The sequence below is a fragment of the Amphiprion ocellaris genome, chromosome 11, assembly GCF_022539595.1.
Source record: "Amphiprion ocellaris isolate individual 3 ecotype Okinawa chromosome 11, ASM2253959v1, whole genome shotgun sequence".
NCBI lineage: Eukaryota > Metazoa > Chordata > Actinopteri > Pomacentridae > Amphiprion > Amphiprion ocellaris.
Window position 1 is genome coordinate 21997920 of NC_072776.1, and position 288358 is coordinate 22286277.

General features: G+C 39.4%; 13 protein-coding genes and 1 long non-coding RNA gene across 28 annotated transcripts in view; 6 read left to right on the forward strand and 8 right to left on the reverse strand.

The window, feature by feature from the left end:
- Positions 1–2260: 2260 nt before the first annotated feature.
- On the reverse strand, positions 2261–10890 carry slc40a1 (solute carrier family 40 member 1). The gene is made up of 8 exons (XM_023262328.3): positions 10542–10890; positions 10363–10430; positions 9782–9941; positions 9291–9406; positions 7270–7396; positions 6656–6901; positions 5872–6501; positions 2261–5390 (listed from the first exon to the last, which is right to left on the reverse strand). Exons 1-8 carry the CDS (start codon positions 10573–10575, stop codon positions 5074–5076), a joined length of 1698 nt encoding a protein of 565 aa, XP_023118096.2. The 5' UTR covers positions 10576–10890; the 3' UTR covers positions 2261–5073.
- A 9025-nt stretch (positions 10891–19915) lies between these two features.
- On the forward strand, positions 19916–21238 carry LOC111563295 (ASNSD1 upstream open reading frame protein-like). Its single transcript, XM_023262327.3, has 4 exons — positions 19916–20105; positions 20308–20361; positions 20872–20947; positions 21099–21238. Exons 1-4 carry the CDS (start codon positions 20031–20033, stop codon positions 21137–21139), a joined length of 246 nt encoding a protein of 81 aa, XP_023118095.1. The 5' UTR covers positions 19916–20030; the 3' UTR covers positions 21140–21238.
- asnsd1 (asparagine synthetase domain containing 1) lies at positions 21160–25304 on the forward strand. The gene is made up of 3 exons (XM_023262325.2): positions 21160–22575; positions 22799–22980; positions 24668–25304. Exons 1-3 carry the CDS (start codon positions 21160–21162, stop codon positions 24912–24914), a joined length of 1845 nt encoding a protein of 614 aa, XP_023118093.2. The 3' UTR covers positions 24915–25304.
- zgc:136439 (uncharacterized protein LOC678627 homolog) lies at positions 24912–33381 on the reverse strand. The gene is made up of 8 exons (XM_023262326.3): positions 33032–33381; positions 30174–30263; positions 29870–29949; positions 29657–29772; positions 29408–29505; positions 25536–25604; positions 25385–25443; positions 24912–25242 (listed from the first exon to the last, which is right to left on the reverse strand). Exons 1-8 carry the CDS (start codon positions 33221–33223, stop codon positions 25122–25124), a joined length of 825 nt encoding a protein of 274 aa, XP_023118094.2. The 5' UTR covers positions 33224–33381; the 3' UTR covers positions 24912–25121.
- Positions 33382–34506: 1125 nt separating this feature from the next.
- sympk (symplekin) lies at positions 34507–47883 on the reverse strand. 3 transcript variants are annotated; one of them, XM_023262313.3, is made up of 27 exons: positions 47732–47883; positions 47260–47349; positions 45299–45364; positions 44936–44989; positions 44755–44828; positions 44525–44651; positions 44155–44404; positions 43873–44043; positions 43408–43647; positions 42860–43011; positions 42623–42773; positions 42093–42315; positions 40825–40975; positions 40475–40710; positions 40195–40276; positions 39995–40108; positions 39767–39914; positions 38634–38794; positions 37855–37963; positions 37310–37410; positions 37004–37094; positions 36645–36746; positions 36287–36474; positions 35877–36053; positions 35699–35788; positions 35261–35434; positions 34507–34877 (listed from the first exon to the last, which is right to left on the reverse strand). In XM_023262313.3, the coding sequence occupies exons 2-27, from the start codon at positions 47326–47328 to the stop codon at positions 34707–34709; spliced, it is 3672 nt and encodes a 1223-aa protein (XP_023118081.2). In that variant the 5' UTR covers positions 47329–47349; positions 47732–47883; the 3' UTR covers positions 34507–34706. The 3 variants fall into 3 exon arrangements, with proteins under 3 accessions (XP_023118081.2, XP_023118080.2, XP_023118082.2); XM_023262312.3 differs by having other exon boundaries at positions 47260–47396; XM_023262314.3 differs by having other exon boundaries at positions 47260–47396; positions 47798–47816.
- A 1181-nt stretch (positions 47884–49064) lies between these two features.
- Positions 49065–65428, forward strand: LOC111563312 (solute carrier family 35 member F5). Of its 3 annotated transcripts, none has more exons than XM_035944486.2 (17): positions 49065–49143; positions 49612–49670; positions 49870–49991; positions 51105–51246; positions 51806–51955; positions 52362–52424; positions 52512–52593; positions 53112–53302; positions 55213–55294; positions 56009–56096; positions 57175–57239; positions 57383–57487; positions 57642–57801; positions 57986–58076; positions 58288–58442; positions 60565–60665; positions 63389–65428. In XM_035944486.2, exons 4-16 carry the CDS (start codon positions 51112–51114, stop codon positions 60644–60646), a joined length of 1449 nt encoding a protein of 482 aa, XP_035800379.2. In that variant the 5' UTR covers positions 49065–49143; positions 49612–49670; positions 49870–49991; positions 51105–51111; the 3' UTR covers positions 60647–60665; positions 63389–65428. The 3 variants fall into 3 exon arrangements, with proteins under 3 accessions (XP_035800379.2, XP_035800380.2, XP_035800378.2); XM_035944487.2 differs by lacking the exon at positions 49065–49143 and adding an exon at positions 50769–50857 and having other exon boundaries at positions 49156–49670; XM_035944485.2 differs by lacking the exon at positions 49065–49143 and having other exon boundaries at positions 49157–49670.
- A 3526-nt stretch (positions 65429–68954) lies between these two features.
- gpr39 (G protein-coupled receptor 39) lies at positions 68955–119593 on the forward strand. Its single transcript, XM_023262349.3, has 2 exons — positions 68955–70139; positions 116944–119593. Exons 1-2 carry the CDS (start codon positions 69356–69358, stop codon positions 117444–117446), a joined length of 1287 nt encoding a protein of 428 aa, XP_023118117.2. The 5' UTR covers positions 68955–69355; the 3' UTR covers positions 117447–119593.
- Positions 116686–145374, reverse strand: LOC111563316 (ly6/PLAUR domain-containing protein 1). The gene is made up of 3 exons (XM_023262350.3): positions 145219–145374; positions 142942–143073; positions 116686–121084 (listed from the first exon to the last, which is right to left on the reverse strand). The coding sequence occupies exons 1-3, from the start codon at positions 145265–145267 to the stop codon at positions 120843–120845; spliced, it is 423 nt and encodes a 140-aa protein (XP_023118118.2). The 5' UTR covers positions 145268–145374; the 3' UTR covers positions 116686–120842.
- Positions 145375–153970: 8596 nt separating this feature from the next.
- On the reverse strand, positions 153971–236178 carry LOC111563314 (nck-associated protein 5-like). 6 transcript variants are annotated; one of them, XM_023262347.3, is made up of 14 exons: positions 235607–236177; positions 212811–212949; positions 202268–202358; positions 198243–198398; positions 194114–194182; positions 192200–192238; positions 190781–190900; positions 174184–174363; positions 171199–174101; positions 170729–170843; positions 169206–169281; positions 162059–162445; positions 159346–159441; positions 153971–157456 (listed from the first exon to the last, which is right to left on the reverse strand). In XM_023262347.3, coding segments are annotated over exons 2-14 (4263 nt in total). In that variant the 5' UTR covers positions 212840–212949; positions 235607–236177; the 3' UTR covers positions 153971–157454. The 6 variants fall into 6 exon arrangements, with proteins under 6 accessions (XP_023118115.2, XP_054871128.1, XP_054871130.1 ...); XM_055015153.1 differs by lacking the exon at positions 212811–212949 and having other exon boundaries at positions 235607–236178; XM_055015155.1 differs by lacking the exons at positions 162059–162445; positions 212811–212949 and having other exon boundaries at positions 235607–236178.
- On the forward strand, positions 223215–224587 carry LOC129350028 (uncharacterized). Its single transcript, XR_008603229.1, has 2 exons — positions 223215–224248; positions 224363–224587. It is a non-coding gene; the product is annotated as an uncharacterized LOC129350028 (long non-coding RNA).
- Positions 236179–238852: 2674 nt separating the features above from the next.
- Positions 238853–248055, reverse strand: ftcdnl1 (formiminotransferase cyclodeaminase N-terminal like 1). 4 transcript variants are annotated; one of them, XM_055015569.1, is made up of 7 exons: positions 247462–248055; positions 247210–247347; positions 246367–246517; positions 245350–245445; positions 244515–244670; positions 243618–243839; positions 238853–242178 (listed from the first exon to the last, which is right to left on the reverse strand). In XM_055015569.1, the coding sequence occupies exons 3-7, from the start codon at positions 246479–246481 to the stop codon at positions 241742–241744; spliced, it is 1026 nt and encodes a 341-aa protein (XP_054871544.1). In that variant the 5' UTR covers positions 246482–246517; positions 247210–247347; positions 247462–248055; the 3' UTR covers positions 238853–241741. The 4 variants fall into 4 exon arrangements, with proteins under 4 accessions (XP_054871544.1, XP_054871545.1, XP_054871546.1 ...); XM_055015570.1 differs by lacking the exon at positions 247210–247347; XM_055015571.1 differs by having other exon boundaries at positions 243618–243806; positions 247210–248055.
- A 256-nt stretch (positions 248056–248311) lies between these two features.
- Positions 248312–256757, forward strand: c11h2orf69 (chromosome 11 C2orf69 homolog). Its single transcript, XM_023262336.3, has 3 exons — positions 248312–248835; positions 253297–253535; positions 253751–256757. The coding sequence occupies exons 1-3, from the start codon at positions 248536–248538 to the stop codon at positions 254226–254228; spliced, it is 1017 nt and encodes a 338-aa protein (XP_023118104.1). The 5' UTR covers positions 248312–248535; the 3' UTR covers positions 254229–256757.
- On the reverse strand, positions 256568–268328 carry stk17b (serine/threonine kinase 17b (apoptosis-inducing)). The gene is made up of 7 exons (XM_023262330.3): positions 267783–268328; positions 264462–264674; positions 263251–263389; positions 262460–262586; positions 261898–261946; positions 259949–260128; positions 256568–259627 (listed from the first exon to the last, which is right to left on the reverse strand). Exons 1-7 carry the CDS (start codon positions 267902–267904, stop codon positions 259384–259386), a joined length of 1074 nt encoding a protein of 357 aa, XP_023118098.2. The 5' UTR covers positions 267905–268328; the 3' UTR covers positions 256568–259383.
- A 1054-nt stretch (positions 268329–269382) lies between these two features.
- Positions 269383–288358, reverse strand: part of hecw2a (HECT, C2 and WW domain containing E3 ubiquitin protein ligase 2a) — a 48727-nt gene continuing 29751 nt past the window's right edge. For 2 of the 3 annotated variants that reach the window (XM_035944479.2, XM_035944478.2), the window contains exons 14-30: positions 288154–288278; positions 286893–287078; positions 286575–286709; positions 284929–285049; positions 284729–284825; positions 284450–284533; positions 283883–283965; positions 282776–282896; positions 281629–281742; positions 280461–280613; positions 279470–279568; positions 278279–278408; positions 278016–278162; positions 276589–276703; positions 274650–274735; positions 273945–274057; positions 269383–272542 (exon numbers count right to left, since the gene is read on the reverse strand). In XM_035944479.2, the coding sequence (XP_035800372.2) occupies positions 272431–272542; positions 273945–274057; positions 274650–274735; positions 276589–276703; positions 278016–278162; positions 278279–278408; positions 279470–279568; positions 280461–280613; positions 281629–281742; positions 282776–282896; positions 283883–283965; positions 284450–284533; positions 284729–284825; positions 284929–285049; positions 286575–286709; positions 286893–287078; positions 288154–288278 (2021 nt within the window). In that variant the 3' untranslated portion in view covers positions 269383–272430. The remainder of the gene's footprint in view (positions 272543–273944; positions 274058–274649; positions 274736–276588; positions 276704–278015; positions 278163–278278; positions 278409–279469; positions 279569–280460; positions 280614–281628; positions 281743–282775; positions 282897–283882; positions 283966–284449; positions 284534–284728; positions 284826–284928; positions 285050–286574; positions 286710–286892; positions 287079–288153; positions 288279–288358) is intronic. The other variant, XM_023262331.3, reaches the window with a different exon arrangement.

Genomic DNA, 288358 nt, shown 5'->3' on the forward strand with positions numbered 1-288358 from the left:
TAGTAACATTTCTGCACTTGCGTTCAGTGCCAGTCAGCTTTAAAGATGTGCAGCTTCTTATCTCACTCTAATAAGCAGATTTCCCAAAATATGACAGAATTCCTTAAGCAAATGAGGAAGGTTATACGACTTGTGGCAAACTAACCTAATCAAATCTGTAATGAAGGAGATCCAGTGTATACTGCTGTAGCTACTATATACTGGAAAATCTTGTACATGCTATATGGCATATGTGACTAATGACTGACTTTTGAAATTGAGCAATGTATGGACCTCTAACACCTGGCTTTTCCTATCAGCTGTGGTATTGGTTAAATATTATTACTGAAGTTTCCTTGAAAGTTACAGTAAAAGGTTTTTTTTTCTCCCTTTACCTGTAGCTGCAGCGTCATAAAAATAAGTGTACAACAGACTTTGATAGGAGGCCAAACAAGCGACCTTATTTTTGAAACAGTCTGTTTCTCTGAATGCTTACTATTTTAGAAGATGCTGGAAATCTTGCACATAAAAATGATGATATCTCAACTGCACGCACTTATCTGGAGTCCCAGATCCTGCCTGTAGACGTTGGACTTTTGACACAGTCAGCGGCATTTTTCCTCACAAGCATACAGTTCATCAGGTATGAAAGGTCTGACTCACAGCTCTGAACCTTTTTTTTTTTTTTCGTTTGACCTTCTGTCTTAAACTGATATCCACTGATCAGCCACAACATTAAAACAACCGAAACGTGAAGCAAATTATGTTGCATTGTATCTCAATACGCTACAATATTCTGTTATTTTGTGTCTCACTTTTGCCATTTGTGGTCTCATTTCTGTAATTTTTTTCTCGTTTTTGTCATTTGTCCATTTTTTTGTCACTTTGTAACTTTTTTGTCTAATTTTTTGTCTTTTTTGTTTTGTTTTGCGTCGTTTGTCTAATTTGTTGTCGTTTTGTGTGTCGTTTTTGTCATTTTACATCTCATTTTTGTAATATTTTGTGTTGTTTTTGTTGTCTTTTTTGTCTGACTTTTGTCGCTTTGATCATAAAGTAAAATACTATTTCATTTTCAGATGACTAAATGTTTTGTTCCTTTGTTCCTACACTCTGTGATCTGTAAGTTGTAGTGTGTAATTGATAAACTGAGGCATAATGTTGCTGAAATTGCATCTATTTTTCTGAAGAAATTTCAGGTTGTTCATAATGTTTTGTAAAATGATAATTCTTTAAATGTGAACATTTTCAGACTGTACTTTTTTGCACTAAAGCAAAGGAAAAATTTGGAGTTGTGGTTATTTAAAGGTTATTATGTTATGACTTTACTGGTCCAGCCCACTTGAGATCAAATTAGGCTGAATGTAGCCCCTGAACTAAAATGGGTTTGGCCTCCAAAAGTGCCAAATCTCAATCTGATCAAGCATCTGTGGCACTGAGACCCCACACCACAACCTACACGACCCCAAGGATCCCCTGATGTTCCAGTACCATGCACCCAGAGAACATCACCAGAGGTCCTGTATCCATGCCCTGATGAATCAGAGGGGTTTTGGTGGCACTACAGGACCTACACAATATTAGACAGGTTGTTCTAATGTTGTGGTTGAGCATTGTAAGACTTAGTATACAGCACACTCAGCAAGTGCATTTTGACGTCTCACTGCAGATTCATCATAAGAAAATATCAGCTTGTATGGTTACCCAAGCTGACATTTTGTATGGAATAAACCTTTAGAGTGTACATAGCGAATTAAACAAAACGCCTGATAAAATGTGAGTTTTTGTTCCCTTCTGCAGCTTTCTGAGTACAAACTGCCTGCAGAAACTGTAAAATGCACAGGTGTGCTGATTAGGCGGACTCAGCGAACAGCGGTGAATTGGTATTCAGTGTTATGTAAATCCCTTTGAGTGGTACTAACTAGGTTGCAGGTAGATTAAATGCATGGCAGTAATGACTTATGTAAGTATATTAAATGCTAAAGTGACCACAAATGCTGAGTCACTATCACGTCTCAGGCCGAACCCCTTTCTTCTTGCTCACGCTGAGCAAACTGAAGTTGCTCTTTGTCTTTACAGCAGACCTTACAGGTCATCCAGCTCAGCTTAAAGTCAGTCAGTTTAACACTAGCTGCCTAAAGAGAAGAGATTCCTGGGAGGAAATTAGCTGCTAACTCTGCTGTGGTATGTGACCTCACACAGCAGCAGCAGCAGCCAAGACCAAGACTGAGGCCAAGAAAGCCTGCGAACGTAGTACACACCCACGAAAGACTTTCCAGACAAGCAATTTCAAAGGTTTTCTTTATTTAAGAGTCTTCATGCAATACCAGTGTACTCATATTCAGTGGAGTGTGATTATTATACATAAAAATGAATTTGATTTCTTTATGATTTCATGTTTTGTCTATCAAACTACAATAACACTGATATACTGCATGTATATATATGTGTACAGAGAGTCAGATGTCAGACTGAAGCATTATGATACAGAAGTATTCAAATGAAATGCAGTAAGCACTTTAAAAACAAATTTCAAAAAATCACAATCAACACTAAGTATATAAAAACGTGTAATAAAAAAGTTTCCAGACAAACAGCATAACGACAGTATACAATTTTTTTTTTTTTTTTTTTTTTTTTACATTTTCCAATTGTACATTACGTTTATATTGACTCACACATAATGGTATTTACATTAAAAATATAGAGTTTATGGCCATGTGTGATCTTCCTGAATCAGCAGACCAGCTGTTTTAAGAGCTGGTCATGTACTTGTGCCCAGACTGAATCTGAGGCTTTGTGGGTGGAACATGAAATTTTGAAGCTCTGCTCCCAGTAAGCCTGCACCACGAGGCACACCTGCAGACATCCATCTTCTCTACAAGGTTTCACAGGAATGCACCACTAAAAAGTGGCCCTCTGTTCTCTTACATCTGGTGTGGCTAGCTGTTTCCAAGCTAAATATTTTCCTCCACCACGACTCAAATCTTGGATGGACTTGGCTAGCTTTTTCAGTTTAAGTCCAGCTAGGAACTGTCTTAAAGTAGCCACGAATGTGCGTTAAACAGCTGTCAAGGCTATTTTCCAATAAGGCCAGGAGGGTCAGATGTGGGGGGAAAAGGACACGCAGCTACAAAGGGTATTTTGGGCAGATCTTTAAAGTGAGATTTTATAGTGTCTGAGTGGTGAAATTAAATTGTTACCTCTTACAAATAAAAGGTTTAAATTCATAGGGACTAACCTTTGGGCTTAACTGCTATGGTCCTTCTTGGTCTGTATGTTACCAAGCTTTACACATAGTAGACACTGCTAATTTTATGACTTCAACATTTGTAAATATCCTGTATAACTCTGTGACTTTAAACAAGTTTTGACACTTTTTTTTTTCAAAGACAATGATTAATGTCTAAAATGACTTCACGGGAAAAGTAGCATGCAAAAAAAGCTTTTGTGAGGTACTATTTCATTACTAGACTGGACCCATGAAGCCAAAGCTGTCAGCATAGGTGGCAGAACTTTGACTTGAGTGAAACACTGCCCCTGTACAAGCTTACAGCCATCACAGCAAAAGGTTTGTTGGCAGTCTGAAGCAGTAAAATGATATCAGATAAAGTTTGCTGGGTAAGTTCTTTTTTGTTTGTTTTCTTTGAGGAAAGGGGGCTGTCTGAGGTAAACTGGGGGGTGGTTCACAGGAGCCAGTATAATTGTTCCTCATGAACATGTGGCGCTGCGAGTTGGAATATGTGCCTTTAAAAAAAAACAAACAAAAAAAACGCACCCCCCCCCCAATGTCTCAACAGCCTGTCATGGCTGGTATAAGATTGTGCAGTGGGTGGGGGAGTCGCGGGGGAGTCAGGATTTCAGCCTTGTGCAAAAAATATTAAACTAATGCCTGATCACGCATTAGGTGTACTGACAGATGTCAATCACTTTAAAGTGCCTGAGTAATGACAATCACGATTTAAAAATCACTCTGAAGAACTTAAACATGAAAATCAAAAAGGTGACAAAATGACACTGCTACTGTAAACTACCTGAAAAATTTAATTTAAGTACAATCTCCGAGTGGGTTCAGATATACTAACGTTGCACTGCTTTCACCGGATGTAAAAATATATATCTGGAATGCAGAGATAACTGGTTTCCCTCACTTCCTTTTATGCCCTGTGGACTTCTACTTTGGTAACTGAGTACTATTGATAAGGGTGCATAGGGTTTCTCGTGTTTTATATGGCACGGCTGCAAGAAACACAATACTGATGATAACAATTATTACAAAAACCACCACCTGCATTTCCTGAATAAATACAGTTAAATGCGTAACCCTTATAAAGATGTATTAAAGAGACTAGATCCCAGTCCCAGTTTTGTGTTTGGTTAAATAAGTGTCCTCCTCCCCTCAGGAGGAAGACATCCACAACCTGCTCGTCATACATGTATCTATATATGAAAGCTGAAACAACCACATGCAGGCTTTCAGAGAACAGCGAGCAGACACAGCTACAGCACCAATGAACTCACTGAAAGGCAAACAAAATAAAGGTCGTTCTGTCTTTTAGGCTCTCAGACAGTTGTTACCTTTAACTGAAGCCTCAGTGCCTGCTTCCCTGCAACATTTCTCCCTCGTTTTGCCCTTTTGATAGCTGAAGCACCTTGCAAAAATCTTTACAGCGAGATCCAGGCTATTTGAAGGAGAATATTATACAGTGGCGTATCCCCTGATTTCTTTAACAGGACCCAGAACAGAGCCTATTAAAGATGGATCCTTATTTGACACATGTATGTGTTGAGGAGCATGGATCCACAAATGAAAGGCTGAGGCTCTCATCTGACTGAAAATGTTACAGAAACCCTGCCTTCTCTAAAGTCTCACTACAGATTAGTTTTCTGTGACTGTAAGCTTTCTTCTAATCTCCTTCTGCTCATGATTAATGCTTTATGAATGGTTACGCATAGCATGTTAAGTTACCATACTCTGGTTTACGTTAGCATTAGCATTCAGCCAGCTACAACAGTGATGTTAGTTGGATAAATAAGACGCAGGGGACGGGTAAGGCTTGAGCAGTATGTACCCAGGACAGAGTCTCTTTAAAGGGGTTAGACAGTGGTAGGAAGTGAGGGGCTGTCATCCGTCTCTACCTTCTGCTCTGGCGAGCAGCAGAGGAAGAGGCGGCTGCCCAGGCTCTTGAAGGCAAACCGAAAGTACATGGTGTGACCCATGGCCACAAAAGAGACAGAGATGATGACCAGCAGGCCAAAGGCCTCTTGGTTAGGAGCCAGAATCACCATGATGAAGTGCAGAAGGTCTAAGAGGTAATTCATGGAGTTCTGGACGCCGTTGATCACACCTCGCTCTGACTCAATCACATTCTCCTGGATGAGTTGGGTTACTGTCAGGTCAAAAGACCACAGACCTGCGGGGCAGAGGCAGACATCAAAGGTCAGCTCTAACAGGAATTTTAAAGCCACATAAAAACAACTTCAGAATTCAACAGTAGCTGTGAAGTGAATTATCAGGCAGTAATACAGGCATCAAAGGTTGCAAATATTGCTCTGACATCCGTAGTAGACCGGTAGAGGTCCCCGGAAATTATGAATAATCCATCCTGTAAACCTGCTTGAGTCACATTTAATAAGTCATAATTTGCAAAACTGTATAACCCTATAAAAAGGAAATGAACATGCCAATAAAGCACTGGCACACTCATTTCCTTTACAATAAAAATAATAAAGATAAACTTAGTCTATCACTCAATGATCACTTACACTTTAGAGCTTCTACTTTGCTTGTAATGGTGCATCTTTCCACTACGTCCAATTAAATATAATGAGCATTTAGATAACCACTTCTATCCTGTGATCTGGAAGGAAAACAAGGTGAACAACTTTACTCACCAACTCTAGCAGCAATGACGCCAGCAAACAGCAGACTAACAGACATGTAGGACTGCAGAGGTGGCAGCTCTTCAGCTGGTGCAGCAGTAGTGGTGTTGAAAATGGTGAAAGCACTGTGTTCTGCCTCAGGCAGGGTCTTCTCTCCTATCAGGTGGGCGTAAATGTCCTGGAAGGGTGAGACGCTGAGGTCGAAGGGGCTTCCGGGGGCGAAGACAGAGACAACGCACAGCATGAGGCAGGAGAGCTGGGCCACACCTGAGATGAAGCCTGTGCGGATCAGGCCACACTTCTTGCGAACCCAAGTGAAGGCAACGGTGCCACAGATCCCCGAGACGGCCGAGGCCCCCATCAGCAGGCTGAGCACAGAGCCGTTGAGGCCCTGTGTGTAGGCATAGCCTGTGGTGATGCAGTCGAAGCCCAGTACTGTCATGTAGAGGAAGGCCAGAGACATGCCAGCAAAGAAGATGTTTTGGTTGTAGTAGGCCACCCAGCCGGACTTGAAGGTGCGCAGGGGTTCAGACACCTGGTAGCAACAGCCTGTCTGTTTGGGAGAATCAGGCTTGGCCACTAATGAGGTTTCATTCATCAAAGGCTGAGACGACTCTTCAGGACTCTGGCCGTTCTCCAAATCTGTGAAACGGCAGAATAATAGAAGTTTAGTTACAGTTAAGTCCAGACTATTAGACAAGTCCAAACTCAATAAATCAGACGCCACCTGAATAAAATATAGAATTCTAACAAGTTTTTAATTCAAAAGATACAAACACAATATTCTTGCAGTTACCTCTTGTGGGGCTCAGCTGTTTGAGCTCCTGCTGCTGCTCCTTCTGTCCGGCTTTCACAGCCAACGCTGGTGTCTTTTGGTAGACCTTCCACAGCAGGGCGTACTCCACACACATGGAGCACAAGTTCCAGCCAGAGATGAAGCCACAGCCAATGTAATGGGAGCCAAAGGCCATGATCTGCCCCACTAACATCGGAGCCAAGATGTTGGTCAGCTGGTCAATAATCCGCACTGTGGCATTCATGTCTGTATGGCACAACAATGGAAGGAGATGTCTTAACTGTTTCTTTACAACTCATTTAGTACCAGTTGAAGTCAGAGGAAATGTGTTAAAACAGTGGCCAATTATTGTCTTCATATTTGGGCGGCTTTTACACTAGAGCGATGGTACTAGCACAGCACATTGATAAGGGTCAACAAGTTTAAAGTGCTGAGAGTGTTTGGCACCATGTGAGCAAATCTTTTAAATAGCTTATAACAATCAGGAAAAACCGCAAGGACATAAAACATGAGACTGCATCAGCATCTGGGGTTCAAAGTCTGAACAGACCTGATAACAGGTCATGTGAGGCCTACATCCGATGATAAGCCAGCAGTGGGCAAGAAACACTGACCTGCCAACCTGCTGCTGTCCTGACCTGCCACAACCACCACCCAGTCCCTCTGGATGGTGATGGATGTGGCCGTGCTGGCGAGGTTCGCGATGTTGGCAATGGTGATGACCAGAATGTAGCAGGTTGTCTGAAAAGCAAAATGAGCGCAGTTTTACATTTGCACACTACTGAGTACAGTATTGATTTTGCGTCATAAAATGACACGTCACTAAATCACATGGCAAGACCAAAAGCAGCAAGTGTATCCTACTAATAAGTATCATGTGTGTGATCAACAACCTGATTTATCTCACTTCTTTGTAGAACAGAGCTGTATTGTTGTCCAAAAACTCTTTAAGAGGCACCAGTGAAGCACACTGTTCCAAAGGCTGACATGCTCCTTCATTATGATGACACACACTGTGGTTTATTTGGATTCAGTCCCACATACACTGTCCTGCTGCCAAAGACACTAAATAGAGCTCCAAATGTGTATTAATCTGCAGCTAAGAATAGCCCCCAACAAATGCACCATTTTCTCCTGTTTAAATAATGATTGTCAAAATATTTTTAATATATAGAATATATTTGTGCTACATTTTAAAACAGTAACATATTCAGTAGGTGAAAACAGGCCAGGAATGTTGTAAAATGCTGGAAGTCAAACTACACAAAAGCACATTGTTGGTTTTGGATTTTTTTAGAGGATTTGCTGGAGGTAAGGGAAATATAACACCAGCGTTATCATTTTAATGTAGATATAGAAAACGACACACTAACAAATAAATGTATTTGTGGAAATGGGGAATATGGGTTTTAACCCTGTCAAATTCAAAACACAACTGTAAAATGAGACTTAAATCCTGAATAGCTGGCAGTTTCAAAGGATAGATTATGTCAAACACTGATACCAAAAAAACTTAAATAACCAGGAGCAAAGCCTGAGTGCAGCTGTCACATGTAATGTCGTGTAAACTAAAAAGAAAATCAATAACTTTTAGTAGAAAAAAATCTTAAACATTCTGTGAAAAAAATATCAACATAAGAGAAAAAGCAGTGTGACAGTGTAATTACAAAACAAATGCTTAACTTGCAAAACACTGCTTCTGGCTACTCTGTTCATTGGCCTGTATGTGCATTGCAATGCAGCTGGTCTGGTCAGAATAGTAACTGAAATGCTTCAACAGGCCTGGCCACATTTCTCTCCCTCTCTTGCCTTCTCCGTCATGTGACAGGCCTTGAAGAACCTGCTGACTACACAGCGTTCAACACTTAATCTCCTGTTTCACCAACCTCTCTCCACCTCCACAAACACTCCCAACAACGGCCGTCCCTCTACATTCTCTCGCATGGTGAAAATCACCCTCTTTCTCTGAAGACCCAAAAGCGTCCCACAAATGCAGAGGGCAAAGTTGGAGGCATTTACCCAACAGACAGGCTTTTGTGTTTCCGCCAGACACCCCAATCAGTCTCCAACGACAAATGCAAACCCATGTATTTTGCAATTCTGCATCCCAGGCTTGGTCACTTACAAACTCAGGTCCAGCTCTTTACAGTGGGGGAGCTCTTGTTAACTCACATAGCTCAACAAGTGTAAACAGGCCTCTTGTAAAACACAAGGCAACAAACTCTCTTTTCCATAGCAGGCTGTTGAGGACATGTATGGTACTCTCGTGCATTTTTTCCTTGTGACAAGCAAATCTAATTATTTATGACTGTAGCACAGAAAGCTTTTTTTCTTGTGATTTCAAAATAGTTCATCAAAATTAGATTCTTTTTGGTTTTGCAAAATAATCTTGTGAAAACCAAAATGAATCACCTAATAATCTCACCAATAATTTCACTCATCTTTGAGAGCTGTTGAAGCAGTCCTACATCATATTTGACATGGAAGCTCATATCAGTAAACGCAGGCAAGTTTCATTCATAGAGTCAGAGTGCTAAAGGTGAAGAAAGGGGCTAAAAACGCTTTCAGTGAAAATCACCATCACAGCACATTGAAACAGCGAGTGTGTAAGAGACAGCACAGGGGGGGATCTTACCAGAATCCATCCATTGTAAAGCTCCACGAGCTGTTCTTTGAACTGGAAAACAACCATCAGGAGGATCCCGCATGCAATGACACAACTGTTCTGGACAAGCAGCGAAGTCTGGGCCACTGTGGAAACACCACAACCAGCATTAGGGACAGAAATCTGACCAAAGACAACAGATTTCTGTCTGATTCACTAGTTCATTAAGAGTGCCTCCACAAGATGGCTGGATGCATTCTCCACTCCTTGATTTAATCTAATAGTGCCAAATGCCTCTGGATAAGCATTCCACAAGAGGTGCATTTAACAGTTAAAGTTGGTCAGAAAAATAGTACATTTGCACACTGTATACAACACTCAAACCAGTTCCATGGATAGTCCTCCACACTAAATTTCAGGATCTCATCTACAAAGTTTCAGTATGTAATTCACTATAACCTGTGTTCACAGTTGATCTCTCAAAAATAGCCATAATTGGCTTTGATTTTATGCTGCCTTACCTTTGAGTCTGGGGTTTCTGTCCACCCAGTCCCCAATGATGGCCCCCAGCAGGAGCACGGAGCCGGCCACCACCAGCCCGTACACGGCCGTCAGCAGCAGGCTGTTCCCATACAGCTCGACCAGGAAAACAGCCACAGCAAAGTTCCACATTCGGTCACCCTGGAGATTCAAATTCTGATTATTTATAGGCCTGGCTGATAGTTGATTCAAGACATCCAGATGGAGGGTGATAAGAAATGTGGTTTGTGTGCTGCATAAATAATAGGAAAATAATAGGAACTATTTCTGCTCTCATAGATTCTTCTGCTTAATTTGTCCTTTAGGTATGAGAGTTATTTGTAAAAACCAGTATTGTGTGGTGAGCTACACATGGAAAACATGTGATTTTGTATTGTAATGACAGCTATAATAACATGTAATGTAACAATAACACATTAACGTTGTTTTACATTTAGCTGGACACCGGGCAGCCACATTATTAGCCTGCTATAGTGATGAACATGTACAAAATTACTGTATTATGGTGTGTGATTTAAATAGACAATACTGTGGTCACTAATAGTTTCAGTGCTTAACTTACCCATGTTGACAGTGCATGTCCCATGTAAATAAGAAATTTAGCCGAAGTGAAGAAATCTTGAATGGATTCTGCAGAGAAATTATTTAACGGTCAGAATAATTTCATGACATGTTCCCTTGTTCTTTCCCTTGATATTAAGACTCCTCCTGGGAAACAATCAGCAATGACAAGTAACTCACCACAGCATGTCTTCTTAGGTCCAGAGTTGTCCATTTTAAAGCCGTCCAAATAGCACAACGACGTAGGGGGATATTTTTCGCTTTATGCTAGCCCCTCTATTGTAATGGAAAGGAGGTCAACCGAGGCTACCGTTGCATCAAACTGTCGACAAGGACTCAGAAACGGAAAAAGGCACGGCGTTTTTCCCCTTTTCTCCTTTCCAAACTTAGCTATCACTGTAGCTGAAGTTGGAAAGAAATAACCGAATAGCCTAAGCGGCCGTTTAGTCGCAGGAACACGAAGCCAGGAGCAGCTTTGTGCGTCGCTCCGGTGGACGGTTTGCTGAGCTCTGCTGCTCTGTTTACGTCCCGCCTCGAATATACCCCGCGGTCACGTGACCCGCCATTATTTACATTGTGTCAAAAACAAACGCGGCCCTCCTCCGTCAGAAACACACCGGAGCGGGCTGCGTGAAAAGATGTCATTGTCACAATATCACGGATAAACCCTTTAGTCCTCCTCACACAAGGGTTGGTGAGTTGTTGTGTGAATCCTGTTTACCTCCCAGCAGCTCTTGTCAGCGCATGTTGATTTCCCTCTGCAGAAATGACCGACAGCTCCAGTACACACCTCATCAAAGATGTCTCCTACCAACACAGATACCATTTCATCATAAATCACCGTGTCTTTCTACTGCTCGGAAATTCCGACAAGGCATTTCACGCATTCAAGATGTTACCTAACCCTCGTGTTGTCCTGCGGGTCAAAATTGACCCGTTTCAAAGTGTGAAAATGTCAAAAAAAAATTTAAAAATTCACAGTAAAACTTCTGATATCCACATTTTCAACATTTCTGGGAAATCTTTGAACATTTTTTGGTGGAAAAAAAAAGAAATATTAAAAATGTTTCTTAAGAACATTCACAAAAAAAAAAATCAACCAAAATCCAGTAAATTTTGCTGGATTTTGGTTGATTTTTTTTGTGAATGTTCTTAAAGAAAATATTAGAAGTTTTACTGATATATGTATATGTAATCACTTTAGATGTTTTTAGGATTTTTTGGAAGAATTTTCTTGCCAAATTTGGGCGATTTTTAAAAAAATAAAACTTTTAAGGGAAACTTTCAAGAAATTATTGGAATTTTCTTCCTGAAGATTTTGCAAATTTTCAGAAATTTGGGGAATTTTTTGGCTTAATTTTTGATTTTTTTTTTAGACAAGGAAACAATATTTTTTGGTGCCTGTAAATGAGGACAACAGGAGGGTTAAGCTGAGGTGTTGTTGGAAAAATTGGAAGGAATATCTCAAATATAGAAGAAAAACTGCAACTATTTCAATATTATGACTGTTACTTCATTGTTTCAGTAGCACTTGGCTATTGTGGGGGTAACATTAACTACTTTATTTTTAGTCAAGATCATCCACTGTTGGGGCAGCACATTTAAAACATCAGGTTGTATATCCATAAGATAATATTACTGGTGTTACAAACTACCTGAACAAATTAAGAATATTGAGATTAAGATCCCATAATGTTATTTTATGACAGGAATTTACCTGAGATTTTTAAATATTGAAGCTTTAACCCTACAAAAACAAAAGCAAATTCAACTTTACCTATAGCATAATAAAGCTAAGAAATAAAGTTTCTAAAGAAATATTGCTTTACTTATTTACTCACTCTAGAAAGTAGTTTGTTACACTAATCATTATGTTATATTTGCGTTATTAAACAATGTCACGTGAGATGCAGTATCATGAAATTGTTAGTTAACTATTAAGCCTTTAATAAACTCTTAATACAAAGCCAATAGCAACGTTTCACTTCACAGAAAAATGTCTAATACAAAAGCTCCTCTAAGAGAATTAAGGTGACACTCAAAATAACAGCCTCAAAATAAAAGTATCACTTGTACCTGATTAACACCTGCAATGTGATAACTGAATAAAGAAACAGTAATGTACTGCATTACAGATAGATGTAATGTGACTACACTGAATAACTGTACTGTATATGCTGTTGGGTGGTTAAATGTTTTATATGTAAAATCTTAATCTGCGATAGTAACTGAAATCAATAAGCAAACCCAAAAAGTACAATTTTTAAATCTGAAGTGTTGTGGAGTGGTATTTTGATGCAATATTTTTGCATTTATGATATAGTTGTACTTGATTACTGCACTACTTTCACTACTACTTACTAATCCTTTTCATCCCTGATTTTCCATTTCTGAATGTAGGACAATATAGGCTATAAATGTCACCAGTTGCAGTTATATGGCTCCTCTCAGTCAGTGTGTGGCTGATAGTTTTAGGCCACATGCTATGTTAGTAATTAATTTATGGCCAATATCAGTAGAGATTCATTTGACCTAGACAGAGCAATAATACTTCCTTCTTAATGAAGAAATGCTTTATGTGATTTTGTAGCATCACTTTTGTCAAACCCAGTAGCAAAATTTGAGATATTTTTCTAGCTACATGCTTTTTCAAAAATATAGAAACTTAATATGAGAAAGTTTAAGTGGTAGGAAAAAGAATCAGTTATAGAAAAGAGCATAGAGATTATAGAAGTTAAAGATTAACTGAACTTTCTTGTGCATGTGAAACTACACAGCACAAATAAAACATTTTGGACACCATCGTTGCCTTGACCCGGTGAACCTGTTTACCAAGAAGCCTCCTAGAGTCGAGTTTGGTAATAAACAGAGAAAAAAATGTGTACATGGCACACATTTGGATGACTTGCATTTATACACCTGTGTCAACAGAACAGAATCACAACTGTAATTACTGCCAGGCTCCAAGGATGAGAGCTGCTTGGCACACATCCATAAAAAGTAATAAACACTCAGTAAACACATGGACATAAGCTTCTTTTAACTGCACACTGTATGTGGATCAACGGTGGACTACAGAGAGCTCCTCTCAGCTAAGTGGGACCCCTGCTGTCCTGCGTCATCGCTGAAACCTCACTTCTGTTCTCAGGAGATTTTCATTGAACTGGGATGAATAATGCCCACACCTACAGCCCAGTATTGCTGCATCCTGTGGTAGCTGGTTCTATGTGGTTTTCATATAATGTCACTATTTTCAGCTCAGTGCTTTGGTACATCCATTATACATGTATAATGTGTAAAATAGTTTGGTTCTCCTGCCATAGCAGGATGTGCAGATGAAAGGTTTTACTTCAGAAGGATTAGATGCACATTTGGTCCTGTTGTTTTTACTTTCTACTGACCATTCCAGTTTTTTTCCACTCATTCCTGTGGTGTTGGGGAAGCTTAAGTATGACAACAAAAATGCACTCCATCATGTTTCTAATCTCCCACAAGCACAAAGACATTCACAAAGAAACTAAATCCATCAAAATGACATGTGCCAAAGCAGAGCCTCTTGATTCTTTGTGAGATTTTCATTGCAGTCTTGGTGATCCAGAGATTTATTATTGTATCCATCCCTGTTGCAACATACTTAGAACCAAGCCCCAGGTGTTGTAGGTGCTGAATGTGGAAAGATTTGCAGCTTTTTGATGCATTCAAATTCAAATACATAAACAATTTTAACTACAGTATATACATAAAAATAGCTTTTCATCTTCATTTTTCTTTTTAGTATATGATGATCAGTCATTTAATTTGAAACTGGATGTGAAATGTGAATGCATCATTCTTAATGCAGATCTGTGCTTTGTGTAGAGTATTTATTCAAGGTTGGGTTCCCACCTGAACAGATGAAGCAACTGCCTGGTCGCAGACCTGCTTCTGTTAGAGGGTTACAAAGTTCACCTGGCAGCATCTCTAAAGCTCGCTAGTTAACACAATATATCTTGTTTAATATGTACAAAAACTAAATATAGAAATGACAACTGGTTTTAGAATATGTCTTCAAAGTGAAGTTGATAGCAGTGACCAAGCAGCAACCATCAGGGCTGAAAAGCCAGTGGTACCAAAAACTGCACTTCCTCAAATGTCCACTTGATGCTGGTTCCAGAAGAGAGTCAGTTCACTTAGAACCTCATGTTGAAAATGATCAGCTTTATAGCAGAAATAAACATGTTTACAGCCCAGTACAAAAACAGTTTTGGTCTCAAAAGCTAATTGCCCAATTCATGATGACTGTATGGTGAGTGAGTTTTTATTCAACTGACCAGTTGAAATTGTATTAAGGCTTAAAGATTTGCATAATTAAGGCTCACTTTGAGTGACACAGTAGGAACTGTTATATGGCAGTCAACACCCCCCTTTCTTATTTCAGTATTTATTATGTTTACATTGTGCATTGTGCTAAATAAGTGTTTGCTTCGTCATTTACCCCAAACTACACATTAACCACAAACTAATGCATCCACAATTCACAGATAAAATGGAAGATTACTTCACATTTTTTTCTGCCCAGGGCCCTCTGCTGAGTAAATCCAACAATATATTCAGCTTTTAATAAGCAGCACTTGGACTGATGGTGTAATAAAGTTATTGTCCACATATAACTGCTACATTTCAAGATGCAGGGCTGTGCATCTTTGTGAAAAATGCTGTGGAGATGTAAAAAATGTCCACAGAAGCAGTTTCTCTGTGGCCCACAGCAGCACATAGGCCTGTCCTGTGCTGTCTCATTGCATGAGGGAGCAAAACTGACAGCACCAAGCGACATAAGCACATATTTTGAGCCAAGTGATGACAATAGGCACTTGTATCCCTTTGTGATCTATTCAAGGATCACAGGGAGCTCTCAGCCATTGAAAATCTGCTCACATTGAGCTGGTACAAACAGATTACCAGCCGCACTATTAGTGGGTCGGTGTGTCAGCCAGGCTCAGGTAGCTGTCATCAGTGGTCAGACGGCTGCTATGTCATTTTGTGGCCACGTGCCCTGCAGGTATGTCTGCCCCTGACGGTATCCCTTTTCAGCCCAGCTGTGGAACAACAAGCTGTGTTTACATCGGCTAAATTTGTACTTGCAGGATAAAAATATGAGAGTGACTTGCCTCCTGTGGCCTTAAATTGTCTGACATCCACAAGCCACAGGTAAAGGAGGGATAGAGGTGGAGGATGTGAAATCTCACCTGAACACTCTACGTGAGGCCAGATCAGATTATTCATCTATTCTTCATCCAGGGCTTCTGTTCTTTTTTGTGCTGAGCTTTTCCATTGTTGCAATATAGCTAAAGAGTATTAAAGAGCACCTCCCTTGGTCCATGCATTTCAGTAATACTGAGTTGAAACGACTGACACTGGGCTCCTGAGGTCTCCAAAAAAACTCATGTCAGCTGATGTAGTAAGATGACTAGTCGTCTGACTGACCGAAGATCACCAGAAACAATGATTATAATTACCTTTACCCATTTTTGGAACATAACAGTGCTGCGGTCTTATTGTTTCTGTGGATATCTACCACTGCCTGAGGCCTAAGACTTTGATGCATGCCTGAAAACTCTACCAGAGAACAATAAACATCAAAGGTCACTGTCTGGTGGTGACGGCCTGGCCACCTTTCCTAAAATGGCAGCCTTGTTTCCAGGGAATGAAACAGCAAACATCCAACATCTGTTTCAGATCAATACATGGCAGCTCAGTGGGCAGAAAACCAACGTGAGACCTCAGACAGGTGTGTTTGCTTGTCACACTGCAAGTTCAAAAGGTGCTTGACCGACTGCTGGAGCAAAATCAACATTTGCATCATCCAGGCTAATTCCTCTTTACTGCTTGTTGACTGCTGCCAGACTGGTGAATCTCAGATGCTCAAAAATATCTCTGTAATGTTATTGTGTTACATGTGAGCTCATATAGTGAAGACCAAATGGCATTTTTGACTGGAGTGTTGCTGGTTTGAATCCCTGTATGATCTGTCCTCCCACCTCTCGGCTCTGTCATGACGATGTCGGTCGACCCTCCACTTTGGTTCAAAGTGTATAACTCTGTGTAACTGTCTCAACAACTGTTTGACAGACTGCTGTGAATTATTTTATTGTCTCAGTATTTGTGATCTCCAGGCAGTCAATGCTAAGGTCTCTTTTGGACTGCTGACATTTTATCACGTTATCACCTCCAGCAGGTTAACATTTAGGGTTTTCAGTAAAAATATTGGCTGGATTGATGTGAAATATGATACAGACAGTTGTGACCCTCTTAGGATATGTAGTAATAACTGTGTCTATCCATCATCACAATAAATACTTTGGTTTATGACCAAAGCACAACAAAAAGTCAGTGAAAAAATGTGTGTGGTTGCATTACAGTGCAATAACGTGACTACTAGCCTCTGAACTGGTTGTAATTACATCAATGATCTCTGAAATTCCACCCTTTCACTTTCCACATGTGTGTTCCTCCACGCCGTTGTGATTTTCCATCCTAACCCTCAGTGTTTAGTAACTCACATCAGGAAAGACCCAGTCGACCGTGACGGTCCAAACACATGCAGTGCTGGTGGAGGGAATGTTTGTACAGGTAAACGTGAGCATGTAAAGTACGTACAGCTCACATATAGTCTGGTCACCAGCCCACAGTGTACTCACCCACCATGAAGTTCTTGGTTCTTAAAATTGGTCACTGATAATTGTGGGCAGATATATTAGCTGGATGCAGGTATATCAGTATCAGCATATACAGAGTAGTATGACTGAAATTACAGAGATCCGATTTTAAAAATGCATTCATCAGCAGATATATGTTACAATTTTATCAAAAATCTTTTTTCATGTTAAAAAAGCTACTGCTTGATATATACAGTATAATATGATGTTCCAAAAAATAGTGGGGAAACTGAGACAGTTGAAAAATTGAAACAATGGAGATATGAATGAGGAGAACATTTAGATGGATTATTTTTTGGCCTGAGCTTTGCTAAGAATTTGACTTTAGATATTTTGTAGTATGACAATGATGGAACTTAACAAGGCACTACGATTACAAACCAGCCGATACATTTTGCATAAAATAATCTTTTAATTTAGTTTCTGCTATCTTGCCAGAGATAAATGACAGCATTTGATATTTTATTGAATGTTATCCATCCCTTTAACCCTCGGGGTTGTTCCAACTAACGGCATCTCTACAATAGAATGGACATCATAAAACAACAAAGTAGGCACTGTATTGAAAATAATAAGGTGCAGATCAAAAATTGGACTATAAACCAGAAATCACCAGTTAGTAATGAATGTGTTCACTGTTTGCTTCCGCTGGTGTCAAAAATCTGGAACGTAAATGTTGTCGATGCTGCTTGTGGAATGTGGTCTTGCTCTTCCTGAAGGGCTCGGTGAAGGGTCTTCAGTTTTTTAGACACTTCATTCCAGAGCTGTCAATTTCTTAGACAACAAACAGTGGAGTTGTGAACACTCATGTACTTAGTGACATCTATACCTGACATGGCAACACTGACTTTTACTTGCCATCTGGGCATAGTGTTATTTATTTATTTATTTTTTATCTTAGTCGGAAAAGAAGACCCTTTGGATACTGTTTATATTTTTGTTCAGTGTCATTTCCTTCTCTGTAATAAATAAATAATCAAAGACAGGAGAAAACTGGAGGAGGCCAAGGATGTCTGGAGGGGTATGAGGGAGATCACCGACTTCTAGAAGAAAGATGGGGGAGGAGGAGCAGCCGAGGGGACAGAGGGCCAATGCGTTGAACCAGTTCTTCAACAGGTCTGACTCCAGGTAACCCTCCCCCACCAGCCCTCACACTACACCTCTGAACGCTGGACCGGACGGCATCAGCCCTCGAGCGCTGAGGGCGTGTTCCAGCAAGCTGAGCGGAGTACTCCAGCACCTCTTCAACCTGAGCCTGCACCTTCAGCGAGTCCCAGTGCTGTGGAAAACATCCTGCCTGGTCCTTGTGCCCAAGACGCGTCGTTCCACGGCACTAAATGGCTATAGGCCCATAGCGCTGACCTCTCACGTCATGAAGGTTCATGGAAAGACCAGTACTGGCTCATCTCAGACCACTAGGGTGCCCATCACAGGACCTCCTGCAGTTTGCGTATCAGCCCCATGTGTGGATGACGCCATCATCTGTTTGCTGCAGAGGAAATACTCCACAGTGGACAGACCCAACACCACTGTCCACATCACATTCTTTGACTGTTCCAGCACCTTCAATACCATCCAGCCCAGACTGCTGAAGGCCAAGCTGGAGGACATGCAGGTGGACACTTCCCTTATCGCCTAGATTACAGACTATCTGATGGGCAGACCACAGTTACAAAGCTGTGTGTCTGAACGTCTGACCTCCAACACCGAGCCCCCCAGGGAACTGTGCTGTCCCCCTTCCTCTTCACTAACTACACTTCAGACTTCCAGTACAGCACTGAGTCATGTCACCTGCAGAAATTCTCAGATGACACGGCCATAGGTGGCTGTGTGGAGAACAGGAGGGAGGATGAACGCAGGAACTAGTGGGCTGGTTTGTGCGATGGTGTCGAAGGAGATGGTGGTGGACTTCTGGAAGAACAAGTCGCCACCCTCTCCTGTATGCATCAAAGGGACTGATGTGGAGATTGTCCAGACTTACAAGTACATGGGAGTGAGTCTGGACAACCAATTGGAGTGGTCAACAAACACAGAGACTGTCTACAAGAAGGACATGAGCCACTTCTACTTCCTCAGGAGGCTCAGGTCATTCAGTGTATGCAACCGCATGCTCCTGATGTTTAATCAGTCCGTGGTGGCGAGTGCCATCTTCTTTGCTGTGGTGTGCTGGGGTGCAGGCATCAAGGAGAAGGACGTCAACAGACTGAATAAGTCGATCAGGAAAGCCCAGTCTGTTGTTGGCTGTCAGTTGGTCACCTTGTAGGAGGTGGTGGAGCAGAGGATGCTGACCAAACTGCTGGCTATCATGGACAACACCTTCTACCCTCTCCATAAAACTGTGGACGATCTGAGGAGCAGCTTCAGTAACAGACTGATACAACCTCAATGCTCCAATCAACAGTACAGGAAGTCATTTCCCCCACACCAATAAGACTTTTAAATGCATCAGCGTCTGGCCGATATAGACTTCACATTCTAAACATCATTCATTACATCTGTAAACTTATCTGCACCTGCTTATGCCATTTGCACATCTAAGCACATTGTCGTGTGCACATTCTGTTCATTTGCACATTTCTGTATCACTCTTGTATATTCCTGTGCGTTTTTTTAAATTTTTTCTTTCTGTATTATATTTTCTAAATTTTTTTTAATCCTATTTTACCTTCACTTTATACCCTACTCTGATATTCTGTGTTGTCTTATTGTTTACCCTTTTGTTGAATATCCATGCTGCTGTAACAAACGAATTTCCCTCTCTGGATTAATAAAGTGTAAGTCTAAAGAAATAAAAACAGTGTATATCTTTACGTCCTCCAGGCCTCCAGGAGGCGGTAGAGTCATAGTTGGTCAGACTTCCTCAGCCGGAATAGCTGCTGACAGTGTTTGAGCATGTGTTTACACTGAGGCTAGCTGCTTCAACTACTGTCAGGAAAACTGTGGAGAGTCCTTGTCTACGTTTCTGTTGACCAACATGTCTTCGAAAAGCAACGAAAACGACGATAATTTGGAAGAAGTGTCTGCAATTAAGGAGGAACTGAACAAGAAGGTAGCGTTAGCCAAAACATGTTTCTGGTGGCTAATGTTAGCTAATGTTGCTAATGCAGGCTAATAGTCATGAAGCAAACCTGAATACAACTCTATTACATACACACAAACGTTTGTACCGACTCTTTTCTTTGCTGTGTGTCTATTTGCAACTTTAAACTTCGGATTTTCCCAGTGAAATAACTCATGATGCTAATTTTCAGATCAAGGAGCAGAAGGTTGTTGTGGACGAGCTCTCCAACCTGAAGAAGAACAGGGTGAGGAGAGTCAAAGTCTGACTGAAACTCATACTTCTCCAGTCATTTGTTAAACCTTTAAAATCATCTCAGTGTAGCAAGGTCAACTATTTAGTTTTATTCCATAAAAACAATCCCTTCCTGTCTTGAAATGGCTCACATTTAACTCTCTGTAACTTGTCAGGATTGGTTCCTTAGATTTTACACATGCAACCCTGAAATCTGAATGTATGTTTTTTAAGATGATTTTTTCAGCATTTACATTCATTCAAGTGAGTAGTTGAAGAGCGACAGGAAAGGTGGAGGAGAAGAAAGGGAGCAAATAAGCAGCATATCTTACCGTGGCTTATTTCACTCATGATATGTCTTCCAGCATTTAAATACATGCAGATAAACTTTATCCTATGTTGGAAGACATGTCTCTTCATAAAATTGGCAAAGCCATCCTATATTGTACCAGATTTCTTTCAGGAACATATGCATTTTATGTCATATTTATGCACATTTTGTATGTTTGTTTTTCCCACCCAGAAAGTCTATATCCAGCAGAGGAACAGTAACATATTCTTCCTGGCAGACAGAGGTCAGACACTGAGTTCATGTAAAAGTAAGTTGACACCTGTAAACCTGAATGACCCATTTCAAAAGATAAACAAACTGCTGTGTGTCATTAGTTAATAGCAAAGGTTAAATTAAAAATGTGATCTTATAGCATCATGTCACTGATTAATATAACAGATGCTGTTTTCTGTGTGCAGAGGAACTGGATAATATGAAAAAGGATCTACAGGATTTATAAAAAGGACTTTCAACCCAACAATGTGTGGCATCTTTTGTCTGTTGAGTTTGTTGTCTGCTCATTCTGAGTGGGACAAAGCAGTTTATGAACATTTGAAAAGAAGAGGGCCCTGCTCGAGCCAGGAGCTAACAGTTATAGGCACAAATCACTATTATCAGTGTTTATTCTCTGCTCATGTTCTTCACATGAGAGGTCCTCTTACCCCACAACCAGTTCAAGACAGTGCTGGAAATATCCTGCTGTGGAATGGAGAGATTTTTGGAGGGTTGCCTGTCAGGTCAGAGGAGAATGACACTGCTGTGGTCTCTCAGCAGCTGTCGTCCTGCAACAACCCTTCAGAGATCCTGACTGTCCTGTCTGCTATACAGGGGCCGTGGGGGTTTGTTTACTACCAGAAGGCAGGAGAATACCTCTGGTTTGGAAGAGACTTCTTTGGCAGGCGGAGTTTGCTGTGGAAATTTGATGCAGAGGTCAGTGCCTTGACCCTGACTTCTGTGGCAGCCCATGCTTCTGGACCCGATCAGCGTAATTGGCAAGAAGTCCCAGCAGTTGGTGTGTACAGGATTGACCTGAGAGCAGCTACAGAAACCGGCTCTCTGTCATTTGAGATCTATCCTTGGGCTCATGCAGGGGATGATGTCATCTCCTGTTGCAGTGAAAAGATATTGGAGTCTGTCCCCAGTGGCTGCAATGCTGTGATGAACCAAGCAGGCCTCGTTCTCACCTCACCTGTGTGCCGCCTGAATATGTCCATTCCAGAGTCATTAAACAAGACAGAAGTTCATTCCGACTCACATTTATCTGTCAAGGACCTGGAGGAGCTGCTAGCAAGCAAGGAGCAAACCGATGAGGCGGACCGTCTTATCGATGTTCTCAGTGAGGCAGTAAGGCGTCGAGTTCAGTCTCTGCCTTTTGGTTTACAAGACCATTCACTTCTTGCTAATGACCAGGCCAGTGTTGCTATACTGTTTTCAGGAGGTATTGATTCAATGGTGCTGGCTGCTTTGGCTGACCGTCATGTGCCTGCTCATCAGCCCATAGACCTTCTTAACGTAGCCTTTAAACTACAGGAACCAAAGAAGCAGAATGTGTGTGCAAAAAAGCCCAAAAAGCCCAAAAATAAACCCACAGAATCCAAGACTGACTGTGCTGATTCCCGAACATTCAGTCCCTTTGATGTTCCTGACAGAATTACTGGAAAAAATGGTCTTAAGGAATTACAGGATTTGAATCCTGAAAGAAGATGGAATTTTGTTGAAATCAATGTAACACAGGAGGAGCTTCAAAAAATGCGCATGGAGCGCATTTGTCATTTGGTGCATCCACTGGAGACGGTGCTTGATGATAGTATTGGATGTGCTGTGTGGTTTGCTGCAAGAGGAACCGGGTTCATTATGGAGGACAGCGACCAGAGGCCCTTCACATCATCAGCAAAGGTCAAGTACAAGCAGCAGACTTTGCACTTTACAGGAACATAAGCTTGTGAGCTTGATTTAACCTTTTAACCAGTTTAAGTGATTTGATAAGACTGTCCAGCTGAGTTGTTGTTGTTAATGTTATAACTTATAGGCTAGTGAAAAAACTGCTATTAAGAGATCTTTCTTTGTCCTCAGCAGTTACACTGAAGGGCTCTTCTGTTTTGTTATGTCATGACTGCAGGTCATTTTGACAGGAATTGGAGCTGATGAGCAGCTAGCAGGCTACTCCAGACACAGAGTCCGCTTCAAGACGTCTGGACACGAAGGACTGATTCAGGAACTAGCCATGGAGCTGGACAGGATCTCCTCCAGGAATCTAGGCAGAGATGACCGAGTGATCGGTGACCATGGGAAAGAAGCTAGGTAGGTGTGGAACCTGTTTGAAATAGGAACTGCAACTTGCCAAAGCTCAAAGTGATGTCTTCAAATTGCTTAATTTGTTAGTTAAAAATTCAAATGGTATCTCATTTTTGACATCACTTTTAAACGTGCCCTGTGCCATTTTTTTCTTTTAATAACTCCAAAATTGAAAGTTAGTTTTTCTTACCACACCATCTTGGGTGTATCCACAACGTCTGACAAATGTGTTGAGTGCATTTTCCTCTTTCTAAAAACAGTTGCAAAGCTGATTTTAAGAAACAAGTTTTATTTGCACACTGTTTACATCAGTCTTTACTTGCATGCACTAATCTTCATCGTCTCTCTTGCCACAATTCTTACTGCCACCTACTGTCAATAAACAAAAAAGCATCATCAGTGATATGATTTTGAAGTTAGTGGGCATTCAAAAGCCCATATGTTTTATGTATTTTTCTCTTTTCTTCAGTGTGTTATAGGTTTTTTTTAGTGGATGTAAAAAAATACAAAGTCCATGCCAAGGGATTTTTTCTGACCACAAGTTTTTTATTTAACATTCAGTTAAATTATCCTTCTGCAGTAAATGATTGTACAACCAAATTACGGATGTATCCTCTCTACACCGCTCACAAAAATGATAAATTGTATAAAGAATAAATAGACAAGTAGTAAAAATAGAACTTAATGATGTGGAGAATGAGCTCAGTTATCTCACATTCAGTGTGATATTCTTGTTGTGGAAGACAGTTTTAAATGTATTATTTCAGCTGCTTGGCATTGTAAAATGTTTTGGGGAGCAAGTAAAGAATATAGAATACTCCTCTTGCAAATCTGAATGCCTTGAACTTCACGAAGCCATGAAGTTCAAGGCTTTAGTACTTATCAGTCTGTTTTAGGATTTTATCAATATACAAAGGCGAGGAGATTTGAAACTGCACCTCTGCAAACTCTTGCCCTCCTGAGAGACCCTGTCACAGCACTGTCTGTGCTTGAGCTTCACGGGATCTTTTATGAATATTGATGCCGTTTTCCCAGAGAACTGATTAGTCAGTAGGGAGTGTTTTTATACATGTTGATTTGTTATCTTGAACATACCATGGTGCAGAGCAGCTTAGGTGTTCAGCACAAGTTGCCATGGTGATGTACCCCAGTAAGAACTGAATACAGTTGTTGTCCTGGAGTTCCCTCACTAACCTTAAATCGTGCTTCATAGTACAGGCCTCTGGGGTCACGGTATGTTACAAATGTTACCTTCTAAGCTAAGCTTCTAAGGGGCCAAAGAATCCACTGTGTACTTTAAGCTTGAAAGAAGGGTTGACAAGAAGATAAACTGTACTAACTCTAAGTAACTGAGATCACATTTTTCATCCCTGTAACTTAGGTAAGTGGTATTTATTTATTTATTCAAGGTCCTCCACAGCTGAGGTCCACCCACACAGGAGCGTTCACTTAAACCTCCTCTCAGGTCTTTAGCTGTTTACACAAGGTGTTAGTTTGGCATCTGTCACTCTTTTACCATAACTCTGAGGCCTAAATAGCCAGAACGGCTGTGTCATATCAACACTTAGATTCACCTGAAGCGACTTATTTCTGCCAAAGAAATGTCCCTACATTGTGACGTGTTGTGCAAAAAATCTAGAGGCTCAGATGAAATTCCATTTTTCAGTATCTGAAAAGTGTCATGTATCTGCAGGTTTCCCTACTTGGATGAAGAAGTGGTGAGCTACTTGAACTCTTTGCCTGTGTGGGAGAAGGCAGATCTGTCGCTTCCTCGAGGTGTTGGGGAGAAGCTCCTCCTCAGACTGACAGCAAAGCAGCTTGGCCTCAGCCAATCAGCCGTCCTGCCCAAGAGAGCCATGCAGTTTGGCTCCCGCATCGCAAAGATGGAGGACAGCCACGAAAAGGCCTCAGACAAATGCGCAAGACTCCTCACTGGGTAGATCAAAGAAATGATTTTAATAGAAAATATCCTTTATAAAATTGCATACAGTTAACATTCACACTTACTGACTAAGCAACTTTTACAGACAAATTTACAGACATTCTAAAATTGGCCAAGATGTCACATTTGATTTCTTCTGTTCTTGGATGATTTTTTTTTTAACATGGCAAAATAAATAACTTGTTTCTATGTATTCATGGTTCTTCTACACCATGTAAGACTGGACATCCTGAAGTTTTTCTCTGAAGTACAGGTCACATTCAATATAGGAAGGCAAGTTTCCAACATCAAAACGCCCAGAAATCTGATGAATGTACACTGGTTTCCTGAAAGAAAAAGAAAAAATTCTACTGATAGAGAAATAAACAAAAAAGCAGTTTTAAAAGTATTTCTTTTATCTGGAGTGTTATTTTGCATGCTTGAAAAATATTACAACAGAAATCTCATGGAGCCAAATGCAGAAATTACCTTGGAATAAGCCAAGACACAAAGTTTCCTGGAGCATCTTTCTCTTCAATAGGAGTATCCTGTGGGAAAAAGTCATGAAATGAACAAAAAAACCCCAACACATTTTGCTCTAATTCACACCACATGTGGGACCTCCCATTATTTGATTTACCTTCTTTTCCTCAAGGAAAGTATCCACAAGAGGAAGGCTTTTCTTTGAAAACACATAGAAGCAAGGACACTGAAAAACAAACGGAAATTATTAGCCGAGTGTTGCCTGAAAGTTGGAGCAAACGATATGCTGTGCAAATACACACACTGTACATGATGGACACGATAAAAAACAAAATAACCTTTGTTAAGGGTGGAGGAAACCATTCCTGATTAAGTCTGTTGATCTTTGTTCCCAACAGCCAAACAAACACACCACTCCCATCAGTACTCCTTCAGAAGACTCCTCACTCAAATTCATAGATGTGTGTTGCCATAGCAACCACATGAACAACTGGGTTAATGGGTCGAAGGTGAAATGTTCCTGCCCTACATGGTGTGAAAGAGAATGTCTCTTCCCATAGCTGAAGCAAAACAAATATTATAAAACATCAAATGAACATAAGCACACGAACACAGCATCTGAAACCCAACGGAGTACTAACTGGCACTAGTTTGTTGTCAACATTGTTTGAAAAAGCCGGGAGAACCAGAGAGCTGGCTGCAGACCGAACCCCTCACTGGTGGACTCCCGGGCCTGCAGATTCACAGTGGTGGTTGCTGTGGGGAATAGACTGGTGGAGGATGATAGTCTTTGTTTGCGATAGAGAAGCAGAGCCCAGTTGTGCTAAAACTGGCTTCTTGCTCCACATGTTCCCATGGTAACAGGAAGGAAAAGAGCACTGTCTCTCACAGCTGCTCTACAAGTAGGTGCAACTATCTAATGGAGAACATCCATCCATCCATGATCTATACACCGCTTAATCCTCATTAGGGTTGCAGGGGGCTGGAGCCTATCCCAGCTGACTTAGGCCCCTTATCAGCCAAGCTGGTTCCAGTGCTAGTTCAGAGCCAGTGCTTGACACTAGTGTTGCTTTCGTCAACGAAAATTATGACGAAATATTGTTGTCAACGAACCTTTATCACTTGACGAAAACAAGACGAGACGAAATGTAAATGGTGGTTATGTGACGATAACTATAATAAAATATATAATACAATATTGTTGATGAATAAAAATGAGACGAAATTCGGTTTACAAAATAAAAACTGCTGAAATGTCTCTTCATTTTCGTTGACCAAAACGAGACGAGACGAAATTATTTCATCTCGTCTCGTTTTCGTCAAGTGATAAAGGTCCGTTGACGACGATATTTCGTCATAATTTTCGTTGACGAAAGCAACACTACTTGACACAGCATCAGTTCTTTGTGTTTCCACCACCTAAGCACCGGCTCCAGGCTCCAAAAACTCTATATAAAAAAACCTCTTTGCTGGGCCAGAATTAAGAACCGAATACATCACGGGCTGATGGCGGGATTACAGTGACCAACGATCAACGACAGAAATACAGAATCGCCATTTTTAAACAGCCGAGTGAGTAGTTTGTTTAACCACTATGTAACGGATGCAACTGTAGTCAAAGCTAAGTAGCCAAGGTAATGCTAACACGTTCACTGTTAAGAATCAAAACATCTCTGACAGTTCCCTGTCTTCTCAAACGTAGTCGCTGTTGCCCGTGACTACTATGACAGGTAGCTACAAACAGTCTGATTATTTGTTTCTGGATCGCAATGTAGGCTTGCAAAGTCATGGTTACGATGCGTAAACATTGTTGAACGGCTACATATGCAGTGACATACTGGCGTTCTACGGTGACACAACTCTAACTTGGCTCCTTGCCAATGGAAAAGCAAACTGTTTTTTAGGAGGCATAGATTTGCACCAACTAAGCACCAGCACTGAACTAGCACCTGGTTCTTTTGGTGGAAAAGAGGTATTAGGGTGAAGGCAGGGGAGACCCTGGACAGGTCACCAGTCTATCACAGGGCTACATATAGAGACAAACAATCACACTCACATTCACACTTACGGACAATTTAGAATCACCAGTTAACCTCAGCATGTTCTTGGACTGTGAGAGGAAGCTGAAGTACCTGGAGAAAACCCATGCATGCACAGAGAGAGCATGTGAACTCCATGCAGAAAGAGGCCGAGACACGAACTGGGCATCTTCTAGCTGCAAGGCGGCAGTGCTAACTCTGATCCACTGGGCAGCCCTTGTAAGGGAGAACAGCATCTTAAAAATCCTCTGAGTTCATCCTGTCCTCTGGAAAATGTGTAGGGATTCATAGGGATGTTCTGTGCATGTAGTCTATGCCTGTGCACAAGCAGATATATCCCGTTACTGACTGGCTCTAATAGTTTCGTATGGATCTGTCCATGTCACTTTATTTCCCATTTACAGAACCCAGGCTGTGTATAAACACTGGATTTTTTTGGTGAACACACTGAACGGAGAAATAATAAACTGTAATTAAATAAGCACTTAATTTGACAGAAAATGTGTTGCATTAGAATGGCTTACTCCACCTTTAATATGGAAATATTTCTGAGATCAGTTCCTACATGGGCTCTCTTTTGTGGAAATAAAAAAACTGTAAATTGAAGATGCATCAGGAGTTCTAAGTTTTATGGATAAGATTTTGAACATTAGCAGAAGACAACTACTTCTTGTATAAACATATATTAGAGTTACGGCATCCTTTGCAGAGAATGCAAGTCACACTTTGTTGTAATCTGAGCTGCTCTGTCAGCAGGTTCTCTGCACCTGCATCTATTTGATTTCATTCATTTGACATCCTACACCACATTGTAACAGCGAGATGGCAGAGCGGAACTGAGCACAATCTGAGGTGTTCAGCCTCAGACCCCCCAAAAAACAAACACAGAACCACTCAAATATAATAATAAAAATGAGTGTGACATTCATGCTATTTACCAAATTAATTTTAGCTTAAGGGCTGCACAGTGGCTCGGTAGTTAGCACTTTAGCCTTGCAGCTAGAAGATCCCCGGTTGGCGTCCTGGGATTTTTCTGCATGGAGTTTGCATGTTCTCCCTATACATGTGTGGGTTTTCTCCAGGTACTCTGGCTTCCTCTCACAGTCCAAAAACATGCCGAGGTTAATTAGTCATTCAAGGATTCAAGGATATTTATTGTCATTGTATTTCTGGGGAGGGTAAGAGTTCCATCTCTGGGTTGTGCATGTCTGTACGGGCAGGGGGGTGGGGGAGGGAGGAGATGTAGTGGTGTAATGGAGGCAACAGCTCTGGGGAAGAAGCTGTTCCTCAGCCTCTTCATTGTCTGTAGGTGCGAAAGCAAGTGTCATTGTTTGTCTCTATATGTAGTCCTGTAATAGACTGGAGACCTGTCCAGGGTGTCCCTTGCCTTCACCCTAAGTCAGCTGGGATAGACTTTAGTGCCCCCACGACCCTAAAGAGGATTAAGTGGTGTCTAGATAATGGATGGATAGATGGATTTTAGCTCAGTGTGTCTACTTCTGTTCCTCTGTTCAAGTCTGCTGTGTTTCACTGTGTGTGTCTCAGACATGAGTGAAGCAAAGAAAAGACACCTGTAGTCAAGATAACGCTACTTGAGTTTATATCAACTTGTTACAGGCGTTCAATTAATTTTGCAATGCTAACATAAGCCAAATGATGTAGCTTGATTATTTTTGTTGGCTCTTGTGTATACAACTGTTTTAGTTGTATATTAAACATCAAGGGAGGGGGAGGTATGGCTGACATGTCTGTTTTGTTTGAGATGCTGGTGCTCTAATGCAACATCCAGTGGTCACGAAGGTTGCATACAGCACCTTTAAATGTGTTCCACTGGAAAAACTAACCGTTAAAATCCAAAAAGTGGGTTGCTGTCTAAATACCATCTGATGCATTTTCAGAACAGAGGATCTGGTTGGCAGCTGTTTTCTGCCCTAAAGCCATTCTCCAATCAAAAGTGGCAGGATTTGCTTACTGAAGGTGATGAACTTACTGCTCTTCTTGACTTTGTCTCAGAAGGAAGAGGTTTCTCCTTCATACAGAGGACGCGAAGATCATCATCTACTTCCAGTATTCCATATTTCTGGGTTTCTGTATAGAAACAGACAGAAAATACTAATTATACAAATTTTAAGCATGAGGCGAAACCAAGACTGTCATTTGGTAAGATTGTCCCCTTACTCTAACAGCTTCTGTAAGTTATAGTACAATTTCTTCAGTGTGGCTGCTTGAAAAACCTCACCTTCATCTTTGCACTGGTATGAGAGCACCAGACAGCTGTCTTCACACTTTGCTTGCACTTCAGAAAACCTCTCTTTGACTTTACTGAGGCTGAAATCTTCTTTGAAGAGGGTGTCACTGTTTAGGATTGAGAGAAGTTTGCATGTCAGAAACGGGGCCTAAATTTAGGTTTAAACACACACTTGTTTCTGTAGATTTAGAAATAGAAACGTACCCTCCAATAACTAGAACATGGTCGTCGATCTTGAAGTGCTTTACTGCGAGCTGCAAGCAGGCCACAGCACCCAGACGCTCCTGATAGGGCGATTAGAGGTTTAAACAAAGAAAACAAAATGCAAATACACAATTAACCAAATCAATTCTCTAGCATGGCTCAAGTTCTGTATTTTCAATATACTTTCAGTAGGGAAAGTCCTTGCACTACCTAGACTAATGACTCAGAGGAAGGTCTGAGAAGGCCGAAACATGTCAAAAGTAGTGATGACAGGGAATACTATGTAATCGCTGAACATATTTACGTCATTGCTTGTCGTTTGATCGTTGAGGACCCTGACATTTGTGAAATGTGCTGCCCATTCTTCAAATGCAGCGTGGTAAAGAGCGTTGGTCTGTGGAGAAGAGAACAGATGACAGAACAGAAAAACTGAGTGATCATTCACTGTCAAATCAAACTTTTGTTTAAAACTAAGTTCATATGTAAAACTTACTTAGAATACCAAAAGTACCTACTCTGAGTGCAAAATGTATTATCAATGCATTAACATGTAAACTGAGCCTGGCTACGATGTCAGGGAGACAATCTTTGGTACATTACATACTGATATGTAGTTAGGAGACAGCCCATTGTCTGCTCAGTTATTGGATCAGATATTCAGCAGTATTCTGATTATTACTATTATTAAGTAGTAGTAGCAAAAGATGAGTGGCGTTATTGTGACGTCGCCCATTTGCCTGTGGACTACCATTCTGAAGCCTTGAGTTTGGAATTTGCCCATTGCCATCTTGCTCATTTAAGATGGCATGTATGAAGTGACTTGAGGACACCACACATGCTGATATAGTAGCAACATGTCAATCACAAGGTAGCCCTGCTCGGGAACATATTCTGTATTACTGTCTGTTTTTCTTTAACTGAATCCAAATTGACAAAATGATTATCATGCTGAATTAAAGGATAAACTAACCTTTGCGACCATAAACTGATAAGGACAATATCTATTGAGGTAATAGATCAAGTGAGAAGCAGGGTAATTTTCTCATATACAGTGGTGGAAAAAAGTCAGACACCCCATGCATTTGTGAAATATTGCATTAAGAATCACTCTTAGGTCTTCAAGTGCAATTTTGTTTAGTACAGTCACAGCCAAAATACTAAACAAATCCTAAAAAAGCCATTAAAAACCTAAAATTAATTGGTTCCATAAAATACATAAGAAATTTGGAGTACGAGGTCATTTTGGTACCAGTGATCCACTAATGAAGGTCCTGCTTTTTATTTAAAGACACAATTTTTGTTGCGGTGCTTCGTGTCTACATAAAGCCAGCACATTTGAAAGTTCTCGAGAGACAAAAATGGCTAAAACAAGGAACCTAACGCAGGAAACACACCTGAAGATACAGATTCTCAGCCAGGAAGGGTACAGCTGCCACCAGATAGCCAGGAGGTGCAAATGCAGTCTTTCAGCAGTTTGATACACTCTGCAGAAATACAGATGAACCAACAACTTGGAAGACAAACCAAAATCTGTGCATCCAAGGGTTTCTTCAGCAAGAAATGAGCGCATCCTGATCCGCATGTACAGGGAAAACCGCCAAATGACATCCCAAGAGCTTCAGCAGCAGTGATCAAACCAAACTGGTGTCCAGTGTTTCTCTGTACGTGGCCGACTTTCAGATCATGGCTTAAGGTCCTACAAGGCTGTCAAGAAGCCCCTGATCAGTGAGAGACAGAGGTTAGCCCGGCATCATTGAGCCCAAGCACACAAGAACTGGACAGCCAGGAATTGGAAGAAGATTCTGTGTTCAAATGAGTCCAGTTTCCAGCTTTATCTTCCTTCTGCTAATGTGAGGGTATGCAGAAGGCCAGGCAAAGCATTATCTCCAGCATGGACAGTACCTACTGTCAAGCATGGTGGAGGCAGTATCATGGTTTACGGATGCATGAGTGCTGCTGGTGTTGGTCATCTCACTGTCTGTGATGGCACATTGAACTCTGCCAAGTATTGTGCAATTCTCTAAACCCACATGCTCCCTTCTGCACGTGCTCTGTTCCGTCAAGGTCAAAACTGGATGTTTCAACAAGTTGATGCCCCTTGAACACATCCAGGACCAGTAGAACTTGGCTGCAGGAGCTCAGTATCCAGGTCTTAGAGCGGCCAGCTCAATCCCCGGACATGAGCCCCATTGAAAATCTGTGGTGGATTATCAAAAGGTCTGTTTCAAAGCGTAAACCAATGAATTTAGCAGAATTAAAAGCAGTAATTCAAAAAAAATGAGACAAGATTACCCCTGAACAGTGTGAAAGACTCGTGGGGAAGATGCCAGCCAGGATTAGAGCTCTACTGCTGCTAATGGCAGGACTACTAAATATTAATTTGATAATGTGATGGTTTCTTTTTTGTTCAGTTTTGAACATATTCCCTGTTATTTGCTGACTTTGATACTGACAATGTTGAAAACTGACATACTGAAACTGCCAAGAATTTAGTTTTGTTAGTTTTTCTTGTAAACAACAAACAAAAAAATAGAATTTGTATTTGTTTGTGTTTGTCTAATGCAGCCACACCTTTTGAAACACAAAAAAAGATTTTTGCACGAATATTTCAAGACAGTATTTGAGATTGTGTCAAATTTTAAGGGTTTCCGAAAACTTTTTTCCACCACTCTACTTTTGAACAGTCAGATTTCTTTTTACAAGCAGAGGAATCGCCTCCTGTTGGCTGTGACAAAGAATGCAGATTTAAGACATTTGTGCTTCACTTTTCAGACCCACAGGCTCATCTATTTCTTACAGGCAGTGAAAAAACTTACCTACACACAGGTATGTTGTGTCTGAGTTTGAATCATTCTGAATTTTGACACAATCAGTTTGCAGTTTTTACTGCAAATGTGCATCAGTTCCAGATGCCGGTTAACTGTCTCCTTGATTATTAATCACGAGTGATAGTATCAGCCCTGGAAAAACATATCAGTCAACCTCTGGTAGTTAGTCTTTATTCCAACCTGCGCTGTATGTTGGGTAACAATCTCCCAAACACTGTCAGATAAATGTGTGGGAATAAAAGGTACCAAGGAATATGGTGGAGTAAAACTACTAATACACTGCCTGAGCAAACATAGTTTAGGTTACTGTATGCCGGTGTACACTAGTACTTACTACAACATAAACGCCGTCCACAGAGCCGGAGGCGGTCAGAGCGTGGACCCAGTGGGAGATCAGGGCGCAGCGACCCACCGGCAGCAGCGGCTTCGCCACGCCGGCCAGGTGGGCGAACCTCCCGCTGCTGTCCGCAACGACATCCCTCTGGAGCCTGGTTCCGTACCCGGCAGCGAGAATTACAGCTTTCATTTACACTGTGGGCCTGGAGAAACGCCGTTCAGATGCTAGCTGTATGACCTTAAGGTTAGTGACTATGTAAAGGCTGTGAACTGTGAGACAGAAAGTACAGAGTTGGAAAAATAATTCACGGAAAAGCTCCTAGCACTTCTCGCGAGGTTTGCCGTCCGACCAATACTGGAAAAGTCTGACTTCGCGAGACTACTTCTGTGTTCAGAGGGCTCCGGCGGCTGTTTCCAAATTAAAAGTAGTCTTGCATAACCAGGTTTATCGCCACAGCTCCATAAAAAACAATTAAAAAAAAACTTTCAACTACATTCAGTTTGAAGTAATCATGAAGAATAAGCCGATCGTATTTCTAATCAATAATATAATTACAACCAACGACTATATACATCAATGTTGCATTAAATCTCCCCATTGTGGAATGTACTAAAAATGCCTTTTTACTATTCAACAAATACAGAAAAAAGAAACTCTTTGCACTCATTTCTAAATAGTGTTTATTCTAGTCTCCAGCTCAATTCCTCATTTTTATCTTAATGACTTTGTTTACTTGTGAATTAATCATGTATCATCTTACTATTGCAACTTTTGGGTACTGTTTGGTTATTATCTCTCAGTGACTGATTGTTGTCCTTCCCATATGGACAAGTTGAAAACATTTCTGGGATTTGGTCATTTTACTCTTTTCACAATTTATTAAAATAAAGTATCTAAAAATTAAATTAAAGAAACAGTGCAGAAGTAGCACTTCTGTCAGAGATTTTATAGTAAAAGAACTGAAGGTTGGTATTGCCTTGATTTAACAAAACGACACCAGCTGTTATAGAAGACCAAAAAACTGGTTCAGCTACTAAAATCTAGGGGTTAGGTTTATTCAGATTATTATTTATCCATAACACTGCCAATTTTTAAAAACTGTTCACCGCTATAGTAAGGCCGAGTTTGTCCTCATCTAAATACAGAACTTTGTAGAAATCTAAAATCAGCTACTCTGTTAGTCCTTTGTTTAAAGGTATTGGTAGCTTTCATCCATTATGCCAGCCACTGTATCCAAAGCCAGTGTTCAGCACATACAGCTCTGAAAAACAGTAACCAGTGTACAGTTTAATGAGTCATCTTTTCTTCATTTATCATCATTTTCCTTCTGACACAAGTTCATAACACACACAGCTATACCAAGAAGCTATCCAGAAGTTATTGAAATGTTGACACTGCATATCAAATCTGATTACATCTGAATGTCTTACAATCAAACACATTCTCAGTCAGTAATGGTACAGAGCCAAAACCGATGTTAAACCAGTGGTTTGTTTTATTTGCCAGTTCATTAAGACATGAAGGCATATGGAATGCTTTCATACGCAAATTAGTATTTTTCCCTCACAATCTGTTTTCTACAAATACAAAAAGAACTAATTTTTTTTAAAATGCTGAAAATCTGTGTGATATTTGCACAGGAGAGTAATGTCCATTAATTCTGAGTGCATCCTTATTCCACATCTTCACTGTTGCTTCCAGCTTCAGGTCCTGTGACGTCAGCTTCAGCATCTTTTACTGGCTCCTGCTCCTCTGAAGGTTCTTCAGGCTGTGACTCCTCCATCGGTTCTTCAGCTGGTTCTGGCTGAGGCGACGGTGTGTCAGCTGCTCTTTCTAACTCCACCTGAAGAAAAGAGGTAGTTCCAGTTTCATGCCAATTTGAATCCAGTTGTGTATAGCAAGAAAAATATCCTTAACTTTCTAAGTAGTAGCAGTTTCAAGCTAAAAAAAAAAAAAAATTCAACCTTTAAATATATGTGCAACTCTAACTTAATGTGTGTGTTAATACTGTTTTTGATAGACAGTAAACCAGGTCAAAGCCATTTATTTTTAAGGTAGTTTTCACATTCAAGTTTAAGTGCTTCATGCTTGTTCAAAATATGGTATCCTGCACTAACAAGCACATGATTTTAGAGGTTGAATTGCCACAGGCCATGCACATATAATGCTTGCATAGAGACAGTCTAGTAATTTTGTTTTATAAGATTCCAAGTAGATTAATTTTACCTGTGAAACACTGTTAACGCTTTCTTCCTGTATGACTGGATCAGCCTCTTCTTGCTCCATTGGCTCTTCTGCATCTTTCATAATGGCTGGGTCCTGCTGGACTGGTGTGTCTGGCTCTTTCAGTGGCACAGTGGGAGCCTCCTCTACAACTGCAGAATCCACAGCAACTTCCATCTGGAAGATGAAGGAGAGAATGCTATTAAAACTTATTTACTTTATTTAACCTTATGAAAAAAAAAATCAATGAATGACTGCCTCATCTTGGTGTTAAAAATTAACCATTACAAATTTCTGTATGTGTCTGTATGAGTCAGCTGAACACAAATGAAGCAGCAGTCATGAAAAGACTAATGCAGACTCATGACACTTGTTTGTGACTGAAAGAAATAAATCATGCGTGTTTAAGAAAAACATGTGCAGCATCTTTTTTCCAGTTACCTCTTTCTCCATGACAGGCTTTGCAGGTTTCGGCTCCGGTTTCTTATTTGCTTCCAGGACCGCCATGATGGAGGCAGGTATATGAGCTTGCTGATAGGCAGAAAAAGATGCAGGTGTTTCATGAGGAAATGTCAAGACAAATATAATGTTAGAACAGAAACCATGAAACAGCTATAACCTGGTGAGGCGTGAAGGAGTGGACATGCAGTAGAAGAGGCTCTCTCATCTCTGGGCAGCGTTCAAACACACTTGTTAGCTGTGCGGGCGGCAGCTGTAGGAGCACGCTGTACGACTGAGGCTTCGTCCTCTGGCAGCACTTCACAAATCCCTCCCACACCTTGGGATACTTCCACACCTGCACGACCAAAATAACAACCACTGTTAGAGAGTAAAAAATGGTCATCAGACAGGCACAACTAAATATTAGTTTCTCTGTTTCTCTGGGCATGTATTGTCTAAACAAATTACCATCTGCTGGATCAGTTAGTGGACAGAAATGCCATTATACATTTGACAAGTTAAAAGAAAACTTATGAAAAAGTACATCAACAACAGTATGAAAATTAGACTGGAGTTTATGTGGCTGACCTGCTTGACGATGAGACGGGACAGGATGTTCATGACAAATCCTCCCAGTCGAGGATACATGGTGAGTGACTGGATGACGGTGCGCATGAGCAGCATGGGGAGAGGACTCTGCTCCATCAGCTGCTGCATCACCACCGCCAAAACCTCTGAAGTGTACACATTCTTCTCCCCAAAGCACAGGTTGGTAGCTGTTGCACAGAAAGAAAATGAAACCCTTTACTGTCAACAGTCATCCACATGCAACAGATTGATAATTTAACTCGTGATGATGTGACCAGCATCTCAACATCTTGGAAACTCAAAGTAAAGTTTTCTGTTGTAGGGTTTTGGCTTGAGGGCTTAGTGACTGAGCACTGACCTTTTATGATAGACTTCATATCACATTTGGTTGAGTCTATGTTGTGTAAGGCAATGAGCAAGTCTCCTGGGGTGAGGGGGGAAACAGATGAACTTCCCTCACCTGCAAAAAACGCAAACACACACGACAGAATACATTATCGTCCGTCTTTCTTTAACACCTCACAGAAACTGACAACCAATTTTGTTAGATTAAAACTAAACTGCACATGACAGGAGATGAGAAAGATAACAAAAAAAGCAGGAAAGTGACTAGTTGATGAAAAATGTTAGATTACATTAGAAACTAAAATATTAAGTTCATAATAAGCTAAAATGAAATTCTAATATTGTCTAAGGTGTCAGTGTGTTGACTCTTACTGTGCTGCGTTCCCAGGAGTCTGTTGAACACCTCCTTCACAACAATCGGGTTGAGTTTGATCAGCTTGGGGAGGGCCTGAATGACTTCATTCTACATGAGAAAAACAATCAAAATTCAGGGAAAAATCCAGGAAAAGATTCATTAAGGTGACTAAATGAGAGTCAGATAGCGGAGATGCACTGATGGAATTTGCTGTTTGACTTGGAATGATACTGACATTACTGGAGTACGTCCGTACAGTTGGTAATGTGATAAATGTGATATTATGTAACTTCAATATTCAAAATTTAAATAAACAAGGTTACCTTTTCTAGACCATTTATGACAGGGATCAGGAAACGAACATCTGGCACACGTTTGTGGTAAAGGTCTCGCACCCTCTCCACCAGCTCTGGAGACGGAGGCACTGAAAAGGGAAGGAAGACTTATTTCACACAACATTTTTCATTGGACTTTCTTCTAATGTACAGCACAACTGGCTCATTCATTCACAAGTTTCAGGCAGGATTTACAATACTGTCAACAGAGAGTACATGTAGCAGACCATGTGACACAGCTGATCGTATGATGGTGTGGACTCAAGTGATGTCTTAAGATAATTGATTGACTAGTTTGTGAAATACTATGCTGAGAAGTTAAAAACAATAACTCCATCATTTTTCATTTTCAACTAAACTCAGTAGAACTCATAATGAATACTGTCAGATATACAGATGTCAAAATTTTTATTTATCCCTAAAATCAGTATCTGCATTATCCCCCCAAATCCAGTATCATTCAGCACTGGTTTAGATGAAAAGGCTCTAGATTAGATGAAAAGAGATTTGCTTTATTTCTACTTTCTTTTTACCTTTATCAGTCAAAATGTGCAGGCAGCGAGTAACCAGAGTCTCTGCTCCTTTAGGACAGTTTTCCACTAAGAGCAGCAGCTCTGGAGAGTTCATCCCCATTCCACGGATCTACAAAAATAGATGGAATATACTTGTCAGTGTTATTCAAAAACAATACAGCTTAAGAGCAAAAAGGACAACTTAATTTAGGTAACTGTTTGGGGTACCCTTATTTTCTTCATTTGGAGGAGCGTTTCATTCCACTTTCAACAGAAAGAATTCTCTTAAATGTTTTTACTTCAGTAGTAATGCCATGCTTTGTTTGTGTGTTTTCTCAGTTTCATTTCTATGAATTGCTGGGTCTAATTTGTTTTCTCATGTTGTCAACTAGTAAAAACAAATGAAGAAATAGTTAAACATTTAGTCCAACAGTCCAGACTTTGCACTCTGCTGATTTTGTCAGGTCAGGCTTTCCAGGCAAGTGCAACTGCTGGCATTCAGATAAAAGCATCTCTGTTCAAATGTGCACAGGACCTTGTGTTTTGGGGTTAATTTCTGCTTTTTCTTTGCATTTTTGCACAGTCACTTAGTATCACCTGTGTAAAGATTATAGTTTACATCTACAAATGTTTGGATTGAATTGAAACAGTGTTTCAGTTTTTCCTAGTTGTTCATGTTTACCAACACTAATGAACTAACTGGACTCTACATTAACTGATTACGTTGAAAAGGAAATCTTTAAGAAACACAAAAATGAAGCATTCTCCAAGGCAACAAATGACAGTGAGGAGTGACTTACAGGCTGCTCTATGGCTCGAAGCACGCTGCGTTTGATGTCAGCAATAGCCTCGGTGTAGACGGAAGCAAGCTCATGGACCAGCCGGTGGTTCAGAGGAAGCAAGGACAGGTAGAGGAACAGACACTGTCTCACCGTCTCTTCAGTCCAGGGGGCTGCCACCTCTGTCCCAACAAATGCACAAACCAGTGATGTTACAGGAGCAAACTTAAAACTAGGTGGTTATTGGCAGAGAAAATTTGTGATTGTCAAAGTTACTAAAAACTGTTTTTGCTTCCCTTGAGACCTACGATTTGTCCCCAAATTAAGTCATTTAATTTAAATGACAATTGTGTGACAAGTGAGTAAAGGCAGTGGAACGTCAACATGGAAATAGCATTAAGAATAAGCAGCACCATTTTGCATGTTTACTAAATAATGCTACAAGGCCTGCACAGTTAATAGAATATTAATCACGATAAGGATTTAGGAAAGAAATTACGGACCGATTATAGAAAATTCTGCTGACAGAAAACAGTCCATGCAGGTAAAATTGCATGGTTTTAGCTTGGGCAATTCTGACACTGGAACTCTATATTACACTCTTTACAAAGCAATTTTTGGACTATCTGAGTCGTATGCACTACAGTAACTGAGTGGCGACTAGAGGCTTCAGCTTAGCTAGCTTCTACTGCAGCCTGCACGTGAGGCATGTAGGAAACATCTGGAAGCTACATATCTATGTTGTTTATACGATTTGGCGGATATATGCTTTAACATCTGCTTTAAGACAGAAGTTAAGTGTGACTAACAGTAATAGTGTGATAAAAACATATAGCCTCCTTATTCTTTTCAGTGGTTCCTTTGAATCTAAAACCTGATGGAGACGGCTCTGAAAACACTAACGTTTCCTACATCATGCAACATCATCTGGCAACACAGTGTCAGCCACTGAAATCTATACACTCATTCATATTCTAGAAGGAATACTTATAACCTGAATCTGATAATTTTTTAACTGTTGTAAAGGAGGTACATATAAGATATCGTACACTACTTCCTTTAGTGAAGTTGCTCATGTGTTACAATAGATGAATTATGCAAGAGGAAGGTGTTTTATTGTGCACTGGAGTGTATGTTGAAGCTAGACTGCAAACCTGTGTCTTTGTCGGCCCCAAACAGCAGAGATGGCGGGTTGGGGTGAACCAGAAGCTGCATGTAGTTCAGGGCAAATTTCTCTATGTAGTCCCTGAGCTGGTCTTTCTCATACATGCGCTTAAGGAAAGCCAAGGCGGTGGTGCGCACCTGAAAATAAGAGTATGTTAAACGAGCGACATTCTTAGGTTTCAGTAATTACTTCAGCAGCGTGTTGATGTGAACACCACCTTCTCTTTCTCATGTGAGCTGAGATCCAGAAGCACGTGCAGATACTGAAACTGCCTTGAGGGCCGTTTGACAATGAGCTCCTTCAGAGTCGTCATGCCCAAATACACCCGAGACTGAAACAAAGGTTCCTGGTTAGCAGACAGTTAGGAGCCTGGAATTTGCAGTACATGAGAAGTTGAGCTTTTATGCCAACACTTACTTCATCCTCACAGTAGCGCCGTATTACTTCCAACGCTGATTCTGTTATAATGGGAGCCTCCAGTACCAGTTTGGTGAAAAGTCTGGAAGGAACGATATGAAAAGAAAATGTAGTTTGGTTGATAATATGCTCACTTTTTTGCTTATGTTTGACTCCATTGTATTGAGCCACATTTCAATTTTCAGTCATTACAGGACACATGTGAGTCTTTATGTTTAAAGAACCAGAGGACAAAAAAAAAAGCATCAGACATGAGATAATGTTAAGTTCTGGTTCTCACCCATCCCTCTGCTCAGGTTTCTCCTGCAGGCCTGACAGCAGAGTGTAGAGACAGTGGTCGTAGCTGTCCAGCAGGCCTGATGGCAGCTGGCTGAGGTAGGTGTTGTACTCTTGGTAGAGGAGAGAAAATGCCAGATCACTCCTTGTCCTGATGTCGTCCAGAATATACTCCAGCACATCTTCTTTCATCATCCCTTCAAATTGTGTCACGAGTCTGGAGAGAAGCTTCACTCTCACCTGCCAGTGGAAATAAATGTGGTCATTCTCTGAAAGGGATTCTTTTCTGCTTAGCAAATACAAGTGCTTGTCAGTTGCTATGATTACAAATGTACAATGATTTGGATCACTTACATGAGACATTCCACTTTGAGCAATCGCCTTCTCTGAATGTAGAATGCGCTTCACTGCTTTGGAGGTTAACTTCTCAATCTGGGTGTCTGATAAAGGCTGGACAACATCTGACAAACGAAAGACTTTTTTTCTCCCACTTGCCCCGGTCATCCTGAAGCAGAACAAAATCATACAGGGTAAAAAGTGGTGTGCAGTATTTCTCCTGCAGTCTTTTATCCTGGTGCTTCTGAGCTGATTGCTGCCTTTAATGATGTGGAACATAGTTTACTTTTACTATGTCTTAAAGAGTGTGTAGGTATCAAAGCTGCTGTCCTCAATTGGTTTTGGTCACAGGACAGGAGCTTCTCAGTTCACCAAAGAGAATATTGCCAGACAGCTCCACTTACTTGTACAGTCCCTCAGGGCTTTGTTTTACTGTTTTGCGACAAAAAATAAAAAGCAAAGACCAAGTGCACCCACTGCTTGACTGCTTACAAGACAGTAAGATGTGGATGCAATAAAACTTTGTCAAACTCAATGAAAATTAGACAGAGATGGTTATATTTGGTAGACCAGACTTTCTGGATGAGCCTGGTGGCACCGTTGACCCTTTGACTCATATTATGGCTTTTCTTCAAGAAAAAACTTGAAAACATGCCGTAGGTTCTTTGACAGCTCCTTTGACTAACAAATTGACTTAGCTCTCAAAACTAACTTTTCAGGGTGCCCGTATAGCTCAACGCGTTGAGCGGGTGACTCATGTACAGGGCTGGTCCCCGACACAGCTGGCCCGGGTTCGATTCCCGCTCGCGGCCCTTTGCTGCATGTCTTCCCCCGACTCTTCTCCCCTGTTTCCTGTCTCTCTCTCACTGCGCCTATCTAATAAAGCCCACAAAAAGGCCAAAAAAATAACTTTAAAAAAAAACAAAAAAAAAAAACCTAACTTTTCAAATGAGACTTCTAGCCAAAGTAAAATCATATCTCTGTCCTAAAGACTTTAGGAGATTTACTCATGACTATATCACCACACAGTTTGACTATTGGAATTCTTTGTATGCATGTGTAGAGCAGTGGTCTCTTCAGCATTTGCAGTTGCTACAAAATACAGTTGGTTTTCTGTTAACAGGTAAAAGAAGGCATGATCCCAAACTCCAGTACTGTCCTGTCCCCCCTGTCTTTCTGCCCATGTTTAACTGTGCAGCACTTTGGTTCATTTTCTGTGTTTTAAATGTGCTTTAGAAATAAATTGGACGTTGACTTTTCCATCTTCTAATAATGCCCGAACTCACTTGGTTTGTGCAGAGGGAAGGATGGGCTCAGGAAGCCTCTTGACAGTGGCAGGAGCTTCTGAGGTTGAAGTCTTCTCTGTGTAACCTCCTACCACCGAGATTGCTTGGCCCACCAACACGCCTGGAACTTTGCGCTTGATGAGGAAGTCTTTAGCATTGGAGTCATCCTCATTTTCTTCATCTTTGCCGAAGTCATCCTCTCTGGCTTTGCACTGCTCAAGTCCTATGATGTAAAGTATGAAATAATATGTTTTATTTCGAGCTGGCCAATGTACCCATGTTAACATTAAAAACATATATCCTGCAAAATTTCTTCTAATTTATGTGTAGTGACAAAGATACTGGTACTGAAGCAGGATATAGTAATAGTTTCACAAAGACAACAGACATTTTTTACCTCTAAATCATCAATTATAAATAATTACTACATATAAAAATGCAGGAAATACAATACAAAGTCAGGAAATGCTTATAATTAATACAAAGGTTTACACATAAAAGTTCAAGTTAGAATTTCTTTTGTTACTAACCTGGACCAATTCCAGCTGCAGTCATCTGTGTGGCCATCAGCCTGGCTAAATGTTTAATTTGGGCATCAGTGCCTGCTGACTCAACAGGTGTGTATGTGGCTTGGAAAGATGCTGGCATCACATCAGGCAGATACACCATGCTAATGAGCACCTACACAATGAGACAAAGAAACGAAGAGCGTGAAATAAAAGTACAAGGAAACAAACAATTGTAAAAAAAAGACCACAGCTTCTCACCAGGTTGGCTACATTCTCAGGGGAAAGCAGTGGACGCAGGAACTCAGCTGTGAGGTCAATTGCAGATTGTGTGACTGGAACAGCAGCTGGCTTAGGGGCCGAGATAGGGGCCGGCTCCTCTTTGTCCTCGTCATCTTCAATCAAGGCTGGCTCTGGATGTAGGGGAACAATCGTCATAAATACTGGGTGCTTCCAACTAACCTGCAGTGGTTTGGGGAACTAAAAATGTATTCATCATTTTCTATTTCTAGATTAGATTATCTCCACAAGGCTTACATTTGGGTTCATTGGTTTTGATGTTGACAGTGATTTACACTGAGTCAGCCTAATTAACGCTATAAAAACCATTCTACACATAAATTGTAATCTAATGTGAAAATGTGTTAAATGTCAAGCATCTATAAACAAAGAAATGCATAGCTGTACACATATGCATATGCAACCACTGTATATTTCCCGTTAATTTCTCCGCTTCTCACACCAGTGCAGCAAACATTCTGACAACTCTATTAAATCAGAATGTCCGTGTCTCTGTGATTGCTACTCACCCATTTTGACCTTTTTCCCCTCTGTGTATTGTTCATGGCGAGGTCTTTTGCGCTGCTCACGTGGTGCAGGTGTTGAGCGGGTTATTTCACTCTGAGGCATTCCCAGGTCTAGCAGCAAAGTGCTGATTTGACCCTGGAACTCCAGGCTGCAGGGGTGTTTGAGTACCGCCACAAGGTGCAGCTTCAGATTCTTACGCACACTGCTGACCTGAGACTTGGCCAGAGTTGGGGGTAGGTTTGCTAAAAAAGTTCAAGTGTACAGAAAACACATCATAGTTTAACTGATTACTATGTGCAGTCAGACTGTGATGTTAACCAGAGAGAGTCTCACTATAATAAATACAAACAAAATGTGCTTTGCGACAATATGAGAAAGACAGAAAGTTTTGTTAATTTATAGATTTTTATAAAACTTTGTCGTAATATAAAACAAACGGAGGACATAATTGGCTGAAAAGTACTCACCATGTAGTGTCTCATATGCCTGCACCACCTCTGACATGAACATTGGCCTCTGACGGGCAATAGTGGCCAGGGAACCCAGAGCTGTGGTGAGGTTGATGCTGGAAATAGCTGGGTGGACCATAAACTTCAGCAGTTTCTCCAGTGCAGTCTTTCCCTCCTCACACAAAACGTCTGCCGAATAGACAACATAGAACATATCCGCTTTATAAAGTGAGCCTTTATGCAAGGCACTAAGAAACACAGAGTCACTATATCATCACAACATAGTCCTAAGATCCATACCGTAGCGAATGTACGAATGATCTTTGGGAACTTTGTCCAGGCTGATGTCACCCTCCTGACGTTTGGGGACGTCGGACTCAGACGTCCGTGGTGACAGAGAGATGATTAATGATTCTGTGAACTTGATGGCGTGAGTGCGAACACCGTCATTCTCAGAGTCCAGTGAGGCCAAAACATCGCCTTTCATTTGTGTGACCAAGTCCCAGCATGCCTCCTGCATCTCTGATACGGCTTTGGAGCGCACCAACCACTGATGTGAAGGAGACAGAAGAGTAAAGGACATGATGAGAAAACAAGTATCAGAAGGAAATACTCAGTATTCATATAGGCTCCCATGAAAAAACAGACATGTGCACAGTAGTGTATATACCTGTAGAGTAACTTTGTACAGCTGTGTAAGTGTGAGGATGGCTTTCTTCACTACATTCACACTTTCATCTTTCAGCAGCATGTTCAAGTTAGCAATCAGTCGGAGAAGAAGCTCATTGTCCCTTTTACTGATCAAAGTATAAGAAAGAAAAATAAAGTTTCAACAGCACATTCTTTTTACAAACAGTTCACACCTTTAAGACAAGCAGAATTTGATGTCTAATAACTCACCATGCTTCCTCTATGAAGCCAATGACAAACTTTCTCACTTCAATGGACTTGTCAGTCTGAAAAGCGATCATCTCCTGCAGGATGGAAAGACCAGTGGCAGGAAAATTAAGAATCCAATTTGACCAAGATATGGGATGACAAACTACAATTTGCTATGAAAGCTGCATCCATTTATACTTACGTCCAAAAAATTGTCAAGAAGAGATGGATCCTTATTGATGATAAGCTCCTGGACCTGAAGATTAAAAATGAATTGATTGGTATTTCTGTTTACTCCTTTATGAAATCATCGGTAAGTAGATTATATACTGACATACATAGTGGCAGTAAACAGAAGAATACACAGGACAAAATAAAGTACATTGAAATATGAGTTAGTCAAGCAATAGCAGAAAATGAAAGAATTACTGAATACTGTATAATTAGTAAAACTATCACAAAGGTAAGAAATTAAGCATTCACATTAGCTTTAGATGATTAAAACAAAACTTTTTGGACTTCATAACGGTAAAAAAAATTGATTTAAAAAGATCTGAACACAAACCTGTTTGAGCACAGCCAGCTTTTCATCTGTGGGTATCAAAGCGGCCTGATTCAGAAGCTCCACAACCTGAAAAGGGAAAGCAGATGAAACAAACGCTGGTTGCAAAATAACACATAACACAGTGACTATTATAACTCATACATAAAGAGTAACAAGTTATAAGTTTTCAAGGCAAAACTTTTGGTTTTTGTGGCTGATCTTGTCGCTCAACTCAAAAATCAACCTTTTACATGCGTATAAATTCCCCAGAAATAATTAGACACTGTACTGACCTCTCACTTGTTTTACAAACTAAATTTTTCCACACTGTTTCATGGTGGTTTTGTGCAATACAGCTACAAGAGAAGAACAATGATTCCAAATATGAAGAGAAATTAATTTCTATATCCAGAGCAAAGTGAGTTTTTGTAACTCAGATGCTACTGGTCAAGCTCAGAGCAGACATACTGAAGGTGAATATGTTAGCAGGCCTGCATGATTCTTATAAAGCTGTACTTCATAATGCTGTCTTTTTTTTTTCCCAATACTTACATGTCCACCTTTATTTTTAATGACAGACTTAATCCTCCTCGGCATGGAGGAAACCAGTGTTGCACATATTTGTGGATGGTTTCCTGGTATATCCACAGTCATCCACGGTACTATCTATAAATGTCATCTCCCTAACACGTTTGCATTCATGTAGGCCCATATTATCCCGCTCTCATTCCATGCTTTCCAGGCTACCACAGTAAATGCATAGCTCTGAACAGGTTCACACCAATCACGCTTGACTCCATCTGAGCTGAACAAATTAATATGGGTCTCACTTAACCAAAGAATATGCTCCTAATATTCATCAGGCTATTTTTCATGCTCTTTAGTACAAGCTCTTACAGTTTTCTGGTCAAGAGCAAGCAAAGGTATTTTCTCTGAATACCTCTTTACAAAGTGACACCGTGCAATATCCTTCACACTATCTAAGCTGTCACAGAAACTCATCTCCATTGAAAACCCTTGGGATAATTGAAAATCACAGCTGTACTCAGTTTAGTTTCAGTGATGGCAGGTTTTCTAACTTGTGTGTCGGTGACCCTCTGTGTTTTCACTTTTGTTACATTTCTATTTCGGAGCCTGTAATTTTAATATAGACTTCCTAAAAAATTATTTTTGATTGTCCGTAAACATTAGTATGTTCAACTTAGAAGTAACGCAACTATTGAGAGGTGATAGATTTTGAAACCATCTGATGTTTAATTACCCTGCTGACGAACGTGGCAGAGTTATCTGACGATTGCCGTTGGTTTGTCTGTTTGCAATGTTACTCAAAAACAGACAAATGGATTTGAATGAAATTTTCAGGAAAGGTCACAAATGACACAAGGACCAAGTGATTAGATTTTGGCAGTGGCACAGCTTATAGTCTGGATCCACGGATTTGTTAAAGATTTCTCTATCATTGCGAGATAGCGGCACGGCGTCTGTAACTATGACAACAAGTGAACACTACATCGGCTGCCTGCTGATGTAGTGTTCATTCTACGACTAGTGTTCAATCCTACTACAAATCAACCGCTGTTGACCACAAATTTTTTAAAGATTTCACCCGTCAGAAATCATAGGACTGTGCAGCCTTGGCGGAGTACTGCGCTCTCTGAGTTCCTTTTCTTGTCGATATTGTATTCACCTCTGCTGTGTACTGTATAACTAATATGTATTTTTGTACAAAATTGGGAGCAAAACTGCACAAACTTTTGCATTTTAAAGTCTTTTTTCCCTGCTGAACAAGGCTTTTTCGTTGTACTACCAACGTGTCAATACAACTCGCAAAAAGATCACCAATATAACAGCTCTGTGCACTGGTGCCAATGTCACAGAAATATCCTGGTATGTAGTCTTATTACCAGATGCCTGTGATTTAGCGGTATAAAGCTCGTATCTACTGATCCATATGATGCAGTGTCAGGATTTAACAAACATACCTTCTCACTGGTGGTCATGTCGATGACACTGGGGGTCTGACTCTGCCCTTTCTCTGAAGAAAGCTCCATGGTGCAGCTCTGAGTACCTCACTGTGCGGATAACATGGCCTTTAGAAACACTATAAACTCTGGAACCCCTGTTAACATGTAACATTACAGTACATTAAGATGTTAATTATGTTGGAACCTGTCGACAGTTTTTGCAATGACGTTCAGAGTTATTACCAAATGTGAGGGTACCTTTCGGGTAACGTGCTACACGTCGGTGAAAATACAAATAGATTTTGTTACTGCATTCTATTGTATTTAGTAAAAAAAAAATAGATATTAGTAGTAAATAGCAAGACTTTAATGAATTACAATCAGCACCACTTTGGTCTCAGCTAGTTAGCGCGGTAGTCCCATGCTAACTGTAATGCTAACCCTGCAACTATTCTAATTTTGTAATTACGGACATGCAATAGCTACTCACCGCCAAAATGACAATTTACTTTGTTGCTTCAACAGCACTTAATTATGCCCAGTGTCACAAACTTACTAACGCAGAAGCTGTTATCTTTTTAAATAAGTGCCTTAACTCCACTAGCCCACAAAGCAAGCGGCCATGTTTAATGATGTTTCTTCTTCTACGGATGTCTCATGGCGTTTGGGCGGCTTAATGTTGCATTACTGCCTCCTTCTGTTTGGAGTGTAAAGTGGAATAGGTCTTATGACATTATATTCTTCTGCTGCATTTACCCAAAATGTCAATATAGTTCTGTACCCCATTTGCCTCAGTCCTAAAGAATATAGATAGGGATAAAATAAAAAAAATTGTTGTATCTAAGCGCTGCTGAAGTAGAGATTTGTGGTTTAGAATTTGATTTTGAGAAAATGGTCTTTAAAGATATATATTGCAAAAATTCGTAATTTTAAAAAAATGAAACAGGAAATTACCTTTAAAAGATATTTTTAAGTAATAGTTATCACCATGACTCAGTTAATTTCTTACAGGAAACTTACAGGAAATTTTGATGTATTTAAATGCTGCTGAAGTGCAGATTTCTGTCTTAGAGTAGGAGAAAAAATAATTTTGAGAAAACGGCCTTTTAGAGATATGCATTACGAAATTCCATACATTTTTATTGATTAACTATTTCTTTGGATTAAAGTTCAACTAGTCACCTGGAAGATAAGATAAGATAAGATAAGATAAGATAAGATAAGATAAGATAAGATAAGATAAGATAAGATAAGATAAGATAAGATAAGATAAGATAAGATAAGATAAGATAAGATAGTCCTTTATTTCTCCCCATGCCAGGGGAAATTCATATTGTTACAGCAGCTTATGTAGCAATAAACATAGTTATAGTAATAAAATAATAATAAAATAGTAGTAAGCTTCTCTTGCTAATTTCTTAAATTAAGACAATTATTTTTTGGTATTACAAGTTTCCTGAAATTGAATGTTTGAATATGCAAATGAGGTACAATCATTTTAAATATGCAGTAGTTCGCATAAATGTCTAATAAACGGAGTGTAGTGAAATTAACACATAAATGTGTATTTTAGAAGTGATTACTACTAGTCTTAAAGAAGGCATGGGAACGCAAAACAGCCAAAAATCTCAAAATTGACGAGGGCATGAAAAAACACGACGTTTTCGTCTGTAATGTCTCTAAATTCTGCGCTATACGCCACTTAAAGACTTCATATCCCAGGAGTCTGTGCGCCATAAGTGATGTCACCTGACAATGAAGAAGGGAGGGTGTGCTAATGTTTACAACCATTGGACTGATAACAATTTTATCGCAAAAACTGTCATTTTTCCAATATTTCTGCAGCATATGAAATGACTGTTAAATAATGGTGCAAACTAAATGACTTCGTCTCGTCTTCAGGTAAAAATATTACTTTTATGAAGCATTTTGATCACTTAGCTTAATGAAGCTTGTTAGCGCTTAGCTTGTCAACGTTAATAGATAAACAAGCAGCTAAACGTAGCACAGTGCTGCTACCTACAATGTCAATAAGACAGACCAACTGGACCTTAATCTGAACTCCTGTCAATGAACTAGAGTTAACATTATATTGAGACATATCCTACACCACGAGCGGACTTTTCGACCTCCGCACCGTAGCAATTTAATAGCTACTAAAATAGCTAGCTTGTAAGCTAGCTTTCAGCAGATGAGGAAGCAGGGCTCATTTTACCACTGGAACTTTAAAGGGATTCACACATAGCTGCAAAATTAGAAATGGAAAATAAACTGTTAATGCAGCCAACTCCCAGAGTGCGTTTCAACGTACAGTACAACTCTATTCCACACTAATTGTTCACTGATAACTCTGCAATGCTTCTAGCACAGGTGACAGCTAGCTAGCTGGCACTTGGTAACCCACTGCCATAGCCGCATTTAAAGTCCAGGTGAGTCAAGATGTAAATACAGTTTTTAGTAGTAAGTCTGTGGTGGTTTAATTGTTTTACACCGTCAGTTATTACAATGGTTGTTTTTCCACTAATGCTTGCTGCGACATAGTTGTTACTTTTAAAAACCAACCAGCCAACCAACCAAACAAACAAACAAAACAGTATTAACTGTTTTGCTTCCTTTTTGTTGTGGCAGGTTTTTGCTATCTGTGAGTCCCTGGTTGGTGTTGACTTACACTGGCTTACGCAGTGAATCTGAGCTTACATCTGGGAAGACCAGGGATAACATTTCTGACTCTACATTTTGTTGGAAATCAGGTGTGTATTTCAGTGAAAAATTTATAACCATATGTTACCTTTGCACCTATTGTACTGTCATTTACCTTTCATTTACTTTAAACTTGGTTTTAAGATTCTTCACCTAAAGCAATGTCAATTCTTAAACAAGCAGTCTGACAGGTTTGCTCTAGCTAATGTTGTCATATTTATTTGCATTAGAGCGACCTTGATGATGTCATTTAATGTAAAGCTGCAGCTGATTTTTATAGTTGATCAAACTTGCAATCATTTGTCTTTTGTCAAATGTTACTTTACACTATATTGTGTAAGAGAAAAATATTTGAAAAGTCTCGCGTGTCCCCCCAGAATGTATCTTTCTAGTTCTCAGCTCAAAATACTGCAAAGATGGTTCATTTCACCAGTACACAAAGACTTGTGTATTGATCATTGCAGCCAATTGCAGAACATTTGATGTCCTTTACTTTGTCATTGTAGAGTTAGCAGAAGCAACCTTAGCCAGTAAATAAACCAGACCTTAGCCAGCAACCTTAGCCAGTAAATAAACCAGACCCTGATGCATCTGCTAATTTTAAGTGGTTCACATAGCAGCAGTGGGGGGTGGGGGTGGGGTGGGGGGGGGGGGACTCAGGGATGCCAGCAGAAAGTGTTTTCATACTCTCACAGCTTTTATTTTACACCTTGAACTTGTCAAGATATAAGAAACACAATAAAAAGGGATTTTCATGAAATTTCACTCTATGGGACCTTTAAAAACTTGGTGTAAAAAAACTGTTTGTTGCACACTGTCATTCACAGATGCAGAGAGTGTCTTCTTCCTGAAGGTGGCAGCTATAAAGCTTCAGACACTGACACAGCCCATATAGAATAAGGGTTATACAGTCAGGGTAAAATGAATCATCTTCACTGTATTTTCAACTGAAAAATTGAAAGACACATTTTAAGGACATCCAAGGACATCATTTGCTGAGAAGAGCCACAATATGGGCCCTTAAAATATAGCAAGTTGCGCACAATATTTGCATGATTTCTAGATGTTAGTAGGGTGTCGGAGACGGAACTTACCAGCTGTGACATTGCTGTAATTATTACATCAGTAGATCCACTTTAATGAATGTATGAATGTCTTATCAGTGGTCTGATGGAGTGGGTGTTCATCATGAACCGGATGAGCTCTCAGAGTAGCTCTGCAGCCCAGCGGAGGCGAATGGCGCTGGGAGTGGTGATACTTCTGCTGGTGGATGTCATCTGGGTAGCATCCTCTGAGCTAACCGCAGTAAGGATTTTGTCACTGTGATATACCTCTCTGTGTTTGTGACACATGTGTGATTCTGATTAAGTGGTTGATACAGTATTCAAAAGCAAAGCTGCTTCATTTTCACTCAGCAGTGTTAGAAGTACCATGTAGTTAATGTGACAGCTCATCCCATTGCATAGTTGATGGGTTAATGTCTAAGTTTTTGAACATTGTAGTTCCTATGACCACTTTGTGCTGCTGAATAGGTAAAACCAGAGACAATTTCAGTGTTAGAGCTCAAATATCTTGTATTGGTGTCCACTGATATCTTATTATAATGGAACTGTTACTGTTTAGCAGAATTACAGTGGTAGTGAAGCAAAGAAAACCAGCAAACATACAGCCTCTGGTGACCAAATATGTATTGCAGAGAAAAAAATGAACATAGGTCCACCAGTTCCAGCAGCCATCAGATAGTTACATTGTAGTGAATAATATGGTGACTCCTGTTGAAGATATGATAAAGTGTAAAAGTATATGTTAGCTAACCTGTAAAATGGCTATCCTAACAGTGTCTTTCTCTGGATTCTCTCTGTAGTACATTTTCAAGCGACAGGAGTACAGCAAACCCTTCTTCAGCACATTCACTAAGACTTCTATGTTTGTGCTGTATTTGTTGGGTTTCCTGCTGTGGCGGCCCTGGAGGCAGCAGTGTACTGGCACTCTGAAACGCCGGCACTCTGCATTTGTAAGTAGTCAGACCACGATTTCCCCACATGGGGGTGCTACGCTGTTACAGTATAGTTTCTCAGCACCAGCCTTAGTAAAAGAATCATTCAACACTTCTGCTACAGGATGTCAAATCATGCAGTCATGCACTGTTCACTAACTTAATTTTTCTTATCTACACCTGCAGCAAAAACAGAAAGTTGTAAGATTATGTATTAAACCACCATTTTTAAAAGTTCCTGAATAACTTGCTGCTCTTTGAAAGATTGAAAAATCCCAATGAATGTTGTTCAAGTCCACTTAAAACTGGCAGATTGTAAACAACCCTTGGGGAAATCTGTTCATTGTGACAAAGAGAATGTAAACAAATCTGAATTTTTGGTTTTGGTCCATGTGTTCATAGTTTGAGTTGCGTTTTTCTGCAGTTTGCTGATGCTGAGGCCTACTTTGCACCTTGCACCACTGACACTACTGTGAACAACTGTTTGGTACGTAGTAAAAAAGTCTGACTATCTGTGGTAGATGAGAGTGCTACGTCATGACTGAGTGAAACGTATCATATCCTATCCCTGCAGAGTGAACCTCTGTATGTGCCAGTGAAGTTCCAGGACATACCTACAGAACACTCAAATGGTCTAATTGGAGACTGTGAATTCAGTGAGTACTAATGTCAAAGGGAATGTCATGAAGCATATTCATTATCCTGTGTACATAAAATACCCAACAGAGGGCAGTGGTTCCCTATGTAAACAGACAAAATCATTTTAGAGTCTGTATGGGAGGGACCTCTGTCTCACCTTTTAGGTGCAGACACTGGTTCTTTACTTTTCTCTCTTTTACATTCCAGCATTAGTAGGAACAAACCTTTCATTACATACTCTCAGTTGTATTTCACAGTGATTGTTTTATTTCTCTCACCCTTAGTGCCGCTGGTGATTTAATTTCAGTAGTACCTATGATTGGCACCTGTATTAAAAATGAAGAGGCTTGTGTTCAACTTAGTCATATATAAGCACCTAATGAGGCCAACGTTTTATTGTCAAATACAATAAAGTGATGAGCTTGCTGCAAATACAAGTGAACTCTCAAAATTACATTTCATTTTCTGTCATTTACATAACACTTGTTTTCTCTGCCTCTGTCGCTTCACTCCTGTCTTCATTTCTACCTCCCAGCTTCCAAAAAGCAGCGGGTGCGTTTTAGTAATATCATGGAGGTGCGCCAGCTGCCCTCTACACAAGCCGTAGAGGCCAAGCTGTCCCGCATGTCCTACCCTGCTGCCAAGGACCACGAGGCCATGTTACGGACAGTGGGAAAGCTAACCATCACTGATGTGGCCAAAATCAGTTTTTTTTTCTGCTTTGTGGTGAGTAGAATTGACTTAACGTGGTTATGCTGCTGCATAATTGATGAGATTATTGTATCTCTTTAACCACCACAACCTCAAAACACTTCTAAATTTGGATTACAGAGATCCAATATTCTTTAACCAGACTGAAAATTAATTTTCTGAAAAATTATACATGATTTGAGATCACACTCAGTAAGATTTTCAGCTACTTGAAATAACCATTTGCCTTGAAGACTCAGTGCTATCTTGTCTGAGCCTGGGCTATTTCATTAACTTTAGATTCTGAAGATAAAACTGTTAAATTAATATTTATTGCAATATTTGGCTGACATGAGCCATCAAAAGTTTAATGTAAATAAACAAATAATAAAAAGTCCACACTTAAGAAGCTGATTTTTATCCTTAAGCTAAGGTCTTCAGTGCTTCTCATTCACTGGCACACGCACACGCATGCACACACGCGCACGCACACACATTATTTAGAAAATATTCAAATGCAAATGCACCTGCTAGAAAACATAGATATGTTTTGTGGTTTTTTACATTTAAATTTGTTTTAGTCAACTATTAAGTTTACTGTAATCAAGTAGTGATGAGTATGAGGCAGAATAAATATAAGAAATAAGGAAGCTGAAAATAATAACAATAATAGTAATAATAACAAAGTGCCTTCCATAGAAAATCCATGAAAAGAAAGACATAACACATCCAACATGTAGAAAAGTGACTCCATTAAGATACCAGTAAAATCATATGGTGAAGTAACAAATTGTGTTATGGAAACACCATAAACTGTATTATTTTCTACCGCAAATCACTGACACATGAAGGTGTTATGGCTTGTATATTATATACAAGTTGTATATTAGCATTCAGTTACCTTCTTTCACCCACAGTAGATACAGATCAACTATTTGCTCTGTAAACACACTGCAACAATGCCCTGCAGTGTTCTTGTCCTCTGTTTTTACCGGTGCATTGCTTCCTTGTTCTACTCCTGACCACCATCTGCTACTGTCGCCACGACCAGGCTCATGGTGTTCATGTTTATACATATTTTAGTAGAACCAAATCTGAGCAAATACAGTCCTACCCATCAATAAATAGTTTGTGTCCTCTCTCTCGTTTTTCTGTCTTGCTGTAGTCACTTCTTATGACGCAAAACTAATAGCACACACACTTTATTCTTGTTGTTTTCTAGCCAGTCAGCCACAACTGTTTTGTTGGTACTTTTGTGCCTATAAATAAAACATGCTTTTAGCGTGTAATAATTTTGTGAGTGAGCAGAGTGTAGTGGATTGTGACTGCACACCATTATTCATGTGGCCTTTCAAATGATGAGCTGCTTTTAATTTGTGGCTCGAGGAAATTTAAAGCAGAAAGTTTGACATAAGCTTAAATTTGACCACCTCAAGTTTAAGGATTATACTCTGAAGCTGAAAATTAAAGACACATTACATCCAGCTTTTTTCTGTTTTCAAGCAGAGATGTTGTACATCCTCTAATAGTTATGCAATGCTTAGGACTGATATACTACAATTCTGGCAGCATTTACTAAGCCCTCCTTTTTATTATCAGTGTTATCATTTTAGGGGGGCAGTTTGTGCCTTCATTAGATGGGGACGACGAAGAGAGAGTGTAGGAGAGAGAGATGTAAGAAAGACCTCTAGCCAGACCTGACCTGCCACAAGGCAGTCATTTTGCTGTTGATTATCCAGTATAAGTTAAGACTGAAAGACACTTTATGGGATGCTTGCCGAAACACAGAACTAACTAGGACTTTAAAGATTAAATGAAAACAAGACAGTTGGTAAAACTTGGCTTTATCATGAAAATTAAATAGTATTTACCACAGCACAGAGTAATTCTATTGTAAGAAGTTTATCATTCTGTTCACTCTTGACAAGTACTTGCTTGTCTTCTAGTGGTTCCTGGCTAACCTGTCCTACCAGGAAGCTCTGTCGGACACGCAGGTGGCCATTGTCAACATTCTGTCATCCACTTCAGGTGACTCTCCCGCTCTGTGTGTGTGTCTGCAGAATCCATGGGAATACGTAGAATGTACACTCAAGACTGGCATACCAAAGACTGGTGTAAAGGAGAAATGTCTTGATTTGGTCATGTTAAACATCATATACAAAGCGTGATGAAAAAGTCTGAAGGCCCAAACTGTCCCTGATTTACATTTGTCCACACCCTTATCAACACAGTCTCTAGGAGCAACACAACTGCACTTGCAGGGCTTTTGCAGGACTTGTAGTTCTCCCTGGTATTCTCATGGTGTAAACATGTCAAGCAAATCTGCAATGTATGTTGAATCTCCCCTTCCAATCTGAAAACTATTGTCTCGGTGGTAGCTGTAGGTCCACTTCTTGTCGGCTATGATTATTCTTGGTATGAAGTTTGGCTCATGTGGTAAAGCAGACTGACACAGATGTGATGTGTGCTGTTCTGTTCCAGTTTTAGCTTCATGGAAAAATTCCTAATGTGAACCTACCAATGGTCACAAAATGTGTGTAACACAGATTCTGATGTTAATATAATGATGTCACATGTCTTGACTTGTGACAGTTACTGCCAGCACAGTTTGCACACGTGACTGTAATGCACTCAGTGCAGACACACCATGAAAACTCCCAGAACTTTTTGATGCCACTTCATATTTATTAAACATAGTCTGCTGCTTTTTCTGAGTAAACTGTGTCATCTTTCCCTCCTCAGGCCTGTTCACGCTCATCTTAGCAGCCATATTTCCCAGTAACAGCAGCGACCGCTTCACCTTGTCCAAACTGTTGGCTGTGGCTCTGAGGTAAGGGTGAGCAATAGGGTTTGCGTTTAATTTTAGAAGGGCATGCTGATAGGTTTCAGCTCGGTGTATATTAACAACTGTGTATGGTCAGCGGTATATTTAAACTCATCATAGTGGTCAGAGCCTGACCCTATCATATTAATTTTCTCAAAGTTGATGTCTCTCAAAGTGACTCTTTCTAAGCAGCCAGTCGCCGAGCAACGACTGATTTATGACGGAATGAATTCAATTCAAAACCATGTAATGCTTTCTCTATGGTAGGAATTGCAACTCTTTGTTTTTGCCCCACTTGTGTCTTGTACAGACCACATATCTTGTCACCTACTGGACCAAAGATGTGAGATAGAGAATTCATCATCAGTGCTGGATTACCACTTTGTTCTGGTGTCACATCCGCAACAAAATGTATAATTTGAACACATGTTTAAACTCTACATGCTATATACATGCACACTTAAAAAAAAACGTTTCTAGAGGGCCCTAATATTTTTCTTGAAATGTTGATATAGGTTGGTAATTAGTTGGTTAGCTTAGGTGTGCAGAAAAACTGGATACATAGGGAAATAAGCTAGTGTGACTCTCTTGAAGTACAGAAAATTGCCTGCAGTCCTCTAAAGGTCATTAGTTAACATGTCATATCTTTTTTTTTTCGTAGTGTTTATGTACTAAAATTCTTAGTTGGCTACCTTGCAGTTTCTTAATTAGGGGGAGCTAGGGTTTTGAGGTGTCTAAAGACAGATTTTATTAGCCTCGGACTTAGCCAGGCTAACTGTTTCTTTATGAATGGCTCATCCAACTATCAGCCTAATGTTATCCAAATTGTTGTGTATGGTGAACATATCCCACATTGGTTATGTCATTGTAAGAAAAGTCAGCCATTTTGTCTAAGACCAGCTATGCTTTATTTCTGTTTCTATGTTTTATTTTTATTTAACAATTCTGTGTTGATGAATATATGAATGTTATAGCAATTTTATACTTTTTATTGTTCTTTTTCCTCTTTTTGAATTCAAAATGAATTAGTACAATTCTTCAAATAGCCTTACTGTGAGTTTCATGTAGTTTCTCTCTTGTTTAGTATGGGAGGTGTTGCCCTCGTGAGTCTCTCCAGCATGGACAGCCCTGATGAGAAAGGTGTTATAGGTAACCTCGGAGACAGCGATGACTTGTCTCTTTTTCACATTGCTGTTGTGAAGTGAAGATACACATTATTTTCTAGCCTAATAGTGTTGAATTAGTTTACATTGAAACCTTTCTGAATGTAATTGACTTAAATCTTTACCAAGGTTCTCTGTGGTCACTGGCCGGGGCAGTGCTGTACGCTATCTACATTGTAATGATTAAGAGGCGAGTGGATCGGGAGGATAAGCTTGACATTCCAATGTTCTTTGGTAAGCAAATGCTCAAATAAGTGTATTGTTCTGAGGACAAGGCCTTGGCATGTCTGCACTATGTCTGTGTACTAAAAATCTCACTGACCACAAAAGCACATGTGTACATTTAATTTTATTCAGAGTTGTCTAAGTTGAACCTGCTGTGTTTTAGGGTTTGTGGGTCTGTTCAACCTGCTGCTGCTGTGGCCAGGCTTCCTCTTACTCCACTACACAGGCTTTGAGGCCTTTGAGCTTCCCAGCCAACTCGTGTGGACGTATATCCTCATAAATGGCCTGATCGGAACTGTTCTCTCAGAGTTTCTCTGGCTCTGGTGAGCATCTGACACATCATTTATATTTGTCACAATTCTGACACCAAATCGACGCAATTTACAGTATCAGAAGTACTTTTGGTAATCGTTCTTGAGCAGAGTCTATACTGAAATTCCCCCTGTGGTGAGCAGAATTTGTTTCAACAATGCATATTAGTTCAAAAATGCTTCTGTCCTTTCTCAGGGGCTGTTTCCTCACGTCATCTCTTATCGGGACACTGGCATTAAGCCTCACCATTCCTCTCTCTATTATGGCAGATATTTGCATGCAGAAGGTAAGTTTGTTAAAGCAGCTACTTAACAGTAAAAAAGTTTGAAATACAATTAAAGACAATATTGATAAGGTTGAAGAAATTATGAATTCAAAGAGAAATTTAAAAAAACAACAGCAACAACAACAGACGTTTCCAAATTATTCTAAACGTTTTAAGTCAGTTAAAGACACAAATTGTAACCAGTTGCTTTCTGCTGTGTGTGTGTTGACAGGTACGTTTCTCATGGTTATTTTTTGCTGGGGCAGTCCCCGTCTTCCTCTCCTTCTTCATTGCCACGCTGTTATGCCACTACAACAACTGGGACCCAGTATTGGTGGGGCTGAGGAGAGTTTACGCCTTCATCTGCAGGAAACATCGCATTCAAAGGTACACTGTTTGATTACACAGCACCATGTGGCAGTCATGTTGATGGTCTTCAACTCAGAAACAAGCTAAGCAACTGAATGCCTAATTTGTGGATATGCTAACGTATTCACAACCCATAGCTACAAACCCGCATGTACTTCACTGTAATCTTCATCCAAGCACACAGTTTTCAGATTGATTTCCACCCTTTGAAGTACTGAGTATTTTTCCACTTGGTTCAGTTTTTAAAATGTCACTGAGATTGTCAGGTTTTGTTTGAGGTTTCAGTTTGACTCATGTCCACAAAATCCCCCATAGAATAATTTATTCCACTTACTCACAGGATCTCTGATGCATCTCGAATATTTCTTCAAAGGATGGTTTCAAAGGATGTCTTAATGTATCCATCCAACACTGAAATACTTAAAACAACACAATTAAAACTTGGCAAAAAAACTTCTTGTCATGATGCCTTGACAGCCTTCCAAATCGACTGAAATGAAAATGACTGCACACATGCACCTTCCCCAACGGTTATCATTTTCAAACACTACTAATGCAGAATAGTACCACAAGTATCATAAGACAGTCAGGTTATTAGAGGGAGAAAACAGAAGGGAAAGAGAGAAATGGACACCGAGGCAGTTTTCCTGCTGCTAATTTAGACTATTTAGGAAATAGCGATAGAGGACACTGTGCAGTGGTACAGCAATTAAACTGAGTAAAACACAGGCACAAATCTGAGTCTGATAAAGAGCAGACTGCTTGAAGACACTCCGCTTTTAAAAGGCTTGCAGTTAACACTTTAGCTGTAACACAGATGTAACAAGGCCATGGTCCAGAACAGGCCTAATTGTAACTTTTCAAGGATCACATTCACACAGTTCCACACTGGGAGTGTAACTAGGAGGGTTCAGGGCCTTTTCAGTATCCAAGGGTTGAACCGGTGACCTTTGGATCACAAGCTTGCTACTGCAGCATTTTGGCGACCAGTTCCCATCCCACTGAACTCTTTCGAATTAATCTAAGAATCTACAGTTTCTTAAAAGAGAAAATGATCAGGGACAAGGGAATGAAAATAAAAGAATACCTGTCAAATGTCCTTCTAAAAAAGGAAAATCTGACATGTTTAAATCAATCTATACACCATGAAAAGTGCGATGAAGTGCTTTCTCTAAAAAATTGTCGTGATCAAAGTTGAAGTCTCAATCACTGTTTAATTTTGTAAACTGCCTAATTATGAATGACCAGATATGATATCAAGGTATAAAATTAACTGACTGAAGGCATGCCTAAGCAGAAGGACAAAACCAATCTGTTTGTGCTTCTTTCCAGGATGAAGACACAAAAAAGTTAATTACTGTATGACTGCAGGCAAGTCATACTGGGCCAATGTATCTTGCATCTACTCTCAGTTGTACGTCACTTTGGATGAAAGCGTCTGTTAAATGGAATTAGTAGAATTGTAGGCCGATAACATGCATTTATCTGCACATAAGCAACTTCCTTATTAGTCACACCATTATTTGTGTACAGTCATGTTCCAATGGACTGCTTCTGTAGCGTCAAATGGGGTTGCCATGGAATTTATGACGCAATTGCAAAAAGAGTGGAAACAGACACACGTGCTTAATGGGTGAAAATGCTGCTTCCACTGTTTAAGAAAGGCAAATGGAAGTTGTTTCTCTGACACAAACACACACCAAGCACCAGGCTAAGTTAATGTACACTGACGTCTGTGCAGGAGATGAGTTGCTGGCAAAATGTGAATATTTTCCCAAATGCTTTCCATCCTGGTCTTTTAATAAGTTAAAGCTTTTAAGTTTTTAAAAGAAAGTGATTTGTTGTTTTATTGTACTGTGCTACGTGACCTATTAGAAATGAGATGACCTTAACTCTGACACATACTTACAGTCTATTCTTCTCTGACATTCTTACAAGGATAATGGACTCCATTTGTAGCTCACAGCCTTGCTAAGTTAAGTCTGTAATCAGATGTACATGCTTGACTGACTAACCTCTCTGCAGCAGTTATGCGCTCCATTCTTCTGTGAATACTTGCTGAGGGATGATTATAATAATGATGGTTGTCAAAGTGATGACTGTGATGATGATCGACACTCCGTTGTCCTTCTGCCCACAGACTGCCAGAAGACAGCGAGCAGTGTGAAAGCCTTATTCCCCTACACACCGTCTCCCCCAGCGAAGGAAGCTTCTGTTCGTGATCCAGCAGTCCAACAAAACGTAAACGATAATTCTGCCCTCGTCTTGTGTGTTGCTGACTTGTGTGTTTAAATATGTTCATGATATTCCGTTTGTGAACATAAAGACGGATTAATCAGCTGGGTTCATTGAAACATAAAAGAGAACAAAAAGAAGGAATCCTTCATATATTTACACTCCATTCAGTAGTTCAAACGTTACTGTGTCCTTTATACTTTTGAATAATTTAAATTTGCACTGATTAGAAATGTTCATGTTAACAATGAATCAAATTACTTTGGCTAATGTGAAAGAGGTCACTCTGCAGGGACAAACCCACTGAGAATTATCATCCAACTCTACAGAGCTTTTGAGCCTGTTATTAGTTCATTGTTTTGGTTTTCCAGCCCAATGTTTCCACTGTTATCAGTCTTTTTACAACAGAAGCAGGCAGCTGTTTTCAGCGAAAAAAACAAAAAACAAAACTCCAATTTTACTTCATGTCTGCTAAATTTGTGAATTGCCAGCTTGCGCACACATTTATCACTACATTATTGGCCATTATTGGTGCATTCAGCTTGGTGGCCAGAAAACTGCAGCCTTAATGATAAAATTGTAAAAGATCAGTGTCCAAACACTCCGATTTTCCTGAGGAGCCTCAGAATTAGTTGTTTGCCTTGAGTACCTGTGAAGTATTTGTCTGATGCCCTCAGTGTTTAGACATGCAGTTGAGTAAGAGGGACAGAGGAGGAACAGGACAGGATGATTAACACGGAAATATTTCAGACTGAAGATTATCCTCCCACTCCACAAAGTCTGCATCTCTGTGAAGTCACCCGTCTCTTCACTATTCATAGGTTTAGTCAAACTATCTGCCTCCCAATTCCACAAAGTAATTGCAGCAGGACAGAGAGATATTTTGAACTTAGCATGTGGTCTAATAGAGGCGTTTATGGAGAATGAAAACAGTCCAATTTAGGACAGAGTTAAGCTTGTCTGTTGGGTATGTAGTGTCTAATGGAGGAGAAAGTGCATATGTGTGTGTCCAACACTGCAACTAATCTTTATTAACTGATGATTATTTCATCATCAATCTCCCTTCATTATCAGTTATTTGTTTATTCTTTCCAGCACCAAATATACTAATAATAGCCATCACAAGGTATTCATTTTTATTTGGTATTTAATATTTTGTCATGATAATGGCTAAAATGGTGTACAGACTACTGTCAGAGCCAATACTTTAAATATACTTTGAATAACCCCAGTTTCCACTGTAGACACACTAAGAGGAAGGTCTCTACTACTTACTTAATCATTATTTAGATATTTTACTAAATAATATTTTAAAACCCCTGAATTCACAGAAAAAAAGGACAGATTGTCAGTTTAAGACATCAGAGTTTGTGTACAGGTTGTGAGAAGTGCAGCTATATACAGCTAATCCATGAATTTGGCCCTCATCCTAATACTTTGTAATCTTGGAGTCCACATGGAGGTTGCATTACATATGCGCACATTTACGTATTCTGTACATGCACACTGCAAATCAAATCAAAATGGTTTTCCACTACATGAGCATTTGGTGCACTTGTACCAACGTTTCCATGCAACAGTCACTGAAATGGTCTCCAGTAGAGTCTGTGTGATGTAAATTTTGTCATCGAAGGGTGCATACCAGCCTCTGTGTGGACGTCCACGTACCCTCACATACCCACTTCTTTGTGACTTTCACGTAGCATAAAGGCCATGCAAATTGTTGCAAAAATTACATCACACAGGCGTTGGCATACTGGCAAATGCACCAAGTATGTGTTTACAAAAAAGTGGCAATTTGTTTAAAATGTATTTGGAAATGAGCCTACTTCTCCCTGGAGTTGTTGCCTCAGTCGCTAGTTTAGCATCTCAAGGTTACATTAGCAGCTATTGACTGAACTTCTGGCTGTTTAGTAATGAAGTAACTAAAATTTATTTATATAGCACTCTTCACAGATACAAAATCACAAAATGTTTTACAACAATAATAAATCCAAAAAATAAAAATAAATAATAAAAATATAATGATAAAACGGGAGTAACAGCTAAAATACAGTGAATCACAAAGACAATATGCAAAATAAAGCGGCTACCTAAAAGCCTGTCTGAATAAAAACGTTTTCAGTTGCCTTTTTAAAAGCTCCACAGGAGTCGACCGATCTCAGCTGTAGAGGAAGAGCGTTCCACAGTTTTGGTGTGAGAACTTGGACAGCACAGTCACCATGGGTTTTATACTTGGTTTCTGGGACAAGTAATTTTTGTTGGCTTAACTTCAAAGCTCTATTTGGGATGTAAAGGTGAAGGAGGTTGGCAATATACCACCTTAAAAGTTAGCACCAGTATTTTAAAATGAACATGAGAAATGATCAGGAGCCAGAGAGGACAGGACTGGGGTGATGTAGGATCTCTGGTTAGTTCATGTTAAACGATGAGCACCTGCATTTTGACCTTCAGACAGGGCGGTTGAGAGAGGACTGATTTAAACAGGTAAAAAAGGCATTACAGTAGTCTAAATGACATATTGAGAATGAAGAAGAAAGCACCTAACTTCAGAAGACAAGAGCTCCTGTTCTGCTGCATTGCTTTAGATCTTTTCTTCAGGCCTTTTCATCGTAGCTTGTTTTGCAGTGCGGTGCTTAGTCGGTGGAGTACTTTTTAACAACTACGTAGAAGTGTGTATGAATAGCGTTTGTCTCATTTTTCTCATTCCTTTTTATTTGTCTCCCAAGGTGGCCAATGTGGATCTCACTGAGCTGACAATCTGGAAGCTTTCAGAGACGTTGAACTCGCCCCAGTGCCTCCTATTAAATCTATTTATTTTCTACAGTGTTGAGATGAACCATCCATTTCTACAACCTCATTTTTATTTTCGCATTTTGGTCAGCATAAACTGACAGTCTGTTTTACTTTTTTTGCTCTGTATAAAGAAATGTTGTGGTACTCAAGGTGCTGGACATTATTAGTGATTACTATAGGGTCATGTGACCAAATGGATCGGTACATGTTGATCTCAGTCCGAACACTAACAGAGGAGGAGTAGCTGTGTGTTATTTTTAAAGAGCTGAACCAAAAGGGAGGACTTCCACTGTTTTCAGAGGACACTGTAACTCTCATCCATGGGCCTTCCAAAGCCTTGCTGTATTTTCAAGTCTGTCAAACGCTTACAGTGCATAAAAAGTTTTGCTTTTGAAAGAGTAGATCTGCTTTTTCATGCACATCATACAAACCTGAGCTCTCCTGTGCTTCTAGCAACAAGTATGCAACCTTCAGTTGTATACTGGAAAACTCACTAATTTCAGCAGTGCTACTGTTTGGAGTGTCATCTTAGTAAGTTTTATTGTCACGTAGATTTCTGTGGAATTTATTATGCCCTGACACATTTCTTAGAAGTCAATCTACATAACTGCAGTATTTTTATGAGTAGTAATCGGGCCCAATCAGAAATGTAGTACATTGATAACTTCATGCTACCCAGCCTCACAGAGGGACATCTGTGTGTCTGGTGAAATACTTTGCATTTCTTTTCAAGCACTTTCCTGATAAGATTTGACATTTTAGCGTCTCAGCTGAAAATATCTCCCTTTTGCTCCAACTGGGTCTTGTCTTGATTTACTGTTAGCAAGTATGCTGACATGAAAAATAAAATAACACTACAGCTAAAGGCAGCAAGAAAGCACCACATCCTCCATGTCAGCCACTTTCTTGCTTCCTCCTGCTCCTCTGGTGGTGCTGCATCCTGAAGACAAACTGTGATAGAGACATTAACTTCGTGTTTGAACATGAGCAGGATAGTAAGTCTTCTGCTATAAACTATGAAATGCCTTGCTGCAATAACGGTTGTCTGCTTGAACGAGCAGTTTCCTCTTCAAAATGGGTGTAAATACTGTACACAGTGAGACATGAACATAGTATTGATGTTTTATTTGTGAAATTTAAGTGACCACTACAGATTTATCTTGAGACTATGTATCAGATAATATTTTATGTATCATTGTAAATGATTACTGCTGGAGGAAGAGTTTGCACCACAGCCAAATTCTCTTTTTCTTACACTTGAGATTATATCGCACCAACTTGACTGTATGTTTTTCCCTTAAGCAAAGTGATTTATTTTCTGTGCTTGTGATTTTGTGTGATGATGAGAAGCATTTGTTTTAGCAGCCTCAGTGTCGGTCATGTAATCCAGTATGTAAACACTACAGTCGAAGGTGAAATGTCACTCCACTCATCCTGTTTAGTGTCAGATGTGTGTACATCTTTATGGAGTGTTTTTATTGCGCTCATCATTGACAGGGAGTATGAAGTGGAAGAAGTAATAGCCGGCCAGTGAGGGTAAATTAACAAGTTCAGCACTTTAAGTGACAGATATAAAATTGTGTCATTCGTGTTCATCATTGCACTTACTATGTCTTTGCCAATCACCTTCTGTTATGATTGCAGGTATGAAAGCTTTTCAAGGATGATTAGTTTGGAAGAGGTAATATCGTCCATGTTGTGAAAGAACATTTGTCTTTCTCTTCTTTTATCAATGGTGCTTGTGGAATCATCGATATGATTATTTTCTTTCTCAGGTTCTTTATCTTGTTTTTATTGACTGAGCATTTTCTTTGCCTTTTAAGTATCATTAATGAAGACGTTATACAATCTACAAGAAGGCCACAAAAGCCTAATAGTGACTTCCCTTTTTCAACCTAAGCTCTTGAATAATTCTATTACTTTGCAAGTCTGTTTTCATACTTCGGTGCACTATTAAAACATATCTTTTTAAATCTCTGTGTAAATAGTGTATTTCTTTATTATGATTCTTTGATTCGAGGTGTTCTTGCAGTATTTCTTCTCATCTGTGAACTGAAGTCATATTTAGTCTAAAAACAGATTCCTGGCAGAGAGAACAGAGTTAAGAGCCGTGAGTCCGAGTCCTCATCGTGCACTTTTACATAGCAGTCCTTCCTGCATAAGTTGATTATAAAGTACCCAAAAAATGACTTTGCCATACGTTGATTTGCCACATAGAAAAGAAGTGATAGATAAGAAAGTATGTACTCATCTCAACTTTGTCATCCCTATAAGAATTGGATGCTAATGTCAACATGTTGGCACTAAAACAAGGAGATTAGCCAGCAACAAGATAACAGCCAGTAACTAGCACTACTTTCTGCCATGACAACACACTTAATTTACATAGCTAATGTTAAGTACCATCTTAACAAGACACTTTTGCTGACTGAACAAGTTTACTATCCTGTAATATGTTGTCTTGCCTCTATTTGCATTTTAGTCTTTATAGGTAATAATATTAGTCTTGCAACCAGACCTATCTCAATGGAAGGAAAACCGTAACTGCTAACTGCTTTAGTTTCAGTACTTGTCGCCTTGAAAAACCAGCAAACACTGAGCCTTGCAATAATATCAGACTTCATATCCAATCTGATCATAAAGGCTAATGGCATAATATTGACTTTAACCTGCTGTTACATAAAGCAGCAGACATGTTAGGAGATCAGAGGTTACATTTTCTCTGAGTCATTTCAAGGGGACTTTGAGAGTGTCCCTTTAAAGGGAACCGATTATTGTCTTTCTAAGGCTCCCTACTGATAGTGTTTGCTTTTGTTTGCCGGTCACGTAAACTGTATTTAACAGGTGGGCGTAGCCTCCGAGCATGAAAATCAAACTGATGCAGAAGTGTCTGAAACCTGCATTATTTCTAACGACCAGCAGGGGATGACTCCTCTGGTTTGAGGCAGAAGTCAGACTGTGTAGATGTCTATGAGAAAATGACCCTACTTCTCACTTGATTTCTTGAGTTTATGGTCTCAATCATTAGTTCCAAGTCTGCTTCAACACAGCATGATGCTCATTTGGTTAATGAAATCCACTGAATGTAAAATAGGCAAAAGAAGAAGAAGAAGAAGGGTGTACATAGTGTCCTCAAGTTCCAAAAACAGTGAGACCTCAAAACCGTAGTCCATAAACCAGTGTGTGACGTCTCAGAAGATCTTTAACGCTGGTGTTGAAATTCCATAAACAAACTGTCCACCTACTAAGCAAGGAGTGGACAGCATGAGCATCAACAGCAATAAAGATTCAGCAGGATGTCTCTGTCTGGTAAATCTTACACTCATTATCTGCCTGTTGTCTGCCAAATAATGGATCTACTCTGTCAATCACAAGCTGTATGTAATTTTTTCTCTATATGATCCTTTTAACAGGTGTACCTTTGGAAATCCATTGAAATGCTGACCGAAAACATCTGCTGTCAGGAAATACCAAAGGAAATGTAGCCAGTAAAATGCTGTCTACTGTTGCCAAGTGACTGTCTGATATCTCCTAGCACCATCAGTTATGCTGGGTTCTATTAAATGCCTGCAGTAACACTAAAATAAACTGTTTTGTAAGCGCATGTGCATACATTAACCCCAAAGCCTGTAGTCTGACTTAGTGGGCGTGCAGTGCCTGAAGAAGATGTTACCTTGTCTTGTTTGTAACCTTAGCCACATTTATTATAAACACCTGGCATTGTAGCATCATGTGTATGAGAATATGAGGCAAAGCATAATATCACAGTCAGTGTGAAGTGGGGATTCAAGCGAATAAGGCCTTTTCTTGCATCCTTTTGTTTCCCTAGTCATTTTTTAGGATGTAAACTCTAACATATTGAGTGAGGCAGTTCAGCTTAATCCTTAAATAAAGCTGGGGGATCATTTAAAACCTTCAGCTGGGACAAATTTGTGGGCAGGGTTTTAAACTGCAAAAGTCAAGCACGGTTAGTCACTGATGTCTTCTTTGTGTGGTCCTGTATCACATCCCATTCATCCACATCAGTGTTTATACCGAGTTCAGTTTGCCATGTCTGCACAGCATCCAGCACATTTACAGAGTCAGTTTGGCATAACATAGTCTATAGAAGTATCTAAAAAGTTAGACCAAACATATTTGGTGAGTTTGTATTTTTCTTGAAGGTGTTGACATGACAGTAGGGTTGCGCCCTCAAATAAATCACACATTTCATCAATCTACTGTCATTTCCTTTGTCTATCAGTGAAAAAAAGCCAGAGTTACCTTAGACTGGAATCAGTTTGGACATTAGGTTAGACTTATCCTCTAGCTTCTTTACAATAAACCAGTCATTTGCAGTGGTGGAAATTAGAGGATTATTCTTGTCTTGCGGAGGAGCCGCCATCTTGTCTGCAGCCAGGTACTCTTGTATTTTCTTTTTTTTTTTTTTTAGCCATTTCATGCTGGTTCATTTCCTTGAACATCTGACAGCTGTGGATGATTACTAGCAGTATGAAACTATTCATGATGTCAGTCACAGAGACCATTTCCTGTAGTCACTTAAACACAAGCACTTCATTACTGAGGTATAACTCAGGCATTGTCTCATGCTACATAATTACAAACAGGCACCTGAACACAATAGAAGATAATTCAAGCTACAAACTAAGAGACTTTAGTGTCATAATGAACAATCAACTTTGATTTTACAAGATTCACTTTTGACAGTCAACATCTGGCTGACAGTGTGCTGCCACACGGAGCACGGTGGTGTAATTGAAGGTATCTGACAATAGTCAATCACAGAGAGAGCGTACTCAAAGCTTTAATCAGGATCAGCCTGTCTTCAGTATTTCAGTTCTGCTCTGTTAAAGGGACTTTACATTAGGTAAAGTTGAGGAAAAACATTCTTTTTTACTTTTAGGATTAATGCAGCAAAATATATTACTGTTCTGTTTAATGGAAGAGAATGACCAAACAGTAATCACTGAACATCTTTAAAACATAGGACAACCAGTCTCTAAGAGAGATTTTCTTTCATATGAACACTGAATTGCCTTGAAGCCCGGTGATGAACTCACTTCAGTTATGCAGCTTCTCTGTGTCTGGTTTATTTCACTCTGGTTCCTGTTTAGAAAGCTTCCTCACCTGTTTTTTTTTTTAAAGGCCACTATCACTTTCAGGATCTCAGTGTGTCGTATCTCTATTTTATCTTTAACACAATCTCCAAACAAAACTACTGGATCGTAAATCGCAAACAGTTTGATTTATTTGGCCAAAATGTGGATTTTTATTTATTGGGTTGCAAATTGCAACAGCTTTTAAACTGTGTTTCTAATCTCTACTAAAACTTGAAGTAAAACGTTTATGTGAAAGGGAGGCACATTAGCGCTGATGATAAGAAATGAAAGCAGGCTCCATTGCTCATGCTGCCTCTGGTAGTGGTTAATGTTTAACTGCCCTACCCTTGTGGGAGGGAGAAGGGAATTTGTGTGAACTGAATGTTGGCTAACTCTTTGCTCAGACTGAGGTGAAAGCACCGACTCTACACAGGGACTTGAGAGAACTCTGGGGGATCCTAGATGATGATCAAGACTCGGGGAGGATGGACCAGGCATAGGGCCACCCTGGACATGTTAAATTGTTAAGATAGTGAGTATTTAGAACATAATAGAAAAAGCATTGCTATCCTAATGTTTTCTACTTTCAGTGCTATTCCTGTTGTGATGTGAGTTTCCCACTCAATGGGGTACTCTGCCTGAAGAATCAAGAATCATTTCAGACAACGAAGTGTTCAGTATAAGCTGTTATCTTGGAAAACCGCTCACCTCTGGATCTTGGCTATAATCACAGAGGCTGCACCCAGCAGCACTGATAAGCTAATCAATACCTGGAAAATCTGAGCTCACCACTCTGTAACCATGAGCGAGGAAATGGAGATAGCTGATGAAAAAGACTGGAGGGAACTTGAGCCCAACTACCCTGTTAAGATCTTCCTGACGATCTTTTACAGTCTCATCCTGGTGACAGGTATTGTGGGAAATTCAATCACTATCAGAGTGACACAGGTGCTAAAACGTAATGGCTACCTGCAGAAAAATGTGACTGACCACATGGTTAGCCTTGCGTGCTCGGACTTGTTGGTTCTCCTCATCGGCATGCCAGTGGAGCTCTACAGCGCCATCTGGTTCCCCTTCACGTCGGCTACAGGCAACGCTTCCTGCAAGATTTACAATTTCTTGTTTGAGGCTTGCAGCTATGCCACCATCCTCAATGTGGCCACGCTGAGCTTTGAGCGCTATGTTGCTATCTGCCACCCTTTTCGTTTCAAACTTTTGGGTGGAAGACGTACCTCGGCCCTCATCACCTTCGCCTGGCTGGTGTCTGTGCTCGTGGCCCTGCCTTTGCTGATTGCCACAGGAACACAGGGACACATTCCCATCCTAGCGGATACACCCGTCCAGAACCTGACTTTCTGCACCAATCTGAGGGAGCGCTGGGTGATGTACAGGGCCAGCATCTTTGTTTCTTTCATCATCTATATGATCGTGTTAATCTGTGTTGCCTTCATGTGCCGGGCCATGATCCTGGTCCTGCAGAGACCTTTGGGATCCGTGGATGGAGGGATCAACGCAATTCAAAGAGCGCCCAAGCATGAAAGTGCCAAGGTCAAGACAGCCAGGAAGCAGACCATCATTTTTCTGGGTAAGTTGTTGCTTTAATATCTTAAAAGGACACCTTGTTCCACTAACTTGTTCAAAGATCTAACTTTAGAGCTCCAGCTTGTGTTGTGTTTCTACTGTCTGAACTTTAATACCTTTGGCTTTTAAAGCTCTGAAAAAAGTGTTCGGAAGTGATATTGTCTGGGCACTATGTGTGGTGGTGCTATATATGTCTGTGCTATAAGCAGCCCAGGATGTGCAGACGTGCCAGACAGCCTTTTCATCTGTTTACAGCAGCAGTGAGAGCATCACTTTGACTCTGTGCCACAAGTGGAAGTAACACATACAAGTCCAGGCTATGTTTCCAATGTTCAGACCATTCAAAAGATTGATGTCATACAAAGATACACACACACACACACACACACACACACACACACACACACACACACACACACACACACACACACACACACACACACACACACACCAGCTGTGATGCTTGTTTACATGCTGTTTATACAATGAAGACAGCTGTGTCCACAGAAACAAGTTCAGTCATTCCTTGCTATCCAGACAAAATTATGGTTACAGACCTGAAGTTAAAATTTGCAGCATGTATTTTAACGTAGCCCCTGTTAACAGTACCAACAAGCTACATGGCCATGACTTCCCCTTAATTATATTGACACGAATTCCGCATGAGCTGAAAAAACAAGAGGAAAACCTTCCAAAAGAGTTCACAGAGAGGGGTTCTTACTCCAGGGCAGTGAGATGTGCCCTGGAAGCCAAAACTGCCAATAGTTGGTCAACTCAGATACAATTTTAATAACCAAATTTGCAGAATAAACAGGTTGGGAGTGCTGGGGTGGACATCCTGTGGACAGGAGCTTCGTCTTGCGCCACTGGCTATCAGCTAGTATTGGACATGAGAAGGCAGAGACTCAGAGATGTTAACGGATGTTGATAAGCTCCACTGCAGACGGGCTGAAATGAAAAAAGATAGGAGACACACCAGTACATACAGCAGACAAACTCCCCACTTCCCTCAGTCATACAGCACACTGGTCACACACTGTGACCACATAAATACACAGCACTCTGACAGGAAACACGACACGCATGAGCTAAATTCCAGACACTGGTGAAGTATAGTCAAATAAAACTTTTATTCCCTGTAAAGAGCACCTTATTTTTAATTCTTCAAGAAATTTTCCAAGCAACAGATTTAAAGAAGCAATGTCCCCCTTCTTTGTACAATGTGTAAATTGTGTATGTACACTGAGCTGCCAAAAATGTGCATGTTTTTTTCTCTGCGGTTGGAGAAAGCCCAATCAAGATACGATATTTTCAGGTTGATAAAAATATGGCTCCATGTTAATGATTCTCTATTTCTCCTGCATATGGAATTATTTGCTAACACATTCACCTTATCAACTTTCTGCTGCTCCAGAAATCAAATAACGTAGCTTTACTTTATTCTGATCTTCTTCATGTAAAGGAACCTACTGTATGTGAAAGGAATTACAAAATGTATAAAATGCTTTGGTAACCTAACATTTTTTCTAAATATTGTAAACCATAATTTTAGCATGGGGGAGTAAAAGTCAGAGCCCTTTTGAATGACACTTTTGGAAAACTGCCTCCACTGCAGATGGCAAACGTTTCTAAAGACAAGGGAGTGTGCTGAAAAAAAGCTCTGCTGCCTGCAGGTTTGTGATACCTGTCATCTAAGTCCCAGCTGCTACCTGCCGCTGATGACTAGCCATCATTTTTAAAACTGATGGCCACCTGGCAGTGAGTGTAGTGCACAAAGGTCCACTACTTAGGAGGACACAAGCAGATGTAAGATTGTACATACACTACCGTTCAAAAGTTTGGGGTCACTCAGGCAATTTCATGTTTTCCATAAAAACTCACACTTCTATTCATGTGCTAACATAACTGCACCAGGGTTTTCTAATCATCAATCTGCCTTTCAACACCATTATCTAACACAATGTAGCATTAGAACACAGGAGTGATGGTTGCTGGAAATGTTCCTCTGTACCCCTATGGAGATATTCCATTAAAAATCAGCTGTTTCCAGTTAGAATAGTCATTTACCACATTAACAATGTCTAGACTGTAATCCTGATTCATTTAATGTTGTCTTCATTGAAAAAAAATGAGGACATTTCTAAGTGACCCCGAGTGACCCTAAGTGACCATCATTTTCAATGGTGATGTATTTACACAAGGATCTTAGAGGCATGTATGAAGGAGGCAGTATGTAATTGAACAGACCACTGGGATTGTTTATAAAAAATACAATCCCAATGTGATTATAATATCTGTTCATAAATGAAACACCAAACCCAATGTGTCCATTTTGGAAGCATGAATTTGTTGAATCGTGTTGAATTGCGTGTGTGTCAACATTACACACACATACACACACATACACACACACAAACTCTTTAAGTACAGTCATGATGCCGTGTTGGATCAGTGAGGGAGTGGAGATAAGTCTAAAACTCATGTTTACATGCATCTGAATCACAGGACTGGAATTCATTATGTGCACTTACAGCTCAGTCTCAGATTTTCAGGGTTTTGATTTCATAACGTGGATGTCGGCTGATGGATTCTAAATTGGCCACAGGTGTGAGTGTGAGCGTACAAGGTGGTGTGCTTCTTTGTGTTGTCTGTAATGGATGTCCCTTCCTTCACCCAGAGTCAGCTGGGATAGTCTCCAGCCCCTCCATTATCCTCTGGAGAAGAAGTTGCAGAGAAGTCTAGAAAATACATTGTGTCTAATTGTTATTTTGCTTTGTGTTGTATGAGTTTCCGCCTAAAGATTTATAGATTAGATTAATATATTTATAGATAGATAGATAGATAGATAGATAGATAGATAGATAGATAGATGGATAGATGGATAGATAGATGCTTTATTAATAGAAAACTTTATTATTAAAAAAATCTAAATTTTTCTTTAAGTTATCTTTAAGTTGAGTTTGTCCAGTGGTCAGAGTTGAACGGGGGCCTAGAAAGAGGGACTGAGACAAAAAACTGCATTCTGTGAAAATATTGGGATGTTCGTTATTGTTCAATATCTGTGATACATTGCTAGTAGTGGCAGTTAAGGTACTAAAACCTGTGGTGCTGATCGATGCAACAATCACACTCTACCCTGAGACATAATGCAGTCAAATATGAATGCAGACGTGAAACACAAGATTTAAGATTCAGTGTGATTTACACTTCAAAAGGCTTACTGCTTCTGCAGTGTCCATGATAATCCTCAAATGTGCTCAGAATTTACAGAAAAAAGGTGCTCCAGGGCTTACCTGAGAATCATTCTGTTTTAAAGTCGTCTTCAGTATCAAAGTAAAATACATGATAGTTGTCTGTACATCCTGCAAAGCATCTGTGGTTCCAGAACTTAGTGTGCTCATCTCTGACAGAAGGAGTGGGACAATGATCAAGACAATGAATAATAATAAGAGTTAAATACATTAGTATCAATCAATCATGATTCTCCTTGCCTTCATTTTGTCTTAGATTGTGCAAATGTTGCCTAAATCTGAAACCCCCATTTTAGAGTAATCAAATGGAATGTGTATACCACTACATACTACATACTACATACTACAACAATACTGAGAAGACACTGGCCCTTGTATCCCTACACAGTACCAATGAACTGATCTTAAATCTTCTATCCATCCTGCTGCTGAGGTGTTACACTGTGACTGTGAGCTGAAGTCCTCAGGTCAGCCATGTATCAACCACACGGAGACTCACTGAGACATTCAATCAGCCTCACAGCATCCTGTGGAAGAAAAACTAATGATGGATACATGCTGACTTCCTGCTAACTCCTTCGCAATATGTCTTCTAAAGTTGTACTGACATGGGAACTAATTGAACTCAACACAAAGTTTCTTCTTCATATACAAAGTAATTAATGAGTCATCATCGTGTTTTAGCTACTCACAGACACCTATGTAGTTTTTCACGGTTTCCCTGAGTAAAGGACTACAGCAGTACAACTGTGCTCTGATTCAATTACCAGTCAGTCGTACATCCTCATCAGCCTAATGATGTATTAAGTACTGGGCAGAATTACACTGAGTTTCTAAGCACTTTTGACCTCAGATTGATGAGGAAGGAGGGGTCAGCTGCATTACAACCAATTCATAAAATGGGATTTTATCCATTAATCACAATCACTGTGCAGCTTAATTGCCTGATAAGACATGATTTGTTTCTGTGCTGCTGTGTGAATGTGATTTGAACCTGCTTATGCATATTCAGACTGGCTGCTATTAACTGATGTTGAACGTGACAATGAGCACGATGAGTGCGATGGAAATGTGGGAGAAGCATTTTTCTGTTGTTCAGAATGGACCTGTAGGAGGCTGCACAGTGGCTTGGTGGTTAGCACCGTCTTCTACAGCTAGAAGATCCCCGGTTCGCATCCCGGCCTGGACACGGGATCTTTCTGCACGGAGTTTGCATGTTCTCTGGCTGGATAGTGAAGATTCTCCTGATTAATCAAAAGATAATAATAAAGAATAGTGGCTCAGTGCAGTGACGAACTAGCAGCAGAAAGTATACACTACTTTTTCTGTCTGTTAGTGAAGAGAAGCATCATGAAGTAAAGCTGCTCCTGTCAGGATGTGCATATTAGAAATGTATCACATTACCATGTATGTTGTGAAATAGTTTTCTCCTCACCTTCTTGGCAGATTTTACCGTCTTTCAGCCCATTGTTTTGGATTTTCCACCGGCAGCTTTAGACTTTTGGCTCAGTCTCTTAGAATCATGTCTCTCTCTCAACAAAGTGAAACATGACTGAACGAATGTCAATATAATATAATATAATATAATATAATATAATATAATATAATATAATATAATATAATATAATATAATATAATATAATATAATTTGGAGGATGGAGCTACTGTATACTTTGGGTAAATATGCAAATGTTTGCAAACACATTAGCTGCAACAACTTGACGGCTTGTTATGCTGCTCCCAAGTGACCTAAAAAATTCTATGAAAGCCGCTTCAGCAAATTGCAAAGAATCTGTATTTACAGTTTATACAAAATACAAAACATTTAATACTTTTTTACACTTTAAAGACCGCTTTCAGTGAAATTGTTTATTCTTCTTTTTTTTAATGTCCATATGGTGCATAAGTGGGACCTTTAATGTTGATGCTATTTACTTTTTATGTAAGGAATTCCTTGGGAATAAATTACACAAGGACCTAAACTGTATTAGGGTGGCGTTCCACCAGTTTTTCACATGAATACCAATTTAAGTGTCCTGCAGGGAGCTTTAACCTCTGCTGTATCTGTTTTGACCATCCAGAAAGTCATACTGTGACACTGCAGTTCCTTCAACATTGCAGAAAGACAGTAACTAAATCACTGGGAAGCCACTTTGACATGCTGGTAACATCTAGACTGACCACATTAGCTGCCAAAAAGTGTCACATTTCTATCTTTTGGCAGTTTGATTCTCTGCAAGTTAGTGGATCACTTGCAATTCAGTTCAGGGAAATGTTTGCATGTGTGTGTAGCTTGATTAAACGAATATTTCCTCAGTAACAGAAAATAATGTGCGTTTTAATTACACAAACAACCACACTAAAGGGTTGGATAAGGTGAAGATGAAAAGGTGAATTTTCTAAAACTGGTCTGTCTGAGGGGACCAGAGTGAGAGAATGAGTCCCTCACACTCAAATGGTAAAAATAGCTGGAACAGAAAATAATGCCTTCGGTCCCAAACTGCGCTGTGACCTAAAGTGCTTGTTTGTGTCTAAACCTGCCCCTTCTTTTATGGTAGAGATATCACCAGTGCAATGTTTTTAAAAGAAAACCGGAGAGGAGGCAGTTTTAAGACTGTTTTAATTGCTTTCAGAGGATACCAGCACGTTAAAAGTGCAGTAGTGTGGACGTGTGGAATATGATAGTACTGCATACTGTGCATGTATGCATCAGAGTTCTCCAGCAAACTACAGCCATGTTTCTGTGCATGTCCCCAGTCCTTTGTGTGCATATCTACAAGGGAGTATAATGAAGGCTTTGTATTGCTTTTTTAGTCCATGGGAGTCTGTTTGGGGAGATGGCGAATCCTTGTGTATTTACGGGTACAGAAAATAAAACTCTTAACCCGGTAGAAGTTCTGGAAAACTTGTTTTCTGATGGTGGTTCTGAAAAACGCAAGAAAGAGAACTCGGTGTACAGAGCAAGCATACAGTCTTTATGAAGAGCGTTCACCTCCTTAGAAGTTTTCCTTTTTTACTGCTTTTCAGCATTAAATCATGGTCAGTTTATTTTGGCTTCACTTCACACTCACTTGAGACACATTTACTCACTCAGATGGTCTTTATTGCGCTAATTGTGTGACTTCTGAGCATCAACTGGCTGCACTTGTGTTGAATTAGGTGAGTTCTTTCAAAAGGATTAAATATTTCTGAAATTACTTTTTTCATGTTTTATGTTTGAAGTTAATTCAAATTACATTTTAGAGCCTGTTTTCCATTTGATATGTCCTGTTGTGTCTTCTCTCAGCCGTACATCACTTTGGATAAAAGCATCTGCTGAATGAAATTGTAGAGTTGTAAAAGGGTTAGGGTTAGAAAAGAAAAAAAAGCCACACTGAATTGACCATGATTCACTGTTGAAAGGTAATAAAAGGGTAAAAGTTCCAAGGAGGTGAATATTTCAACAGGCACTGTACTACATTGTGCAGCCTAATATAATGTTATTGCAGTGTGTAGGAGAAAATACAATATAACAGCTTATTTACACTCACATTACAGAGATATTTCCTATTGCATATTTTACTACAATGCATGATAGTAAACTGGAAAATGGGACTATGTGCTTTGAAAATTTATCCCCTACATGCAAGAAATAAAACAAACCCAAAAAATGTCTTTCCTAAGGGCTTAACTATGAAATATGCATGCAAAAGGTTATTATCATGTTTATTATAGCTTAATTGCATGTTTTAGCCCTTTAAACATTTGTCACATCACCGCTAACTGCTGTTTTTGAAATTTTTGATTTTTTAAAACTTTTTCAGGCAGCTACTTATTTGCATTCCATTTCAAAAAATATATTAGGGGCACTTATGCAATTTAGCTAGAGTTGGTGGTAGAGAGATGGCAGGAAATGAAGGTAGACAGAGATGGACTGACAGAAACACAGGCCTTATATGCAAAGCAGGGACCATGTAATTCACAGTAAAAACCTTAAAGTCCCAGTCCACCAGAACACACTTTCATTCATTCACTTATGCACAATTTGAAAATGAATTAGCAGACTTTTAAAATTCAGAAACCTTTGACCAATTTGTGGATTCGGACTATAAGTTGCATCACTGCCAAAATCTAATCACATGGTCCTTGTGTCATTTCTGACTGAAAATTTCCTTCAAATCCGTCAGTCTGTTTTTGAGTAATGTTGCTAACAGACAGACAGACAAATCATCGTCACATAACTCCGTCGCGTTCCTTGGCGGAGTAACAAAGGATGAATGCTGTTAAGCTGTAAGCCACATTAGATACTAAGCTTCCCAGGGAGCCCAGAGAGGATTTCAGTGTTAATTTCTAGTTGAAAATTAGGTGACATTTGCTCTGATCTGTTTGCCCTCATTTCAGCCAGCAAAAATGTGTTTACATCAGGAAACAAAATGTACATTTGTTTAATCATTGTGATCATTTGCTCAGCTATCGGGTGTATAGACATGATAAAAATGTGGTCTATATGAACACATAATTTTAATGCATTTAATTAAAAAAAAAGAAACCCAAACTGGAACTGTATAGGCCGTATGTTACCAATAACAAGCTTTGAGGACATTGCAAAAGGAATAGCTGTATACATTAATGTAAAATGGGAAATTGTGTTTTCTATCATTTCTCTATCTGCTATTGTTGTTGTTAACTTCCACAATGTTTGCTCCCTAACCAAAAAATCTTTGTTGAAGATTACATTATCGATGTCTTGTAACTCAAGGTCCAGAGAATATGAAATCGGCTGTTTGATGAGCTTCATCACAAGCATCGATCACAGATCAATAACACAAACATTCATACGTCTAAGGTCCAACCACCTCTCCTCTCTCTTCTAGAACTCTCACAGCTGTTTTTACATTTATCCTGATATGTCACCCGAATGCCTTTTTGCTTTAATATGGCTTAAGAAACTCTACAAAACCACTTAGATGCTGTGCCCAAGGCAGAGTGATGTTAGGGTAGGGAAATAGGATAAACCCTGATGTGATTCTGTCAGCAAAGGATTTCTCACTTTTTTATCTTTCACCTCTGATTCTATGTAACACACATCCGTAGAGTCATTGCATATATCATCTGGAAATAAAATTAAATATGGCTTTCCATTGCCAAATCACATATTCAGAAATCAACAGTGATATTGCAGCATCAGAAAAAAGTCTTCAAAGAATATTAGTCTTTTTTTAGCGCACAGGACAGCAAAGTTGCCTCAATCTATCTACTCCTTATTGTGTGAAAGAAAAAGCTCTTGGCTTCACAATCTAAACAAAATCCATATGTATTAAATCCGCTGTTTATGTCAAATGTTGCTTTATTGCTGTTTTTGGTCTGTTTATTGGAATCTTCCACCCTCCAGCAGTGCTACTACCAACACATGTGAGGTGAGGTGGAGTTTTTGTTTGCCCTTGTTATGCTTAAAGTATCCTATAAAGTGATTGAGAAAATAATGATGTTTTTGTAAAAAGGGAAGAGTGGAAGTCTGAACTCTATAGCCCTGACTGATTCTTAATCAGGCGATGTGTAATGACACTCCTCAGTGTGGGATAGTCTTTTATGCAAACAGTTTGCTTAACACCAGTAGGAATTGTGTGGGATGTTCATAGCACACACTCCATCTCCACACCCTCCTCCACTTATAAGCAACAGAATAGAATATTGATGTCTGTATAAATATTGATGAGGAAAGATGCAGAGTGGACTGTGTCATGCAAGTCATGATTTTTTAAATATTTCTACCTTTATTGCACCCAAGTTCAAAATAATTTGAGTGCAAAATGACCAAGATGCTTTTGGTCTGAATGATAATTTCCCAAGAAGCACACGGCCGTGTCCTAATCACTTCACTCACTGTCTTTTCCAGCTTTCACTGCTTCAAAATTCATAACAGCTCAGGCCCCAGAAACAACAATTGAAGCAGCAACTCACTGTGAACTGGACTTCATCATCTTCATAATGGAATCTTACATTTTACTGAATATTACTTTGAGGGTCATGACACAGTCTGCTAGCAGCAACAGCATTTGCACACGTCCTTATTGACTGCTGGCGGACTCTGCTGCAAGAATAATCACAGTTTGGATTTGAATATGAAATGTATTGTTACTGAGACTGCTGCAGATTGCATTGAGTTCCACTCCGACGCACTCTGGAAAACAGTCGTTCCTGTTGTAAGCACTGATGTCAGTTATCTCTCGAGTGGCCGCATCCCTTTCACCGCTCCACTTTACCCTGAAATAACTTTTAATCCTGGCTGGGCTCTGCGACTTTGGAGAGTAATTAAAAGCAGAGAACATCCTTGTTAAGTTGCCCACACATCACGTCCAGGACAGAAGGTTAATTGCTTTAGATAGTTTTTTCTGTCACTGGGAGCCAGCAATTGTGAAATGAATATTAAATCTGTTTTGCTGCCTTCTGCTTTTGGCCTGTTACCTTTGACTTTTGCAGGCCATTTGTGACGGGAGCACTCACAGAGGCTGAATGGATGCAATAAGAAGTGCTACTTAGAGTTAAGAAAGACAAGACAGCAGGGAGTGCTGATATTTTTCAACACTTTTTATTCAAGACATGCACAGTGATAATCATGTGTTGTCACCAGTGTTATTACTGCTGAGTATAAAACAATGTTTGCAATACAAATCACACACTCACCAGCCACTTTATAAGGTACACCTGTTCAATTGCTTGTTAACACAAATAGCTAATCAGCCAATCACACGGCCACAACTCAGTGCATGTAGTCATGTAGATGTGGTCGAGACCACTTGCTGAAGTTGAAACCAGGCATCAGAGTAGGGAAGAAAGGGGATTTTATTTTTTGGGGAGGGCATTTTTGGCTTTATTTGACAGGTTAGTGAAGAGGCAGACAGGAAAGTAGGGAGAAGAATGGAGGGAAGACCTGCAAAGAGAAGAAGAAAGGGGATTTAAGGGACTTTGAGCTTCATGGTTGATGGGCTGATCGGAGTATTTCAGAAACTGCTGATCTACTGGGATTTTCATGCACAACCATCTCTAGGGTTTACAGAAAATGGTCTGAAAAAGAGAAACTATCCAATGAGCAGCAGTTGGGTGGACCAAAATCCCTGGTTGATGTCAGAGGAAAATAGGCAGACTGGTTAGAGGTGACAGAAAGGCAACAGTAACTCAAATAACCACTCGTTACAACCAAGAAATGCAGAGTACCATCTCTGAATGCACAACAGCAGCAGAAGACCACACTGGGTGCCACTTCTGTCAGCTAAGAACAGGAAACTGAGGATACAATTCACACAGGCTCACTGAAATTGGACAATAGAAGATTGGAAAAACGTGGCCAACATGAAAGCATGGATGCATCCTGCATTGTATCAACGGTTCAGGCTGGTGGTGGTGTAGTGGTGTGGCGGATATTTTCTTGGCACACTTTAGGCCTCTTACTACCAACTGAACATTGTTAAAACACCACAGTTTACCTGAGTATTGTTGCTGACCATGTCCTTCCCTTTATGACCACAGTGTACCATCTTCTGATGGCTTCTTCCAGCAGGGTAATGCACCATATCACAAAGCTCAAATCATCTCAAACTGGTTTCTTGAACATGACAGTGAGTTCACTGTACTTCATTGACCTCCACAGTCACCAGATCTCAATCCAACAGTGCACCTCCCCTGTGGTGGAACGAGAGACTGACATCATGGACGTGCAGCCGACAAATCTGCAGCAACTGCGTGATGCTATCATGTCAATATGGACCAAAATCTCTGAGAAATGTTTCCAACATCTTGCTGAAAGTATGCCATGAAGATTAAGGCAGTTCTAAAGGCAAAAGTTGGCCCGACCTTTTACCAGCAAGGTGTACCTATTAAAGCGGCCAGTGGGTGTATATGACCTGAACATTTGTAATGCATGTGTGTGTTGATGTGACATTTACCTTCAGGCTGGCATAAAATGCAGAAGAGCAGATCCTGTAAATGAAAGGTCATTTTAATAAAGAAGTGTTCAGGCAGCAAACCTGTTAAATATATAAGCTGATGTATCTAAAGAGAGTAAGTCATGAGTGAACACGTACATTTTGTCACATCAAGAATCTGATTAACAGGCCTTCTTGTTGCATTTACAGAGAAGAAGCTATGACTTTTTCAAGAGAGTTTGCTTGAAAAAAAATGAACGCAGAAGTACAGCAGATTGCTGGTAAATAAATATGCTTTCAGTTCTGCCCAAACAATACATTTAATCGTTTGCTGTGTGTATGTACCAAACATCACCTATACAGCATTTCACATAGAAAAGCTTTTTATATATAAAAAGAAAGCCATAGGATGAATCTGCAACACTATTGCCAGAGAGTATGACATTGTTCACACTCCAATTATTATAAAAAGATTATGGGCAGTTGGTCCTTATGCATCTCTAAATAACAATAAGCATATAAAGCTTCTAAATTAAAAATTTTAAGCAGTACAGATGTCGAGAAAAAACACCAGCTGTGTTCTTTATTCCAGTAAATATATTTCCCATCATATCCCTCATCTTAGTAGGAAAGTTGGTCTTTCCATCTCATAAATCTGTCAAGCTGGTTATCTGTTGCAAGTATAAATCAACCTGGAATCATTTATGGGTGCTGTGCTTTTTTTGGTGGTGCAGTGAATATTTTCAGGATATTATCATCCATTTCTCTTTGTTCTGTCTGCATCTCAAACTAAAGTGGGCTCTTTACATTCAAAGACAGATAAAAATGAGAAAAGTTACCTGCCTTTCAGAAAATAATGTTATTGTTTCAGATCAGTTGGAGGCTCGGTGGTATAAAGGTTGTTGGCTGCAAAGAGACCACTCCTGGTGGGTTTTCATTGACCCTGTCTTTGTTTTCACTGATTCTCTTTCTGTGCCTGTCATTCTGGGTGCACATGAGCAGCCCGGTCTCCCCAAAAATATGTTCCTATACAACTAAACTGGCATCTCAATTTCATTTTAAGGGAAGCTTATTGTCCACCTAATTTGGTAGCTCAAATCTACATGTCTTGGCCATTTATTTTATTGCTTTACTGCCACTTCTTTTCAGCCAACCAATCATAAATTAGATGAGGTGGGACTCATCACCCTGGTGAGCCACAAAATAGAGGAGAACCCTGAAACAGACGTGAAAGTATCACATTTTAATCCAAACTGTGATCTTTTCCTTGACCAGACCAAAATGTTTTGGTGAATGAAACCACAAACTCAGACCCCAGCCTCCTAACGTGGACTTTTGGGCTGTTTCAAGCTTGAAGCCTTTCCTACTATGCCACAGTCTTACCTTTGCAGAAAAAATACATTTATTTTAAAACAAAATTAAGTTTCTTTCAAATCATAAATGAGAATACAGTTTAGTTGTAGAAACTCTATTTTTGAGAGACAGGGTTGGGATGAGAGCATTCTGCATGTCTGCTCATATTCAAATCACCTTAGTTCAGTTTTATTTATTTGGTGCCAAATCACAAGATAAGTCATCTCAGAACACTGTACATAGTAAAGTCATGACCTTGCAATATGTAATCAATCCTGCACCGGCCTGACAGAAGCACCCAACCCATCCACATCCAGACCAGTTCCAGCAGAAACATCCAGGGCTGAATTTTGTTCCCAGCACACCCCTATGAACAGCTAAAGAGTAGCATTCAGGACTGATTAGCTTGATCACAGCCAAAAGCTTCATTATGTTCAGTTTGGATGATTATTGTGTCTGCTGTGAATCAGACCTAATGTTGGTGATATTCTTTGTGTTCATGCCAGGACAAATTGTGAAGAAACATCTTCACTGCTCAGTAGTCTAGTCTGAAATAGTTATTTTTTTCCTGTACTTGCTCCTCTTTCAACTGTAGGTTTCACTGAAACTATCAGATGTTGCAGTGGAAGTTATTACCAAGGGTTTGTTGAATTTAGGGTAAAAAATATGCAAGTTTCAAGACACTAAGAACCAATGAAGTTTCATTCCTTTTCAGAGATAGCCCTGTTTATGCTGTGTGAATGCATCACACCAAAGACATGTGGGGGAATTTGGGGATTATGAAGCCCTCTTGTAATTCTAATCAGGTGCAGATGGGGCTCAGTGCTCATCAGTCACGCAGGGAAAAAGCTCTGGTTAAAAAAAAAAAAAAAAAAAAAAAATCACTGATACCAATGTCAGTTTTTCATTTCACTGAGATATCTAAAATTAGTTTACAAGAAGTTGAATTTATCAACAGCAAAAATGAAATCCTGAATGCAATTAAACATAATGAAATGATGCCATCTATCAGAGGGAGACAATGTAAGACTGTTTTTCCTCTACAAAGATTCACAGCTTTCTTAGCCTCACATTGTCTTGCCTGTTCCAATCAGCCACTCTCCACCACTCTGCCACAACAAGGCCATAGCTCATGAAGTGCAGCAACAGCCCAACTGCCACCCATGAACCTCTCTCCTTCCGATCGATGGGGCTTATTTATTGTGTTGGACTAGAGATCCTGACTCCCTGTCTGCCTGTTTACGCTGCTTGGGTGGCCTCTTTCAAACCCTTTTACCACCAAATATAAAGTAAACCTCAGGGAGGACTGGTTGAGGTTCTCTGGGCCGGTCGATGAATGTGCCTCACCATTCCTCCTCCAGAAACTTCCCTCATCCGCTCTGCAGTGAGTGACGGCTGCATAGTTGAGTAATAATTTGTAGATCCTTCTGGCCCCTTGGCAGCCAACACAGCTAAAGGCAAGCCTTCCTGCGAGTGACAGCACCACACTGAGCGAGCCGCCTGGGAGACAATCAAATGGCTGAGAGGGCGACATAGTGTGTCAGTGCTCAGAGGGGAATTCATAGATTTTACTACACGGGTAATGGTTACTTATCTGCTTTACAACACCAGGCTTTACACTGACACACTCTGATACTGTGGCTTGCCAGGACTTGGCACTGACTGCTGGGTTTAAAAGATATTTGGATGATGTGAGATGATCTTTACTTTCCAACATTTTGAATCAACATGAACCTTTTGACATTTGCAAAAGTTAATTTTGATTTTGAAAAATGAAAAAAAATATGTTGGAAATTTTGTAACAAGGAAGGAAAGAAGCTTCCCCCCCCCCCCATTTTTAAACAGCTGCAGCAAACTGGATCCTTCAAACTGTATTAAATGATCTCTTTGACCCCTAAACTGTAAAACAGAAGTTATCCTATGCAGAATTAGTTAGACATAGGCACAAAACTGACAAGAAAACATATACGTAAACGTATGCAAAGACAAACAAACAAACCCTCAGTCATTTCACCTATAGGTTTTGTGAGCAGCTCAGTGTGGTGGCTTCATTTACCATGTTGGCAGTACATGACTCTTTCTGGCTTATCCAAAAATAAGAGGGAGGTGAAGTGCGAGTGGGGCTGAGGTGGGCCATGGACTGTCCTGTGACGGCACCCACCTGTCACTCTACTACACCTGTTACTATGAATTACTTAATACAACGTTTATGTTTATTTCTGCTGTAAAGTTGTGCATTTTAACATGGCAGTTTATGCTTGTGTAAATTAACTTACTTTCACTGTTTATCAGAACAGATGTCATCAACACATGTTTTGCTGGGGCTGCACAGTGCCTCGGTGGTTAGCAGTTTGGCCTCATAGCCCCGCGACCCTAATGAAGATTAAGTGGTGTATAGATAATGGATGGATGGATGTTTTGCTGTAGGAGTTTGACTTGGTGAGATGGAAACTAGCAGTCAAACATTTGGACACACCTTTTCATTCAGTACTTTTTATTGATTTGCATTATTTTCTGCATTGTAGATTAATATTGAAGATGAACACTTTTTTGTTTGCAACATAATTCCATGTGTATTCTTTTATAGTTTTGATGTCTTCAGTATCAATCTACAATGTACAAAATAATTAAATAAAAACCATTGAAAGAGAAAGTGTGTCCAAACTTTGGACTTGGTGAGATGTACTTTCACAGACATCCAGGGTAGACAGCAACACTACAACCTTGGGAGGAGATTAGATTGGTGACTTACTGGACTCACTCACAGCACATAACTCACACTGTGTAGAACTCATCAGGCTCATACTTCCTTGCAAGTACAGTGATTAGCATTTCACGGTGGACTGAAACCTTTCACAGTATCTTCTTGGCTTTGGTAATGAATTGAGGATATCCTAAGCTAAGGCAGCCATTACTGACTAATATCTAACCTTAGGTCAAGAGTGATGAAGGCAAGTGCCGATTAAAAGTAACCACTAATAACAAATACAGTCAAGTGATAATGAACTTTTTAGATCAGTTTACATTATATACAGTAAGTTCCAATGAGCATGAGAACAATGCTGGTGTATCTCAACACTTTCTAAACTTGAACTTAAAATCAGAACACAACACTGTATATTTTATACAGTTTTCTCATCCTTTGGCAGCTGCTGGTCAGGATTACATTATGATTGCATTCAGTTCCACAAGATCTACATAAAAGGGTAAACAGTAAAGACTAGGGACAGGACAAAAGGACTCCCATAGTGGATTCAAAAAGCATTCAGAGCCCTTTACTTTTTGCACACTTAAATGTGTTGTAGATTAGATTTGGAAATGGATAGAACTGCCTCTCACTCTACACTCAATTACCCAAAATGACACTGACCTTTGCTGTGGCACAGTCCAAATTTTGGTCTTATATACCTAAATTATCCTTCAGATGTGTCTACAATTTGATTGGAACGTAATCCAGAAGGTCAACTAACTCAGCAGTACTCCATCTATCAGTTCTTTATATCAGAATGGTCCTACAAAAGTAACGATTGAGTAAAAGACACATAGCAGTCATGATGGAACAAAAAATCTTTGGGCAGAACTCCAAGCGATATGTGTGACAAGCACCAAACACTGCTCATTACCTGACTAATACCATCCCAACGGTGGAGCATGGTGGGGGCAGCATCATGCTATGAGGATGTTTCTCAGTGGCAGGCACAAGGAGACTGAACAAAATTTAGAGAAGCATAAATGCAGCAAAAATGTAGAGTCGCCTTTGAAGAAAACCTGCTCCAAAGTGCACTGACCTGAGACTGACAGAGCAATGACAATGACACAAAGCACAGAGCCAAAAAGCAAACACTGAAGTGGCTTCAGGACAAGTCTCTAACTGTCCACTAGAGAGCTAGCTGAAAACCAGACTTAAACCTCAGAAAACATCTGTGACTGCAGTTCACAAACACTGCCATTTAATCTGATGAACCTTGACAGGATCTGTCAGGAAGGATGGCATAAAGTGCCCAGAATCTGATGTGTGTAATTTGTGAGACTTTCAGCACTAACCGCTGCTGAAGAGACTTCTACAAAGTACTGAATTCAGGACCTGATCACATTTGGAAGTGAGATTTTTCATTTTAAGATCAAAATCTGTGTGCATTTTAGGTACAGATTGTTGGGAAATGGAAGTGTTAACAATTTTAAAGAACAACACAAAAAATGTGTAAAAATGATAACAGCAAAGGGTGTTTATGTTTGTTACTTTCACTTTGCAGAACTTGAGCACAAACAATGATGGGATAAAACTATCCAAAAACCCAATGTAAAAGACTTAGAACCATAGCATGATGGTGTGAAGCAGACTTTGTGTTTTACCTTCTACTGAATACTGTCAGTTTCTGCAGGCTAAACAGCAGCTGGTTAATGGACAAACTGCAACTCAATGCACCACTGATAAAATATTCATTTTGTGAGAACAAAGAGTGAAACTTCTAATCGAGAAACCAAGTTTCAAGATTTTAAATCTAGACCATATCTGACTGCTGAGCTCCCTCCGTTCAGGAATCTATCGCTCTGCAGCCCCCGTTGAAAAATTGCTTTCTACCCTAATGAGAAGCGTTTGTCATGTAGGATGCAGCTGAGGGTGACGCTGCAGGCACAAGAGTGAGGAGGTGGGGCTGGAGAAGCTTTTTAATGTCCTGTGGGATGCAGTACTTCAAGGAGCTTTGCCTCAATCAAAACAATGTGGCATGTTTTATCACATTCACTGTTTAAAGGCAATTAAAAAGCAGGAGATGAGAGTGGTGGACGTGCCCCACAGGCTGAATGGTGAGTCACACCAGCATGGCACTTTTGCTAAAGGACAAATTTTCTCCATTTACTTCTTGAGTTGCATTAATGTCTACATGACGAATTGTGATGCTGTTCGCTGAAACTATGTATACATACTGTATTCATCCATATAGTGTATTTGATATTAATGGCCAAGCCACGGTTTTAGTAAACTTTGTTGACACAAATTAAGATAAGATTAAGTAAGATACTACAACATAAAATAGCAAGACTTTATTGGGGGTTGCTCCGACTGACAAACTCACATAAAACCATCGACACTTAGGTTTTATACAAGAGGAGTGAGTACACACCAAAAATGAGAAAAAATCTTGTGTTGACAGCTCATTTTAAAATCATGCTTATGAAATTAGGCTAACTGGAAAATCACAGGTGCACTCAGTTTTGTTTCAGTGAACACAGGTTTTCTACCTTGTATTCACAGTTTCAGTCTTAAGGCCTGTATTACCTACAGTTTAAAAAACATGTTTATTCTGTATCCACTGTAGAGATACCTGTAGTGTCCTGTTGTGTGATGCCCTGACACAGGAAAGGCTATTATTATATAGTATGTTATTAGACCTAATTTTCTGTTTTACATTCACCACATACAAATATCGTTTGAATGAATCTTTTTCCTCTTAATCTGTCATGACATTAGTTGTGCTGCAATAACAGTATCAATTTATTCCAAATTTATTCCTTAATTACATTTATTAAACTGTAGCTTTAAGGAATGTCTGACCCGACCTCTCAGCTGCTTGTTCGGATTATTTCTACTTCTTTAGTTTCAACAAAAACTCTCAGAGGGAAGGAAAAAAAAAGTCCTTCACAAGAGGTTAGAAGGCACCATAACATTATCAATGGACAGAGGTAACAGATGGCCGACTGCACTCATGCAAGAAAAAGCCAGACCGTGGTAAAACTCTAATGTGATCCATCATTAAATAGACCTGGGGACAAACAGTACTTGAGGTTGTCCTTAGCATGTTAATTTGTGGCCAAGAATTATAATAATGAATTCATTGAGTGGAGCTGATCACACTGACAGGGGCAATGTCCACTTAGCCAGGACTGTAAGTTCCACTTTTAATTGAGACCAAATTTAAACTTCGCAGTTTCTTCATTCTTTTGTCTCTCTTTTCTGTTTACCATTTATTGGTGTTGTTTCCTTGTTGGTGTGGAAATCAAAGTCATATTTATTAGGTACCATTTTGCCATGAGACTTTCAGATAAGGCATCTTACATTCAGAATAAAGGTGGAGACATTTTTAAGTGGCACAATAGAACTAAGTCCAAGCACAAACTAATAAAATGCGCTGGAAATAGGGTCAAATTACTATTGCACAGATTGATGTCAGATGTTCTTTGGTCATCTTGACTGATCCAGATGTTCTTCATCGTATTGCCTGAGTTACATTCTGTGCACAAGTTGCCAAACTGAGTATATGGTTTGTTAATCTGTGTGACTGGCTCATTAATGGGCTCTCCGCTGATTTCGTGTCGCAAAGCAGCAGAGATTCGGATTATTTAATAAACATGGAGAAGCGCACACCTTTATGAAGTCATCCTATTGTTGCCAAGCTGCTTTTCCTACTGAAAGGTGGAAAGTAAAAAGGAAGAAGTTGCAGTTATTTTCACAGTGAAATTATGTGCTCAGCTTGGTCTTTGTTCTTCTGCCTACCTAATCAATTACATATTAGTGTGATACATCCATGTAATCAAGCTTAAACCAACATCTGCTTCTTTCTGGAAATTCTCTCCGGCATTAGTGCGATGGATGCAGGCTTGTGTGAAATGTGGTGATTGGGGAGTTGGTGTTATAAGCACACTTTGTCCAGCACTCTTCAGATGGAATTCTCAGAAAACAGTCAAATTCAGTGATGTGTCTGAGCTGAAGTATTTCCTGCTGGTGGAAATTTGGTTTATCCATTTCAAGGTGGGCGCATCACAGACTGTATGAAAGAAGCGGAAGATGAATCCAAATTCATGCATAACCCATGACGCTTTGAAACTACGTCCTTCTATTGTCTTCCATTGTCTTTGCATGGACACAAGCCTCATGTACAAATATGATCTGGATTCTGGCTGAACGTAGCTTTAGTCGTGAATTTACTGTGAGCAGTTTGGCAAGACAAATCAATCATTGTATATCCTCTATCAAATCACACATATGACAAGTGACTACACTTATGCTGAAAGATTTAGGACACGCAGTGATCTACGTCTTGACACATAAAACCCTCAAGTTTCTGTAGATGTATACCTGAACACCAAAAGTGTGCCACATTCAGAGGCAGACAGTAAATCTTTCCATCAGTGCAGCACAAGTTAGAAGTGTGAAACCTTTAGAATTTCATTTACAACACTGATAATAAGTATTCAGTCACCCAAGAATAATATATTCGACCTCACTGCTTAACTTCAAGAGCGTCTCTATTCAAGTAGAACTCCGGCAACACAAATCCACCACTCTTTACATCTGATTATCCTTTCATTCCACTGTTCAGCATTAAATCTTGTGTCAAAGGCAGCATGATGCTGGAAGCTCAAACTGAATAGCTGTAGTAAATCAGTTTTACGAGCACAAAATACAGCCACACCATCCACGTGTAAGAAGATTAATTATGAGATAACAATAACATCACCAACAGCTGTTTAACAGGGGTTTCACTGCCACAACAAGTGAAACAGAACAAGTTCACTTTAACCCTTAGATGCATAAGTGGGTCAAAAATGGTCTGATGGTTTAATAGCGTTCTATTTAAATTTTGAAGTTACCTTTTATAATTTTAAAGAAATTGTAATATTTGTATTACTACCCCAAGCTCTTTATCACTGATAATATCATATAAGACGTGATGCACAAACTTGGCAGGATGGAGAGCAGCAAGAGCTGGAGGAAAAGAGTGGAAAAATGTCACAAAATCGATGCTGACATTCTTCTATTGCTATTCTGTGTAATATTCTTCTTTTCCAATCATCAAAATGTTCAAAATCTGTTAAAAAAGTAAAAAAAAAAAAACATATTCAAAGTATGAAATCATTTTTTATGTCTAGAAAAAATTACTATAACACAAACAATAATGCAAATTGTTATTCTTAACCAAAATGACATAAAATGGTATAAAAACACACTGATTCTTAAACAGGTCATTTTTGACTCACTTCTGGAAGAGTGTAGGGTCCAATCACTCATGCATCTAAGGGTTAATAATGGTCTAAATGTGACCTCTAAACTGCATGGCCTAAAAGTCAACTGAAAACTAGTTAAATTCAGATAGATGATTGTGCATCCAGCATTATTGTTACTGGAAAATGTGTACATGACTGAAAGACACCATGCGGTGCGATTATTGGCAATGAGGTGTTGTATCATTACATCATCATAATTTTGAGTGGAATTCTAACTTGCCCATAAAAATACTGTCACTTATAGAATCACATCTAGCTTCACTTGTTTTTCACTCAATGACTGCAACTAAAATCTGGACTCCAACCTTACCCACAGACCAGAAAACTGTTCCAGAATAAAAAGAGGCTGTGAAGTCAGTGGGAGTGCACTAATGCAGACACCTGAAAAGGATTGTGGTTCACCAAAAAAACAGTTGTAGCATAATTCTTCCAGGAATATTCTTGCCTTTCTCTGCTTTTAAACTATGACCTACAGGTTGAACACCTCACTCCACGGTCTTGATGAATTAGATATTTATTCAGACACAACTACACAGGCTCTACTTTTTTGGGGGTTTGTTTGGCACTTGTTGAAGTTGTGGGCTAAGGAATGTTACACTGGTCATTTTTGAATGTAAAGATATTTGACTTTAATCAAACTGGTTGACTGAAGTTGTCCAGCTGCAGAGACATTTTTAATTGTTGTTTTACAGACCCCGTAGCACGATGGTGCGCTCAGCAAGAGATTCCACTCACTACTAAATTATGCCACATTTATTATTCAAATTTCAACTGAAGGTGAAACCAGCTGGTGTGTTTTTCAGCCCATTCTTTTACTATCATGCCGAGTTTTGCTAACTCGATCTCACAACTAAATTGTTGTTATTGTAATGCTGTTTAAACCCATTAATGAAGTCTAACTTTGCCATTTTATGCAAACGTGTTAAATTTCTTAGTGACACACAATGAAACATCTGTGTGCTACTAAAATGTTCAATAAGTTTAAGACTTGACGTATGTGAAAAAAAGTGATTCGCATTAGCTCCACTCAGGCACGTCTGTTAATCTTTCTGTTTTCTTTTTTTCCAAGATACCCAACAGGAACCTCCACAGCAGGATTATCTATCAGCAGGCCCCCATGTCTTAGTGAGAAAATCTCCTCTAAGATGATTAGATTAGTTCCATTATGAATAATATTCTTATTCTGTGATTTCATCAATTTATTCAAGTAGTTTAATGACTGAGGATATCCTGTTGGCCTTCAAATTATTTCCTTCGCACTTTTCTTGCATTTCAGACCAGCATCACTAACAGTCACTTCTTTCTCCATTTGCGGTGTGAGTGGAAATCCCTTCATTTGTGCCTGACAGACTCATAAACGATTTTAGATTTTTGCAGTCGGAGAGGCTTTTCATGGATAAGATGTAATGAATGAAATGTTGATGTAAGAGAGCAGAAAGAAATGCCGATTGACCTTTTGTCAAAAACTATTTGCAATAACTCTTCTTGGTTTATTTTCTACGTCTGAGAAGAGTGTTTGCTGTGAAGGACAAAAAAAGTTAAGAACTTTTGAGCAGTCTAAATATTTGTGATTAATGATGTATTTTTTGTTGTTTTTTTTCTTTATGACTGACCTCTATCTAGCCCTCTCTGGGTTGGTGTGTTAGCTAAACCCACCCATCTGGCTACCCAAAACCTCATTATAATGCAATTGATATGCCAGAATTCGAATCTACAAAAAGCTCTTTTATGCTCTCTGTGGGTGTGAATCATCCACAGTGCTTGTGTCTACTCCAGTCTGACAGTGTGTGGGTTCAAGGGATATTTGTACTCGCTGTCACAGACTTTGATAATGTTTGCCGTCATGCTTATTATCCACAGGACAATTAGTGGTAAAACTTCATTCAGTGTCTAAAGAGAAAATCTAACCGGATGAACAAGACGGCTGCCAAGTTATTTACCCAACTCAGTGCTCTGCATGACACTGAGTCTCCTTTATTTTCATTTCCTTCAACAGTAGTGAAGCGGTTTGTGGCTACACATTAATGAACTCAGTCTGATGTCAAAGGAGCAATGTAAGCAGTTTATCATGTAGTATTATGTGTAATCCACAGACATGAGTGACATTAAATAGATAGAATAAGAAGAAAAGCTTCTCCTTGGTTAAAAACAGACAATTTTCTTGTGTTATTACAATTGGCTACTAAAACTAATGTAAAACATAATACATGCTACTCTCCTTTTTATCTCTGAATGGTTCATGTTATCTTTTAACTGTTCAGTTTTCCCATTTTTGAGAACCTTGACACGTACTCAGTCATTTTTCTAAGATACTACCTCAACCTAAAAAAGATTTTCCCTACGGACCATAGATGTCCAGGAGACATCTGTAAAACTATTTGCAAGACACCTCCAGAAACAAACACTACATACCCTTTGGATTATTCATATTTTATATTTGTGAAATATTTTTTATATCTAATTTTGTTGTGTGTGTGTGTAAAGTGCGTCTGTGAATGTGGGAGAGATACACTACCACTGACACTGTTGCCTTTTGAAAAAACAGAAAGCAAAACACTGACAGGGAACAGACTACCACTTTTATTATCACTGTTCTGTTCCTATTTGTCAGAGAAAACCTGCCATACCATTTTGTCACAGCAGGCTGAATCGCTTGCCAATAACACATTGATCTAATTTTTGTTAAGTTTTAATATCCATACATAAAATTAAAATGAAAACTTGTGTCCATGTACTCAAATATATCAATGATTATAACAGTTTCACACACTGCCATTAGTCTGGCCTGGAAGTAGAGGCTAGAAAAGTGTTCTGACATACGGGCTTGTGTGTGCGTTTAAATTGGTGCCACTTCATCCAGCTCTGATAATAAATCTACGGTGTGCCATGAATGGAGCAACATGTGGAGGTGATGCTGATAGCTTAACTGAGAGCACTGGTATCTGGACAGCTAATGTTAAAGCTAGCTAACTATTACCACAGAAATGTTTAGCTTCTTTGACATTCTGAAAAACCAGGCATTAATTCACAATAAATGTCAAGTCAGAGACTCATACTACATATAAGAGGTGTCGGCCACATGACTGTGAATGTAGCTCCTTCAGCTTTTGGAAAGCAGATGACCTGCTGTTCTCTGATTTAGTGTAAATTCTGTAAAGAAGGATGGCGTTTTTAACTGTGTCACTCTTACTTAGACTCTCTCTCCACTCAGCAGCTCTTTAGCTGTCTGGTACTACAGGAGAGAACAGTTCAAGCGGAAGTTCCTCTTTAAAACCTGATACTGTTGATAATTCACCCTCATCAAACTCAGAATCAGTGACAGATAGTATTTTATGTCTTAGATGGTACTGAGTTGAACTAGCAGTAGTCCTTAAGCACACCTGCTGGTGACACAATGTTGTAAAACGTGTCAAATGACTTTTGTACAGTGACAGTACAAGTTTTTTGACTAACGTTACTTTCAGCTCACAGGGTACTTTCCTGCCTCAGAATGGGCCTTGAGAGGTCAAATGCACGACAGTAAGCATGAATGGTCCACACACAGTAAAAGTAATGAGTTCAATGCTTTATATGACAGAAATGTATGCATTTTACTTTCTGACCGTTTGACAAACAAAGATGAAGCCCCAGCTATGGGCTGTTTCTCTGTGTGGAGAATGTATGGTTCTATGCTACATTCATGCATTATTGGCATTTAGTTTAATTTAACAGCTGTGGTACATTTACAGGCATTCCACTACCAGCGTGTTAATAACCTTTTCACCAAGTAGGAGATATTGTTGCTGTCAGAAATAAGAAGAAGGCTGATGTGAATGTTTTTTGCACTCAGATACTTATCTGTCACATTTCATATATTTTCACCTAACAAGCCAGACAGTCCTCTCATCGCTGAATGAATGATTAGTATAAAACAACTGAAAGAGCCTGCTGTGAAAACCTGGAAAAGCATCACAAAAGAAGAACGCAAAGTCTGGTGATGTCAGTGGATCACAGGCTTGATGCAGTTACTGCAAGGAAAGGATGTGCAACTAAATATTAATTCTTATTTACTTTCATCGATTTTAAGTCCATCTGTTCCAATACTGTCGCTTACCTAAAAATTTGGTGTTCCATTACAAATAATACTGTCTTCTAAGTTGTGTATCAGATCCGGATATAAATACCTGGAAGTAAAAGCTGAAATGTTGATCTCTTGTCTCACATTCATCGTTTGATGTCAAACCCAAATGTTTTCAGTCTACAGCAAAAATAAAGGAACTGGCCTCACTGTTTCAATACTTTTGGAGGAAAGTGTATATGTGAATATGTATATATGACATTATTTATTGCTGTATTACGGTTATATTTCTTAACTTGCCTGATAACTTTTTATAAACATTTCATTAGTTAATTTCAGACTCTGTAGTTTATGAATTCATTTAGGCTAGTCACAGAAATATAAATCACAAATTACCACAGCAATTCAAGATAATAGCTTCCATTCAGTGATAGAAATACATACGCCAGTCAGCCACAACATTAAAACCATGTGCATAATATTGTGTACATCCCCATCATACTGCCAAAACAGCTCTGACTTGTCAAGGCCTCGACTCCACAGGTACCAAGACGTTAGCAGCAGTTTCTTGGCTGAACAGATGCTGGATCGGAGATCTGGGGAATTAGGATGCTGAGTCAACACTATGAACTCCTTGAGATGATTTTCAAACCATTCCTGAACAGTGTTTGCAGTATGGTGACTAGCATTTACCTGCTGAAAGAGGCCAGTGCCATCAGGAGTTGCAATGAAGGTGTGTTCAGAAGGTAGATGGTACATTTCACAATAGCAAACACAGAATTACCAGGACTGAAGGTTTCCCAGCAGAACATTATTCAAAGCATCCCTATGCTGGCTTTCCTTCTTCCCAAAGTGCATCCTGCTGCCATTTCTTCCCCAAGTAATTGATGGACATGAACCAGGCCATGGTGAAGGTATAAACATGTAGTGGTGGACAAGCATCAGTTAAGGCTTTCTGTCAGGTCTGTGGCTACTCGGCCCTATGCACAGCAAACTGTAATGCTGTTAAAACATTTCTAGCATTGAGGTTTTCAGAAACTTGTGGTACAGCAGACCATCCCCTGTTCTCCACCTGCATCAGTGAGCTTTTGGCACCCATGACTCTGTCCCTGTTCACTTGCTACCTAATACATCCCACCACTTGACAGGTGCCTCTGTAATGAGATAAACAATGTTTTTAACTTCACCTTTCAGTGATTTTAAGGTTGTGGCTGATGTGTGTGTTTTGTTTGCCTGTTTGGAGAAGTAATCAGTACGTTTCTGTGGTTCATTACACTAAATCCCATGCTCAGCAGATGGGCATAAACAGCTCCTGAAGGTGAAATCAGCAACATTATCATACAGCAAGCGAGTGAAGAAACTCATTCCTTCACTTTCACCTCATCATGCAAATCTGAATAATTTCATCCCACACTTATCTTCTCCTTCATTAACACTTTTCCTTTTTACTAATTGTATAGATTTGACATATGCTTTAAATCAATATGCAATCAACAGTCTCATAGAGCAGTTGCAGCTACCAGAGAGGTTCAGTCCTCAGTCAGGTGGTGTCCTTGAATACTGGAGGAAATATTTCACTTCTCCTGATTATTCAGTTCTAGTTCACGGAGCCGTTTTCAATCATGGAAATGAAGGGCATAAATGATGTGGTGATGCCCTCTATTTGAAAAAGTTGCTCCCTGAGTTATGAAAGAAATTTTGTATTTATAAAAGGCCTGCTGAACATTCATGTGCAGGTTTATGCAGGCTATAGTAATGCAGGTGTGGGGTGTTTCTGGAGCACACAGTCTGCTTCCAAAAGAGTCAAGTCAAAGAGTCAAATCAGCTGTAGAGTTTGCAAAGTGATCATTGAGAGTCTCTCATGTGCTGCTGAATATTCATTTGATTACAGGGCATAGTCAGGCTTCGACCCAGACTCCTCAGTGGCAGACATTTACCTGATCTGCGTCTTTGAGATGTTTTGGTGGTCTGTCTCTTCAGTCTGAAAGAAAATCTGGCTGTCAATTGATGACATCTCTTGTAGAGATGTCATCAATTGATGTTAATTACTTCCATGTTGATTTGTCAATTTTCTCATCAGTTTTTCCAGGAAAGTCAAGGGTAAACAAGGAACTTTGCTCTCATGTAGGCTTTATCTCTGTTATGTGATTGACAGTCATTTTGCTCATATGGACAGAAAAACTTGTACATTTGTTAATGGCTGGAAGGGAAGAGAAATTGGCCCTGCTGCTCTGACCCAGACCTGTCAAAGACAACTGATTACATACCGCCTTTCTTTGCACTCCCCAGAATATGTATACCAGCCGTACCACTACCTAAAAACACTGAACCTGTGTAATGAATAGGAGGGAATCGATAAGGATTAAGAGAAAAGAAGAATGATAAATACCCTCAAAAGTGGGATTGCAAGTTTGTGTATTCTACTGTGACTAATACTAAAACAAGCAATGGCACCCTATGTGTGTGTGAGGGAAGAGGGAAGATGTAGATTTAAATGACTGATCAGATGATTCCAGACAAAACAATGCTGAACACACTGTAAAGTCACTCTGTCAAACGGATGTCTGTGAACTCACTGGATGGATCACCTAAAAGAACAAGTGATCTTGTATGTGTGTGAGAAAGAGACAGAGGGAAGATGTGAGAAATGATGGAACAGATGATCAGTGCCCTCCAGATACAACACAATGATGGCCGTTGCATAAACTGTAAAGCTATACGAAGGCTGGATTCTCACCCTCAAAAAAACCTCTTCCCTTCCCTTCCATGTTGTCTCTCCATTGAAATTTAAAGACATATGAAGCTTATTTTGCCTTATCAAACTTTTTTATATACACGACTTTTCAAAAGTTTGAGGTCACTTAGAAATGTCCTTATTTTTGAAAGAAAAGCTTTTTTAAAGATAACATTAAATGAATCAGAAATACGGTCTAGACATTGTTAATGTGGTAAATGACTATTCTAGCTGGAAACAGCTGATTTTTAATGGAATATCTCCATAGGGGTACAGAGGAACATTTCCAGCAACCATCACTCCTGTGTTCCAATAGTACATTGTGCTAGCTAGTCATGTTGAAAGACTAATTGATGATTAGAAAACACTTGTGCAATTATGTTAGCACATGAATAAAAGGGTGAGTTTTCTTGGAAAACATGCAGTTGTCTGGGTGACCCCAAACATAAGTGTAGACTAAACAGGGAAACTGATAATTCAACACACATCACATTAAATTCCATGTTTATTGAAGTGCTATAACAAGACAAGTGAAACAGGAGGCTAAACAATGGAACAGAATCATCATTCCTCACATCATATTTCATGTACTTGCAGAAAGGAAATTCTCACCTAGTTTCTCTGTCTGAAATGACAAAATAATGGTTTCAACAATGCCTAGTTTGTTTGCCACTAACACTTTTTTGCTCAGTCAACTTCAGAGCAGCCTAGTGCTAATCATCCTCGTCTCTCCTAATATGTTGTTGAGCCCAGCACTCAGTCCATTGTTAGTTTCTGGTCTTACCACAGGTTCTACGTTCCCTTTTCTCTCCCTCTCATCTCTCCTCGTCATCCTCACTGTGCCGTCACCATCATCATCAACCATGGCTGCTGAAGAAAGTCCTGCAGCAAACATGTCTGGGATTTTTTCACATTTGGCTGCATCTGCCTGAAGGGCGTGTCTTTTTTTGGCATGCAATTTCTCTGTGCTTCTCCTGCATTCTACCTTATCCATTTTGACAAAAATGTGTGTTGGTCCTGAAGGCATGTCGGCCCTCTGGGAAACTGTCCGGAAGATCAGTCCAGACCTGTGATTTGTTTCACAATACAGTGTGTAGGGTTTACGTGATCTATTAGCAGAAACAAAAACATAGCATTCATAATCATGTTTTCATCAGTGTGTAATCACCTGAAAATACAAATTGGTGTGTGTTAGTTACCTTAGAATGAGCCATTTAAATCTACAGACGACCTGCTGTCATTTTCAGGGTGTCAAAAACTCAAATATGTACAAGGTGTCATTTGGATTTGGTGCCTTCTGTGTCAATATTCAACTTTGATACACATGTAGGATTTTTTTCAGTTTAAAATAGCCTTAAAAGAAGTAATGGTGATGTAAGTCACTATGCTTTCAGCTTGGAGACTGAGGCTTTTGTCCTGTGCTGGTTCATTGTTTTGTCACTTAGCTGAGTTGTTTTGTTGTAGTTTTCTTTTTTACTCATTGTTTATTTTACTGTTTGGTTAAAGTTCAGGGATAAAAGCTGGTTATGGTTAGACAAAGATCATGGTTTGCATTATAATACACCCCTTGACAACATTAACCGCGTGAGGCATCAGCCATCTTTGATGGAGTGGTCAGCTGGGGCAGCAGCATCTCAGCTGCTGACAAAAGGAAACTTAATGGGCTGATCAAAAATGCCGGCTCTGTCCTGGGGAGCCCCCTGGACCCAGTGCAGGTGGTCTGGACAGGGATTTCCACCCCATGTGTGTCACTCTGAGGGAACTGGACAGCTCCTTCAGTGACAGACTGTGTCACCCCAGGTGTGTGAAGGAGCATTACCGGAGGTCCTTCCTTCCTGCTGGTGTCAGACTCTATAATCAGCACTGCTCCCAACAGACCACACACACACTCACTTAATGACAGTTAGCCAACTGCCATGTGCAAACAAACCAAAGTGCAATTCATTCATGTAAATATTCTTAAATTTGTGTTGTTAGTATCCTTGTGTTCTTCTGTTTTTCTTATTTATATTGTATATATAGTGTATATATCACGTCTTTCATTTATAGTTGTGTGTTGTGTACAGACTCATATCCTCTAGTTCTGACATTCAGGGAAAGTCATAGGTTCTGCTCATTAAAAATGAATGCTAATGGTTGTCCTGTTTGTTCAGATATGATGCCAAGGTGTCCTGAAGAAGGTGCAGAAAGACTAGTTGGTATGGAGACCAGGCTCCCACAGAGGGAGTGGGTTCTTCTCCGCTGAGCCGTCCATGTTGTCCCACCATGTTTATACAGTAGCTCAGAATGACTAAACCTTACACTGACTGAAGGAGAAGCTTTTGTCTTCATAAAGGCCTCTGTAGGTTCAAATATATTGCAAAGAGGGAGGCTAAGGTGAGAGGTTTTTAATTGGTAGAAAACTGCAACCTCATTGCTAGATGCCACTTAATTTTACACACCAAATGTTCAAGGAGTATATTTCAAGTAGGGAAGAGAGAAACTATTTGTTTGCAGCGTAAATTTTAGCTGGGCTGGATTTTAAAATTCTATTTACTGTAAATAGATAGTTAAAAGCCTTCAGTCCTTTTTGATTTGGCAACAGCCCCACTGCTTGGTCATAAGAGAGAGCGTTGAGTACATTTGTCAGACTTTTGGGGGCAGCAAACGCTCCGTGAGCAGCTACTGTTTTATCCATTCAAAGTGCGGCCAACAAACCCACATTGCATTTATAAATAAGTGAGTGAAAAGTAATTGCAATGGGATTTCATGCTGGTACTTTTCCACTGAGTAGCATGAAATGATAAAGCTCATTACCTTGCTAAGGAGTTGGGGATGTGTTGACTGTAGTTTTTCATCTAACAGTTCACTGTGACTTCTTTTTTCATTTTGCCCTGAAACATTTCAAAAATAATTCAGTTCCAGAAACTGCGAGAAATGAACAAATTGTTGATTTATATATTTTCAGTAAACAATCATGGTCAGCACTAACCTTAATGACATTTACACTGTGTTTCCTGGAACTGCTTTTTAATGAAAGACACCCGTGTTTTGACAGGTGAACATTTTTAATGTTGATGCAACAGGAACATGATGGATTTGCTTTAGCAGTAACTTCATACAGCTTTGATAATAAGACACAATGGTGTCAGTGAGCTTAGATTGTAGAGAACAGTACAGGATTACATGCATTACATATGTGTAGTGGTGGAAGTACATCTACATCTACATGAACATTGTACTTAAAGTTTGGCTGCTTTTTTGAGCATTAATTTGATGACTGTATCTTCTACTCTATTACATTTCAGAGACTTATTTTATTTTTTGCTCCACTATGATTGTCTGACTGCTTGAGATATTTTACATTTTAAGATTTTTACAAAAAAACATATGAAGAGCTTATAAAATAAGTTGCATTGCTACTCCGCCAAGGAGGCGGAGCCTCAGCAGAGTTATGTGACGATCGGTGTTGGTTTGTCTATCTGTCTGTCTTTTAGCGACATCACTCAAAAACGGACTAATGGATTTGGATGAAATTTTCAAGGAAGGTCAGAAATGACACAAGGACCAAGTGATTAGATTTTGGCAGTGATGTGGCTTATAGTCTGGGTCCACGAATTTGTTAAAGATTTCTGTATCATTGTGAGATATCAGCACGGCTTGTGGGGGTGTTTCCAAGTCCCATCAATTCCAATACATTATTTAGGTCACATGATTCAGTATCCATACATAACGTACACATGGATAACACGCCTGTGCTCAGCACAAAGTTATTTTGTTTGTATGTACGTCTATACTAAATGGCCACATTCAATAGTGCCGTGATTTCTGCCACAAAATTTTCAAGATTTCATCTGTCGGAAATGATACAACGACTGAGCAACTTTGGTACTGTGCTCTCTGAGTGCTTTTCTAGTTATACATTCAACTGTCCAACAGTAAATGCAAGTAGGGATAAAACAATGCTTATTGGGTATATATTTTATAGTTCATTTTGAAGCTTGGACTGTTGGTTGAACAAAGCAAGCATGTGAAGGTTAATCTAGACAATAATCAGTATATCAATTCAGGAATGACTCAGCTCACCCTGTTCGCTCCCACTGTGTACTGAAGCAGGGAACTGAGAAGCTCAATCAAACACACTCCAATTAGAGCAAAGACAGGCAATTAATTGTTCCAATAATCTTGTTTAATTGCTTTCTAATTACCAGATAGTTATATTTTGTCCATGACAACGAGACAGTGGGTCTGTATGTGTGTGTTTGAGTATGTGTGTGGAGACATCAATGATGAGGCCGTCAGCTTAGATTGCAGTTTTGATGAAGGCACATTTAGCGTGACAAGACTGGTGTAATAATGACAATAATAAAGATTTATCAACAACATGTGAGTGCTTGAACACGCATGAATGACCCCACATAGTTTCACAACTTCACCCGCACACAAGCTTCTCTGAGAGGACATTACTGATCTGTGCTGACTCAGTGGCAATTTTCCAGATGAACGCCTAGACTGTGATCAACGAGCCGACGTGACAGGTAAAACCAAAGAAAGAAAGAAGTCATCTTAAAGAAAGACGCTGCCTTTTAATATATGATGTGCTGTCTTGACTGGAGAATGACCACCTAGCGAGCCTTGTTGGGCAATAAGTAACAAGCTGCATCATTCCTCTACGTGACATTTTTAGCAGCATATTAAAACTGTGAATTTGTTAAATTTTTAAACTCTAGAACAAACTGCCACAATGCATCATCCCTCCAAGGTTTACTGAAGCTGAATCAGTGGAGTGTGTAATATTGATAATACCTTCATTTGGACAGTTAGTATCATTTATTAGGATGGCAGGATAAAGGATGGCAAGTGTTTGCCAAATGGCCTTAAAGTCCCTCTGGTCATTGATTAAAATCCCCCAAAACTTTTCTTTGTTCATCAAAATGACATGTTTAGAAGATTTTTCCATGAAAATAATCCCTTTCCACTTTAAAATGGCTTGAATAGAACTCTACATGCTACACTCCCTGCCTCTTTCTCCACACACCTTTCTGCTGCTTGCAGATTTTCTATTTGCAAGGTGATTGGAGAAAACTCCTAAATATTTATAACGAAAGCATGGATAAGACTTTTTGAGATACACTACCAGTCAGAAGTTTGGACACACCTTTTCATCCAATGCTTTTTATTTATTTGTATGATTTTCCACATTGTAGATTAATACTGAAGATTAACATTTTTTTGTTTACACCATAATTCCATATGTATTCTTTTAGTTTTGATGTCTTCAGTAATAATCTACAATGTAGAAAATAATTAAATAAAAGCCATTGAATGAGAAGGTGTGTCCAAACTTTTGACTGGTAGTGTACATGCACCTCTCCAGAAAGGTAACTACACATCACTGGTTCAGTTGGTGTAAACACAGCATGCGGATTTGTGCAAAGATAATGTTTCAGAGAAATTAAATGTGATATAACACATGTAATAGGTAGTAATTGTTTCTGGTGTACTCATAATACAAATGCAGTATCCAACATTCTGTCTGTGTAGTCATATGCAGTTTTCTTGTTTCCATAGCTCTACCAGTATCCTCTCTAACTGTTCCTGAACAGTTATTAACTCCAGTAGCAACATGATCTACTCTGTTTCAGTCACAATTATTTGACGTACAGGAAGAGATTCAAAGAAACGTTGATGGTGTAATTGCGGAGCGACACCGACAGACGCTCACTAATGTGTGGGCAACATGTGTAGGCTAAAGCATTGGCTCTGCTTAGATTCAACACAGAGCATAACTCAAGCTATAGAGTATCAGGATAAGCCATTCAGAAGCAGAGTGGAGCAGGTCATGTTTTTCATGAAGAAGAATGACATGGAAAAGTCCACCTTGCAGTATTACAGGATTGGTTCCTCAGGTTTGTTACGCACTGCACTTTCAAGTTGGAAAGTGTTGACAAATTATTACACTCATATGTCTTCTAGCATTGAAAAACACACCCTATGGCCATATTAAGTGGGTAAAAAATATATAGATATAGAGATTTTCATCGGAGAGGTCTGGAGTTCCATTGTTCCACCATTAGGGATAAGGAGTGGTAGGTCCAGATAGGGATACATATTACCAAAATGATTTATTTTCAAAGTTAGAGCTGAAACTACTAGTCAAGCAACATGCGGAACATTGATCTGCAACATTGTTGACAGTCCTATTCATTCTTTAAACAAAAAACAAACCTTTTCAAGCACCTAATCTGAGGATTAATCTATTTTCTGTGTTATATCGTTATAAATAAAATTTTGTGGGGTTTTAGAGTAATAAAACAAAATAAAACAAGCAAAAGCCAGACTTGAAATATTGGAGATTCAAAGTCAAATTACTACAAACCAATTGCTACACAGTGAATCTGGGGCCTTTAGAAACCCAGAGGGTTTTGGAGGTGGGCAGTTATCTGCTTTTCCCAGCAGGAAAACCAGCCTAACAGGCATAAAGTCTTTCAAACAAGCTATTGGAATGTGTCCACATTAAGGTGGGTATGTTTGTAAATGTATCTCTTTTTCCCAGTTTCGGTGACGAGGCCAAAATAAACAGCATCAGGTTTGTGATGATCCCCTGAAATAATAACACAATTATAAAACAAAGATTTTATCAGCAGCACAGCAGCCTGGGAATGGATAATATGTCGTATGTGCTGGCATTGATTATATCCCTGTTTCATTCTTATTAAGTTGTCTGACAACGTAGAAAGAAAAATATGTAAAGGGGAATAACTATATTGTGATTCTGACTGCATTAAAACACTACATACACGACCATTCAAAAGTTTGGAGTCCCTTAGTTGTCCTTATTTTTGAAAGAAAAGCATTTTTTAAAAAACTGAAGATAACGTTAAATTAGAAATGCAGCCTAGACATTGTTAATGTGGTAAATGACTATTCTAGCTGGAAATGGATGATTTTTAATGGAATATCTACATAGAGGTACAGAGGAACATTTCCAGCAACCATCACTCCTGTGTTCTAATGCTACATTGTGTTAGCTAATGGTGTTGAAAGGCTAATTGATGATTAGAAAACCCTTGTGCAATTATGTTAGCACATGAATAAAAGGGTGAGTTTTCATGGAAAATATGAAATTGCCTGAGTGACCCCAAACTTTTGAACTGTAGTATAAGTGACCAAAGAGAGGTACACTCTGCACAGTAACTGTTCAGCTTCATATAGCTGTCACCCTTCACCTCTACCAACACTCAATTTGGAACACAAATTGCAACCATGAATTCACAACACTAGGCGGCTTTCTACTGCAGGACCTCGGGGCAGGTACGATGTGGGGTGAAAGTTTACAAGAACTGCCCTGTGATCCACCATTTCAGGCTCTCTCTCTATGTTACATTGCAGCTTTGACCACTGTGTTAACTCAGAATGCATCAAAACAACAATAAGCAGAGTTACTGGATTTTACTCCAGTGCTGTGAACATGTTGGCAACAGAACATTGGAGGGCTGTTGTGTCAATCTATATAGTGAATTTCCATTGTTGATGGGGTTGTTTGAAAGGCAAAGAATGCTCCTATTCTTCAGTACTTTTTTCTCCTGTGAAAAATGACCATCAGAGAGGTTCTAGAGGAGTGGTTCTTGGAGTCGGAACACACAAACTTGGGACCACCGTAAAACAACCTGCAATTTCCTGTAGTGGAAAAAGGTGTTTTTTCAGCTGAATTATCTGTTTAAACTTTAAAGTCCCCCTCTAATTCCAGATATAAACACAAAAAATTGTTACTTAATTACTCTATGCTTTAAAATGACAAGTTGTAATGTTGAGGTATTTCAGGCATACATGTCTGGAAATGATTCTAAAGGAAATACATGACGCTCCACCCTGCACGTTGTCAGCATTGGTTCCTTTGGTTTGGTACATATGAAACCCTAGAAGTCTGATTCTGATATTAAGACTGTCATCAGTGCACTAGAGATTGGAAATGCTTAATCATGCTGTTGACTACTTACTTCACTCATCATGTGTCTTCTAGCATATAAAAAACAACATATAAACATGTTAACAAGGTAAAAAAAAAAGTAATAATTCAAGGGGGTCTTTGAAATAGCCATGTGATGTGGTTTGTTGTCTGCCAACTAAAAACACAAAGAGGAAAAACAAATTTAGCTCTTTTTATTAGGTTTGGTCATTTCACTGTGCACAGCAGCAATAGCGATTTGGTTTCTCTGATTTTCTCTGAGTTTGTTTGCTGTAAATTGCTGCCTACAGTTAAATGGAGTGACTGATGAGAGGCAGACTCAACATTACAAAATGTACTTAGAATGAAGAACCAAAACTCCTGAGTTGGGTGCTGATTTAAAGTGGATGTAAACAGTAGGAGCCTCCAGTTTTACATCAGAGAGTCGTGTTAATATCACAGGTTTAAAAATAAAAGATAACATAAATTTAAATTCAGCCCTCAGCCTTTAATTATAGTGCCTTCCTTGGGTGGACTTACCAGAATACAGTGGCAAAATGGATCATCCTCCCACATTGTGTCAGAACAGTAGCAGCATACGTGACATAATGTTCAAATTCTAAAGCCTTCAATTATAGCTTCCTCTTTTGTCCAATCACTATTATTTTTAAATGTTGGAACGCAGTGTACTCGTGTGTCATTATTCCAGGTTTTGTCATGCTGTCAGAAGACGGATTTGATGACAGCGTGTGTGGACAGCTTTTGAGGGTATGAATGATTATGAGTTAAATCTAAGACATGATGACTTTGTCAGCACTTGGTTGGAAATTTTTAGAACATGCTCAATAATCATCAACAATAATTTAATGTGGACTCCTTACAGCCACTGACTCCAGGTGTAGCTCTAAATGTCTGTGAAAGAATGGAGCACATTTAACAAAAACAGTCATGTATTCTGATCTCAAATAGTCTCAACATTGTAGTGTTCAGAAGAACAGACAAAAAGACAAAAGCTTAGACAGTGGTGCTTGTCAGGGAGTTTTCACTGAAACTACAGTATGGGAGAACATTATGTCAAATCACAGTTAGGATGGTGTTACCTCCATATTTTAAGATAATAGTGGAGTTGTCACTTATTTAATAAATTGCTTCTCGAGTAATAAACTTGGCCTGGCTGACCAATAAGCTTTGGTTCTTTTAAAGGTCATGCGGAGAACACATTTACAGACATTTTAATACACACAGACCTGTTCAATTACTGTAGAACTTTTAATTATCTGTCAAACCTTCAGGGAAAAATGAGTCATGGCAACATTCTCTGAAGTTGTTTTTATCTTAAACACAGTCTGGACTCCTCTGCTCATTCCTTTAAACTCCCCTTCTCTCCAGTCAAACACAGTGCATTTGTATTTCAGCGTCGTTTCCATTCTCTTTTCCTCCTCACGAATCGTTTTCATCTCAATTTTCATTTCTTTCTGCCTTTGTTCTTTCACTCTGAATACCTCCCTCTTTATTGTCCTCAAAAACTTTGATTTGAACCTGCCTTTAACAGCGATACATGTTCGTCCACTCTGAACTGGAGGTGTCATTAGTGACATTTCATAGCGCTGACTTTGAATCAGCATGGTACAATAAGAGCTAATGAGCTATACGTCAAAGTGTTGTGTACTCTCTTTTTGCACCTTTCATCTTAAACCATTTAAAGAACTTTAGTTTTTCAAAGGTACATGTAAGTGTGTGATGTATATGATTGTGGGCCAGTGGTGCGTATGTGTTGTGTCTTTTCTTCAAACTTTCTCTGACTGTATTCAGACAGAAAAAGTGTGGTTTTTACCTGCCCTTTCATACAATATATTTGCCCCATTTGACTGAGTTTAGCTGTTTATGTGAAAACACAGAAGGTGTTGAAATAGGTGCAACCAGACAGAAAACATGATGTTTGGCTAACAGTAAACTTGAATTAGAGTGCTGCTTTTCCATCACTTATTTTCTTTACCTCTTGTTTGCGCTGCTTAAAAGCCATTCGGCAAAAAACCAACCTGTGACGACGAGGCCAGTGACCCTGCTAGGCAACAGCATGCATTGCTCTGTGGTTGATCTTTCCTAACAGCGAGTAGGTTCGAGGCACATCAGCAGGCAGATGGTCTCGCCTCTGGCCTCGCAGTGATGCTGTGTTTGCACATGTTGAGACCTGTCATGTGGCTGCAGAGCGCTGTGAAAAATGAGCTCTTAAGCAGTGGAGCCTGTGCAGAGAAAACAAGACACATGCGAGTTAGACAAAAAAAAACAACAACAAAAAAACCTTAACACAATAGGTAGTAGAGGAGCACATTAACAAAACAGCATCAGTTCTTCGCCACAACATATAATCCCTATATACTCACATGTAACGAGTTGTTCTGCTGATGGATTGTTTAATATAAAACCATGTAGTTTGTGTGAAATGAATGAACTGAAAATGTGACTAAAACATCTCAGGTGACAGTCCATGAGTCTATGCCCATGCTAGTGACCATGCTAACATTGTGTTAAACAACTTGTTGCAGTTCAACTTGACAGAGGCACAAACATGTATATACACAGTTTTTCGCAATCCATCCAATAGTTGTCAAGACATTTTAGTTAAAATCTGAAGATGTCAGACTAATGGTGTTGTAGTCAGTGGGATTCATCAATGAATGTCTGTACACAATTTTGTGGCAGTCTATCACTGGTTGTTAGTTCTGTATGAAGGTCTTGGACTGACTGAGGGTGAAATCCATAATGCCACAATAAAATTAACTCTGCCAGGACTACTTGTCTATAACCGTAAATCTATCCATCCTTTTTTCACTCATTGCCTTATCCTGTAGAGGGTCACGTTGTTGCTGGAGCCTATCCCAGGTTACTTATGTTAAAGGCAAGTTACATCCTGGACAGGTTGCCAGTACATTACAGGGCAGATCTACTTTACCTATTTTAAATTTTTTTTTTAAAAGTAAACTTCATTTAGTTTCTTTACTAAAAGGAAAAATAGACAGTGTTGATGCCTCATTAGTATTTGATGCTCTTTTGAAACATAAATTAGAGCTTACTTTATCTAGTGTTTAAAAAAGTGATAAAACGGTCATTAAAGGTGTTAAGATTTTTAGTATATGTACAGTGCTCAACAAATGTATTGGACCACCTGTCATGAAAACGAGAAAAAAAAATATTTTAGAAATCTGTCAAAAACTTGTTTCAAACTAAAAATTGTATTGTTATTTATTAGGCAAATAATAAACTGGAAAAACTAAAAATCTTCATATTTTGTATGACTTCCTTTGGCTCTGATAACAGCTTGCAGCTTGCTTCCATTGTTGTTTTGTACTTTTCTTCAGTCTCTTTAGTTATTGAGTTCCAAATAGTTTCTAGCTGTTGCCATAGACTTGCTTTGGATGAAATTTTTGTCCGATCTATTTTCGAATTCAATAAATCCCAGATCTGTTCAATAGGATTCAAGTCTGGACTTTAACTTGGCCAGTCCATCAGTTCCAGTACTCCAGTACTCTTTATTCTTGGTCAAATAGTCTTTGCACAGCTTTGAAGTATGCTTGGGGTCATTGTGTTCTTGGTATACGAACCCACAGCCAATCAGATTCAATCCACATGGGATTCCATGATGCACCAAGATGTAGTAGACCTTCGTGTTCATGATACCATGGATTTGAACTAATGTGCCCATGCCGTTTCTACAAATGAAATCTCATAACATAATGGAATCGCCACCGTGTTTCACTGTGGTTACAATGCATCTAGCATCAAAACGTTCACCAGCTTTTCTGTGGACATAAACACAACCATGCTGACGGAAGAGTTCAAACTTGGACTCATCCGTCCAGAGTACCTTCCTCCAGTCATCTACAGTCCAGTGTTTGTGCTCCCTTGCCACTTTTAGGTGTTTTTGGATGTTTGCAGGCCTCAATAATGGGTTCTTAGCAGCTATTCTTCCCTTTAAGCCTTGTTCCTTCAATTATCTCCTTATGGTCATTCTGGGGACTTTCTCAGATTGTGATCTAGAAGTGGGCTGCACAGTGGCATAGTGGTTAGCACTGTTGCCTATCAGCGAGAAGATCCTGGTTCGCATCCTAGCTTTCCTGGGATCTTTCTGCATGGAGTTTGCATGTTCAGTCTGTGCATGCATGGGTTTTCTCCAGGTAATCCAGCTTCCTCCCACAGTCCAAAAAAGTGCTGGAAGACATCATTTTGATTAAAGAGCGTACACATACTGGTGTATTAACCATTAAAGAAACATTTAAAAATTATTTTGGTAACTGATATGTATAAAGATGCAATGTAGTATTGAAATCACACTCTGTGTATCTTGTAATCAAAGCTTCGATGTTCTATGCTTTGGTTGCTGATCCGGCCTGCATGTATGTCAGTACATATTAGTGCAGGTTGATGCATGTAAGTCCCTCCCTTTGAAATTGCGGGCTGCAAGTGCAGTCTGAGCGTTTAGCCAGTGCCCTGAAAACCAAAAAATTAAGAAATGTATATTATGAATGCTTTTTGCTGAATTTAGGTACACTATCTCTTGCACCTTTGAAAACAGACAGACATGAGTGATGAAAGCCTGCCTGCATTTGAGATTAGCACTGAGGGCTTCCAGCAGCACCTGGAACAAATTGCTTATATGGCTGCCTATCACTAATACTAGTAGGTACAGTATGCCTACATGTAAACAAACATGACAAGAGATTTATGTTTACCTCTCAGTGAAAACAGCTTTTTGCATTTGTTTTTTCTCTTTTTGTTTTCTCTTTTTTTCGCTTCTCTTAAATGACATTGGGATAAACAATTCCCTCAGCAGTCCACACGGTATTAGAAATGAATGTGTTTATACTTGTGGTCCGTGGCAGGAAGCGTTGTCTCTAGATAGATAATTTTGTGAATGTTGAAAGGCTGTTCGGTTGCAGTGTTAGTCCCATTAAAAACACTGCAGGGAAACACATAAACACCAGATTAGAGAATGAGGATGTGTCCTTTTAAAGAGTAAGCACATGACTTAGGCAAGGCAGCCAGCTGGTTTAATAGCAGTGGTGTTATTCAAAATCTTTCCTTAAGTAAAAGCATTAATACCACACTGCAGAAATACTCAGTTACAAGAGAAGGTCCTACATTGAAGAGTTACCTACATAAGTATGTAAGCATAATCAGGAAAATTCACTGATATATTCAAAGCAGACGAACCAATGCAGAAAAATGTAACATCACATTATAATACATTACTGAGGCATGAGTGTGTAACTTACATTTTACTGTTGTCAAGGTGAAGCTAATTTGTAACTGCTTTGGAAAGGATTGCAACCAATGTTCCCTCTAATTTTTCATGAGTCTGAGCAAACACACAAACTCCCTGAGCGTCCCTTGGACCACTGTGAGCAACATCAGACGTGTGCACTGTGGTCACACCAGCATCACATCCATTCAAGTTACATGGTTCATTAAAAGAATCAAATCACAGCATTTACATTTCTGTTAAAACACTTTGTCAACAGGAGCCAGTTGAAGGCTGCAGTGATTTTAGTGACACTACAATGTATAAGAGTGAAGTTATTGAATATTTGTCTCTCTTTACTGTTGCAGCGGTTTTGCAAATTGCAGACGGACCCTGTTCACTCCATAGACACCAATGTTATTCCTGTAGCTTGAAAGACAGCTACTTTTGATAAAACTGGGCTTGTAGCACATTGTCTGCCTTGCAACAATGGGAAAGAGGCACCGTTTATGTTTTGACAACCTATATCTAATGAGTTATTGATGCTGGAAGCCCGAATCTGTGAATATCTTTCCAACTTTACTGAACTTGGGGCCACTACCACCTAAGGAGTGATATATTTAATTTTGAAAAAAGCATTTAGCCATACTTAAAGCTTTAAGTGCTTTATTAACACGGAACTAAAAATTTTGTATTGTTTTATTATCACAGGTTCTGTCTGAAAAGAGGTGGCATCATTTTTAAACAGTGAAATCAAACTAACAAAATGTAATGACCAACCAGTGAGCAATACTGGCTTCTGCAAAAACATAAACAACTTTTTTAAAATCTAAATCTTATCTTAACACAGTTAATGTATTAACTTATTTTTGTGTGTATGCATGTATTTATCGATTTATTTAGTACTGTTAACATATTAGAGTTCTGAGTGAGTTTTTCTTAAAATAGGCAAAGGCCATTTATTGATTACATATAGGCTCTTAAATGTTTATTAAAAACTAAAAAGCATTTAAAAAAAAAAAACAACTTAGGCATTTATTGAGTCACTAAAATACTGTAGAGTACAGACCACATCAGCATGATTATAAGCATCCTCTGGTAAATTAACAACCAGATACTGATGTCTCTCACCATATGGACTTCAGGAGATGACTGGGGAATGATAAACTGTGACCTACTGGTTGGGTTCTGTTCTCATGTTTCTTACATGTTTGTCCCCTGACAGCCAGGTCCTAATGTTTTTTGAGCAACACACCATACTATGACGTTTTTACAATGATGGTTCTACTATGGAACCAGTTTGACATGTTCAGGTGTTCTTTGTGTGAAAACTCAGAGATTTCAGGTATCAGAAGGTGGTTTTCAACTTTCTTTGTTAACTTTCTGCTTCAACTTTAAACTAAATTTCCTTCACTAACCCAGCCCTCTGGACTTCCAGTAAGCTGTGTTCCTATTGGCTGTCCAGGTGGCTGCTTGGTGTTATCAGGAACACCTGAGCAGCTCAGTATCTTCCTGCTTCATTTGGCTGCAGACAAACATTTCCTCTGGTTCTCTTCACCACTGAACTGGGTTTGGCTCCGTTGCTGAGTTTCTTCTTTAGGTGTTGGCTTGCAGCTTCCAGCAGTAAAATTGTCTTTAATGTGTTTCTTGGTGTGTTTTAGGGCTTTGTACTGGATAGTTGTCTTGGTATATGAGGTTCTTTAGCCACAGTTAGCACATGGTGCTAATGTGGGCAGTGATTAGTGGATTTGGTGCAGCTGAGTTGTGTCTTTATCTTGGCTGTAGTGAGTCTTCAGAGGTTTTTGGTCAGACACATTCTGTATTCTTGTGAACCAACGTTGGTTGTCCAGAAGGTAAGAGTTCCTGTCCTTATTCTCTGTTCTCAGAGGTTCTCTGGTAGGCTGCAGGAGACTTTAGCGTTTGGGTTGTGCTAGTTTGGTTTTTGTACGGTTTCATTTGGACGACTATCTTGAGGCCCCTCCATGTGGTTTAGTGAGGTTTTCTGGAACAGTTCTACAAGCAACCTGCAGCAGAAGAGACTTTGAGAGTTTTTAGGAAGTTCTGGAGACCAGACTTTAGAGCAGCAGAAACATTTGTCAGTAGTTTGAGCAGGAGAAGGTGAGCTTCAGAGTAGAAATGAGACGGAAACCTTCTTGACCCGTGTGGTGAGGTCCTGTACCAAGAGTTTGAGCAGGTTGTGAAGAGTCTGTAGTTCTTTGGTCTGAAAGCACAAGAAGAATCAACTCATTAAAGGAGAAAACAGGAGATATTGTTGGTTCTTCTGTCACTCTGCAGTTTCCTTAGACTGAATATCAAGTTTATATTTTAAATGATTTACCATGTGAGCCCAAGAAGACTTCAATAAACTCCCTCCATCCCCTGGACACAACATATTTTATTACCATGTTAAATCTTTTTTTTATTGTTGTTTTTTTTTTTTATGTTTTTGAGTTTTAATCATAGTTTTTTGTCTTTGCTTGTTTAGTTTTGTCATCTGTGTAAAAGGTGCTAAACAAATAAAGTTTCACTGATAAACTGAATAATTGACTAACTCATGATTGTGACAACAAAAGTATTTTCATTGTGATTTAAGGGTTTGTTTCATTTTTAAGGTTGGGGTTAAAATCTTGACAGAAAAAGAAGATTAAAGAAATAAACTACATAACAAAAAGCAATTAAATCAAATGAAAAAAATTAATACAATAAAACTTTATAAAAGTTTTATTATTAAAAAGATTTAAGAAATTTAAGATGTAATTTTCTAATTAAACATTTAATTTTTTAATTAAATGTTTTGTCTTTTTAAAGGTTTAATAATCTAATTAAATGTTTTGCATTTTTAAAAAATGTTTAATATTCTTTAATTTTATTTTTTAAATGTTTAATTATGGAAAATATTTTATCTGTAATTTTTAATATTTGTATTTTAAAAAATTTGTTCAATTTCATAATGACTTGTATGTTGTTGAATTATCTAATTCATTATTTTGTCTGTTTAATAGAGTTAAACATTAAATACAATTAAATTATATGTACATATACCACCTTTTAATGTTTAGTTTTCTTTTTAAATGCTTCATTGTATTTTCTGTTTAATTCCTATTTGAAGTTTTATTGTCTTTAAGATGTAATTTTCTATTTAAACATTTAATTTTTTAATTAAATGTTTTGTCTTTTTAAGGGTTTAATAATCTGATTAAATGTTTTGCATTTTTAAAAATGTTTAACATTCTTCTTGTTTAATTGTATTTTTTAAATGTTTAATGATGGAAAATACTCTATCTGTAATTTCTAATATTTGTATTTTAAAAATTTTGTTTCATTTCATAATGACATGTATGTTGTTGAATTATCTCATTCAATATTTTGTCTGTTTAATAGAGTTAAACATTAAATTACATTAAATTATATTATATAACAATGTTACCACCCTGGCAATATTATTAACCTTTTTCTAGTGTTTTCCCCCCATCTTTTGTGTGACTATTTTTGTCTCAAAGTGTGCATGAAGAGGTTTGAGTGTCTACCTGTAGGTCTCTTCCTGTGTGGCTGGATGTGTCCTGAGATGTCTGCTGCTGTTGGCTCCTCCACCACATCTGGCTGTTTAAAATGCCCGGGTTTACCAGAACTCCTGTGACAAGAATCTGGCAGTTCAGTTCTGTTTATGACTTTCAACCCATTTTGTAGTTTGCTCGTTCTCTGTGAAACCTGACATTTTGTTATTCCCACTGCTGTTGTGGTTTTAACAAGTAATTTGGTGTAAATAGATTAATTCACTTTCACTAAATCACTAATTCACAACCCATATCATGTTTTGAATCACAAATCCTAATTTTGTAAAGAAAATAATCAGTTTCAAAAGCTGTCAAACAAACTTAGTGGAGTATAAACTATAGTGATTCCCTCTGAAATGTGGAGGGCAAACACAGTACTTGAGTAAATTTACACAGCACATTCCACCAGTGTTTAGCAGGCAGAGAGACTATCATGTGGTCTGGAGGTCAATGCACTCGTTTTCACTTTGGTGAATCAGTGATAAAATGACATCCAACAGTGCAGGGTGCTGACACTGCAGGTCATTTTTTGATATATATATATTTTTTTTTAGAGGGGGGAGAATTTGCAGTACATCTGAAAAACAGGATCAGACTGGGAGGAATAAAACATCAGCCAGTGTGATTTCAATCATGTCCAACTGAATCAGTCTTTTTTCTCCCAAAGGAAAACAATGTTGCTGTCTTCATCATGGGGCTCTGACATTTTTGTGATAAAATGAAAATGTTAATTAAAAATTAGTCTACAAGGATAGTGTACCTTTGTGAACTGGTGTCCACAAGTCATGGTTTAGTGATACCAAGCAAAGAGCCAATCAGGCCTTGCAGTCAAATTCCAATTTCGGATATGTGTAGATGATATGGCAACAGCATGCACTACCATTCAACAGTTTGGGATCACTTAGAAATGCCCTTTGTGTCCAATTTTTGAAAGAAAAGCATTTTTTTCAATGAAGAAAACATTAATCAGAAATACAGCCTAGATGTTGTTAATGTGGTAAATGACTATTCTAGCTGGAAACAGCTGATTTTTAATGGAATATCTCCATAGAGGTACAGAGGAACATTTCCAGCAACCATCACTCCTGTGTTCTAATGCTACATTGTGTTAGCTAATGGTGTTGAAATGCTAAGTGATGATTAGAAAACCCTTGTGCAATTATGTTAGCATGTGAATAAAAGTGTGAGTTTTCATGGAAAACATGAAATTGCCTAGGGGACCCAAAACTTTTGAACGGTAGTGTGTATTTACTATGAAATGACGTCATGTCGCAAATACTGCACACATGAACACATACTGTATACAGAGGTCAGTGTTGTTATCATGAATCTGTCTGAGTGTTTAGAGACAAGCTGCATCAGAAATGCAATTCACTAATACTTCTTTCTTCACTAGAATTTGTCAAGAAGGTTAGTCCCACTCTCATATGTGTGAGTTAAACATAATAGCTGGCAGAGTGTTAGCTTAGCATAAAGATTTGAAAAACAGGAGGACACAGCTGGTCAGGCTCTGCTGAATGTTAAAAAAGTAATGTAACTACCTGCAACTCTAAAACTCACTAATTAACTTTTCACACATTTAGATGAAATGAGATGATTTAGAGAAATGACAAGTTGTTTGACAACTAGACAAGTTCTGTTCAAAAGTAAAGTCTTTGATGCTTAAATGATGACCTCTTGGTGACACAAGGCTCCAAGTCACTGCTACTGTTGAAATTGTTGAAAGATTGTTCTTTACATTATCATCCTTGTATTTGCACAAATGAACCTTCTGAACCGCAGATAGTTTCTTGGTATTTTTTACTCTTTACACATTTTCCTCACTGTGAACTCATTTTTCACTGCAATATAAAGTACTGCATCATTATGGGAACAGCACAACCATGGCTGGAAGTAAGAAGAAATTAAATGTATTTTGTGCAGCACAATGAAGTTATAATGTTATACGTCTAAAAAACAAACTATTTTTTAAAAAAATTATTTAATTAGCAACAATTAAAAGAAAAACAGGCATCAGTATGAACAACATGTGGCCACAGTTATTACCAATACTAGGGAAAATGGCAGCATACTATATTTTACTGTTTACGTTTTACAACCTCTACAAACTTAATGTTTTTTGCGCTGCTCTGCATATCAACTCTAGAATGTTTTACAATATTTTAGCGATCTTTCAACAGCTTGCCCAACTGTATACTGTTTTTGAACTGTGTTGTAATTATTTTATTGCTCAGCTATGTTTTATTTTGCTCTCAGTCTCTCTAATACGTTTGTATCTCCTCTCTGCTTTGTGTAAGCACAGCTTGCAATTCATCCAAATAGTATCTGATTTTTCTCACATAACTACAAATGTGACCGTCAAGACTTCTCACTTGCAGCACAGAATTTTTTTTTCCTTTTACAATATTTGATGCAAAAGGTTTATTCTTGGTGAACATGTTGATTAAAGTGCTAGTCAACAAGGTGCAAAACCAATTATCCTTTCTGTTATTCCTTTCTAGATGTTCTGGTGTTGACAAATATTGCAACATTGACTTTTTAAAATTTTATTTAGTATGCCTTTCAAACCACATATCATGTATTCCTCCTGTGTCCATACTATTCTATATTGAATATTATCATATATTTAGCAAACTGACATGAGAGCAACATTAATCTTCTCATCTCTCAGCAGAAATCAAGTAAAACTGTTCCTTGAACCTGTTCTTTTGCTTTCATAATCTTCATGGTTTTTCTGTCAGTGTTCCCTTCTTTCCTTTCATCTTTTGTGTTTGTGACTTTTCCCCAGGCCTCATCGTAGGATCATTGATGGTGTGCTGGCTTCCCAGCCAGATTCGGCGTCTGATGATGGCCGCCCTGCCCAAGTCCCGCTGGACTACTGCCTACTTCCGGAGCTACGTCACCCTCCACCCGGTGGCCGACACCTTCTTCTACCTCAGCTCCGTCATCAATCCGTTCCTCTACAACCTGTCCTCCAGGCAGTTCAGGGAGGTGTTTGTCCAGGTGCTGCGGTGCAAACTCACCATTGAACACATCAACAAACGCACACTGCAGCACTCCAGTGCTGCCTCTGGGCGTTCCCTCCAGCCCCTGCTGCTGAAGTCACTGCGTCGCAACAAGATGAACCGCTCCACCACGGCAGAGGAGAAAACTCCACCCACTTTCACAACTTTTCAGAGTCAGAGTGACTCAGGAGTGGGATCAGATACTCAGACGTCATTGAGCATGACTGAACAGCCAGATTCATATCTCAAACCAAAGATAGATGTTCCGTCAGAGGGTGAAATATAATGTGCTGTACAATTTAATGCAACACAGTAAAAATAAACATAGCAGAAACTGCTTTATCCATGGGCGCTTTTGCTGTGGCATCAGAAACAAATACACAGATATTTCTTATACACAGCAAACACAGTATACGTTCAGACAGATCTGACAATATGATGCAACAGATGGGACATCTGGAAAAGACATTTAATCTAAAATTGTGATATTGTTATTAAATCATAAAATGATAACACTAAAGCTCAGCCATTTAGATAAGCATGAAACCCCACAGCTTCAGTTCAAATTAAAGGTACCAAGTGGACCACTAGTAGTAGTGCACTAATGAGTGGTTCCCTGTTGTGTTTGCAACTCATGTTCTAGCAGGCCCATGAGGACAGTAGCCACAGCTGAAATAGCAGGTTGCACAATGATCTACAAGCTTTTAAAAAGAAACCACCGTAAAACAGTCTTTCAGAGATATATCAGTAAACAATAAGTATGACCATTTCTGTATTTGTTTACATGAAAGCTCCACAGGGTTCGGTTAGGTTTCTGGCCACCTCCAAAGGAAAAGAAAACTTGATATTATGTGCCGAGACCTGCAATAAAGACACTTTTTATGTTAACCCAACTTTTGAAAAAGCAATGGAATATTATTTGTGGGGCGCTTTAAAGTAGTTTCCTTGTGCAGTAAAACACTGGCCCCAGTGCTCCTGCCACATTTAGAACACTCCCTTGAAATCTCTTCTACTGTGCGAAATGCTGACCAATCAAGTTAAATGTCATTTTGGAGAAGAGGATAAAGACACAGCAAGCCAAATCTGGTGAGGCAAGGAGCTACAATTGTGCTGGTGCCACCAAATAATGTGTATATTTTCATATGCTGTTAGTGAACGATGACATGTACCATATTCAGGTTATTTGCCCCAGATGTTCTCCCTCAGACGCTTTAGAACATCACAGTAGAACTCAGCGATGACATTTACACCCAGAAGAACAAATTCATTGTGCACCACAGCTTGAATGCAGAACAAAACAGGGTATACTTTTAGTTGTGCCATTGACCTGATGTTCCTTCTTCAGTCTTTAGGACCTGTTTAGTCTCTAGGTTGTAGTTGTAGACTTAACTTGTCACCGGTGTTGATCTCCAATATGAAGGTCAGGTTACTTTGATACCGAATGTGATATTTGCTCTTTGCAAAAAATTTGAGGTCCACAGTGAAATCACACCAACTGTTCAGAATTGGGGGCTGCACAGTAGCTTGGTGGTTAGCACTTTTGCCTTGCAGCTAGACAATCCCAGGTTCGCATCCTGGCCTTCCCGAGATCTTTCTGCATGGAGTTTGCATGTTCTTCTTTGGTTACTCCGGCTTCCTCTCACTGTCCAAAACATGCTGATGGTGATTCTAAATTGTCGGTAGGTGTGAAAGTGAGTGTGATTGTTTGTCTCTATATGTAGCTCTGTGATAGACTGGTGACCTGTCCAGTGTGTCCCCCTCCTTTGCCCTTCGTCAGCTGGGATAGACTCCAGCCTCCCTGCGCGACCCTAATGAGGATTAAGCGTTGTATAGATGATGGATGGATTTTCAGAATTGGACTTCCAGAGAGTGCTGCAAACATGGCAGGAGCACTAGGAGTGGTGTTTCACTGCACAAGTTAAAGGGAATTGGGCCATATTTAAATCAGATAGGATTTTTGCTCGTAAATGAATGATCTCTACCAACTTTTTGCAAGTTGGTAAGGTAATAATTGCAAGCTCATTACCTTACCTTGCTACGTTATCCATAATCATATGTTACCATCTGTAATATCCCTTTCTCAGTTTGAATCCTTTGTTTGTACTTGTCTAATGTCATCAGTTGTGGCCTAAGAACTGTTCTATTTCAGTCCAAATGACTGTGTTCCTACTCTGGCTTTTTCATCGAAGACACTTTGGAAGCTGATTTGTTGAGAACTGCTAAGTACCTTTCTGTTTTTTCTGTACTTATCCAGTCATCTCAACTGTTAGCAGCTCAGACTCTGAGATAAACAACCAACAATGAGTTTTCCTTTTGCCAAGGACTACAGTCTTATCCCACCATGGCTCTGGCATATCTGTAGCGTTTTTATATAGAACATAATATCTTTTGGAAGAATTTTGGTTGCAGAAGTAAATAAATGATTAAAATATTTTTTGTTGCCATATTATTTGCCTGAATGTAAAATTATTACAACAGGGCTTTCTGATTGTGAACTTTGAGGTTCTTTTATTTAGCCAACAGACATTGCTTCATTTAAATAAATGTCAATGAACAGAGACAGTGCTGTCTACATTAAAATAGATTTACTTTTTAATTGAATGACAGGCTTTTAGCTGTATCTCACAGTCAGTTAGATATTTAGAGTTATGATGGAGCAGGACAGGGACATACAGCTGTGTTGAAGTAAAATCACCAGAACCGAGTTGAGCTAGTGGTATTAGCAAGGACGCTGCTGTCCCAGTTGCAAAATGATTGTACTACATCCTCCCATCTTCAGGAGTTTGGATTCCACATTGAATTCAGACTTACTCTGTACTGATAGAAGCGCCATGTTCAGTCATGTTTATCTAAGACACCTTTGTAACATCCTTTATCAAGTCTCTTTGAAGAGACTTGGTGGAAAAATGCCAAAAAGTTGGCATGGTCCATCATCTTGAAGAGTCCCAGATTGTACAGCCCTACATTATACCATACTTCAGACAGCAGGGGGTGCTGTGATAAGTAGTTGAAAAAAGCCCCATATCATCATGAACTTGTAGTTCTATGTACAACATCTGTGAACTGACTGTAATGGCTGCTGAAGAATTAATGGAGGAAAATTGTTGTCTACATCAAACCAACTATCTAACCTGCAGTTTTCTATTAACAATCATTGAATTATATCGTGTTTGTCATTGATCATATATTGTCTTTTTTATTTTGTAACACTGTAAAATTAGTAATTGTTCCAGGTAATGGTGTCAGACAGCAAAAATCATGGATTTATTCTGGTGATCATCTAAAAGAATTTACACTTAGTTTCTTTCCAGTAATGTGTCTTACTAGACTTGTAAATAATGACAAATGAGGGTGAGCCACTTGTTGTCCAACATAACAGCGAGAAGCTGTCCATGGCCCTATCCTGACCCAGCTGCCCATGAAGCTGCACCATGATCATCTTTAAGACATGACGCGTGATTATGACATTTTCCAGTGTATGCAGTTTTCGCTTTTGAACTTTAAAGGCAAGCTGCAACAGAACGCCAGTGACTCACCAGAAGAAACACCGGATGAAGCTTGCTCACATATAAACATTTCAGTGTATTCATGTCTCAGCTTATATGGTTCCAGTTCCTGTGGCCTCTACTGTCAGCAGTAGAACATTTTAAACACACATCTTAACTCAGTGTACAAAGGTCTGTCAGCAAAGGGTGGAGGACAGCAAGAGGACAATGTGGAGGAGGAACACTGGGAGCTGTGGCATGTTCAGGGTGATGGCAGCGGAGGGCTGGGGTCGTTTCCTCTGTCGTGGTCCATTACACAGTGGTGTGTTGCAGCAGGTGATGCACACTGAGTTGAGCTTGCCGGTGCAGAACTGCTGGTAGCCAGAAGAAGCGATAAGACAGGCTCCTGATGAGGCACAGGACTTGCGATAGTGTATCCCTGAAAAAAGACAGAAATGGATGTATTAGGATAATAATGAGAGGATTACAGTGTGTGTGTGTGTGTGTGTGTGTGTGTGTGTGTGTGTGTGTGTGTGTGTGTGTGTGTGTGTGTGTGCGTCGGAAAGTGAACAAGGACGGATACAGTGAGATGGGTGCATGTAATTGGGGATAAATAGGATCTATTCTTTCATCTAAGGGATCCCATTTTTGAGGGAAACATGAGTTCAGGTCTTTATAGCTGCTAATGCAACTAAATCATTACACTTAACTGTCTTCTGTAGCTGAGGAACTCTGTGATTCTGACATCTTTTTTCACTTGGAGTCACTGATAACAACCAGTGAGTCACACAGTGGACTGTAAAACAGAGAATTGTGAACCATGCTGAAAAAGCAGTGGTCCAGCAGAAACATGCATTAGCGAGTTACTCTTACAAGGCAGATGATGCAGGGGAACTCTGAGGTAGCAGCAACAAAAACAAGCCATCAGTCAATCTATGGCAACACTGGCAGGGCTGATCAAGGCTGATCCACCCTGCAGCAAGACAAGCCGCTAGGATTATGGCCTAGTTTCCTTTTCCTTTTGACATTCAAAAAATGGCAAGACATAACTCCATCATTTCCAAGTTCTCTTTCATCAAACAGTGAATTACATCTACTTGCTCTGCATTTGTATGACATTAGGACATTAATAAGAAGTGAAAAGGCAGCTGTGATAAATGACATTGATAATGTCTCAGCTACACTTTTTATATGTTTTTTATAAGCTAAAAGACACATCACGAGTGAATTAAGCAGTTATATAAGTCAAATAAACTTTTAGTTAGAGCTAGCTCAGGTGACCCTGAACACTTTAGTTATGCTGCTATCCGCTCAGGTTGCTGGGAGACTTCCCAGGGTGCACTGAGCATCTTTCCTCAACTCTTCTCTCTTTCATTCTCCATACATTTATATGCCACCATTGCATGATATGAACTTTGTGTTTGTGATTTCTCCTGTCTGTCCTCTCTCCAGGAACACCCAAATCAAATGGGACCATCATTAGTTACACTAGCAATAACTCAAGCTTTGTCCACTGACAATCAGTTTGTTGCTTGGTTCATTTTTAGCTATAAATAAACAGGTTGTGGCACACAGCCTGGTATAAAGTCAACAGCACATTCATGTGACCTCACAACACACATCAACTGCAGATATAAGAATATATATGCAATCAAAATCAGACAAATACTGTTAGGACTTATTATTGTTAAAATAAATAATCAGGTACAAACACAAAACATATTTGCTATATTTATGTCATTTAAATATTTGCCAGATGTTTGATAAAAAAAAAATGTGCAAAAAAATACTTCCTGTGAATGTCAGTAAGGTTTAATTAAGGATTAATGAGGAGCACATGAATTTGTATCAACCACAGCTACAGTTACAGGTCCATATCATTTCAACATTCATCCAGTTCTTCCTTTTTGGTTAATTTACACAGATGCTTTCATTTAAGTTTCTGATTAAACACACTCTTGGGACCATGCGGTGTTACACGCATCAGAACTGACTGACATCTACATTTAGATATTTAAAAACACATTTTGACTTGCCACAGCAGGAAGAGCATGGGTGTAATTAAAAGCATTAATAACACCTACATTTCAGCCAGTTTCAGCGTCCTGGTATTGTGCTGCCTCACTGAACCACACCGCTGGTGCAACTTATGAAAATGACCCACCATTAACATCATTCATTACAGCTGTGCTCCTCCTACTGCGACTCTTCACGCCTGGTTTGAGGAGATCCTTCACAGCAGTGCTCCAACTAACGCAGAATAACACAAAACACTGCAGAACTATTAGCATGCCAGAAATTTTCCATATCTCAGACTCAAGGTTTAAATGATGTGACACGAACACAGCATTACATTACATCAAACTGAATTTACCCTTTAAGCCAGGAGCTTCTTTTTTTTTTTTTTTTTTTAATTTCCAGTTGAAAAAATAAAACAAATCTGCAAAACTGTGAGGGAACCTTGAGCTCTATGGATCAGAGACACTTGAGAGAATATTGAAATATAATAATTCTTCTTGTCCTAATCACCAGGTCTTAAGCAGATTTGAAAAACTCCAGCAAGAGTTGACATTTTTACTTGCACCTAACTTTTGCAGGAATGAGACAGTTAACGCTGATTTCACTGAGCCTTAGTAGTACCAGGTGGTGGTGACTGTGCCAAACCTGGCAAACGTTGAAAAATGTTATAGGTTGTGATATGGCCTGGTCCTGGTACAGTTGCCTCTGGGTAGGAAAATCTACCATTCTAGTCCATTTCCACTTGTCATGGGGTTGAAATGAACTAAAATGGTATTTCCTTCACAGTGTCAGACCTAAAACAAAATGACTGTCATTATTTAACCTGTATATATGGCCAGGCCACGATGCACACAGTGTATGTATGCACGGTACACAGCACAGCACACTCCTGATAATAACATCACTGTTCTGAAGACACTTATATTTTACATTATTTTTTATTTAGGGTTATTTACCAACTACTTAACTGTTCATTAATTGTCATTTAGTTTGTGATTTGTTCCATTTCAATCATTTGTGAACTCTGTGATGAGATCATTTATTGCGCACCCATCTGTGCCCATTAGGGAACTCCATCCAACCCTGCTGAGTTTTTGTACACTGAAATGTTATGACTGAAACTTTCCCACCTTGACATTAACAAAGCTCTGTCAGTTGACATTAAGTCTGTGCAGAAATGAAAGTGAGGGTTTTGTGTAATTTGGTGAAAGAAAAATCCATCTCCCAAACACTATACTTTAGGAGTCATTTTAAGTGGCTGCATTCAATTTTCAAAGCTTGTCTGAAAAGCATCTGACTAAAGCTGATCTTCTCCATCAGTTATAATCCACAGCACAATGAAGTCTGAGAGGACGACCTCAGCTGTGACCAGTCCATTTGGCAGGATCATTTCCCCTCATGTTTTGCACTATATACATGAAATACTTCTTGGAACATGTCGACATTGTTTGTGAGATTACTGGAGGGATGCTTTAGCATTTGGCTGACATTTCAATTCAAAGAAATGCAGACGAGTACATGAACTTCTAGCAACCCCTGTAATACTTCACCCCCCCACCTCCACCCAAGTGCAACAGATGCAGGCATAGTAACACCCGCAGAACTGCATGTTCATTTAAATTGTGCATCCTGCCATGTCTTATATACTGCAAATATCAGCCGAGGTCCCAGAAGGTGTTGAGTAATCCAGTGGAAACAGTGTGAAATGTTGCATAGCTCTGGAGGGAAAACTCTCCGTCTACTCACAGAGCTTGAAGATTAAAACCTGACTCACACTCTGTTTATATCTCAGTTTTTTCAGACTGTCAGATACTTGGCAGACACTTTTGAAGATCTGTTTTTCTGTTTTCTACTCAAACCTTAAAATGGCAGTTTAAAATAAAAATAACTCCCAGAAAAGAAGCACGTGGAACAAATACAGCCAATTAGTCACATGAAAAAGGATGTCAAAATTATCGTCTACTTTTAGATAACCAACACCTGAACCAGTACCTATAGATCAAGATGGTATACACTTGAACAGTACTACAAATATTAATTTTTTAAATCATGTATTCAACAAAAATATCAACAGATGTAATCCTATTCTGAGGTAAAACTAAGTGCTTCAGAAGCTTCAGAAGCTGGCATTATCCCCTACAGCAGAACTTCTACCAGTGTCCAAGGCCAACTTTAGTTACAAGCATAATCTGTTCCATTGAAAGATATTTGAGGTTTTCTTGCATATCTTGCCCCGTTCACTTAAAATGGAGTCAAATCTTGACTTTGACTAGACCGTCCCATAACTCTCTATTTCTTCTTTTTCAGTCACTGGTAAATTTGCTGTGTACTTGGGATCATGATCCTGTTGAGGTTCAGCCTCAACTGTCAGGCAGATGACCTCCCCTGATCTTCAAGCATTCTCTTATAGGATGCAGGATTCATAGCTGAACCCTTCTTCTCTTGGAGAGGACCAAACACATCGACTCTTACTGTGGTCAAACAATTTTATCTTTGATCCGTCTGTCAGAGGTACATTACTTCAAAAGGTCGGCTCTTTGCTGTATGCTCGCTACACAAGCAAATGTAATATTCTTCTGTGGACAATGTAAGTGGGGCCTCAAAAAAAGATATTTCCTCCTTTAGCAGAAATAACTTGTTCTTTAGTATAATTGTCCAGTCAGTCTGTGACACTGACTTGCTGAAATGTTTAAAAATTCTTCCAGGCAAAAGTCTTTCAGTTTCAAAAGATGAGATTTTCTTACTTGTGCTGCCCGTTCCACATCAATGGGATTCAAATCTGGCCTTAGGCGAAGTTATGCTATGACCCTCCATTTCTTATCTTTGAGCCACTCCTTGGCAAATTTTCTTAGTGTGTTTAGGATCAATATCTTGCTGAAACTTCCATTTCTGGTTCAAGCACAACTTTCAGATGGATGGTCTTAAATTATGTTCAAGCACTCGTGAATGAATATCTAATGTGAGGCAGAATTTGATATTGAATCAATGAGTGCAAGATGCCCAGTCTCTGAGGGAGTGAAGCAATCCCAAACATTTCCACCATAGTGTTGCACATTTGGTCAGAGGTTCTTCTTCAAAAACTTGGAAAATCTGTCTTCGGTTCAAACATGTCAACTATCACTGAGTCTAAACAGAGTCCATCTTTTATTCTTTTGTCCAGAACACTTTATTCGAAAAGACCTGCTCTTTGTTGTATGTTTACTGGCAAACTGTATGTACTGTTTTGCGCTAATGTTCATTTTGGACACTCAAGGCTTTTTCCTGACATTTTGAAAGAAACAGCTGCACAGTTGCCTGCATATCCTGTGATGAAATCTTGGACATTAATGGAAACTTCTTTTTGTGCCTTGGATAAAGTGGAAATCATTTGAAATCTGCTTCACTTGTAGATGATTTTCTTCACAGTGCAACAATTTAGTTCACATACTTTGGAGATCTTTAAAAATAATTAAGAGCCTAGCAAAGCCAATTCTTTTCTCAAGGTCCTGGAGAGCTCTTTACATCTTGGCATGATGACATCATCCATCTGAATAGCAAAGAACACAACACACCCAGATGTGAGAGGTTTAAATTAGACAAGCTCCACCTGACACTCTTTAAGGAGGTTCTAATCTTTGCCACATAGTCCAATTCTAAGCCAATGGATCTCCATGTGTGATGAAAATATTTTTTCTAATTTAAATTATGAAACTTTATTAATAGTGACCATTTAAAATAAGCTCGAATGATTCTTTGTCCAACTATGGTGAAAAAATCAACAGTTTTCACATGCTTCTTTATCACATCACTGGATGTGAAATAACTCAGAATAAAAAAATCCTGCGCTCGTAAATGGCTATATAATCTGTTGGTTTTTATCTTCAGCAGTAACTTGAAAAAAGCAAGAACCGATAATATAGGCAGTCAGTGGAAAATGAGCTGCAATAAAAGTGGGAAGTGTCACTGGCTGAGAATACAGATTTCATGGCTTTTCTCATCTCTCAAACAATCATGCAGGCTATTTACGGAGGTGCTGGCTGTCAGTGATGCTCACTAACTGCTCTTTAGTCTCTTCATACTCATTCATACATTCTTCTGGAGGGTCATCACCCTTCCTGCTTGATCACTTTGATTCAGCGTTTTCAGACCTCAGCCACAGTTTTTAGTAATCAGACTTCAGGTTTTTATTATTTGTCCTAATTGCATCATGTGTAGTTCTCTCTTCAGCTTTCTGACGCTGTTCACAAGGCAGGTATTTCAACTGTCTCTCCTGCATTTAAACTGACCACTTAAGTGCTTTTATCTCTTTGTCATCGACTGAGAACTCAGCTGCTTTCAGTGCTTACGCTTTGATTGATGTTTCAACTGCATTCAGCCCCTAAACATCAACTGAAACAATTTTTATTCTTCAACTGACAGCTCAAAATGACATTTTAACAGCTGACATTTTCACCTCTTACTCTTTAAAATGACAGTTCAGCGGCTTTCATTGCTCCTTCTTCACGTGGTAGTTCTACTCTGCTGCTTTAGTGCTTACAAACGAACCAGTGAAAAGCTGACAGGATGCTGTTTGACTGCTGTTTGTGAAGTTCTCCAGTCTTTTGTAGCTTTCAGAATTGATCAGTTGGAGCTGGGAAGTCTTAAGCAAACACAGAAATACAAGAAAGGGTGCAAAGACTTCATGTAGCACATCAGAAGTCTATTACTTTCCATTTAAAACACCTGTCAGGAAACTGAAAGGAATAGTAAATAAGTAAGCAGAGAAAAAAGGGTTTGAATCAACACATCTTCTTTGTAGTCCTCAAAAGACAGATTAATCTACAGCACTGCCACAATCCCAAAAGGTGATGTTGTTTTATCTTGTGCTCACAAGATAATCATCTTGTGCAAATTATGCTATGTGCACAAGAGATACTAATGAGAATGATAATGGAGTAATTTGATGCAGGTGCAACAAGACACACACACACACACACACACACACACACACACACACACACACACACACACACACACACACACACACACACACACACACACACACACACACACACACACACAAAGTCCTGCAAATAGGTTTAATCAACCAAAATTATTCAAATCACCCGTTTGTGTTCCAAGACAACCTTAGTCAGTGGTTTAATTAAAAGTTTAAAAAAGAAAAAAGAAATTCTGCAACAAACTCAAGAGTTGTGCTGCACAGACTGATGTCTCTGTTTAAACAGGAGCTGCACAACACACATTAAAACAAGTGAATGGATGTCCAAGTCTGCCCATTCCCAGTCTCTCCCCTCATCTCCATAATACAGTGCTTTAAACAATGGGGGTTGGAAGAATCCAAAAAGTTCCAAAACAATTAGAAATTGCAGATTTTACCCATAATTGTTACAAAATCTAAAAATAGCAGGTACATCTATAATGAAACCATGCAAATAAATGTGACCCCTGAGGTGATTACAGCAGATTAGCAACAGCATCAGATACAACAGCTCAGTTTAAACACTGATCATGATGATCTCTGAGTGGCCGTCTACAAAATTAAATCCAGAACAGACTTGATGTGCTCACAGCAGAGTGTCGACCCATCACATTAGGGGAGGTAACTTTGAAATTTAATGAGTAAAAACATTTCCGCCTGAAGTAACAATGAAGGAGTCTGCTGCTCATTACGCACATACAGAGAAATCACCTGTATGTTTGCTATTCTTTACACGTGGAGATGACTGACCGATTTATTGTGCTACTAGCTCATATTACATCACTATAAAATAACCTTATAGTTGTTCAGATGTTGTCTTTCTTGTATTGTTGTAGATTTCATGGGTCATTACAGAATTAGAGGACATTTGATGTCCCACCCATCAAATTTCAAAAAATCCATGTACAAAATACTAAAACATGCAGTTGTATAATTATCCCGAGACCAAATCTAAAAAAATACAATTAAATTAAATTTTAAAAAAATTAGGAGAAAAGAATGTTTGAAATTATTTTTTAAAATACCAAAAAAGTCTGGAGTTCCCCCTAAAATGACATTTTTCTCCTGTCCCACCCCGATGATGACCAAACAGAATCTCAAATAAAACAGTTAAAGTTAAATTCAAATCTCCTTTTTTTGGTACTATTTTTTTCATTGATGTCTCTTGTAATTGTGGGAAAAAAAATTTTTGATCAACATAATAGTTTAAATAATAATCATTATGCATGGAACATGTGTCCCACAACATGAACGCAACCCTGTTAGCATAACCTCTTTAGCTGGCAGAAGAAGAAGAAAACAGTGAATCACATGATACGGTGGGATTAACATCATCAAACAGTTTTCCAAAAGAATGTATACAATAAAAGTGTATATTTAAATCCAGTCTGTTTCATTTAACACCTTCAAACAATCACACATGTACATATTTCTGTACTACATATTTATTCTAGACAGTGAATTAACTTGGATACTGGGATTGCTTTCATACTTGTTAGGAGAGGCAGATTTTCTGCTGCCTGAAGGCAAACTTGTCTAGCAATTGAAACTGCAATGAAAAGAGATGATACACTACCCATTACACAGATCATTAAAAGCAGAATAATAAAAAAATGTCTTTTGAGATAGTTGTGTTAAATGTGGCACCTTTTCATTCAATTAAGGCTATAAAGTTTATTATTTTTTCCTTTCAGATGGGTTGACAAATTTTTGATGGATAAACTATCCATCAAAACTTTGTCACACCATTTTAAGGACTATTTCTATTTATTACTTATTCCTCTCTTTTTTGTGGTTGTTGGTTTTGTTTTGTCTAGAACTGGTCACCACTATACTAAATGCTTGTAGCAGACTGTGTTAATTCACTTTCATGTCACTGTGTAGAAATGTAATCAACCCGTAGAGATGTGAGGTGAGTGTTCATCGAGGCCTAATCAGTCTCAGCTCGGCTGCTCTCTGAGCATGTGAATTTCATTCCTGTCGAATCACTTAGTCTCTACAGCGCCGCTCTCAACAGATTCCTCTGAATCTACCATTCTACGAAGCAGGGATTAACAAAAGGAACAAAGCGATTCTAGGTCATTTAATTATCTGAGATAATCAGCACCCTGTAGTCCACTAATGTAACAGTAGTTCAGTACAGCTCCAAACCACAGCGATGATACACCACATAAGACTCACTCTCACACTGCTGCTCATCATAGGCCTTTGATCTTACACCATTAAGTATTATGTCATATCTTCAGTCAGCATAAAGACGCCTAGACTTTGAACATTTTTACCAAACAATGAAGCACATAGCTGATAATATTGATGGTAACTCCGTATTTTCATGCAAATGACAGTGTGGATTTGATACAGAGACACAGACACACAGACAGACACACACACACACACACACACACACACACACACACACACACACACACACACACACACACACACACACACACACACACACACACACACACACATAAAACTCATACACTACCGTTCAAAAGTTTGTGGTCACCCAGACAGTTTCGTGTTTTCCATGAAAACTCACACTTTTATTCATGTGTTAACATAACTGCACAAGGGTTTTCTAATCATCATTTAGCTTTTCAACACCATTAGTTAACACAATGTAGCATTAGAACACAGGAGAGATGGTTGTTGGAAATGTTCCTCTGTACCTCTATGGAGATATTCCTTTAAAAATCATCCATTTCCAGCTAGAATAGTAATTTACCACATTGTATGTCTGATTCATTTAATGCCATCTTCAATGAAAGAATGCTTTTATTTCAAAAATATAGACATTTCTAAGTGACCCCAAACTTTTGAACAGTAGTGTATATATCACACACAGTGACAAATCTGCCACACTATTGACCTATATAGCTAATTTTGAACACATTTATGGTCTCTTGATAAAATATTTAATTAAGCAGCTAAGGTTAGCTTTTTTCAGATAATGTTAACAGAGAGAGCTGGCTAACGTTATGAATGCTTTCAAATACATCTTGAAAAAAACATCCGCTTTGGTTAAATTACACTCACCCCAGCTGGTGGAGGCAGATAGCTGCCCTCCCTGAGCCTAATTCTATCACAAGCTTCCTCTTGATAAAAGCATCTTTTCTTCTTCCATTGTTGCCAAGTGCTCCTCAAAGGGAATCACTGGATTATGTTGGGTTTCTCTCTTTGTTGTGAATTGGACTGTACAAATAAAATATAATTGAGTTACAAACAAAATATTTTCAATCCAACGTGTCTGGCTTTTCTGGGTATACAAAAAACTTAATGGAATTTCAATAAGCTTTTCTATTACCCTAAGAGGGCACATGTAGCTTACACCTACCTTCACCTACCACAATTTCTAGCTTTCCAACCTTCTCCTACTGGTAAAGAGGAGGGCAGCTGATGAGTTTCATTTGTTTAGCAACTAACAGCGTATTGAAACTCACACAGCAGCACAGTGGGACACTACAAGGTTTGAAGTACTTGGAGGGATTTTGTTTAATCTGCGTGTGTTGGATCTTAAAATTCAGCCTTCAATCTAAATTATGTTGCTGAGTTAATTAATGAGGAAAAGGGTGAAAATTCTTAACAACTTTGGATGCTGAGAGAACCAACAGGTTCTAGTTTAATGAGAATCGGCATGGTTGGCTGCACAAGGAGGACTAAAAAGACCAATATGTCCAAGTGTCTCGAGGTCCTTGTTTTGCTCCTCTAATCCCTTTTTAACCATACAAATTAAACAATCGCTGCCACTGCTTGTACTTGTGTAGTTTTGACAGAAGCAAGGTACTATTTTGCCTGTTGAAACATATAGATCAGCTGGATCCCAGGCCGGGACGCAAACCAGAGATCTTCTAGTTCTGATGCGACGGTGCTACAAACTGAGCCAGCCAAAGAGACACAGTTTATCTAAATATAGAACTTTTGCATTGTTTGTGACAGTGACTGGACTGTCCTTGACATGTGGAAAAATATCTACTTACTGATGGAATGGGACATTACCCTCAGTGTGGTAGGCATGTATGAATCTGCTCTGTGGGGTTTATTAGCCATCTAAATTCAACTAGACTTTGCGGTGAAATTAGATGGCGGTTGTTATATGAGCTGCCATAAAGACGTCACCAAGATAAATGATTAGTAGGGATAATAAATTGATAGCAGACATTTTTGGTGATGAAAGTCAGAAATTTCATCAAGAAATCAAAGTAATTAAATTCAGCACTTTTATGAACTTTATGGAAGGCAGCTCTATCCCAAAACAGCAGCAGAGTTATTAAGTTATGTATACAAATTCAACAGGGGAGAGACGAGTCTGGAGAAGAGAAGGAAGTCTCAGAATGTTTTAATCATACAATATAATGCACTAAACACAAGCTGTCAAATTTAGACGTTTTCTGATTTTAACCAGTATTTGCAGAAATTTTCAAAACTCATGATAACCATCATACCAAAGAGCTGAACCAATTGCTGTAGATCTAACTGCCAACATATTAGGCAGCAGGGTTACTTACATAGTTATTAGATGCATTTGTACCATCTCATTCTGTTCAGTAACTATCCATTAAGCCTTTTTTGTAGGTTTTTCTGTAACTGTGCTAGTTAGCTATAACTTCCTCCATTGTGGAATCATAGGTTATACAACTAAACTGCATTACATTTTTAGGGGAATGTATTTTTATCATAGTTACAGTATGATGTAGTGGGAAGCTTCTCCACTATCAAGGAGCTACAAAGTCCATATTAGAATGATAGAGAGGTGATGAAGGCTTTAGTCAGATACAGAACTTTCACCAATACTACCAGTCAAAAGTTTGGACACACCCACTCATTTAATGGTTTGTCTTTATTTTCATGACTATTTACATTGTAGATTCTCACTGAAGGCATCAAAACTATGAATGAACACATATGGAATTATGTAGTAAACAAAAAAGTTTGAAATAAGTCAAAACATGTTTTATATTTTAGATTCTTCAAAATAGCCACCCTCTGCTTTGATTACTGCTTTGCACTCTCTTGGTATTCTCTGCATAAGCTTCATGGGGTCGTCTCCTGAAATGGTTTTCACCTCACAGGTGTGCCTTGTCAAGGTTAATCTGTAGAATTTCTTGCCTCCTTAATGGGGTTTTTACCATCAGTTGTGTTGTGCAGAAGTCAGGTTGGTACACAGTTGACAGCCCTATTTGACAACTGTTAGAATCCTTATTATGACAAGAACCAATCAGCTAAATAAGAGAAACAACATTCCATCATTACGTTAAAAACTGAAGGTCAGTCAGTCTGCAAAAACTTTGACAGTATCTCCAAGTGCAGTCGCAAAAACCATCAAGCGCTACGACGAAACTGGCTCACATGAGGATAAGTTCATCCGAGTCATCAGTCTCAGAAATAGCAAGTTAACAGCACCTCAGATTAGAGCCCAGATAAATGCCACAGGCAGACACATCTCTACAGCAACTGTTCAGAGGAGACTGCACCCATCAGACCTTTATGGTCAAATAGCTGGTAAGAAACCACGACTAAGGAAAAGCACAAGCAGAAGAGAGTATTTGGGTCAAGAAACACAAGGAATGGACATTAGACCAGTGGAAATCTCTGCTGAAATATATATATATATATATATATATATATATATATATATATATATATATATATATATATATATATATATATATATATATATATATATATATATATATATATGTACCGCCTACAGCAGTATCAGTGCATGACCATCAGAAGATTTGCTGGGTTTATATTTCCAATTAAATTCTTATTGGTTTATATTGCTGACATGTGTGTGTGACAGTGTGGACATAAAAACATCTGAGGAACAGAAGACCAAATTAATTCCTTTTATTATTAATTCTATTATTATTGGCAACGTCCCCAAACCAACAGGAAAATCATTAGTGTCAACAGGTAATGTCGCTAACGTTACCATTAGCTTTGATCGTATTCCCACAGGTCAGAGCTCTGTGGTAACTGTAATGCTGATAGGGCTTTCTGAGATGATGGAAACATTACGACCGATTAAAATCCAATAAACGAGGACTGGGTAGGTTAATGTGTTTTCATGACGGCTGTGCTTCAGTGCAACCTAAACTCAATCACTGTTTACATCTGTTTCCTTTATTTCTGCTCTCAGTGCTCACAGATAATATATCTTAATACAGCTGAATTCCCAGTAAAACTGTTCTCATTTAAATATTTTTCAGTTTTTGTTGTCGGACAACAGAACAAGTATGAAATAGTATCTGAAACACAGCCATTAGGACTACATATTAACCAGCACTGTCTTTAGACCCATTTCTCAAGCAGCAGTTCTGCATCGTGAAATACTGGTGTTATAACAGCAGTGTCATCTGACAAACTCATCATACACACATTAAAAACTATGGCTGTGCTGTAAATTTACTGATATCTCCATATAATATGCTGACATAGGGTGAAAGGCAGGGTACACTCTGGGAAAGTTGTCAATCTATCACGGGGCCAACACAAAGAGACATACAGGGGTTATACAGTCATGGTGACATTAAATATCTGCAGTATTTTGAACTGAAACACACTTTCTGGGGCTATTTGAGACTTTCATTAATGTGCTAAAAAGGGGCACAATATGGGATCCTTAGGTTTTGTTTTTAATAAAAGATATAATAGTTTGGGTTAAAATTCCATCCTTTGTCAACACGTTTCTTCCCTATTTTTAGGTTGCCAGGGTGGTGAGTCCAACCCCATCTAAGAGAAATAATATAGCATGTTAATACCATAACAATCAGTCAGTCACTGCTGTATGTTGGCATCTTAAAGTGCTCTGCACAATTTGAACCCTGAAATTTTGTGCTTTTTACAGTGTCACAATTTTTATTCAGCTGGTGAGTGTTACCAGGTTATTCACAAAATTTATTCCATCCTAGACAATTTACAACATGATGCATTCTGAACACATGCAACTTCCGAATGTAAAGAACAGTCAGTCACTCAAGTAGATTAGAAATCTGAAATTGCTTATATATAAGCATTATATATTTCAGATGTAGTTAAATTTTAATGCTGCTTCTTATTAAACATATTTCTTTAAATATTCATTACCAAATTATACTGTAGTAACTTTTGTAGCAAGGGTTTGTTTCCTTCCTACTATCATCGACTGCTTGCTCATAGGGAATCCAAAGGCAACTCTGGATTCTTTGTTTAAAATATGTGAAGTGCTATGAGATGACATATTCTACAGTTCTACAGTTTCATTCAGCAGATGATTTTATCCAAAGTGATGTACATCTGAGAGTAGATACAGCACAAACAAGGATCTAGTCAGGAGAAAACAACCTGGATAAGTTCTATAAAACAAGTTCAACAAGTGTGATAATAGAACCGTGGTGTCTACAGGCGGTGCAGACCTAGTAGGATTTTTAATTGTTTTGTTTTGTTTTGCAGTGTGTCAAGTGCAAAAAAATGCCTAACTTGCCAAACGTTGTCTGCAAAGCCTAGTGAAATTTTTGGTGGTTATTATTACTAAGCCATTGCATGTATATTTTGTTACTGGTATATTTCAGATCACACAGCTACCTTTAGTAGGAGGGCTGATCAAAATGACACAGAGCACATCACAGTGAACATGTGCTGCAACAAATGTCACAAGTCAGGCAACTGCGTTAACTGCATTACATGTGGAGTTTGTGGCCACAACAACATCATTGTTGCATTCCACCTGCCACTAGATTTGTCTCCCTGTGACTTCTTCATCTTACCCAAAATGAAACTGATCTTGAAGGGTTGCAGTTTTAACACATTTAAACGGATTTCGTGCTTATCCCAGATAAGTTCCAAGGATTGCAGAGGTGCTGGAAATGGTGTATCACTGCAAAAGAAGACTATCTCAATGAGGATGAGGGTCGAATTTCAATCACGGAGCAGATTCAGATTTTTATCTCAGTCTCTCAACTTTCTGATGGCATCTCATACATGTTGTAATTGGGTCTACTATACTGTTGTGCTGTATTAAAGGCTGAATCTGTCACTAAACAGTAAACCCTCAGATGCACAGATGATTGGACCCTACATTCTTCCATAAGTGGGTCAAAAGTGTTTTTATGCAATTTTTGTCATTTTGGTTAAGAATAGTAATTTGTATTATTGTTTGTATTATATTTTTGTCCACACAAGAATGATTTCATATTTGAAATATGTTTATTTTTCACATTGTAACAGATTTTGGACATTTTGACAATTGAAAAAGAAGACTATTACACAGAGCAGCAATAGAAGAATGTCAACATTCATTTTGTTGACATTTTCCTCTTATTTCCTACAGCTGTTGTTGCTTGCCGTTCCTCCAAGTTTGTGCACTTCATCACCTCTTGTATGATACTATCAGTGATAAAGAGCTTGGGGTAGTAATGCAAATATTACAATTTCTTTAAAAGTAGAAAAGGTAACTTAAAAAACTAAATGGAATGATTTCCAAAACATGTTTTTTTAATGAATACCTGGAATATGAAATATAAAAATTTCAAAGATATTGCAAGAAAATGACCTCACCAGGTCAATTTTGACCCATTAATGCATCTACGGTATAAAGCATCAAACTCCCTCCTGTGTTCTGACACCTGAAGATCAACGCTCTCCTGGTTATTTCTCAGCCAGTTCCAACCTATTATTCAAATAATGCACTTTAAATACATATGTGTAGGCTTTACTTAGGTAAAATGTGATTTTGAAAACTTTGTGCATCCACAGTCCATTAAATGCTTTTTCACACAAACATAGCATTTACCAACCACACACACTAACAAACTTCAGTCGCACAGTTCCTCTATTTAGCCAAATGAATGTAAACTACTGTGACTAACCACATTCTCATTTCCTTTTCCTTGATAAAGAAAATTAACTCTTGTGAAATGCAAAAGCTCATTTAGATAAGCCATGAAATCAGGGAGATGGAGATGTGCATTGGCTGTTGTCTCCATCCTGCTCTGTGTTGCTCTGTGGTGTCTTTGTGGGGAAGTGCAGTGACTGGACGAGGTCAGCACTGGCCCACAGACTATGCATTAGTCTGGTATTGCTATGTTCAAAATATGCTGTCTGAACTGAATCGGATTCCAGGCGATTCTGAAGAGCAACTATCAGACGCTGGTTTTGGTTTAGAGGTCACTTAATGTTGCCAGTCCGATGAATTCACATCATGGACTGGGTCATTATGAGGCTCAATCATATTTCAATAGGAAAACATTCGAATGCCCCCATTTAAGCTGCTCTGCTGAGGCGTCTCATGTCAGTAATCATGATTGTAGATACTGAACCAGTGCCCTTGAAATAGCAAATATGCCTCAACATCCTATTTATGAGATGAGAAGCAGCAGTGTCAGGTTGTGAAATCAAGCTTTGACACTGTCTCATGTCTGTATGAAAAGAAAAGGCTTCTCCACAACAACAACAACAACATCATTTTCTGCTCAGCCAGTAAGGTGCTACTCATCCACTTTCATCAGCATCAGCTGCATAACGTGCTGTGCTGTGACACATCGACCACTGTGGTTTGATTTTCAGAGGAATCCAAGGGGAATCGTTACGCTTATTCGTCTTGTCATCACTGCTCGACTTAGCGTGGTGCCTCTGTGGAGACATCACATCGTCAGTGAGAAGACAAACTGTGGGCAAGATTACTGCACACTGCAGTGATAGATGGCAATTGTGACATTTTCATCTGTGTCATTAAACATTTATTTTAAGGCAGTCTGCTTGATAGGACTTTATAAAGGTATCAGTCAGCATTACTGTTGCTGTTAAAGAAAGCCTCATGGAACCATACATTTTTATTTGTTTTGTTAGCATAAAATGGTGCTGTTTTTTTTCAGAAAAACCTTGAACAGAACATTGTTTTGCTTGACAGCCATTAGATTAACCTCTTGGGGGACACTAGAGCAGAGATCAGTTGTTTTGCTCAAATGGACTTCAACTACACATACACAGATAACCAGAAACCAACCAGGATTTTAAAACTGAAGCAATGATTAATTAAATGAAATAGTCAATTTTGTTCTTTGATTAATTGATTTTCGTTGTTAAGCAAAATGCGCAAAATGTACTAGTTAAAAGGGAATATTTAGCAGTATTCAGTCTTTTTTGACAGTCAACTCAGCATCTCTGAGTTGCTGAGTGTTAGACAAAGAAGACAATTTAAATATTATTTACATAGTAATATGTTGTTTTTCCACTATTTCCTGACATTTCATTCAAACCAGAGATCTTCTAGCTGCAAGGCGACAGGGCTAACTACCAAGCCACTGTGCAGCCCCAAATTTGAAATCAATCACTAGATAATATATAAACCAAATCAATAGTGAGTAAACCTGGGTTTTTTTATGACCTCTGGGCAGTTTGCCCAAGTTACTAATCCATTTTGTGTTGACAACCACTTCTGCCCCATCACTCCTTGTGAATCTCTTAAAAGTGTAACCAACTGACAAAACTGTCATGCATTTTTGACAGCAGAGCCAACCTCATTAACTGTTGACGTTACTAACGCTACGTGTCATATGGATCACTGGATGTAGGTTGTGGGTATAATCTTGCCACCGGCGGATCACTTTTGTCGAGATTCTCCCCTTCTTTCATCTGTGTGTGTGACCATTTTCTTTGCAACAACAGCAACTTCAGGACAGGAACCTACCACATAGAGATGGGATTTATGGCTCTTTGAAGGAAGTTGGATCTTGAGGAGCCGTTTCTTTCAAAGAGTCCTTCAAAAGACTGGCTCGTTGTTATATTCTTTTATTTTAGAAGTCAGCCAGGGGTAACTCGCTTTTATCAAGGAAACAATCACTGGTAGCAGTTATAAGTTATGATATGGATCAGAATAATTCAAACTTACAAATCCCACCAAGGGCTGCACAGTGGTGTAGTGGTTAGCACTTTCGCCTTGCAGCTAGAAGATCCCTGGTTCGCGTCCCGGCTTTCCCGGGATCTTTCTGCATGGAGTTTGCATGTTCTCCCTGTGCATGCGTGGGTTTTCTCCGGGTACTCCGGCTTCCTCCCACAGTCCAAAAATATGCTGAGGTTAATTGATTACTCTAAATTGCCCGTAGGTGTGAATGTGTGAGTGATTGTTTGTCTGTATATGTAGCCCTGCGACAGACTGGTGACCTGTCCAGGGTGTCCCCTGCCTTCACCTGAGTCAGCTGGGATAGACTCCAGCCCCCCCCGCGACCCTAGTGAGGATTAAGCGGTGTATAGATAATGGATGTATGGATGGAAATCCCACCAATATCTACCCTACTGAGTTTTATTTATATTTTTATATCATCATTTATTATTTTTATAATTTTTTTCTGTATTGGTAAAATGTTCTTGTCTGGCTTACATTGTTTTTGTTATTGCTGCATTCACATGAATGGAGCTGCTGTGGACAACTCAAACTCGCTGATTTCACAAGTCATTCATGTGAAGAAAGCGTGGGCAATTTGCACATACAAACGTCTCGCAACTGTGAACCAGTTCTCTTTGTTCACTTAAAAGCACCGTTCAAACGACTGACTCGTTTGTGAACGTTGCATCTCTACTACTACACTAAGGATGAAACTGAAATTGAAAATTTTGCTGAAGTTTTGGATCATGCAGTCAAACAGTTCAGCTGCTTTTTACATTGGATTCTCCACTGTAGTAAGCACTCATCTCCCTGCGTGCAAAATTTTCATCACAACAATTCAATACAAAAGCCACTTTCTTCACTTGGTCCCACCCACAACGGTTGTGATTAGTTTAAAGAAACACGAACAAGCCACAACGTTTGTCCCCCTTTTACAGACCATTTTGTTCTACAGAATGGGCTGCTTAAGCACAACTACAGAAAACAGCTGAGAGGAAGTGCTGATTGAGGTTCAAATGAGTCACACATCATCATTTGATCTTTCAGTAACATATAATACAATACATTATATTACAACATTGATTAGTGCAGCTTTAACATTTTCTGACATCATAAAACACCAAACTGTTATGTCTTTGTAGCACAAGTCAGTTATTATTAGCTACAAAATGAATCCAGACAATCCCATGGTATTTTTTGTGTCATTATATTAATCTATCTACCATCCCTCTGAGTTTCCCTTTGAGAAACTGAAGGGTGGTCCATTTCACATCTCTTATCATTGGGTAAAAAAAACATTTTTGGTGACACAATCTGAGGTGAATGGTGATTATAGTAAAAGCAGAAAGGAAGCCAGGCTTTCTCTCAAAAAGCCATCATCTAAAAGGAATGTGTGTCTATCTGCTGGTGGTGGTTTAACCAAAACTGTTCATTCTTGAGCGATACCTCCAAGTTCCACCAGCCAGCCTCTTTCTAAACTGGAGAGCTTTGGCGATTATTGAACGCAGAAGGATTGTATAACACTCTTCAGACAGAGAAGGACTGCGTTCCGAGCCAGGAAATAGAAAACAGTCCAGTTAAGGACACATTTCTACTCTTCTACCTCTCCTACATTTACGTTGTCGAGCTAAACACGTGTCACAGGCTTGTAGAGGCAATCACAGGACAAGTTTACTTTGTAAGGAATATAAAGCCTGACTGACTTTTATTCTTATCATTTCAGTACACTGCACTGAGGCAGCAGAGCAATTCTGAATGTATCTATTGCATTTGAAACAGCGATAAGGTGCAGTCAGTTTAATTTCTACACCCTCCTTTTCATGCAGAGCAGTAATAATGATAACACTGAAAGATAAAGGCTGGGATGCACTTGAGCATTCATGCAGAAATTTTCTTATTAAAGAACTGTCTGCACTATAGTGCAGTGCACCTGCCCCTTGAATTGGAATTGGGATCCACAGTTCCAAAGACAGGAGCTTATTGAGTTTGCTCATCAGCAGTAGAGAGAGGCAACGAGAAACACCCGTCCAATTTGTGCTTGGTGTGAAAATAAAAGAGACCTCAGGCAGGGCGAGTGACCTTTAGTGGTGGGGTTTAACCAGCCACAGCAAACAGGCTCACAAACACAGCAGAGACGTGTCTTATTAAAAAAGCACTTCAAAAACCATGAAAACCAGCAAACTGAAAGACTAAAATCCCATACTGTAGTAAAATGTATGCAGACATCATTAAAGTAGAATTTCAGATACAATGTCATGTAAAAGTTTGGGCAGTCCTGTTCAAAATTAAGTAGATGATCTGATCTAAAAAAAAAAACCCATAAAGTTGAAGAGGAAACATTCTTTTCAACATTTTAAGCAGGAATGGTGAATTACTGTTGTATCTGTAACATTTTAGAGTGAAAAAGTAAGGAGTATAATGCAGAAATCTGGGCACAACAAAACACTTGAGCTCTCAGACAACTCTACTAAGGTCTCTGACCTTACTGGATTGTTAAGGCTATAGCTTACTCACAGTCACTGCTAGGAACAGCCAGTGATTCAAATTTCCAAGCTTTTCAAATACACCAACTCCTATAACCTTGTCCCAACAATCAGCAGCCACAAGTGCCTTTAAACAGCTGCTAAGCTCTTTTAACATTAAAATAGTCTTTGCCCACAGAGCAGCAGAAGGTTATAGGAACAGTAAAGTGTTTCCAAGTCGTTGTTTCTTCACTTCCTAATCCACTTAGTGGTGGAGTAGACAGTATTTTTTGGCATCTTTGAGAAGAGAGAAAACTAGACTTCTTATCTGGTTGGAGAGGGTAGGCCAGAGAATAGTGGAGGGGGTAAATTCTCAAAATGTGGCAAATTTCCCCGTCTTTTCCAGATTTCTGCCTACCCCAGCTTTAACTAAAGAACTTGAACACTTCCTCCACCAAGGACTTTCTGGCTATTCAGCTTCTAAATGCCCATTATGTCCACTAAACAGTTAGTCGATTACAAATTGAAATCAGGATGCGAAACAATGCAACAAGCAAATTACAAAGGCTAAAATTCAGGCCGTACGTTATGCAGAGCATCAGACTCAGGGTTTAAATGGTCATATCAATGGCTTTACCTATTCATGATGCTTTTCTTCACTCAAATGCCACAATAAAAAAATGTAGAGCTGCGGGAACCGCATAATTTGGGTTCATCATTAATAGCCTCTCCTTTCATACTACACATAACCGTGGGATCCATTGGTAATGAAAGAATATTGCTTAAGGCAGCTGTCAGCACATTGATGCGAACATACTGGAGTCTGCCTGGAACGTAACTGCAATAAAATGGTGCTTAACTGTAGCGTTAGCACAGGAGTTTGCTAAAATTCACCAAAAAAACATCACTGGTAATGGTGAGCCAACCCAAGTTTCCACAACAAACTACAGAAAATCTCCAAAAGCTTTTAAGCACTAAGAAGAATTAAAGCTCCAGTGAAACCTCAACTAAACAAGAATGTGGAAAATGTGTTGTAAATTACATTTTGTTTGCGCCGCGTATTCATTTGAGGAAGGATACAGTCTCCTCACCACTGAAGTTTCACATACACCATGGTTTATTTGTGAAGTTGGTTTCTGTTGCATTTCAGTTTTGTTAGCTGTTATTTTATTTTAGCAATGTACCAACAGTTGCACCTCAGCCAATGGTAAAAACTTTTTTTATTCTTGGAGGCTTATGGCCAACACACTGATGTGATTTCCAGGATATAAAACTTTGAAAAAGTATGATCTCACACCAATGACACAGCTGTCAGTGTATGCACACCAGGAGCTGAAACATTTTCCCCTCAGATAAAAATGGAATAGCTTATATCCATGAGTGCGATCCCTACAGCTAAGACTTTCATCTTCTAATGATAGTTATACTCCACTAAAGGGCCTGTCCCTGCTGACCTCAGATCAGTTTGATTTCTGCTTAAGGCAGAGAGTCTGGCTTCAGGCTGAGACTGCTGCAGAGCCTTCTTTCTTTGAGCTGACTGTGTATTAAAGGAGCCTAAAATCACGCCAGCAATACAAACTGTGTGTTCGGCATAATTTCAAAACATCCCTTTGTTGACCAGACTTCCACTGATTGAGAAAATACAAGTGCACAAAACAAACAAACTAATCCTGCTTATGAGCAACTGCACGGCGGTTGGAAAGTACAGTTTCCCACTCAAAGGCACCTTTTCCATCATTTCAGTTTTAAACTATATGGATTTCAAATCAGAAATAAACATAGAGTTGGATTCTGAGTGAAGCTCCTGAGCAAAAGAAAAAAAAAATCTCAGCTCCATAAAACCACAGGAATCCAGTCTTTAGTCCTCAGTTTAAGGCTGATGTGGCCTGACTGTGCTCCGAAACCAGTTCTTACTCTGAGATCAAAACATGCAGTATTTATGAAGGGTAGAGAGGTAGAATAAGCTGCACTGCAGAGATGTGACTTACCATCATCCTTTACCAGCACCTCCTTCTGGCACATGTCCTGCACATTCACGGTGCAGTTGACGATGAACTCTGGCGTGGAGCAGTCGTGTGTCATCTCCTCACACTGGTAGCACTGAATCTGCAGAGCCAGCCCTGCAACACGCACACAACGTCAACACAATTCTTCACTCTGCTCCCATTATATCATGGTCACCAGGTTAAATTGCCTCCTCCACCAGTAGGAGTAGCCCTTGACCATTTTTGATTGACATACTCAATTTATTTCCTCTGGAATCATTAATAAAAATTTGTTGCAGATGCTTCATCCCGAAGAGAAATTGAGTTTAATTTTGGTGAATATTCAAACTTTTGGTTTCTTCTGGTCCGACCATTTCAAATTAATGTGACAGATAGGTTCAATTATTTAGCTGTGTTTGTGTTGCTGCTGGTGCATTTATCTGAGCAGAACGTTGTTGCAACATTTCATCATGTCTTGCTTTGATAGTTCATATTTGTCTGTCTCTTCTGTGAAACTGACTTGTTTATTGCAAACTCACTTGACTGAGTGTCCTTCAGGGTACTCATTTATTTGAGAGGAAGGGTAAACAGTTTTCCATGAACCACTAGATACGCACTTGTCCTGCATACACTGACTGGCTATCAGTGTTGACTTTCAGTGTAGAGGGTCTCTGAATCGGAGCATCCACAGTAATCTATACAGTAGAGTCACTATTCTTTGTGTTCACAATTGTCTTGTTTGAACATCTTTTATTAGTTTCATTGAAGATAAAGACATCTTTAGCAGAAAGGACTTCTAAGACGATAAGGTAAAAGGAGTCACACACTGGAAATGAGACTGAATGTGAATGATAGTGAGATTTCAGGTATCAAATCAACACATACCATACTGCACTTTTGATCACAAGACAAACTTTTCATGTCATTGTAGCTCAAATTTGCAGTGATCATATGTTTAAAAGCAGCCCGCTTACATAGAACACACAGTTTCAGTTTACAAACTTGTATAATTTGAGATATGTACATTTGTGCAATACTAAAGCTACATTCTAGAGAGAGATATTATTCTTTTACTTTACTATTTGTATCTAAGAACCGAAATCCAGATGTTGCAGCAGCACAGACACAGATTTAAAGGTAAGAAAATCACATTTGCTCAAGATGAAATAAACAAAGCAAGTAGACTTCAACAAAATAAAGTATGAATGAAAATAAAGAGATGACATTAAAAATCTGTGCACAATATTCGCATGACGGTACCTCTGATTTTCTCTGTTATTTGTGCAGAAGAGTGCAGCAGTGCCTCTGGTAGCCACATTAGACAACAATAATTCCAATGTGCAAAGCAGAACTATACATGTATATGGTGTAAAATATGTACATTATGTATGATAATGTAAACAGTACAACAGTAATTCAGTACTGAGACACAAATAAAGTAGCAATCAAAGTCAGTGATGGTATAAGATATAGTGATGACATATTCACATTATAAAATCTGATGCATTTTCATCATTCAGCCTCCCAACTGAATCAATAGCAGTTAAAATGTTACTGATGACAATCTAATATAAGCATTCCAATATGGCACTCTGAAGAGGGAATATTTGTATTTTTGCTTTTATTTCTCATTCTTTCAGTTCATCAAATTAATTATTTGAATGCAGGACTTTGATGAACAATACTATACATATTTTTTTTTTTTGGTGAAATGTTCCGATTCGAGGATCATAATTCTTCTCTCAATGTCCAAATAAATCCCATCAGCAGACTTGACAGAAGAGTAAAACACTCCTCCTTCCGCAGCTGCTGCGGAACATTATAGAGGACTGAGACAGGCTTACTTGACTCGGTAAAGTGGAGTCAGATTGGACTCCACGTTGCTGATCATCTCTATTAGTCTCTATCAAAACTTACCTGGATCGTTTGAGGCGCACAGGAGCGCAGCGTCAGTCAGCTTTTAGAGACTACAATCTCTGACAATAAGAATAAAGAAGGTGTGGTACCTACTTTAATCTATCCAAATTTTAATTTCCCATCATTTTAATGAGGAGACATAACCAGAAATATGTACAGCTTCAAAGAAAGACTCGTTGGACCAGCGCGTATCTCTCCAAGCTCTGCGCTCTGCGCCTCCCGCGTTACCAAAAATCAACACCTGCTCTTTCGGCTGTTGGTGCGCTCCTTCTCCACAAACCAGCAGCTTTGGAAGTTTGGATGTCAAACCACAGGTTAATAAATCCAGTGAAGTTATGGGGATGAAAGGCTTTGATTCCATACCTGAGCTGGAGAAGAACAGGAGCAAAGTTGAGACAGTGAACAGCAGCATTGTCCGCTTAGTGCGACTCCGAGCAGGAACATGAGAGGCGGGTGTGCGGCGGCTCACCGAGCAGCTGGCAGCCTGGCATGGTGAGCTGACACCTCCTGCGCTGCGGCTGCAACTCTCTTATCCGCCGCTGACGCACGCACGCACGCGTGTGCACGACTATATTGTGTACCACGTGATTAGACAGGATGCTGAGAAAACTGTTGCCTGGTTTCTTAAATGCTGTCAATTTTATTTTAAAGTTTATTATTACATGGGTATTTCATATTCCATTTGTTCATGTACTGTTGCAAGTCTTGTAGTATCTCTAAGCATCAACACGTTCCTAACAGACAGGAACCAACAGCTGTCTTTCGTTCTCCCAACCACCTATTAAATCCTTCTCACTGAGCCAAATAATTCTAGAATCTTTATTCACTTTATTATTTAACAAGAATTACACTATAAAGTGAACCTACAGATTTAGTGCTCTGACCTCCAAAGTCCCCAAACAGAGTTTTATCTCTTTCTGGGCTTAAAGTCAATATTTATTGCCATCTCTGTTTCCCATTTTGACCTGAAAGAAAGACTCCATGAAAGATAAAAGGTGTCCATTTTTGATTATAAAATCATTTTCATTCATCACAAAACATGAACAAACAAACAGTGGGTTGTAGGTCAGAGGCCAGACATGCATCACTGTCTGGAAATTGAAATTTAAACCTTGAAGCTGTAACTTGACACCAATAATGAATGTCATAGTGAATGTTGAAGTTAAGATCATAACAGCGATTGTGCATTTTCATATGACATGAGAAATACACCAATCAGCCACAAGATTGAAACCACTGACAAAAATGAAAAATCATTTTGTTACAATGCTAATTTCTGCAGAAAAATATTGGATCCTGACATTCATGTGGATGTTACTTTGACATTTATAAACCAACAAAACAAAATATAATGCAGGTGGTTTTAATGTTTTGGTTTTTCAGTGTAAGTCAATGTGACCATAGTAGATACAAATAGCCCAATCTGATGAATAATGAGTCTAATCATCTCAGCCCCACTGAAACGATAATTATCATTCATCTGTATTCTAGAAAGGAGCAAACCTTACTGGAATATGGGAACAATAGGCCTCCCACACCTTTATGTTTTTGAGGTGAGGGGCTCATTGTCCTGCTGGGGGGAGGCTGCTGCTATCGGAGGCCATGGCTTTGTGTTGCAGTAAATCTGACACTAAAGAGACAGCAGAGAAAGAAACAGTTTTGAAGCTGACAGCAGTGAAGTGATTGGCTCACAGACAAGGGCTGAAGTAAAATCTAATTGGTTAAACTGAACAAGGATCACCGTCAGTCAGCTCATGTCATGAGTTATCCTCCAAGAACCTCAGAGGTTTGAAGTTGGGGATGATGTCACACCTGAGTCGGTTATGTTCTTGTAGAAGTTGGTCTTGTTTTGTATGCAGCTCATTAAATAGGACACAAATAAGCAAAAGTGTTCATGAGCAGATTTTTACTCTTACTGTGCTGTGCTAAACAGCCATCTCAGATTTAGAGGTCAATGAGAACGTTCTGAGTGAGAAATCTCATGACGGGGTGTCCAGTTAAAATGTCAGACTGAGAACTTCCTAGTTCAAATGGGCTGCACCATTAGGAACAGAAAGAGCAAGGAAAGGTAAACAAACACAATAACCATTAGATAGGGTTCATTACACCACCAGTCACCCGGCCTTGTGTTCTCCTTTCCTTACCTTGTAGCTGCATCTACATAGGCAATGTTTTAGCCAGAGTTTTCAACTGTCTTCTGTACCACAGATGGAATTCATTCATTTTTCATCAATCCAGCTGTCTACACTGGCTGTGTAATGACTTTCCTCACTCTGTATGCCTGTAAACATGACCTGAAGCGTACTTTATACACACAGCAACAGTGACAGTACTGGCTTCCAACCCAAAGGTCATGAATGTTGTGCTTGAACACACACTGTGTGGACGCACACGAAGCAGTGGAGCTGCTGCTCTGCTAACATGCTGCTCATACTACATGTGCTGTGTAGACATGGTGCAACCATAACATGAACTACAATAGCCATCCTTGTCTTTCCCTAATGTTAGTCCTACAGTTGTGCAGATATGTCAGATTGACAATGTTGTCCAATTACTGAGGAGTACAAATTGCACAGGTAACTACTTTTTCAGAGGCCTAACACAAAGGGACAGATAACTATGCACACTCACACTGGAAGCACTCCCAGTGAACTGATGTCTATGCAGCATTGAGTAATTTTGTTTATGAAGAGTTGTGCATGAGCTGGTGTGCTCGAGCTGCAGTGAGCAGGGTGAGACGAGAGGTGATAGAGGCAGGAAAAAACTTCTTGATATACAAATCTGGAACACAGAGGAGTTTTAGGGGTTAAATCAGCACCTGTATAGGGACTTTAAATGGAGGGAAACTTGCTGGCGATAGAAGCCATCAGGTGATCCAGGTTCATTGTATTATTAACTGTTGATCAGATAATGACACTGTAGAGAAACACATGATAGCAGCAAATGACACCTGCTGTTTGTGAGGTATGTGTTAAGGTATTCACTCCATCTGATGTTGGTACATAAGTCTGATGCTGTTGTTTGCACCAGCCATGAGGTTGAGGTGGTTGCATATGCTTCTTTTACCATCTGATGTTTGTACCGGCTGCAATGTCTTTTAAATGGTGAGCAAGCATGGCAATGATGTAGACTCACTCACACCTGTTGTCCGTTTAGAGTCACTAGTTAACCTATTACACATCTCTTTGGAAATAGTAAATGGTCTACACATATACCCCGATCAGGCATATTATGGCCACATTGGTCTCCTTTATGCTGCTAAAACTCCTCTAACCCAGTGGGGCATAGACACAGGACCTCTGGGGATGTCCTGTGGCACCGGGATGGTGGCAGTGAATTCTGTGGGTACTGTGGGTTGCATGGTGGGACCTACCTAGATCAGGCTTATCCTAGCACACAGATGCTCAATAAAACTGGATCTGGGGAGTGTGGAACCTAGGTGAACACCTTAGCTCTGCCGTTTTCCCCGGGCCACTCCTTAGTAGTTCTTGTGGTGTCAAGGTGAATTGTCCTGCTGAGGGTGGCAACTGGCATCAAGGACTGCTCTTGATATGGGGAGGGTTGGGGGTTGCTTGACCTGCAATGTTTAGGTGGGTGATACATGTCAAATATCCACATGAATGTCAGGACTCAAGGTTGCCCAGCAGAACAATGCATTACAATAAGATCAGTGTTATTAACTTCACCTGTCAGTAGTCATAATGTTGTGGCTGATTGGTGTATATCTCTTGTGCTTCACACACACACACACACACACACACACACACACACACACACACACACACACACACACACACACACACACACGCACACACACACACACACAAATGGAACACAACAATAGCAGCAAAGCAGCTATGTATTGGGAGCAACTTCAGGCTCAGTGTCTTGCCCAAAGACACACAAAGGACAGGGGATCGAAACGCCAACCTTGCAGTTAATGGACAAACTTCTACTGAAGTTCTGAACTGTGGAAGGGAGTTGGAACACCTAGAGAAAAACACACAGAATTTGTACTTTCAAACCCAGAATCTTCTAACTGTGAAGTGATAGTGTTCACCACGGCACCACCAGGGAATTCAAAAACAATCAAGAGACGGATATTTATTTTTACAGGCAGCTATTATACATAATTTTTAAAGCTGTCGAAAAGTCGGCTGGATTCTTTAAAACTGCTGTTATTTGTTTATGTGTCATAAGTTTCAATGTCCTGTCCTAATGGAAAAAAACACAGGATGATTTAACCCGGCCCAAGTTTTATCATGGGACTTCCAATGCCCCATTTTTTGTGAGCGGATCATAAAACAACATGTGCCTGAGGAAAATACAGGCAGACAGTGAATGCATCATAAGTTCAAGGTAAACGGAAGCACACAGCTCTCCGGTTCAGCATGTGGCAGCAAAAAGCTTCCACAAAAGGCTTGGTAATAAGACTGTTGTGAAGTGAAGCTGTTTTCAAAGGCTTTTCAAAAAACAAATAATGCTGTCTGCAACACTTGGGGGGTGAAAAGCTGCTGGACACTCTTTCACAAATTCAAAAGATGGATTAGTCACTTCAGTGCTGCACAATGTGGGCTAATAATTCATATACGGCCTAAACGTGGCTGAACAATTGCTGCTCAGCTGCTCCACAACTGTGGTCCTCAGTGCTGACGGCACATCAACCTTTTCTTCCTGGACTTGAAACTCATTTAGAGTGTGTATGCCTCACTACACTGCTGCATGAGGAGAGAGAGGATTTCAGTGCAGAACAGTCGGGATGAGGGCAAACTGCTGATCTGCAGCAAAGAAAGGTCATGTCATACTTGGTCATTGTTTACTGGTCTCAGGGGAGGCAGATTTTAGGCTGTTTCAATCCTCTGTCTAAACTCCAGCAGTATCACAGAGACTGGGCATGATCAACCTGCTTTAATTAGTGGATGAAACATTATGTCTGCGCTGCATCAAGGGGCTGTGGAGAATTTGTTTGTGATTTACTGTGCTAATCAGCTTAATTGGAACTCGGATAATTACATATTAAGATACAATTAAATGTTATGAATCCCTGCTTTGATCGAACTTTAAATTAGCCAACGGTCATTTGTGTTACATTTTAAGAATTTGAGAAGATTTACAAGCAGCTTTTTACTCTCAAATGAGATGTCCAGGAAGATAATTAAAGTGATACCTCGCTGGTGTGAGAGTAAAAGACATAATGGGCAGTGATTGAAACTGTCAGATGATTAAAGGATGGTTCCATATTTTAGGAGAAGAATGTTCAAACTGGCTGGTTAAAATTCATCCATTTCAAATAAAAGTTGCACTTGATGTTTTTTCTTCACTCTGAGTCAGCATCAGCAGTGAGTTTAGCTTCTCTCTTTGGCAGATTCTGAGCATCGCAACATGACTGATGGCACACTGGGAGGCATTATGCAAAGGGCCTTTTAAAACAGCACTAATCAAGGATGACTGACCATCCGATCAGAAAAGATCAAATGTGGCCAGAATCTTAAAAGCAACGGTAAACAAAATGTTCCAAATGAACTCAATCTGTAAGTGAAATATGAGACTTTTTTGTCTTTGGGAAATGTTATTAAAGTTATAACTATACATCAAAAGGCAGTCATTATGTCAAAAAAGAGCAAGATTTCAGTACATTTAGTGTGACAGCTCAAATTGCACAAGGTTACAGGAACCTTAATACTGCCTCCGAGAATGTCTTCTCACCTGATCTATGCTTAAATCCAATATTTCTCTGTTGCTATCTTGCTTGATGATTTGTAATCCTCTTATTTCTATACAGGCCTCTTTAATTTGGACCAAACAGACTGACCTTGATAGATGTGGCAGGGCGGCCTAGAGATGAGAGACTTACTTCAGTTCTCTTTCACTAAGAGTAAAAAGACTCATGGACATTCATCTAAAAGTTAAAAGTGTCTTGTCTTAAATGTAACATGGTAATAAAACGCACTTTGCTCTAACCGACTGCAATGTAACTATGAGTTTCCCAGCTAATGTTCCCACACAGGCATCTCTAAGCCACTAAACCCTGCAGTCACACAGACAGGATTTGAAATCTAATCTGTTTCATTGTGTTCAACTAGTGGCTCCAACACAGCATGTTCACCACATGATAATCAACTGTGTTCATACACACTACCCAGAAAACTACTTTACTGGTTTTATCATGCAATGAAATTAAATTAATAAATTCAAATTTGCAAAAACAATGCAGAAATGGAGGTGTCATGTTACCAATACAATTCAAATAGTTTGGCGTTGCTCTAAAACTATTCACATTCTGCAGCCCTGTCTCTTCCAAATTATATACATGTAATTTGCAGCAGCAACAACCACATTTTCAATCAACATAATGAGAAAATGTTTTAAACATAAATATGTTAATTTTGAATGCACTGTAAGAGTAATATGTCTGCAAGTGCAGATCATAAATGTGGTGCTTAATTAATTCAAAAAACATTTCTTGAGAATGTAAAGGGTCTATACTACCATTGAAAAGTTTGGAGTCACTTAGAAATGTCTTTATTATTGAAAGAAAAACATTTCTTTCAATGAAGATAACATTAAATGAATCAGAAATACAGTCTAGACATTGTTAATGTGGTAAATGACTATTCTAGCTGGAAATGACTGATTTTTAATGGAATATCTACATAGAGGTACAGAGGAACATTTCCAGCAACCATCACTGTGTTCTAATGCTACATTGTGTTAGCTAATGGTGTTGAAAGGCTAATTGATGATTAGAAAACCCTTGTGCAATTATGTTAGCACATGAATAAAAGTGTGAGTTTTCATGGAAAACAAGAAATTGTCTGGCTGACCCCAAACTTTTGAATGGTAGTGTATATACTAGACTTTGAACATGACAATAGTATTGTTTGGCAACAAATAACTAGTCACATTCTCTGTGTGCGTGTTGTAACTAGATCTGCTCACCTGTTGCAAGTCACTCAGGGAAAATAAAAAAGACTGGCTAAAAGTGCAAATGGACAGATGACAGTGTGTGTTCACACATGTCATCTAAATCCAACTGTCGCAGCACTGTGCTGTAGGTGCTGGATTTGTTGTAACCAGAGTTCAAGGGGATTCAAGGAGGTATGGAGTCCAGAGAGTACAGCAGACCAGATGGCCTGAGACCAAATGTTTCCCACAGCCAGAGCAGGAGAAATGCTCCTTTGACTGCATTTGTTCAGATTTATTCAAGCCTGTTTCCTATGTTTTTTTTTTTTATAGCTATACTGTTTCATATCAATCGTATGCATATTGTTGGTATTATCGAAATGCAGATGTTTTGCTCAATCAAAATATGGTTTCAGTATAGTTTATATTTAACAAATAACCAGAAACTCTTAACCCAGTTAAAGAAATAGTTAACATTTGGAGACATATGCTCACCTATGTCCAGTGATGCATGGACAAAAGAAAAAGTCTAAAGAGACAAAAACTCTTGTATAAATGAACTTTAATGTCAAACCAATGCCTTTTGACCACTGACTCTTTATAAATATGGATGAACCCTCCATGACATCACTTTCCTTAACAGTGGTTTTAAAGCTCAGTGTGGTCCCCATCACCATCTTGGCAGGCCCGGACTCCTCCTAAAGCCCAGCTATTCAAAAATCCCAAGAGAGGGGGAGTGTGAGTGGAGCTGAGGTGGGCCTTTCAAAGGTCAAACAATGCCATGTTTATATTTATCAGCTACATCAACAGAGTGCAGTAAGCTGAAAAAATAAACTGAATCTTTCAGAGAAAGATGACATTACCATTTTAAAAATAAACTTACATAAACTTAAATGACAGTGTCACATAATTGAATAACATTAGTGCAAAACCAGGTTTTGTATGGATTAAACACATGTAAAGCTCGCAGTGAGCTTTACACATACATGTAGGGATTGTTTTAAGCCTTCAGACCGAGCCTCGTTTCTTCTAGTCTTTTTGCTCAGCTAACCATCTCCTGCCTGTGGCTTCACATTTCACTTCAATCTTCATCCATCCATCCATTATCTGTACACCGCTTCATCCTCATTAAGGTCGAGGGGGATCCTGGACAGATCACTAGTCTATCACAGGCCTACACATAGACACAAACAATCACACTCACATTCACACCTACAGACAATTTAGAATTACCAATTAACCTCAGCATGTTTTTGGACTGCAGGAGGAAGCTGGAATACCCGGAGAAAACCTACACAGGGAGAACATGCAAACACCATGCAGAAAGATCCCATGCAGAGGCCGGGATGCGAACCGGGGATCTTCTGGCTGCAAGGCTAAACCACCAATCCACTGTTCAGCCCCCATTTCAATCTTCACATCTTAATCTCCACAAGAAAACAAATAACCATATTTTCCAGAATTCCAAACCATTTTTTTATAGTTAGAGATTGTGGTTACTAGACAGATCATATGAATGTGAACAGTGCATGTAAATGGTGACGCAGGCTACTGAAGGACTCTAATACTCAATCATCACTTCATCTCAACATCATTACTTTTTGTTTCGCTTTATTTATCTCACACCAATTGCACTCAGTGGCACTGAGCATACAATAAGTCCCTGATGTAAAATCACTGCATATAAATGGAATTTGTGTGTGACTGTTGTTCATAAGTTTTCTATAGACTCTTGACCACACTCAAAGATTACTATTCATGTGTGCTTCATTAGCCTCACTACATGATTTCGGAATACATGAATGCCAATTTAAGATTTACCATTCTTCATTCAAGTTTGTTTTTTCATTGGAGTTTTCATTACTGTTTGGCTGCCCAGCAGGAGTTTGCTTCCAGTTTGAGAAGTCCTGGTCCAGTGCCCATGACATGTTGGTATTCAACAAACAGTTTACTCTGAATTTAATTTCTTTTTTTTTTTTTTTTTTTTTAAAGGATGCTGTTGTCAGAGTGAGAAAAGTAAGTTGGACTCAGCTGGTCGTGCAGAGATGCCTATGTCTGTAGCGCTTCCATCTTTCATACTGGCAGAGCATGGAGTGGGCATTCAAACTAGGGGATACTGTCTCCATTGTTGGTATAAAATCACAACTGGACCTCTGTTACTCTTAAACAGCCAAAGCAATTTAGTCAAACAGACACAGCACAAGGCAGCCTCTTTAATGTAGTATAAGTACTGAAATAGTTTATTTTTCCTTTCTTCTTTGACAGAAAACAAAGAATATCAGTAATATACAATTCTCAGTTTTTACTGCTAAGGTGACTGTCACACAAGAACATCACTGTTATTGTTGGGTTCTGAAAAAAAAAAGACATTTAGAAGGAGTATTACTGTAATAGTGAGTGAAAATATGTGCAATAAATGGTAAATTACACTCATTAGTGCTGAGTACAAATATGGAGTATTAGAGTAAATGCTAGAAAAATACAACACTCTTGTATGAGTGGTGCTCTCTATTATGTGAGCCATTTTAAAAACACAGACACCATGCTCCATCTACCCGTATCAGTACAGCCAATCTGTTCCCTGATCCATGAACACATCATCTTACCTGTGTACGCTACATATTTCTTTTATTACACGTGTGTTGCTACTAGCATGAACACCGCTGCAATTTTACAAATATTACCTTCGACATATACATGTAGCAAGTGAGTAATTGAAAGTAGAGGTAAATACAGTTAGATGACATGTCTAATGTTATTGTGCAATGTTACGGTGCTTCATAGTTGTACATCACGCGAAACTGTAAACTGTCTGTAGTGTTTCAAAAGAATATGGCTATAGTCACCATGACAAGTCTGATATGTAGATTTAGTTGCATTCATTTTCTGTATGTGTGATTAGCTCAGAGCAGTGGTTGGCAATGTGTGTTTGGGCAGATATCTACACATGAAAAGCAGGAAGTGGACAAAGGTGTGACAAAGCAGCTAAAACTGTCAAATATGTCGGGATGCATTCATAACACCAAAACAGTAATATAAAGGACACAGCATACATAATAGAGAGAGACTATGAGTAACCATGGTGAGAAATCTTACACCTAAATGTACAGACAAGAACTGACAGGAGGAAAACATCAAGTGCAGGTACCTTTAACTTAAACCATTGCAGTGAAATCTGCTCTATTCACTGGTTTGCACTGAATAAAATTGAGGTTTACATATTCAATCCACAGCTTCTATCAGAGACAATAAATGGTATTTTCCCTGAGCTAGCACAAAAATGTCCACTATGCGCCTACTAGGTGCTTTATAACTAATGGTACATGCAAAACTCACTGCTTTGTCTTGATGTCATAACTGTGGAAATATGTATAAAATACAGAATGCAGTTCACTTGTGAGGAGTTTCATTTCAAAACGAGATATGCGCTGTTTAATGCGACACGTACAAAGCAGAGGCAGATTATGTGTAATTCTTCATAAATATTTACCAGTGCATATCCAAATTCACACATCAGTATTTCTATTTACTCCTTGTAATAAAACTCGTCACATGATGGGTATCAGATTCATACGACACATTAATGTGATTAGAATAAGCCAGAGGGCGGTTGCATGCAAGTGGATATTAACACTGTGACAGTAAAAAAAAAAAAAAAAAAGTTTCCAACTAGTTAGTGCACACTTCGAGGAATCACATTACTCGGTCAGGTGTAGAGCTCATGAATGGCAATCAGTAGTTAGTGCTGTACATAAGATATAATCAGGATGGAAATCAGAAATTGCCATCTTGAGATTATAAGGTTCCATCTGATGTTTTGCTCAAAAATATATCGCTGACATGTATTCTAGCTCAGATCTTCATTACATCTAAAGCACAATTAGACCTTTGCATAAACATTTTATTTAAATGTTCACACATGCTGAACAATGCAAATGAATGTGGCTACATATCATTTGTTCTGCAGGATTTCCATAAAGGTCTTGCATTTGCATCACTAAACTCCAGTAGTGACCACAGCTGGTGCCATTGTGAAGGTCTGGTGGTGAACTGGTTGTACATGTGAAAACTTTTCCAAATGTTTAAACCTGCATAATATGTGTATAGAATGTTAATATGAAAGTAGAATTAAATGATCGTAATATGAACTCTTTCTTTTGCCTGTGTTTTGGTGAAGAGAATCCCACTAATTGCCAAATGACCGATTCTGCCATATTGTCATTAGGCTGCTACATGTAGTTGAATGGCTAGCATGCTAAAAACCTCAAACTCTTATTAAGAAATGGTGGAGAACAAAAATGAGGTAAAAGAACAATAAATATCTGAAGTAGATTTGTAAATTGGCCAGAGACAACTCAAATGTTGTTTGAACGGGATGCAAAAGCAAGCAAAAGTCAATTATTGCAGCTTTAACCACCAAGCTACAGATGTGTAGCGTGTCTTTGTCTAAAGGTCACATTATACAAAAGTAGACCAAATTCACAACAGCCTTCACCACATGTTGACAGAGCCACATATACTTTAACTCATTTGCATTCTGTAAGAGTTTACTCTCATTTTGAAATGGATTTTAACAAGATGGACATTTTCCAGAACTACAAAGTTCAACATTTACGTCCAATGTGTAAAATATAGTCATGTTTTCATAGTCTAGCAAAAAGTCATTGTTGATTTCTTTCTAACTGTTGATCTCAAACTTGTCTATTTAACTAACAAACACCTCCTGCAGCCATTATTTTCAGGATTTACCAAAGACTGGCATGTTTCCCTGGTCCTAACTGAGTGCCTTGATTTGCCTGTTTACAATCCTGAAAGCCCAAAGTTATGTTTTAGCTGTCAGGAGAGGTCATTGTAGGAAAATGTTGTAATCTTCATATTTTTAGCATAAATACAGTTAAGCTGGTAAACATACCAGACAACACAAATTAGTTGTATGCAACAAAATATAGCGATGGACTTTAATTTCTTGAAATGTCCTTTAGTTCTTTGAAAAATCTTATTGGTTTTGAGACAGTGAATTGTGTTTTTCTCTGTCTTCTTTGAAATCTGGTTGACTGTATGACTTGTCTGTTTAATCTTGCTGTCCTTGTAAAGCACTTTGTAACTTGGATTATTATTTTTAGAATTGCAGCAACATTGCTATATGAGCGTCATTGATTGTTCTATTTATCTGAGTTGTGTAAAATTCATTTTGCGATTGCAGTTCTGACCTTGTCTTGCTCTGTTCTTGTAGCTTAGCTTAACAAGCACAGCTTGGTATGATAACTATGTGGAAATACAGTTACTGGTCACTAACAGGACACACTGTGTTAGCTTATGTGCGATATCAGATGTGTACAGCTGTTGGTTTGCCCAGACAAATAATTCACAGAAAAATGAACCACAGCAGAATTGTAGATTCTGAAATTCAATCAACAACTCGTGGCTGGTGCCAACGAGGTGCAGACCTCCAAAATGGCTGCCAGAAGGTTTGTTGCTACACCTAAAAGGTTTCTCAGTATCTTAACACAACACTGAGCACAGGTGGAACCCTACACTGCCAAGCTCACTTGTTGTCCAGTTCTGAGTGTTTCATCCTGATACAAAGACACAGTGTCCAAGCTGTGGGATTTAGGGATCCTCCATGTGTGGGAGAGCGATAATTCCATCTGATTGCTTGATTTCTTGCTTCAGCTTGACTCATTCAGCTTTGGAAACTCTGAAATAGAAGAAAAGAGTGAGATCCTACTGCACCGTGTCACACAAACAATATCCACAATGAGACATCAGTTAAAGAAAAGTAGGACAAAATATTATAAATGGCCGTATGTAATGCAATGTTTAAAAAGTGGCTTCAGAAGGTAATGAATTACTTTACAGACTGGGCTTTCTCTAGTTAAGCAATGCTCAACAGTCATTGTATTTATTTTATCTATTGCACATACTGCACGTGCAGAAACTGTTTTATATAAAAGGAGGTCAGCAGCTCTTCTCATTGATTACTAAGGACCCTATACTATGGTACATTATATGTGTCAGTTCAGTGGGATGAACTGTGGTTTAAATGCAAATAGGAGAACAATCTGAAGTCTGATTGCATCAGGAGGGGATATTACAGCAACATCCTTTGCTGCATGTTGATGTGACGATAAATAATGTTCTCCCTTAAGTCAACTGTCTAAGTTCAACTGACACTTGATTCATACAATATACACAACTGTTCAAAAGTTTGAGGTCACTTAGAAATGTCCTTATTTTTGAAAAAAAAAAACATTTTTTAAATGAAGATAAAATTAAATTCATCAGAAATACAGTTTAGATGTTGGTAATGTGGTAAATGACTATTCTAGCTGGAAACAGCTGATTTTTAATGGAATATCTACATAGAGGTACAGAGGAACATTTCCAGCAACCATCACTCCTGTGTTCTAATGCTACATTGTGTTAGCTAATGGTGTTGAAAGGCTAATTGATGATTAGAAAACCCTTGTGCAGTTATGTTAGCACATGAATAAAAGTGTGAGTTTTCATGGAAAACATGAAATTGCCTGGGTGACCCCAAACTTTTGAACGATAGCGTATGTGGTCACTGCAAGAATACGGGAAATAGGTTGTAAAAAGTATTAAACAGTTCGATGGATTTTGAATAAATAAAAAGGTATTTGTGAATCTCTAAGTCCATTTTTTTGTGTGGTGATGGCTCATAACCTGTCGCTATCTCTTTAACCCACAAGCGCATCTTATGACACACACACACACACACGCACACACACACACACACACACACACGCACACACACACACACACACACACACACACACACACACGCACACACACACACACACACACAGGCATGTTGCCAATGCCAGCGTTAATGTACTGAATTAAGATGCAAATGATGTTTGGGACACTTGTTAGTCATGTGTGTAGTGGCCACCATTAAGTTAAATTTGCTTTCTGCTCAGTGGGGACAGAAATGGGTTTTAAAGTAAATTGCAGTTTTAAGACAAAATATAACATTTTTCACAACATGAAAATTATTGCAGCATCTATATAGCTGCCAGCTACTGAGATACTTTTGAAAGGCAAACTTTAAACATATCTGACAAAACTCCTAGAAATAGACTGTTGGTAAATAAAAAAAGTCCAACTGTTGACTTTAGTTAATATTGTCAATGTAACTCTTTCGTTTACATAAAAGCAGCAGTGATTTTTAATACGTGACCTTGATTTTAGCTCATAAAAATCCTTGTAAGTTCTCCAGCTGTCATGTGAATTTGAACACAGTATCATTTAAAAATTTGCAAGTTTGTTTCCTGTAAAAAATATCTGTCTGAATGGCTCAGCAAGACTTTTGTAAATTAATTTAGTTGGGTCTAGATAAGTTGACATTCAGAGTGGCCTTCAAATAATTTCTGCAGGTTTTTAGTTCTCTGGTAAGAGGAATTTCTGTGTGTTAGCTGAAATCATAGTTGGCCCATGAAAATATGAATATTGGAAAAACAAATTGTTTGGCAAAAAGTGGGCATCAAACACAACTTGCTTTTTGGCCTAAACTTTTCCCAATTGTGTCTGTCACTTAGATGAATCTGTTCCATGGTGTCTTACAGTTGGCAAGCTGAAGTCTCGTCTGTTCTTTCTGTTGGCTCGGAGTGGCTCGTGTTTTCGATTTGATATAGGTCAACTTCTTTGGTTCCATTCCACCTGGAAAAAGTACAAAATGAAATTCATTTCTGTGGTTTTCTCTGCACTCAGACTTCTCTCTGCTGTCAAGAGGACTCAAATGTGAAGTTGGGAGAACTACATGACACTGACAAGCTGACATTTGACGTCTTCAAAGAGAGCCACATTATCACTCTGAATTCAGAGTGGCAGGAGATCTAAGTGACACTAAAGGAGCCCAAGCTGACATCTTGAAAGATGACACATTCATAGTTCTGACAACTACATCGCCAGTGAAACACAGTGCAAATGAAGACAGGTTTTAGTTTTTCAGATAAGGAGTGACAGTTTAGGCTTCTTAAATAAAACTGACACAGGGACAACACTGACTGTTTATGATGTCCCTCGAAGACAAATACTTAAATATGCATTTCACCAAACAAACAATCAGTCTCACATAATGCTGAACAAGCTATGGTGGTCCACAGTGCAAAGTGTATTAGTTTCGCAATAAAAGTTGTAAAATTTGAGCTTTGGAGCTTTGTGGTTAGAATTTAGCCTAAACCGTGAACAGTGACCAAAGATAGAGACTGAAAATACTGAAAACAGCAACTGACAACAACTGACAACAGCGACTAAGAACAGTGATTGAAAACATCTGGAAACAGCAACTGAAAATGAATAAAAACAGTGACTGGGCGCCCCGGTAGCTGAACAGGTTGAGCAGGTTACCCCTAAGCAGAGGCTATAGAGTCTGAATCCAGCTCATGGCCCTTTGCTGCAGGTCCTTCCCCTATTCTTCTCCCCACTTTCCTGTCTCTCTCCCTCACTGCTGTCATCTATCAATAAAGCTGAAAAAGGCCAGAAAAATATCTTAAAACAGAAAAAACATTGACTGATATAACAACAAAGCATAACAATAATACAAAAAAACAACGGTCTCACAACGGACTTAAAACTCCAATCTCCAGTCAGACTGAATGTCGAGTGGTTTATGCCACCTCCATCCCTCCAGCATCAGTCTTTATGTGCAAGACAAAATAAGCTTGCAAATCATGTGATGTGGACGCAGACCAATAGAAAAGAACAGACCAAAAAAATTACAATTTTACAGCCGTTACTGAGAAGCTAGTATTTTTTGTGCTGTGGACCACTGTAGCTATTACACATTTTAATGTGATACTACGTTGCAATGCGACGCTATAAATGTCTCCCCCGAGAGACTGTCTGAAAATCTATGTGGTTTTTAAATGATACTGTGTCTCCCCTCTCCGTCACCATGTCTGGAACAGCAGGACTTTCACTGTTTTCACTGGTCAGACAGCATGAGCTAAGAAATCCTGCTGAGAGACCATAACCTGGCTCCTCATCCTGTGAGGTCTTTGTCTGGAAATGAAACATAGCTACTATATATCTGGAAATAAGAACATTAAAGCAAAAATCAGTTTCTCATGGTGCTGTCATTAACGTTAGCTTAAAAAATTAGTTAGCTAACTATATCTGATAGTTCTGAAAGTCCACCAGCAACAGCTGTTGTCCCTGCAGTCAAAATCAAACGTGCTTTCTCCTGTCTTAAATAAAGAACCTGAGTACATGGGTGATTTCTTTGCTGTGTGATTAGCATAATTAGTAAGACATGTCTACAATGTGTCTCCCTACATGAAAGCTATTAGTGGAGTGATAAAGGCTCAGGCTGATGTGATGACACTGTGTTTGTTTCTGCTTTCAGTAGTCTATTATTGCTATTCATACACTAAGTTGTGTATTGAATGTAGTGTCTTCAATTTCACCGCGGAGAACAGTGAATAAGCGTGAGTGAGTCTTCAGGGATTTCCTGATGTGAGAGCATACTGAGCAGTCCTTCCAATAGATAAATGAATAATGAATTGCCCCAGCAAGTATTACATTGTCTTTTGTAAAGGAAATGAGTCATAAATGTTAACAATGAAGCCTGTTTTTATTTCTACAGAAAGATCTTTTTCATCATAAGGCCTACTTCTATGCAAAATGAAATTCTAAAAGTAGTACATACACCTCTTGCCTTTGATTAAAGAAAATCAAAAATAATTTCACTGTATTAATCCATTGACGTGATACTTACGTTGTGTTGTTTTACAAAACCTTTAACCCCTTGATGCCTGAATTTATTTACAATTATATTAAAAAATATATTGTTTGTGTTTTTACTTTCCAGCTGATGCTAAATTAAGTGGAGATTGTTAATTTGTCTATTACACATAGGACAGATTTATTAATATTAATAATAATAATAATAATATTAATAATAATAATAATAATAATAATAATAATAATAATAATAATAATAATAATAATAATAATAATAATAATAATAACAGAATAATTTAGGTCCCATTCTGATCGGTCCTACGAGAAACCAGTGCTTGCAAGCGGTATGATGTGAATTTGTGACGATCGGCGTCAAGGGGTTAAGATAAGGTGAAGCAGTTTAAAGAGTTTGATGAATTCACCTTGGAAAATTCACCAGCAAACCTCCACAAAGAGCAACAAAGATTCAATATAAGTGTAGTAAGTGTTTCTGCATGAGACCACACTACTAAGGAGAAAAAAACCCTACTAGCATTATGTTTACTGCAGCACTCCAAAGGTCAGAGCAGGAACTTTTGTCACTTTACTGTACCTGGTGGTGGTCTGGGTAGCCTGCTCTGTGTATCACACACACTGGCAGAGGTCATAATGGGTTCAGACGGGGGTTGGATGGGCTGGAGGAAGGCCACAGTGGGGAAAGGCACTGATTGGATATGGGTCATGGAGGAGTCGGACAGGGAGTTTGGCACCCCTGCATGGCTGCTGTCCTTAAAGCTGGAGGGGATTCTCCACCGGGGTAATGGGGAAGGAGACACGTCCTCGCTGGAGGAGCCGGGAACACTGGGAGGACTGAGGGACTGCTCTGGGGTTGATGAGGATTTGGGGAGGAAGTGCAGGATAGAGGAGAAGAAGGAACAGGATTCAGGAAGGGGGATGGTCCCGATCCCACTGTCCAACGTTCGCATCTTGCAGCCGGAGCCTGCGGCACAAGGAGAACAGCTGAAGTGGCTCAGAGCAGCGGGAAAGAAAGGGAGCACAATAGGAATGACACAACAGGGCAACGATGGTTGAAGTGGCGCTAAAGTTCCCTTTGAAATAATTGTACTTTACATCCATATAATTACTGACTGGCCCAATGTTCATCATTTATCCTGCACTGTAACGTCAAAGCAAATTTGAGTAAAACTGTGTTACTGGGAGAATGACGTCTTTCTCATTAAGTCCTAAAAATGATAATTGATGCTGTGAATCAGTAAAGGAGCCTTCAGTAGCCACTGAGGTCAACTTTATCAATCAATAATAATGGATCTTCTCTGCAGCATCATATAATTGTTTCCCTCATGTCTCCTTGTTATTCCTGCCATGTTATCCTGACTGTTTGTTTGAGCTCTAAGCTACTGATCCTTGTGTTTTTTTTCATTTAAAAGCAGACGTGCAACAGATGGTTAGTCTGTTCTTTTCCATTCAATCTTTCTCTATCTTATTTGGCGATGGCTTTCTGTTAAGAGTCAAGTCGAAAAATGGTACTTCAGTACAATCCAATTATATAAAGGCTGGGTAACGATTTCTTTGCTAATTACACCATAGCACCTCTACAGAGAATGACTCGGCCAATGCAAATCAAGCCCACTTGAACCAGTGCTTCGTAATACAGATGTTGTTTAATGGGTGTGCGACTACTTGCATGCATTGGTCACATAGTGGATATGAAATGCACGTAATGGCATATGACATGAAATCCAAATACACCGCAAATGTGTGTATTTTATTTGCAATATCTCAGACATAACTGACAAACACACACGGTTATGTTGCTTGTCCTGTTTCCGTAAGATTAAAGATGCAGAATTTGCAGTCTGACATCGTGCCTTCAGAATTATGCATTAGATCAGAGTAGCTTTGTACATTTTAAATATGTACGGTTTGTATCATTTGCATGAATGTTCAGCCACATTTCCATCACATAATCATTAGTGTTTCAGAACAAATCTTCCAGTAGATTATAGGAACCCAAAAAAACAAAACATATCATGTTAGGCATCCATTCCCCAAAATGAGAAAAGATTTCCTCAAGCTGTTGTCATGCAGGCTCTTCTTTTTATTATGTAGCCTTTAGGAGGAACCTGTAGGCAGTCACACACTGGAGCTAAGGCAACAGCTGCTCCCCCTTTATTAATTAAGACTCTGCATCCCTCTTCTGGGGTTCTACATGCTCATTTTTCTTCACTTTTTTCCTCTTCTGATTTTAAGCTAGAGGGCTTAGATTAACTGAGCTTCTCAAATTGTCAAATTACAAGTCATGCTATGCCAAAAACAGCCAACTGTATGCAGGGTAAAGTTAAAAATACTACCAATATATATGAAGCTATTTGCTTTCATTGAAATACACTCTGATACACAAATATGCAATATTACAACACATTATTACTGTGCCAAGGATAATGGTGGAGTAATAATGTACTGTAATATGTGACGATCGGTCTTGGTTTGTCCGTCTGTTTGTCTGTCTGTTAGCAAAATTACTCAAAAACTGACTAAAGGATTTGGATGAAATTTTCAAGGAAGGTCAGAAATGATACAAGGACCAACTGATTAGATTTTGGCAGTGAGGCGGAATATAGCCTGGAATTACGGATTTGTTAAAAGATTTCTGGATCAATGCGAGATAGTGGCATGACGTCACTGTAACTATGACAACAAGTGAACACTATGTCAGCTGAGTGCTGACAATCACATGATTGCGATCCTTCTACAAATCCACTGCTGCGGACCACAAACTGTTTAAAGATTTCATCCGTCAGAAATGATACAACAACTGAGCAGCCTTAGCGGAGTACTGCATAGAAAGAATGTAATTATTGTGCAATAGCCTTATTTAGAGTAATGGTCTCAGTCTTACATCTCCACTAACATCCATTACTGTTGTTTCCTGCAGCTTCCTAGAAATAAAAACGATCTCTAAGTTACTATGACTAACTTGGTCAAATCGCTGTTTGACCTGTTGTTAACAACAACAAATGTCTGACTTGTAGAGTCGTGTTTGAGATATTTTATTGATTCGTTTGGGCTTTAGTTGGAAGTTAACAAGAAGTGCTGCTACACAGTCCTCCCAGGAAAGACAGAATCACAGAGGAGGAGAAGTGATTGGTTTCAACAAGCCTTTAACATGGACGGTGAGGTTGTTGTCTTTCTCACACACACTCTGTAAACACTGCAGCAGTGAACTTCTGATGTGTGTATATGAAGGAAAATAATTTGACAAACTTGTTGCATAGTTGGTTGTCTCAAGGGCATAAATTTAACAATTCATGTTGACATATTAATAGGTCATAATTCTGGAATGAATATGTGCACAAAGGGCACTTTGTTCGTGAATCTCAGCTTGCATTTAAAAACATCTTACTTGTCAGCCATGAGTACAAAAGGTGACCAAGTCAGAGACATGTTTCTACATACTAGCTAGACACCAAGAAAAATATCAGTTTAGTTCAGTAGAAATGCACAAACAAAACCTAGAGGGGAGAATAACTCTCAAGTGAAGCTGTCATCAGAGTTCTGTAATGAGGAAACACATCAGTACATCTGAAATTACAAACATACAATTCTGTATAAACAAAAATCTGAGATTTTCAAATGGATTCTTATCTTTATCAAAGGGCAGAAAAAAAGATCTGCACTACAGAAAAGTTCCTTTTTCTTTTAGGCAAGTCTATGTGAGCACTACTAACCCATCATAAATAACCTCTAATAGAGCATATTTGTACGCTTCAAATCTATTTTTTCCAGTACTGTGCCTGAAAACATGATGCTGTGTAGATTTGCACATGAAGGCACTAAAAGGTTTGTGGAAAAAATCTAGTTGTGATTTTTAACAGATATTGTGATTTAATTTCCAATATGATTATTCTAATTTAGGATTCATTTCAATCTTTACTGTATTTAAAACATGTGATGGAGCATAAACACATGAGACACCATCAAATGCGTGACTGTCACATAAGGAGGACAACATTAATTGGTATAATCATGGACACGGCAGTTTAAACCCAGTACAAGGTGGACTAAATAATGAGTCTGGGTTATGTCTGTCAATCCTCTGCATGCATGTCTGAACCACACAGCATTAAGCAGTGGTTACACACAATTCCTAAAAGTTCCTGTTTGCTCTATCCATCCATTATCTATATACCGCTTAATCCTCACTAGGGTCATGGAGTCTATCCCAGTTAACTTAGGGTGAAGACAGGGGACACCCTGGACAGGTCACCAGTCTATCACAGGGATACATATAGAGACGAACAATCACACTCACATTCACACCTATGGACAATTTAGAGTCACCAATTAACCTCAGCATGTTTTTGGAGTGTGGGAGGAAGCTGGAGTACTCGGAGAAAACCCACACATGTACAGGGAGAACATATAAACTCCTCGCAGAAAGATGCCAGGAAGGTCGGGACGTGAACCAATGATCTTCTAGCTGCGAGGCAAAAGTGTTAACCACCAAGTCACTGTGCAGCCCTGTTTGTTCCAACTGAATAAAATTTAACTACATCAATAGTCTCATTAATTAATAACCACATCTTGCATGTCCTAAATGGCGACTTACTAACTGTATTGTTTCAAATTGCAATCTCAATTTGAAATTGAATGAATTGCTCTATCCTAGAAGACACTGAAGTTGCTGTCAGTGTTCTGCTGCCCTACAAGACAAACCAACAGCGTTTGCTTGCGGTGGTGACATCATTTGGTGGGATATATATAACAAAGTGCAGGACTTTCACATATAAATCAATGCTTGTTATATTGAAGCCCTTTCAAAATGAGTTCACACATATGCTGATTAAGCCTCTCAGCGCCGGGTAAATTTCTCTGTATTATGCATAAATCTGGTGTCCATGACGATGCCAGCACACCGGTAGTGATATGTTATACATCAGCCAATGATTGGTTTGCCAGAGCAGAAGACATTAAAATTCAGTGGACAGATTACAGTCTGAAAAAGAAAGTGATTGATGGCAAGGAATTGGTCACATGCACACGTTTGTGTAACAAGCGTCACTGCCAGAGAGGGGACACAAAAATTCCACATTGTAGGTTTGACTTTCTTTTAGCTTCACAACTGTTTCTCCTCTCAAAGCAAAAGCAAAAAGTTAAAAAGGAGGATATCTTATATCAAAGGTTACATGAACATGAAGTTCTGTTTCAGCTGAACTTTACAAAAAGACATCTAATTTGATAGGAAATAACTAATAAAACAGACCTTAAGGGGCTGCACAGTGGTGTAGTGGTTAGCACTTTCGCCTTGCAGCAAGAAGGTCCCTGGTTCGCGTCCCGGCTTTCCCGGGATCTTTCTGCATGGAGTTTGCATGTTCTCCCTGTGCATGCGTGGGTTTTCTCCGGGTACTCCGGCTTCCTCCCACAGTCCAAAAATATGCTGAGGTTAATTGATTATTCTACATTGCCCGTAGGTGTGAATGTGAGAGTGCTTGTTTGTCTATATATGTAGCCCTGCGACAGACTGGTGACCTGTCTAGGGTGTCCCCTGCCTTCGCCCGAGTCAGCTGGGATAGGCTCCAGCCCTGCCGCAACCCTAGTGAGGATTAAGCGGTGTATAGATAATGGATGGATGGATGGAACAGACCTTAAGACCGGTGACTTAAAATGCACAACCACAAATACAGTTCTGGATACGTACAGAAGTTTCTCAGGACTGTGTAGACATGCTAACTAGTTTTTAATTTTGTTTGTGCTGTGCATATGTTTGTTTGTCTCGCCTCATTTTAATGCATAAAGTTGAAAACTGCAATTCCACATCAGGCCCAACAAGTTTGTGCCAAGCCAGGATGGTATAATTCAGCTCAGAGCTGAAGGCAAAGTTAATTCACTCAGTAGTGGCCTGAATGATCGTGCTTTGCTGGTGCTGTGCTGAAATTTTAATGAGGTGATTAACCCCTGAGGGCAGGCGTCCGTCCGTATCAAACATGCTTGATATTTGCAGCGGCTTGCCAATGGTGTCAGTCTGGCCAGTGAAGTTTCAGCAGGGTCTGTCACCAGTCGTCTACCTGGGTGATGTGAAAAGTTTAATAAGCGGCTATTTCTAATTTCGAAAGAGATCACTATGATATGAGTACCAACCAAGTAAAGTTTTCTCATCCATTTTCATCTTTCCACTCTCTGTTTCTGTCATTCCCTCTATTTAAAAAAAAAAAAAAAATCTGATTGCCATCTCTAGTTTCAGCTCAATAGTAAGTGTCGAGCCAGAATTTAGATGGTGCTTCAAAATGCTAATGTGTCTGGCTTGGTGTAACTGAGAGATTATATCAGCACCAAAATGCCACTGAATGAGAAGCCCAACCAATCGAAGCCAGTGGAGCTACAGTGTTGTGGCGTATTCTCAACAGTTTGTAGCATAAAAATGTAGACAAAATCCAAAAGAGGCAGGTGGAAACTAAGCAAAAAACTCATTTCATAATTAAAACTGGACAGTTAGGAATGATCTGAAAACACCTAAAGAGTAACAGTAGTCAACAAATAGTTGCTTTTTTTGACAAAAATGTTTGGTAGCTGCTTTTTTTCTATTTTTAGCAGGTACCATGTTTACCATGTTCACCATCTTATTTCAACATGCTACCATGGTAACTTTTGTTTCCTGCCACAGTACAACTATAGCTGATGGGAAGATAGTTTTGTAGATATATGGGTTAAACCAAGAAAAATGCTGATTTATTAAATTTAGAGAGGACGATAAGCTATAGAAGTGGAATGAGACCTGCTGGTGGCACTCAAAGTAAAGTCTGGGATCACCCAAGTCAGTAGGATTCATCACCTGTGCACCACAAAAAGCTGTACTAAATTTAATGGCAAGCCATGGAATAATTCTTCTGATATTTCAGTCGAGACCAAAGTGGTGGCCTGCTCATGTGACAAACCAGTCAACGTTGCATCTCCAGAACCATGCCTGTAGGAACACTAAAAATGCTTGACAAATGTAATCAGCCAAGCAGCAAAAACAGCAGTGTTTGGCCATGTGTTGCTAGTTTTGAATTTTCAGGCCCATCCAGACCTCTGAAGAGGACAATTCTGTCCTAATTCCATCTTCACTTTGTAAAAAGAAAGCTGTCTTAGGTTCCAGAGGTTGTGGTGGCCACAGACAAACAACTTAAGTAACGTCAATATGAGTCCACTACTTCTACTAAATCAGGTCAGGAGGAATCTTGGGTCCTCAGATGGGTGAATAGGTTTATTCTACTTAGATGAGCTTGTGCATGCAAATTTTCAGTGCATGAATCTGTGAAGATGAGTGGTCAAGCCTGCACACAATATCCACATTAAAGAGCAAAGTCTGCATGATACAGAACTGTGGTGAAATGGTTCCTATTTGCCCCATTTCAAATTGCCACCCAAAATGAAAAGAAATGTAGAAGTAGAACAAATAAAGTGAACATAAATATGGTGGAGAAAAACAAAAACTGACAATATTTGTCAATTTACATGTTTGCTTGACTGCGCATAGCATATTCATCATGTTCATGACTTACACATATCTTTCATATTTGGTCTTCACTTCTGTCTGCAAACTGTGAAATGGCAAGCACAGATAAAACCTTAATGCTATCATGCTTACAAGGACACAGCTGTCATTGCTACTACGATAGCTTATTTGTCTTACAATTACTATGTTTAAGAGGGGTCCATTACTACTGACTAGGACACAATGGAATATAGAAAAGTCTGACCTATTACTGCGTCTTGGGTGGGGCTCTTCACTGTGGATCCATTTTCACTGTCAGCTCTTCGGTTCATCATCTGCATCTTTGTATTTTTTGGAGAAGGACAAAGAAGAAGTTACTAACATATTGACACATATGGACATTATACATTTGTAGTGCCGTTGTCTGGTTCTTGCCTTACCATACAGTAGGTACTAATTCCTTCACAATGAGAATCAAAATGTGACTAATACATGAATGTTTTGCCTCTAAGCTCCTTTACCTCCTATGTTCTCTCTGTTGATGTCATGCTCTTAACACCCATTCTTGTGAATGCTGCATGGCACTGGGACATACTTGACATGTGCTGGGAATTTGAGAGGTAGGGCGATGGGTATCAGGTCTTTGCAGTACAAGAAGTCCTCTATAGAGACATTTGTACTGATCAGCTACAACATTAAAACAACAAGCAAATGAGCACGATTGCTTACTTAATGTTAATTTCATATCTTCTGCTGCGAAATCTTGGGTCCTGGCATTCATATGAAGATTATTTTGACATGTACCACCCACCTAGATATTGTTGCACACTACATACACCCAGGGCAAAGGCATTTCCTAGTGACAGTGACATTCCCCAGCAGGACAATGTGCCCTGTCACATTCAAAAACTGCTGAAGAACAGTTTGAGGAACACGACAAATAGCCCACATTGTTGGAATAGCCTGACACCAGCCAGATTTCAATCCATGTGATCACTCGTGAGATGCTTGGGAACAAGCCATGGAGACCTCAACCAGCTACTCACTGAACCCAAAGCATCTACTGCCAATGTCCCCGCGCCAGGCACACCAGAACAACCTCAGACACTCCACATCCAAGCCCAAACAGATCATAACTGTTGCAGTGGCACAAGGGGGAAAATATTTGGAAAGTGGTTTTAATGTTGTAGCTGTGTATGTACACTATTTCACAGGGTTTGAACTTTAAACAATAATTAAATAAACTACAATCTACATGTAGTTTAACTGACTGTTAAAAACACACTTTTAATAGATTCTGGCTAGTTTTAAAGACGATGTAATCACTGTATACTTTGGACTTCAATGGTAAGATTTTGGACACAAAAATCAATTTAAAGTCTTTAAATAATCGTCATTAATAAAAGACAAAATTATGAAACTGTGTGTAAGAGAGTTTGATGCACAGTTGGTAGAATTAGCTGAAAGTATATTTCACTTTTTACAGCTCTTCATAAACACTATGTTATGCAGCATCATCCAGGAAGACTGTGCAACTGCCAATCGCACAAATGCAAGCGCACATTCCTGGTGGATTACTTCACAACATTAATGCTGTGTCTTTGCTGTGCAGTAAAATCAAAAACAATTGACAGCTGTTTTCTGTCCGTTTCATTTTTTTTACATTTATTTTTGACATTTAAAAGGTGTTTTCCTGGTGTAGCTGCAGGTGTTGTAATGATAAGAAGGAAAACTGACCGTGTATCAATAAAATACCTGCCTGTTTGTATTGATTAATGATGTATTTACCTTTGGGTCCCCGATGATGTCAGTATGTCCTTGTATCTCACTCAGGGACATTCCTGGGCAGGGCATTGAAATGCATGCCCGCACCGCATCATGAGACTCTCTTCTCCCCACAGAGCTGAAAGAAAACAGTTTGTCAAGAAGCCACTACATACTGAGATCCTCTGACTCAAAATGCCCAGGGTGATTCGACTGATAAATTACCCTCCTATCTATTGAAACCTGGCTGTGATCCTCTGTGCGAAATGTGTCTGAACAGGTCTCAGGGCTAAATAGACTGATAAATTTGTCTATGACAATTTAATAAAAAATTAACCATGTCATCTGAGACTGGCAAACTTGATAAATCCACTACGTCTAGCTGCTACACTACTAGCTGCAAGTGGCAGTAAAGACGTCAAAACTACAGTTATTTTGTTAAGTGCAACAGAGTTAAAAGATGGCATTCATTGCTGATTTATTGAATTTCTTACCTGTCTTTTCCATCACTTTTTCTTCTGTCTCTCTTTTTGTCAGACTTGGTCTGTTTTCCACTCAGAAGTGATGTGATCTTTTGCTCCCTCTTGTCTTCCTTTACTTTTGGTGGATCGGTCTTCTTGCTGCTTGGGGCAGGAAGCTTACTCTTCCGAAAACCAAACCAATTTGCTAAACTTGAGCCAGATTTTTGCTTCACTTCAATGCTTCTCTCCTGTTCCTGAGACTTATGCAGGTTCTCCTCTATGCCAAGCATCACTTTCTCTTCAATTGTAGTTATAGTACTTTGTCTCTCAGGCTCTTCAGAAACTGGTTCCCCGAAGGCGCTTGAAAACTGCTGCTCAATCTGAAGACGTCTAGCCTGCTCTCTCTGGTGTTTAAGACTTTGAAGTCTTTCACTGGAAGATCCCAAATGGGAGGGAACTGTCAGTCCCTCTTCAATCAAGAAGTTGTTCAAAAGGGATCGATTCATTGGACAGTGGTAGCTACTGGAGCAACTCATACTTCCTGGAAGGACATCGCCAAGAGAGTTCAAGGAGCTCCCTGAGTGTGTTTTGATCTGAGTGCGGACCTTTCCAGATCTGTTGAAGCTGGGTCTGTCCATGTAGCGTGCACCAAAGCTCTGACTACGAGCTTTGGCCCCATTCATGCCAAGTACTGGTTTAAGAGGAGGTCTGGTAGACACAGAAACAGACCGTTTAAACAACCAACCTTCCTCATCAAACCCCCAGTCTAACATCACACCGCTGTCTGATGCAACAGGTTGAATAGAGGGCTCAGAATCCAGTGAGTTACAGCGAGTCTCAATCTTTCTGCGACCACAGTCATGTATCATCTGTGGATCACATGTAAAAGTCTGAAAGGTTTGGACACTTTGTGGAGTGTCATCTTTGTTTTGTCTTCCAAAAATGAGGAAGGTATTCGTTTCTTGTCCAGAGATTGCCTCATGAGATTTAGCATTCATGGGAAGACTCCTTTTTACAGCTCTTGATGTGGAAGACTGGGGATTGTTGGCAATCCCATGGTAGTAAACATTAGAATATGCTGGAGGCAAAACTTCTGAAAGTTTTGGCTCACTAATGCTCTGTTGGGATCTTTGCAAGATGCTCTGATTTGGCAGTATAGAAGGAGCGCCGTTTTCATTATAGCATATGGCAACCTGTCTGTCTGCAGATAACTGGACTGGTTCTGAAGCTTGTGATTCTTGAATTGGGACAGGTGGTATCTTAGATGAGTGGGTATGGTAGATTTTGGCAGGAATATCTTTCAGTGATTTTCTTTCAGCACCCATTTGAGAGATTGTATGTTGATTGTCTTTTGTTGTGTTGGATTGCTGAGGCTGTAAAACAGAAGAAAACTGATTTGATTGTGTCTTAGTGGAGCTTGATGTCTTTCCAGTAGTTGAACTTTGAGCATGACCTGCTGATTTTAGATCTTTTGGTAAACTGTCACAACCAGGTCGAAGGAGAAGAGAAGTACTTCGACCTGGGGGTAGTGGTGGGGATGGAGATCTGTGCTCTGAATGCGAAACATCACAGTGCTGGTCTTGGCGCCGTTGTTTTCGTGGAGAACAGGGTAAGTTGTCATAGATGCTCTCTTCAACTGAGTCACTGCCTGACTGAACTTTAGTGAGAGGCAAAGATGATTTTGTTGGACTCTTTAAGGATTCATTGATCCCTGTTGACTTAAATGTCTTCGAATGTTTTACAGGGGAAGCAAGGGGAGAGCGCTGTGGCACACTCTCAAGAGACTTGGAACTTGTTGGTACTTCAATATCCTCATCTGCTTCAGCCTTAGATGATGTGCTCTTGCTTGAACCATGCAGTTTATTGGGATTTGTCCTTTTACTTGGAACACTGTGGCCTGTAGGGTTGGGGTTTGACTGTCCTTTTGACCTGTGACCCTTAATAAGCTTTTGGTGTAGAGGAGAATGAGTATGCTTAGGTTGTTCTGGTCCTCCATCTGCACTCTTGCTGCGCAGGATGAAAGCTTTCCTTGCTGAGTCACAAAGCTGAGATTTTGGTTTCCTCTGCGGAGAATCTGAGATGGCGTAGTCCTGACATTCACCACCAGCTTGAATTGCCTGGTCTCTGCAATGAGGAACCTCCATTGAGGAGCTGCGCTGCCTGGCTTCATTCATACAACTGAGAGCTCTTGTTGCACTATGCTGAAGAGATGAGCTCACATCGCCTGTCCCTGCTTCCATTTGCTTGATGGGAAGTCTGCCTTGTTGTCTTTTGACATGATCAAGTCTGGACTTGCGGTCAGTGGATCTTTCCTGGTTATTGTTTCTGTCACTGAACTTTATGCCTTTGTGTTTTTCTAATGAGTCTTTGTTTATTTCCTCTAACTGTGTAAGGCTATCAGTTGGGCTTACACCAGGTTTTACTGTGGGGCCCTCCAAAAACAAGAAGTTGTCTGTAACAGGTGAGGGGAAAAGACCAGTATTCCCTGAAAGTTTCACTGGGTCTTCTTGAAAATTTTTGTCAACATCCACAGAGACATCCAGTTTGTCCATGAACAGGAGTTCTTTCGTTGGCTTGTCATTGGATTCCCTGCTTGGTAATTTAGGTGATTCATCTTCTGCATCATCAGAGTCTAGGGTTGCTTCAGCCTTGAAAGGTTTACTTGCAGGAGCTACCTGCTTGGCCGTAGATCCCTGTTGGCCACACTTGACACCAAGAGAATACAGAGAATATATGCCTTCATTTGAGGTCATACAATCCTTGCAGTGGGGTACAGATGCAAGAGAGGATGCCTCTTTGGAGTTGCACATCTGAAGACGCTTTAGGCCTTTCAAAATGTGGCCTTCCTTCCATCCCAGTTCTGTTTGCTCAGAGGGTGCAGAATGATTGCTGGATACTGAACCTGTACTCATCCTTTTGTCCCGGCTTGTGGCACACTGCATTACAAGACATATTTACAATTAATGAAAGTTCATGTATACTTTGCTTTGACAAGAAAAGAAAACAGATGAAACCTACCTGCTTGGAGAATCCCCGTCCTTCTGCCCAGGTGTGGGAACCACTAGAGTATTCACTACAAGCACTAGATAGTGACAGCTCACTGCCACTGCCGCTACCACTACTGCGTGGACATGTGAGGCTCAGTAAGCTGGGCCATCTTCCTGCAGGAATACCAGCTTTTCCATTTCTTTGGACCTCCTGGAAAAGAATAAATTAAGCCATCACTCAACAGGAATTAAGTAAACACTATAAAGAGATGGATGCATTGGTAAAAACCACAGATTATACAATAATCGAGAAAACATTGCACTAAATGACAAAACCCATCATTAGAGGCTGTCACTGACAACACTGACAAGAGGAGACATTTACATATTTTATGATTAATTTATCTTAGACTGACAAATATTGTAATTATCACTCACATTGACCCCAGTGAACTCAACGTTTGTTCATCCACCTAATTCCTAACATTATGCTCCATGGATTCTCTCTGCAGTCTGAATTATATACACAGCCTATGAGAATGCCTCATGGCTCTCCATTTGTCTCTGTCACAGATCTCAGAGAATCGATATGCTGGATACATAGCTGTCTCTTTCCATCCAAAGGCTAATTGAGGAGTGGAATGACATTTTCCACTCCACCAGTTAGATGGCTCCTGTTTTAAAACACAGCATGTTTTCATCTTTCCCAGGTCTTGCAGGTACACCATGAGCTGGGGGAGCTGGCAAGTGAGACATTTGAAAACAATGCCTCTGTTCAGACATGAAGGGAGGCTAGTAACTGAGCTGGGAGCCTCTCAGTGTGTCTGCTGTTCATTTATATTTCAAATGGAACTTCACAATGAATAATAAGTGTTGGGCGATGATTTTCTTGTGCTGGTCAGAAACTATAAAATGAACCAAAATCAACATTCACAGAGTGTTTCTCTGACTCAAATCATTCTTAATGACATCGTTAACTGTCTGGAGTCCTCTGGTTATATTTTCTAGTGCCCACATGATGAATGTTGTGACAGTGACAAAAGAAAAAAAAGGCATTGTTACCCTCTACACTCAACATTTTCCCTAAAATACTCTGAACTAACGCAGAACATTTGTATTAAGGTTAAGTGAGATAGAGGTTGCTTTGAAAGGAAATTCTGAAAAGCCTTGACAGAACATTCACTGAATATTTAATTAGATAGATTTATTTTGGAGAAGACTCCCAGCTCTATATCTGAAGCAGTGGCTTCTTGAATGATTGGTTTACTGATAGACAGTAAAGTGTTTTTTTATCTTTAAAGATACTGTAAGATCCTTTGAGTTTTTCACACAACTATTTTTTCATGGTTTGCTGCTGTAAATAGGACTGAATTCTGAAGGGATCATTTGATGTAAACGTTGAACCATATGACTCAGTAATGATGCAGATTACTGACTGGAATGTGGAGGAGCAACTGTTACTACCAAACCAAGGCGAAATGAACATCCAGACTTTAGTATTAGTCAAGCACAAGTTGGTGAAAGCCTACAAACTAGCTTGACATTTCTATACTTGAAATATCTGAAAAACCGATTTAACCTTAACTTTGTTAGAAACCTGAACAGGTTTGCAAAAACGAAAAACATTTTAAGGCAGAGATGATGCAGTCTAGTCTATATCCATTCATCCATCCATCCATTATCTATACACCACTTAATCATCACTAGGGTTGCAGGGGGACTGGAGTCTATCATAGCTGACTTATGGTGAAGGCAGGGGACACCCTGGACAGGTCGACAGTCTATCACAGGGTTACACATAGAGACAAAGAAAGCACACTCACATTCACACCTACAGACAATTTAGAATCACCAATTAACGTCAGCATGTTTTTTGGACTGTGGGAGGAAGCCAAATTACCCAGAGACAACCCACGTATGCACAGGGAGAACATGGAAACTCTATGCAGAAAGACCCCGGGAAGGCCGGGACCTGAACCGGGGGATCTTCTAGCTGCAAGGCGACAGTGCTAACCACCAAGACACTGTGCAGCCCCCACATATATTCATATGCTTCTATATTGTGTCATTTCACTAATAATGATTAAAAAAAAACGTTATGAATGCTGTCTCTGGCTCCACACCTTGTCAACAAAACAGAATTGCAGGCTAGACAACCAGTGTGTACTAACTGTAGGTCTTACTGTTTATATGCAAGCCAAAACACTTAAAATATTAAGATGCTGAAGCGTGTTTATAAATCCCTAAATAACCTCATGTCAACAGCCTAACCATAAACCACAATGTAGTTCTGAGCTCCTTGAATGCATTTCTCTGTGCTTAAAAGTTGCAAATAATGCTGCTTTTTCTTGACTTCACATGAAGCGTATTTCTTACAAAATTGACAACATAGTCCTTTATTTGGATTATTACAAAGAGTAAAGAATCGACTTGTACAACTGGGTCACATTTGATGATGAATTTTAATAACTTTAATTAAGTCAGAGATAATAAAATAGACCTAAATCTGTGCTATAGATGGTTTCTTTATTGCTGGAGAACACTGCTGGATATATTCATTTCACGGTTCACAAGCCCACATATTTGTGAAAGACTTGTATAGAAGCCAAGTCTGTCACTAGGCCTGCTGGCACTGTACTCACTGGTATTCCATAGATGCTGTTTACATCGGTGCCATTTCCAATCAGAGAGACCCAAAGGTGTCAAGTGTTGCGACCCCATTTAAAACAGCATTGATCGTTTGCAAGGTTGTCATGGCCAGCTTCCTCTCAAAGTCATTAGTGTCATCTGTTAGCAATAATTAATGTGAATAGGAAATAATTGCATAGGGGAGCTGGGGACTGAAGTGATTTGGTCCTTTCATTGATATTCACCTATTATTTGATTATCCGTAGCTAGCCTTTCTTTTGAGAGCACTGTGGGAGAAGGCCACATTTGACCATGCTTCTGCGGATTAATCTTGGAAGTAATTACAGTCAGCATGTCAAGTGGTATCTGAGATTTGACACAAGTGATACAGTTTAACAAAACCCTCAATCAGAGCAGCACTGAGTTTAAAGTCAAGGGCACATTCGAGGAGTGTGGAGATGTTTTATTTTTTCCACTTCATGCATTTGAATGGTTTTCACACTTTGTAAAAACGATTTTCTTTAAATAAAATTCAGACACTGCTATTTTTATTGAGTGAAAGAGGATTATGTCTTCATGACTGCAACCAAAAATATGTCCAAATACTTGTAATGCAAAAAGTTTACAAAAGGTTGATGACAAGATAGAAGAGAATAGCCTTTATTGTCATTGTACACAAAAAAATTGTAAAATGAAATTGGTGAAAAAGATGGAAGAAGACAAATAGTATCTGAAGGTTGGCAGAATTGTCAGTTCCCAGGATATATATATATATATATATATATATATATATATATATATATATATATATATATATATATATATATATATATATATATATATATATAAATATAAAAATATAAAAAAAAAAATATATATATATATACCCGATATATTTGCATTTTGCAACTTACTTTCCTCACAGAAAGGAATGAGTCACACATATCAGACATGTAGCTCTGATATATTTTAAAAGACAGTATCAACATTGACACGTCTTCAAAGTTTTTCTGTTGCTACCACTTAGTCATTCAGATGATCAGAAGGTTCTCTAAATAGAAGAATCACAAGGCCCTTATTCACAACAGATTTGAGAGATCTGTGCAAGGCTTATTCTACTTTAAAGACCATCTATCTGAAGGCAAAGTGAGCGGATAAATAAATGTACAATATATCTATAAATACAAGTGCTAAATTGACTTGGTTTTGTGTAACTACTGAACCAGTTTCCCGCCTGGCTGTGAAAGATCTGTGCAGAGAACTTTATACTGCAATCACTGGTATGAAGCAGTTTTGTTCTTCTCCTAATCCTTCTTACAATTACTAGTTGAAGTGATAGTAGTGCATTTAGTCTTTCAACTGAACCAAAAACCCACTAGTGGGTTTAAAAGCCATAATTACACCATTTATCACAGCATAATCATCAGATCTTCAACTTTCAGACAGTCCATGAATGTGTCATGTAATGTAAAGTATCGTCAGGACAAATGATTCAAAGTAAGCTTCAAATCAATTCATCTTACAAGAGTAATTTAAAAATTCACTAAAAAACAAAGCAATTGCCCCAACTTGATAGTGTAAGAATTAAAAAAAAATAATAAATCTGTGGTTCTCAGCACAATAGAGAAGCCATGTTTAACTCCGCTGCAACAAACCATCATGTGACAGAAACTCAGTGGTTTTTTTTTTGGTGAACAGCAGACTGCAGGTTTACACAGAGCAGGTAGGAGATGACAAGAAAGACTGAGAGGAAAATGAATCATTTATCAACCGTAAAATAAATGCAGTATAACTCAAAAACAGTGAAGAGAACAGAGAAGAGCAAGTTGTCAGCAAGCGGTTGGATTATCAGCATGGTAAAAAAATCTTTCTAGAGTTGATGTGCAGTGTAGTGCAAATCAGCGTCCCCTCCAAACACCCCAGTCAGAATTTGTCATTTTAACTGTGTCCTACAGCATAAAGGACATTTTTGAGTTGTGAAACCACTTGAGTTTCAGAGAATTAAATGAGAGATCATGTGTTTCATAGAAAGCCTGTGCTACAAACTGAAGGTGTGAAGTACTAAAAACATGTACACTACTGGTCAAAAGTCTGGGGTCACTTAGAAATGTCCTTATTTTTCAAAGAAAAGCAGTTTTTTTTCAATGAAGATAACATTAAATGAATCAGAAATACAGTCTAGACATTGTTAATGTGGTAAATGACTATTCTAGCTGGAAACGGCTGGTTTTTAATGGAATATCTACATAGTGGTACAGAGGAACATTTCCAGCAACCATCACTCCTGTGTTCTAATGCTACATTGTGTTAGCTAATAGTGATGAAAGGCTAATTGATGATTAGAAAACCCTTGTGCAATTATGTTAGCACATGAATAAAAGTGTGAGTTTTCATGGAAAACATGAAATTGTCTGATTGACCCCAAACTTTTGAACGATAGTGTATATTCAACAAGTACAAAAGTTCTAACAAAAGATGTTATCAAGTTGCATTATGGGACATGCACTATCCAAGGATGTTGGAGCTTGACTCATATTAAAGCCTAAAACACTCAATATCACACAATATTAACAATCACAACTACAATGTGCAATACAAAACAGTGTTGGGAGTGGAGTCGCCGTAAATAGCGTTCGATAGCAAATTTCTTTCATTGATCAAACAGAGTGAAAGCATCCACACAGGTTACATCTTCCCCAGTATTTTGAAAGCAACAAACACAGCAGAACCTTCAGTGCGGTCTGAATGCCGTCTCTGTAGAGTAACTGCTAGCATAGATCACTACACCTTGCAGGCAGCTTGCCCAACATTGATACTAACACTCTCTAAAGGATTACAAACGGCTACAAAGGAGGAAATGTATCCACTAATTGTCACTGTGTAAAGTCAGGACACATAGACTTGTGTGGCAGGCCCTTGTGTGATTTGTGTGTAAATAAATCATAATAACCCCGTATCCATCCAGTCTTCTCAGCCAGAATAATACAGAGCACTTCATGTCAGCTGGTGGTTCTACAACTTATGAAGGATTCTCCACAGACCATATGGCATTACACTGATACTTTTATCCTAGGCATCTCACAGAACCATGCCTTCATACATTTTTATGTTACATTTAGTAATGGATATATAACCACTAGCTTTGTACCACTTGCAGTTCTACAGATTTCTGCATAGACCATTTGATGATCAGCAATTATCATGTTACAAATAAACATAAACAGTGATGTATTTGCATTGCAGTATGCAGTATAGGACCTCAGCATGTGATAATGTCCAATCCAGCTTCTACAATCATTAGACTAGTATCAATTATTATGTGATGAGTCAAATTTAGCCTGTACTTTTTCCTTTCTATAAATAAATAGCATAAAAAGACTAAACCAATAATGCATTACTGCATCTTGCTGTTCCACTTGTGTTGTTGTAAATCTTCACAAAAAGTCCACAGATTGATAGTTTAATTTCAAGAAAATTTTCAGTCATTTCTTAAAACAGATGGGTACTATAATTTTGGGCAAATGTTTCTCAGAAAAGATGAAATATTACAATTGGTGGGAACTATTTTCAGGAGCGGATTAATATACAGTGGATTCTCCATCAGGTTTTGATAATGTTCTTTGTAAGAAACATCAGGTCATTCACTACAACAGTGTAGCTCACTGATGTCGATTGTATAGTTTTGGACTACGGAATATATCAGGCTTTGGATGCACAAATAGTACAGTACAGCAGGATCAATTTTGTGGCAATTCTAAAAAAAAATAGAACACAACCAGCCCTATTCTTTCATTTTTCCGCCTGCTTTTTATGGTTCATATCTATTTAAAACCTGAAAAAACGTGAAATCTTGGCATGTTCTCAGTACCGAAACGGTAATTTGCTGTTAAGCGATTTTCAGTCTCACTGCCGCTGAACCAATCTGCTGATCGACAGACCATTCAGACACAAGGACAACGCACTTAAGCTTCAATGGACTTATAAGTTCACTTTAAATTTCCCAATCTCATCAAAATTCATCCATGCATCCCCCTGAGCCGCCCAAAGCAAAGTTACACTTATTCACCTGCTCCTCAGACCAGCTTTCTCCACTGTTCTTTGAAACAGTTCCCATCTTCAGTGCTCTCAGCTCATTCACAATCACACGCACCAACTACTGTCTTATCCAGCTCCTTGTCTTCAGGCTCCAGGTCATTAATACTTCTCGCTCATCTACACCTTGCTGTCTTTTCTTTTTTTTATGTCACCTTCACCTCCTCTCTGCTGCTCGGTGTTTTGCCTGCTGGGCTGGACGCTGGGCTGGACATGCACTGCAGGTTACTTTGGTGTCAGCACACACTGAAGGCAAGAGAAGCAGCAGTGAAATGGTGGAAAACATGCAGACTGAGGAGCTTGTAGCTGTGCATGGTGAATGCTGCTGCTCTAGTTATCGTTAATATCTATCTAATAATGACTATTGAATACAAGTGACGAGTGTGGTCAGAGAAAGATAATTAAGCTTTGAAATGACTGAGAATTTAAGACAGTCAGTGCACTCTGGTCTCCATCAACTTTTTGCCAGTGGTAAACCTTGTTGGAAAAGAAAGTCTGTGCGTGTAAACCTTATGTAAAAGAGGCCCCTCAGGAAAGCTGCTATTTGTGCTGTCGATTGCACCTGTCTTGTAAATCTCCCTGCTAGGCAGAAGCAAATGCATTTTCTGACACTTCAAAATGAGTAAATAAACTGCACTTTGTTAAATGACTTCACACACCAGCAAAATTAAATGCTGCTTAAAGCACTTCAAAGGGGCAAACAAATTTGACTTCATTATATATTTGTCTTTATCTTTCACCGCAGCCCTCCCAGGATATTTATCCGAGAAAAGAGACACCTGCCACTGTTTAAACACCCTCGCAGTGCCAAGTCTCCCGAGTGTCGCTCGGCTGCTGAATTGCAATAATATTGTGACAGACGACCCCGTCAGAGAGCCACGAGACTTTTAACAGCCAGGACTCCCTGGCACAGAGACAAAGGGACACGATGCTGTCGCTGTAAACAGTCCATTTAATAAAAGACCCACAAGAGTCACAGCCTAATCCTTGAAGGAAAGTAATGCACTGCCAGAGGTCATCAGGACACCATGCTGGTCCCTGCAGCCTACATCCCATGATGGGCTGCTGCATGTGTTGAGTGTATCAACTCAACCATTTGCTGAGCTGCTTCTAAACAGCACTTATGCTGGTTCTACTGATAATTTTGACAAAACTGAAAAATGTTCATGGTACACTGTGCTCTTGATCTCAGATAGAAGTAAATAAAAATGCATTTTAGGCAGTCATTGATTTAAGTGGTTGAACTGACAGCTGGCAGTGGAGATGGGATTTGTGGCTCTTTGAAGGGAGTCGGATGTTGGGGAGCCGTTCCTTTCAAAGAGCCGTTCAAATGACTGGCTCGTTGTTATGTATTTAGTTTTTGGAAGTCAACCAGGGGTAACTCGTTTTCATCAAGGAAACAATCACTGGTAGCAGTTCCGATAAGATACGATTTGGATCAGAATAATTCAAACTCACACATCCCACCAATATATACTCTAATGAGTCTTATTTATATTTTTATATACATCTTATTCTTATTTATTATTTTTTATATGTTTTTTCTTTATTGGTAAAATGTTCTTGTGTGGTTTAGATTATTTTTGTTACGTCGTCCCCAGAAAAGTGTGTCCAAATGCTGCTACGTTTCCGTTGATTCTGGCTCATTTAATGTTTTTCTTTTTCTGTCGCTATCTCCTCCGCCCTGATAAAGTGGTAAATGTGGCTCTGCGGTGCTCACACTCCTCCTCTAACTTAGCTGCATATATAGCTGCGTTCACGTGAATGGAGCGTGCTGTGGACAGCTCAAACTTGGAGATGTCATTAGTTTTTCACATGAAGGCAGTGTGGACAACTCAGACTCAGGTGACACGTGAAGAAAGTGTGGGCAATTTGCACATACGAACGACTCTTAACTGTGAACCGATTCTCATCATTCACTTAAAAGAGCCATTCAAATGACTGACTTGCTCACAAACATCACATCTCTAGCACATTGTTACAACTGTAAGTAGTAAGCTGGTTGCTTGTTCACTTTTTGCAGTTTATATTAGAGCAGATCAGTACATTGCAGTTATAGTTGCTAAGCTATGATCGAGCAATTGTTTGGTGTTTAGATGGTGTTTAGTGAGTGGTGTCTGAGTTTGAAATCACAGGGGATTCTACTTTTTAAACATTCATTTTTGCTGTTTTTCTGTCTTTATTTTAGAGAGAAAGCAGAGGAGAGATAAGGGATGACATGCTGTAATTGGCCTTGGACTGGAGTTGAACCCAGGTCAATGGGGTAAGTTCAGTAGGTTCACCTAGTTCAATCCAAGAAAGCTGCTTGATAACAACACTGAATGGTATCCATTGAAAAGAGTGGGTTTTAAAGCATAAAATGGAAGCATTTTTCTTATTCACACACCTTTTATTTGTGCTCTCTTGCCTCTAATTGACCTACACAGTCTATCAGCAAAAGACTAGAAAGAAGAGAAAGAGTTGTTTTGTTCACTCTTTTGTTATCTCTTGTGTGTCGTGAGCAGCTTTGCTGTAACCTCGCTCCGAGTCAGTCAACCTGACGGGGAACAGGTGTGCTGTCATAGTGATTAAGGAACCTAACAAGCATAACTCGCAGTCAAAAACAAATTTTCCATTTCAATAATTCGTACATAATTACCTCTGCATTATCTGGCGAATTGATACACAATTAGAGTGTCATGTCTCCCATATCACACCCCTCCATCCCTCCTCACACATTACCTCCTCCCCATCACATTTCATTGTCCCCATCAGTAATGGGAACAATAAAATGACCTGTGTTCCATTTGTTTTTTTTCAAACGCTCTCTGCAGTTGGAACACTGTAGAGCCTAATGGATTTTGGCATCTCTGCTCCCACTTTGTGGAAGTGCAAAGGCTTTGATTTCTTGTTGCAGTAATCATACTGCTCATCTGGTCTAGAGGCGACCATCCAGAAACTTTACACACAATGGCTTTAAATCATATGTGTGTGACACCACCAATGACACACAGATCCAGGCGTTTGTGTAACTTTGATAAATCATCAACTTTTAAAAGAGGGGGTGTTTCTTATCTGGTTCTGGTCATTTCAGACTGACTTGGACAATAACTAATACAAGGCTGCTCAGTTGTTGTATGATTTCTGACGAATAAATCTCGATACGTCCACAGCGGTCGATCTCTAGTAGGATCGCAATCACTTGATCATCAGCAGGCAGCTGACGTAGTGTTCACCTGTAGTCATAGTTACAGTGACGCCATGCTGATATCTTGCAATAATACAGAAATCTTTAACAAATTAGTGGATCCAGACTATAAGCCGCATCACTGCCAGAATCGAATCACCTGGTCTTTGCGTCGTTTCTGATCTTCCTTGAAAATTTCATCCGAATCCGTTAGTCCGTTTTTGAGTAATGTTGTGCACAGACGGAAGGACAAACATATGCCGTTTATCCCATAACTCATCACATAACAGTAACAATAGTATTATTTAAATTAGGCAATTTTAATACAGCTAGATTTATAATCAGTGGTAGAAAATACAGCATTTAATAGGTATAGATTTCCACTCTCAGTATGACAGGAATTATTTGGCTATTGAGTCAATGAAAATCTATTATGTTAAACAAACTTATGAATGAATGACAGACTTTTTGCTGTAAAACAACACAGTAGCCACTATATACTCAGAAATCGTTATGGTATGTGGAGTATGTTCATTGATTGCTGACTCACAGCCACTCTCTCTTATTAAGATGGCTTCTCTCTTTGTACCAAACTATCTGCCTGATGAAGGTCTAGCACCATAATTTCATACTAATAAACGTATATTTGCAAGTTAGACAGTGTGTGGGAGTCTTATTGAAACTTTTGCATATGTCCGTCTTTCTCCTATGCACTTGCCTCGTGAAATAGATGTACAGAGAGTTCATTTGGTTTTATGACTCACACCATTTAGCTGTTTAAGAGCCAGATATTTCCATGAGGATTCAGTGTAGACCAAAATCAAAGAGAACATTGAACTTACATTTGTCAGATGTACAGACACACAAATCCAAGAGCTTCCCTACGAAGGTAAACTGCCATCCGTTTACATGACTATTAACATATAAGATAATGACATGTATTTACCATAGCCAAAAAATCAGTTAAAACATTGTTGATCATTTTAACCTTCTGTGCATCAGGGTTATCATATAAACTCCCTGCCTTCACCGAATTCATCCATTAATCATAACAACAAATAAAATTAGCTGCTTAGCTGTCCAGCAGGTGGTCACAGCCGGAGGTAACATCAGTAACTTCTCAGCATGACAATGTTCACAGTCAGTGATTTAAATGCAAGGTTTGGTCTCCAAACTTTTGTTAGTGACTTTACTGGAGACAAATGTAACAACTGTTGTTAATATTCAAGCTTTAGGCGTGAGATAATTATTACACTACTAATGTAGCCTCCTGGATGACTGGGAAAGCTGTATTAGTGAATCAAAGGCTCAGCATTTGGCACATAAAAGTTTGGGTTTTTCATGCTGACAGCAAGGCTATTACCATTCTGAACTTTTTTTCAGCTGTAAAAATCCATCTAACAATGTGAAATAGCACCTAACAAACACATGACAATAAAGTGTAATTTTTAGGCTGAGAAGAAGCTAATAACGGTTTAGCTGAGTGTCTAATGGAAGAAAGAATGTTCAATCAGGGAGAATTCAGCTCGAGTGTTTGGCCGCATAATGGAGAAAGACTGCAGGTGAAACAGTCTATTCTTTAATAAGAAAAAAACTAAAGTGGCAACTAATAATCAACTTAGAAGAGTGCCGGTATACTGTGTCACCAAAGAAATGCACATGACTTTCCAAAACGCAAACAAAACAACACAATAAAAAATGTTAAATCAGTAAATTAACCACAATAACCCATTCAATCTGAGGTGAAGAAACAATGTCTGCATGTTGTTTCCAGCAGAAGCAGCTAAACATCCCAGCAGTGATACATACAATTCTTCTACAAAGACTGAATCCCTCTTTTAGCAGAGTGTGCAAGTTTGACCTTTACAGAAAAGGTTAAAGATGAAGGACAGAATATCCAGCTCTGAAAACCTCGCGGCATACTTAATGACCCGGTATGTGCATTGTTAAACTTTCTAGTACAACTCATGTGAAGCTGGAAAAAGGAATTTCTACAGTGTACATATCATACAGGATATTCAGGATTTTGGCTAATTAACCATTCAGTCTTTGATAGCAAACTGGTTCCCTGAATACAGATAGTGTGAGTTTGTCAGAGGAGAGGAATCATGCTGGGATCCCTGACAATTCAAAGAGACCTTTAGAAACAAAGCAACTTGAAACTTCTTGCCTGCCTTCTGCATAATGATTATGACTCTGCAAGAGAGAGAAGGGTGACTTGATTAGGATTTGAAGAGTTTCAAAAGATTTTGGCTTAGATTCTTTCAGTACTCTGGTCAAGACCAATTACACATCTAAAAAGAACAAGCGTCAAAAATTTAACATGTGAAAATCAAACTTATCTCCCAGATAAAGAAAGTTATTGCTGTCAACCTCACGTCAATCCACCATGAACTGTAACATGTAGAATGAGATACTTCAAACATTTACTACAGTTCGTTTCAGAGTAACTTCATGTATGAAGTTTCATGTTTTGTCTCTGAAGACATTTCTGCAACACATCAGGTTAGGTTTAGTGAAATTATGGGTAAGACTTCATTGTTACTCCGCCAAGGAACAGCAGAGTTATGTGACAATCGACGTACATTTGTCTGTCTGTTGGTCTGTCTGTCAATGACACAAAGACTTGTCATTCTGATATCACTGGCATGTCCACTAATATGCATCTACTTTTAGGAAAGTTACAGGCTTTTGCAAATGATCCATTGTGTGGAGCTGTTAGTTGTAATTGTTTTGATGAATTTACTATTTTCCAAATGTTAAGGATGATTCGAAAAAACTGAAGAAAAGTGATGGGAAAAAAAATTTAATCTTCCACTTACTTTCTGTATCTTATCAGTGTAAAAGTTGGGTTTTCACGGGCATCTCAAGGTGTAATAGATGTAAAATATTAGAAGAAAAATAGATCACGCCAAAAGTCAGCCTTTACTTTGCGGATTTTGGAGAGTTGTGTCTGCACCTCCACATTCTAAAGCCATTGAAAGTGTTGTTCTCTGTTATGTTTATGGTCGAATTTTGATGCTGAAATGTTGATGAAAGTCTGATGTTGATGTGTTGTATTGTGTGCTGCTGTAACTTATCTGACCTATGAAGAGATAGTTTTCATTAGGGAATGGTTTCTTGTTTTTCTCCAAAACAGCAAAGCAGCTAGGTGTTTGTACAAGAAAATTGAGGACAATCCTGACAAGAATTTCTACAACCGCAATCAACAGTTTCCATTCAAATGTACAGTTTTAACCTGATTTATCTAAAAATGTTCACTGCTAAATACAGAATAAAAACATTTGACCAGGAGTGAAGGACAACTCAAAAACAAGACACTCTATTAGGGCTGGACTCTCGGCTGAGGACTACATCCCTGCAACCTAACAGAAATAATTAGAGTAAGGAGAAAAGTAGCACGCTGCACTGCTATTTGCAGAGCAGCTATTCAATAGCACAGCGCTCACTTCAAGGGTGTCATGTGCTTGGAATTGGCTTCAATAAGCATGTGTGTTCCCGCTGGTAGAATGACAGGGAGAGATCCTCATTGCAGTTTAATAATCCAACGTTCCTGTCAATACAGCTTACACCTTTTTTGAATGTAGAACTAAAATAAAGGGCTCACAAGCTGAGCTCGGCCATCCATTTTTTGCTTTCAGTGTTCATCTCAGAATGTTTAAAGAACAATCTGTCCATCAAAATATCATCTGTCATCAATTATTCATTGCAGGATTGTCAACTGAGCTAAAATTCATGAACTAAGTTTCACCATTGTACATTTCATTTTTGTTTCTGCCCATTGCAACACATCTCTGTTGTACTGACTGACAGATCAAGTGTATTACTGCAACAAATATAAAAAGTTTTGCCTTTTTTCCTATATAGTATCTTACAAAAAAAATAAAAAAATTGGCTTGGTAAAACAAACCAAAATTAATTCAGATTTTAAAGAGTTTTTCAAACTGGATCCTTCATATGTTAGGAGCGCTGGGTATTGAATTATGCATGAATATACTATATTTCATCTTTGGAAAGCATGACAGCTTACCATTCTGACTTGAAACATACTATCCATCCATTATATATACACCGTTTAATCCCCTGTAGGGTTGAGGGGGGTTGGAGTCTATCCCACCTGACTTAGGGTGAAGGCAGGGTACACCTGGACAGGCCACCAGTCTATCACAGAGCTACATATAGAGACAAACAATCACACTCACATTCACACCTATGGACAATTTATAATTAGCAATTAACCTGAGCACATTTTTAGACTCTGGGAGGAAGCCGGAGGACCTGGAGAAAATTCACACATGCACAGGGAGAACATGCAAACTGCTTGCAGAAAGATCCTGGGAAGGCCGGGAACCAGGGATCTTGTAGCTGGAAGGCAAAAGTGCTAACCACCAAGCCACTGTGTGGCCCTTGAAAACATGCTTCCAATCTAAATGGATTTGATCAGGTAAAAACATGTTGATTCAGTCTGCCCTGTGCATCATGACTCATTATTGTCTGAAAATGATAAAAGTAGCTAAGTGGAGCCTGTCAGAAGAGTTATAACATTTCCAATTTACTTAAAAAAGAGATTCAGTCAACCTGTGGATTAGAAATTGCCAGAAGCAAAGGTAAAGACACAAAGTCTACATGTTGTCATCCTTTAGACACACAAATCCACCGCTGGCTATTAGCTCCAGTAATCTGGTCAGAGCCATGGATTTAATGAAGACACTGCTGCTGTGTTTAAGCCTTCAGTGCCTTTCATTCATGCTGTCATTTGATGTGCTTGAAGACAGAGATCACTTATTCTTATGTACTGAGCTAATTTGCCATGTTCAGTGTCTACCATGTCAGCTAGCCTGAGTTGAAGAAAAGCAGCCTGTGTATAAAAGAAGATATTGAGTGTAAGAATATGTGTTGCATACAAATTCACCTCAAACAGTAGTTTTACGGATTTCCAGTAAGCTGCTTTACTGCTACTGCTTTAACTGAAGATGTCCTTATTTAAACTACTATGACATTGTGGAAGGTTGTTTTCTATCCCCGCTGCTGTGCCCGTTACACATCACTATTATTACAAAGGCAAAAAGATGGAGGGAAAAAAACACTGAATTTATCAGTTTGTTAGTTTACAGTGACTCCATGAAAGGGGGAAATTGAGCAACAGTCAAATAATTAACAATACATTTTGCCAGACAGCAGTAAACGAATGAAGAAAGACACCTTCTAAAGGTATCATTGAATACTAATTGTTGTGACTTTTGCTGTCCTAAACAGGCTCCTTGCCTCAAATTTCATCAGTGTTTAATGGACACTTTTGACATTGCCTACCCTTGTCTCATTTACATATCAGGCAACCAAAACTCCTTTCCATAGCTTTTGCTGTCACAATGAAAGACTGCCCTCAAACTTTTGTTCAGGTTTCAAATAATATGAAAAAACAAATGCTGGCAGGTCTTAGTGCCATGTGAGTGCCATAGTGATGAAAGAGTGTGTTGTAGTCACTGTTTACCAGCTGGAGTGATCTAAGATTGGTGGCTGCGTGGCATTAACATGGAATTATTGCATTTTTTTGTAGTACAATCTAAAAATAAAATATTGATATCAAGATGTTATTATGGTAAACACATTAAATAAAGTTAAGTAAGTGCTGCACATTACTACAGCCAGAAGACAAAAAGTAACATTAGCATGTATTCTCATTCAAGTTCCTGGCCTCTTCCCACAGTCCAAAAACATGCTGAGGTTAACTGATGATTCTAAATTGTCCGTAGATATTGATGTGAGTGTGATTGTTTCTCTCTATATGTAGCGCTGTGATAGACTGATGTCCCTGCCTTCGCCCTAAGTCAGCTAGGATAGACTCCAGCCCCCCGCAACCCTACAGAAGATGAAGCAGTATTTAGATAACGGATCGATGGAGGTTCCTGGCCACCAGAAGATTGTAAGTCTAATATTCTCACCCCTTTTAGCTCTATTTTGGATCTCCACCTGCTCCTGAAGGTATACAAATGTCTACATCTTGCTGTTTAACTGCTAAATGTGCCATTATGTTCACTAGTTGCTACATTTATCTGCTGTTTGGTGGTGGTTTGCTGAAGATCGATTCTTGTTGGAAAAGAACAAATGAAGAAAATCAAAAAATAAGTGAAAAGATGCTCTGTAGAACTGAGAGGAACAGCAGAGTCAGGTGACAACTCTCAGTGGGTTAGTGACTATGAGTGACGCCTCTTAACGTACACATAGTAATTTAATGACTTTTTTTTGTATAACAATTATGATGAGTGCAGCTTTAAAGCTCTGCAGTGCAGTTAGTGGTAGAGCTCAAATGAACAGTTTTAACCAGCCATCCTCTCTATATGGTTCCGAATACTCCAATTAGAAGAACATGTTCAGTTTTGTCTAGGATTTCTGCACCACCACTTTGCTGTAGGAGAAGGTTCTGGCTCACTCTTAGGTAAAATTCTGACATGATTAGCATAGAAGAACAGAAGGTTAAGGGATGGAGCTGCTTGTTTGATGACCTGCAGTGTACTCAAGCAAGCAACTCTAACAATAACTGTACTAATTAGGAAAGGAAGAAGGATTTAAATCCAACTTTAAAACTCTGATTAAATACGTCCTGAGTAGATTTCTGTGTCTTTGTGGTCCTTTTTAAAGTTAGTAACCTTTAGAAGTGGAGCACTGCTCATGTAAAATTCAAACAGCCTTGAAGCAGCCTTGCTCTGTCAGTGTCTGTATCCATCGCACCATGTTATCCTACCTGGGAGACAGGAATCGTGGACATTTTGACACGCTGTTGAAACAGCACGCTCAGTATGCGGTTTTGTTGCTCCAAGTCAAACACACGGGTCCGCAGCTTCACACATTCCTCTTTCAAGTCCTAGAAACAAATGAAAAATGGACAGATGAGTGTGACTGACAGAGATACTTCAGTGTCAGATGCTAATTCACCAGCCACAGGTCACAAAGCTGCATTCATTTAGGATACACACGGCAGTGCTCTAAAACCTGGGAGTTTTTATGTAAACACAACAAAATATAAATATTACAAGCAGTTTTTGGTGACCTGTCTCATTACAAGAACATTCATTTTTTGTTTATTATAATTTCTGTAGGGGCTGCACAGCGGCTCGGTGGTTAGCACTTTTGCCTTGCAGCTACAAGATTCCCGGTTTGTGTCCCAGCCTGGGCTGGGGTCTTCTTTCTGCATGTTCTCTCTGTGCATGTGTGGGTTTTCTCCGGGTACTCTGGCTTCCTCCCACAGTCCAAAAACATGCTGAGTGTAACTGGTGATTCTAAATTGTCCGTAGGGGTGAATGTGAGTGTGATTATTTGTCTCTATATGTAGCCCTGTGATAGACAGGTGACAGGTCACCCTAAGTCAGCTGGAATAGACTCCAGCCCCCCTGAGACCCTAATGAGGATTAAGCGGTGTATAGATAATGGATGGATAATTTCTATATGCTTTATGGAGGATTTGGAACATAAACGTATTTGTGCACTGTTCTGCCTCTAGGTCTCAAAATTGGTGTTGTTAGCGCTTATTAGGATTACATTCTTCAGTATTCTAGATTATTGGTGTGCCCCACCCTAAGTGTTTCTCCGTGTACATTTTCTGTCCAATTTTCTCTGCACGCTTTAAAAGTGTTCCATGCTGTGAAGTAATCCAGCACTCACTGCGATATCCAAAGCAGTTTAATTCTGAACAGTGATGTTGTGGTTTAAGGACAAGGGACAAGGTAGTCACATAGCTCGAGTCTTGGCTAAGGCTCAAGTCAAGACCAACAAGTCCTTTACAAAACAAATTTCATACTACTTTGAAATTTGAATGACCAGCATGTTCTCATGTGAACACAAGGACATCAAGTCACTGTCATCAGTGAAGCTCACTGTTATTATAGATGGTGTTATTCTTGAGTACTTGTCATATAACTTTCGTTCACAATTCTGTTCTTTCAAATGCTAAAATGCTGCAAGTTGTACTTCTTTTTACACCACCTACAATACCAGCAAATGATTTTATATTGTCTTTTACTTCCAAAGATTATGAGGAAAGACACATGCCATTAATCCTTTTTTATGTTAGCTGCTCATCATTATTACAGTCCTTATTCCTCTGATTGATTAAAATGGCTGAGTGCTTTAATGACGCTTCAGTACTGCAGAGAGAAAGACAAACCTTTTGTGTGAGGAGGGCCTGGACCACCTGGTTAGCCACCTGAGAAAGTGAAAGAAAAGTATAAAAAATATCAGTAAAATGTATTATGAGTTTGGTCATGTATTTAGAGGGGGTTCAGAACTTTGTTTGGTGCTTTGAGACACAGCGAGACTGTAAATGAAAATGACCTAGTACAAACATCATCAATGAGATTTCAGAGGCATGTAAAATGCTGCGAGGACAAGTTGGCAGCATGTTGCATCACAGAGTCCAACATCACACAGCTGTAGTCTAACTTTATCCTCAGTATATAAAACATATCTATCTCTAGTTAAAAATCCAAACAAATGTCTGTTCCAGAGAACATAACTTCACTGTCTGCAAAATGTATTTAGTTTGCCTTGATGTAAATATGACAAGACTGACCTAACTTTTCTGTTCTGTATTCTGTATGAATTTGTAGAGATGAAAAAGTTGAGTTTAGTTTTTATAGAAAAAAAGCACAATCTGAAATGCTTTCGTTCCTGCTTATTTTGATTTCAGAAGTGGAAGCATATATTATATCTTGACACTGGAATAATAACTATGTTTCCACTTTTTTGTGCCACAAAATGATTTCCCCACCACCTCTTTCATCTTTCCATCAAAACGACTCGCCTCAGCTCATTCAGACCATGACAGGAAGCCTTCTGAATGCTCCCGTCTTAGGAAAAAAAAAAAAAAAGATTCATGTGCATAATAAGACTGAAAAGCAGCAGAAGAGAAATTAATCCCACCGCAGAAACTCTGAAATTTCCATCACCAATTCACATGGGCAGCAATCTCTACGGCAGCAAGGCCATTAGTGAAGGCTGCCAGAAAAAAATAAAGTGGCACAGTGTTGGCAGTTGGAAGGAGATGGAAGGAAGATGGAGAGACTTTCAAAGTGCTGTCAGGGAGAAGAGGGAAGCAGTGCAGTTAGACTGCCCACAGGCTGGGAGTCTGCTCCTCAACGCCAAGGCTCGCTCCTTCAGCACTTATTCTCATATCACCAGCAGCTCTGTGGTGTCCACTTCAATTAGAGAAGCTCCCCTCTCCAGGTTTTCCTCTACAGACTTCACAAATACCGTAGATAATAGTGTGAGTGTGCATGTGTGTCATAGCTACAGAAGCTTATAGTCACCTCTACATCCTGAACACCAGGTAACTGTCTGGAGTTTAAAGTTAAAGCAATATATATCATTATTTTGGGGGGGAAGAATCATATTGACTTTCTTTCCAAGACATGACTTATAAATAGGAAGCTGGAAGAGTATTAGCCTAGCTTAGCAATAAACTGTAAACAGCTAGTCTGACTCTGAGAGAAAAATCCAACTATCGGCACCTCTAATACTCATTAGCAAACTGTATCGTGTAAAGCCACGGTTTGTTTTTAAATTTGAGATAAAAAGTGTTTATGAGTTTTAAAAGACTGTGTATTTTTTTATTTGGACAAAACCAAGCTATCAATTTCCCTCTGCCTCCAATCTAAATGCTAAAACTAGCTATCCGCATCAAGATTCCACCTTACTTACAAAATTCACTTTTTGGCTGAAGGACAGATGAAAAGATTGACAGCACTCTCAGGCCTATAGCTATGAAGCCAGAGGAGATAATTAGTTTAACTTATAAAGGCTGACAGCAAGAGGAAGCAACAAATGTAGTTCATGAGACCTCTGCAGCCCACTTGTCATCATTGCTTGATTAATTGACTCACACACCTCACATCATCGTTATTATTAACATTTTAATTTAATAATAAAAACATTTTGCTGGCAATACCTGCGTCGTCTCCCATTTTTGTCAAAGCATATTTGCCGAGTTATGACAAATTGGGGGCTTGTCCAGGATTTGAGCCCAGGACCTCTCTCAACAATAAATGATGGTTGTTTTTGAACATACTGTGAGAACACTCACCTCATCCAAACAGCGTTCATACTGCTTCCTCTGGTTGTCGTTCTCCATCGACAGAGCAGAGTTCTCCGCCTGCAGAGACATAACACACACAGGTAAACTGGATGAAACACGACAATTATTATCGAAAGAGTTGCCATGTCTAGGTTGAAATTTAATTTCGAAAAACTTGGTGACACTAAGACAGACATGCAGGACAGATACTTGGCTTAATTCCATCAAAAACAAATAAGCAATATGGAAAATGTGAGCCTTTAATGCTATTTTCTTAGTTGTCTCAGAGATGGACAGACACACAGAAAGCTAGACAGGTAACCGAGTAGACAGAGGCTTTCTGCCTGCAGCACTGAGAGGTTTGTGGGTTCATTGGAAAATTATGGTTTTAAATAAATGATGCATTAACTTTCAAGCATTCAGGCTCCATCCTGCAGACCCACACTGTGTCTGTAAGGCTGACTTGAGGTACCCCAGGTATAATTTAATTACTGACAGAGGTTTTGCCCGACAGGTAACAGAAGCCATTCTGGGAACTCCATGGGTGAGTTTCCACTGAAATGATTAATCCAGTAAATCTTAAAGGCTTGGCCACCTGTGCTGGCTTGTTTTCACTTAAACGCTGTGGGCGACTCCTCAGAACAACAAGTTCAGAGAAAATCACAGAAATGGCTGATCGTAGGAGTTAGCAGGGTTCAAAGAAGAAGTCACCCTTCACAGCTCAGCACTGTCTTAACTCTAACGCAAGGTAACAGCCAGAGATGATCACCACAGTATCACAACCTGCTTCCACAACTGGCTGCTGAAATGACACTTGAAATTATAATAGCTTGAGACTACTGACAATGAACCACATGGTTGTATAGTTTTCTTTGACTCTGTCTTTTCTTAGGAAGGAAACTTAGGAGCGTTTCAAAGGCCACAGATCATCCTGGAGGCTTACAAGCATTGATTGTGTAAAGGTCAGGGAAGTCCAAGTTCTGAGACTGAATTTTCGGTGTTTCAGCCCTTATTTAGACCATGGTATGTGAGTTCACTCTTGGTATTGCAGTGCCAATACATCACCTTTACAAATGACCATTACTGATTAACATCCTATGCAGCAGACTGTAAGTAAAAAAAAAATAAATTAAATGCCAGTCTATATTAGATTCAAGCTTGTAATGAGACTTAAACTGTTTTTGCATCTGCAGGAGATATTACATCTGAAAAAAACGATCATTCTGTTAAAATAAATCACTTTAAAGTGTTTGGTGGCTTACAGCGGTGCTCTCTCATCCTTGTTTTTGCACAATTAATGTGGCTGATCTACAGAGAAGGCATTGCATCAATCACTGTTTTAGGCTTAAGTCTCTAATTCCTAAACCAAAAATAACTATTTGGTTGAGAGGCTGAGAGAAGTCAGCCATATCTCCTCAATCAAAAAGCACAGCAACCTCACTGTTTTTATTATTTATCTTCTAGCTCATATTTGTGGTTTTCATATCAAATATTTCTTTTTTTTTATGGTAGATTATATGGAAGGTACCCAAGTGTGCCATAATCACTGCAAAGTAGTTTTAAACTAAATGGGAAACCCGCTAATGTTTCTCCAGTTTGGCATTAAAGTTTAATTACAATGTGGATAAAATAAAAGCAGAAACCATGAAGAGGCAACAGCATAAGATAGAACACTAGTACATTCAGAATTACCCATTAGGGTCCTAAAAGTAGGCAGGAAAATGGATTTAAGGAACCACTTTTAAAAGATCATCACTAATGACAAACTGGTTTTACAGGCCGTCCTCAGTATTAGACCATAGTGCTGCCGTAGAAAATTAAATACTACTGAATCATTTCCATCGAGCATCCATGCTGGTAATTCATGCATAATTATTGTGACATCTGGATGCAGGACGCAGCATTAGGCATTTACAGTAAAGGCACATATCCTGCATGAAATCAGTTACTAAATACTGGACACCTCTCAGTGTTTTAGCTGTTTGGAGTTTAATTTGAATCTTTTGCTTCATTTTCTGTTTGTTTACAGATTTTTTTAAGAGAGATAATGCATGTCTTAGCAAGGCATGCCATTTGTTGTAATTTTCACCAGAAGCTGACGACTTAAAGAAATTGAACTTTGAAATTGATTAACTTTTTTTTGTCTGTATGTCCACAGATTTTCATTACACAGTAAATATCAGCAGACACATACAGGGCACAGATAGTGCAATAAAAAAAAGGTTAACAAAACTGTTGTCCTTCTATTATTCTTCCTTATAATATTTTGATTTAGGGGGGTTATCATATCCTTTATGTTTCAGGGGCTATCAACAGGCCACATAATGTTGCCATGGATTCAGTGACTTCACTGTGGGTAACAGCTTAAGTATTATATTTTCACCTTTGTTTCTTCACATTTTGGCAACATTAAATGTATGCCACGTTATCTATCTGCAGTTCGTACTTACAGTGTACCTCCAGATATACGGTAAGTATCTCACAGGATTAACTAATAGACATGGCAGTCAGAGGTTACAGGTCACTGTGACCTCACAAAACACATTTTTGGCCATAACACAAGAATCCATCCATCCGTCCATCCATTGTCTATACACCACTTAATCCTCATTGGGGTCTCAGGGGGCCTGGAGTCTATCCCAGCTGACTTAGGGTGAAGGCGGGGGACACCCTGGACAGGTCACCAGTCTATCGTAGGACTATATATAAAGACAAACAATCACTTGCACTTTTATACCTACAGACAATTTAGAGCTACCAATTAACCTCAGAATGATTTTGGACTGTGGGAGGAAGCTGGAGAAAACCTACTCATGCACAGGAAGAACATGCAAACTCCACGCAGAAAGACCCTGGGAAGGTGGGGACGCGAACCGAGGGATCTTCTAGCTGCAAGGCGACAGTGCTAACCACTGATCCACTGTGCATCCCACAATCATTATTCTGATCAGATTTTAAAAACTAAATAAAGCACAATATAAAGCATCACATCTTCACTTTCAGCAAAAGAAAAGACAGGTGAAACTGAATTAGCAGACTGCATTATGTTTATAGGTGGATTTCTCTTCGAGGCTTTGGAGTAGTTAGAGAGGTGCCATCAAAAATGGCCGCCTCAGACCTCTCAGCAGATGGTAAGTTCTATTACCTTTTCAGTGGGGAAGGTGTAACAGAGGGGCATACTGTACATTCACTGGAACACTGACTCCAAATGTTAACTACCCTGTCAGCCTTTTAATTATCACCTCCTGGATATGAATAACTGCTCTGTCTTCTGCAGTTTCCATGCCCCAAGGACTGCTCTACAACATAATGGGGATTCGTTCTCTGTAATATGCAGAGATGGATAGAGGCATGATAAAACACAATGATTGTCCTTATTTATCATGTGCATGTTTCACTGTCGTTTTGTAAATGGAAGCAGCATATACACTCAGATCCTATGAGTAACATCATCTGAGTGATAGTTAATCTAAACAAGTGAACACCTTTGATTTCATATGCTAATAAGAATAACAACACAGCACAGTAACTAACTGACATGTTTTGCGGTCTTTACCTCGGGGAAATCTGAATTATCTTTCTGCAGCTACAGATTTCCCTAATGATTTAAAACCGCCTAGCCCTCAGCTAGCAGTTTTGCATTTTAACGTCGCATAATCCAGACTGACTCCACAAAAAATGGCATCTCAAAGTCGTAGCACAATCTGCAGACCTCCTGCTGACCTTGCCATTGCAAAAGTGTGAAATGCGTAGTCAGAGTCAGAGTGTTAGGAATGGCCTTGAACCATGTCATTTCTCTAATAGACTTTGCCTTCACTGTAATCCCTCCGATATAAGAAAGCAACAAAAAAATGAAGTGATCAGACTGATTGTCATGTACCCTGTGCATTAATCCTTAGTCCTTGGTACTGTATAATGATTTGTTCTTGTAATGCCTACTTATTTTGAGTCTCTATGAAGTGAAAATTGATCGCAAATCGATATGAAGTGATATACATTTAGTTGCAGTACCTTCAATATATTGATTAATCTGACATTTCAGGAGTAAAGAAAAAGGACATGGGGAACAGGCAAAGTGGTTGCGGAATGGGAAACAGTTGGCGGAAGGAAAAGAAGTCGACCATGCAATCCACTTTACCTCCAGCACTCTAAGTCGCTCTAGCAAGGGATTGCTGTCCTTTGAATTTTCCTCTGATCCACCGCCAGCCTCGGGTGAGGTAGGCATCTCTGCTGCTGTGGCTGTGGGACCCTCCAGACTGTCCTGCTGCTTCCACATTTCCTCCAGGAGTTTGTCCTAAAATGCAGACAGCAGATCAAAGATGCATGCCTTAAAGTCACAAAGAAATTAAACTAAATACTATTATATTCTAGTGGGCTAAAGTTATAATAGCAATAAATCCCGATAAAAAACACACTGTCTGCTGACACCACTGCATAAATAAAACATGTACTTTGTTTCATTTCAAAGATTTATTAACCCATACTTTTATTATTTACACTGAATGAAACAACCCTTGTAATGTGACAGCTAGTTCTCTAGACTGCATTACTGGAATCATGCAGATGTTGAAGAGAAGAGGCCTGAAAATGGAGCCTTGTGGAGTGCCATGTTATTTTTGTACACTTAGATTTTTGAATGAACACACAGCAGTCCCTATTTTTCAGATAGAATTAACAGCTGGACGGGTTTATCACTAGTTTTTACTGAACCAAGACAGTATGACTGAAGTTTTGCCACTGAGTGTATGGATATTATTTAGGATCATAACGAGAACACACTCTGTGCCGTGCCACAATCCTGACTGGAAAGCATCAGAACCATTTAAAAGCAGATGTGTCCAGTTGCTGATTAACAATCTAGACAAAGTTAAACAGGGGTCTATAATTGGTTATTAATAAAGTATTATTGAATTCAAATGCAATTATTTTTTTCACAAATCCTGTAGATGAAAATTTGAAAACAAACCTAGTTATAGGGTTATTCCTTATCTATCTATTTGAATCATCTATTATTAATCAGTTACTTGAACTTGAACTCATTTCAGAGAAACAATTCAAAACAAGTCCAAAAAAAAATAATTTCCTACAAGGTTAAGAACATTAGCTATGCCCTAGATGAAGGAAATGACAACCTGTTCATTTTCTGAATATCTTTATTTAAGAATTGGCAAATTCACTGCATAACCTAAATGATTGGAAGTTCAAGGGGTATTGACACAGACGGGTTTATGAGCCTGTCAATCAGACAACACAAACACTTGTGACTTATTAAGAATTGCTGTTTAACCTGCCAGGCATGGCTTTGGACGAATCAAGAGCACCTCGAGAAAATCAAAACAGGCCAGACTACACAGAAAGACCTGAGTCTAGCAGTTAGAGAAGAGAGGTTATCTACATCTATTGGGTAAAAAATGCAATACAAAGTCTCTCTTTAAAGATGGCATGATTCACCTGGGAATTTGTTTGTCTCATCTCAGGTTCAGATTCATGACATTTTTATTATTTATTAATGCCATTAATGGTTTATCACAGTGGCATTTCTCCATTCTGCCTTTTCTTGATTAGAGCCTACCTTTACCTTCGTGGGGGCACCTGCACAAACAACATTTGCAATTTTAGAACTGAAATTATTTACATGATCACTGATGGAAGCTAAAGTAGGTGCAGGTGTGGAAAAGGTAAGCTGAATGAATGACTGTGGTGCATTTTCAGTGTCTCTGTAACTCCGATTGAACAGTTGTGCACAAAGACAGTAGTCTCAAAGAAAACGCCAGAATGATCAGAAAGAACATCGTCGGCCATGACAAAGTGAAAAAAGTTAACACCTCCGAAGATTATTCAGTCCAGAGTGTGCCCTCAGTCCATAGGTATTCAGAATACCACCGAATGCTGTAGAGCTGTTGTTTTGAGTTTATCATCATGAATGTTAAAATGACCAGCAATAATGACACAGTCAAAGGGAATGCAAATGATAGACATCAGCACACATTTGAACAGCACTGACGTGGACTACAGATGTCTAAGAAAAACATTCTGAAGAAAAACATTTTCAAAAGAAGCAAAGTAAAAATAATCTGTTTGTATAGAATGGATAAATTCTTATGCACATCTGGTCTAAATTTCCTGCTAAAAACAGGACAATATCTTTTGTACAGTTACATTTACTGTATTAAAGCTAATTTTGCTTTGTGTCCTTCCTGCCCAGTGTGAGATGTAGATAGACAAGGTTAAGTTAAGAAGACAGTAGAGCATTTAACAGGTCAAGACAAATACGGTCCCCAGAAACTAGGAGACAAAATGAAGGCTAAAAAACCGTGAATGTTGGACTCTCATTCAACCAGTGGCACGAAAAAGTCTCCACTGGGGAGCTTGTGGTGCTCTGAGCCTGCTCAGTTCTATGATGATCTCTTAAGTGCTGGAGTACGTGAGGGATCTATGAGATGAGTCCTGGCTTTTAAAGATCCGTGTCTTTATGGACAGAGAGGGGCAGCAGCGTTGAAGTTTTCAGTGAGCTCAATGGGAGGGGGTCAGATAGAACTTTTCATGTCCTTGTGATTATGCATTTTAAAGAAAGTGATTCTGCTGAAGCCTTGGGTTTCCTCTGATGGGTCATGTGTTCTTTGATGCAAGGTGTAAGTCCAGTTTTCCGTGTGTGCTTTGACTTGGCTTTTGTAATTTTGACTGTGGCTGGCACTAGAGACATCAGGTCATCAAAACCAAACACTCACATTGCAGGCAGACATGCAGCATTACAAACCTGCTTTGTTTAGACACATAGAGCTGAGTGGAACATGATGAGAAACGTTTTCAGGTTTGTTCCACAAATTCACAACCTGCTCAATGAACACCCTGTAATGCTCAGTTAAAGCATACATACGATACACGCTGTCATTGTGTGTTGATACTATATTGCACTTTACTAAAAAAGAATACACTGAGATTAAATTTATTCATGCTGCTGACAATCATGTGATCATCAGCAGGCTGCTGACATAGTGTTCACTTGGAGTCATAGTTACAGTGACACCGTGCCGCTATCTTGCAATGACACAGAAATCTTTAACAAATCTGTACATCCAGATTATAAGCCACATCACTGCCAAATTGGTCCTGCCATTTCTTCACTTCCCTGAAAATTTCATCCAAATCTGTTAGTCCGTTTTTGAGTAATGTTGCTAACAGACAAACAGACACACAGACAGACAAACCAACACTGATCGTCACAAAAGTCTGCCGCATTCCTTGAGGGAGTAACTATTATTTTTCCTCTTTGTGTAAAATAAGTATAGTATAAGTGTAACATTGCAGAAATTCAAAGAAAAGAAAGAAAGACAAGACGTAAAAACGATAGGAGATGGATAAAGCTGAGACACCTAATTATGAGACTTGTTTACATTTGTTATATGGTTCATTAGTTCTAATCATTTGCACATTGAGCCAAACCACAGCGACAAAACTCATAAATAAAATTAGAGCTGATGTTCTGTGGTGTGCGTAATGTGGGCGTCTCTACAACACTGTTCACAGTTCACACAGTTGTGGGGACTCCCCTCCATCAGGGGACATCATGCATGTCTCCATAAGGTAAACTATTCAGTTACAGAATTAATTAAAACAATGCTAACTTTCACGAGGATAAATATTCATTGATTAAGTGCATCACAGCTTCTGGTTTAGAAACAGTGTAACACCCCATCAAGTCTCCCCTCTAAAACACACACATGATAACCAGCACAAGAGAAGCCTAACCCTGTCACTTACCTCTTAATGTTGACTGAACATATTATAGCACTGATTCTCAACATGAAGCCATTATTTGAAGAGGAGTTTTAAATGCATTCCAAGGGTGAGATCAATAGTAAATCTAAAACTGAATCATCCCCATTGACTTCTGTGTTGTATTTGCAATCTGGGTGATGAAAAGTGAAAAAAATCAATTGCTCATATATTTTCTTATACCAGTTCATCATGTTATTGCAAAAAAAAAAAAAAAAAATCTGCTAATGCTACAGTTTCACTTCATTTCACGAGCTTATGCTGAAATGCTGAATATAAGATTTCAGTTGATTGACGTGTAAAAACAGACAACAGCACCAAAGCATCACTGTTATAAAACCATAAAAACAGATTTAATCTAGTGGTGACTGGAGGTTCTTACGGTACCTTGTATGCTTTCATGAGGTCCAGTGGGTCCACCTTAGGCCCCTCCAGTGAGTCCTGGTTCTGCAGTATCGTTCGCACCGTCTCCTCCATGCTATGGTCAAGAAAAAAAAAAACAGGCAAAACGGTCAAACTATAATCTACTCATTGAGTGATAAAGGATTGCATGTGTTTACAGAGCATGTAAAAGGATAATCATCAAGGAATTTAACAGGGACACTTCATATTTCAAAGCCCAGCCAGGATTTGTCACCACAGACTTTGCAGGTCGACTGGCAATTCAATAAAAGTTAGATTTTGATGAATAAGACAAAGTTTGTGGCATGCTAGCAGCTATGCTTGTGCGCACTGAAGCTGTGTTTAGGCTCAGTGTTTGAGTTAAATGCTAACACCAGCTAACGGTCTTACAATGGCAATGCTAACGCGTTTAGCATGTAATATTTTTTTATGTTCACCATTTTAGTTTTGCATGTTAATTTGCTAATGTTGGCTAGTCTGCAGTGAACACCAAGTAGAGCAGAAGCTGTTTGGGTCATTTGAGGGAAAAATAAGCTGTGTTCCACTGCAGAAACCAAAAGAACCACCACTCGTAGGGTAGGAACTTATGACTGGCCCTGAAACACTACTGTGTGGGTGTGAATGCTAACTGGTTAAGTTTGGAATAGACACTGGCTGACTGGTTATATTCAGAGAGGACAACACATGCCATTTCTCTGCTCACTGGATGTCCTCAAGTAACTGTCTTCTCCTGTCTAACATCGGCAACTTCAACGTAAAATTCCCATATACTCTAAAATAACCAACTTATATTGCTGTATTTCCTATGTACTCACAGAACGGGACTAATATCCAATAACTAATATTTGTCATAGTTTTGATGCGCTCTGAGTTAATGCAGCAATCAAAGCTGTCGAATAGCACAAATGAAACAAGAAGACTAAAGGGTCAATTACAAGGCTGTACTTTCAAAAATTCACACCTCCTCACATTTGGCCCAAGCTCCTGCACTGGAAAGCCAACTAATGCCTATTAGCCATTTATATCTGCAGGAAAAAAGAACTAAAACACAAAAACAGAGGAAAATTCAGGGGTTCATCAAAGTCATTTGGATTTGCCGTTTGGGGATCAAGACAGATTGTCGAAAAAATGGTTTGACAACCAGTCCAATGTTGAGTTATTGAGAAATTTCAACCTGCAACAAAATGGTGGTCCACCTGATTTACAGTGCCATCCCTACAGCCTTGCAACCAGTAGGGCTGATAAACATTAATAAATGAGCATGTCTTTCTAAGTTCATCACAACAGGTTTCTTTACTTAAACTTAAAGCATTTTCAGTGTAATTAGGACTGATAGCAGGCTGCAGACCCCTGGTTTGATTTTTTTTTTTTTTTTGCCTTTGATTACATCTGACTAACTGACCAAATTTCCCTTTATGTAATGGTTTATGACAATGTAGACACTGTATGGAATAGTTAACAATGTCTGCTGTACAATGTAATTTTTACAGCTCACTGGATACAGTAATGAAGTTTGCTAATTGGAGGCAAAGGTGTAGAACTGAGGGAATGTGACGCTGATAAACCGGTCAATCTTTAATAGAACATCTTCACACTTCATAATTTTATGCTGACTGCATGAAATCATCATCGGAGAAGCTGCTGCCGAGATGCCTTGACCTACAGTGCCCCAAATTTTCTCATCCATACCCAATGACAGATGGTAGATTGGTAAAAGAAACAAGCAATTTGAGAGTGGTGACTATTAAAAACAAACAAAAAAAAAGCTTCATATAATTCATACTTGATTATATAAGAAGGAATAGATCCAATTGTAAAATATCAGTTTATCAAACACATCATAAAAAACTCTCATATTGTCTGAATTCGGAACAAGTTCCCATTTTATTAAGAAAAAAAGTTGAACTTTAAACATTTTTTGTGAGAAACGTGAAAGATATTTTGTACTACAGTATATGTACTTTATTAAATAGGATCACATGATATGATAAATAAGGAGAGTTTATGTTTAGCTGCGGGCTGCACAGTGGCGTAGTGGTTAGCACTTTCGCCTTGCAGCGAGAAGATCCCTGGTTCGCGTCCCGGCTTTCCCGGGATCTTTCTGCATGGAGTTTGCATGTTCTCCCTGTGCATGCGTGGGTTTTCTCCGGGTACTCCGGCTTCCTCCCACAGTCCAAAAATATGCTGAGGTTAATTGATTATTCTAAATTGCCCGTAGGTGTGAATGTGTGAGTGCTTGTTTGTCTCTGTATGTAGCCCTGCGACAGACTGGTGACCTGTCCAGGGTGTCCCCTGCCTTCACCCGAGTCAGCTGGGATAGGCTCCAGCCCCCCCGCGACCCTAGTGAGGAATAAGCGGTGTATAGATAATGGATAATGGATGTTTAGCTGCTTAATATTTCCAATTGATTCCTTGAAATCAACATGATTCTATAACTTGAGGTCAGAGGTATTTATGGATCATTTAACACTGACCCTTAAACACACAAAAACCAGTGGGCATAGTGAAAACAAGATGTCAACACAGTGTTGTATTATTCACTTATAATGCTGATATGGTAAACAAATAGCTGCTCTTTCTAGCAAATATGGAGCAACATTTCGATACACTGAGTCTTAAAGACAATATCCTGCTCTGTAGCTGTTAAACACATCACTATGTAAACCAGGTTGTTGTTAACTTTGTTTTTTGTTTGGTGTTGAACAGGAAGAATGCAGTCTGTTTATGAGCTGTTTTGTGTTATCTGACCCAATTTAAACTAGCATGTAAAGTGGGTGAGACATACTGCAAACAGACTCCTTTAAACAACATACTAATCTTCACTTGAAGTGCAAAACAACCATCAAAGCCTTGTTTGCTGCATTTTTTTTTTTTACATTTAGAACTACTTTACATATTACTGCTGTGTGCAATTCACATTGTTTTTAGATGAAAAGAACTACATATATAAATAAGATACCCATAATACTCCTACTGACATTTCTTCAAAAGGCTCCACTGTATCGTTGTAGTGCTGCGTTTGCCTGTGATTTTGTAATTGTTTTCCCTCTGAGTTGTGTATGCTTGATAGGCGCTGACCATGTTCCCCATAATGTCGTACGCAGTGACATTTTGCCCTGTCACTTCTAGAGCAGCCGTTTCCCCTGTTCGATGCATGTGCCACAGCCATTAGCACTAGTGGAGCTGCTGACTGTGAGCGCACCATTAGCTCTCCTGCCCCGAGTCATTGCCACTGACCTGAAACAAACCCGGCCCAAATGGAAACAGCGGGTGAGGTGGTGGTTGGAGGGAATAATACTAAACTCTAACATTCCAAGTGTTCAAAGTCTTAAAAAGAAACTTTGAACACATCACTTATTTCAATGTGAATATATGTTGTCTGAAAGGCCAGATGTGGAATGCAGATGTCTTCACATGCTGCTGAAAGGTCTCAGCAGGCCATTAGCACTGTCAGAGGTTGGAAGTTCACATTCCACTGGGAGCACCCAGTCTGCATTTGTGTATAGTTCAAATGAAAACTGCTATGAAACTGTAAATATATGTCAGACCACATGTTGACAGCTTACAGTAGAATCTATTATGATAAGTGCTGCATGTCTGAGTAGGTTCCCAGTCATCCAGGTCATGGTAAGCCTAAATGCTTCTATAGAACGCAACTGGACTTTGTTTTTTGCTTTTTAAAGGCGTTTCACCTCCCATCCAAGAAGTCTAGTTGCCTTCTGCTCAACAGACAAACTTGATGAGGTGCAAACCTAACTGTGCCTGACACTGAAAATAGAATATACAGTTGGATTAAATTTAAAATTGGATTTTGCTTTTTCATTTTGTTGGGTTCTGTTTTCACATATTTCAAATTGTAATCCTATTGTAAACTATTGCTTAGGCTTATCTATGATTTGATAACTTCTTACATTAATCCATGATGCTTCATTACTGTGTCATGATCTGAATGAATGCCAACTTAAGAGTAGGAATGGGTTCTCCCAAAACACTGTGAACGAACAGAAAGCTTAAAATGTTCATACATAACCAACACTGATGGGGCTTGTTGACATCTTGAACCGGTGTTGTATGAGCTTATACAGCACTGACTGTGACCTGTACATCAGCAATATTATACTACATTGCCAGAGGTGGGTAGCAGCACAGTCTCACTAAAAAATGTGTGACAGCTGCGTTGGTCCACACTGTACTATTTTCACAAAAAAATTGTTGCAAAATGATGAGAAGTGTTTGCGTTCACACTAGCAATGTAGAAAACAACCAGAACTCTGCCGTCAACATTTGCACTTCTGGATTTTAATGCAACCCATGGTCTTTTATAAATCTAACCAAGCAGTTTGGTGCGGAAATTTCACAAACTAGTTTTGTAACATAAAGAACAACAAACTATGACTGAAAATGGCACACAACAATAGGGCTCAATCTACAGTCGCCTGGGTCAAAGTCCTATGACTTATGGCTCATTCAATCGTCTAACCTGCTTATGTGGACTTTGTTGCTCTTCATATGTGTAAGGTGAAAGAAGTTTGTCAGTCATGTAACATGAAACTCACAAGACAAATGGCATGGAAGCAGGCTAACAGAAACAGTAGGCATCCGACAAATTTACAGCCTTTATTGTAAAGCTTGAGTTGTTGCACTGTGGATCAATGTAGCTTTTATGCATTTCAGTGTAAAACTATGTCACTTACGATGGCATTTACTTTTCACCAGTACTTTTTAAGGGAAAAGTCAGTGCTTGTATACTCATTGCTCTACTTTTATTCATTATTAATTACAATTACTATTATTAATTAATCTTGTAGTCTGTTGTGGCATGCTGTCATGTTTATTTTTTAATGTCCTCTGATTAAGTTACTCTAGTAGCTTTTTTTCAGTAGATACTTTTACACTTTAGTCTTCCCATTTCACTGCAATGCTGACCTCGAAGCTAAGCCATCTTTTTGACTTGTCCCTGAACAAACCGACTAGAATTAAACCTTTGATGGCATCCTCTTTCACCACCAATCACTGAAATGGCAGTACAAAGGTCAAATCTACAGCACTCACTCCATCAGAGTAAATCATCCTGTGTGCCTTCTATAAATAAATATAATGCAAAATGTCATAAGTAACATTATACATTATTCAGTTGTGTTTTCACAGCAGTCTCAGCATCTCTAAGTGCAACTGTCAGAGTACCAGAGCTGGTCCTCTTTGTCTCATCACACCTGCTCTTCATGAAGCCAGACAAACCCACCTGATTCCCATCAAAATTCATTTTATTCTCATCAATATTTCATTCATTGCCTCCACTTCCTTCCCACTCATTCCTCACTCACCCCATGCTGCTTTCCTACTGACTTCTAGTCATTTGAAATGAGGCTAACCACATGAGTCCTTGCTGCTCTCAGTTCACATTTACTCATCATTCCACATTTGTGGTTGGGCACTGAAGGAAAAGTGGGTCTGCTAGTCTCACTGTGGACTGTGTTGGAGTTAAAGTGCAGCTGAGTGCTCTCAGAAAGGGAAATACAAGGCTGCACCTCGTCTGACTAACAAGGCCTCGTCCTCTCCACACCATCCCGATCTGACGACTGCTGTATGGAAGGAGAGACATCTGTGGTCTGACTGTCCCGCAGGTCTCATTGCAGAATTGCTGCTTAACGAGCAAAAAATATTTGCTTGGCCCTCACTCAGCTATTAGAAAACAGGATTTGTTTACTGAAGTGTTTTACTGATCTTCCATTGTGGGTTAACTCCCACCTCAGACTGTAGTTTTGTTTGTGATTTTTACGTCCTCTGCTACTCATGTGGTTGGTAATGGACTTTATACAACCTCTGTGTGTCTGGATGGCTTGTAGGGACTGTACTGATTACACCTGGCTGAAGACTGAGCTCCAGATCCCACCTGGCAGTCAGCAGGAGCTAATTTGGTGAAAAGCTACTTGTGATTTGTGTCTTCGTATGTTGTGTCTTGTTAGAAAATGTGTGTTTTGAGGCACCAGTTTAATTTAGTTAATTACATGCACTTGACACATTTGTATTGTATTAGTTTCTGTTGTGTGTGGTGTGCTTAAGTTTGGATAAGGAGTTTAGTTGTTTTGCTTTTGTTGCACTAGTTTAAAAACTCTGTTGGCCTTTGTTAATTTTACTTTGTTCTTGTTGATTTAGCAACATCCACCGGTCTTGTTTTTCTTTGTGTGATCACTTTTATAAGTATAACTTTTATAATTTGTCTGAGTAATAAATTGTTTTACCTAAACCAACGACAACCGGTTGTTTTTGGTACTCCCAGCTGACCCTAGTGGCTGGGTCATAACAGTGATCAATATATTAGGTCAGCATTTCCTTCGATGAAAATCAGCTGTCAGCCAGCAATTCAGTGAAGATGAGGAACTGATTTACTCGCTATTTCCAGCAACAGCTGACTGTGAAGCTACCTAAGAATTTCCTTATTCTCAGTTTTAGTGGGGTTTTGTTGTTAGCTGATAAATTGATGCCCCTTGAGATGACTATCTCTTTTGTAGGTTAGGTAAGGCAAGGCCATGGCAAAGTAGTTACATACCACATAAAATTTGGGAACTCACAAGAGACCCAGAGATTGAAACTGCTTTCATAAGCTAATAATCACACGTAGCATAATAATAAAATTTATTTCCAACATCATAAAAATCTCATTGTCTTGATTATTTTAAGGAAATTAACTGCAACAGAAATCTCTGTCATGGTGGCCCACTGCTACCTAAACCCCCGCCTTGCTTTCAGCCACTCAAACATTGAAAACCACCTCACTCATCCACCACAATCAAATTCAAACACAACTGAAATAACAATTCCAAGATCACACATGTATGTACCTTGTCTCCTGCCGGAAAAGTTGTTTTTAATTGGCTCATTTAAGCACATATACTCAGTCCTGGTTGCTATGCATTTTATCAGGAGTAATCTCTTGTTTTTGGGGTTTCCTGTGCACAGTTGATTCAACTAGGAAATCTAATATTTTGACTGAACAACAGTGACTGAACTGGTGAGTTGTGCAGTTCAAGTAAAACTTGATATTTCATCCATCCATACATCCAATATTTTAGACTTCAGAGGCATTAAAAACTGTCTAGTGTCTAAACCACTGCGGATTTGATTGCAATTAGCAGACTTGTGAGTTAGAAAGCATTCAGCCCAGTGCTAGTAGCACAAAGTACAAACTGAAAATACATCTGGATTCTTAAAATATCCATTGTATTGGCTTTCATCACTGTTTCCATTCAGGAATAAATTGCGTAGGGGATGCACACTTTACATATCAAACATGGACACACATGTGCACCGATGCATGTATTTACAGTATGTATATGACACTGCTCCAGCAGCCATGCAGATATTTGTCTTAAATGGAAAAGACCCTTCATTCTTACCAGAGGCTGCTGCTTTGTAACGTTTTGCTCCAGGCTATACTTTCCAAAGCATGACTCTCAGTCATCATGCATAACAATGTATGAATGAATGGCCTAGTTTCCCCCTAAGTAGTAATGTGACCCCTTTCCCTACTTCAGTGAACCAATGCAAGCACACAATGTATGAGGAAGCATTCCATTGCTATTCTGCTCAGTCTTTATCTATAGCACACTGAGGCATTTGGGTGCATTTAAGCATGGTACCCTTACAGAGAAGCATTATTTTCAGCAGACAGCTCAATTATATCTGTGCTACAATTGAGAAATTAGCAATAAAGGAAATCCTTTGAATGAGTAGGAGGTGTATAAATATATCTACTTTGACATTTTTTTCCTTTTATTGAGATTCAGCAAGAATTTTTTATGACAAATAGAGTAGACCAGATAGACAAAATAGCTTTTACATTTGTGAAAACTAACATGATGTAAAAGGAAAAGAGAAAAAAGAAATGATGATGAAAAAGACCAATACCTCAGCTAACACACCAGGATATCTCTCTGATCTATGTGGTATTAAATGAAAACTGCACAGATCTTTGCATGTGGAAAATATCTATTTAAAAAAATCAGTCGATATGAATGTTGTTAGTGGTGAAGTTGTTGTGTAAATAAAATATGAGATAGAAAGAATCCTCCAGAGCTTCTCCAGCACTCAAGGGTCCTTCGAGAGCAGCAAATTAGTATTTCAACAGAACACTAACAGTCAGGATTTACTTAAAAGGCTGCTTTGGATGAGACACGGCACATAACAAGATTAAATTGAGCTAAAATTATGCAATAATTGAAAGAGGCCATTTAAACAAAGCCTGCAATTTAGTGGAAACTTTATCTGTTATTTTTTAAATTTATGAAAGCATACTAGTTTTTCCAGATATCTTTTTGTAGTTCTGAGCTGTGCTCTCACACATCGCCCTATGCTAATCGGCAAAAACAGAGAAAAACACTATCTACTGCAATTTCCCTAAATATTGGGCAGTGGATCACATATTGTCTGAATGGCAGGGGGTGAATTAACTTACAGCCACAAATCATCGGGGCGTAATCTCACACCTCGCTGAGCATATGCAGATGTGATCACGAGGCACCGTCAGTAGCCTCAGAAGTGGCTGGACATAATGCTTGGTTATTATTTCCCTTTATCACATGCTGGTAGGAGAGATCAATGAGTGGGGACACAGTAGCAGCCTCACACTGCAGATGGCTGACATTTCATATCATGTTGTTGGGTACTACAATAAAACGGAGTAGATTTTTTTTTCTCAAAGGCAGTCTTTACATGTAGCGGGCTCTCAAGTTAATGAAAGTGTTGGATGCCACCACAGTAGCCCAGCAGTTCATCACACTGGGTGCACGGTTGCTTTGATTGATGTGAAGTGTCCATTGTTTGTCGCTTGGCTGCATGGTTTGTCATTGAACTTCAATTTACTAAGATATAAGGATGTGTGATAGGAGAAACTTTTCCACTGTAAGAACTCCAGACAGACAAGAGGGGGCACAACCATTTACAGGAACGGCCCTGGGATCAGCCATTTCAGCCTTTCTATCATATTTATTGTGCTGTAGGATCCAACAGCTTTGACCTCGGCATTAACTCAGAGTGCACCAAAATGACAACTAACTGTAGCAACTAGACTCAAGTCCAGTTCTGTGAGCACATTGAACAATGGAGGGTTTAATATGTTACGCTACATGATGAATTTTATGTTGGTGATGTTATGACTGCAGACACTTGTTGTCCTCTATTAGTTTAATCAATCAGCATTAAGACTGCAGTTTTTTCAGGATAGCTATGGAGTCCCTATCTTGGAGTAGATACTTTTTTTCACTCCTGAAAATGGCCCTGAATGAGGTTCTACAGAGGAGTCTCCTGCCGTTGGAACACACTCACAGGTACAGGCAAAAAAAACAGCCCACAAGTTTCTACAGTGTCCAGCAGCTTATTGCAATTGATCAGAGAACTTCATGTCACCTAAACTGGCAAGCTATAGCGTTGGACACACAATGTCTTGAGTGTTGATGCTGTTTGATAATTTATATAAACAATGAAGCGGATTTTTAGGAGTCTAAATGTTGATCATTGAATTGATTGAATATACACTTTCATAGAGGTCTGAATGGGAATGGGCTCTGCACAAATACATTTAAATGTACAACAGTAACAAGGGATAAAAAATTAGCAAGATATTGATAATAATACTCACAAAGCACATTAGTTATGTGCTTGTACAGTGGCAGTGGTCAAGCTTGTTTACCTCGGGAAACAACAGTTTGCTTTGCTAGATAATGTGGCTCAGGTGGTAGAGCGGGTTGTCCACTAATCAAAACACTGGCAGTTTCCCAAGTGTCCTTGGGCAAGACACTGAACCACAAGTTGTTCTCGGTGGTAGGCAAGTCCTTTGTGTGTTTGTGAATGGGTAAATGAGATACACATTAGGCCATTTTCCACTGCAGAAAAGTCCAGGTCATAATAACTGTCCCAGTAGAACTCATTTCATGGCTTTTTTGGAGGGGAGAAAATAGGGCAGGAACCTCTGAGGGCCCCTAAAAAACTGCTGCGTCTGGCTTGAGGAAGACTGGTTAAATTCAAGAGTTGTAGGACTACTATATTATAGATTGCCTTTACAATAGTATGCAAACATTTTTTCACAACTGTATGCACACTGATTATTGTCAGTCCGAAAATCATTTTACCAGCATCAGCACCAACAACTGGACTGGTGCTGAGCAGGAGGCTGTGGAGAATCGTGAGACATGCCTAACTCTGGATGCTGCTTGTGGCACAGGAGAGCATCATGTGTGGGTCAAGTGTACTGCACCTGTAGGTCTGTGAATGTGGTCTGAAGATCAAAAGTGCAGGTACAGGTACAGACCCATTGTCAGATAGACAATTTTGGCAGCCACAAATAGCTTTATTCTACTTTTTTCACCTATGCAGTAGTATTTGTAAACAGATTTTAATGTTTAAAATGAGTTTCCCTGTTCTAAAATATTGTTTCCAATATTTGCTATTTAAAATCCAGTCCTGGTATGTACGAGTGTGTCAGTGTATTTCAGTGTCTGCAGCCTGGTTGTTGGTGTGGTGAAGGTGCTACCTGGAGAAGTGCTGCTGCAGTGTCACCATCTGCTGCCCACCCTGCTGAGACTTCCCCCTCTCCCTTCTCTCCACACCCAGATGTTGTTTGTTCTCCAGCTGGGGATTATTATTATTATGGATCAGTGTTGGTGGCGTAGCTGTGGGGCAGAGGAGTAAACACAGTTAGTTTGTTGTTAATCTTGCATATAATAATTCCGCTGAAAATTTCCGATACAGTACATCTGTTCACCACACTCCCCCCGTCTCTCTGTAACGGTTCAGTTTGTCATCAAGTTTACTTGTCTGAACAATGCAGGACCAGTGCGTTGCCTCCTCCACACCTCTCTTCTCTTCGCCTCACGCACTGTAGTTTTGAATTAGTGTCGAAATCCTTGTTTTGCCCACAGCTGACAGGCTGCGAGTTAGACAGACTTCCTGCTCATGACATTTAAGCAGTGCCTTGGGGTAAACTGTCATTTTGGAACCAAATATCCGTGTATCACACAAAAAAAAACCATGCTCTGATACTGTTATGGCAGCAAAAGTTCAGGTGTTCTTTAATATTATAATGACCATATGACCTCATTGCTAGTCCTTCGGGTGTTTAATTGTTTGAAAACTAATCAATGAAACAGCAGAGAAATTTAAGACTGCTGTTACCTGTTCATGATGTCAACCTGTTCACATGAGATGCAGTTGGTGACCCAGGGAAATTAACATTACTATATGAATTTTTAGCTTATATAAATGCGTGTGTGTGCATGCATATATATATATATATATATATATATATATATATATATATATATATATATATATATATATATATATATATATATATATATATATATATATATATATATATATGCACCTTACATATCAACAGTAGCTTAATAATAATGACAATATATAGTCACCAGCCTATTTCAAAAATCATTTGTTTGGGTGAGTGTTTTTTTCTCTTTTTGTTTGTAGCCTCTAGTCACGGATTTGGCTCCCTGTGACTCACGTCGCCCTACAGACTGCATCAGTACCATGTAATGCTGTTGTACTGGGAACCTGTAAAAGTATATGGACACATGAAGCTAATATCGGCTGATAAAATTGACTTTTTTGTTTAAGACTACACAAAACTACCTTTACATGATCAGAGAAAAGACATCCAGAGGGAACTGTGCCAGGATGGATCATGGGCTCCTTCCTTTGAGAGTTTCTCCAGACTGATAATAGTCCCAAGGATAGATCTAGACATATATATCTCATCTGGCGTGAGAATGCCTCAGGATCCCTGTAGTGAAGCTGGAAAACATTGCTGAGGAGAGTGATATCCACACTGCCCTAGACCAGCCCCAGATATGCAACAGATAATGGGTCGATGCCAATGTCAGTGCTGCTATTATTGCCACTGTAAACCTTTTTCATATCACATTTTTTGACATTTGTCTTAGCAGGTGTGATATCAGTCTTTTCACCTTGTTAACATGTACATATGCTGTTACTTTAAATGCTAAAATAAGATAGCATGAGTGACAAAAGCAGTCAACACCATCGTTGAGTGTTTCCTTGAGACTGCAGTGTGCCGATGACAGTCTGTAAAACAGATTCAGAGCGAGGGCTTCATACATTACAAAGCTCAGAACCGAACCTGCCAGCTTGCTGCATCATCATTTGTCTTCAGAATTGGTTTCCACTTTGAACATGTATGGCTGAATTACACCAATATTACAACTTGCCATTGTGTAGTGTAGAACAGTTTTACAGTCTATAAGTACAGTGAGCTGGTGTGCTTGAGCTGCTGTTAGCCATACCAGTGAGCCTTTCCCGGACATACTGACTTGCCATAGTTGGTAAAGCACAGGTGTCACTAATAATCTGAGAGTGTCCAGTGATCCATGACAGGCATAGCAAGCAAAATACCAGCGTAATTATCAGCCAATCAGCCATCATAAATGCTACTATTAGCACTATTGATTTTCTCGTGTGACACGTCACAATGTCTTCTGTGAAAACGGCTTGTAGTCCTTGAACAGTCAGATAGTGTGTGCGGTGTTGCCGTCATTACTGATAAGTGGCTAAACTGTAAGAGACTGATATTACCAGAATGCTCACAACAGTATAGGAAGATAAAAGAAGAAAATCAGAGCATTTTTCAAACATGTAACACAGAAGTCAAGACAAGCACACTCCCAGGAAACATCTCCCTGTGCTTTGAATGTGCAAACTAAGAAATCAGGGTCAGTACAAAAGATCACTTAATTAACACTCACTGGGTGTGTTTTAATTAGTTTTTTCCCCCCACAGCAGTCCTCTCTAATTATTACTCTCATTATTCCTGTTCTTAACGTATGGATAACAATCAGATTTTGTTTCCTGTTTGTCTGTCCTTCAGCCAACAAGAGCAAGTAAACTAGGTGAATGAGTTCAGATTTTCACTGATCATTGAGTATTTTTATCCTGTAGATGCAAAGTCAGGGACAAAAGCATTAAAGCACACAAACAAGAAACGGTCTAAAACATGTTTGATCTGAAAATGTTAATGGAGGTTTTTCAGGCCCTCAGGGTGGAAATTTGCATTTGCGGAAACCGGCAGGGATAAGAACTTTGAATGAGCACTGCCATCTAGTGGCGTCTACACATCATTACCAGAGGCTGTAGAATCACTGGACAATATTAACAGAAATCAGAGGATGAACGTTCATTCTTGACACTAAAAAGAGAAGATAATTAAACAATATCACCACATAGTCAGTGGTGCTGTTAAGAATTAACTTTCAAGCTCAACTTTAAAGCCTGTAGAGAAGTCCTTATTTGAACATTCATGATACAGTAACAAGTGAGCAAGATGTTTCCATCGAGGCGGCTCATGTGACACCAGTGGAAGCTCCAGGACCACTACTGAATGGGCCTCATGGTAAAATGTTCCACATAAGGCCGCATTTATAAAGGTTGAGTCCCTGCCTCAGCAGCCTGGGTTGGACTTCAGCCCTTAAAAGTAGACTAAACATGCAATAAAAAGCGGGACAAAACACTGCAGAAAGCACATGATGAATAACTGCTGAGTGTCTGGAAACATACAATGATCGAGGGACTGTTTGCATGCACTCCTTTAAAACGTTTTTGAGGGTTGTGAAGTCATTTTTAAAGTAAATATTGAGTATTATTATTGTTATTATAGCTCAAAACAAACATGTGATGATATAAAATAAAAAGGCCTAATCTGAAATGCAGACATCAAAAAAGAAAAATTATTTCACATACATGCGTACACTGTCCCTAATTACTAATTTTGATTTCACATGATGTGTAATTGATCGCCGTGACAATGGATGTACAGCTTTTAAATTATAACCAAACAGCAAGTTTCTACACTGCTTTTTTCCATCCAAAGCATCAGATTTGCGTGTGCATTTTGTGATTGAGCTCTTTAGCACCCCACTATCATCACACATTGTCCTCCAGAACATACATGGATAATTTGTACAGCAGACATTTTGACTCATCACCAAAAAAAGAAACGCACAAATGAAATTACTGATAAATGATTGCTGTGTAATGTTTTTTCATTCAATATTATTGTAAGAGTCATCTTTTAATCTCAACAGCTCACAGAATATGTCTCAAATTAAATAATCTCAAAGTGAAACGTAAGTATGTAGCCCACGTGTGGATACTGTTTAGGAAACACACTGTAACGTTTTGAGAAGTTTGAACAAGAACTGATATTTTAAAAATGTTTGAATCTAGTCACACACTATAAGTGTCTTTATGTTTGTCCTTGACCTATGTTGTTTGATTTTAAAAAAAAGAAAAAAATGTAATACATGAAAGAGGCAACAATTGCATCTGAAGGCCTTATGTAACAACACAAATGTATCACTTCCTGCCAAGGACTCACAACACCAATGAACATCCATTCATCTATCCATTATCTACACACCGCTTAATCCTCATTAGAACTGCGTGGGTGCTGGAGTCTATCGCAGCTGACTTAGGGTGAAGGCAGGTCACCAGTCTATCACAGGGCTACATATACAGATAAACAATCACACTCACATTCACACCTACGGGCAGTTCAGAATCACCAATTAACCTCAGCATGTTTTTGGACTGTGGGAGGAAGCTGAAGAACCCAGACAAAACCCACACATGTACAGGGAGAACATGTAAAGTCCATGCAGAAAGATCCCAGGCCCAGGCTGGGATGGGGATCTTCTAGCTGCAAGGCAACATTGTTAACCACTGTTCCACTGTACAGCCCTACTATTGAACACTCCCTTTAAAATGTCTGTTTCTTCAGATGAGAAAAAGCACGAACATGGATGTGTTTCTCAATCGTTGGCCAGTAGATGGAGTACTTCATTCATTTTCTTCAGTAGTCAAGCCTCATCTGAGATGATGCCTCAGTCCTGGTGTTAGCTGAGTCACATGGCACCTCTGAAGGTGTCATGTGACTTTATGTCCTGAGATAATACATCTGTGCCACTAAACACGTTACACAACACCAGTCTGAACAAGTGTTGTTGGCTGATTTGAAGAAGCATGTGCTTACTATAAACATTTAAAGCTAAAGGTTTTGTGTAAAAGATGAAACTCAATTTTTTTATTTTTTTATTTTATTTTTTTTTTGCAGGTGGAAAGATCTATGTGAAAGATTTCAGAAGTGGGTAGTTTGGATAACCATGAGAATTTTAAGTTATCACAAATAGTCAATGTTTCATTTGAAAATGGAACCCTTCAGACGTACCCCTGGTGATGTTTCTATAGACTAACCTTTGCAAGTGCCCCCAGGGATGTATGAAAATGTCAAGTACACATTTTCACCAGGCATAAAATACAACTTACACTGCACTGGTACTGTACCACAAAAGAGTACTGTAAATGCACATCATTAAGGGACCATTACGCTGAAGAATCTCTATTCTTAGACTTTATCCTCTGTTAATACACACAGTGACATGCAGTTCTTTGGATAAGCTTCTCACCAGTGTACAAATAGAACAATTACCAACAGAGGTCAGTTTTATTGGTACTACACCAAACAGTGCAAGTTTTATCCATTCATGCCTCTCAGTGGGAGTGAAATAAAGACTTTTACCAACTCATGAGTAGTATTCAGTACTCAGACAACAGAATTAAAATCCAAATAAAGTACACTACATACTGCAAAACTACCATCTCAGTAATTTGAAAGCAGATGCAGCCTTAAGTACAACACTGCATATACGGAAAACAGGAGCAAATGCAAAAACCCTGTAAGTTGGACACAATATAAAAGAAGTTTACATACATATGTAGTTTTGCACTGTGATATCTAATAAGGGTTACTAGTAAAAGGCCAACACTAAACCTGCTTAATATATCCAATAATACTGGAATCACACATTCAGAATGGTGTAATCGCAACAACTGATTGTTTGGTCATTTGGGAGCTGCACAAACTGGTTGGGAAATCAACACCAATTTACTACCTTTTTAGCAGCTGAACATGTCGGCTTCGTGTCTGAATGAAGACCCTGGTCACTTTTCTGTACAAGTTGCAACAACAGTCTTACTAGTCTGAACTACATGACTATGCATTATTGGACATACATGCACTAGCACATGCAATTTGGAAAGGCTTTTTCAACATCTCAGCACCAATACTGGTCCAAAAACATCACAGAGAAAAAAAGGCAAATCTCAAATATCAAATCTTCCTCATTCACTTTGCTCCAATTCAATTTCACATCTATTGCAAACTCAAATGTCCATACAAATAAAATGTTACTCTGATCAGTACAGAGTCTAACAGGTCAGATTATTAGACTCACCAGTAATAGGCTAAGTATAAGGTTTTCATAAAACATTAACAGAAGCTTTAGTTTGTTGCCTCTTGCTGTTTATAGGAGTCTTTACTCTGAGATCAATAAAAACCTGCAGCATCAGACAGCAGCAGAACCATGGGAAGCATCTTCAAAGCAACAGAGGTCCATGCAGTTATGCCCATGGAACAACAGCAGTAATTTTTCTCACTTAAAATGATAAATTGATAAATTCCTGACATGACACAGACAGGATTGAAAAAAATAAAACTAAAATACTGAGTACATTTCTTCTCATTAAACAGGTGAGTTGTCACACAAGCTGCAGTTAGATCATTTGTTGAGTCCTTAGCTCCATCACAGCTGTCGGAATGTTATTTTACGGCTCTCCAAGTAGTAGTTACATCAACACACACTGGCAAAATCTTCAGTGTTTACATCATGTCTGAATGCTAGAATACCATAGTCTTTTTAATAGTCTTTTTAATAGATTGATGAAGCAGCAATGTTACATTTCCCATGTCTGGAAAGGGCGTAACTGTATCTGTGGTTGGTGTAAGAGGTAATGCAGTGGATTTTCTGCTAGTTTTCACTAAATACACCTGTCTGTTGTTGCAGAAAACAACGCTACAAAGGTAAAGTTGTGGACTGAACAACAAAACACGACCTGACACTTGCTAAAAGTCTGTAAAGTAGTTGACCTGTAGCTAAATTTAACATTATCACTAAACAATACACTATCATTCAAAAGTTTGGGGTCACTTAGAAATGTCCTTATTTTTTAAAGAAAAGCATTTTTTTTTTCAATAAAGATAACATTAAATTCATCAGAAATACAGTCTAGACATTGTTAATGTGGTAAATGACTATTCTAGCTGGAAACAGCTGATAGGGGTACAGAGACCCACTTCTAGCAACCATCACTCCTGTGTTCTAACGGTACATTGTTTTAGCTAATGGTGTTGAAAGGCTAAATGATGATTAGAAAACCCTTGTGCAATTATGTTAGCACATGAATAAAAGTGTGAGTTTTCATGATGGAAAACATGAAATTGTCTGGGTGACTCGAAATTTTTGAACAGTAGTGTATGTTTGGTTTGTTTTTGCCTATTTACACCACATTTCCACAAAACAATTTTAGTAATATTTGCAAATTGATTGTGTTTTAATAGCTCAAGATTTTAAGTTTCTTGATGAATGATTAGCTTAGCCTAGAATGAAGTCTCATAACAGCAGGAAACAGCTAGCTATGGACAGCTCTAAAGCTGTGCATCTCTGAGCTTTGGTATATGGTGTGTACAAACACTAAAACACAGTTCTACTAACTGTAACTATCATGAACAAATGAATGGAATTGCCTGGTTTGGTACAATTTTGTCTGCACAGAGATGAGTGGGTAACCTTAATACAAACAAATAAAAAAAAACTGTCACTGCTACAGCAAAAGCAAATGTGTAATCAGCAGGCTTTAAGCTAACTTAAGCTCTAATAGGGTTTTTTTTCACCAGCTGCCTCAGACTTAGGCTAAGCAAGGTCAGCCATGTCCTGACTTTTTTGTACTTGAAAGTAAAATAATACTTACTCATTCAGTGAGTATCTCCTCACACTGGTGATACAGCTAGCTCTGTGTGCTATGTGTGCATTTAAGACAGCATTAGCTTTGTATATGTCAAAAAAATAAAGAAGTTTGGACCTACACAGTCTTCCAGGGTGTCCACGGTAGTGCTTGTGAACAATAGAAGTGGAACAGGAGATGAAATTGAGATAGGGGTTAGACAGTTGGAGGAAGAGCAACGTTAAATCTGGCACATGCTAACTATCTAAATATGCTAACAAGCTCAACAATAATTCCCCAGAATTGCACTGAGCTCTCTGAGGCCCTGTATAAAACCAAAGCAGCAGTTGGCTATTCATGTATTCATGAACTCTATTATGGCTTAAAGTTATGCAGAATTATGGATGTTGCTACTCTGAGCGACAGGAGTTTCACATAACACAATCATTGAAATCATTTATTCAATGCCCGAGCAAGACAGGGAGACTTCAAATTATACCAGCATCGAAAGCAAAGGCATATGGACTTCCTTTAGTTTGTTGAAGATGTTTCCTCTCATCTGAAAGGCTTCTTCAGTTCTAACTGGCTAGTGGGGAGTCTGAGGTATGTACACTACCAGTCAAAAGTTTGGACACACTTAGCAATATTTAAACTGTATAGGAATTTTCAGTATGGATGTCTACAGTCTAAACAATTTCATCTTATTTATCTATACTATATTAGACATAAAAGGAGTAATTTCACTGTCACACTGTAAATAAATCACTGGGACAACACTACAATTAGATGATATTATTCAGTCCACATTGCAGGCTTTATTACAGCTTTTACATATTCTAACATACTATCAAAGCCAATAATGTTCCTCTGCATCAGTGTCACTGAGACAGTTTGACATTTATTGTATTATTACTTTACTTTATTGTACTATTTATTACACTTTTCAATCTCGGTGACTCTGCAGAAGAAAAACAAAGCTTGTGTGTGTTTACTTGGGGGCCTTTCAAAGAGGAAAGCTCCCCAGTGTAAATAGTGTAATTACATGTCTTCCTTTTGGGTGGGTGGGAGGGTAAATTGGTATAATCAAGGCAGCAGTTCAGCCTCTGGCATTGATGTTGGAGTGAATTAGGACAGGGCTTCGCTGAAATTTTGCCCCTTGGGTATTTAATGAATACATACTTTCCCCTCAAATCACATCCTGCTGATATAATGGCGAGCCAGTCTTGTGACTGTGCCGTGCAGCTCACACAAAGACATGAGTGGTGCAGGAAATTTTCAAAGAAGCTGTGGGCACTTTTACACTTACAGACATCAAGTGCAGGCTAGTAACCCAGACATTTTACACAGCATGCACCAAGAGAATAATCCACTCAGTCAACTATATTATGTATAGTTTTGATCTTGTAATTTCCTACTTTCCTATCAGTGCAGATAGAAAACCATGAGTATGCTGTGTAGATATGAACCCTTTCTTCAGTTTCTATCTTAACTGTCGTTCTGTACTGCTTAATGCACTCCCTGCATGTTGCTACCATTGATATTCCATAGCCTACTACAGTGTGAATACAGCTGTACGATATATTTTAGTGACACATATATTGACTTAGTTCCTAATGAATGCAAACCTGAAAACGCTGTTCAATATGATCACTAGTTTAGTGTGTTAGCATGGTAGCATTAGCATGAAACAGACAGGCTACTGGGAAGCAGGTATTTCGTCATAAATGAAAAAATAAATCTCACAGCAATTCATCCTACGGTAGTGAAGACATTTCAGCACAACCAGGTGCTGAAAATGTGTTAGGGGAGAAGGCATTATTAATATGAATAAGTTAATATGCATGGACAAGTTTCTCTAGCAATTGCATAGAAAAGTAATTACTTTACATTCTACAGTGTTAAAAGATAGATACACATGATCAAACTAGCTTGTATTGTTTAGTCATGGTATCATTTGAGTTGCTCTGATATTCAATTTAAACCATGTTACCTAGCAACACTTTAAATTGAACTCACCAGCCAGCTTACTGTAAAAACAAGCTAGCTTATCTTAAGTAGGTCTGTTTGTAGTAAAAACTGATACAGTTTACGCAGAGTCAGACCAGTTTATAATCACTTATGAAACAAACAAACAAACAAACAAAAAAAACCACTGTCTTAGTTTTAGACCTGCTTCTCTCTTGAAGTTGACCATGTTTTCCTGACTGAGGCCTGCAGAACATCGAGCATTTATTTCACTTAGCATGACTTGATTTTAACTGTCAGTTTTGAGTTGAAATGTGATGTCATTAGTTTGGAAGTGGATGTTGATGGGGCTAAACAACATAAATTCATACAATGAAAATGATGGCCTGGTTAACGTTACTTAGCTAACAATGTCTTGACTTGTCTACATCATGGTTCTAGTTATTCTTAGAGCTTTGTTTTTGCCCAAAAATCAATGTGGTCGGTGATAGAATGTAAATAAACTACATGTACTTACTATATCCTACTAATCACTCCACCAAGGCATGCGAGTTATGTGACGATCAGCGTTGGTTTGTCTGTCTGTTAGGAACATTACCCAAAAAACGGTCTAACGGATTTGGATGACATTTTCAGGGAAGGATAGAAATGGCACAAGGACTAAGTGATAGATTTTGGCAGCAATGCGGCTTTTAGCCTGGATCCATGGATTTGTTTAAGATTTCTGTATCATTGCGAGATAGCGGCACAGCGTCACTGTAACTATGACAAATGAACATTGCGATCCTACTACAAATTGACCGCTGTGGACCACAAATTTTTTAAAGATTTCATCCATTGGAAATCATACGACTGAGCAGCCTTGGCGGAGTACTGCGCTCTCTGAGTGCTCTTCTTGTTTTCTATTATTCTGTAGAATAAATTGTCTTATTTTTCACAGTCAAAGTTTGCTTATAACTCTTACATTTTATTAGTTAAGTAAGGTTTTAAATGCAAGACTTGTTCAGTTTACTGTTCTCCATACAACATTGTGTTGACGGCAGATGTTTGGCTTTGTGGATCTTTTGTTTATCAGTTAATCTGGTTGCCTTTCTATGGAGGACTAAAAGTGCCAAAATTAAATAAATAAATACATCATTAAATAATTAATTAAATATGTCATTAATTAATTAAAATTGGAATTAAATATTTCATTAATTAATTAAAATTGGAATTAAATATTTCATTAATTAATTAAAATTGGAATGAAATACTTAAATGTGTTATTAAATAAATATATCATTAAATAATTAAATATGTCATTAATTAATTAAAATTGGCATTAAATATGTCATTAATTAATTAAAATTGGCATTAAATATGTCATTAATTAATTAAAATTGGAATTAAATACATAAATGTGTTATTAAATATGTCATTAATTTATTAAAATAACAATTATTTTAAGTAAAAAACATATTTCATTATTTCACTATTTAATTAATTATTTCATGGTCCTTGCGTTGCAGTGGATCATGAATTTATTTTATCTGTCAACCTCGCCCGTCAAAGTCGGTGGGCGGATCCTAACACCTGATTGGTTACCCTGCACATCAAGTCAAGGCAAATCGATTCCAGATAATGGATTGACGCAGAGCTTGTGAACACATTCCGATACACTGGGTGGCGCTATTCACCTCTACGTTGGTTTGGATACTCAATAAAACAAAACTTTATTAGCAACCGCTAAAGACTCGGTCCTCTTTCCCAAATGTTGATACATGCGGTGCAAGACAAATTTTCCTTTAGCATTTCCTTTAGCATCTACTCGGCGCGCCACGGCTCGTCTCGGTTTAGTTGTTTTTCCATTACATTGAGTACCACCTCATCGTGGGTTGAGTCGTCATAGCACGGTGGCCCGAAAGTCCCTTACCGTCATTTTTGTGCGACACAAACGCAATGCAACAATGTACATGGAGGCGATAGTACACCTGCTGCTCGGTCTGTGGCTTTCTGTCAGATTCAGAGTAACAGAAGAGTCGGAGAAAGCTGAGAGCGGCGAGTCGAAACACTCAGGAGACACACAGGAGAGTTTGGGAGGCGATGCAGCAGTATCAAGCCGAAGACAAGAGGATATGAACGAGACGACATATGAGGGTAAGCTAATGCTAGTTCGCTAGCTATCGTGTATCAGTCCTGTGAACGACCCTGTAATGGCTGCAGTTTGTCGCTATTAGGTATTAAAATATGTATGCTGTGTATGTGTTTCAGATGCTCTCTGATGAGACTTCATGGGATTTACCTGAAGCAGCAGCACATGAGCCTGCAGTGGCACAAGGTGTAGAGGAGGAGGGCAGAGATGTACAGGATGCACTGATGCACTACGTGTCATGCAAAAGTTAAAAGTTGTTCTTCTTGTTATACTTCTGTTTTTCTGTCCCCGGACCGCTATTGTTTTCTTTAATGCAATTCTGACAATAAACTTTTGTAGATGTGTCTATGCTATTGTTTGTTTGTGAAGGTTAGCAAGATTAAATAAAAAATTAAACGCCAAAACATTAAAACAGCTGTTTTAAGAAAATTCCAGTTTGATAAATCAGTATTGCTTTGGTGTAATTCAGTCACCAGAATTATGAACCATAAAGGAGTTTGTGTTAAAACATGTTAAATCCCATTAAACACAAATACATTATTAGGGAATATAGAATTGTTTGGTTCAGACTGTTGACTCTTTTCCTACCAGTGTCTTAACAGACAAAATGAAAAGTTATGATGCAATCACATAAGTCACAAAATAGTTTATTAGTCAGCAGCAAAATCAAAACTATTTACAATGTGCAAAGTACAAACTGTGGTGGGCCTCTCCTACAGTGGAGGGCTAAAAGTAAAACTATATACAACTACAGGTGCTGGTCATATAATTAGAATATCATGAAAAAAGTTGTTCATTATTTCAGTAATTCCATTCAAAAAGTGAAACTTGTATATTATACTCATTCATTACACAGAGACTGATATATTTCAAATGTTTATTTCTCTTAACTTTGATGATTATACCTGAATACTAACAAAAATCTCAAATTTGGTATCTCTGAAAATTAGAATATTGTAGAAAGGTTCAATATTGAAGACACCTCTAATCAGCTAATTAACTCAAAACACCTGCAAAGGCCTTTAAATGGTCTCTCAGCCTAGTTCTGTAGGCTACACAATCATGGGGAAGACTACTGACCTGACAGTTGTCCAAAAGACAAGCTTTTTCGTGATATTCTAATTATATGACCAGCACTTGTAAATCTCAAGTCTATGGGAGGTGGACTCGCTCACACTCGCCGGCTGCCCACTGCCTACCCAGCTACCCCAGCTGCCCCAGCACACCCAGGAATGACTGGTTGAAGGCAGTATTCTGGGCCAGCTTCATTCTCTCTTGCCTCGCTGAGGAGCAACCAGATGTTCTCATCATGCTGGGCATGACTCCACTCCTCCTCAGCCTGCATCTCCACAAGTACGCTAGGAAGGTCCAATTTTCTGTGGCCCCCTTTCCTCTTGCCTAGACCAAAGACAGAAAAGTGATCAGAGTCAGCTTTAATGGCCAAGTAAGTACACAATATACACAGAATTTGGTTTCGGCTGTTGGTGTCATCCTAGGAATATGGAAGAGAATAATAAAAAATAAACAATAGAAAGAGGAACAGGGAGGAAAAAGAAATAGTAAAATAGAACACAATATAAACAGAAATGTACAGCTAGACTGGAATGTATGAACACATTAGCAAAATGGTAATTGCTATAAACACAGTAGTGGCGATTTTTGTGTACAGGGCACTGTAGTCCAAATGTCCAGGGTGAGTGGGGTCTCTGATGATGTTTTCTGCAGTCCGTACTATGGGCTGTAGTCTGTTTCTGTCCTGCTGTGTGGTTGATCCAGAGGTGCACAGGACAGATTGTATGACTGCAGTGTAGAACTGGATCAACAGCTCATGTGGCAGGCCATGTCTCCTCAGCTGTCGTAGGAAATACATCCTCTGCTGAGCCTTTTTCAGGAGGTCCTGAGAGATTGTAGTCCCCAGGAGCTGGAAGGACTCCACAGCTATGATGTGATGTGTTTAGCCACCCGTCCATCCATTTTCAATCATGATCATGTCTTTGATACTTTAATAAACTTCTGGCACTCTTCGCTTTAACCAAAGCACAAGCAGTAACTGCTCCACCACAAACAAAAACGACGTGGTGTGAACTTCATTTCATCCTGTGCACATTTTGGAGTTGCTAAGAAGAGCTGTGTTTTCTCATTTTTATGTATATTTTCATTCAGTTTCACAGCTACCTAGTGACTATAAGAAGAATGGTTGCAATACTACACCGCACCAGAACGTAAATTAATTAGAGTGACTTACTTGTTAAATCAATAGAAAATAAATGCAGCTGCATGTGTTCTGTTTATGTGTCACTGTAGCTACATGTAGCTTTCATCAGGCGTTCCTGAGCTGGCTGCTGCACAGTTTGCATTTACACCTGCCTCAATTCTTGGTCATTGGTCTCGTTGTTCTGATCATGCTTGCAGGCATTTACACCTGTAGTAATAATAATACGAAAATCAACCATGCTCTCTGTTTACCGTGTCTTACCGGTGATAAGACGTTGCTGTGACGTGCTGGTGTCGGTGTCCGAGCTGGTGCTGGAGAGGAGACAGGGCAGCCGGGGGCTCCGCGACGGAGGTGGAGTAGGCTTCGCATGTGGAAAGGGATTCTTGAACAGAAATAAACACTCACTCTAAGTACAAGAAAAACACGGCATGCTGACTGAAGTATTAGCTTCTGAGAGCTAAACGTTAGAAACAGCAGCACGAAATACAAGCAGAGCACGGAGTTAGCGCCGATGGCTAACTAGTTATCTTATTGTCTGCTACAGGAGACAACGACGTTACTTTCTAAAAATACTTGTTTGCTTAAAAGAAGGTTGCCACCAATGGAATAAATGATGTATAAGTTTCTTGAAGTCACAAAACACTCACCGTCCTCGAACGTCTCCAACAATGCAGCGGCTGAGTCTCCCTCCTGTTGCTCGCCGGTGCGGTGCCAGTAAATAGCTTCCATTAAACCTCTTCCAACACCTCCTGGTTGACCCACGCCGGCCGTTGTGGTCCTGGGTGGACCGATAGTCATTTTTGAGCTTTTTCAGCTTCTCCCTACACTGCTTCTGTCCTCTTTATATACAGTCTACTGTATATGTGAGCGGCCATCCGCTCAGAGACCTCCTGATAAACTTTCTCCGTCCAGCTCTCTCTGTATTCTTTGGTCCGCCACCAAAGACAAAGTCTCGACCTCTTCATTCACCCACGGTACAGGTCTGGCTGTCACATTAAAATTATGAAGAACAGAGAGTTTCGTGAAGAGCAATGCACACCGTCGCTGTTTACAGTCATTTTTTAATGCAGGATTTTGTTTTCGTGCTGAAGTTGCTCTGTGTCGTCACTCCCTGTCCAATCAGTGGCCTGCACTATGTAAACGCCACATTATCGGCTCATCTCAGCTCGCTGGGAACCTCAGCCGAGAAGGTGCTGAAAATTAGTCCGTATGGAAACGCTCGCAAACAAAGATGAGACGAGCCGTACCGTGCCGAGTAGATGCTTGTGGAATCGCGGCTAAACAAAGACGAGCGGAGCCGTGCCGCGCCGAGTAGGTCCTAAAGGAAAAGCGCTCGACACTCCGAGCATCGCTGCAATTTGACAGGCTGGTAATCCACAAAGAACGTGATGTTCCAGAACTTCCCTCGGTATGCCAAACGCCCTGGTCCCTGTGTGTGCTCCTGTTGCACCCTGGTACCAGAAAACCGGCGGAGTACTTCCTCTAAATTTGCAGTCACTCTACGGTCAACATCTTGGTCGGAAAGTGCGGAAATAACTTCAACAACGTCAATAAATTCCTCTGCTTTACACGCTACATGCTCGCGGTAAGCAGGTCCTGCTTCCACATACTCTGCAAGGTCTAAAATATCTCTCACCAACTCTCTAGAAAGTTCACAGCGACTCTCCCTCTACACAGCCTCCATGTTTAGAAAGACTTCTACTTCCGGTTTCAAGGCAGACAAAAGCAGTGGATTAGACTAGATTCACGTTAGTCCCGCCCACGGACTTTGACGGGCGAGGTTGACAGATAAAATTAATTCATGATCCACTGCAACACAAGGACCATGAAATAATTAATTAAATCGTGAAATAATGAAATATGTTTTTTACTTAAAATAATTGTTATTTTAATAAATTAATGACATATTTAATAACACATTTATGTATTTAATTCCAATTTTAATTAATTAATGACATATTTAATTCCAATTTTAACTAATTAATGACATATTTAATTATTTAATGATATATTTATTTAATAACACATTTAAGTATTTAATTCCAATTTTAATTAATTAATGACATATTTAATTCCAATTTTAATTAATTAATGAAATATTTAATTCCAATTTTAATTAATTAATGACATATTTAATTAATTATTTAATGATGTATTTATTTATTTAATTTTGGCACTTTTAGTCCTCCATACCTTTCACCCATTTATTGCAATAGGTAAAGACTCTCTCTCCTCTGCCCTACACTCAGATTCTGAGTGTCATTAAAATACAAAACACACATTACACAAGTTAAATATGTATTTAACTGATGATTAATAATGTCATTATCTTCAGTTCATTTGGCTACCATAATTGTGTAGTGAAAATCATATATACACATTTTATATACAGCTGCAGTGAGTCCAGAGTGACTGGACCAAAAGGAATGACTGAAAATGTATTGTATTATAAGTAGATCTTGAAATATTTCACTGAACAAGTAAACATTTTGTTAAGAAACCACCAAAAAATTAGAATATAACTTCTACATCTCTGTAGCAATGAACTCATGACAATCCATCAATCCATCCAGTTATGTTCCATATGTTTCACTTGATTTCATTGTGGCAAAAAAGAAGGGAATTTACAAGGTCAAAAAGACTTGATCCTCTGAGGACCATCACCATTAAAGATGTGCCTTCTTGGCTAGGTCTCATTCAAAAAAGAGATTTTAACCTCAAGGGATTTCCTCGCTGTTGAAAAGGTTAAAAACATAAATAAACCATTAATATCTGTATAACATTTTCTGGGAATCTGTCTGATAGTTGAGATATTTTAGTCTGGATGATGATGATGGGCTGAACAATCCCCAAATCCATAGTTCACGGGTTCAATAATGGGTCAATACTAAAAATGTGTGCAGCATAAAAACGATACACATATACAATAACTGGTGTAACCACACGAATAAAAGATCTTTCACCACATCTAAAATCTCAAAATACTCACAATTCATAATATACTGATTTGTAAACTCAAAAAAAATAACAATAAACCAATAATACTATATTACAAGGAATACACTAACTGCTATCACTAATATCATGAGCAACCACTAAAGTCATCACAAACACCTTATGTTTAAACTGCTTGTCACCTATGGAGAAATACTGTAATGTCCAGAAAACCTAAAATATCTTAGTAATAGACTAACTAATTCACTGTCATGAACCCATCTAATTCAGGGCAGTATCTGAGAGGGTAAACATGGAAATTTTATGCATCCCTCTCTCTTCTCTGTCCATAAATAGTCCTTGGTTTAGATATTTTTAGCACAAAGCTATTTTTTATGCGTCCTTGAAGTTGCAATGGTTCCAACTCACTGTAATGCTGTTACCATTCTGTCGTTCTCAGTCTTTAATCTGAATCTGCAGCAAACAATAAGCTGCAGCCTTTGATGAAGAGCTATTTATTACAGATTCTTTTTTATTATAACTTTTATTTATTTAGAGAATGATTCAGCTTAACAAATATGCTCAATTTCTCAGCACCACTCTGCTGAACTGTTTAATTATACCTAAGCCTGTACATGATTGAGAAGGCCAACGCTAATACATAGTTTTATTCGGAGATTTGCTTTGTCAGAGGCAAATGTCTTGTGCTGGTCTTTTTTTCTTTTGAAAAATCACTTCAGACAGCATTTTAATCATTAACTGACAAACACAATTCTGAATACTTTGAATTTGAGCAAATGAATGAATCAAACATGTTTAGGAATTGAGTTCCACTCATCAAAAATGACACAGCAAAAATACCCAAAAAGCCTACAGTATGTCTATGTTGGGTAGGCACGGTAGAGCAGTGGTTAGCAATGCTGCGTCACAGCTCGAAGGTTGAAGGATTCGAATCTGGGCCTGGGATCTTTCTGTGTGGAGTTTTAATGTTCTCCTGTGCCTGTGTGGGTTTTCTCTGGATTCTCTGGCTTCCTCCCACAGTCCAAAGACATGCTGAGGTTAACTGGTGATTCTAAATTGTTCATACCTGACAACATGAGTGCGATTGTTTGTGTCTATGTGTGGCCCTGTGATAGACAGGCGACCTGTCCAGGGTGTTCCCTGCCTTCACCCTAGATCAGCTGAGCCCTTTATGACCTTACAGACGATAAAGTGGTGTTCAGATAATGTATGGATGGGATGTTTAAGTTGAAGCAACAAAGCTCTTTACTTGAAGGAACAACAAAGGAAGCAGGTGACATTCTAAACCTTTTTTTTTAACCTTGTGTACATGCCCAGATAGGGTTTCTATATGCTCATCACTAGTGAATTAAACAGCCACTGCCATGGTTGAGCATGTACATCTTGAAACTACAGTTTAACAAAAATACAGATTCAGATAGCCATGAGTTCATATGTAACAAACGTAAGGAACAGATACTATCAAACCTGATGCAGGGAGGGATTTTCCGTATTAAAATAGGTATCCAGGTCAAACATATATTGCTGAATTATTCAAATTTTTAACGTTCCATTGTGTAGTGGAGAGAAGTTTCACAGTTTTTGGGCAGAGTTGTAGGTGAGCTGGTGTGGTCAGGTTCAGGCAAGCAGTGGAGGGGTGGGCTGAGACAAAGGCACAGACTAGTCTGCATATATTCATAGATTGTCCGACACTTATGGAAGCAAAGCTGCAGAGTTACATCTTGGGCATCTATAGGCATTTTAAGCTACAGTATATTCATGATAAGAAAAAATATAAATATGTAATCTAGATCATCAGAGATGAGATTTTAAGTGTTGAAGCCAAGAGGAACTTTAACCAGTCTGATGTACCAGTTTTGGAAAGCTCAGATAAATCCTGTCACCCTGTTGACAGTGGTGTCTTCAGTGTACTAGTAAAAGGCGTATGGGAAAATTACATAGTTCGTCTGTTTTTGAAGCATTTGTTGGTCAGACTTGTGTTTATCAGTTCATCTTACAGTTCATCTTACCTCAAATGAAAAAACAAACAATTATAGCACACAAATCACTCGTGTCATCTACTAATAGCATTATATTTATTTTGGTTTCCTATCAAGTCTTGACAGTGTTGACAGTGAACCAGTATTAATCATACCAGAACCCTGAAACTTAAGCAGGTAAGTGGAATAGAGAGATTATTAATTTAATTATTTACACCTGCGTTTTTTGTTTGTTTGTTTGTTTGGTTTTTTTGCCTGTGACAAAACAAGATGCCTCCTGTGTAAAGGTAATGGAACAGAAGCAAAAACAGCTGTTTACAACTATTATCTTTTAGCATTTTTCAACTACAATGATGTGAGCTGTTTCAGTGTTTAATTACATGCAACCATGCAAATTACGGTAAACAAAAAAACTTCACTACATTATGGTTCCAAACTGAATTTTTTTTTTTTTCCACTCAGAAGAAGCAAAATATCAAAGCAAACTGACAGACAGCCAACACATCACCTGTTAATGAGATTGTTAACATATTTAGCAGACATGGTACAAAATGTGGACTAGTGTTTCAGATTAGCTGACAAACACCTCTCCTTTTATTTCTTATTTGGTCTCCACCTACCTTTAAGAAAATTATCTTTGGTGTTTAACAGATACTCAACTATAGAAGGGTGACAATTGAAGAAAAAAACATGAACTCTTGACCCCCTATAGTGATGGTATCCAATGCCTCCAATCCAATGCCTAAACTCATGAAAGGAAAATGTCTCCAATGCTGTGGGAGACATTGTCCTGTGATGATTTGGGTCCATTTGTCCCCTTAGAGGGAAGAGTCACTGCAGATCAATACAAAGTGGTTCTGCGTGATCACCTTCTTTCTATAATGAAACATTTCTGTCCTAATGGAAATGGTCTCCAAAACAGCAATGCCTCCATCCACAGGAAATGGGAAGAAGCAAGGGCAGGGCATGTATTGGCATAACACCTTTGTAAGACGCTTTATGTTGACCTTTTCCTTAAACTGTCATCTTTCTGTATGTTGCGAGTCTTGACTGAGCTTTTACTGTAAATGTGCATGTGGAGCAGTGGACTAAAAGAGGCAGTAACATCCATGGAATCAACGATAATTCTTCCGAACTACAAGTGACCCCTTGGATATCACAGAGTAATTTCATTATGATAATTTTAGAAACACAGAAAACTGCAGGTAAGGACTCTACAGAGAGCATTATCCACTTCTCACCACATTTTCCTCCAATGATAGCCTTTCTTGTCAAAACCTTCCTTTAACCTTTAGGCTACCACTGACCCCTTTTATGTGGTTGCACAATGGCCTCATCCAGCCTCCCAATCGAATGCATTAGACTATGTGCTTCAATGCGCCAAACACGGAATAGATGTAGCAACAGACAATGGTTATCCCCTTGCCCTGAGCTAATGTACATCCACTCCTGTTTAAAGGCTTTTTCTGCATCGAGGTCAGGTCAGTCATGTTGCCGCAATAATACTTTTCAGATGTTTCCTCCTCTTGAATTAGGCACTTGACTCCAAAGTACTGTAGCACGCTGAGTAGCTAAGTGAGGGTAGGTGGAGTGCAAAGCTACATCATAAAATTAACAAACCCTTAATTTTCAAACTGACTGTCAGATCAGTGGAGTAACTGCATTGGTGTGACAGCTCAGTCTGTGTGGTAATTTTTTGCCAAGAGGGACAGGGCCTAGTTGTTCATCCTCATTTAGCGGTCATACTGACCTCAGCTCCCTTTTGAGCAGCTTCTTTGGTCTTTGGTCTGCTGGAGTTTTCTCATGAGTTAAGAAGCTCCAGCACCATTTATTGTGTTACAATGTTGACCGCTGGAAAAACTGCTGTTACTACAACCTACCTGAACATACTGTAGCCAATCAAACAGCTTGCAGAACAATCAAGCATTGTGACGCAGAGTCAAACCCAATCGAAATGATTAACTACAGATTTTTCACAACTACAGTTTATTTGATTGTCTGTAGACCACTTCTGCGGATGCTGTGTATGACATGACAAGTTACAAAAGGGGATTTTAGACCTACAAAGCAAACAAATGTGGCCCAGAGTTGGGCTTAAGTTTGAGGCATTTGTAAGCTGCAGTAAGACAAAAGTTCTGAATACTGATGGCTTCATTTGGTGGGTACCATCTTTAAGATGGCAGTCATGGTCATATATTGATTAGAGTATTTAGTATTTAGGAACCTTTGAACCACAGTATACAGTGACTTCACCTGCACAATTGTATATGGCATGTTCAGTAGATTTGGATGATACGAGGTTGCATCTATACTAACACAATTTCATTTTAAAACAGCATTTTGAAACAAAGACTATCTCTGTCCAGATATGTGTTTTAGCACAGTTTCAGAAACTTTCTCTGTGCACAATAATAAGCATGTAACATGACCATTCCCTGAAGTTGCAGGTGCTGGAGTAAATATGGAGCAAGAGGTTGGTTATTAAAATGTAGAAAATATTACAGAGGAAGAACAGTAAACTATGGTGAAACATAAGACCAGAAACTTCCTTAACTGCACAACAGCTGCTGGCAAAGACAAGATCAGCAATGCCTGTAATTTCTTATCCACGGTGAAATTAACCACTAGTGTCTTTGTTTTTTCTGGAAAAAGGTCATATGATAGGAGAGTGAGGAATTGGGGAGCATTATTTAGTGACGTTCATTTAGTCAGAATGCAAATGTGGGTGTCTGCTTTATAAAAGTGTCTAGTTTTGCTTTTTCAGACTTCAACACATTCCAGGGGGTTTCAAACTAAAACAGCATCAGCATCTTTTAAGTCTCCATTTCAAGGGTCTAAACTCAAGAGCATTTCAGATGCAAGGCATACATGTAACAGAAAGTATGCATTATAAAGTGACCTATTATTGCAAATGTAGCTTAGCCTAGCCTAGTTGTGAACACAAAACTGACCTATCATATTAGCAGTTGATATGGCTAGCTAGTGAGTAAGCAGTTGCTTTTACAGATATCAATTAGTTACAAAGCAATTTTAGCAGTTATATGTGTGTTTCTGCCCCTAATATTTACTCTGTTTTAGCTCTGTTTTTGGTCACTACCAACTGTTAAACTATCCACTATGTTGAATATTTGATTGACATTCCTTGTTGATATCAGATTTCATATTGAGAATTGCCAAATTTCAGTGGTATAGCAACGACCACATTTCTGGTACCGTGTACTAACGCTAACATATCTGTAAATGTATCAGTGTAAGCCTGACGGGCAGCAAAGTACTGATAAGGTTATGACTAATACATATAAAGCCAGCTTACTTTCAGCAGCTTTACAACCCACTGGGATAAATAAATCCACTGGAATTAAAAATTATTTCTTAGGGGTTGAGGCTAATTAACAGCATCCCAGTGTTAAAAATAACAAGCACAATATAGAATCCCAACAACTAAAGCCGGCGTCTTACTGTAAACATCATAAGACGAGTGTATGATTTCTCTTCGCTGACCTGTTGACCTCTTTTCAAACCTCTGACCAAAGTGTCTGACCTTTGATCAAATGACACCAGCTCCTTTGTTTTGTGGGAGAGGATTTGCTGATCTGTGACGTCTCCTCTCAACTCAGCAACAAAGAAGCTGAATAAAATGAGACTAAACTGAACTGTACTGACCTGAAGGAGGAGAGGCCGCCTGGGTTTAATCTGACTTCATGAAATCGGTTCAGTTGACATCCTGTTCAATAAAAACCATTTTGTCTCTCCCAGTAAGAAGAACAAATAGCTTTGTGCCATGTCCATCATTCCCTCTAAGAAGAACGAAAAGCCAAATGCTCTCAGAACCCAAAAGGACTTTAAATTATTTATCCAGGTCGTCTCTGCCTGTGCCATCCTAGCCTACTTTCCCTGCTACTTTGGGGGAAGCACATTTACTTGTTGCTCAAAATGATATCTCCCAGTACATACATTATACATGCAGCTATTCTGCGTAGTGCATGCGTACAATCTGGCATTCAGCTCATATCACAGTGATGCTATGGGTCTATTTAAACCCTCTGAAAAGGAAATCCCACATATTTTTATAAGGAGCAGGCGCCTGTGTGAGGAACAGAAAGTGGATCTGCACAGCTGTAGTGATTTGCGGAGTATTTACGCACACTGGAACACACATACAAAGGCCAGGAGCTTGACATTAGAGCGTGCAGGTCAGAGCCGGGCATCCTTACCGTGCCAGGCGCTGTGCGTAACCACGGAGACAGATGTCAGCAGAGGCAGCGGGCTGAGCGGGGTCCGCCGGCCTCAAGAGCATGCCTCGTCCGCATCACAGTAACACACCAGCCCAGGAGCAGCGCACAGCGAAGAGCTGCGACTCCACAATCTGGGTCAGAGCCGCCGGAGCCATCCTGAGGAGGAAGGTAGCCGCTGAGGGACGCAGACGTCACAGGCCCACATGGATCCCAACATCCAACAACAGGCGCATCCTCCGTCTGCGATGAATTCCGCTGAGACTCAGAGGGGGGACGAATCCATGAGGTTCTCACATCCACACACGACCGCAGCTTTTCTGCTACGAGAATATAACCCTGTCTGCAGCAAACAGCACCGCCTCAGTGAAAGACTGTCTGCATTAGTCCTCCTCCTCTGCCTGCCTCTGCCTAATTCACTGCTTTATCGCTCTATTTCTGTCTTTCTCTGATGCTCACCCATATTTCCACTTCACTGCTCTCTCTCTCTCTCTCTCTCTCTCTCCTCTCCGATTCTCAGCTGTGTCTCAGTGCTGTGCTCAGCCTGTGCCCAGAGGATGTTGAACATGTGTTCAGGGTGGGGGTGGGGGACTGCTGACTTCATAGGTGGCACGCTTACTTCTCCCACTGATAGGTTAGGGAGGATGGCACTGTGCGCAGCAGCGGCGTCTAACTGGCAGTTGTTGGAAGATAAAATCTGCTTGGCCCCCCTTTTTTTCCTTGTAAATGTTCATATTCTGGAATCAAGCACACAAGCAGTCATGGATGATGTTGCTGGCTGTGATTAACCATCACACTGTATTTGATTGGTGGAAATCTGTGTTGTGGGGAAATAAATAAGGGAAGGATGTGTTGTGGGGAAATAAATAAGGGAAGGATGCAAATTCTAAGTGTGGTGTGATTAAGGCAGTAACTAAACAGCCCTGCAGGACTGACAGAGGATGAAAACAAACCCTACTGGTTCAGAAATAATATGCAGCATAAGCGCGCTCTTGTTCCTCTACTGACTCTTCCTCTAGACTACTGCTTCTTTCTAGAGAAACAAGAGGCACGTTTCTCTACATTGTACGACTGGAGCAGAGGGGAAAAGGAAGATGTGGGAGGCAGAGCGTGTGGATGGAAAAAAATGGAGAAACAGTGAAAGGAGAGAGGAAGGGAGAGGGAGGAGGGAGAACAGAGGGCAGCAAGGAAGAAAAAGAAAGAGAGGGAGAGAGAGAACAGAGAGCTTTGGAATATTTATAGAAGGCTGGAGACTGATATAAAGAAATAAGCTCCTCTATTTCTGTGCTGTGACACACGACCGCGTCTCGGATGATGTGCTGTCAGGCGAAGTCATATCAAAGACATCCTATGGTGCTTCTGCAGCAAGGATGCACATAAACTGCAGCAGCAGCAGCATGCAGGAAGATATTATTTCAGGCAGATTACACACAAATGCACACACAGAGAAACAAGATTGAGTTCAAGCTTCAGTGGCAAAGTGTCTCTTTAATGTGTTCAGTGATGAGCAGGAGGAAGTGCACTTAATTAAGGAAATGACAGTCGTGTGACCATCACAAGAGCCATTAGACTGAGTCACAGCACCAATGATTTTGTAAGAGAGAGAGGAGGAGATAAAGATAAAGAGGGGGATTTTTTTCGTTTGTTTTTTGGAAAACATGAAAATCGCTAATTTTATTTTTAGTCCTTGTTTTTCTGGGAAGTGGAGTCTGCCAAAATGAAAATGTTTTCACTGTTAGCTGAGTGAAAATTAGTGAAGTCAAAATGGATTTTATATGCTAGACGTGATTTCTCTTGCAAATTTAAAAACGTGTGTGCCTCTCTCTGTGTGTCTGTGTGTGTGTGTAGACCAGGATACCTCTGGGCTTATGCTGTGACCTAGATTAGGCCTTGATGCTCCCAAGCCTGGCAAGCTGAGTGTATGCGAGTGTGTGTGTGCCATCCATAGAGTAAATGCGTATGCATGCGTGCCTAGATGCACAAGACAGAAAAAGACAGCGGAGAGAAGAGAGAAACAGTGTGTGTGTGTGTGTGTGTGTGTGTGTGTGTGTGGAGGGGAGGAGAGAGTTGTGTACATACACATGAAATGAGGCTGCGTGGCTGCGTCACTTGTGTGTTTAAGAGCCTCAGCTGGATGACATACAAAGAGGTGAATGTTCACGCAGTAACGGAGCTTATCCAAAGAAGTGCACACGCATTGATGAAAACTGCACAGCGCCAGCCTCAAAGGGCGACCTTACATAACGTCACATGCAGAAATATGAAAAATTACACAACATAATGAAAGGACAATAAATCCAGACACTCGTGCTGAAGGATACCAATTTCACCGGAAGATTTTGAGAATCACGCTACCTCAGTTAGCGCATAAAGCTTAACAGATTAGCGCCCACTATGGATGTAGATTAAATTATTGGCTCTATAATTCCCTTTACATATGGCATAAAATTAAACACCAGCTTATAATGTGTTTTTGGATTACTCTGATCCCTCCTTTAGAAATATCTATACAGTCCAGGTCATTATAACCTAATGACTCAAATCTATACCTTCTTACTCCATCAATGTGCTCCTATTCATGCTGGACTTATATAAGAAATGAGTGGAATCATCTCGCCCCAGTTAATTCTTGACCTGTCCCCTGGCCAAACTTGCCTCCATGTTATTAAATGGTTAATCCCGTGAATTAAGGATTACGCTGTGTATAGAACTTACAAGAAAACATAGGAAACTAAATGTTAAACAGCTATAAAAAAAAAAAAATGGTGCGTAACATGTTCATCGAAACACTGCCAAGGCGCTGGATGCTTCTCTGAGATTCAGCCCATTTGCTGTGATAAAAATAGCTGCTTCTCATACACATGGTGACTCTCCCACAGAGTCATGCTCGGTAAGGCTGATGGTGGAAAACGATGGGAAAAGACTCATCAGCAGAGACTCATCAGTAAACACAAGTGTCCCATTTGCTCCAAACAGGAAGTCACACACATGCATAAGAAAAGTGCTGCCTCAAGCTCCACTCTAGAGGACAATATGTTGTGATTTGTGGCTCTGCACTTGGGTGGCTACAGAAGAAATTTAGAATTCAGAACACCAAATCTCTCTTACTGCATGTGCCGCACTAGGGAGGCACTCTGCAGCCAAGTGTGTTATACTGAATGTGGAAATATTTACAACAGTTTAGCTGGATCTGTCCTCATGAAAAGAACACCAAGGGAAATATTTAATTGATAAATGATTTATTTCATGTATTATTTTCAATAAAGAAAATATTATTTGCAATCATTCATCAGAAATTCAAATGAAATGTGTTTTTTTAGAATAATTTTTGTATTAACTTAATGTTATAATAAGATGTTCAAGAGCAGATGTTAGGAAATATGACATGAACAATACAATTAAACGATACAATGTTAGGTTCCAGGAACTGAGAGTGTTCGCAGTGCTGGTAACAATGGGAACATAAAGGCCAATTAATGCTTTCTGTGTGCACTTCTGCAAGGGTACAAGATGTGAATTTCATCATTCACCCAATTCGGCAAGTGTCCATGTGGACCTCTATGCAGATGTGTGTGGACAGTTGACACTGCAAGCAGGGGGACTGCACACAAAACAAATGGTGCGGAAAACAAATGCTTGCTATGAGGATAGGCTGTACAAGACAACTCTTTGTCATCATAAAATTCAAAGTCATAAACATTCAGAAACATCCACAGAAGCCCCTCATGTTTTTCTGTTTGATTTGCATAGCAGACTAATATTAAATAGTGTTTAGTGTGAATGGAACCATGTGCCCATCCATCTGCACACATGGATGCAGCAAACATTAATTGACACTTATTCTCAAACATTTAAAAACTAAACTAAGCCAACCTTCTTTGTTAACAAGCTTATTTTTCCACATGATCATCCAATGAATATGGACTGCAACTTGTGTTGGAGAATGTTGTTTGTTACTCCGCCAAGGAAGGCGGCAGAGTTATGTGATGATCAGCATTGGTTTGTCTGTCAGTCTTGTCTGTCTGTTAGCATTATTATTCAATAACCATGTATATCATGGCAGTCTTGATTTGATTTCTAGAACTCTTCATTTTCTATGATGAAATCACTGAAACACATGAATTTTTGTCACAAAAACAGCCACGCATTTTGCTCTTTCATAGATTTATTATAGATCTTCTGGAAATATGACTAAATCTGCTGAGTCAAAAATATACATAAAGCAACTTGAATTATCAGTTTTGGTGATGTAAAAACCTGTGTTAATCAAAGCTTCTTAGTGTCACAACCTCTGAACTTCTTGTGAGTGACAACAATTGACTACAGCTGCTGACTTCTCTAAGCCATTTTAATTAGGGACAATTTGATACACTTATTAAGCTCTGCCATGATCACTACACTTGCTCAGCAAAGATCTGAAAAAGCAAATCAATGACTTTAACAAGTCAAGAAAGTGACTTGGAGTAATTTTAATGTAGCTACAGATTCCATAACCAACTGTGCAAACCATTGTTTGTCAATATTAATGCATGGTACAGTTGTGTCACTGAAATGATCAGGAAGAAAACACAAACTATCACCTGCTGCTGCAACCAAGAATCACCAAAAACCAGATCTGCAATGAATTAGAAGCTGCTGGAACAAAGGTGTCAGTGTCCACAGTCTACTGTGTTTTACATCACCATGGGCTGAGAAGCTGCCATGCAAGAAGCAAGACTTTCCTTTAGAAATGGCACCTGAAAGCTTGACTGAGGTTTGCTGCTGATTATACTGACAGTAAAAAGGCTTCTGGAGGAAAGTTCTGTGATCAGATGGAGCAAAAATTAATCTATTTGGCCACAATGACCAAACATATGTTTGGAGGACAGAAAGTGATGCCTTTAATTGAAAGAACACCAAACATATCCTCAAATGAGGAGGTGGTAGTATTATGCTCTGGGGCTGTTTTGCTGCCAGTTGAACTGGTGCTTTACACAAAGTCAGTGGAATAATGAAGAAAGAGGACTACCTCCACATTCTTAAGCAAAACCTAAAATCATGAGCCCAAAGGCTGGCTCTCAGATGTGGCTGGGTTTTCCAACAAGACAATGACTCCAAACACACATCAACAGTGGTGAAGAGATGTTTAAATCAGACTAGAGTAACGTGTTAGACTGACCTCCCCAATGTCTGGACTTAAACCCTATCAAAAACGTGCACTGTGATGAAGAAAAGATGTCAAAAAGTTGACAAATTTCGTTTAATTGTACCAATTCTGTCAAGAGGAGTGGTCAAAAATGCAAGCAGAAGCTTGTGGACGGATACCAAAAGTGCTTAGTTGAGGTAAAAATGGCCAAAGGTGTTTAACTAAGTTTTCATATTGATGTATGTGTTTTTTCATCAAGCACATTTGATCATATTTCCAGAAGACCAACATTAAATCTATCAAAGAAGCAAAATGAATGGCTGCTTTTTGTAACCAAGATGTATGAGTTTCAGTTATTTCATCATAAAACAATGAGCTTTGTAGGAGTCACTGGAAACTCAAGACTGCCATGAAACACATGGTCTTTACACATGTATGTATGTATTATGTACGTATATGTATGTATGTAAACTTTTGTTCACAATTGCATATATACAATCTATCGCTCAAAACATATGCTATAGCCATTAGCAGCCTAGCTAACTGGCTAGTAACATTATTTCTAACACCAAAATGCCTACAGCGTCTGACAAAATATATTACGAGATTACTCCATGGCTAGAATAGGAACATGTTTTAATTTCCTAATTACTGTATAATTCTAATACCAGAAACCTACTCCAGAACACCAGAGCAATACTGCTGCCTTATTCCCATGTTTTCTACATGGATTATCAACTGGTGAGGATGCTGAATTCTGCTTGGGACGCACTTTTGCTTTCTCCTGTTTAAAAAATAAGACTTACTAATTCAACCATTACTATGAATTTTGAATAGCAGATCTGCACTAGCATGGACAGGCTGACATTGTCAGCGAAGGCCACTGAGGGTAGCAGGGCTTCATAACCAGCCACCTCTGAATTGTAACTGAAGTACAGACTGTGTACTTCTGTTTAATGTTTCACAGGTTTTGGGTAGGAGTCTTTTTTATTTTACATTCGAATTCTGTGTTGTTCTTTCCAGAACTCTGCAATACCTTGAGACAGTGCAAGCTCTGCTAAGCCCCTGCACTCTCGGGGAGTAAACCCCACCAGAGCGGTGCCCTTCGTGTCGACCCCCTGCCCCGCTGCCAGCTCAGCGACCCTTGCTGTGATGAGGGAGGCTGGAGCGTGACAGTATGGCTGACCATCAATACTGAAAGACGGCCATGGTCCACCTGAGGTCAGGTGACTGGGCGGGTTTCCCTTTACACTTTCCACATTACAAGCAATTTCCACAGCACCCTCATGTGGCAAAGCCAAAACCTGCACACCAGGCAGGCCCCCTGCGGTCGACTCTCTGATGGCTGTGGCGATGCTGCGGCCCATAGCAATGTCTTGGGTGTCAATAGTGACGTTGCAGTTCATGACATATGGACTGGCCCCAACGCCTGCAAGGAAGGAGACAAATCAGAACGGAACACCTTCAACCTGTTACACATTCTTGCTTTGACTGTAGTTTTGAGGAATAGCATCTTATACCAACCAGATTAGTGGTGACTGCCATGTTTTGGTTTTTTTTGATAGATTTATAACAACTGTTAAGTTCAAAGAAGGTTACATGCAGCTACCAGGATACAGGATGTAGCCTTCTGCTGCATGTCAGTGAGCAAAACACATTTCACAGAAGGGATGGCCTTTCAAAAATGACCTTCAGCCCAACTTCATAATGCTTTCTTCTTACACATGGGACCCACTATGTTCTAACTGGACCATAAGAAGAGCTGTCCATCTGTATTAAATTATAATGCACTGAAATCTTTTAGCTTAAATGAAGTGTAAAATTGTTTATCCTGTTGAAATACTATGTCCTCCATTGCGGCTGTGTCATATGCATCTAACAAGTGGGGTGCTTCTGCAAATACTGTATTTTGGGTGATGTTTCTGGACCCGTGTGTACCTTTTTAACGGATTGAGCCAAAAAAGAGACAACAGTGAGTAAAGACAGGAGAAAAGATTTGAGCTGTAAATTATCCATCCATCCACTATCTATACACCACTTAATCTTCATTAGGGTCGTGGGTCACTGGAGTCTATTCCAGCTGACTTAGGGTGAAGGCAGGAGACACCTGGACAGGTCACCAGTCTATTACAGGGCTACATATAGAGACAAACAATCACACTCACATTCACACCTATGGACAATTTATAATTAGTTTGTTTCTTTAAAAGGTTACAGAGCAACTTGCAGGTAGCTTGTTCTTAATTTTTCTATATAAGAAATACTTGTAGGTGGTAGTAAGTCTAAGCGGTTTGAATTTAGAAAGTTGGTCTTTATGGATAATACCTGGTATTTCATTATTTTTCATCAGTGTGAAGTATTATATCTTCAGCCTGTCAGAACACTGATTCCACACATTTCCTAACACTGGACAGAGCTGCTTTCAGGCCTGGATGTGTTTTGCGCAGGTGAAGACAATTTTATCAAATAATGTGGTTTTATTTTAGACCAGAGGATTATATACCTGCAGAAATTATGAAAAACCAATCTGCTTCTAGTCCACCTTCAGCAGCAGCCTCTGGTACTAGTGTTGCAGGAACAAAATCAAATCTTATGTTATTGTAATGCAAATATATACTTTGTGTTTGCAAATCTTGCGTGGGTCTTATTTCCTATGCACTACTTCACTGGGGTCGCTGACCTACAAGCTGCTCTTAAAAACAGAGGAGGGAGATGGCCTGTGGTCAGCCTACCAAACAAACACAGACAAACTCACCTGCATTGTATAATTCTGCCAAAAGGACCCTAACCTTCTTTACAGGCTTGAACAGTTAGGAACTTGCCTAGAATATGAAATGTGGCTCACTCTCTGTGCTAGCTCTGGCTCACCTGTGAGGCCGAATCGTTTCTGAGGCTGTGGACCCATGTCGGGCCTAATGTCCTGCAGGTCTGGCGTCTTCTTGAACCAGCCCATCTCCTTCCTCCTCCGTGCCAGTCCCCGCTGCAGGGGGGAGTCCGCCCAGCCGAACAGGAAGGCACTGGTGCCCGGGACCCTCTCTGTCAGTCCCCGAGCCACAGCTGAGCCCGAGCAAGAGCGGAGACGTGTTACAGCTGCACTTCATCACATGCGCACAATTTCAGTAACACGAGAGCAATAAGAGCGTGACAGACAAAACACACCAGAGGGGATGCAATTCAGACAGACGGCAAAATATAATCACGTGGACCGCTTATTACATGCATGCATAAATAGATCGCTTGTTAGTGAATTTGCCAGTTACCATTCTGCAATCACATGACGCAGATTAGCATATCGAGCGCACACTTCAGGCATGAGGCCACATGCCGAGTTACCGCTCATTATCAGCAAGACACATGGCCGCGAAGTCAGCTGGGAAAGTGTGAAACTAATCAACAGCACAACAAACGAAAGGAGACGTCACATCATCAGCTAACAGAAGACACTATGGATGAGCTCATTGCACTATCCAGGTATGTACATATATAGTAAGCCAGGGAATAGACATGACATACTGATATGGAAGCTAAAAATTAGACAAGGTTGAATGTCAGCTACAGATGCTTAAGTCACATCTGATGCATGGTTCTATGTGCACACATTGGATGTTAGTTTTATCTATGCTGTGTCTAAAGCAGTTAGTGCACAGAATACTAATCAAGAGACAGAAATGCCTGCCACCTGAAAGCCGACGAAGAGAGACACTAGAATCAACTGACAGGAACATATTTGGAATTGCAGTCACATGCACACAAATGACATCTCACCCCGAGCCTCTTTAGCACAGTCCTCCACCCCCACCTCATCCCCCAGCGGGTAGATGGGTATGAGGTCGACGGCACCCATACATGGGTGTATCCCCATGTGAGTGCGCATGTCGATCAGGCCGCACGCTTTCTCGCATGCAGACAGAACCACCTCCCCTGGAATCCATCAACAATGACATCAAACATACTGTGACAGTAAAGCTCCGATGTGCTGCAGGGAAAACACTGGATCAAAGAAGGTATACGTGTAGGACGCAGAGCTGCAAACCTCGACAGCTCCGTTTTCATTGTCAGAGGCTCGTGTTTCAGACTAGCATTCACTAAGATAAACTTTTCACTGTGATCTTTGCCAGAAAAATGTTCTTTCTAAATTTTTTTGTGTTCAAATCCCTGACAAAGCTTATTAAAGGATTTTTCCCCTCTCAGAGGATTGCAGAGCCGTGGACAGGGACTGAATCCCTCCTGTAGCAGTGTAGCAGCACTAGTACAGCTCTATGCGCCTCTAAGGAGAATGAATTTTAAAAGGGTACATCCAAATGAGCTTTGAGCAGTGGTGGAACCTCAGTACATCTTTTCAAGTACTGTACTTAAGGACAATTGGGAGGTAATTATACGTTCATGGGATTGAACTTCTCATCAAAAAATCAGAGACTTGAGAAAAAGTCTAAACATGCTGCTGACACACTGATGCTTAGGTGAGATATATTCTGGCAGGACTTATTCTTGTAATGGAGCATTTTTACACTGCTTTACTGGCATTTTCACTCAAGTAAAGAACCTGAATGCTTCTTCCACCTATGGGTTTCAGCAAAAAACACAAAGACTAGATACTTACTGATTGAGTTGATAGAGGCCACAATAGTGATGACAGAGCGGTTGTAGTCATGGTCATTAAAGATGTTCAGCACTGTGGTGCCCTCTCGTCTTACACCTGATGTATAATAATCACAAAGAAGCTAAATAAGTGTTTAATTTGAATTGCTGTTTGAGAAGTGTAGCCTGAGCTCATGGCAGCAGCAACATTGTGGATACATCTAGTGCCAACACAGGAAATAATGACAGTGTGAGTAGTTTCTAGAGGTGCACGATAATATTGGTATATCAATAGTGTTTCAATGAAATATTAGCCTAAAATGACTCAGTGCTACCCCTGGTACATGTGGAAAAAGGTTACACTTATTTATTGTGTTGCAAACTGGAAAATGAATCAAATTCACTCTGGTTAAAACTGATGTCAAGACTTTCTCTGAGAAAGCATCATCCAAGCCTTTTAAAGCAGGATGAAGGCAAGAACTTAGTTTGAAAATGTTACATGATAGCTGTTTACCATGCAAGTTGAAGCAGCTTTTGTATTTTGCACAGTGAATATGCACATAAGAAACCTGCTGGTGAAGATCACAGCAAGAGTTCACATAATAATATGATAATTTCCCTATAGGAGAAACCCAATGTTCTCTGCAAATTAGGTGGAAAAATATGTGCATATATTGGAATCAGCCAATATGAGTCGGGGAGAACAAATCTGCATGAAGGACATCAGCAAAAATCCAATACTGTACATCCCTAGTGATTCCAGAGGTAAAGAGTAAGCACATGTGGTAAATTTACCTGCAAACTGAGATTGCAGTTGCACAGTAAACTATAATGTAGCTCAGGAACAATTAGCTCAATTATTCCCTCTTAACAAAAATCTGCAGTTTTGTTAGCATTCAGTGTCTACAGATTTATTTCAGATCTAAGCAAAACATCCAGAACACTTAACACTGTAAATATGAGTGTGTACATTTCAGAGCTACTTTAAGAAATTACATTATTCCACTGTTTGAATTTACATTCAGAACAGTCAACTTGCCTTCGGGGTTGTACAGTGCTGCCTTGGCCACAGTCTCCACCAGGTCCTTCCTGCAAGCCTCAGAAACATTGAGGAGACATGCCACCAGTTGTCTGCCCAAAGAGCCTGAGGACATGTTTCTGCAGCAGCAGCAGCAGCAAGGCTGAAAAGTCTGAAAAGATCAAAATGATGAAGTGCACTGAGCAGACTGAGAATGAAATGACAGAACTGTAGGCATGATGGAGACAAATATTACTTTGCAAAAGAAAAGTTGAATCTATAAACAACAAAACAGGGTCAATAATTTTGAGATGTTGCTCCTACAAGGCCTCCTTGGTCTGGGGCGACCTGTAGCTTTTGGTGGCCAATGAGACAGATATTCCTGCAAACTAAAATGAGTGTGTCAGTTTGTGTCTTGATAAATCTTCCCCATTTGTGCTACTGTTACTAGATTTAACATGTGCATTTATCTCATGCTATGTGTATCACTCTACAGTACAAGTCGTTACTTTTTCTATTTTCTTGGTGTTGCACATTCACATTTAAGTTCATCAGTGTGAGCTGCAGTGTAAATAGTTTAATCATTTTAGCTACTGGGTAACAAGTAGTACAGCCCTTATCTGAAAGCATGGCTCCTGTGAACTATTAATGTCACTTCAAAGTGAATAGTTGCCTTTAATAATGCTAGAAGAAAAAAAAAGCCTTGAATTTGTGGTGCTGCACTTCATCATATCAACAGAGCACCTGCTTTTGTCATGCAGCCAAAATGTACCATAAAGACAAGGACACTTCTGCAAAATATACAATGAATCAATAAATACAAACAAGTGCAGTCTGTGAGCTATCTTTTAGAGTGCTTGTTACCTTTGAACAGATGAAGGGAGTCTCCTTACGTCCACACTAAATCTGACAGGTAATGATTCAGGTGTTTATGTGTGTATAAAGTTTTCCAGTGGAACCTCTGACAATTATGTAGCTGGGTGTTGCTCCGTATCTTCGAGCCTGTTCAGTTAGAGAACAGGTTCAAAGTGCAGCCTGGTCTGAACTAACTCACTACGTTTATCTGAGCCATGCTGATTAGAAACAGTGCTAGCAGCTGACAGACCAGTGGCATACCTGCGTTACAGTCAATGATCTCACGTGTGCACAGTTTTCGCTGGAGTTGTAAACCACGAGACTACGATGGGGGGAAACACAATTCACTGATTTCTCTACGTAAACACCTCACACACATGGGTGCAGTCACATCTGTACAGCTGCTGTTAACCCACGCATCGTCCAGATCACAGACACTAAACGAAAACATACAAATATATGTTTTCCAGGCTGCCTGGAGAACACGTAGATATTAGTGTTATGCTAAAGTTTGGAGAGCTCAGTGCAAGATAGTTCACCCCCGTTTCCAACCTGGCGGACATTTCTATCGTTTTCAATAAGGCTGAATGTTCTTTATTATTATTATTATTATTATTATTTATAGTGCATCTTATAGGAAGAGCTACATGGATACACGGCGTGTTTTGTGAATGTGATTTGGCTGTTGCCTGTGATTGCGTTGTGCAAACATTTAGTAAGTTACATTACATGGCATCATATATCTGTTTAGTCATAAAGCCTGTTCATCAATGCATTTATTTCTTGTTTTTTTTATTTATTATTTATTTATTATATATATTTGATATTTTCCTTGGCCTAATTCTTGGATGTGGTCCTTATAGCGTTATTTTTAAGTCCATATTTTTGTTGACCAACATGTGGAAAACGCGAGGACGTGGGAGTGAATCATCTTGTCTGTGCTCTCCTATCTCTGGAGGAGGAAAGAGCAGACATGCGCAGAAGTGCTCCTGTTCGCTACGAGGGTCGTTGAATTTCTGTGTTTTTTTTTTTGATAAACAGCGCCCCTTCGTGGTCAAAATGGTCCCCAAACGGTCATAATACAATAAATACTGAAAGTTTATTGTCAAACTGACATAATGTGAGACGGACGGCGGTGAAAGACGTCGTGTGCAGATACGAGTTTCTGCTGGCTCCACATATTAAGGCTCCGGGCCTAGTTTGGAGTTAGCCGCTGATAATGTGATGCTGGCAGTGGAGACAGGTCTCGTTAGCTGCTCAGCTAGCTGACAGCAGCAGCATGGACTAACTGCGCAGAGGAGGAAAACGCCAAATCACTTTCTTATTTTAGAGTCCATGCTAGCTGCCCGAGCAGTTGCGGTGGGCTTCGCTTTAATAACTGCGGCAAAACCCATGACTTCCGTGGCGGCGACGACGTCCTCCGAGCTCCGGGGGCTGCATGGCTCAGCCAGCCTGGATGCACGCTCCGGGAGCCCGTGGCGGAGGCTGCAGAAGCTGCTCGCAGTTCCGGGACACGTCCCGAGGAGAGTGAACGACCTGCTGCTGCTGCGGCCCGACACAGACGATCAGAGCGAGCCAGAGGAGAAGGAGAGGAGCGGTAACAGGCATGTGGTGTTCTTCCACGGAGATATTCAGGTGAGTGTGATGGTGGGGGGGTCTGATATAGGAGGGGGTGAGGTTATCCAGGGAGAGATGACTGACCTGAATGAATGACGTTCATCCCTTTAAAATTATTACTGAGATATATATATATATATATATATATATATATATATATATATATATATATATATATATATATATATATAACTGTAATAAAGCCAATGTCTAAAAAATATTAATTAGATGGGTTATGTGTGTTCTGACAAAAACTAAGTAATCTATTAGCTGATGATTACTCATGCTGAAACAGTTATTAGTTGGCAGCTATAAATTTAATCAATAACTATTTTGATAACCGATTCATTTCTGATTGCAGATCATGGCCAATTGCAGATCATCATCAAATCTTGAATATGAATATTTTCTGGTTTCTGCTCTATGACAGTAGACTGAACATTTTTGGGTTGTGGACAAACATAAGACACACTGATTAACTTTTTTAAAAATCATTTTTGGATATTTTATTGAACAAATGAAATAAACCTTGTCAGAATATCAGCAATCGCTCCTGCACAGGTCTCCTGTATATATATAAAGCAGTAGAAGCATACAGAATTCAGTTCTATATACCTGTAAAGTTATGATAGTGCCCATAGAACTTGGGTTGGTGTATTACCGCATATTTCTTTGAGGAGCCGCTGCCTCACTTACAGGGTTGGGGTTATAGAAACTGCAGATGCAGAAAGTGGTTTGTTTTACTGGCTTGTATGCAACATGTGACACCTAATGGATGTCCAGAAAGGCTATCTGATGAATCACCTGTATGCTTACATGTACAGGAGGGGGCACATTTTAACTTTCTTGGATTAGATTTATTGTTTTCTACTTTAGCAACAGAATGTGTAATTTAATCGGCACAAATTAATAACTGCTTCAGTAGGACACAAATCTGAAGCCTCAAAGTCACAGAGGAGATTGAAAACTGTAAGTGTGAGAGAGGTTTTCAACATAAGAGGGCAGATTTCTGACCCCGTCACACATGGCTTCTCTTACTGTTGCTCCATTGAATCAAGTTAAGTTTGTATACATGGCACTGTCTGAGCTCAGAAACCAAATTTTACTGAAAGCACAGTGACAATTTATCTACCTGCTGAGCAGTGTGGATCATATTTGGAGTTACCGCTACACAGATATGATTCCTGTTTGTTTTGCTGTGAGCTGCATCACCTCCGTGTCAGAGACAGTGTTCTGACGGCCTGATTATCTATGCAGGAGCTGAAATTGTCTTATGGGCCTTATGGAAGCAACTAAGATGATATTTACCTTTACCCACTTTTGTACGAATGTATGCCAGTGTTTTGAAGTATACAGTGTACCTAAATGATCATCCTTAGCCTTCAGTATTTTGGAGCTTTTTGCTCCCGTCCAGTCTTTAAATTGGAGTTGATATCAGGAGTTTTTCATGGTTAGAAAGCAGGTAGTACTGTACTGAGTGTTTAAATGGCCATATTTTATCCTTAAAGAAACTCTTTGGTGAAAATCCTTTTTATTTTGTACTATGGTAACATTTCCATAGTGGGCTTTTTAAAAAAAAAAAAAAAAAAAAAAAGAAATATATATATATATATATATATATATATATATATATATATATATATATATATATATATATATATATATATATATATAAAATATATATTTTTCACATAAGTGAAAAAAGAAGTCAGCAGGTATTTTTACCCAGGAACTGAGTGTATCAATGACAATCTCAAAAACACAGCTTCAGACTTCCAGGTTTTCATATGTAATAAACCTAATGAAATATTGTGTCAACTTCAGAAATCAGAAAGCCTTTATTGCCAAGTGAGTACACACAAGGAATCTGACTCGGTGTATAGAGAGCAGTGCCTAGCAACAAGAACAGACTGGAAAAGAATAAATAAACAAATCTAAATCTGAGAATTCTAAATAAGAAATGCTACAAGTATAAGAAGTATTATGTAAAAGTAGGTGTAAAAACAGGGTAATAAATTAGAATATTATTTAAATTACAATATTGCACATAAGGGTATTGAGGTTGAATACTGTTTATGGATTGAATATTGCACTGACAGAAGTCCTTCATGATTTTCTGGTTTATTGTTCATATGGCCTGAGGGAAGAAGCTGCTCTGGTTCTGGGATGTTCAGAGTCCTGAAGCGCTGGCCGGAGGGCAGCAAGTCAAAGAGGTGGTGACCTGGGTGGGAGGGGTCTGAGAGGATTTTTCCTGCCCTTGTCCTCATCCTGGAGGAGTACAGGTCCTGAAGGGAGGGCATGGGGGCACAGATGATTCTGTCTGCAGTCTTGATCGTCCATTGCAGTCTCCTCATGTCTGGTTTGGCAGAACCAAACCAGACAGTTAGAGATGAGCACAGGACAGACTCAGTGACTGCTGAGTAGAACCGGATCAGCAGCTCCTGTGGCAGGCTGAACTTCCTCAGTTGATGGAGGAAGTACAGCCTCTGCTGGGCCTTTGTCATCACAGAGTCTATGTGGGTCTCCCATTTCAGATCCTGGGAGATGGTTGTGCCCAGGAACCTGAAGGACTCCACAGCAGTCACAGGGCTGTTGAGGATAGTGAGGGAGGGGGGACGCAGGGAGGGGTTCTTCCTGAAGTCCACGCTCATCTCCACTGTTTTGAGCGTGTTAAGCTCCAGATTAACTCGCAGATTAACTTGCAGAGTAGAGCTTTTTGTATCATCATTACTCCGCCAAGGAACGCGGTGGAGTCATGTGACGATTTCCGTTGGTTTGTCTGTCTGTTAGCAACATTACTCAAAAATGGATTAACGGATTGGGATGACATTTTCAGGGAAGGTCAGAAATGACACAGGGACCAAGTGATTAGATTTTGGCAGTGATGTGGCTTGTAGTCTGGATTCATGGATTTGTTAAAGATTTGTGTATCACTGCGAGATAGCGGCAGGGCGTCACTGTAACTATGACTACAAGTGAACCTACGTCAGCTGCCTGCTGATGATCACATAATTGCGATTCTACTACAAATCGACCGCTGCAGACAAAAAATTTTTTAAAAATTTCATCCGTCAGAAATCATACGACTGAGCAGTCTTGGTGGATTACTGTGCTCTCTGAGTGATTTTCTTGTTCTTTGGAATCCATGTATAGCTCAAACATATATGGCTGAGTTAGCCCAGTATTACAAATGGCCATTGTGTTGAGTAGAGTATGTTTACAGTGTTTAGGCAGAGTAATAGATGAGCTGGTGTGCTTGAACTGCAGTGAGTGGCAGAGGGGTGGGTAAGACTGACATAGTTCCCTTAATAGATTTGCACATTGTAGGGCCATTGGCCATGTAGAGTTGAATCCCAGCCATTATAAGGCAGGAAAGAATTTGTTTTTGGAAGAAAAAAAGCACCTAAAAATAACTTTGACACACAGGCGTATTTTTTTGGGAGTTTGATCAAAGGGATGTTAAAGGCTGGGTTCACATTTTTCTATGTCTGTCCTAAAACAATGTTTGGGTGCCCATCTGAACATTGCAACAGGTTTTGTTTGCTGCAATCATTCCTGCTCTTCCTGCTGGGCAGTTAGAGTATTCTTCGTATGGTGATTTCAGTGGAACAGATAAGCTGCAGATGAACCTCAGGCAGCTGAGTATTTTAAGACCCACTTGAAAAATAGCCAACCTGTCCCTTAAGCCATTATCCTTGATGTGCCAATGAGAGTAGAGGAGTTTGGTGTTTTTCTTGTCCTCATCAACTGCTGTTAAAAAGCATGGCACTGCTGCACATTTAGTTTGTGTGTGCAGCTCTGAGTTTTTCTAGTTACTGAGAGGGACACCTACTTATCAAGTGGAGGAAATGTGGAGAAGCAGAATAAGTTTAACAGCACACATTTCTTTTTCTTTTCTAACTCCTTTCAAGCATCTTAGAAGTGCCCTCATTCATTCAAGCTTCTCCAATCCATTTATTCATTGTCCTCATCTGCAGTTCATTAGGCGACTCTGCAAGCAAGTGTTAATATTCCCACAGTGTGTTGGTATTTCCCAGGAGACCTTTGTCTGTGCAGGATGCTGTGACTGTGATGTTTCCATGTAAATAAAAAGAATGAGGTCATTGTGTTCAGTGTGACAGCACACTGAGAAGACGCTGCTGATGAGACTAATTAAGTGGGTCAAAGATCCACCCATGTGTATACCAGTTGTAGTCACTCTGTCACCAGGGTTGTCGTCAGCACAGGATGAAGAAAACGTGTTTTGTTCAGCTCCCAGATCGAAACACATGAATTACTTTTGAAAACATCCTTAGTTTTTAGTTTTTAATGTTTCAAATCAGCTGCCTTTCCTCCCCATCAACATCCTGCCGCATTAAGCCGAACTGCAGGACGTCTGTACAATGGATGCATGTCCTCTTTTTCATGAAATTGTAGTGTTATTATAATTGGTGTGTTGCAGCTTTAAACAGCATCTTTGTCTGTGTGCTGCTGGTGCAGAACTTCCAGGAGGAGATGGCTCTGCAGCCTGAAGGAGCTCAGTGGTTGTCCTGGAGTCTGGAGCAGGTCGCCGTCACTCTGGGCCGACGTTTCCCCAACAGATACGTCTGGGTGGTCAGAGCCTCCCGCATGTATCTGCACAAGTTCAGCTGCTACCACAACTTTGTAGAGAGCAACATGTTTGGGGCGCCGGAGCATTTTCCGTACTCGGCTGACTTCGGAGCGTTTCGACACCTCAGGTTTGGTTTTAAGCTTGTTTTCTACTGTGATCTGTTGTGTGGTGCAGTGGAAAGTTTGTTTGGATTTTGCACTTTATCAGATTAACTCTTACACAGTATCACCACCTCTGATAAGCTTGTCACATTATGACCTTTACTGCAGGTTGGTTGTATTGTAGATCTTCCAGATGTTGTATTCTTCTTACACTGAGTCTGAGCAGAGTTTCTGACCACAGGGCCCTGCTGAGCCACGGCATGGAGCGAGCCCACCTACCAAACCCCCTCCAACCAGAAGGAGGTGCTGACAGCATCCCCTCAGGGTTCTCCCTGACTCTAGTGGGCTTCAGCAAAGGCTGTGTGGTTCTGAATCAGATGGTGTATGAGCTGGCCGGGGCCCGCGCAGACCCACAGATGGCACCCTTCGTCAAACACATCACAGACATGTTCTGGCTGGACGGGGGGCACCCAGGGGGCAGCGAGACCTGGGTGACGGACAAGCAGGTACTTAAAGAGCTTGCTGTCAGTGGAGTGTCGATCCATGCCCACGTGACCCCTTACGAGGTGTGTGACCCGATGCGGGCCTGGGTGGGCCGCGAGCACGGACACTTCATCAAGACTCTGGAGGAGTTCGGGGCCTGTCCCAGTAAGAAGCTGCACTTTGAGGACGAGCCCCCCTCCATTGAGAACCACTTCAGGGTCATCCAGGAGTTTTAAGTCCGCTTTAAAACAGCTAAAGCACACACGTGTGAACGCTGAGCTGATGGTCTGTAGCGCTCCACATTACTGATAGAATGCAGGTTGTGTGTCTTACTCGCTGGTCTTACCTCAATTTTTGTGTGATTTAAGGGCTTGGGAGTTTAGAGCAGGTGACAGATGCTGGTGTTGTGTTCATTCTTTGCACTGCTAAATGCACTTAACCTGAGGTGATCCTCCCCCTGCTCCCTGAGCAGGAGTATGCAGGTATGAAAAGCGGATGATGGATCGTTGTAATATCCAGTGTCTTCCTCTAAAAATCCTGTAGGCTAAATGTCATTTTCAACTCAACTCTGGCTCAGTTTGTGCTCTTGCAGAGCTGTTGGTTTAAAAATATGAACAAGTCATGTTGTTTTCAGTTTGATTTTGTTTGAGGGAATTCCTGTAACTTAAGTTGTATTAATCATTAGTGTAACTTTGCTACTTAATTTAATTTCTGCTGCTTTTAAACAGAGCTTCATGTATGTTTGGCTGAAGCAGAGCAGCTCATTACATTCTCTTTATATCTGCACTTGTCATTGACACCTGAATGTCTGAATGTCTGAACGTGACTCTGCAGTGTCACGTTCAGACTTCATTAGTTGGTCTTCTAGTTGATTGTATTTAAACTGTGGCCAATTTATTAAGCACAGCGAGTTAACAGATGGTTCTGTTTCATTCCTTCAGTCTGATCCGAATGGTGGATCATTCACCAGTAATTCATCAGATCATTTCTGTTTAAGTGTATCATAATTTACTGCAAGAGGAAACCAAAACATGGAAGTTGTATTTTGGTAGCATTTAGTTTTTTTGTCACTGCCACCATGAGAAATACATAAATCTGCTCATTTGTTCATTATGACAATGAACACACTGTGACCTCAAGGTCCATTAACTTTAAAATGAGTTTCATTATAACAGTATTTTAAAAAGTTATGTTAACTTTTTCTCACAACATACTTTCATTTTTGTTCTAAGTTTACCAGTAGGGATGCACCGTATTGGATTTTTGCAGATACCTGATATTTTTCAACTCTTTATTGTCTGATTGCTTATACATGCACATATTTTTTTCTAGCTTACAGCAGAAAACATCAGCTTTCTCTTGTAGTGGAATTAGCAGATTGTTATGTTCCTGCTGTGACAAAAATACAATGGGTTTGAAAACTACAAATTCATTGGGCAAAAATAAGAAAACTACTTCAACATAGCACACATAGTGGTCATTTTTATGAAACACTGGAACGGTAAACTCTGACAGGCATCATTTGCCTGTAACCTTTATTAGCCCATACTGTTGCTGATGATGATGCCAGCATCATCGTGCATCCCTTTATTCCAGATTATTTCTGAATATAGAATATTAGAACTACTTTTTTTTGGTAAAATTAACTAAGTTGTATCAACACAAAGATATACTACCGTTCAAAAGTTTGGGGTCACTTAGAACTGTCCTTTTTTATTTTTTTTGAAAGAAAAGCATTTTTTTCAATGAAGATTTATCAGAAATACAGTCTAGACATTGTTAATGTAGTAAATGACTATTCTAGCTGGAAACAGCTGATTTGTAATGGAATATCTACATAGGGGTACAGAGGAACATTTCCAGCAACCATCACTCCTGTGTTCTAATGCTACATTGTGTTAACTAATGGTGTTGAAAGGCTAACTGATGATTAGAAAACCCTTGTGTAATTATGTTAGCACATGAATACAAGTGTGTGAGTTTTCATAGAAAGCTTGAAATTGTCTGGGTGACCCTAAACTTGTGAATGGTAGTGTATATGTTAATTTTCTCTTGGTGGCAGACATGTTATATGTACTGTGTTTTTAGAGCTGCTGTAGGTAAATATACATGCTAGTATTGTGTCAGTAAATCCTTGTTCAGATCAAACTGCTGATGGCCTGTCAGCTGGCAGCATGCTTATTAATAATCTGTATGACCTTTGTGTAACCTTAAATAGCATCTTTGCACTATGCTAAAGGCTGCAAGTCGTTTTGCTGAATGTAACTTCAAAAGCATTCCATTATGTTTACTACTCGCTGTATGCTGTGCTGTTTAAAAGCAGGACTTATATTAATGTTTGTTCAACAGTTGAGCGAGTGCACAGCCAGCATAATGTGCACCCTTTTAAATGATTTGTCTGCTATCTGGTACACACCGACACCCTGCTACTTCGGCCTATTTCCAGCTAACCAGTGATGCAGGATGTAACTCTGAGCTCTTTAGAATCAGCAGGTGGCAGCAGTGTGGAAAAATGAAAACACAGGGAACTGAAACAGACTGTCAACAAAGATGACATGAGAAATAGTCCATCACATATTTTCTACAATCTTTAATGAGCTTTTTCAGTTTGCTTTGTGATGCCTATATATTAGCCTGCAGCTGATCAGAATACAAACGGATTATGTCTTTTTTTTTTTGTAGTAATTTCAAATGCAATCAGAATGCTCATACATTAAAAAAAACAATATAAAATGCAAAATAAACATACATCTCTTCAACATTTATTTGCTTGTGCTTGTGGCTGGTTTTACTAACATACAGTATCCTTCAGTCTGACTGCGCTCAAAGAGAACAAACAGGAATGTTGGGTGACATCAGCGGCGCTCCACTTCTTGAGGACGACGGCCCGGCTGCCAGCTGAGCACCTCTCGCTCAGACAATGAGCGCTCACACAGACACACACAACGGAGGCCACCGAGTGACTAGCTGCTGAAAATAACACAGCACAATGGCTGTACAAAACAACGAGCTCAACGCTACAGCATAAGTCATGTTCAAGTGACAGATAAACAATGGCAGCGAACATGAGCCGCTGCGTCCATTTGAGCGTTCCGTCATCCGGCAAAGTGAGATCCCTGACATCACTGCAATGCAAAACAAGTTTGTCTATTTCTGAGATTTAACTACTTACATCTTAAAATCTATTTTTACAGACTCCGCTACAAGAGGAGCGAGATAGCTTCACTTTGCTTTGAGCTGGATCAAGATTACCTCAAAGACACTGTCATCTGTTTGGAGAGGTATTAAATACAAAACGCAGAGCAGGCCGACTTCGAAAAAAGTCTTGAGATTAAGTAAGGTTCAAGCTTATTTCCTAATACAGTAGCAAAAGGGATTCTAGGTTCCTACAATCACCTGACTGTATCAAACTGACATATACAAATATACTTAATCAACAAGTCCTCATCTAAATCACTTAATATGAAGTTCTTTTACAGTGTGGTGTTCCAGTTTTCAAGGATGACAGCATACAGATGAGAGCATGGCCGTGGCTGGAGACGCCCATCTCACTTCACAAAGCCCATTGTGCCGGCTGGTGACAACAACACACAAACGCAATGTGGTCCTATTCGGTTTGGCACAATAAAAAAAGGAATGTTTTATAGCCGGAGGTTAAACGCAATCAGAGTTGATTTTGGTGAGGTGAGGTTTTGTTTTGAGTCAATAGCACCTCATATTTCACATTATGCAGTGGTTCTGTCATGCTTCTTGGGATAAACACCCTCCTTTTTTTCTCTAAAATTTAACAGTGAAATCATCATTCTCACTTTCTCAACACCCGCTTATTTTAACGTTCAACGTCAGAACTTAAAGAAACAGAAAACTATTCCTTTGATGTCTAACTATTCTTCTTTCAAGACTGACACATTTCCAGTTCCATCCAAGTATTTAATCACCTTCCTTCCTCTGACTCATCTCCTCGAATCCATGTTTGCTCACTTTCCAATACCACCTTAAAACTAGTCCTTCTCTTCATCTTCCAATGTTTCCATTTATTATTCAGCATCTTGTATTAAATAACACCTTAATCATCTTCAGTCTCCCACCACTTCCTTATAAGACACATGAGCACATTTACATAAAAATATAAAGTATAAGTCCAGCACATAAATAATAATAGGCCTATAAGAATAACATTAAGAATACAAAACAAAGTGAGCAGAGAGTGAGCAGCATGCCCTGAGATGAACAACAACAGGAATAGATCACTTCAGGCACCCTGACCCAAGAGGACTCGCAGACTGAATGGCTTTGGTGAAAGACAGTGAACCTCTGAAGGACACGCTTTCATAAATAGCTCCCCGTTTGCTTATCAGTTCAATACGTGTGCTGGTGAAGTAAGTGCTAAAGTCATGTATAACAAAGAGGAACTTGCAGCTCAGTGAGGAAATTGAGTAAATGCGGGTGTGGCATTTGAACAATTTGCTTGAGTCACTGCTTCTTTTGGAGCTGTTAGTTTCTGCTACACTGGGGCAGCACAAACAATAATGCCATGAATACCGCTGCTCACTTTCGGCCTTTCACAACAACCTAAATATAAGAAAAATGTGGAAGCCTGTCAGGTCTTTTAAGGGGCCTACGCTATGGTTAGGCTATAAAAAGAAGTTTTATCTAAAACCCTGAGCTAAATTTAAACCCTCAGTCTGCAGTGCACATGGAGAAAATTTGAAAGTTTGACATCCAGGGAAAAGACAAACATATAGGAATGTAATGTGCTGTGAGTAATCCTGTCTTTGATGTGAAACACAACCATGGCACGGGCAGCAGGGTGTTTTACCACCTACATCAGGTTTCCCATAATGCTGCTGTGCCTAATTCTCTTCAACATGCACATGAAGACGTGATCGCACTTCCTCATTGCAGAGCAGCTTATCTCAACATCACAAGTTTCTGCTGAAGTGCAACTGAACAGTAACGGGTTGATGACTAACAACACTTAGCTTCCCACCTTAAGGCAAAGATTTTAAATGCACAAGAATTATTGCATAGAGTTCCCTAGAAATCCTCAACACACTTCATCTGCATAGGGACAGCTAACACAGGGTTTAATGCAGCCCTTTGAAAAAACAACGAAAGGAATTAAATACTTAAGGTTAAACACACTGCATTAATTGAGACATACTGTACAATTTTCACACCTTTTAACAGCAACAGATTTCAAAATTTAGCTGGTTATCTTTGGTTTGAGTGGTCGATCTTGCAACTGATCAATTAGTGGAATATAAACACAGCCTAAGTACTGTTGAGTGGTGGGCAGCAGACAGATGGTTTTCTGGAGGCTTAAAATAATTTAAAAGCTCAGAGGAAGGCCCCTGCCTTATTACTTCAATTTCTTGCTTTTTAACTTTTTCAAAAGTCACCGTCTCCAGCAGCAGGCGTCTCCTCGTCGAAGCGAAACTTTTTTGCGTGAGAGTGAGGCGACGACTCCAGGAAGTTCTCCTTGTCTTCGGGGTCTTCTGGTGGGGCTGCCCACTTGATGCCACAGCTCCTTTCTCGGACGGTGCGGGTCGTAGTCGGGTCAGGGCTCAGACAGAGCTGCTGCTGCTGCCATAGCCAGGGGTGGGTCATACACTCTGCAGCACTGGGCCGATCCCTGTGGACAAAACACAACGTCCAGCACTAGCTTACACAACCCAGATTATCATACTAATAGAAAGACTGGTTGGAGGCCAGTTCAAAAAGCTAAAAGTAAGTTTAGAAAAGTATGTAAATAAAGTGCGTTATTGGCTGAGGAATGTGCTCTGCTTGCTGGCTGATCTGTGTGAATCCTTCACACTAAAATAAAACATGACATGATCTAATGTTTACAGCTACGTGATAACATTCCATTTTCATTTCATTCTAAATAAACCACTTGACTGAGTTTCTGCTCTGTGGGAATTTGAGCCAAGTTCCCAAACTGCCCTTTACTCACTCGGGTGCTTTGACCAGCAGCTTGCGGATGAAGTCCACGGCCAGCTCTGACACTCTGGCGAAGGCCTCCCTGCTGTAGTCCACGTTGACCTGGGAGACGTTTAGATACGTCTCCTGCTTGTCGTCCCCGGCAAACGGAGATTCACCCGTCACCAGCATGTAGGCTATAACACCCACACTCCTGAGGAACACACACATGCAGGACACAATCAACACGTGCACTGGAGTGGCTGAGGGTTAAATAACTGAGGGGTATGGAGATTGGTGAGAACAAAGGTGAATATTAAATATGATTACCAAAACTGTCAAACATGTTGGGGGAGTGGTTTGTGGTTTTGCAAAGCAACTGAACACCACTTTCATCTACAGTTTCTGAAACCTGTAAATGAGCCGTAGTTCAAATTTGCATGTAGCAACACCCCAGTGTCCTAAAAAACTGTCCAGGACTATCAACCGTCTTTCACATCACCACAAATGATTATTATGGGCTATTTATTTATCATTTCCACCTGAAACACATGCCCAAATTTTGCCCACAACAGCTCCATAGCTGTAAGACCTAAATGAACAACTCTGGGCTCTATAGATTAGAGACACTGATACATATTACACTTACATAGCAGTTTCTTTCCTGGCTCAGAATGGGCCTTTAGGGGGTGACTACTTACTACAGTAAGCCTATTGGTCTGTACACAGTAAAGACAACGAGTCAGTACTATCCCAGCCAACTGACATTCATGCATTTTCCTGCGATTTGTGTTTTCATGTTTTTATTATCAGTTCTTATAATTTTGGTTCTAGTTATTTTTCTTTACTGTTTACTGAAACCTCTTCCCAGAAATTATTCTATGCACTGATATACACACATATTTACCCTGGGACACTGTACAAACACTGCTATTATATCACTCTACAAGAGAAGCAGAGAACATACAGTACTTGTTTGTTTGATTAGCATCTATGTTGAAGGACCTGCTCATGTAAAATTCCCAGCCTCAGTAAGACTTATGTTAGTATTATGTCTTAACCCTCTGAACTGCAAAAGCTGCCAGCAGCTTTGAAAGGCACGTTATCCTATAAATAAATAAATAATTTGTCAGATCCAGAAACTGCAAAAAACATTGCAGTCGAATTTTCAACTTTTCAACAGTCATTGCTTGTATGGTGTGCAGTTCTGTATGGAAACAAATCTAAGTGTAAAATTGTAATATTTTATCAAACTCACCTTATTCAAAATGCTTCTTTTCTAAAATACCCAAAAAACCAACTGTTTGCACCATATTCTGTAAAACGTCTGCACTCCTTGGTGCAACCCAGAAGCCACTAGTGACTCAGCTGTGACCAACAATCATGTGGCAAAGATTTAGAGACTTTTCAGGTGAACTGCAGGCAGTGTTTACACAGAGAAGAGAGGAGACAAGTATGGAAACAAGTTAAAAATGTAAAGAGTTAAATATCCCTGCTATGTAGAAAAAAATGGGCAGAAGCAAAAAAAAAGAAAGAAAAGAAAATCCCCACAAAAAACACCCAGAAGTTGCACATGGGAGAATTCTGAAATGTAACAGTTCTCCTTGTACTCATAACCAGACCAGAGCAGGATCTGAAAACTCAGCAAAAACTTGCACTTTCACTACTGCTTCATCCAAACTGAATTAGGGTAAATAACATCATTATAACAATGTAAACCTGTAAATATTGATGTTACTGAATCTGTTCTACAAATTCTTAACTGCCACTCTACCACACTTCATAGAACAGAAATGAAGCAGAGCGATGCTCCATCCATTGCAATCATAGCAGTACCAGCCCCTTCCTTCACTGAACGAGTCTGCAACCTTCTAAATACAGCAGCCGGTTGAGTTTTAATCCCAGATACTGCCTGGTCACAGCACAGGGAACTTCAAGGTGGAACAGGTGAAGTCGGTCACAATTGTGCAAGAATGGACTCACCAGAGGTCAGTCGCTGTTGTGATTGGTTCATAATTGAGGATCTCTGGGGCTGAACATGAAAGAAAAAGAAATAAAAGTCAGTTGTTATTCAACATTGCAAGAAGGTCTCGGTGTAATTTCCTGTATCATTCCGTGACTTATGTCTTCTTTTATCACTGCACATCATCAAGTCATGTATTCCAGGTGTCTGCTTTTTCACCAGTCTACTAATTGATTCAAGACTGCACAAAATAACAAACAGAAGGCTGCTGCTATAGTAAAATGTGCATGATAAGGGTAGGCAAAGGTTTCTTGAGGTCAGAATGACAAAATTTTCTAGAACTCATAAAACTCACCTATCTCTATGGCTGACGGCCACATTGTAATTAATAGTAGCCTCTGCAGCAATTCTTCTATCAATAAGCAGGATAAGTATATTAAAGATAACAGCCAGATGCTCAATAATGCTTCTCTCATTAACCATAAACCACTGTTAATCTGTAAAATAAACCACGAACTGCGACGTCCGCTCTTGTCTGATGTCTGTGCCTGATGAAAACCAGTTTTATGAACATCACCTTACCGACATATTCGGGTGTGCCAAGAATCTCTCTGAGCTCTCCAACCGCACCCAGTCTGCGAGCCAGACCAAAGTCTACAATCTTTATGTCTCCTGGAGGGGACGGGCTGGTCAGGAGAATGTTCTGTGGCTGAAAGACACACGTTTGATGAAGTGCTGGACAAATGTATTCCTCACTACAAAATTCTGAACTTTTTCTGAAGATATCTTGGAACAATTATGAATAAATGGGTTAGCCTGCTGAGGAGGAGGCGTTGACCACTGCTAACACTGCCGTTTATTGAAGTACTGAATGTATATTTACCCCAAGATGCTGTATAAACACTGCACTGCTATTATATTACTGCATCATTCTTTACAAGAGAGGCTGAGAACATACAGTACATGTTTGTTTGATTAGCACCTATGGTAAAACTTATGCTCATGGAAGATTCCCAGTACAGGTGATATTTACATTAACATTTTAATGTCTTACACACGGGGATTCACCTGCAGATGTGGCCACAAACACACCCTTTCATGTCCAGGAGTCAGTGCTGCGAGACTGGTATTTAAATATATATATATATATATATTTTTTCCATTTTGTGCTGTTAAGCTGACCACTTTGCTCAGTGCTAGGGGCTCTATTACCACCTATAATCCTGGTTCTGGGTTTAACTGTGTCATGGAAATAGGAAATTGAGGTTTTGGGTGTTCTTAAAAATGAGTAAACCATGCACTTAAGGGTGAAGCGAGTGAACATTTAAAAATAGATTCCCACGGCTCATGTGATTCAGTTTGTGTGTAAAGACCTTCAGGTCTAAGTGAACCAGGTTGCTCTGGTGGAGGTAGTGGACTCCCTCCAGCGTTTGCCTGATCAGACGGGTGATCTGGACCTCTGGCAGTAGCTCTTCAGACACACAGTGGTCGAATATCTCTCCACCCGCCGCACTGGGTAAAGAGAGAACACAAACACACTGTAAACACGTGTACACACACACATACACACAGAGCGGTTCATGAACTGGCCATCTGCTAAAATGTCCACGGTTAGTCAAATACCAGGCAGTTTTCTGACATTTGATGCAGTCTGCATGTGGTGGACTTTACACAAGATAAACTGAATTATAGTTTATTTATGGCCTGCAGTGTGGCGTGGTGGTTTCAGTGGCCAACCCTTAGCCAGCGGGTCACCAGTTAGATTCTGCATGTTCTGGCGAGAAAGAAACCTCCTTCCTGCATAGTCAGTGAAAAGCACTGTAGGTACAGGTGCCAGCCAAAAATGCAGAGTCTTAAAAATGTGCCCAGAGTACTAAGTTCATCTGTTTTTACTACATTTCAAGTTATGCAAGTTTGTAATTTGGTATATGTCAAAGCTGCTTTTGAGGTGTCCAGGCTTTCTTAGATCAACACAATGACTTGCTCACGTCGTCATTGCTCTCAGGGAGGGATTAAAATGTCTCCACTGAGTACTAAAGGTGTGGTCAGAAAATCACCCAACAACCACATGTATTCTTATTTCTAATCTTGGTCTCACACGTAGTTTCTGTTTTGATTGTACGAAAAGACAAGATGAAGGACAGGGCAGACAAACATATGGTTCATGTGAAAGGATAATTTAACAGGAAAGTTCAAGAGGGCAGGATTAAAAGGATCTTCAGCCAGGTTATCTAAATCAAGTTGTACAGTACTGTAGCCAGCATGGGCCTTTTAGTCTTCAAGCAAATCCTGTAAAACAAGTTATGAAGAATGAGTTGTTTGGAGTTCTATTTTTATAAAAAAAAAAAAAAAAAAAAAAAAAAGCTGTTAATGTGGCAGCTCCTTAAGACCGGACCGACTGGACTTTGCCCTTATACAAGTATTTACATGATCATATTGCTGGTTTGGCATGTTTGTGTCAGAAAAATGTAGTCAGTGTTAGTGGTGTCACACTGGTTAAGACAGGAATTAAATAGGATTCATTATATATTGAATAAAAAGGCATAACATGGTGAACATGTTACAAGCTTTGGTGTGAACTCACTACTCCAGCACTAAGACAATGTCGTGATCGGTTTCATAAGCAGCATGCAGGTTGACCACTCGGGCGTTGTTACGAGCCACCTCCAGGACAGCCATCTCATGAATGACTTCTGCCCGGCAGTCACGACCTCTCCTCCTCTTTCGTAGGAACTTGGCAGCAAACGCTTTCCCCGTCGCCTTCTCTACGCAGCGCTTCACCACTGCAAACTTCCCCCTGGGAGGAACAAAACAGTGAGAAAGTACCTTTAGACACGAAGATCAGCTTCATTTGATGTTTTTGAGCCATACATAAATAAAGAGACATCCTCAAGTCAAACTACATCGGATTTTATTCAGCTTAAGAAAAACACAAGTTAAAGCACGGACATTTGTAAGTTATGGTACAGATGCTATTTGAGCGTAGACTAATGCAAAGAAGGCAAATTAGTCTCAGATTAATGCTGTATTGTAATTTGGAAACTGAATAACTTGATAATGTTTATTTAGACAACACTTTCACACTTAAACACAATATGGAATACTGACTCATACACTGCCCAGCCTTAATGACATATTTGTAAGTGACTGTAGCCTTGGATAATGGTGCTATGCAAATACAGTACCGGCATTAGATAACAGGCTCTGTGTGTTATCTAATGCCAGTACATTTCTGACAGCTTAGTGCTAACGATACTACTGTGCCTTGCGACTGAAGTAACTGTTTGTGTTATTAAATTAATTCAATATCTTATTAGAGATACACATAAAGCATACAGGGATGCAGTCACACAACACACATGATGTGCATGACATTTTTCAGGACATAAGTTTAGCAAGAAAAACATTTAGCACAAATTATTTAACAGAACGTCCGAAGAACTAGACCTACATTACCCTCACTAGAAAAGCCTTTTGGTACGCAGCTGGTATTTTATGCAATTAGCTGAAACATTTTCCCCAAGGCTGTGCAAGGACGTCAACAAACAAACAAAAAAATTCCAATCCAAAAATAACAGCTTTATGAGAACCCAAGAGCAGCAACTATGAAGGTTACGGACCCAGAACTATTTTAATAATAGAACAATGGTGCTAAATTATGCTACTCCTTTGTAGCACCACCCAAGACTTTTATAAGTAGAGCCTGACCAATGTATCAGTCGGCTGCTATTGGCCTGTCATACAATCACACATACAGTGGATTATTTTTGCTGTAGATGTTATCCAGTGAGAAAACTATGTTTTGTTTTGTTTTTCTTTTTTCGTAACAGTACATAATACAGAAAAAGATGCTTGGGGTGAAAGTTAGAAAATGCATCATGCTGTTTTTTCCGCAGAGAAGCTTCCACTCCAATGTTTACAAAACTCTCAGCAGTATCTGCAGCCAGACATGTACAAACTACACACCACACCTGAGCAGGCAGTGTTGTGGAGTCAAACAGTGTCTTCACAGTAAACTGCTAACTAGTGCGCGTATGTGTGGATACACTGCTGTTCAAAAGTTTGGGGTCACATAGAAATGTCCTTTTTTTTGGAAAGAAAAGCAGTTTTTTTTTCCAGTACTATAACATTAAATTAGTCAGAAATACAGTCTAGACATTGTTAATGTGGTAAATGACTATTCTAGCTGGAAACGGCTGATTATTAATGGAATATCTACATAGTGGTACAGAAGAACATTTCCAGCAACCATCACTCCTGTGTTCTAATGCTACATTGTGTTAGCTAATGGTGATGAAAGGCTAATTGATGATTAGAAAACCCTTGTGCAATTATGTTAACACATGAATAAAAGTACGAGTTTTCATGGAAAACATGAAATTGTCTGGATGACCCCAAACTTTTGAACAGTAGTATGTAGACATATATATATATATATATATATATATATATATATATATATATATATATATATATATATATATATATATATATATATATATATATATATATATATATATACATATGTATAGTCTGTAATGGAGAAAATGAAAGTTTCACATCAAGGGAAAAGACAAACATATAGGAATGTAATGTGCTATGAGTAATCCTGTCTTTGATGTGAAACACAATCATAACATGGTGTACTGTTGGGGGACTTAGACTGAGAAAGAAATAAAAAAAAAATGTGAAAGCCCAACTTGTTTTGACATTTTCCTTCTAATGCGAGTCAAACATTCACCATCCTGTTAGCCCTGGTTAAATTTAAGGGCTCTACACCTAAATTTCTGATTCTTTAGCTTGCTAGACGCTGTGTTTACCAGCTAGTCACAAATTACAGCTGATGTTTGGTGCTGTAAACTGCAGCTGCCTGCAAGGTTTAAGAAGAGCAAGTAAATGTATGTGCTGCACAACTAAAACTGTAAGCTAAAACTAAATACAAAGCTGGGTGTACTTTCTTTTCAACGCTGACTTCCATTTACATTACTCAGACAATCACTTTATGGTAATCTGGAAATGACTGATTAATGCATCTTCAACTAATTCTATAAACAAAAGCCAACAGATAACCAATGGTTCCAGTCTGACAAAGACATCAGGAAACACAGTGAGACTGAAGTTTTTCACTGTAAAAGGCCACTGTTTAGTAATTTAAGACTCTGTTGTAGCACATCCCGGCATTATTTCACACTCAAGGTCAAAAGTATAACTGGAAAATTTTAACACATTGCTGGTCTTATATTTTTAAAAACTTCCTGTTTTGACAAGTTGCAAACAAATAAGTGAACAGAAGTGCCCTGGACCATTTCTTCTTTTTAAAGTCTGGTTTCCACATGTGCTTGTTTCCTTCCTCCTGCACAATTATACAGTACAAGCTGTATGACACTTTACTTGAAACACACCTCAGGCTTCTTAGCATATGATCATCCACCATCAGTGGTTGCCATGGCACACGCACACGGCCAAACACATGACAAAGGTCCACTGTAGCACGATCACGTCAGGTCCCCAGCACAGCCAGGCTCGTGTGTTTACAGTGGTTAAAGCTTACAGTCCAGAGTCCAAACACCCTCAACATTAAGTTACCTCATCTCAGCTATTCAGTGGAGCAAATGCAAAAGTTACAGGCAATATGGACTTGAGTATGCAGTATTTTTGTATAAACAGATCGATGACACATTAGTCTGTGCCAGAAAAAGTAGTAATCGTCTACAGTCTTTCTATGAATATTTCTATTGTCCATATATCGACGTTTTACTATACAGAGGTTCTCATTTACTCTCATTTGCAAATGTGTGACCATACATTGATAGATGTACTGAAACCGCATCACTTTTGACATTAATGTAGAGCCTCTTAACTTCTCTCGGAGGTCCACAGCAGCAGTGTAATCAGTTGGACTCACCTCCCCAGCTCTCCGGTGATTTCATACACACTCTCCATCGGCTCCGTGCTGATCGGGGTATGAGTTTCGGCGAGCAGCCCGGCGGAGAGTCCGCTGCGACTGTCAAGCCTTCTCCGAGACATCTTGCTCTGCCCTCGGTATGAGTCCTGCTGCCAGCTACTCGGCTGAATACCGAGCTAAACGCTAATTAAGTGAGTGATGGACGATGAAACTAACCTAAGCGGCTAGCTAACTGTAGCACTGGCCGTTTCACATTAGTTACATGTTACTCTTAGCCCAGCCGGTTACCGCTCCTGTTTAGTCCAGCTCAGCCAGTTTACCGACTCCGGTTAGCTCAACTGCCGCTAAGTTAGCTCGACGGCAATGTCGCGGTTCGAAAGTGAGTTAAACCGTCTTCAAGTAATGAAGAACGGCTAGTCTATAAAACCTAAACCTACGAGTAACAAGGTTATCCAAACCGCCGACTACTAATTATCTTAGTGAGGTTATGTGGAGAGTTTTCGGTCATCTTTACATCCTCCTGTTTGACACTTCTCGACACGTCACTGCATGGCGCATGCGCACTACCGTTGTGTTTCGATAAACGCTGATTTGAAATGTGGCTACTCAGAGGTGTGGACTGGAAAACCTGGGAGCGTAGAGTGGGCGAACCCATGATTCATCAAAAATATGATAGTCAAACTCTAAGCCATACATTAGCCATTAGTCATAGTTTTGACATACTTACAATTTTGGCCTCTAAGTAATTTTTTTTTTACTTTTACATCAATTCTGAGTCATACTTTTGAGATGGCAAATTCAAATCATGACAGAAATGTGTGAAATTTGTCAAAAATTCTAACTTCTAGGTCAATATTTGGATTTAGTGTGTCATAATTTGAATGATATCTCATCACTTTCACTAGGTTCTTCTATTTTAGGTCCTTCTCTTAACAGACAGCTTAAGTTTCTATTTCACAATCATCTGTATATCTCATACTCTAGTCATTTTTGACATAGTACCTAACAATTTCACTTTCTTAGTCAAATATTTGTCTTTCTGTATCAAAATTATGGGCCATACTTTTCAGACTGCAAATCCAAATCAGGATACATTTAAAGTTGAAATTTAGATTTAGTGTATCCATGATTCCTAAGTTTTATATCTTACTGTTATGACTTAGATTTCTCATATTCTTGACGTAAAAAGTCAAGATTTTTACTTTTTCATATTCAAAATTTAGCTAAAGTTGAATTCAAAGTGAATATTTATTCATGTTTGCCTTTTCTAACATTTCAACGACTTTTTGTTTTACTTGTAAATTTATTAACATCTGGCAAAGTATTTGGAGCACACTAAAAGCTTCACAGACCTCAGCATCTAAACCATAAAAACTGCAACTTCTCATAGTATCATGCAATCACAAATGCATAAAGTAGGTATAAAGTTAGTTTCATAATTGGATTTTTTAAAAATACACCTTTCCCTATACTCTCTTTAAGATTTGACTGGATAAGGTTAGAACCTTGACTTTAGTTTTATAATGTGCTCTAAAGCTAGTGCATCACTCAACTGGTACACAAGTCTTGTAAAAGACAAATAAGGATTGTGTATCATTAATCAAAATTTGCCATTTGTTCTCTTTTATTACAATCATTGGAGTGAAATGGAGACACACATACAGGAGCTTTGCATAGAGTGAAATTCTGAAAACTGGAGCCGGGTCCTGTCAGAAATGTATTAGGAAAAACGAGAGGTGCAGCTGTCTTCATTCTGATGTGAAGCAGAATCTTACCAATCCTCTGCACCACAAAAGCCTCGTTACGGCGAATGTCAAACTGACCAAGTGACGTATATCCTAACGTGAAGTGTTGCTGCCCATGCCACAAATCTGCCCCTCAAGCAAACATGAGGTGATGCTCTGTACGGAGTTGGCAGATGCCAGAAGTGGGATGTGTTTGTTAGACTGAAATAGAGAGCAGGCCTAATGGTTGACTTTGCAAGCCCCAAACCTTTGGTACATTCGGTGCAAAATATATATTTATACACACAACAGGACAGACATACATATACATTTATATACAAAGAGACAAACAGGACTGCACACATGGTACACATACATGTGCTCTCACGTTTCACGAAATCAAAACAGCCCTATTGATTCATTACTTGGTCATGAGCCATGAACCATAACCATCGACCTATTACTAAGATAGGCAGACACGCACATGTGAAAGTAACAACATTTTAGAAACATGCTGCCAAGATACTCGCCGTTCCACTGTCATAGAGAAAACAAACTACTGCATTCACACATTGTCCATTCCTCAAGCACCTACTTACTACACCTGGTTCTCATGAGCTTAACACTCAAGGTATGACAGTGTCAGGTAAGCATAAGGCCGCATGCCTCAAGAGAGCGCCACAACCGAAGTGACGCAACTTAACCAGCTCCCTCACCCCTTTGTCTGAATGGATAGCAATATCCTCATGCAAAAAAGCTAGTAAGGACAGTGTGTTGCACTATTTCAGCATGCAATATCGAGCTATAACACAACGCCACCTAGGAGTTTCTGCCAGGCACAACTCACAGAGCCGACCAGGGAAGATCCTGCATGCATTATTGGGCTGGGAGGGGGGAGGCTGGGATAGTCTCTACCGCTATTCCAGCCCCTGTGGTCTAGCTCCAACAGGACACTGTACAGTGTAATCTTGCATGCACCCCATAGAAAATGAGCATGTGTGTATTTGTATGTGTATGTGTGTTTGTGTAGCATGTGTGAGACAAAGTGAAAGGGTCCTCAGAGTTTAGGTTGTGCACTTAAGAGTAGGAGAAATGTTTTATCACATGCTTTAAGACAAAACTATTGTCTGGCATGGATTTTTATCACACAAGTTCTTAAGCACAATATCCACACAGCCCTAAAGGCCAGTGCTTGTTCCTGATAAAATTATCATGACACCTGGCCAGACCATTCAATAAGGACACAATCACTGCTTCTTTGAGTGCCACAGTAATGATAGAACACCTTATTGCCCCCTTGTGTTGATATATATTTTTTTAAACTGCAGCTCCAACACTTTCACCATCTTTGATTAGTCAGACATGTGAATCTGGTCAAGAACTTCCCTAATGAAATTTACCAAATTTCACTTTATGGTCAGGGAAACTTAAGAGGCACTAAAGTAGTCCTACTACTGCACCCTGACACTTGCGTCTCAGTTAACAAGGCCTAGTCTGGTGCCAACATTAAGTAAAGCGCCTCCTCATTCCTCAGGCACCCGTCATGTTTTATTTCCTGTCGCTCTACTTCAAACTCTCTCCCCTGTGTTTCGTCTTCGGCTTGTGTGAGACTGTCCTCAGAGGCCGAGCAGAGTTGCTTGAAGTTTATACATTCAGTCACTGATTTGTTACATTCATCACTTTCACCGGGTGGGAGGCGATTACATCAGCGAGAAGGACATTGTGTGTCACACTTACGAGCGGGCGTCATCTGTCTATGTGAGAAAGAGCATGTATTGCTCATGAAAAAATGTGTGGAACAGTTTGAAAGACAGGAACCTTGCATTTCTATCTGACTGAAGTGTGTCACTTGTTTTGTATGTTGGACTGGAGGGAGTGCATCTGTTACACTGTAAGAAAGTGCACCCACAGGTGCAAGGCTAATGCTGTAATACTGTATGCATGTTCTTGTGTGTAACACTGGTTGTCCTTGTTGTGTATATGCAGAAACAGGACTGATGTTTGTTTCTCAGGTGTGTCTTTACCTTGTGAGCTCATGTATGAGCTCTGATGTCGCTGTATTGAAGGTAACAGTCCCGACCAGAACCTACCGTCATTATCACAACGGGTCACTAACGCTGTCCGTTTACATCACTGATGATTTGTGACTTGTTGTCCAGCTTTTTCAGGAACCAAAACCGTGAAAACAAGTGCATTTTCAGTCTTAGAATAATTGATTTGTGTTTGTCTATCAGTGCGTATTTGAGCAAACCAGTGTAACGTCTGCCATAAACAGGCAGGGGGGACCAGCCAACATCCGGTTAAATGTCTAAAATGTCACATCTTTCCATGCTTATAAAAATATCAGGGGAAACACTGGTTTGTAATGTACAGAAAAAGAACATTTCACGTTTGTGTGCGTCTGTGCAAAGGTGATTGGTGTGTATGTGTGTGTGTAATATAGTTTATAACACTGCAGCCCCAGTGAGGGACGGACACAGTTTCGAGGTCCAGAGAGGGAAAGGGAGCGTAGTGGTTGAGCAGCTGTCTCTGAGGTGCAGGTTGGAGGAGGAGGAGAGGTGCTAGAAATCCAGTAACCAAGGCCATTAACTAAAGAGATAAAGCACACATGTGGCTGAGTGAACAAAGGTTACCATGAAAACAAGAAATTGTACTGTACAGCTTTTCAAACCAGTTTTCGGTTCTCCGTCTTTCTTTCCGAAGGTGTTCACTTGATCGAAGTGAGAAGAAAAAGGCAGAGAAACGGAAGGAAGCCTGCGTGCTGAGTGATGTAAAGCCAGTCGGAAAAAAACAGCAGTTATCCATGGGGGGTTAGTTGCCTTTTGAGGATATTAGTTTGATTTTCTGTCTCTCCAAAGTGGGAAACACGGATTCCCAAATGGTTGTCTCTCCCGAGCTAACCCTGGGTGTCAGCTGATTTGAGGCTACTCCAAGCCAAACGTGCTTGTTTCCTCCACAGCAGTTACCAGCTTCTCATAGAGCATGGAGAAGGAGGGGTAGGGTGGAAGGTCCAGACGATTAAAGCAAGTGTGAGCCCTGTGGAATAACCAGAAGATTATTAGATGTATGTTGAGATGACTCATCTGTGAGATCATCAAATAAAAAAAAGAAAAATGTGTCAAACTAATCACTTGTGCCTTTCGGCCAGTAGTGCTCTGCTGATATAATGCATCTTTATTAGTTCTGGTAAGACACTGTGCAAGTATTCCAACAGGGAGGTGAGACAAATATTACACTTTAATAAACAAAACAAAAAACAAGGCTCTCTTCAGCGATATTAAAACAAGAAATGTTTCATTCAACTTAGAAAAAACATGAAACCCTTTTCCTAGCAAGTTAAATAATATGGCTGTAATGAGCTGGTATATGGTATTTATAAGAGGCAAAAATAATAACTAATTAACATAACCATCTAAACCTAATTTGTACCTTTAAAGGTAATTACACCCACTAATCCTGCAAGAATATGGAATAATTTCAAAAATTGCAACAGACGAGACACAGAACGAAATCAGTGCATTATATTTGAAAAAAAAAACATGACACTCTAATGGTTTGTGTTTGTTTATACTGCTATATGAAACAATAATGAAATGTTCACCAGATTATTTAAATACTGCATTTGGAAATAACTTCTTCGACAATGATTTGAACCATTTTTAGGGGAGTGCATCTGCACAGAAAATGAAAACATAATTTATAAAAACTGAAAAACAATTTTTTACTGTTGAGATCTTTTTCGACAGCAAATTGTTTGGAACCTTTCTCATATATTGAAACAATGTTTTTTTTCAAATTCACATTTGAATCTGCCTTTGCACTTGTCATAAAGAGATACGTGGTACTGATTTAATTAATGATTATTTTTGAGTAATATTGAGCTCATGATTGTCTTACTTATCATCCACTGACTTTAGAAACAAAATAATTTTATTTTACTTTCACATTTAAATAAACAAAGCACTGCTTTCATATCCATGTTGTACTACATTCCTGCTAATGTACAAATCTGTATCAAAATGACACATGGTCATCTCAGTCCATGGTGTTCATTTACATAACTCAATGAAAATCCTGATTTCAATATTTCATTAGTTGTGCAGCTCTACGATTGATGCTATTTGCATTTCTCTTCACAACCAAATTTTCCTTTTTAATCTCCTGTTCCTCGTTCATTCTACCATAAACATGTGAAGCCTGCATATCACCAAACTCTGTTTTAGAAATAAAGTAAAAACAGAAAACAGTTGTTTCAAAAACTATTAAACTGGAGTAAATTATGTTCAGACAAAATGCTCTTGTAGACTAGATCTCTTATAGATGGGTTTGAGTTAATTTGCCTACTTCACATTACATTTCCTGCAATGTAAGTGATGCAATGTTGATGCTAAAATGACACTGTGCAGCCCTCCTTCGTAGTTATCCCATCAGATGTTACCTGGGTAAGGAGGTGATTTTTCCCCACTTCTCCACACAGAACCTGCGGGGTCCATTACTACCCCGTAGAGAGGCAAATCCCTCATAGGGAATACTGGAGGTACCTGTAACAAACTAGTGAGAGGAGGCCCAGAAAAGTCAGGAAAAGTTTGAAAGCCTCTAAAACATTGTCATTATTTATGCGCTACAACTAAAACATGTAGTCTCTAACTTCTGGATGCTAATTGTACTATACACTACCATTCAAAAGTTTGAGATCACTTTGAAATGTCATTATATTTTAATGAAGACAACATTAAACGAATCAGAAATACAGTCTAGACATTGTTTTTTATGGAATATCTACATAGAGGTACAGAGGAACATTTCCAGCAACCATCACTCCTGTGTTCTAATGCTACATTGCGTTAGTTAATCCTGTTGAAAGGCAAACTGATGATCACTAGAAAACCCTTGTGCAATTAGCACATGAATAAACGTGTGAATTTTCATGGAAAACATGAAATTGCTTGGGTGACCCCAAACTTTTGAACGGTAGTGTATATTTCCATCAAAGAAAGATTGAAATAACACCTTCTTCCTGCAGTCTTCAGCATATATGCAAGCTAAAAGCTAGACCTTTATGGTCTAATGAAGTAAACACGACTCAGCAGCCAGCCTCCACATGGGGGCAGCCTGTGTGCATGTGGTCACCCATGTGCCCTACCTGCAACAGCCTCAGCCTCTGCTCATTGTTGAATCTCTCCACAGCTGCCCAGAACCAGCGGATCACTATGTGGTTGTCATGGTAACCTGAAGGGAGATAGATGATGATGGTGCATGAATCAGATGAATAACCAATAAGGTCTCCATCCCTGTCCCTCTCTTCTCCCTTCCACCTCACACCCCACTCTTCCTCCACGGTGATTTTTGAACGGGCGCTGCTGTTTAATGTTTAATGGATGGAGCAGTTTTGTCAGTCTCAGTGGATTCCTCTATTAAAAGAGCCTGACACTGAGTCATGGCCGATTGTCAGATTGAGTTCTCTTGTCTTCCAGCCGCTGGCGGCTTTTCAAATCTATTGGCCAGACCCTTAAAGAGCCTTTTAATGTGATCTCTTACAAATGCTTTGTACACTGGCGCTTGCATCCTTGTACTGTACAAATTCTGTACTGCAACCATTAAACAACATTAATGCCAAAAGTTTTCAACTCATTACAAAGTACATTACGATTAAGTCTTATGCAATTGTTAAATAAGTAATGAAATTATTTCTTAAACTAAAGAATCATTATTCACGGTGCAGTAAGTAACTCAAAAAAAATCTATAATTTCAGGGAGTAATATGTGTTTTGCATTTTTAGGTTAATTAAAAACAATTGAATTTGAATAAACTGATCTTAAATAAACTAATTCTGTAGTTTTGATTGTGAAATTAAATACAAATACATTGAAGGGTTTCAATTCTTCCTGACAAGTACATCAGAAACAACAAATCTCTGTACTTTGGAGCAGAGTTACCCCTCATGTCCACTGAATGCATCTGTCATGTTGTGTTAGAGCCAAAGCATCATGTCTCAGTAACAGTTTAAATGTGGAAACATTTCAGAATATGTCGATCTGTTCCACATCAGCTGGGTTCTTATCAGTGTTTAAAGTAGTTTTGCTGACATTTTTAGTGCATGTTTTTACAGCTCTTTATGAACAGCATGGTAACACATGCTTTGTGAATGTCCTGAACTATTTGTAATTACTGGAAGCCAAGCAAGCCACTGAATTTTATTTTTTTAAGATCATTGCTTTTGCCTTTATTAGATAATTGCAGTTGAGGTAGAGTGGCAGACAAAAAGAGGAATGGCATGCAGTAAAGCTCCAACAGCAGGTCTAACTGGGGATTCATCCAGGTGTTATGTGTACAAACCATGAGGCCATCAGGTCACACTACGAAAATTAAGTTTCTATTCTTTCCTGAAAAAAAGTATCAGCTCAAAGAAAATCCTAACATTCATCTTCCTGCTTCACAGGGAGCAAAATAATAATTTAGTGTGAGTATCCAGGTTGAAAAGGGGTTACTATAGTACTGTGATTTAGTGTTTAGAAATAAAATGATAGTTTTCGGCCACGTATGAGAATGCAAAGTTAGTAACAAATTAGGTGCAGGGTTAGTGTCACTGAATATATTCCAAAGAAAAAAAACAAAAGTAAGCTGTTCTGGCACAAAGAGACCCAGTTTGTAAAGGTTCTGCTCATACTTTCACTTTGGTTGAAATGGTAAAGTCAGTCCAACAGCTGCATCCAGTGGGCGCTAATGGCTAGACTAAGTCAGTATGAAGTTAGTCATCGTCATGTAGTACGTTGTTTTTTCTTGTATCTCCCTAGAGATGAGGAAGATTGCTGGGTTGAATCACAGGACTGGTTGAGACACACTAAAAAATAAATGAGAGGGAAGAACGGAGGTGGTCTAGAGCAATGCATCTAATCCCCCACTGCTCAAAGCAGAGGTTTAGTGGCTGCACATTTGCTTCATGTTGTGAATGAATGTATCACAGCAGCAAGTGTATGCATTTAACTTAGCTAATTTAATCACATTGCTGTCAGTGCACCACAGACACTTTCATCTGCATCTCTGCTCTCTTGCCTCACTGCTGCCGTCGAGCTTCACATACCTCCTCTGTACTCTGTGTTGTTCCTCCAGTCTGCCAGGTCGATCTCTGCAGTGCCTGCAATAACCAGCTCCAGCTCCCTGGCATCAAACACAGATACCAGTCGCACATCCACCACCTAACAAACAAACCCAGACACATACATGGGAACCAATGAAATAGATGAACGCATAGTACAATCTATGTATTTATCACAGACTTCCCACATATATGAGCTTGTTTGAGGAATTCTGCAGCATTGAAACAGTGCAGTTACAGTAGATCAGTGTTATGGAGATACACAGTGACATATTACTGTGTGGAAATTTTCCATTAGACTGTTTACAGTAAATATGGGATTTGACTTGTTTAGAATACCAGGGTAGGTAACAGGCCTGGTTTTCTGTCATCTTGCCAGGAAAAGGATTTAAGTAGAAGTTGGGGTTGTACTATTTATTTAAACACATAAGGAAATAGCTGAATATAAACACCTGTCCAGATTACAGTCCACTCTTCTTTCACTTTGTCACGCTTTCACAGCATGTAGGACTGTGGGCTATCAGATGTCAACATCAATCTTTCTACAGTGTTAAGCTGGAATGCATTCTCACTAATATTTCAACGAAAGCACCCACTAGTTTAGCTGTCATTTGAGCCTGAACACATTTACATCAACCATACATGGAAGGGTGCAGGTACTTCTAAGTAATCTATGCTATTTATTTTCATTAATCAGTTTAATCTTCACATTGACAGGTAAGTTTGTTTAAATAAGCAAATGCCACAGACATCTAGTAAGGAGCTCATGTGTCACAATGTAGCTCACTGAAGTGCACTGCTACTTTGTCATTTGCTCTTTTGGCTTGATCACAAGCATTTTTATTCTTTCTGGTTGAAATATATTGTGACACCAGCTTATTGCTTAAAGCACCATCATCCACCGCTGCAAATGCCAGATGTCAGTTGGAGTTTGTACTGCTAATAAAAGAAGGAATTTTCAGCAAGCTAATGTAATGACGCAGCCACACGACGTCACCGGCATTGATAAACCATCCTGTCATAGATTATATTACGGTCATTATGTGCTGTGAAGAAGAAGTCTTACTGAAAACTGAAAGTTTTGACAAAGAATACATTCAGTTTTTCAAATCTGTCCTTAAACAGTACTTAGATAACTGCATGCATCATATGAAGTAGGTTTGGTTTGCTTATCATTTCCCTGTTCAAAATGACGATTGAAAGATCACTTTCTAGTATATTTTAACTGAAAAGACTGCGAGTTGTGTCCCACATCACATATAATAAAAGCACATAAGGAAGGTCTCTTTAAATAGCCAGTGTGGACATCAGGGATGATTAGATCAAGCAAAAGCTATTCATGTGGGTACCTGAAGACAGACTTGAACATCCTATTCTTAAAGATTTCTAACATCGGTACAATTGTGCTGTACCTCATAGAAGCCTCGGACCAGGCTCTCCGTCTGCTGGGCCACTCCTCTCTCTATACGCCACTTGACCATTCGCTCAATATACTCCTTTTTGTTCTTCTCTGAGACAGGGATACCAGCCCCGCCTGGCTTCAGCTCTCTCTCTGTAATCTGCAGCATCACAGGCAGACAGGGTATAAGAAATTCATATGCAGATCTATTTCTAACAAGACGCTGTCACAAATTGAACAAATGCAAGACGACTTATCTTACTCAATCGTACAAACCTGTCCAAAGACCTCCTCATTGACAGTGAAGGTAAGGTCCAGCATGTCTTCGATGTCGTTGTCCTTCATCCACTGCAGACTCTGGTGAAACTCTTCATCCAGGAACTCCAGGTCACTCAGGTCACATGGACTGCATGAATGGAAGGTTTTGCAGGAGTCACAGAGGGGTCAACAAGGTATTAATGGGTCACCCTATTCGTAAACCATGGTTGATTGTAAGGAGAGGTTGAAGGTTAACTACCCAAAGTATAACAGGACAAGACAGCAGGCTGGACAATAGGTTTGCTCAAATGTATTACGTATCGATATAAAAACCCCTTCAGATGAGCCATGTCAGTTTTGAAGGGGCTGAGATGTTTACAGGGACAAAGTGATAATAAATAAAAGCAGAAGTCAAAACACACTGAGGGCATAACATTTTTATAGTAAACTCCTATTATGTGAAGGTAACTGTACATTCTGAACATCAGGTCTTTGACTCTAACATTCCCAACATTCCTCTTCATAACCCTTTAACCCTTGATCACTGCCTGTTCTGCTCGCTTTTTACTCCCTGTAAAGCAGCTTTATTGTAGGTGCTACAAATTTGATCCAGGTATGCAATATAGTATCGTTATATTCATGTTCTAGGACAGTGTTACTTATAGCTCTTTTTTTGCATATATCTCTATATATCTGAGTGAATCTGCATCATAAATAGCATGGATGCACTGTCAACAATCACTTGGATTCCTTCTTGCACTGAAGGATTAAAAAAATAGGCTTATTAGGCGAGTTAAGTCTTTTTCATAAATCTCTTATGCATCATCTTCTACACATTTTCCTGCAAGTCAGCAGTACACTGGCCAAGACACATTTCTGTTTGTTTATTAAATGCTTGTCGACACAATAATGATGAAGCCAACAAAGGATCACCGTCGCTGGAGAGGTTAAGAAACCTTATTATTACAACATCTGTTCTCAGTGCAGACATTTGGCAGGGTTTTGGGTTGTTTGGACTAAGCTATTAATAAGGGCGCTGCTCCTGCTGATAGAAACTGCAGCCAGCTGCTGACTGAGAGGATCTGACTGAAACATTCACTTTCTCAGCAAGGTCTTATTGGGTTAGTGAAGGGCATGTGAGTGGAAGTGCGGGTACCCTGGAGGCTGACTTACAATAGGAAGTCAGGGGAAGCAGACTTAGGGACTTACATTCGAAGAAGCCCCTTGTAGAAAGGACGGGTAAAGAAAGCATCCAGCAGGTACTGATGAACAAGAGCCAGCCCCAGGATGCGTCCACTGAAGCGAAACCTGGGCACGACATAGAAAATACAGGCATCAGAACTGGATTGAACAATGCCTTCAAATCATTTCCTAGGTCAAATGTTGGAAATACCCTTCTTTGAATACCAGATGATGTGGGTTTAATCTTTCTTAACAGAGTAGTAAACACATTTTAGTTTTTTACTGTACATGAAAAAAACCCATGCAAGTTAGTCTGCTTGTGTGTGAGTGTTTCATGGTGTATTTCATGTAGTATCTAGCAGGCTTAAGAACAATTTGAAGTTCATTTACCCAACTGTGGAAGCACCAGATGGTGACATGGTAATGACAAGAAATGAGAATCCCCAAGATTTACTCTGAGAGCAAAGCACAGAGTGAGAACAGAAGTCTGCCGTACAGAGCCCATCCAGCAGGAAGGATGAGGAGTCATGTAGCTTCGTAAGTTATGAGGCATCCACCTCCCAATTTAAAGATGCTTCTCTATCCTATCAGTCTTTAAAACCTCTCTAACATCAGACATTTTGTCTCTACAAGAACATATGGTAGGTAATGACTTGACAGTCTTCAGCTTAATAACTGCCTTAGGTTTTGTCCAGCATGACAAACAGATTCCTGAAGATTTGAGTTCACAGTGTGCTGATCATTTTTCTGTCTAGTTGTCGACCCATCCGTTCCTCGGTGTGGTTATCCATCCATCTATCCAATCATTTACACTGAGGCAAAACTGACTGGTCAGCCAAAGATTGCTGATCCAAATTTCCACACAGCACCCTGCAAATTGCTTCCATTTTGAGATCAGCGCACGGCAGTCAGGGCAAACAAAATCAACACTTTTACAGTTAGTACAGCAGAATCAACAAACATATAAACACCTAGACAGACAGAATGACAGATGTGCATGAATTGACAGAAGCCTCACCATTCATGATGGTTGTCTACAAACGCAGACATGGGACTGATCTGGACAGTATATGTGTCATTGGCTGAATACTCAAACAGTCCGTAGTACGGGTTGAACAATTCTCTAGACACCAGGAAGAAAAACTCTCTGGAGGGTCCACTGTAGTCCAGCCTGCAAAACACATCCCATATATATAAATCATGGTCTGAGTCAGTATAAATTCTGATGTTCTATGGCAATCAAGGAGGGAACAGAGAAGGAATTCATACTGTATTTATTGGATTTTGCAGAAGTGTGGACTATATTCTACATAAAACTGGAAGGTACTTTCCCCAAAATCATTGAGCCTTTGTGCATTTGAAACAAGAAAAGGATATAAAATGATAAATGAACTGATAAGAAAAGGATGTATCTCAAGCTTAACAGTTTTTTTTTTTTCGATCTGGTGACATTTGAGACTCTTTTATTGACTATTTCTAAGAGAGTCTCTAGGGACTAGTCTGGTGATTTTTTTAGGCAACCTAACTCCTCAGTCTTTCTCAGTGAATATTCTCTCATGTTGACAGCAGCACCTTAAGGTGATCCATCAGTAGACAGAGGTGTGAATGAGCAAATGAACATAAAAGTCAATCACTAATTACCACTGTTGGTCTGAGGAACTCTTTCTCCTTTGTTTAGTTGTAAATGATTTAGCTTGGCAATCCATTTTTTTTTCTGTTTTCCAAAAATACATTAAAACACATTTTCTCTGTTATCACATCAAGTCGACTGTCTACACAACAGAATTTAAAAGTGAAATGAGGCTCATATTTGAGGTGACCTTTCATGCAAGCAGACACAATGATAGCACCTTGAAAAACAATTATAGCTACTGACAAAGCTATTCAAGTTAAATTAAGTTGAGCTTAACTTTAGAATTTTTCAGATCTTTTATATAAATTTATAGAATGCATTCAATATTACATGATGATGTCACAAATATTCATCCACACAAACATTGTGGATTTACTGGCAGCCTAAGGCTTCAGATGTGTGCAAAATAATACATTTTGAAGCTCAAAATAAGAATGAATACTCAGCAGATCTCCCTCAGATTAATTACAGTAAGCAAATACATACATCTCATACCAGTTCTATCCAAGGCCTGATATTTAAATGACATAGGAGTGAAATGTGTTTTTCTCACCCGTCCTCGCCTACAAAGCTGACGTAGAGTTTACTCCTTTGGAGGTCTTTACGGGAGTAACACATGATCTGGTTAAAGGCATCCTCCAAAAGGTGGTCTCTGCGTATGATGAGTCTGGGAACACACACAAACAAAATATCCAGTCTAATCAAATATTACACCTGATACTTCTAGTTTAGTAATGATAATAATGGTATTATATGGCTTAGTTTCAACTGTACAATGTCAATACAATAATGTCACAATAATGCCAAAAGAAAATATTTGGTAGATGTTCCACACACAACTGATATATTGCTAACTTTATCCCGTTGATCTTGGTGAAGCTGGACAGTCAACACTAGACAAGTCAATACTAAGTATGAATAATGACTCTGATAAAGTTGGATATCAAAGGATAAGGCTAGCATCAATAAAGCCCATGAAAAGATCAAACCTAACGAGATAGTCCATCTGAGCCCTTTCTGACCTCCCTAATCTGTATGTGACTCTTTGCCCAAGCCTGGTCATTCACATTTAAATCTATGAAAGTAGCACAAATATATAGTTTCATTTTTTGAAAAACAGGCTCAGTAATTTCCCAAAGCAGCTGGAAACTGGAGCTTTTAGCAAACATTAATCAACAAGAGGATACAATGTATTTATTGGTGAGTATTCTGAGCAGCACATTAATTTACATTTAGTGCTCTGGTGACTATTTACAACAGCAGGATGTGTTTGAGGGATTGGGTCAAATGAACTACAGTATATATTCACGGTAATAAATGAACATGTCATACAGCGCAAAGCAGAGGCTCACTGATGTGTTTTTAATAGTTTCTGCACAACAATGGAGTCCTGTGGTAGAGGAATAAGACATATCAGGCTTCACCCAACATCTGTAGCTAGGATCAATTTCTTGATGGTTTTGAGAACAATAAAAATAAAAAACAAAATATTTATGGCTTCATCCTGCCTTTTTTCATTCAGTCACGGCTGTTATCACTACTTGTGCTACCCAATGCTTTGTCTGTTACAAACACACACTGCTGTGTCCTTCTGACCCATAAACAGATCCATTATAGGTTTTGGAACAGCAAAATAGCCATATACTGTTTAGTAGCTCAGCACTTATTAAGACAATACTTTACATGGTGTTCAAACCTACTTGACTTTCCCAGGTCCCTGTCCATAACCCTTTGTCTCCAGCTTTCGATAGAAGTTCCTCAGTTTAGCCTCAAAATCTCGCTTATAGGGAGCAGGAGCGCGGGCATTAGCTCGCTGAGTGCCTAAGATATAAATGAGAAAAAAAATCAGATAGGCCGACAGAAAGACATAGAATATAAGGAAGGGGATGGGAAAGTGTACAGTGAATGTCAAAAAGAAGGCTTCAGGGCAACACAGACTAAAGCAAAATGGGGAGGTAGAATTTTTTAAAGACAGACAAACAGATAAAGGGAAACTGAAATAAAATGAAAATTGAATGATCCCGAGAGGAAATTTGGTAAGGCTTGAATGTTCAATCTGGAGAAAAAAACAGAAGTTGTGTATGCAGACTAATCCTGGATTGTTATTTTGTATCAGACAGTTAGAGCTCATTGAGTCGAGAGAAAAATACGGCCATCTCTTCATTTGGCAGCGTTCTGGTTAAGGACTAGAGGAAGGCTGAGCACAGAGAGGTGAGGAGCGTATACAGACAAAAACACTGACCTTAAAGCAGTGACAGGTGAGCTGACAAGAATGTGTGTGTGTGTGTGTGTGTGTGTGTGTGTGTGTGTGTGTGTGTGTGTGTGTGTGTGTGTGTGTGTGTGTGTGTGTGTGTGTTAGTGTGTCAATTACATCCTGAAGGGACACCACTAACCCTCTATAATTATTTCTAATCATTTGCTTTTATTCAACGTTGTTTTATTTAAACTGTATATAGATTCTTGATATTCTTGATATTCTTGATATATATATATATATATATATATATATATAGATAGATAGATAGAAAAGGAGATGTGGGGGTTAAGAAGGAATACGAGTCAGATTTCTTGTAATAGTTTATTCGTGTTTTATGAGAGGGTATTAATTTTTTTTTTTTTTCGGTTAGCGTGACATCAAATTCTGTCCTATATGAAAAGAGTTTATTTACAAAGAGACACAGAACCCAAACCTTTTAATAAAGTCTTTGTAATAAAACAAGAGGACTTAATAAAGGTAAGAAATGTGTATAATGCCAATAAAGCTGTTGCAGTGGGTGCGATGCAGACAGAGCGAGACAGAGGCTTACCAGGGGAGCTTTGAGGCGAGGAGATGCAGTAACCGGGGTGGAGTAACGGTGGTACATATGACATCACCTCCTCCTCAAATAAACTGAAGAAGAGAGAGAGAGAGAGAGAGAGAGAGAGAGAGGAGAGCACACAGAGCACAGTCAGAAACACACACATGAAATACTGATATGAAACCACACACTTTACAGCAGTATAGCATTAGCAGAGATGGGTACGATGGAATTAGACATCATGCCTCACACACATACATTCACATACGTAAGGGTGAGGCATAATAGAAGAGCAATATTGCTGGTGCTTAGGTAAAAACAAAGTAGGGCTGGCTGAAAAGGCAGCTGGTACAGAGACTAAAGACATGTGGCATGACTCAGCAGGTAGTCATAACTGTAAATGCTACTTATGCTTAAATTACCACGTGTACATGAGCATAAATATACTGAATAAAATGGAAATATTTAAAAAGTTGACACGATTTACCAATTTGGAAGAAGTATATAATATAATTGGTAATCATTCTGACCAACAGCCTCTGTACCCTCTCACAACCACACTGCTGCCCAACTCACCTCAGCAGCATGACGAGGTCAGCGTCACTAGAGAGACGAGCCAGCCCATTGACTCCCTCACTGCGAATAAACTGCACCTTCTCCCTGCAAACACACACACACACATGTCAGGGGCTAAACAGACACTATCCATCAGGACTAAAGGTTAACCATGTGTTCAGGATGACTGATGAGGATGATAATGGAGGTGTTGGATGCGATCAAGGCCACAGAGGAAAAGAGAGGGAAAGGGAAGCAATGAAAGAGAGAAAACAATAAAAGAGAGGAAGAGATACATACTTAAGCGAGTGGTTCCTTGCAAGCTCAGGTTGCCTTTCCTGCAGTATCTCAAAGATGTTGGGTTGCCGTAGAAACGCCACTATCTTGTCATTGTAGGCTGGAGGATAAAGATAAGAAGATCAAGGATGTGTGTCTTGTGTGTTTTTGCTTTTTTTGTGTGTGTATCTATGGATGTTTGCATTTCATCCAGTCTGACTTACCCACAGGCACCACGTCGTGGTACTGACTTCGACTGGAGCCGCTAAAGGTGCTGGAGGGGCGGGGCATAACAGGCGGGTTCGTTTGGCGAGAGTCATCTACCACCTGTGACAAAAGGAAGCACTACAGTTCAGGTCGCATCCTAGTTCTGAGACCAACCCCAGCTCTGCCCAGTTGTCACGATTACTCCTCTGAACCTCAAAACCTGTCAGCAGGTTATAAACACGTTATCTTTAATCACCAAAATGAGATCATTTATCAGAGCCCGAAACTGTGAAAACTGAAAGAATTGGTAGATTTTCAACTACCCCACAATCCTTGAAGGAACCATGTAAGACGTTTAGTTCTGTTAGAAAAGTTAACCAAATGTAAGCCTACCGTTGTGGTATTTCATAAAAATCACTTTATTCTACATGTCTCAATTAAAAATTGGCCAAAAACAGAAAAAGTTTGCACCAGATTCTATATGAAACCAAAAAATTCAGTGCCCCTTGGTGACACTGACAAACCATGACTGACTCAGCTTTTGTACATACTGTAACAGTCGTGACAAAAAGTCTGTCATTATTTGGCTGAACTGCAGGTTGTGTTTAATCAGAGCAGAGTGAAGAGAAGTATGGACACAAATAAGCGAGACTGAGGGAAATAAAACATACAAGATCAGAAATAAAAATGGCATGGAGAGGGGCAAGTTGTCAGCAAGATATATTCTGCAAGTTGAAATATCTTTTTAGAATTAATGTGTATTGTGTGAGTGTAAAATTCCTAGTTTGTAAAAGTAGGAAAATGTATGCAATAAAATATCTACTCCATCTAGAGTCACCATTTTCTTTCATTAATGGCAACACCTGCAGGCACTTGGAGACATTGATTTCAGATTTAAAAATGTTTGTAAAACAAAAAATCATTTTTTAAAAATTTTTCTTTACTTTGTTATATTGCAAAGAAGACATTGTTTTTTCTCTATTTCTAGTCATAGTTGTATTGTTTCCATAAAGGTGCAGGACTTTATATTGCAGTCAAAAAGAGGCAAAATATAACAGAGACAAAGTTGCTCAAAAACTATGATAGGTAAAAAAAACAAACAAAAAACCCATCTATTGTTATTACTGGTGTTTGTGGTGAGAAGTACTAATGTATCACTAGTATGACAATGATTTAGTGATGCTCATCAGTTCTTTATATAGGACCTTTAAATGATTTGGAAGATATGGATGCAAACAAGCCAGAAGCAATTACCAGTCAAAGGTCTGGGTCATCCCTGTCCATATTAACATAACAACTAATAATTATTTGACATGTCTACAACGAACTTCAGTCATTCACATGATACAGTGGATATCTAGCATGAAGGCCACTGGATTTTCTTTCTGTTGCTTTTGCTCCTGTGGTATCCAAACATAGAAAGAATGCTGAGTGTAAAACAAATAACTCACTACTGCTGCACGACTTTTGCATATTCTGACATCATCTTTGATGGCTTCACCACAAAACCACTGGCTCTGCCCACAATTCAGAAACTCACGAAGCATTTTCCTCCATGAAACGGGTCTCTATCAACACTGTAGTGTCTGTGTGAGCTGTAATTCTGTGTGAGCTTTAAGTTGACTGCTGGTGACAAGTGCTGCAGCGGGGATTAGTCTCTCACCTCCCCAGCACTGTGGCTGCGCTGGCGGCTCAGATGCTGGCGATGGGCCAGCAGCCCGGTGGAGCGAGAACTCTGGAGGGGCAGCCGAGGGTCAATGAAGGTCGTGGAGCGACAGTTGTGATCCACAAAGAAGGGCTAAGGAGTGAGATGTACATATCAATAGTCATTCATCAAAAACCTTTGCATGCAGTACAATGGAATTATGGACTATAAACAAGCAGCACTAAAAGATTACTGGACAACTGAAGGGAGATTACAATCACTGGAAACGAGTGACCTTAAGGGTTTGGGTTATCCTGTGTCCAGAGTCACACACACCTTCCCAGTATGGTCGTGCTTCATCTCCCAGCCCCGGGGAAGCTCCAGCTGCTTGTTGGAGAACATGTTGAGGAAGGTGACGAGGTCGCGGTTGTGCTGGTAGCGCTCAAAGTAATGAGCATCTCGACGCACCTTACTGATCATGTGCTTCAGGCAGGTGTTGCTCGTAAACATGCGGTAGGCACTCTGAGCAAAGAGGGCAGAGAGGCGAGGTGATCAGAAAGAGACAGGAGACAGATGAGAGAAACAGCTTTGGGCTCAATTTCAGTCCATGGATGGAAAACAAGAGTTTGATTTTGTAATTGGTTATTATTTTATTATTGATTTTAGCATTGCATGCTCTAAGATGTGTTAGAATTATGCTAGAAAACATAAAAGTGTGCTGTGGAGTTTTATAGGAGAGCGTTACTTTTAAACCGACAATTCAGTAAGAAAGTATGGTTTTGTCGGTTTAAAAGTAACGCTATCCTATAATAAGAAACGACAAAATGAACATTATCCAATTATTATGTGGAGTTTTACATCTCTAGAAGCATTATGCAGCTGTTTTTCTGAGCAGGTCTCTGGAAGGCATACAAGGAAGGAAATACATTCAACACATGAGCTGCTACTCAAAGGTGCACACAATGTGCTGGAATGAGCAGCACTGAAGGTAAACAGAACTCCAAAGGCACTTCATGCAAAGTGCCTGATTTTAAACTTTGGTATTTTTGAGCCATCTTTTAACTTCTCACATTTCCATTTGAAAATCTGTATATAACAATATGTGCAGTCAACAGATTACAGATTCATTTATTTTCTGTTAAATTACTAAATTAAAGAACAATATAAACATTTCTGTTGAATTCAAGTGCATAATAATTATGCTTCTTATTTACTTACTTGGCTACATTGTAGATGAGGCCTTCATACTTTAATGTACTCAAAGTTAAATAAAGGTCAAAGTAATGAATGAAATAATTGCTTGGTCTAAAAAAAACAAACAAATAAAAATATATATTTATATTTTGTGACCTGCCCTGGTGTTAACTAAAAGTTCTTAGGGGTTAACTTCTAAAACCTGTCCTCTACTAAACCAAATCTCTCTGGAAGGTCAGGTACGGCTGGAGCTAATCAAACTTTTTAATTAAGATGAACTGATGCTTTAAAATTGTAGTTTATTCTGACCAACATCTTAAGAGCTCAACGTGACATTTGTTAAATAGAACTGGTTCTGTGAGGAACTTAAAATGTGTTTTTGTTAGAGGCACGTTAGACTGACAGGGTTAGAATGCAGCACGGTGAAGAAGTCAGGGCTGCACAGGAACTTGGCGCTTGGCGACTGGAGCAGCAGGGAGAGGCGTGAGCGACCACTGGAGTGAGCGACTGCACTGTCTCGTCTGTAGTCTGCAATAGATTTGGCACATATAAGTCAAAGCTTGACACAGGGAGACACAAACCAAAGCAGCTTATACCATGAAAACAAG

Bases quoted from the DNA above. Each gene is read 5' to 3' on its own strand.
- slc40a1 (XM_023262328.3), bottom strand. From the start codon at position 10,575: ATGGACAACTCTGGACCTAAGAAGACATGCTGTG. The intron at 9,407-9,781 runs GTAAGGCAGCAT...GTGTTTCCACAG, and splicing joins CAGAAACCCCAGACTCAAAG to TGGCCCAGACTTCGCTGCTT. The intron at 5,391-5,871 runs GTGAGTAAAGTT...TCTGCCCCGCAG, and splicing joins CGTCATTGCTGCTAGAGTTG to GTCTGTGGTCTTTTGACCTG.
- ftcdnl1 (XM_055015570.1), bottom strand. From the start codon at position 246,481: ATGTCCTCAGGCTCTTTGGGCAGACAACTGGTGGCATGTCTCCTCAAT. The intron at 244,671-245,349 runs GTAAGTATCTAG...GATGGATTCCAG, and splicing joins GGCCTCTATCAACTCAATCA to GGGAGGTGGTTCTGTCTGCA. The intron at 243,840-244,514 runs GTGAGATGTCAT...GATGAAGTGCAG, and splicing joins CTGTGCTAAAGAGGCTCGGG to CTGTAACACGTCTCCGCTCT.
- sympk (XM_023262313.3), bottom strand. From the start codon at position 47,328: ATGGAGCTTTCTTCAGAGAAAGGGCAGAGTCAGACCCCCAGTGTCATC. The intron at 44,990-45,298 runs GTTTGTGTTCAG...TTTAATCTTCAG, and splicing joins AGCTGGCTGTGCTCAAACAG to GTCCAGGAGCTTATCATCAA. The intron at 40,109-40,194 runs GTAAGTGTTGGC...CCTTTGTTTCAG, and splicing joins GGCGCTACTGTGAGGATGAA to TCTCGGGTGTATTTGGGCAT.
- LOC111563314 (XM_055015153.1), bottom strand. From the start codon at position 235,689: ATGCTCTTGAGGCCGGCGGACCCCGCTCAGCCCGCTGCCTCTGCTGAC. The intron at 202,359-235,606 runs GTAAGGATGCCC...TCTTGACCATAG, and splicing joins TACGCACAGCGCCTGGCACG to CATGGAGGAGACGGTGCGAA. The intron at 170,844-171,198 runs GTAAGAAATTCA...GTTTTCTTTCAG, and splicing joins AAAAGTGATGGAAAAGACAG to CTCTGTGGGGAGAAGAGAGT.
- LOC111563316 (XM_023262350.3), bottom strand. From the start codon at position 145,267: ATGCTGCTGTTCACTGTCTCAACTTTGCTCCTGTTCTTCTCCAGCTCA. The intron at 143,074-145,218 runs GTATGGAATCAA...TGCGTGTTGCAG, and splicing joins CCTGTTCTTCTCCAGCTCAG to GGCTGGCTCTGCAGATTCAG. The intron at 121,085-142,941 runs GTAAGTCACATC...GTCTTTTTTCAG, and splicing joins GGTGCTGGTAAAGGATGATG to GGATACACTATCGCAAGTCC.
- c11h2orf69 (XM_023262336.3), top strand. From the start codon at position 248,536: ATGCTAGCTGCCCGAGCAGTTGCGGTGGGCTTCGCTTTAATAACTGCG. The intron at 248,836-253,296 runs GTGAGTGTGATG...CTGCTGGTGCAG, and splicing joins TCTTCCACGGAGATATTCAG to AACTTCCAGGAGGAGATGGC. The intron at 253,536-253,750 runs GTTTGGTTTTAA...TTCTGACCACAG, and splicing joins GGAGCGTTTCGACACCTCAG to GGCCCTGCTGAGCCACGGCA.
- zgc:136439 (XM_023262326.3), bottom strand. From the start codon at position 33,223: ATGAAAGCTGTAATTCTCGCTGCCGGGTACGGAACCAGGCTCCAGAGG. The intron at 29,773-29,869 runs GTACGTTTCTAT...AATCCTAAACAG, and splicing joins CATGTTCTAGTTATTGGAGG to TGACACCCTCTTCAAAGAAG. The intron at 29,506-29,656 runs GTGAGGTTTTTC...GTTTCTATACAG, and splicing joins ATACCAGTGCAAAGATGAAG to AAACCCAGAAATATGGAATA.
- LOC111563295 (XM_023262327.3), top strand. From the start codon at position 20,031: ATGTCTTCGAAAAGCAACGAAAACGACGATAATTTGGAAGAAGTGTCT. The intron at 20,106-20,307 runs GTAGCGTTAGCC...GCTAATTTTCAG, and splicing joins AGGAGGAACTGAACAAGAAG to ATCAAGGAGCAGAAGGTTGT. The intron at 20,362-20,871 runs GTGAGGAGAGTC...TTTCCCACCCAG, and splicing joins CCAACCTGAAGAAGAACAGG to AAAGTCTATATCCAGCAGAG.
- stk17b (XM_023262330.3), bottom strand. From the start codon at position 267,904: ATGTCTCGGAGAAGGCTTGACAGTCGCAGCGGACTCTCCGCCGGGCTG. The intron at 263,390-264,461 runs GTGAGTTCACAC...CTCTTTACCCAG, and splicing joins ATTGTCTTAGTGCTGGAGTA to TGCGGCGGGTGGAGAGATAT. The intron at 260,129-261,897 runs GTGAGTCCATTC...TGTGTTCCTCAG, and splicing joins ACAACAGCGACTGACCTCTG to GAGTGTGGGTGTTATAGCCT.
- LOC111563312 (XM_035944486.2), top strand. From the start codon at position 51,112: ATGGAGTGGGTGTTCATCATGAACCGGATGAGCTCTCAGAGTAGCTCT. The intron at 52,594-53,111 runs GTGAGTACTAAT...TCTACCTCCCAG, and splicing joins AATTGGAGACTGTGAATTCA to CTTCCAAAAAGCAGCGGGTG. The intron at 58,443-60,564 runs GTACACTGTTTG...TTCTGCCCACAG, and splicing joins AGGAAACATCGCATTCAAAG to ACTGCCAGAAGACAGCGAGC.
- gpr39 (XM_023262349.3), top strand. From the start codon at position 69,356: ATGAGCGAGGAAATGGAGATAGCTGATGAAAAAGACTGGAGGGAACTT. The intron at 70,140-116,943 runs GTAAGTTGTTGC...ACTTTTCCCCAG, and splicing joins GCAGACCATCATTTTTCTGG to GCCTCATCGTAGGATCATTG.
- asnsd1 (XM_023262325.2), top strand. From the start codon at position 21,160: ATGTGTGGCATCTTTTGTCTGTTGAGTTTGTTGTCTGCTCATTCTGAG. The intron at 22,576-22,798 runs GTCAAGTACAAG...TCATGACTGCAG, and splicing joins CCTTCACATCATCAGCAAAG to GTCATTTTGACAGGAATTGG. The intron at 22,981-24,667 runs GTAGGTGTGGAA...ATGTATCTGCAG, and splicing joins GACCATGGGAAAGAAGCTAG to GTTTCCCTACTTGGATGAAG.